Source organism: Lytechinus variegatus, chromosome 1, assembly GCF_018143015.1.
Source record: "Lytechinus variegatus isolate NC3 chromosome 1, Lvar_3.0, whole genome shotgun sequence".
Classification (NCBI taxonomy): Eukaryota; Metazoa; Echinodermata; class Echinoidea; order Temnopleuroida; family Toxopneustidae; genus Lytechinus; species Lytechinus variegatus.
The window spans coordinates 31,349,423-31,637,780 of NC_054740.1; the positions used below are offsets into that span (position 1 = coordinate 31,349,423).

Sequence of the window (288,358 nt, forward strand, 5' to 3'; positions counted from 1 at the left end):
ATGTAAAATGCAGTCTTTAACTACTGTATGAATGTTTATCGTCAGCCCAATTTCTTTCTTCAAATAGAGTGTATTTTGATCATATGAAATGATAAGCAGGCTCTATTTCATATCAATGTCTAAAACAAGAATTGTAGTACCGGTATTTAGGGAGTTTTAAAAATTAAGGAGAAGTCCATCAACATTGTTTACAATCATAAAATTAAACTTAGTGACACTAAATGAAAAGTCAACAAAATATGAGCATATAAAAAATATAATTCAATAAATATGTGACCATTCAAAAACGATTTGCATTTTTCTGCTTTTAAGTTTTTGCAGTACCTGCTAGTACAGGAAATATTGATGGGGCTTGCCCACTTTTACAAAATTGGGAGGGGTAAAGGGCAACATCAAAGAGGAAAAATCCAGCTTTAAATCAATAGTTACTGAAGGGGAAAGTTACCTGCGCCATTATTGCCATATGATACGTAACTACGAACCAAACTCATTGAGTACATGTATATAATTACGATCTTCGACCCTTGTTTAGACATTCAATTGAGTGAACGGAATACAAAGCTCTAATAATATGACTGACTCATATGTGCATTCCGCTGTATCAATATGTCATTATTTGACCCATTGCCCAGTCCAGCCTGGAAGCTGGATTTTAATTGCTCGAGGTCGTTCATGGACAAATTTGTGTATGATTCATACACTTGTTGAATTTCATGAATATGACTGAATCAAGATTTAATTCTGCCTTCATTTGAGGGACCGTATTGGGTCATCAACTGAATGTAGAAGAGGTTCAATATATACAAATCGACTTCCAATCACTTGCATAATTATAAGATCCAAACATGTAGGCCTGAATGCTTATCACATTGCGTAGAAAAAAGAAAAATTTATTTTAAAAGTTAAAATGGAAAAGCTCAAGATAATCTGATAGGCCTACATATTACACCGTAAGCCTACAAATGTACAAAGTCCATGGATGAATTTGCTTTTAATCAGCCAGTGAAAACAAACCAATACTGCCTACATGTAAATGGTATAATTGGATCATATTTCTTCATTTGTTTGGTTGAATCTTGTACTTGTCATTAAAACAAACCACGCATTCAATTAAACACTACCCTAGAAAAACTATGGGTGCACTCAAAGTGATTCCTTTTCCCAATGTTTAAAAATAAAATGTCTCACAGAAGGTGAATATTTATTTATACCGTGAAAAAGGTGAGTTTTTGAAAGATGGATCTACAGAACTAAGGAAAATTGAATGCAACGGAGATCAAAATCATGATTCTAGAATAATAAAACAGGCCTTCTTCCAGTTTGCAAGCATGACATAGACAACGTTCTCACTACGTTCCTAAAACTAGTTTACTGGAAACTAGCTTTAGTGGAAACAAGTATAAGGCATAGTGAGAACAGTCGAAGCAATCTTCTAAACCAGTTCAGAAAACCACCTTGCGATGTACATGTAGTTTTCACCCCACTGGGAGTGTTTCCATAGCAACAAGATCGCTTTACGTGAAGTGATTTTGAAAAACCATAGGGTAAAACTAAAGGCAATGGGTAGGCTTAGAATAAAATATATCTCGACTTTGATTTAAAAAAACAAAAATAATTCAATGGTTCACCCACAGTGACCATGTTTTGTGTTTGGGGTTTGATAGACGTGATTCACAGATTGAGATTCTATCATAACAAAATTGATAGAATGCACCCTAATTTTGCCAACAGCTCCCTTTAAAATCAACCTCAAATATCTGCTCCCACTGATGTACCATTTGATGCTCTTCACCACCCATTGTCAATGGGGTACCATACCTTCAAGTCTGAGACAACATATATAGCAATGTGATATATAAATGGAATTTTGGCCCAGATGTTAGTTTCATTTCTGATCTAAAAATAGCTCTCCCAGGGTACCTACAGTTAATTTATTGGTCTAATGGGAGCATACATGTAGAGCTGCATAGCCTAGGCCTCAGCTTACATACATCATGTAGGACCTACAAATATTCAAATTCATGCATGCAAAAAAATTAATAAAATGGGGTCTTTTATATCATATTCAAAATTTATAAAGTGATGTTTTAAATTATTACTACATCATAAAATTAAGTTTTCCTTGGCATCATCTAATAAAGTTCAATTGAATAATACATGTACATATGACATGTAGAAGACCTGAAACTCAATTGTGAAAATGAATTATTATTGTGAATTATTGATCAGCTTTTATGGTGTCTTAAAATAGCAATACCAATAGGCCTAGAACTATGTATTTTCTTAATTTTCTTCTTTCATATTTTATAGTATTTAATATAGGTAAGGCCTATGTATTGTACAAGTTAAAAATCATGATCTTATGAACAAAAAATAGCAATTTGGGTTTTTTATGACATTGCCCATGTAAGGATTTCAGTAATCATTTTCATTAATTTTTTTCAATTAATGAATGAAACATGGTGATTATTGGTCTATTCAAATTTTCTCATCAATAAGGATGTTTAGCCAACTTAAGAAAGCATATCTGATTTGTAAACTCCTCTGTACTCTAAATAACACTCTCTGAAATAATATGAAATGGTATCACTTTCACTCGAGTGCTAAGAATAAACTTCCTGTTTTTAATGTCAAGCAGCATAATACTGCCAAAATGTAGTTTCTGAATCTAATTACAAATGTAAAGATCATATATCTACAGTCTCGTTATGACCATGTACATGTCTCAATAAACAGGTTATAAACTATACACAGAGTTAGCCAACTATTTAAAAACAATGTCTGTATGTGACAAGAATATATTATTCCTCTGTTACCCCTTTCATAAACCCAATTATGCAGCTAATAGCAGCATAATTTGGTAGTAAAATTGGAGGAGGACCAGGGTTATCCGCATTATTTTGATGCTGCTATTATCCGCATAATAGCAGCATCGAGACAAGAGTTTGAGTTTATGAACGCATTTCCAAATAATGCGGATAATTGCCATGGTGCGGTCACAAGGTCACCCTTTTCCAACACAACCGCATCAGAGGGGGCGTGTCCAGTTGTCATGACGATTATCAGGACGGGCGCTCAAAAAAATGATAAGGCTTATTTTCGGAGTTTGTGAACGCAATTTTCATTGAATTATCTGCATTACTCTTAGGCGGCTAATTGGAGGACAGGTTTATGAAAGGAGTATAAGAAACAATTTTATGATATTCTCTCTATATTTCAGACAATAAAACACAAGTGGTACATGAAGCATAAAATATTTCAACCAGAGAGCTATATGTAGACGTATAAGGTTTATTTCCAATTGGTCTATAAATACAAATTTGTCTAATTATCAACTCGTCTATTATGATTTGGTCTAGATCACTTTGTCCACTATCCACATGGTCAAATTTCATCCACTCACCATTTCGTCTAATAACCAGTTGGTCCAATAGCCATTTAGTCCATAAACCATTTGGTCTAATTGGATAAGTGTCAATTCGGTGAAATGAATGAAAGGAAAATGGGTATTAGACCAAATGGTTATCAGACAAAATGGTCCTAGATGAACTGGTGATTAAACACAGTGATTATTGGACAAAATGGTTGTTAGGCGAAAAGTTGATGGACGGAATGGTATTAGACTAAATAAAGGCAGACCATGTGATGTGATGAGTGGACGAGTTGGCAATGGACCAATTGGCAGTTTACCGTATATATTTGGGACAGGATCAACTTTATTCTCTGAAGGGCCTCAGTTTTCATGCATTCAGCAGCTATATGTAGTTAGGACTATAATTCTTGTTGATAAATGGCTTCAAATATTTTCAATGCTAATTAAACATTAAAGTAGAAATATATTGAAAATCGTAAAAATGGAGAATCATATATCACTATAAAGGAGAAAATAAGGAGAACACGATGGTGTACATCATTTATCATGGAGACCGATGAAACTGAGTTAATTGATAGTTTAAAGTTCTCTCTCTGAATGCTTCAAACACGCAGAATTACGTCCGCGAAATTGGGGATTTTTTATGACGTCACTGTCTGTACGAGAGGCGTGATTGGCTCTCCAACGTGAAGCTCCACTTGCATGCAAAACCTGTTGCAAGGGTACATTTTCTCCACATTGTCACTGAATACTTCGATCCCGAAATGAAAGAAAACCCAGAATTTTGTCTAGATTTGGATTTTCAAATTGATGATTTTGAGATGAAGAGAATGATGATGAAGTGAACAACACAGTGACGTAGTTGGAGGTAAATTGGGGGAATTAATACGCCGATGATGATGATGAAAATTCAACTTGCAACACGATCACAAGTGAAGTCATGTACATGCCGATTCGCTACCAATTCATGCTGCTGGAAGTGCTAGCTACACCGCACGGGCCAAATTGAATTCATGCTGAACATGAATAACCACATCCAGACAGAGTCTATCATAAGAAGGAAAATAATGATATAACTGTACTTACAAACAAGTGAATAATCCGAACCTGAAGGCAAATCAACTCAACGAATAGTAGCAGACGATATGGCATATGCACTGACGATAAACTTCATGTGGCTGGGATAGATTGTCACTCGTTCTGTTAGATGTAAGTTTTATCTCATTAATTTGACAAAATTACGAAACTCGGGGAATTATTTATATATATATAAAAATATAGTAACATCTCTTATCATTTTTTGAATTACGATAAAACCTGTTTTGAAGGAAAACGTTGAGGTAAATTAAAATTAGATGTAAAAGATCATCCCATCATGCGTAGCATTATGTGATCGTAAACAAACCATCACAACAACACAAGCCGTGTTTGCTCGCCTTGGCCGAGACTGAGAGAATAGATCTATGCACGTGTTGCACAGCTCTCAATCAGCAAGGCGAGCAAGGAAGGAATACACGTGCATGTTTGAGATGGTTTGTTTGCAATGACATACAATTAAGCTACGCATGTTGGGAGAAGATCTTTTACATGTAATTTTAGTTTACCTCAACGTTTTCCTTCAAAACAGGTTTTATCGTAATACAAAAAATAATAAGAGATGTTACTGTATTTTTATATATATAAATAATTCCCCGAGTTTCGTAATTTTGTCAAATTAATGAGTTACAAATTACATCTAACAGAACGAGTGACAACCTATCCCAGCCACAAGAAGTTTATCGTCGGTGCATATCGTCTGCTGCTATTCGTTGAGTTGATTTGCCTTCAGGTTCGGATTATTCACTTGTTTGTAAGTACAGTTATATCATTATTTTCCTTCTTATGATAGACTCTGTCTGGATGTGGTTATTCATTTTCATGGATTTAATTTGGCCCGCGCAGTGTAGCTAGCACTTGTAGCAGCAGCTGCAGTGCATGAATTGGTAACGAATCGGCATGTACATGACTTGTGATCGTCAGGCAAGTTGAATTTTCATCATCATCATCGGTGTATTAATTCCCCCAATTTACCTCCAACTACGTCACTGTGTTGTTCACTTCATCATCATTCTCTTCATCTTTAAAATCATCAATATGAAAATCCAAATCTAGATAAAATTCTGGGTTTTCTTTCATTTCGTACGTGATAGAAGTATTCAGTGACAGTGTGGAGAAAACGTACCCACGCAACAGGTTTTGCATGCAAGTGGAGCTTCATGTGGGAGAGCCAATCACGCATCTCGTACAGACAGTGACGTCATCAAATTCCAGTCAATTCAGAGACCGATGCGAGGCATATTTCGGAGGGGCATTTTAGTGTTTTTTAATCGGCGATTTTCACCTTTTTGTATTATTTTCGGTATTTTTGAATGACCCACTGATGATCCCCACATCATTACCTTTCCATTGATATATAATAAGACCACATTCATAATCAATATATTTCTCCTTTAAGTTTTATTTAAAGCACAATAATAGCAATGAATAGACAACATGCATCTAGATAATAGTCTGTTTTTTATCAAAATGTAGTTGGAATTTTTTTTTTGACCTAGAAAATTGATCATTGATTTAAAAAGGGAAAGTCAAATATGAATTTTCTATCTTCAGGTTCAACAAAGAAGCATTTTAGTGAAGATGGGATTTTCATCACGAACCTATTCCTCTCTCAAAAGCGTATCCATCCAAATGATGACAAAATTTCAACAAATTTCTTTTTTTTTGGCAGAAAATAATCATCAGCCCTTCCCATGCCCCTAACAGTCCCCCTGATGTGTTGGTGAGGGAGTAGCCAAATGACCTCATGATATTGCACTAGTATTTATAAATTTCCTAATTTTTTTTTTTTGGGGGGAGATTAAATTGGTTTTTAATTGAACATCAGCAAAGAGGCCTGGAAGGCTGGAAGTAGGCTAAGTGATTACCCATATGTCTGATAGTATTATCAACATTTGTCCATCTCTCCCTAGGTCAGACGAATGATCTATAAAAAGTGCAGGGCACCTTCTTAAACATGCAGTGACTCTCACAGTCATGGCAGCGATTATGTCTATTTATGTCCTTGTAATTACAGGAAATGAGATGACAAGCAACATCACATAGACATGTTGGTAATAGACCGATTTTGAGAAAGGCCTGGGGGATTCACTAGGTGTTAAGTTGTATTTACCATCAATTCTATCATAAATGTAATATCTCAATTAAATTTCACCTTAAACTTAATTTCAATTTTAGCTGATAAAGGAAAACAGCCGGTATTGGAAGTGCAAATATAGATACATAAATGAATATACAGAAACAGAATAAGTAATAAGAGTTGGTGTACATAAGTATGATAAATATAATAATATAGGATTTGTACAGCGCATATATCCACCTTGCTAGTTGCTCAAGGCGCTCCTACATTACCCTGGCTATTAAAGCTAGTTTACCGATTCCGGTGCGCACAGCTTTAATATGATACTACATGTATACCATAAATCGCTTCTATAAAGTATTGACTACATGTAGATACAATAAACATAATTTATAGACAGATACATGGTGTGATGGCAAACATACATGTACATGTATAAGCCCTTTAATATAGGATGCAAGTTTACATAAATGTACATAAAGCATAGAAAATAACATTTACTTCCAAATGCTGAACTGACCAAACAAATATCAAAACTTGCAATTATTAGGTGGTGCTACAACATCCCAAATTTGCTCAATCTCAAGATTTTAGCCCGATCGGCACTCTTCGCGATTAATCTCGAGATTCAAGAAACCCTGTCTCCACCATCACAAGAAGAGCAATTCCTGCTCGAGCAAGACATCGATGCATTATGGTCTGACACTGTGAATTAATAATCCCAAGTGCGTCTGCACCTGCGAATTAGCGCAATAATTCGTAATGTAGCACTATTTTGCAAATAATCCCAAGTTGACTTGGGATTGCAATGTCGAGATTAATCCTACATGTACGAACTAGTGCGATAATTGCGTCTCCATTACAAATAATCTTGAGATTGTTCAGATCGGGATAATTTGCCGGATCAGAAATAGCGCAATAATTTGAAAACTTGGGATGGTGTAGAGTGCAGACAGCCCTTTTGTCTGATAACAATTCCAATGTTACCTCAGCTATGACAGCTTCGTAAACTTTCTCATGTAACAAATTTCAAAAATCAGAATTCACCCCTTCCCACACCAAAAAAAAAGTTGACTAAAACTTTGATTGGAAGACAAGATGAAATGAAATGCAAAAAGGGCCCTTCACTTTCAAAAGAAAAACCTCTAAATGAACTGCCTACAGCCAAAAATACTTGACTAGAACGATTCCGGTTTGAATTCTCGGCTCTCGGAAAAGCTAAGTGTGCCCTTCCCGTTTTCTGCGTTCTTTGCCAAAAAGAGAGAGAAAAATAAAGAGGCAAAAAACCCTGTGGAGAGCCACTTGGGCATTGCATATTGGTTGTGTCGTTGTGAATATGAATGATGTAAGAAGTATGTCTTCATCTTGGCATCCAGGCATCTGAAGAATGCAATGCATGGATGTCATACCAAATCAACATCATTTCCCCTCATCAAATCGCATTACCAACCACTTCAACACCTACAAGCCTTCATATCTTCATTACATTCTCAAGTTGGGAACTCTCCCACACAAACTACATGAACTATTAATAATACCTAACGTTGGGTTAAAAAGGAACATTGAATGTCTGTTAGAAATATTATATTTTTAAATGCTACCGGTATACAAATATACGGGACAATTTACCCCAAAAATGTGTTTTTTAGCAAATATTTTCCCCAACAATGGGTGTTTCATAAAGCTGTTCTTAAAGTTACGAATGACTTTAAGCACGACTGGAACATGTTCTTAGGTCATAACTCAATTACACAGTAATATAACTTAGCACAAGAAAGGATCACCAGTCGTGCGTAAAGTCGTTCGTATCTTACAAACAGCTTTATGAAACACCCACCTGAATGCTCGCTCCCTTTCGACCACAAACAGGGTAAACATTTAAACTAGCCATTTAAAAAAGATGTGGGTTGAGATATACATGTACTGCACATCTCCATGTATTTAGATCTCTATTTTCATTCTAAACTAAATCATCTTTCGTAAATCCTCATTTGTAAATGGAAACTAACTACATGTATGTAATTAAAGATGAATTTATATTTAAAAATAATATTACTTTGCAAATATACATTTATAGTCATAAAAAGAATATTTTATCCAAATTCACACATCAATCTCTAGACGGCTGATTGCTTTCATTAGAGAACAAAATTTGTCTTTCTTCCTTTTTGCGGATGCTGCTTTTTCTTAACAAGCAGAAGCTCAGCTAAAAAAAGAAATGCATACAATAAAATATTTTTAGAAAATAAATATCTTCCATTCATACAAATCCAATTTTATCACACAAGTATTATCCCATTCATCCCAACTTGATTGCTGAACGAACAGCAAACAGAGGTTATGAAGTATAGAAGAATAATCTAAAAATGGTACCCTGCACAAACAAGTCTATATGTATATCGCCAAGTTAATAATTACATTTATTTCACCTTCAATTACAGGGCTGGAAAAAAAAAATTCTCTTCAATTTTCTCTGCTTCATATCCTATAACCTCGAAAGCCATGTATGCTTTCATCTTGTTGCGTGCCGAGCATTTCTGCCTGTTAATAGGATGGTAAATTTGCCCGTCTTAACGTTTATTCTGACTTTCAATATCACAAACGCCCACTCCAATTTGTTACATGTTTCCTAATATTGTCAAGAAGCACGAAGCAGGCAAGCTATAATGGTGATACACTGTTTGCTCTGTATTACCAAACAACATGGTCATAAGCATTTTGCAAATACATTTTCAAACATCAGGACTGCTTGAAGATCAATGAATACTCCACAGACAAAAATAGCACAAGATACCTTCAAGGAGAAATTAGACGGAAACCTTTTTATCGATTTGATTTTTTGAGAAAGACTATAAAGGAAAAGGAAAATGTGCGCTGAAATTGTTTCAGACATCTCCCTTTCCGGTTGCTACTAGATAAAATGACCATAGGAAATAAAAAATGAAGGTTAAGGAGATGAAACAGAGCAGACAGATTTTATTTGGGAATACATTGTACGCAGACATTATGGCTCCAAAACCACTTGGTTAGAAATGCTACTGGCATTGCCAATTTGAAAAAAATTAAATCAAGTAAAGATGACTTTTCAAAATTCTACAAGACATATAATACATGTACATGTATCCTTGACATTCAATAAAAGAACATCTAAATTATGTAAAAATCATACCATACTTGAAAAACAGAAAGCCATTTCAATATCATATGCCATTTCTAAATTTATTTGATTTCAAAACACTGTATAAATACAGCTTTTAGGATAGTTTTATTTATGAAAATGTTAAAAAATGTCTAAATATGATGGATTGTCAGATGTCAAGTGATTGAGCAATAATTACATGTACACATTGTAATATTTTGGCTCTATGTACATGTAAATATGTCATATGTTTCAAAGAATGCATGACATATCAAAAATTATCATGAACTGTAGCAAAATATCAGAGTGATAATTATCTTTGATAGTTGCAAGAGTATTAAAACATTTTGGCTCTATGAAAAGTATGTAAATATACTGGCCTATATCTTTTAATAATAGTGGCAAATAATTCTAACATTTATATCAACACTGCCAGGAAGTGGAGCATATATTTTGCAATTGAATTCCGCCTACCATATTCAATGAAAGGATAGGTTTCAGTGCCCTGACAATGTCCACGGAAGCATGGACAACACCAGACAAAGGCTGTATTTAAAATGCATATTACTGTACATGATACAATGTATCTGAGCTGATACATAAAATATGATGCTTCTATGCAGCAAACTGGAAACCAATCTAAGGAAGCAATGGGAAAATATTAATGAAGTTGTTGTAGAGGAGAGAGAAATGTTAAGTTTGAACTTACCAATGAGAAGAGCATGTTTGTCTGCATTGCCTTCATCCAAGACATATCTCTCTCCAAGAAACTTGACAGACTCTGCAGATACATGAACCTTCCCTGGCTGGCCAGATGCTTCCATCTTGTTAGCAATGGTTACATCATTGGACCACACATCAAACTTGAAGCGACGATTACCCACAATGCCACAGAGCACAGTGCCAGTATGAATCCCTACACGCATGTTGACCTTCTCTCCCGTCTCTTGGCAGAAATCCTTAATAGCTTCGATCATGCTCAGACCCATTTCAACACAGCATTGGGCGTGGTCCTCCCTATACACAGGACATCCAGACACACAGTAGTAGCAGTCACCCAAGGTACAGATCTTCTCACAGTTGTGCCTCCTGCAGAGGTGATCAAAGCGGCCGAATAGATTGTTGAGAAGACCAACAAGAACCTCGGCACTCTTGTTTGCGCTCATCTTGGTAAACCCAGCGATGTCGGCATACAGGATGCTAACATTCTCCATGCGATTCATGTAGAAGGGTCGGAAGATGGGTTCGGAAGACTGCTTACGACCCTTGTGAGGCTTGACTTCGGGGTTAGACTCTCGACCCTTCAGTAGCTCTTTGGCAATAATGTCAGGCATAAGAGATTGGATGGTAGCCTCCTTGATCTGCTTCTCCCGTTTGTGCAGGTTCTGGGCAACAACAGTTTCTACAACCTTCAAGAATGTACTACGGTTACGCACTTGAGACATAAAGAAAATATGCATGCCCATCATGTGGATACACAAGTGAAGGAACAGCTTGGTGAACACATGCGTTGCATTCACTTCATCCGGCTGTAGTGCTGTGGTGAAGAATAAGACCTCATACACGAATGAAAACAACATCATAGTAAACACTGAGTATAGAAATGGTAACGGTATCACGGTATATGTCATCAAGATCATCTCAACGCATACCGCAAACGTCGCAACAGTACTAATCACTCTATTATCGCATTCGCAATCGTTGGTGAAAGACGCAAATGAAGCTAGAGTAAGTCCACATACGACTACTATAAAGACAAGCGAAGTGTGCATTACATAGTCCCTATAATACCTACAAGTTGTGAAGGCTATAAGAGCTATACAAACCCCGACCATACACCCAAGTGCTATTTCAAAAATAATCCAGTCACACGTCTGCTCCATGTTGCTCATATTGATAGGTATATAAATCATCCATGTTATACAAGCTAGAAGAGCATACCCTACTGCATAGCGGAACCGCTTCTTGAGCTGAGGGAACGACTGCCTTTGAAACTGTTCCTCAATAATGGGAAGGTTGAACTTGGGATCCCACCAGCTCCCTGAGGCACGCTCAAAGAGCTTTGGGCAGCAGCGTCCACTCAGGGACCTTCTGCTGCTCTCAGAGCTTTGTCTCCTAGTGCTTGGCATGTTGCTAGATCCTTTGACAGTCACCTCTACAGCACCCTCTTCTGTTCCTCGACTGCTTGGTGTGAACCGAACCTCTGTCTCAGTCACGGAGACCATGTCTGTGGCTTCTGATCTTCTCACTGTTGAACACTTAGCTCACTGTAAAATATAAAACCAAACAAAATATTAGGTATAGCAGATCTAATTTGAGTCATATTTGAAAAAAAAATACTACAGTTTGCTGAAATAGATAAGAGGGGAAACCATAATAAAAATTCTAATATCATTAACATGTGCATTTTATACAATTTCAATGTCTTAAAGCTCATAGTGCCACCTCACCCTCTAACTGAGCCAATCATCTGGTACTCTATGAAAAAAACACGCTCTTTTATACCTTAAGGGCAGGTTCTACCAAAAGTATATCGCTGCATCAAAACATACCACAGTGAACCAAATACACCTTTTTTTCTTGTAAAATGCTACATCAAAAATTAAAGCTTGTAGAAAGCTTTGGGAAAGAACATTTAACTGTTATTACAACATTCGAAGCAATGCTCAAATCCAAAAGTGTATAAGAACAGTTATATACTATCTTTCACTGATTTTATTCTTTGTAAAAATTTAAATTTTACCACGTACACGCAAATCATATTTAGCTCCTCTCCAATCTCATTTTTTACAGTTATAAATTGCATGATTAAAATTTATATCCAGTTGGTTTATTGCACAGTACATGTATAATAATAATAGACATTTTTATAGTGCCATCTATCTAGAAACAATCTTTTCCGAGGCGCATTGTTGTTATTCTCAGGGTGCTACATTTTTGTTAGAAGCACTTGCCCAGTCGGGTAAATAAATTTTTAAATACTTGGAATATACTTGCCCAAAAATCTATTTCACTTGCCCGAAAAAAATCATTGAAAAAAGGTTTTACCTCTCCCAAAGAAATTTTTGCGGTTTTATAAACCAATGACCCTTTTCTCTCTATTGACATACACTAATCTACTTTGTTATTGCATTTCTTTTTCCAAAGTGATTTTATCTTGCCTGCCATGACACAAAGTAGGGTCAATGTATCATATCATATCGACTCTAATTTTAGTAATTCTATTGTGAGAATTTGCTTGCCCAATTTGGGCAAGCACTTTTGGTCTTTACTTCAAAACACTTGCCCGACTCTAACTTTTACTTGCCTCTGGCAATCGGGCAAGTGCTTATGCAGCACCTTGGTTATTATTATTATTACCCAGGCTTTAGCTCGAGCTGCCTTTCATTGTTCATGCATTCAAGGAATTAATCCTGCCGGGTACCCATTCACCCCACCTGGATCAAGTGCAGCACAGTGTGATTAAATTTCTTGCTAAGGAAAACACGCCATGGTTAGGATTCGAACCCATGACCCTCTGTTTGAAAGACGAGAGTCAGAACCACTACACCACAACACGCCCACAACACAATTGTAAAAGATTGAAAGCTATATCAGGAATTTGATTCCTACTCCGGCGTGTTCATACAGCATGTGAACTTCACAACACAAGAATATCAGAGGTAATTTTCTTTATGTACTCCCACAATTGAGTAGAAATTCATACAACTTCCAATTTTCCATGGCAACAAATGCGATTAAATCTAATCATGTGGGCAAATAGGAGCCGCTCCCTGTGTGATATGGCAAAGATTATGAGAGATGCATATGGGTATGACGTGGATGCCTTTCTCTGCCATCTTGCCATTGGACTAGTGGACAAAAACATAGCTTTGGTGCGATAGATAACCCCTAATGAGAGATCATTCATAGCTTGTGTCTACCCCTGGCGGCACTTATTATTCAATTTCAGCAAAGAGGATTAATAAAAGGATTATTAAGATTAGATTCTTCTATCTCATGAATCGGTTTCAGACGGACAACGCGGTATCGGGTCCAAGATAATGAGCAATTTTGATGAATTTATTGGTATCTCCACGGAATTGCCAATAACAATCCAATAAGAGAGAACATCTTGAAAATTGCAAAAAAAAAAGAAGGAAGAGGCAATAAAGCAAATTGCAAAGAACAAAAATATGATCACGAATCTGACTTCGAGTTTAACATGAGTATGAAAAAATGAAGAGAGATATTTCAGTTTCATTTTCAACATAAACACAACACCACATTTTAATGTTCTGAAAATTTATGAGGTTATGGGTGTGTCCAATGTCAGTTTCTAAATTTAAACTGCAACATGAATCATGATAAAAAACATGATTACAAAACACAAATGATTAGAAACAAAGGGTGTTTGTTCAATGTCCTCCATTCCCAGTATCAAAATTAAACATCTTTAAAATCTTGATTTGGAGCAAAATGTAAATGTCGAAAAAGATGTGTTTGTAAACGTCATCAGCTCAGATTTTACGACCTTCAGCATCATGAATGTGACATTAAAAAAATGATTGAGTTGTTAAAAATGTATATTTGCTCCCGCAGTAGAAGCCAACACAAGCAGGTGCCAGAACTGACCTTTCTTGTGATGGGTAAAGCTGCACTAGCGAAAGCGGGAAATTCAAAGATGATCAACAAATAATCAGCTTTATATTTTCAACACTGAACAGTGCACCACTAATCCTGTTTATGTTGTGTTTTGTAACTGAGTTTTCAATCATGATTCATGTTGCTGTTTAAATTTGAAAATCGACTTTGAACACACCCTAAAACGTTCATCAAGGAATGTCCAAAAATTTCTGCCATTTTGTGAAAACAAGGAACAAATACCAGTAAGTACTATCTGAACCATGTCATATAGCATCAACCATATATTTACTTCAATAAACAGTGTCTGACAGGCATTTAACAATCTAAAAAATTGCATGATATCCTGAAAGCAAAAGGGCAATTCTTCCCAAATCATCCATTATTAGTACATTAAAGCTTCCAAACATTTAACTCCCACTTACCTGGTTCAATAATTGACCAGAATTTTTAATATTTTATCTAGAATAAATAAACCTTTGAGAAAACTAGAAACGAAATTAATGAAATAAGGTCAAAATGTAAAGGTATTGAAATACTGCTCTAAATTCCACTGCATGTTGACAAGGAGCCCCCATACACAATCATGGAAAAAACAAACCATGTTTGAAGGTTACACAACACAAGTTAAATGTCAAATATATCATATATACATGCAGACAATGGAAACTTGCATTTCGATATTGATGCAGTGCTTTAGTACACAATACCCATTTTAAAGTACCTATGTCCATTCTTTTTTCAAAAACTAAAGATTATTGAACTTAGTATACAAGACACACACACAAAAATAACCCCTTGAAATGGCAAAGTCATATACTAAAAAATATATAAAATACACAAGACACACACGAAAAAATGAATAACCATCCACAATCTCATATATTGTGTATCTTATTTTTAAAAAAGGATTACATCACAATATGACATACATGAACATTAAATCCTTTCTGCATTCTTTGCAGGATTTCTTTTTATTCAATCAATGAATTCTTGTTCATCTTAACTTTTTATACATATTTGAAAATTCATGTAGATATGATTTGAAGGTCATTGTTATGACAGCTAAAATACACTGTGTTCAGACCATACTACAATGGTGTGTATATTATCTAGGGAAGTTTCAAAAAGAGATAAACTGTGATTTAAAGTCACAGTTAAAACTTCAATACAAATATGAATAAATGTGAGTCTGAAAACATGTACATGTATGGCAACTGCAGAACAGTTTTTGCTACATGTAATCTAGAGTTTTTCTCGCTGGATCATGACTCTTGACCTTTTGATACTTGTATCCCTGTGACCTTTGAGAAATCAATGTGAAAGTTATCTTACTATTGAAAAGTGATAACTTTGCTTTCACACTAGCTACATGTAAGTACCATTTCTTTACAGGACTGTAACATTTCTGAATCAAGAAAAGGCTGGTCATTTTTGTAATGGTACGGGTGTAAACGTGTCTACTTTGGAGAGGTATGAAATGAAAGATGAAAAACTCTAGCCAGTAAACATCCTTGGTGAGCTAAACAATTATGGCATGAACCTTCAATCAGTGAGATGGATATGATGGCTTTTTAGATATTATCAGAAGAGAATAAATGAATAAAGTGATTTCTTTTTGTTTTGCATACTGTCACTGTTCGATATGACCTCCAGCTAGGTGTATAGGTATGGAATATATGGGTTACACTTCGTAACTCCCAAGGTTCTTTATTCTGAAGGTTTGTAATTCCGAAACATGTAAATTGCCTATACCTCGATGTTCGTTAATCCAAAAACGTAAAAGGGTTCGTTGATCCGAACATTTGTGGCGTTATTCCAAAGGTTCGATAATCAAAAACAAAATAAGGTTCGATATAATGCTGTAACCGATTTTTATTCCTATTCCCGATCCGATTTTCCTCTTTTTTCTACATTTTTCCGAACTCCGATTTTTGACCAGTGGGGAAAAAATCGGATCGGAAAAACCAAAACATAACAAGACAAAAAAAACACATGGCGACATGTTTGCCGTCAAAATGCGCTGGTGATTTGTTTTGATCTCAGACAAAAGCGGTGGAAGGAAAAGAAAATAAAGGGGAAGAAAATTATGATTTGTTTTTATCTCAGATATTAGCGGAAAGGCAGGTGGAGAAGATTATGATTTTTTTTTATCTCCGACATAATCGGGGAAGAACAAAACGATGATGATGATAATTTGTTTTGATCTCCGACAAAAATGGAGGAAGAAAAACAACGAAAAGACGATCTTAAGCGGAGGCAAATAAGATTTAGTTGAACATGCTGACATGCGCGGTAATATTTACGACTATCTGACTATACGTCCTCTAAGAGTTTACGATTACCTCCGCTATCACTACGATGTTGTAGAGAAGGTGAATATCATGGTAAACAACTCTGGATAATAATGCGTCTTTTCGGGAGGTCAAGCGACCTTTAAGAGTTTACGATTACCTCCGCCATCACTACGATGTTGTAGAGAAGGTGAATATCATGGTAAACAACTCTGGACAATAATGTGTCTTTTTCGGGAGGTAATGCGACCTTTATGAGATTACGATTACCTCCGCCATCACTACGATGTTGTAGAGAAGGTGAATATCACGGTAAACAACTCTTGATAATAATGCGTCTTTTTCGGGAGGTCATGCGACCTTTATGAGATTAAGATTACCTCCGCCATCACTAGGATGTTGTAGAGAAGGTGAATATCACGGTAAACAACGCTGGATAATAATGCATCTTTTTCGGGAGGTCATGCGACCTCTAAGAGTTTACGATTACCTCCGCCATCACTACGACATTGTAGAGAAGGTGAATATCATCGTAAACAACATTGGATAATAATGCGTCTTTTTTGGTAAGTAATGCGGCCTCTAAAAGTTCACGACGGACTCCGCCATCACCACGATGTTGTAGAGAAGAGGCCTATCATTGATCGGCGGTAGTGGTGCGCGCTGGAATGTTATTATCTTATTTTCCTTCCTCCGATTATGTCGGAGATCAAAACAAATCATCATCTTCTTCCTCCGCTTTTGTCGGAGATCAAAACAAATTCTGCCATCAGTGTAGCGTGCCGCATTTGTCCACGCGCCGGCCACATACAAATTTTAATGTATTTTTTTGTTTTTGAATATCTTCCGTTAATCTGAAAACGAAATAAGGTTCATTGTTCCGAAGGTTCGTTAGTCCAAAAAGAAAATAAGGTTCATTAATCATTACATTTTCGGACTAACGAACCTTCGGAATTACGAACCTCATTTCGTTTTTGGATTAACGAACCTTCGGAATTATGAACCTCACTTTGTTTTCAGACAAACGAACCTTCAGAAATACGAACCTCAATTCGTTTTCGGACTTACGAACCTTCGGAATTATGAACCTTCAGAATAACGAACCTTCGGAATAACAAAGCTTCGAAATTCTGAATGTATGTGGAATATATGCATAGTCATGTACAGGTAAACATACAGAAAGATTGTGTGGGAGAAGACTGGGAATAGGAGTGTTCTTGAATCTTGATTTTGTTCATAAAAATCCATAATTATGTTGATTACAACTACTCTATCCATTTCATTTATTACATCAAACCATGTTGCTGTAGGTCCATGATTAAACATAGGGATGCCAGTGAATTCAATGGACCTGAAAAGAAGCCAGAACATTCATGTACATGTCAACGCACCCCATGTTTGTCATAATATGTAAAGCCTGAAATGCCTGAAAGGCCTGGAATGGAATTGAAAGATGTCAGAGCACGGAGTTAAGTGATAACTCCTTAAAGGGGAAGTTCACCCTGACAAAAAGTTTATTGTAAAAATAGCAGAAAAAATAATAAAAAATATTGCTGAAGGTTTGAGAAAAATTCATGAAATAATTAAAAAGTTATTAGAATTTCAATTATTTGATTTGTGACGTCATATGCGAGCAGCATCCCTACATAGCGAATGGTAAAAAATCAATGAAACTTAATTTTCTCAGAAAATTGAAAATGGTTATCGCTGTACCTTTTGTATATCAAAAGACAAATCATTTCACATCCGATCGTAAATAGAAAACGAAATTAAGTCATAAGGAACCATACAAAATATGAAATTCATGCATTTTATATTACATAACACATGGGGCAGCTGCTCGTTTATGACTTCACAAATCCAAAACTTTGAACTCTAATAACTTTCTTACTCTTTAACGGATTTTCCTCAAACCTTCACCAATATTTTTTATTATTTTTTCTGCTATTTTTACAACAAAGTTTTCTTCAGGGTGAACTTCCCTTTAAATGAGGCAAACGTCTGAAGACTATGGCATCTCTGTATATGTGGGTGGTACAGAATTCAACAAGACATGCTTTTGTTAGGGAGAGAGATTGGTGGATTTTATTGCCCAACAAAATAAGAAAAAAATAATTATTCAAATTAAAATCAAAGGGTTCTTCTTTACAACAAAGAACAAGGAACCCCCCCCCCTTCCTCTAAAAAATACTCCTAGGATATAAAACCAGAATATTGTCAAACCGTTGTTGATGTAGATCTGAATTACTCATCACATTCCTTTCAAACAGTTTGTTTCATCAAACTGTTGCAAAAATCAAGATCGGATATATTATTTCATTTTTTTAAACGAATTTCTGGCACTAGATCTGAGACATAATTTTTGAGCAGTGCTTGCCATTTTCTGATGGATGAGTGCACAAATCAAAAGTACTTTCATTGTCTAAAAGTTTTAAATTGACCAGTTTATTGACTGAATTCTACCATAAGTATCCCATAATATTTAAGCTTTGTACTGAATTAAGATTAATTGAAAATATTTTTTTCATTTTCTTGTCTGAATTTATCTGTGGGTACAATGCGTTTTTATATAAGATTAAAATAGTTTTGAATGGATCATTTACTTTGTTCTACGTAAGTATATATATTTGGCAAGGATTGCAAAAATTACTCTAAATTTGTTCTCCTGAATTATATAGTCCTAACTCCTATACAATACAGAGGTGGCAAGATCTCATATGAAATTGGTAGACAATTGAATCTTGATGTTTATTATTCATGATATTGGCTGGGTTAGAAAGCTTGACGTTACAAAACAATCAACAAAACACCATTAAGACAAGAACTATAAATATTTAAAGTGCCTCATTTGAGGCACCAATATGACCAAATTACCAAATCCTTCGTTCTAAAAGTTTTAAGTTCTCCTTTGTACAAGTGTGAAGCATGTCACCATCTATTGGCCAAAAAATATTGCAATTATGAAAATTGCCCCCTCCAAGCAATTGGCTGGGTAAATTGCCTATTTGTACCACTGCAACAATGATATAATGCAACATTATCATTCCTTGGCATTTTAGCTTATATGTGGGTACAAGTAGAATGAAAACGTATTTGAAAAGAAAATAGACTGATATGAGGCAAAGTAAATGGGGGGGAGGGGGTTAACATCGAGTCTCTGTTGTACAAAGAGTTATGATTGATCCATTCAATTGATCCAATCAATCGCAACTATGGAAAGCCAGCAAAGTCAACGTATGAAATGCATGTTTGCTCAAAAAAATTCTAGATATGAATCCATATCCATAAATTCATTGATTTCTTGACAATTTGGGGTGTTCTCCTTTGATTACAAAGGACATTTTGCAAATTTCCTGTAGATAAAATTATGACACTGATGGATTTCCATGGAGTTACCATTGATCGAATCAATCGTAACTCTTTGTACAATGGGGCCCTGATGTACTCACTTTGAAATTAAAGCAAAATGGATTCAAAACAATTATTAAAGAACCACTCATCTGAAAAGTGTAAAGAAATGAATGAAAAGACACTATAGAGTATAGACTAATGACAGTTTATATACATGCACATACAGTGTTCCTTAAGGCCTGGTCACACCGCCCGAGCGTTGTTGGAGTGGTCGTGGAGCAGAGAGAAAAAATCATCACCGTTCGTTACCGTTCACCTTTTTCGATTTCTATTTTTTTTTTTCCGATTTTTTCCCCCAATTTTGTGAGCGAAATTTGACTCTCTTTCCCTTTCGCTCCACGACCACTCCAACAACACTCGGGCGGTGTGACCAGGCCTTAAGTTTATGCAACCTATGTTATATTATGATTTATAAAGCAATACATCAGCCTATATTACCCATCATGCAACACAAATTTGGCAACCACTTTCCTGGCCAAGAATAAACCACATTTGATATATATCGTTTTCCACAGCTCATTATAATTTGCAAAATGCAAATACAGATATTTTATCAAGGTAACACATTATTTTCCACCTCAGTTTAGTAGTAGATCAGTTTATTTTCACACAGATAGCACAAATTAACTTTGGCAGTGGTGAGGGTAATGTTAAAGGTAAACACACAGTAATTGCAGCAAACAATTATTTCATGAGAAGTCTTTTAAATCAAGGTTAATTGTCCAAATATTATCATACATATAGATCTGGTACATTAATGTAAACTTATCTTTGTAAAAACATGAAATCTTAGCTCAAAACTGATAATTCCGATGATCACTTACAGTACACGTAAAAAGCATACATGTATGTGGGACAGCGTATTAATCTTGCTTCGAAAAATACCTGACATTTGATGGAATTCCATCATTAATTTGCTCATTTCTCAGCAATTACGCATTTTCTTCCAGAACTATTTGGCACATATTTTTTATTTATACAAACACTATGGTGGTTATTCTATTGGATTCTGTTTGAAGTAATTTTGAGATACCACAACTGGTATCTTTAAAGCAAATGATATCGGTATGTTCACAAAATGATTCCATACTGTACATGTATATGAATAATGAACAAATAAAAAGGCCAACCAAATCCAAAATCATTATCTTTTTTAAAATCATTATATGATGTGATGGTAAATACAGACCTCGGAATGAAACTGTGGAGCAATTAAAGCATTGTTTGAAAGAAAAATCATATAAATTTGATTAATATTATCAAAATAGTGTCCTACCTGGGCTGGTAAAGGGGATTTCCCTACACTTGCTACATGATTTGTTGTCATGTAATTTAATATTCCAAGCAAAGAGGATGTAGGGTTGACAAAATTTCACTGCCTTTTGTTAATTTTCTAGACTCTTGTCAGTATTATCAAAATATAAATTGCTTTCTTACAAGAAAATATTGAACCATCTACAGTAATACTGTATACATATGTATACCCCATCCACTATCAAGGTTTATAAATGTGGTAATTCTAAACTTTTTTACATGATGTTCGATTTTTTTTACACTGAAAAATAGAAAAGAAAATGAATTATAGAGCACAACAGATATGAAAAATGGAAATAATGATCTACCTCGACAGCTAATTTTAGGGTACACATGTAGGGCTACATAAAAAAATTAAATCTATTGATCCAGCACCCAACTTTAAGGCCGTTCTCATGACGCTTTCTAAAATTAGTTTACTGGAAACCGATTCAGGAAACCAGTTTGGAAGATCACTTTGCTAGCGTTCCCACTCGATCACAGGAAAGTGGTTTTCAAACAAGTAAAGCGATCTTGTTGCTATGGAAACGCTTTCAGTGGGGTGACACGTTTCGCGCGAAATTTGAAAATGCAGCGGGGCATTCTACACCTGTCGTGTGGTGTAGCGCTCAAAAAATGTGCAAAGATCGTTTACCAAAGAACCGTTGTGTCCTCACTTACGCTAAAACCGGTTTAACGAGGCAACACGATCTTGAAAACTACATCGTGAAGTGGTTTTCTGAACCGGTTTGGAAAATCGCTTCCAAGAGTGAGAACGGTGTCTTTGATCGGCTCACTGTGCTTCACAAGCTTGGTGCGCATGTTTAAAGACGGATTCCCATTTCCACTCACCACTTCAGGAAGTGAAGCTGCAGAAACTAGAGACTTCACTATTTCTCAGTCATGTGCACCGTTCGTAATTCAAATATCGTCATTCAAATTGCGTCACCGGCATGGCAAATACGCTAATGTCTGAGGGTGCTCCGAATCTCATGTACATTAGACTGACATGTAAGATGTTGAGCAATGTCACATGTGCGTGCAAGGCAGACCGCCTAGAGGCAGTTTTTGCAACATGGTAGTGCATTAATTGCTGCACCTGTCTTCAAGTTGGAAACCTTGCCCAGTGACCAATACTTGATAGGCAATGGTGTGGGCCAAGTCAAGGGTATTCCAACGATAGGAAACTAATGAACATTACCAGTAGGGAACGTGAAACCGATGTTTGGGAGAAAAAAAGGAGTCTTTAAATAATGTGTTCCTCCTGACATATAAAACATGATTTAACTCCACCTTTTTAATTGATGTGTAATCATTGTCTATTTTTTAGGATTCAATCAAAAGCCTGATTTGTCAATTTGATAAACTACTAGATATTTCATATAATGAGATACACACGCATGAGTGAGATTCATTGGTGTTATTGATTCCATTTCATAGGCTCTTTCATGTGTAGTACAATAAATCATTTTTTGTGAATTAAGAGAAAGTTCAAACATAACTTATACATCTGACTTACATCTAGGGACAGTGATTTTCTGTTTTACCAGTAAATAAAACAGAAATTCTGTTTGATTCTTATACTTTTCAAGTAAATATCCATGGAATTCACTTTTACAAAATGGAATTCAGGTTTTTGTTGTGTACATTTTCAGTGAGAACAGAATTTCCATTTTTAGATCAAGTTGAAACAGAATTACAGATTTTCAGAAACGGAATAGATCATTTTTTGGAAACAGAAAATCTACTAACAGTACAGTGATGCTGAAAAGTTAGGGAACCCCACCAGAAAATCAACAGTTATCCAAAAAAAATTTTTCTCTGATGGGCTTGCCAAACTTTGTAATGTTGTTGTCTACATTCAACACTAATACCTTGGTAACATTTGCCTTACGGCGGCCGTACGGCGAGTCAAAAACAGCCGTTTTAACATTTTTGGGGGTGCCAACTACATATAGGTGGTTTGAATTAAAATTGATCAAACAGCTGTTTTCGACTTGCTGTACGGCCGCCGTAGAGCAAATGTGACCAAGGTATTAGCAGGAAGGAGTGCATTTTGTGCACTACTGTAGGTAATTTTTCAGAGTTGTGCTTGATGAATTTTTATACTAGAACCAACTCAAATCTGCTTCATCCCTCTGTACAGATGAAATGTGATATACAGGTCTTTGTTAACATATACACAAATAATGCCTAAATAATGTCTAGCATACATAGTGCTGCATACACTTTACTCACAATGCAAATAAAAAACCAAGTCTATTCAACATCAGGAAAATGTCAAATATTATCCATGTGAGTGATCATATGCAAGGCTGTCACTGAAAAGGTTGAGCAATGTTTATTTATTTTTTTCTTTTATTTCCTCCTTTTTTGCTGTTGTTTTGTGTAATGATACAATATTTTGTAAATGTTTTGATTGCTTGTGACTGTTTGTGATTTGTTTTGATTTATTCAATAAAAACATTAAAAAAAAAAAAAAAAAAGATAATTGATCTCATGTTTTATATTTCACCAAAGAAATGCATTATACGATGTGTGTGTGGGGGGGGTAAGTCTTCCATAAATGCAAATGCGGCCTACAGGAAAACTCTTTAGTCATATTAAGACTAACAATCAGAAAAGATACTACTGTACCTGATTTGGAATTCTGGTCTCTCTGAAAATATTTCATTATGAAACCTGGTACCTTTTTTTTTTGAGAATTGAATTCTCTACATTGACCTTTATGAGCCTTTTCAAATTTCAAATTGCCAAAAGTTGCATGCATGTTCATACCTACAGAACCATCATTGTCGGCAATACATGTATGCCTGAAATGTATATCATCAACATAAACTGGAGGAGGGGACACTCAGTAAGGCCATTATGTGGTAGATATGTCCCACGGAGAAGACCCCATGTTACAAATACAGTATCTACTATCTACAAGAATTCTTTGTACACTATTAATAAAAACACTGAAAAATAAGTGCATGGACTATGATAAAAGTATTAAAATATAATAATAACTTGGCCCTCATAAAATTTAATGACTTATATATCATATGAAAGAGAAAAGTAGTCTTTATTTTCCATTTACTTGCAAATTGTTAACGGCCATGCATAAATTAATATAATTCATTAAGTGTGAATGTGTGATAATGCACATTTTCATACCTTTTTGTGATCATTGAAACGTAACTCGCTATGCTTCAATGATCATGATTTATTTCTTATTTTTTCTGAGATATCAGATACAATGCTTTCATTTCATATAAATTCTGATCCCTTTCAACTGTTTTATTTCGACAGGAAATGAAATATGAAAAATTAATCAAATCACACCCCTGTACAAAAGTCAATGAGGCAACAGCAGTCAGACATCAATGTTTAAAATCATTTACGAAATATGTTAAAGCGACTGGATTACTAAGAATTGTATAACAAATGAAAGCATACCATCTCATCTCTTAAAAAAATAGGAAATAAATCATGATTATTAGGTGGTTTCAGACCGCCTCGAAGTTCGCCAGTTCCAGGTATTCTCTGATCGGGAAATTTACCCCGATCAGAAAATACCAGGTATTTTGGTAATGTGAAAGCAAACTACGCGTAATCTCCCCGAAAGAAAATACCCGCTAAATAGTAGGTACTTGGCGAAATTACGAGAACTTTCGTGGGGATTTTTCCAAGGTCGCAGGTATTTTGGCGATGTGAAAGCAAATTACGGGAACTTTTATCCCAGCGTGTCGTTGGGCGCGGCGGCGTGGGTGGCTGCTGGGCTAGAGATTTTGAATCTCCCGCCTTGCATGCTTATCAGACCACACTGCGCATGCTCGTAACTTCGGGAACTTATCCCGAAGGATGTGTTTCGGGGCGGTGTGAATGCAGGAATAATTAACGGGTATTTTTTAGCCTTAAAAAGTTCTCGTAATTTAACGGGGATTCTTGTGATCATGGCGGTTTGAAACCGCCTATTGAAGTATTGCATGGTATGCTTCAATGATCTCACTAGGTCTGAAAATCTGCATTATTGCATTTCATAATTCATAATCATTCATGCGTGACCTAGGACAATATTAAACTAAGTGCAAAACAAAGGCTACACTTTCCTCTTTCATTTGATATATAATTCATAGTTATTTCACGATGGCCAACCTTGGAATTTTGGGGTTCCAACATAATTAATCTTCTCAGTTTGCATTGCTGATCATGTATGTACAGTAGTGTACAAATAATTCTTGTAGACACTTTATCTGTTCTAATGTATTCATGTTCTCTTTTTGAGAAAAGTAAGAATGAACAGTGTTCCAAAGCACCTATTTTTATCTGTTTCCAATGCTCTGACTGCTTAAAAAGAGCATCACCATCACCTGGCAAGCACGCACAGAAACCGATACTGAGCCGCAAAACATATTAGTATACATGTACTGCTTTCAGTAAAAAAAAAATCATACATTGAATTCAAAATAAGGTTAAGGTACGCCTTCATTTCTTAATATTTAAGTGGCTTGCGGAACAAGCCAGCACTCAAGCCACATTTATTAGTAATCTAGGCATTAGTCATGCACAGCAGCGCAAGGTTACCAAGAAATACAAGACCTTAGCTAAAGGGTTAAAAGGAAATCCCTCTAGCACATGCATGTGCATTTATAAATAGAACATATTATACATGTACATGTAGGAAATGAAATAAATGTGATCGGAATGCATTTTTCTTTTGCCTCTTGTGTCTATAGATATTGTTGTGTCATCTAACATGTGGTCGGTCAAAGTGAGCTGACTTTAAGGATGCATATATTTCCAAATGAAATCAATATAAATTCAAATTATTACTTTTTAAGACCTTATTTAATATACTGTTCAAGTATCGGCCAAGAAAACATAGAAGAGTATGAGAATAATCCTTGTTTCCTACACAAGGGCTACTGCTTAATATATGACAAAAGACTATATAATCTGGGACTATTTAAAGTTCCATTCTAAGGAAAGTCCAAAGTTTAGAAATGCCAGTGTAAAAGAGCAATAAAAGAGTCTTCGTATAACATTAATTTGGATATCATACTTCATAGGCCTGTAAAACTTAAATGAGAAGAATTCTAACTTAAAAACATCTCATACACATATTGTTCAAAAGCAATCTAGGATAAAGTGACATGATTACTACTTATACTAGTATAAAATGTAATCATTCAAAATTACCTGATAGACAGTAAATTCCAGACCAATGAGCATTCAAACAAGATAACAGTCAATAGAGTGAGTGAAGGAAATCACTTGGAACAACATACCATACGTGAAAACACCCATTTTCTGGTAGCATGCACACAGCAACCTTTCCTAGCTCATCTTCCCCGCACACCAATCCTTCTTTTCTCACTGCTATCTATGTATGGATACCTATCCTTTCTATCTCAACCCAGCATGACGACGAGGAATGAACGAAGTGTCTCGCCCTTCCCTCTCGCTCGCTGGTGAGCTGACTACGAGCAGCCGACGACCACGATCAAGTGCTCAGCTACCTTCATATACAGCTCAGTCTGTGTGATTGCACGCCACTGCTGTATTCCAGAGCTAATATTACCCTCACATGCAAATCCAGGCCCCATTCTGCTGGTGACGAAACTCTAGTCTTAATTATCAGACCCTGATACATTACACTAATGGATGATTAACTTGTTGTATCTTTCATTCCTTCTTCTAAATTCAGAAAACAACAAATTCAACAATGAACTGATGCCTTTTATTATTTGATAAATACAAAATGACCACATAAACACACACTAAAATTAAAGCATGTGTAATTGGCAAGTCAGAGGCACCGTGCCTTAAGTACCTCAGCAGGAAATAAAAAGAGAATTCCCCTTCGCTAAAACAGTACAGAAAAAAATACGTCAAAATAACCAACGACAATAACAAATTTACAAGACCAGGAATGAGTATTAAAATGAAGCTGAAAATATAGATATGTAGCACCTCTCATTCACTGAAGCATATAATCACTTTTTAACGAAAATAACCATCATCAGAAAATGAAAGGGTCTTACGTTCACACTATTGAAAATGCACTGCAGAAGCATGCTGGATACACACAATACTAAAAGTTTACTGGGCATAATATAACATGCACACACATACACTGCAGCAGATAACTGCTTTGGGAGGTTTTTGTAAGGTTTGGTTTTAGAAAGCTACTTTTGCATGCTGAATAAATGATTGAAATGCAAAAAAAGGATGAGCACCCATCCTCCACTCTCAAGATACCAATACTCATATGAAAATGGAATATTATTTCATTTTCTTGTTAGAAAATAATAAATTTTCTTTGATGTTATCCTTTTCACCATCAAATTAAAGATTCCCTTCAATTCAATAATTTCCTATTCAATTTCCTAAAAATACTTCTAATTTTCACATTGTAATACCCTAAATTCTTGATCTCAAGAAAAAAAAATTGTTCTTTCTATAAAGAAAACCGAGACTGAGGGATTTTCCCCATATATGTGCTTGAAATGGTCTTTTCAAATTTTCTGGAGCTCGACAAACGTAAATCAATACTGTCTCCTACTAACTATTTTGGTTTGCAAACTCTGCATATAAGAAATGGAATGAAAGGGGAAGTAAGCAATGTGCACATGCTTGGATGGATGGTCTTTCAAAAAAAAAAAGGAATCAAATCTGACTGATACTGTACATCTTACAAGCAACTTTCATAGCATAATTTATAACACCTAGGATTTGAAAAAAATCAAAATCTATTTGCAACAACACTAAAAAATTCACTATATCTATGTGATAAAAACACTTCACTTTTCTGGTGAAACAGTCCTCGGATATGTAATTATCTAAATATGTATTAATAAACTGATTGCACCTCACCTGTTTATCTATGACAAACTATGTAAAAGAAAGAAAACTGATTGTTTCTGTATTAAAGTTCAACATATTTTGTGAAGTTACAGGGTCATAAACTGGAACAAATATTTTTAAAAAACTTTTTTATTGTGCTTGTTTTGTTTCTTCCAGTCAACAGATTGATACTTTATACCCCTTTCATAAACCCAATTATGCAGCTAACAGCAGCATAATTTGGTCGTAAAATTGGAGGAGGACCAGAGTTATCCGCATTATTTTGATGCTGCTATTATCCTCATAATAGCAGCATCGGGACAAGATTTTGAGTTTATGAACGCATTTCCAAATAATGCGGATAATTGCCATGTTGCAATCACAAGGTCAGCCTTTTCCAACACAACCGCATCGGAGGGGGCGTGTCCAGTTGTCATAACGATTATCCACCTTTTTCAGGACGGGCGCTCGTAAAAATAATGCGGCTTATTTTCGGAGTTTGTGAACGCAATTTTTGTTAAATTATCCATATTACTCTTAGGCGGCTAATTGGAGGATGGGTTTATGAAAAGGGTATTAGTAGTTTCATTATACACTTGTCACCATCACTACCCTCAAATATTTCTCCATTCTGATTATGAAATGATTTGGTTTCCTTGCAAAGCAGGTCTGTGGCTCTGAACATTGCTATTCATTTTTTTTTTAAAATAAGAGTAAATTATTTTCTGTCAATATCAGTTTCATTGTAAACAATAATCAAATCAAATGATTTATAAACAAATAGAAAAAAAGGAATTAAATAATTCACAAATAAATGAATACAAAAAAATATGACGTTGGCCTAGATAAAAAATAAATGAATGTATAAACTATATAAACTAATAATTAAAAATAACTCTAGAACAAAAAAAATTGTATGAAAAAAAATCAATACAAGAATGTGAACACATAACTTCACACTTTTCAATACTCTATGCTGTAACTAGCATATATCTCAACATTCTATTAAAATGAGGCAATAAAATGGTTGAATTGAATCCATCTATCATATTGTTAATCATGATCCAAATATAGCCCCAGATACCCTGGACACCAGGGACCCTTGATTTGGCCAATGGCACACCTATCATTCAATGAAGGTGAATATACACTGTAGGCTGTCATGTCATCAATAGCCTACCAATAGTAGTACCATCTTTGATATATATTGATGAGATCTACATGTACCATGTTTGGTAAAAAAAACACAGTTAAAATGATTGATGAATAGTTTCTCTACGTGTATGTTTCTTTGATTATTCAAGATAAAAGTAAAAATGAGAGAATTATCTCGAGTTTGCGCATAATGAAATTGTATTATATGACTATCTTGTTCTGTGTACATTGGTCTTTCTTTTAAGGCTAGTCACATGACTCACATTGTTGCGTGCAAGCCTTGCGTATAACTTGTGGGTAACTATTTTTGCTACCGGCAGGTCGCCCGAATTGACAGTATCTTGCAAGTACCTCACACGCAGTTGCCAACAGAAGTGCACGTAAGTCTGATTTGCATGCAGAAAAGTTTTTAACATGCTCAAAACTTTGTTGCAGGTGAGTTGCGGCCTGCGGGCAATCACCCACAAGGCTTGCGCAGAACGATGTGACAGGGTCTTTACAGACTTTTTAGGTATAGCTTGTTGCACTTTATAACAATTTAACTAAGCATGCATTTACACATGTATTACACACCTATGCTTACTACACTGTAAAAACGCTGTTTAAAATTTCAAGCACGTTGTTCAAGCTCGTCACTCTAACAACTGTTTAAACTTTTTAAACAACTGTTTAATACACTTTTTAAACTAGTTGCTTAAAAGGTTTAAACTGTTACAAAAAAAGTTTAAACAACTTGTTGTTAGAGTGACAGGCTTAAACAGTAACTAGCTTTGGTGCACCACCAAAGGTTTGATCCACTCAATATTGATGTGCATTCAATTGGCTACATGTTTGTGTGTGTGAATCATATAGAAAATTGAGAAGTATGAAATTAGTACCAGTAGCTTACTAGTCTACAAATGTAGACCCACATCTGCAGTGTGTGTACCTCAGCTGATTCAACGAGTCTGCATAGCAGACTAATGGCTCGCTTCGCTCGCCCTTTCAGGCTGGTTTGCTTCGCACACCAGTAGCAGATCCCACCTCACGAGCCATTCAGAGTCTGCATAGCAGACTAGTAGCTTACTGCTTTAATACATGTACATGTACAGTGGACATACATGTACCTCAAACACTCCTTTTATTATCCTAACATTCAAAATGTCTTCATCTCTTCTTTTTTAATACAACTTCTAGATATTTTTTTCTCCCTTTTTGCATAATAAATTTAAAAAAAATCTACAAAAACTGCCCATTTTCTGGACCCTTCTGATAAATCTACATCTGTTTCCTTCCCTTAAATTGCAAATCCATTTATTATTCACATTTCAAACTAGCCCCCCCCCCCCATCAGCCATTTTCTTGTCCGAGTAAACTAAATCATATTTCACCAACAAAAAAATCTGTTATGGACTCTACGCAATATTCCAGCACAATGAGAAGAAAAAACATTTTCTTACAAATAAAGAGAAAAAGGAAAAAAAAAGCTAAGTTATAAGAGCAGAATGCGTATCTCTCGTCAACTAAAATAAAAACCAACCACTATCAGACATTTCACAAATGTCAAACGTGGATCTTTGATATTTGTTCTTCTGTATAGCTCGATATTGACTTTGACAGTTAAAATAAAAAAATAGTCCATCTGCGATCCACAACTCCAAAGAGAAAGGTCAAACTGAAAGGTAGGTCACCTTAATAGTACGTTGCATGCCCAGGTACCTTTATTATTTGTTCACAAACGACCCACTCTCAGGCTAAAAATAGATTTTTTTTGTTAACAACCACCATTATTGTTAAGTAAATTATCAAAAGATTGATTTTAGTTTTGATTGTGTATGAATACTATGTACAAACTTTGAAAGAGGTAATAAAACATGTACAGCAATCTTGCGGTGATGGAGTACTGCCCAATGATTCAATTTTTGTTAATTTGAACTACTGGAATTCTGTGATTCCCATATCATCAGTGATTCTACAAACAAGCTCAAACCTGGTCTCCAAAATATGATTTCAAAATACATGTAATCATCAGACGCTCATAAACTTTGCGCTTTGAAAGAAACCAGATCAATTATTTATACTAATACACATTCTATTTTTTCATAAAATAAACAAAATTTTGTTCACAATTCAAATGAAAGTTTTCAATATATGAAATGAAGTGCAGGTACATGTATGCATTTCAGAAACATTTTATTTTTACCCAAAACAGGGGGTTAATGTCAGAAATCTAAATATGCTCAAGTCGAGTACACACCCCACAAAAATGTTGATTTGAATAAATAGAGAAAAATCGAACTAGCAAAATGCTGAAAATTTCATCAAATTCGAATGAAAATTAAAAAGGTAATGACATAATTAAAGTTTTGCTTATTTTTCACAAAACAGTGATATGCACAACTCAAATGAGATAGTCGATGATGTCCCTCACTCACTATTTCTTTTGTTATTTATTGTTTGAATTATACAATATTTATTTTTTATAAATTTAAACATATAGCATTAAACAATGCTCATTCCACATGATCAGGGAGGAATTAATCGTTGTTTCACTTGAAAATTAGGAGAAAAACAGGATATTACCTATTTTACATAATAAGTACAAAAAAAATAGTGAGTGGATGACGTCATCAGTCTCCTCATTTGCATACCAAACAGTATGTGCATGTACATGTAACTGTTTTGTGAAATTAAGCAAAACTTCATTAACTTTCTTATTTTACATTCGATTTTGATGAAATTTTCAGTTATGCTTGTTGGATATTTCTCTTTTTATTCAAATCAACTTTTTGTTGGGGTGGACTTGTCCTTTAAATAATACAAATTTGGTAATTCAATACAAGTGAATCACAGGCTTACAGAATGTGCAAAAAAATAATACATCGAATATTTGATTAAATATTAGGTTTGAGCTGGTTCGTAAAATCACCGATATTGTTTTTTTTACAAAAATACATTATTCCAGTATTTAACAAGTTCAATGTAAAGAGTACCGATAACTACTTCTTCCCTACTGCTGCACATAAAGCATAAATCTAGCTAGAAAAGCTGAAAAATGATCTCATTGTCATTTCATTAATGAAATGAAATCCACACATCTATTCCTAAAAATAGGTACACATCAAAACATGATCAACTTGTTGTACATGTACTTTACATGTACATGTACATGGACAACCTGTCCATATAGAATTACTTCAAACTAAAGATGCCGGATTCTTGATAATGATATCCTATCAAGTTTTGCAGAACCTATTTTTCACATTGCATAGAAGAAGTGTGAAAAAGTGCAAATTTTCTGTCTTGAAATTAACTTTATTTGCTTTTGTCATATTAAAGTCTTTAAAATGTCTTTTATAAAATTCATTACTCAAAATGTACAGCTGTATATATGTTTTCCCTGAAATCTCTACCTGGTGATATGACAGGTGCTCCTGCAACATTTAGCCCGGTCTTGTTTCTTTATATCTCAGAGGGCATAGGGTTAGAGTTAGGATTGTTATCAAGTTTTTGGTTCAGAATAATGTAAAGATGAGGATTAGGGTTTATTTTTACTTTTGGAGGTTAGACTTTATGTTTCGTTTTCAGAATTTCCCCAAGAGCAATTGTCGCCAGAGTAAATGTCATGGAACCCTCTACTAATATGCCTGGTGTGTAGTGTGCTTGACACCTTCTGAAAAAACTGAATCTTCATTTATATCTTTCACAATATACTGACACTTAACGAATCACAGGTATTACTACCTCGCTGCTGAGCTACCTACAAAATAATACAAACAAAGGTGTACTTAACTTTTAAACTGTCATTCAGAGTGTCAGAATCAATATTCTTTCTGGAGAAGCCCTTTTGTGAAATACAATTCTTGAATCAATTAAATCCATGTGTAAACATCACCTATAACAGACAAATTACCTTCTCATATATGTCTATAGCCATGTTGGTATGGTAAAACAGATGTTGGAGTGAATCGAGTTCAGTTCTCCAAACACAACCTCACTCTTGTGGAGAAAATATTGCCATATTTGTATGTAATTATAATAATAAATAATAAAAAGTTCTTGTATATCATTTATATCTCTAGGAGATCCTAGGACCTGGATTTTTTACCCTGGTCTTTAATTCAAATCCACTGAAAAAAATGAACTTTTTTTTTGTCTTTTTTTTTTTTAGATGTACATCTAAAGATGAATATTTCACTTGGGTTCTTTTTTCATGAATATACATGTAGCAACTACTGTATTTTTTAAATTATACTGACACAATTACCACCATCATAAATATTTTGTGCTCTGCAAATCGGCAACACGATATGAGGTTAATTTCAACGACATTACTGGTAGAATAACAATATTCTTGACAATGATTAATATGACTACCAGCAAAAATGTAAACCATAACAACACAGCAGCCTCTCTAAAACAAGATGTTGGTCAAAGAGAGAATTTATTACAGTTCATCCATATATACATGTATATGGTTGTTATTTTATGACTTGGATAGATGCCTAGACTTGAAATCATCCTATATAAGCGAAGTACTCAACCTCAACGAAAGCTGAATTAAATTTGTTTTAAATCAAACAAGCGAGATAGCGAAATCATCAAAATCATTAAAAATGCTCAAAATTTGAGTTGTTCCACTATCTATTGGATGACACACTTTAGCTCAAACCAAGGAGGTACACTGTACCAAAGGTACATGTACCTTCTTGCTTTATAGACACACACATCTCATTGTTCTTTTTGTTTATGGTTGAATGATGTGAACAGATACAATTTTAGATGATTGTTATGTGACATTCATTATTCTTTGAATTCTATTTTTTGTTAATTTCGATGAATTCTAATTCAAACTAAGTCAGGATTCAATGGCATCTTCAATGCCTTCTTGAACAGTGGTTACCATAAAGTACACGATTTTGTTCCGAGCACAGGCGATCTTTGTGTAGTCAATTGTGATGTGACCTGCATGATATGATTGTAAAGCAAGCTCTACTGCGACAAAACATGGCGGCTTCCTTTTAAAAAGACATCATAGAAATCAGCCATTTTGAATGGGAAAGTGAGAAAATGACATTAATCTATACCAAAAGAATTTGGAATAGAACAAAGTGACGGGTAAAGAAATAATATCTGGAAGTTTTTTTTATTATTTCCTGTTTGCACTGAGTGAGTTTACTACAATAGACAGCAGGTCTTGTACGACTCATATTGCTGATTAACTTAAAGTATTAAGCAGGTACCCTCCAAAAATTATCAAGGATACCCAAGCCTGGCAATAACTGAAATCAATAGCCTGATACCCTTTCCCTGATTAAAAACATATAAAACAACTGAATCCAGAAATTTACATTTTCATTTCTGTATCTAGTATAATTCTTTTGTCACTACAGTGCACTCCCCTCTCTCCATTCGCGTACAAAATGTTCCCAGAATGCCTGACCAATCAAGATAACTGATAGGTGACCCTGGAGGGAAGGGGGAGTCAAATGTATTGCTGTACATGCGCGTGGCCAAATTATTTCCAAACACCCCCTAAACAAAATTTCTCTGTGTGCAAAATAACCCCTAGGTAAACAAGTTTTTCGCGGGCTTTATTTACACACTTTGGCTCCTAAACAAGTTCGCCAGAATATGACCCCGCGGAAAAAGCTTTGGAAAAAAAAATACCCTAAATATGTTTGAACCTGCGATTGACCATTGACCAGTCTTTCAAAACTACCCCCTTTTTTGAAAATTGGTGTTTTTGATACCTTTAATGAGTGCACGCACGGCCCGCGTCCAAAACTGAAAAACATCCCTTTAAACATGTTTTTGGGGTCATGCATGTGTACAGCAATATATTTGACTGCCCCCCCCCCCACCCCGGGAGGTGACCCAAATCAAACATAAATGCTGCTGTAAATATGTTTATCCTTCTACAGTTGGGAGCAAAGGATTAATTTATCCAAGCTTATCAAAGACCATTGCCACAGATGGCAAGTTCATTGGCTACAGTGCCCCTTTTATTGACCTTGGAAATTTATTGTGGCCATTCAAAATATGTTATAACTTAGTGTTGAGTCCTGGAAAGTGGCTTTGCCCTATTAATGTAATTTAAAGGCATGATAGCTCAGTTGGTAGAACGGGGGTTTTGAATTCCAGTGACCGGGGTTTGATTCCCACTTTGTGCGATAGTGCCCTTTGGTAAAGGGTTTTATCCTCATTACCACGTGCCTTGGAGAGGACCTTAAATCATCGGTCCTCATGTTTTCTTACTAATCAGGTACTAATACACATGTACAAGTAAAGTCAAACCTGTATTCAGTGGCCACCTACATGTATCACTAGTGACTACCTGTCTTTGATGGCCACCAAGATTGTCTCCAATTTGAAGGAATAGGCCACCTGTCTCCTGTGGCCACTTTTTCTGTTTCCCCTGACTGTAATCTATTAAAATATCTTATATCTACATGTATATACATGTCAATCTAGATTGCCTGTGGTTGGTGACTAAGTAAGGGCAGACTCAGATTTAGCCCCGTTTACAGTGGAAAAAGGCCAGGCCAAGCCTGGCCTAAAATTCACTGTAAACACTCAAAAGGCCAAATGCAGTCCAAAAGCAGCCGTGCATTTGGCCCAGCTCTAGAAGTTGTCTCCACGGCTCGACCATTTTTTCACTGTAAACGCAAGCAGGGCCAAATGCGATACTAAACACGACTCCTTTTCCCTAACCAGCGTGACCCCCGGTGCTCCACAATATAATTGTTTGTTTTACATGTAGAGCGCCACTACAACAAAGTATAGAAAGGCTAACATTTAGGCCAGGCCGAGCCGCCACTGTAAACGCACAAAATCGGGAAGCCAAGTACCACAATTCAGCTCGCGCTCGGCTTCGGCCCGGCCCTGCACTGTAAACGGGGTCTTAGACCTTAAATATTTTGATTCTAGGACTTGAAGATTTGAATTTAAAATCACATCATATGAAATTGAAAAATAACTGTTTGGATTATTCAACCCAGAGTTTGACTGGTTAATAATAACATATTTTTAGAGAATAAAGTACATTTTAGAGTGTATAATGAAAATAATAATAGGCATTTATATAGCGCCATCTATCTAGAAATATTCTATTCTGAGGCGCGTTGTCATTATCATTATTACCCCAGCCTTAACTCGAGCTGCCTTTCAGTGCTCATGCATTCAAGGAATTAATCCTGTCGCATCATATCAATGCAAGGCACTACCGCTGCACTGATCGTTGCACAAGCAGATGACAGAGCGAAGATTGTGTGTAGTTTCCATGATCACAAAACAAAAGGGACCCATACAGAATTCTTCCCAAAATATATCTCAAACAGATGACAACATCTGTATGTTTGAAATAATATGATACGAAAGACATGAATAACGCAAAGTCGATCTGAACAATTCTCGGTCAACTCTCAGACATACACAACAGCCATGTACATATACACTCATTTTCCTGAATCAACATGCATGCTTGCTGCCCTGCGAACCTTGCCATAGATGTAGTTGGATCCGAAATTGATGGGATTACGTATCATACATAATTTTCTCTGGATGGTCATTTGAATTGGTATTCTATGCTGATATAGTGAATGTGAGGAAAGTTTGTGGAATATATTTTATGACAATGTCCAAAATTGATCCTGATAAGATAATCCATTTTACTTTAGACACAAGTGCAGAGCCAAAGCGAGAATGTCTAAAATTGACCTCTAAATTTAAATGAATGATTATTGGATGTAAATCATTACTGAATTATTATGATTAAATAAAATTCTATGGCCATAATAAAAATATTGGAAATGTTCGCAGAGTTATGTCAAGTTGATATAGAAGTATTAATACTGTCATTATTTGTTTTTTATTGCATTTATTTACAATAGAAGCACATTGTGCGGTTATTTTCCATTCATTTATTCAGAGGAGCTACATGAACATGGACTAACCTAGACAGAGTTGGGCACAAATGAGCTCCAAACTGATGGAAGTATACATCAAACATAATTTTCTCTGCTTGGTCATGTAAAATGATATTCTATGGTGATATTACGATTGTGTGAAGAGTTCCTACAATTACGATGTTTGAGGATCAATCCTGACACAAGCCATCACTCGACCATGAATATGCGATGTCTGTCATTAAAAGTGGAAACAGAAGACAAATGCTTCATATCAAGCTCTAAATTCATATTAACGATTATTCTGTGGAAATTATTGTTACAATATCATGATTAAATAATGTTCTATGGTCACAATAAGAAATATTGTTAATGAAAGCAAGGTTTATTTTACGTTGATTGTGTCATGATTTTCTGGTTTGATTCACAACGCTCGATCAAAGACGATGCATGAATTCCATTTATGAATCCATCATGCATAAATTATCTCAGCATGAATAGACAAGTAAGGCTCAAACTGGGATTAAAAAACTTCAAATTTATGACGAATATGCATCATAATTACACAATAGGTTTCATTTGGGGGAATATAATTCAAGTAAGTTGTAGTTACCAGTAAGTTAGACATTATTGCTCATTTTGATGATTGTGTATACCAAATGAAAAAGCCTTATTTCTTTCCTTCACACTGTCATTCTTTTTTTTTTTGATGCAATGATTTTGCACAATCTGTACCGATATCAATCAAACACCGATTTTAAAATCGATTAGACTCAGATTTGTTTTGGTACTTACATGTGTATTACAGGGGGTCAACGATTATCTAACTCTCCAATCCTGATGTTATCATCATTCTCAAGTTCATGTAGGCCTGAAGACAATAAAACAAAATAAAGAAAGATATAAATATCAATCTAACAATAGACACTATATCTACATGATGTACAGTACTTATTTGTCAAATACCACTTTCTTGCAAAACGTACACAAAGGAGGAAAATGAGGTAAAATTTTCCAGAACAAATTCACTTTTAATACTAAAACACTTAGGACACAGCACAAATCGTAAAGATTAAAATCAATTACTTTTTCATATAAAATATCACATATTAACGATCAGGAGAGTTAGTAGGCTAGGTCTCATAAAGTAATATGAAGAATAAAGATCTTCAATAATATCAATATCATTACCACCTTGGTGAAACCTATTAACAAATCAGAATAAAAACATGTTTATCCATTTGCAAGATGAAGAGACTAGGTAATTCAAACTATAGTGACTGCATCAGTCATTTGCACTCTACAGTAGGTGGTTTCAGACCGCCTCGAAGTTCGCCAGTTCCAGGTATTCTCTGATCGGGAAATTTACCCCGATCAGAAAATACCAGGTATTTTGGTAATGTGAAAGCAAACTACGCGTAATTTCCCCGAAAGAAAATACCCGCTAAATAGTAGGTACTTGGCGAAATTACGAGAACTTTCGTGGGGATTTTTCCAAGGTCGCAGGTATTTAGGCGATGTGAAAGCAAATTACGGGAACTTTTATCCCAGCGTGTCGTTGGGCGCGGCGGCGTGGGTGGCTGCTGGGCAAGTGATTTTGAATCTCCCGCCTTGCCTGCTTATCAGACCACACTGCGCATGCTCGTAACTTCGGGAACTTATCCCGAAGGATGTGTTTCGGGGCAGTGTGAATGCAGGAATAATTAACGGGTATTCTTTAGCCTTAAAAAGTTCTCGTAATTTAACGGGGATTCTTGTGATCGAGGCGGTTTGAAACCGCCTACTGTAGGTTCATAATGCAACACTGACCAGGTGACAGTTTGTCAATCCCTAAACTCTTGACAGTTACTGGAAAAACAATCCAAGCGTTAAAGTCAAAGGATCCAAGCATTTTTTATATAACAAATGAAGACTTGTCAATCACCATTACTAACAAGACTAAAAAAAGATTTTCAAAAAGGAACTCAAGAAGATATGTTTATTCAAAATTTTGAGATTTTGGTATATTTTAAGTAGATATCTAACTATACTTGTAATTATTTCTCAATTTCTCATAGAATTTCTAGAAACAGATTTTAAGAATTTAATGAACATTGAACCACAAATGAACTCTGGTATGGGGACTAAAGAAGTACTTTCTAAAACTTGGTATACATGTACAGATTCTTGTTCTGAAATGCTAATTTGCATAGCCCCTTTAATGTTTGCAATATGCATTTCTTTGTCATGCTCACTTTACATCGGTTTTAAAAGACAAGTCCATCCCAACAAAAAGTTATTATAAATAAAAAAAGAGAAAAATCCAACAAGCATAACACTGAAAATTTCATCAAAATCAGATGTACATGTAAAATAAGAAAATTATGTGACATTTTTAATTTCGCTTAATTTCAAACAAGTGGAATGCCTCTGGCCGTCTCACCTGCATCACGCGGTTCAATATAGCAGCAGTGCTGACTTTGAATACTACTCTAACTCGCACAAGATGTTCAGTGATACATGGTTACTCTTATGTCCACTTTTTATGAACTAGACCAATAAACTTACAGAGATATGATGGTTATTAAAAAAAAAAACCCAACATGGCCAAAGTTCATTGACCTTTCATGACCTTTGACCTTGATCATGTGAACTGAAACTCGAACAGGATGTTCAGTGATACTTGATTACTCTTATGTACAAGTTTCATGAATCAGATCCATAAACTTTCAAAGTTATGATGGTAATTCAACAGATACACCCAATTCGGCCAAGGTTCATTGACCTTTGACCTTGGTCATGTGACCTGAAACGCACACAGGATGTTCAGTGATACTTGATTACTCTAATGTCCAAGTTTAATGAACTAGACCAATAAACTTTCAAAGTTATGATGGTAATTCAACAGATACCCCCGATTCGGCCAAAGTTCATTGACCCTAAATGACCTTTGACCTTAATCATGAGACCTGAAACTTGCACAAAATGTTCAGTGATGCTTGATTACTATTATGTCCAAGTTTCATGAATCAGATCCATAAACTTTCAAAGTTATGATGGGAATTCAACAGATTTCCCAATTCGGCCAAAGTTCATTGACCCTAAATGACCTTTGACCTTGGTCATGTGACGTGAAACTCATGCAGGATGTTCAGTGATACTTGATTAACCTTATGTCAAAGTTTCATGAACTAGGTCCATATATTTTCTAAGTTATGATGACATTTCAAAAACTTAACCTCAGGTTAAGATTTCGATGTTGATTCCTCCAACATGGTCTAAGTTCATTGACCCTAAATGACCTTTGACCTTGGTCATGTGACACGAAACTCTAATAGGATGTTCAGTAATACTTGATTAACCTTATGGCCAAGTTTTATTAACTAGGTCCATATACTTTCTAAGTTATGACATCATTTCAAAAACTTAACCTCAGGTTAAGATTTGATGTTGACGCCGCCGCCGTCGGAAAAGCGGCGCCTATAGTCTCACTCTGCTTCGCAGGTGAGACAAAAAATTGTCATGTGCACATCCTAGGGCTTTATATGCAAATGAGAAAATTGATGACATCATCAACTCACTATTTATTTTGTATTATATGAAATATAAAATATTTTAATCTTCCCCTTATTGCAATGTGAAAGTTTTTTACCACTCTGAAAATGTGGAACTACATGTACCATTGTTTTATTATGGTCAAGTTGGTCCCTTTTGTCAAATTTGCAAAAGTTGAATATTGTTTAATTCAAACAATCAAAAATAAAAGAAACGGTGAGTGAGTGACATCATTGACTCTCTCATTTGCAACTGACTCATTCATATCATAGATTTTTTTGTAAAAAATAAGCAAAAATTTAAAATATCATAACTTTCTTATTTCACATCCGATTTTGGTGAATTTTTTTAGCTTTATGCTTGGATTTTGCTCAATTGATTCTAATCAAAATTTTTCTGGGATGGACTTGACCTTTAAGAATTAAATGCCATATAAAGAGATATATAATCTATTAAATTCAGCTTTCCAATACAAATACAATCATAATAGAGGGACTTTTGGAAAACAGCAGAGCAGAGACAACATACAGGCCTACAATACACAGTCTGAAGCCTTCGGACTAGTTCCAACTGCGTTCATCTATGAGTTCACTGGGCAAGATGACATAGATATTTTGAGACCCTTAAATTCATGAATTTTGGCCCAAAAAAATGAATGAAAGAACTCGGTCTCAGGCGCAGAAATACCCCAAATAAACAGCCATCAGTCAGTGAAAGCGAAACATGGCCACATCATTGGCATTACATATCCACGGCAATTATCCATAGGAATAAATGTGAGTTGCAATTTAAATGTACATGTACATGAGAGTGTGGTATCACAAAACATGGTCTCCCAAGTGCATGTATCCTTGTATACTTCCCATTCAGCGATTATTATCATAAAAGTACTCATATATTACCCATGTAAATTGGTGCTATTAATAGCATACTCCATGCACACTGCTCACTTTCAGCATAATCAGTTATAACCAGGGACCATTCATATATTGACATTTAGAGCTGTTTTAAAGAGAAGCCAAGGCTCTGTGTAGTCTAGTGAAAGGTAATCTCAGCTTTGACAATATTCACTGAAGCCTTTATATAAGTATAAGGAAGTATATTTCTGTGAAAAATTTGTTCAATTTATGATTGCTTTGAATATGTACCTTAAAATTTGAGCTACCTGACTACTTTACATGTACATATTATAGTTCAGAGAACAAACACTCTTGCGATGTTGCAAGTGATTTGCGATTCAAAAGCCATAGTTTGATGTTTGATAGACTGTGTTCCATCCACAATACACACAAAAAGATATGGTTTTAATAGGACATGTACATTGCTTGAACATAAAAAAATTGTAGATATAATATAATATAATAAAGCAAACATTCATGTAGGCCTAGTCCTCATTTTTATACAAAATGTATTGTGGAATGCATAGACTGTGTGTGTAACATGAACATTCTTCTGTAGTCTTTTATTTTACTGTACAGTTTGCTGATGTAAAAATATGAAGACATGTTTCCACTTGGAATGAAATACTGTATACTATTCATCATGATAGCTGAATGGTAAAAGGTTTCTACACAATAATATTAATGTACAGAGATACACGTACAAAGTTGTTATACCTGTATATTTATTTACTGAGCAATGGATGACTTACCCAAAACTGGTGAAAAGAATAGATGACAGTTGTGCAGAAAAAAAAAACATGATGAACTAGAAGTTTTTTTTACAGTAGGCCTACATGTACATGTACATTGGTTGCCAATGCCCCCAGGCAAAATCACCTGAGCTCCCTGGCCCCACCCTTAATACCAGATAAACCCTTTGTTCAAATACTAATAACACAAATCGTTGTATGGCTACTATACATCTACACTGCACATGCATGTACACATAGTGGCCAGAAATTAAATATGGGTGTCTGGGCTCACAATGTTGATTCTTAATAATGCAATAAATTAATCTGAGCATCCATATCATGAAACACGACAAAATAAATACATCACTTTGATGCCATGGCAGGATGGATCTGAAAAAACAGTCTTCAAAATAATAAGAACTGAAATTAATATGCTCTGTGTACATGTATCTGGATAAACTACATGTATAAAGGAACATGATCTAATACATACATGTACATGTAATTGTACTAGGGCTACATGTATGAAAATAAATAATAGGCAGGTCTACATGTAACTTTACCATAATTTGCAGATGAAGAAAACTATACAGGTGTACATCATGTAATCTAGTACAAATCATGGTGACTCTGATTAATACACTGAAATACAACTGTCATAGGCTCTATAAATAATTACTTTACACCAAGTAAAAAGTGAAAACTCTTCTCTGGTTTCACTATTTGCCTACACAAATATGTACTGTACATGAACAGCACTGAAACCTGCGAGTCAATAGGCCAATTACCAAATGCATTATCAAGATTTAGTGCAAACTTATCCACAATGCTACTTCACACTGTCATTGTTTGCATAGTTACCTCCATGTAGAACTCAATCTCACTACTGAAAAAAATGCTTTTAGAGACTCCAAATCAACAGCTAGTAATATTGCATAAATTCTCAATGCTATGTTAATTGCAATCAACTTTTTGTTAGGCGGACTTGACATTTATCAATATAAACTGCATTCCAACTTTAAGGGAAAAAATACACAGATCCTTGCATCTGATGCTAATTTCATGTTGCTATGACAACAATAGAAGATCTTAACGGTTGAGGTAACTGCTTTGGATGGACTGTAGCCACCTGTGCTTTTGTAAAGACTGGTAATGAACAAAAATGATAATAATAAGGAGATTGAAATGAAGTGAATTCTGCTAAATATGAAGACATCAAATGAAAAATCATTTTCAGATGATTAAATCCTATTTGCAATGTACAGTGTTCATGGGATGTATAGTATTCATGGGTTGTATAGAATCATGTATCATGATTCAACACACAGGCAGCATAGAAAATACATGAGGGTGATCAGTGATTTCACCTTCATGACAGCCCAAATAGCCCCATCCAAATGCATGTTTTGGGGTGACCGTTCTTTCTAGAGTCGCTTCCAGCGTTCTCGCTACCACGCGTCACGGTTGTCGGGCGCCGACAACCCTGAAAATTTTCAGGGGAAATCCGACAACCGTGAACTTCCCCGACAACCGTGGCCGACAACTGTAAAACAGGCCTAGATCTACAAAAAAATGAATATATTAATCTGCTTTTCAGATCCTAAAATAAACTTGACGATTATTTCGTCCAAGATTTCTTCCCGGGATTTCTTTGACTCACTCACTACGCTACGCTATACGATACGACCTCGACTCGAGGCCCAATCTCTTTTGTGGGAAGCGCGAAGATGCTTACCTCGCTTGCGTATCGCATTGCTCACATTATTTACGTCTTTAAAATGGTAGTAAATACGCTAAAAAAATAAAGTGAGTTGAGAGGGGTACCGTAGGTTACTGGGTTAGGCAATGTAATTATTAGGTTATTACGAATTTCAGTTTTCAGTTGATATTATCACTTCTCTTTTTCAAAAGTAAAGTGTCAAAAATAATATCAAAATTCGATCGGATTTTAATTTTATCTCGTCCCAGCCTTTGCTACATCGGGGCTACATCGACTACATGAATTCATTGAATGCTTTTCTGATGACACTCCCGTAGATCGAGCGAATTGAGAAAATTATTCAAAGATCACGTTGATAATGACAAAGCCAAAGGAATGGATTGACATAATGTCCAACTCATTTACTTACAGCATAATGATTTATTCATTCACATTTATATTCCGATTTTACTCCATAATTTCCAAAGTCTTGATCTCTACATCGATCTTTTGAAAGTGTTGATTAATTTCGCGACGGTGTGTCTACCAAGTTCTGTATCACCGCACGAGCGCTCGCAACGACCACATTCAGGAAACAAATCGCACATGGCATCAAAATCCTTGATCTGGGGATCCGAGTCTTCCAGAATTAGATGGGATCCAAAACTAATTCAGTTTGAATGTTTTTTTTTTCCAGATATTCAATGAATCTGTTACAATTTTCATAAGTAATTATCTTTATTAATATCATTCACATTTGTTATCATTACAACTCATCTTTTTAATGTGAATTATACGTATAAACATGTATTTTCATTTGTATTGTTCTTTATTGCTAATGGCCTGCCAATTGAATAATGAGCGCACCTGTCACGGTCCTGAGAAATGTTTTTAATCATCACGGTGAATGCTTTATGAATTTGTTGCACAATTGCTTAACTACGATCTAAAATAAAATATTATTTGAAAAAATTGATTTGTTTGAAGGAGAAAGAAAGAATAAAGGGGGGGGGAGGGGTGGTCGTGGGCAATGTAGATGAAAATTATGGGATGTTTGTGACTTTATGATGGGGGTCGGAGGGGATTGGCGAAAAGAAGTCAATGTTCGGAGCGAATGAAATTAATATTCATTTACGGATGTGTCTACTGTGATTGATCATTGTGGCTGCATAGTCTTTATGGCGATTGAAAAATCCACCTTGGGTCGGGAGGGTTACGTGATTCAATAGATTTCGATAGAAGTACACACATTCAAAAAAAAGAGGATTGACAATTCATTCACAGATATTCATTTTAAGTACGGATTGTGTGAACGTTTTAGAGGATATGTATTTCGTTGTTTACGCCCACAATGAGTTGCTAGTATAATTTGAATATCGTTGGATGAATTTTTCAATTTCACTGATGTTATGTTTTCTATCGGCATTGTGCTTTTATACAGTTAGCTTTACAACGTCGTTAGCCTAATTACTGCGAGTGGATGATATTCATGAAATGAGTTGGAATGTGAACGAGACGCCCCAAAACCGATGGCACGTGATCTAATTAGTATTCATTATCTTGGGCTTGAGCCAATCATTGTGCTTGAACGGGTTTCCCCGATCCCCCTGGAATGTGTGCCACCGTGTGTGACCTTTTAACCTGTTGTTTGAGTGCGAACCAGCTGATTTCGTGACCTCAAATATTCTTCATGAATATTCCTCTACTATTTTTCTTTATTTCTGTTCTAACAAGTTGTACTTCTTTTATTAATAGAGTTTGGAACAGGATACTATATAATTGAATAATATATTTAGCATGACATATTTTGCCACTTTTGATCTTATTTCTTTAAATCTGTTTTCACTTCACATGCTATATATTTTTTAATTTCATATCCTTGTATACACTTTATTTCAGAGTTACCCCCCCCGAGTTGTTTATCTCTTCCATATTGAGAAAATAACGTTCCAGCTTTCCTCATTCTTTTGGAAGAGTACTAATAAAGAAGAAGTTTGTTTGCTAGTCTTAAATTGGAGGCTTGCTTTATTGGCAAGATGATAGCACGATATGATTAATAAAAGTACCAGTCGTGGTTAAAATTCAGTTATGGACATTTTCCAGTCATAATTAATGCAAACGTTTTTAGTTTCATCCAACTATTCCTTATTTCAAATACATGTATAGTTTACTGAAGAATATGCATTTTGGTAGTTTGACATTTTAGAACCGACTGAAAACGTAGACTAGCCCCTTTCACGAACCCTCCTCCCATCCATTTTGTTTACGGAAAAGTACAAATTGCGCAATCTTGATCGAGAACCATGCACATGGTCATCAGAAATCTGATACTTGTGTTGTCTGGGGTTTTCATTCTAGATCTATGGGAGGTGTGGGGGGGGGGGAGTGGAAAATACCGTCAGATCAAATACGCAAAGGCGAGACAAAGCTTATTTGACTTTGAAGGAATATTGCTTAGATATCGAGGTTTCTTGAGCATTCATGATGATGTATTTTGGGATTAATTCAATGTTGGCCCGTTTTATACGCTGCTGAGTGCTATACAATTAAGAAAATCTTTTTATTTTAATACTGTTAAAACGTGAATTTCTGTAAATTTAAAACTACACCTAAAGTGATATTGTGATGCAATTTATTGAATCACGTACCTCGATCTTCCCACTCATGATGCAAGAAAATATTTTTAGAATTTAAAATCACCAAAATATACATGTAAAGAAAGATTATTCAGCCATCATCATCAGTAGAATTCTAAAAAAATATATTCGCTTTGAATATTGACTTCTTCACCAATCCCACACACACGATCTCAACATCCCCTTGTCATTGTCCAGGCCACGGCCCCTCCCCCATCGCTCTCTCCCGTCGAACATCTACAACCCCCCCCCTCTTCCCCTCTCTTTCACATACGCTGTATTTGTAGGCCTACATATTGTATTACCTAAAAATATTTTTCTATCAATTAACCTATACTCTCAAAACATTATAAATTGCAATTGATAACAAAATCGTAATATTAAAGTTTTATGAATGACTAAAAATATTCCTCACGCTCTTGATGAGCACATTCATTATTTTATAGGTGAGTAACGAACAAACACAGCAATAATTGACAGTGATAAAAGAATCTTGATAAAAGATTATAAGAGTAAACATCATCAATAGAAATCTTATGAAAGTTAGTTTCAGTGAGTATCTGAATAAAAAAAAAAACATTCATGCAAATTATATTAGTTAATTGGGGACCCCGTCTCATGAATACCGATGTCCATTATTTGGAAGCCTCGGAAGAAATCTTCCGAGGCATCCAAATAAAGTTGGAACAATCTTTGGATTTCGGAAGGGCGTGACGCGGTGCAAGCTCAAAGGGCTACGCATGCATGCGGTCCGTAGATTTAGTCGGTCATTGACATAATAAGCAACACGCATTTACAAAATTAATCGCACTTTTACAATGATGAAGCGATCTAAACATTGAAATAATGGACTTAATTTATCGATGCCATCAATGTGAATAAATCAATTAACTGTAAGTATGAAATGAGATTGACATTTCCTTTCACCTTTTTAAGATATCAGTACCGGTAATTGCCTTTCTGCTTCAATCGCAATTCGCGCAACTGTTACGGCTGTGTGGCCGGAGAAGCATTAAACAGACATAAAATGTGGTGCATTTAGCAGCAATCTAAGCTCGTCGATATTGATATTTTCGATAGCTACCGCGCTTTCGCGCGGGAGGGGGGACACCCCCCTCCCGAACCCTCCCCCCGTGCGTGCTTCGCACGCACCGAGGCCGCTGTGCGGCTTTCGTCGCTTCGCGCCGACAACCGTCAGAGTGAACCTGGCGAGAACGTTGGTCGCTTCAAGATCTGTCACAAAAAATACTCAAGATTATTTAAAGGCCGGGGTATTTTATATGGCAGGGGGGGGCCCTCCAAGGTCCCCCTTGAGATCTCGGCCATCGACCGCGCGATCGCACCGAAAATTGGCACGCACGTTGTCTGGGATATAATCTACAAAATTGTATAGTAATTTATTTCATGCGAATTGTCATTAAGTAATTATGCTAATTTATGCGTAATTAGTATGCGAAATCATACTTTTTCCTCTAACTCCATAAATAAAGCTCCAAATGTTCTAATTTTTGGCATAGAAACTCTTTGTGGTGTTCTTAGCAAGTTTACATGAAAAAATTATGATATCAGATCAATTTCTTATGTATTATATTGTTTTTGCAATTTCTTATGTATTTCTTTGTTTTTGGACCCTTTGTTTTTCATTGTTTTTTCAATGAAATTCATTGGGGACTCTTCTAAGATCATAAACAGCATAAAATACATACATTTAGACCAGCAAAACTAAAAATAATGATACATTTATGATTTTTGGTTGAAAACACAATTTACATTGACTTTGTACACGAAATCACGTTTTGGAGCAATTTTTGGTCTGACATGCACTTACATAATGTTGCATAATTTCGGAACCGCGTACCCGAGTGACGCAAAATTGGTCTAAAAAATTTTGCGCGGCGAACATATCGCGCGACTCATTGAGGGGGGGCCTGGGAGGCCCCCCCCCCGGCCTAGATAGGGTTAAAACATCAATATTCTAACTATAGCAGAATAATGCTTTTGGGTTTTACTGCATAATTACTTTTTACCCCTAAAAAGCAGCCCTTAAAATGAAAGAAATAGCCCCCTAAATTCTGCAATTGTCCCATGTGGAAAAAAAAGATAGTCCCTAAATAAATTTTTAAAATTCTTCTCTGCACACAGGCATTCAGTAAAAAGCATGTGCTCTTTGGTGGTGAGAAGGCAAGAAATCTTCTCTAAAGTCATTATGAACATCTTTGTTGCTCACACCTTCATTCCAGATGCCTTTAGATACATGGAATTATTCTACCACTGCGGGAATGGTACAGGTACAGGTAAACCTCTCACAGATCCCTCTTGTTACAGGGGATTAGCCCTTTCATCTACCTTCTGCAAAGTATTGGAGTTGCTTAATATAAAACCCAAACTTCTAGAACGGCTTCATCAAAGAGGCCTGATGAGCTACAGAGTGGTTCCCAAGGAGAGCACTCCTGTTCCTTCACAGCAGCCTCTCTCAACCTCATCATCGAAGCTAATACAATGTACTAAACATGGTAGAACATATGCATCATTCCTTGACGCTGGTAAGGCATTTGACACAGTGTGGCACGATGGTCTTTTTTATAAGCTCTATCATGATGGGTGACAGGTTATCTGTGGAACATCCTTTTTCAACTGTATCAAGGCCTCCTTGGAGCTGGAAGGACAGACATAGCAACTGGTTTCCTATCCGACAAGATGTTTGTCAAGGAGGAATCCTCTCTCTCCCCTTCTTTATTTGGTCTACATCGATGGACTCATACAGAACCTGAGGATGAGTGGTACAGGTTGTAAAGTACTTTCCAGATACACAGGAACTCTGGTGCTTGCTGATGATGTACATGTATTACTCCTCGAATGAACTAACTGTGCCTGGGCACATATTTTTGCCAATTTCTCAAATTTTATTTTTGTTGATCTAGATTTAAAGGAACCTTTCATGAAACAGGTTCAAGGTTAGTAAGATTTGGAGCAAACTCTGTGGTTGGTGAATAAGATATGACTACTACATGTAACTTGTCCTTGTTTTCCAGAAATGGGCCACTGTCTTTGCCATGTCACTTCACTGCCACACACATGGTGCTTTATTTTATTTTTTTTACAAATTGACAGTGGCCCTGCACTGGACTTGGCCAAATCAGGGAAGTAGCATGACTAGACAACATATGGTAGTAGATTGTATAACTGAACACTTCAATTTCATGAATTCAATCACATCAAACAATATTTTCATAGAATTCTTCTTCTCCTTCTTCTGTTGAGTACAGTCCTCTTTATAGAGGACCATAAACACACAAACACAAACTATAAATATGTAAAAATTTTGCCAATATTGTTCATCTTTCTTACGATGATCAGCTTCCAATCGGACCCTTCTTCACATGTGAAATATTTTGGTCACTTGAGTGGTATATTACAGAACATGTGTTTTCTAAGAAAAGTTGAGAAAACAACAAAATGACTGATGAGCTATTTTAAAAATATTTTATTATTTTGTGAATATAAAGACTTTGAAAATGTGTTTTGACCATTTTTCATCATCTTTCTATTCAAGTTCCCTTTGGTCATTTAGAAAGATTTTGCAAAGTTTTGAGTGTATGAAATTATTTTCTAATGCGTATAACGCGCCCGCTCGGTAATGCAAGGCTGGTTGATAGTAATACAATCAATCATTATACATTCATTACATTGCAATTTTAAACAACTAGATCTAAGAAGAGTTAACATCCAAGGGGGTCACTCTCCACTTGGCCTGCTACGCACGCGCGTCCAGAAAAAGCATCGAAAAGGGTCCTGTTTCAGGCACTCGGGCGGCGTCGATAACTTTGGCAAAAAGGGTTGCATTTCAGCACCATTTCCAGGTAAATCGCCTTTTAGGGTAGGCTTTTCTCTCTCTCTCTTCACGCCATTTAAGGTTGCTAATTTGGTATTGAAAATGATGCCATTTAGGGGTGCAAATTTTGGCAAATTTGAGGAGACCCGCGAGCAGACCTACCGTAAGCCATAAACACCATGAAGGGCGATTTTAAGGAATACAAAATAATCTTCGCACACGCCGGCATGGCCAGCGCAGCACTTATGAGAGTTACCCTCACACAATTCTAGCTAGTCTCTTACACCTGGCTCTATACTAGGCAGCATGCGTTATGAACAGGTATCATATTAATAAATTTTGATGTTTGCGCCACTTATCAAAATCTGGGATTTCCCTGTTCACGCCACTTAGGGTGGCTTTTCTCATGGGTTACGCCATTTAGGGTTGCAAATTTACTTAATGTCATTCAGCCATTTAGGGTGCATTTCTGAGGTTGTCGGATACGGGTGGGTAGCAGTCCATGTGGAGAGTGACCCTCTCGTGACTAACATTTAACTTGAGGGGGGTATCTGTTATGTAGCCTATTCTGCCGTGGAACAAAATTATCAGTGCAACCCATCTGGCGACTCCATGAAAATAAACTCCAGAAATTGGACCACTTCTTAAAGGACAAGTCTACCCGAACAAAAAGTTGAAATGAATAAAAGGAGAAAAATCCAACAAGCATACCACTGAAAATTTAATCAATATCGGACATATTATAAGAAAGTTATAACATCACCAACTCATTATTTCATTTGTACTTTATCATATGAAAAAATGCCAATATTCTCCTCAAATTTGAAACAAAATTTCATTCCTCCCTGAATATGTGGAAATTCCATTTTTTAATATAACAGTTTATTGTGAAGTCAGGGCGGTTCTTATTGTCAAATCTATAAAAATTGAAATATTGCATGATGGGGTGTTTAAACTTCACAAACATTTCAAAAATATTCATCAAGCTTTATAAATTTGTTCTCAAAATATTCACAATTTATACAAAACCGATTTTAAAAATGGTTACCACATTGACAGCTGGATTGTAAACTATCAAATCATTGATGAAAATGTGAAGTACATGTAGGTCAAGGGGTTTTGCCTGTATCACAATCTTAAAATTCTATTCCGATCAACGAATGCACGCTGTGCTGGAAAACCATTCTGAAAAAGTGTGACCCAACTTCACGGACCAAATTTTTTTTTTAGATTTAAACAAAAAATCAAGCTAAAAAGGTGAGATATTTATATCAGATTGACTACGAAATGCTATAGAATCAGTGAGTACCACGTTGAACTCACAGTTTTTATGATATCGTGATGCTTAACAATTTCAGATTTCTTCAGAACGGGAGCTATTAAACGGTGACAAATTTGCCGATCTTTTGTGAATATTTTCATGAATCCTGAACTCATCCTAAAGAATGCAAAAGGGTAATTTTAGGTCACTTGTCACGTTTATGATGTCAGATTGTAAGGATATTGGCTAAATCTAGATCTAGTTTTTGAGATAATGACCATTCGCGAAGTACATGTATGGACACATGCAAAGTTTGGACTCACTGCCGTATAATTCAAACAATAAAAAACAAAAGAAATAATCTAGTGAGTGATTATTGTGATGGACATCGACTCTCATTTGCAATTGCATATCACTGAGTTGTGCGTACATGTACATGTAGACCCACTCAAGAGTTCAGTACCATCCTGCCTGTTTGGAATCTACAGACCTGTAGGACTATGGTTAGACCAAAATTTTCAGTCTCTGTATTTTGGTTGTTACGCTGAACTGCGTTGATAGTAAAATGTGAGTTGAATAAATCGCTGGAAATGAGGGTTATTCGTGTCTAGACTATGGTATGCCAATGCTGTACATAGCACACAATTTAAAAAAATCATTACAATATCACTTTTGTGACCATAAATACTAATTTCCTACAGCTGCAATTTATTTTTGTAAATTGGGAGTATTTTGTATTCACCAGAGCGCTCGAAAACTTGGATTTTAGGCATATTTTTGTGTATGCCCTCTATTGGTGAAAAGTAATATGGCAAGACATTTTTCAATCTCTTTATTTGATTAAGAAAAAATAATTTAAAGAATCAAATTTATTTAAAGGACAAGTCTACCCAAAAAAAATTAATTTGAATAAAAAGAGAAAAATCAAACAAGCATCACACTGAAAATTTCATCAAAATCGGATGTAAAATAAGAAAGTTATGACATTTGAAAGTTTCGCTTACTTTCACAAAATAGTTATATGCACATTTGGGTCGGTGTGCAAATGAGGGACTGATGACATCACTCACTCACTATTTCTTTTGTATTTCATTTTATGAAATATGAAATATTATAATTTTCTCCTCATTGTCCTGTGAAAACAAAGTTTTATTTCTCCCTGAACATGTGGAATTACCATTGTTTAACTTTTTATGGTTCAGTCAAGTTGGTTCTTATTGTCAAATCTGTAAAAATGGAAATATTGTATAACTCAAACAATTAAAAACAAAAGAAATAGTGAGTGACGGACATCATCGATTCTCTCATTTGCATGTGACTTGTGCATATAACTATTTTGTGAAAAATAAGCGAAACTTTAAAATGTCATAACTTTCTTATTTTGTATTGACTTTGATTAAATTTTTAGCATTATGCTTGTCTGATTTTTCCTTATCGATTCAAATCAACATTTTCCTGGGGTGGACTTAACCTTTAAGAGCCAAGTTATGATGAATAGCTGTAATGGAAACTGACAGTGTCAACAAAATCAAGCATTTGTCCCAAAGAAAAAGAGAAAATAAGCCAAACATTGCCAACCTTATTTCGCCAAACAGGGAATAGTATAGTCATGTATTGTATTACCGGACACTATCATGATTCTGGACGCGCATATTTCTGCATACAAAAACAATTTCGTAGTGCGATGCGTCGGACTTCCGCAATTCAATTTCACAGAGTAATACATAGAACAAGATTGCAAAAACAAGGCGAAATATCCAACTTTTACCTTATTTATAGATCTCTCAAATGACAGAAAATGCTTAAAATATCATATAACATAATTTTGCATTAACAACTGATATATTTTCTGACGGATATATGGGCCTGATTTGCCGAATTTCAATTTCGTTCACTCCTTCGATCGAATGTTGAGGTGTGGTGTACTGTGGGTGATCGTCGACATGGTCGACGGCGTGGCTAGTTCTCAAGATACCATGTGCGAGGTTTATCGTTATATCAGAGCCGTCAATGATCAACAGCGCATCAATAGAACTTGATGAGCGTCACGATACGAACGATCGAGCATATAAATATTGGAAAGTGCCATGGAACATGCAGTTAAAAAAAATCAAATTGGTTAGCAAACACAAATTTATTACCAACATCTGCTCAGATTTTATATAAAAAAAGCAAACAAAAACTTTATTATATGATATAAATTTATTATATGATATAAATCACAGCAATCCTTTCTGACATCATTATAAACAAGAATATCTTTACCTGTGGTGCACGTCTGGAATTATGATGTAATTTGTCACGCACGAAAATAATTGTTTTCCGTGGAGGGGTATGCGGCAAGTGCGTTGCAAAGGAAACAGTTGGTAAATATAAAATAATTTTATTATATTCATAATTTTCATAACATTTGGAATAACAAGTGCAAATTTTTCTTGATTGTTTTTCCTCCGTTTTCATTTTTAAAGCACTGAAATAAAGGTGTCCGGCAATAGGATACACTGCGATACTAACGTTAGTAGCAGAGAATAACCTAGACCAAAAGCTTCAGTCTCTATATTTTGGTTGTTCCGCTGAACTGCGTTGGCTCACTGACCATAATTGTGAAATAAATCCCCAGAAATGATGGTTATTCCTGTCTAATCATAACCTTGTTCATAATCATAGAATGAGTGATATAGACCTAGAAAGAATCTAGGCCTAACTGTTTTGTAAAAAATAAGCGAAACTTCAAAATGTCAACTCACATAACTTTTACATCCAATTTTGATGAAAATTTCGGCATTATAAATCATGCTTATTTGATTTTTCCCTAGATATTGATTCAAATTCAAATCAACAATTTTCTGGGGTGGACTTGACCTATATGATCTAGACAGGAATAACCTTCGTTTCTGGGGATTTATTTAACAATTTCTGAGTGAGCCAAAGCAGTTCAGCGGAACAACCAAATTACAGAGACTGAAGATTTTGGTCTACCTATGATCTACCTCAAACAAAGTTCGTGCAGGCTCCACTCCACTTCACTACGCTACACTAACACTAGTATGGCAGTGTATCCTATTGCCGGACACCTTTATTTCAGTGCTTTAAAAATGACAACTAGAGGAAATACAATCAAGAAAAATTATCACTTGCTATTGCAAATATTCTGAAAATTATGAATATGATGAAATCATTTTATATTTTCCAACCGTTTTCTTTGCACCGCACTTGCCGCATACCCCTCTGTGAAAACAATTATTCTCGTGCGTGACAAATTACATCATAATTCCGGATGGGGGCTATTCCACGGTTACTCACGTTACATTTGGAGACACCTTGACTCATACTTGGACCTGTAACTCCATTATTATTGATAGGAACTAAACATCTTCTTATCACAACAAAGTACACAGTCTGACTATCCTTTGTATAAAAACAAAACTTGGGAAATTTTATTATGCTCCTGGCAAATCTTTGGAATGTGTCGGTTACTCACGTTACATGATTTGGACATGCATTAAATGAAAAGTCGACATAAGTGAAAAGTCTCCTCATGCAAGGCTTTTATGAAAATTGATTATATCCATTTCAAAGAAGTATATTAGGGAGACAAACTTTGTATATAATTAAAAAAATAAAGAACACATGGTTTTTACTTGGGGTGCAGATAATGTGGTTACTCACGTTACGGTTACTCACGTTACATTTTGTCCATGTATGGTTTACAACACACATGCCATTAAAAATTCAATAATGTGTGTAAAATTCATTGCTAGGAACATCAAAAAGAGATTTTATACAAAAAATTGGAACAATTGGAGCTTTATTAGGGTGTAGGAGGGAAAGTATGATTTTAGCTTACTAATTATGCATAAATTAGCATAATCGCTTAGTACCAATTTGCATGAAATAAATTACTGTATAGTATTGTAGATAATGTCCAAGACAACCTGCACGCAAATTTTTGGCGTGATCGTGCGGCCAATGGCCGAGATCTCAAGAAGGGTCTGGGAGGCCCCCACCCCCCCCCCGGGCCATATCAACTCCCAAAATACCCTGGTCTAGATAGGGTTACAGGTATAAAGGGCATTCAATGTGTTGTTCGAACACTCTTCGAACACTCGGAAGTTTGGTTAATCAAAACCAAGCCTTACTAATGCACTCTCGCATTGTGAATACTTCTACTAATTCATTTTTTGTGTGATTGTATGACTACTGATATTTTGATGACCAAAGAGTCACATCAAAGAGGTGTACCCTCATTTTGCTTTTAATTAATCAAAAATAACTTCACAACTCACCATGAGACCTAAAACTTGACATCCCACAGAAAATGTTACCTAACTGAATAATTTTTACTGGTTCCTCACATTACATGATGGTTACTCACGTTACATAGTTACTCACGTTACAGTTTTTCTTCATCATTTTTATAAAAAAATTGTACTTTTTAATGATTTTGATAGTCATCACTGTGTCAAAGATTGCTTGAAGGAAGAGAATTTAAAATCCCACCAATTAACTGTGAAAATTTTTTCTCTCAGAAAACAAAGTCAGTTTTTTCGGTTACTCACGTTACATCACCTCAACAAGTTGCAATATTCAGTTTTGAATAAGTACTACAAATTTACTTGAAAAGCTGTTGTGTATTTTAAGTAATTTGACCCTTCTAAACTTCAGAAATATATGAAGTGGTATGTTGTTGCAATAACAAACTGGTAATAAGGCATATTTCATTTTTCACTATTTTTCTTGTATTTTGGTACAAAATGGAAGACACAACTTTTGACCATTTTTTTCCAAAGTATACATATGAAAATAAACTTTTTATTTATTGTTCCTGAAACTATCATGTATGAAGGACTTAAAGTATTAAAAAATTCAAGAAAATATTGAATTTGAATTTTTAAGCTCATGTCCACCAACCTGTGGAATTGCCCATGGGTAAAAATATTCTTGATTATAATGATGCAAGGAAGAAAAATTCTAAGTTTTTGGTTGCTTTCTTATATTGATTCTGAGCAGATCTTTGAACTAAATTTGTGTTTGCAAACTAAGTTTTTTTTTATTGCGCATTCGATATGGCATTAATTCTCGTTCATATCGTGACCCTTCTATCGGTGCTCTGTCGACTGTCGACGGCTCTCTATCACAGTAAACTTCTCACACGTACGCGCGGCCAGGGTACCGCGGGTACCTTGAGAATTAGCCGTCGCGATCACAGTGATCAATGAAGCGGGCTCGGCGGACAAGATTGAAATTCGGCAAATCAGGTCCGTATTTCCATCAGAAAATAGATCAATTGGGATCAATTGTTAATGCAAAACTATGTTATATGATATCTTAAGCATTTTCTGTCATTTTAGAGAAAAATAAGGTAAAAGTTGGATTTTTTCGCCTTGTTTTTGCAATCTTGTTCTTTGAATTGATCTGTGAAATTGAACTGCGGAAGTCTTACAGTACGAAATTGATTTTGTACGCAGTAATATGCGCGTCCGGAAATATGATACTTGATAGTGTCCGGTAATACAATACGTTACTATACTACACTCCACCTGTCATTCCTGTAGCAGTAGTGAAGTGGAGCCTGCACGAACTTCGCTCGAGGTACCGTACCTATATAGTTCGACCAATAGCTTTAGTCTCTGTTATGTTGGTTGTTCAGCTGAACTCTGTTGGCTTCACTCACCAAATACAGAGACCGAAGTTCTAGCGCGATCTGTACAGGGGACTCAATGACCATATGTTTATGTACTTAAGATCAGATAAAACGGGGAAGTGCATTTGCGTGACAGCCGAGGTAAGTCACTGTTTTTGTTCCTTTTAACTTGATTTTTCTCCGTTTTTGGCAATTAATGCCAAGAGGGAATATTAATTTGCATTTTGGTTGTGTTAACTTTCAAAATTTTTATTCATTAAAGACAAAAATTGAATAGCCCCGACGGGGGGATTTTGCATTGCAAGTCCCCTAGGCTAATGCCATGGTCGCGGCATGAATTGATAGCGAGCCCTCTGTGTACGAGGAGAAATAAAGAATTAAAAATAATGTTAAAAACTCCTCGAAACAGTATGAGTATGATCACGATTGATGATCATAGTGATTGCTGAATGAATTTGTATTTATTGCTTACCGATAATCATGAGGCAAATAATAGGCTATAGCTGAACGAATGGTCACTGATTATTTGCTTGAACTAGCCTGTCCCGATGAGACCGGGCAGCTGACTGTCACTGTACTCAAGCTCTGTCTGCAGTGTGTCAGTGTGATGAGATGAGTCTCGATCTCTCTCGTTTCACAGAATCACCAGACAGCAGATCAGTCTGCTAGTGCTACTCTAAGCTGCCTTACTTAGTTCATCCACTGTAACAAAATGACGCAGAAATAATTATTAATACCACTGAGCTAGAACGGCTTTCAAATAGCTCAAATAACTGAGGAAGATCGCACTACCTGGACTCGGACTCGCTCTCTCGATCTCTCCCACGCAATTTTGCATTAGCAATTTTACGATACAGTCCCACTCGTATCATTTCATGTGCGCTGCGCTGCCTGACTGTACGGTATGTAGTACATGAATATAGCGCGAGAAAGCTCAAGCGAGCAAACTTCGTTAGGGGAAACAAATTGGGGACAAAAAAGCCCCAAAACAGGCACCTTTATCATCACGATCTTCAAGGTTACCTTACCCGTCTAGCTTCAAATGAAGTGGTACGGTTTTCAAAGTGGGGGGGGCTGACCATGCAAAAAACTCCCAATCATATGGCCATTTTTATGTTTTTGTACAGGGTTGGGGGAAAAAGTCAGGGGGGGGGCTTCCGCCCCCCCACTTCCGCGGTCCCTGTTCTTCCCCTTTTTTTTCTTTCCCCTTGTCTTTTTTTTCTTCAATGTTTCTAGAAAAAATAAGAGGTCTCCCATGGCCTGATCTCATATAGGGCAACCCATACGATCATTCACAAAAAATATTTAGGTTTATTTTTGCTATAAGAGCGGGTCACTGGCCGCATGAAAGCATATACTTTCCTTTTGGGAGCAAGTTTTTTTTTCAGTTTTAATTTTAATGATTAAAATGAATTGTCATCCCTCTTTCTTTTCTAAAAAAAGAAATTTGGAGTATTCATTTTACCATTCTTGGAATACACTTTGCATATACTTGTTCCGAAGTTTGGCAAGTCTCTTGAAAAATTTAGTATATAAACTTTTTAAAAAATCTAACAAGAATGTTTTATATATTAGTCAAACAAAAGATCGTTTCATCGGCAATCTCACTTCAAAATAACGGATTTTTGTCAAGGCCCTGAGAACGATTTTTTTAAATAGAGGGTACTGATGTAAATTTGACAAAGCAAAAGAAAAAGCCGTTAGGTGCTCACTCAAAAATGGTGGTAATTTTGGTACCCAGAAATTTGACCCCCAAAAAAGTTTCGGTACATAATGGAGGTCATTATGGTACCAAGAAGTTTGACAGGAAAAAAAAGAAAGAAAAAAAAAGAAAGAAAAAAGGCTTACGCTACAAAATGAAGGTCAATTTGATCCGGAGAAATTTAATAAAAAGGAACATTTTGGTTATATTTCTTAACCTTTTCACCGGCCTACCACAATTCAGGGGGTGCTGCCTAAAGAAAATAACACACGCAGCATCCCCAGGAAAATCTTAGGGGTGCATGCTTCAGCATCCCCGCTTCCCAGGGCCACGGTTTCTATCTCATCGGTTCCCATTTCCCCATTGCTTTTTTAATAGGGAAAGTTTACCCCCCCCCACAAAAGGTTGATTTAAATAAAAAGAGAAAAAATCAAACGAACATAACACTTAAAAAAAATAACTAATTTAGAATAAAAGAGTTAACGACATATTTTTTCGTTTAACTTCACAAAGAAAAGTTATAGTACTACATACATCATAGAGCCTGTTTCATAAGAGTTACAACTGTTGTAACTTTGCCATCATCATCATGGCAACTACCATGGTAAGCTTGATTTTGATTGGCTGCTGAGCCCCGTTGCCATGGTATTTGGCATAATAACAAAGTTACAATAGTTGTTACTCTTTATGAAACGGGACCCAGGTCGGTATTAAAGGGGAATCCATTAACTCATGCAAATAAAAACTTGTTTTTAGAGGTAAAATAAAAAGATCAGACAAGCTGATAGGTGAAAGTTTGAACAATATCGGACAAACAATAACAAATTATAATTTTTTAAAAAGTTGTAAATATTGGTAGTCACTCTACTCATGGAGACTTCAAATAGGCAAGGATTACTCTTCCGTGTACTCCAATACATAAAATGGCTAAAATTTCTTTTTTTTTCTTTAAAAAATTTACTTCAAACTGTATTTTCCTTTCATGAGGACATAAAACAATATACTACCTGAGTTGTATTTAGTTTACTGCCCCATCAGGGGAAAGGGTACTTAAGAGAAACCCACAAATCCCTGGTAAATAGGCACCGGTCTATGGGAAAGTTGTCCTTGCCCCTTGACATAATTTACTTACCCAGTTGCCAATGTGAAATCTAGATAATCTTAGGGATTTCAATTTTAAAGCAGCCATACCTTTCTTATTGCTTGTCCGATTTCCTTCAAACTTTCACCATTCCGTTTTATTGAATTTTCTCCTTTCCAACACAACATTTTACGACCAAGGATGGATTCCCCCTTTAAATTGGGGGACCAATGAGATCGCCCACTCACTAATTCTTTTGTAATTTTATTACATGAAATATTAGATATCTTTTTCTTATCCTGATTGTCAAGTCAAACAGAGTTTTATTCTTCACAGAACATGTGCAATTACCATCGTTTTAACATTTTATGGTTCAATTAATTCTAGTGCCCTTATAAGTGTCAAATCTGTTAAGATTTACACAGGCCCAATAAAAAAAAACAAGAAAAAGGTAATAGTGAGTGACATCATCGACTCCCTCGTTTGTAATTTACTGTTTTAATACAGCTTTGTTATTTTACATCCGATTTTTAAAGTGATTTTCACCATTAAGCTTCTTTGATTTTTTATCTGTTTAAAATCAGCTTTCATATTTGTAGAAAATCGAATTCCCCCCCCAAAAAAAAAAGACGGATGGCAGAGTAATGAATGAATGAATAAATGGACAAATTACTCAATACATAATTCAATTATTTGATACAGGCGCTGTTCTACACCTGTCCAAATGTATGGGCAGGGGCGGCGGAGCGAGGTTGAAAGGACATATGAAAATTCCATAATGGAATATAAGGGCCCCTTTTCTTTCGAAAAGGGACTTTGTTAAAACAATGACTAAAATGCTTATCTACCCCACTCGCCTGCATGAAACTTAAGGCACGTATATAGGATTATTCTTACAAGTTTTTTTTCCTTCATAAGTAGTAACATTAAATGAGATTATTGTTTTCTTGTTTCTTACCAATGATGCCAATTCTTAATGGAAATTTGCAAAAGTATTGCAAACGCTGGCTGTTCCTGACGACATTTCTTTGGCAATGGATGTGTCTTTAATTCATCAATTCAAAATGTGTTTTTCCAGAATCATAATAGGAGCACTTGTTCCTAAGGAAAATAAACGCCAGCTTAACATTAACAGAGTGAACAATTTGAACAAACTCGAAAAGAAAAGGGGCATTTATCAAAAGTAAACAATGGCATATTAAATTATGGCATTTAATTCTAGGTTAAAAGGGATGAATTTCATTATCAAAAGAAAAAGAAGTAGCGAAAGGGGCAGATCATATTTTGAAAGGGATTGTTTTATTAAAGGATACACTTGCAGAATTAAGCCCTCATCAGACACGAAAAGATTGGTCTTTAAGGACAACTTATTTGATATAAAGAACCTGCACCTATTGTGAGAAGGCAAGACACTCGTTAACAGATAAAATGGGTCCTTTTCGGATGAAAAGGACACAGAACATGTTCAAGATGGGCAATTTTCTTGGGTAAAACGGGGCACTGAGAAAGGGCACTTACAAGAAGGCAAGGGGCACTTGCTCACACATAAAAAACGGGTCCTCGGGTGAAAGGGGCACGTTCGTCGTAAGGGGGCTTATTTTGGTTTTTAAACATGGCGCTGATAAGAGAAATGACACTTGCTAACACATAAAACATGTCCTTCTCATGTGAATAGGGAACAGAACACGTACGAGAGGGGGCAATTTTGGTAAATTTGGCACTTGTACAAGAAAGTGCTTTTAATTGGTTACACCTAAATTGGGTCCTCATCGGGTGGAAACGGCATAGTACACGTTCGCGAGGGGGAGGGGGGCAGTTTTTCTTGAGCACTTTTCATTGCTCCACCCCCCCCCCCCCCCGGATCGCCGCTCCTGTTTATAGGGGATGTAAGGGGCTTGGACAATAAGAAAATATAAAACGATAAATCAACGGGATGGAATGAGTCATAACAACTGCAAGAATGCTTTCTGAAACCGTCTCCAAAAACAAATCACAAGTTATTACGACTCTGGAGCGAACGAGGAATCTACAAGATCTTATTTTGAGAAAGAGTTATTCAATCAAAAATGCGCCAAAATGTATTATTCTGACTGAGATATATCACCAGAAATGAGAAGGAGCGAAAGAAATGCACGAGTTCCATTTAAAGGGGTTTAAGTTTGTCAGAAAACCTGAAATGTCCGAAAAAAAAGTTCTTGCTTAAAAAAAAAGTTGATACCCAGGCTCCCAAGTTGTCGGGAACAACTTTCGTTACAAAATCCATCAATATGATGGTCTATACAGGCTCATTCAGATAGTCGTCATTAACACAGAGGTGAATGTTACCAGGAAAACAGTGTTTAATACACTCACATATATTTACATTGCAAATGGTGTAATGGTTAGCACTCGAGACTCTGAATCTCGCGATCCGAGTTCAAATCTCGGTGGGACCTATATATATCTCATGGTTATTTTACCCATATTGCATATTTCAAGATCCATGGTTCATAAGCATAGGCGGCGGAAGCGGAGGGGGGACGTGTCCCCCCTATATTTGAGGTGGGGGACGATTCCCCCCATTTTTTTGTTGAAACCTTTTTTTTATTGTCAATTTTGTTTCCTGCGTCCCCCCTAAAATTTTGGGTTGATAACCTTTTTTTCTTTTGCTTGTCAAAAAATTTTGTTGGTCCCCCTAAGATTTTTGGCTTCCGCCGCTAATGTTCATAAGTAGTAAATCTTTTATAGTTTTATTACTTTTTCTTTCTCTCTTTTTTGTTATTTTCTTAATTCTTTCATTCCTTCACTCCTCGTCCCTTCTCTCTCATTTCTTCTTCCTTTATTTTTCCATTTCCCCTCCCTTTTAGATTTTTAAATTCTTTCCTATTTTGTTTCTTTAAAACATTCCTTAAAAATTCATAGATTATAGTTGTAATTAGAAAATAAATCATGCTATTCAACCTATGTCAGATAGCCGCCATCAAAATATTTCCAATATAACTGAAAAGGAGCACCAATGTATTCCTCAATGGTTAGCACTCGAGACTCTGAATCTCGCGATCCGAGTTCAAATCTCGGTGGGACCTTTATATAGTTCACATTTTTTTCTTGAATTCAGTGTCGCGGGTTTGTTTATTAGTGTGAATCAACAGAAAATATGAATCTGTGTATTCATGCTTTTTAAAGCCCCCCCCCGTTATTTTAACACCTACAAAAAATATCAAAATCAGAGAAGATCGAAGCACCATGCTAACCGTTAAACCGTACGACCTCACAATATTACGTTTTGATTGACAGTATTCTAGTATAGTATATTATAGGCACACTCTTCTACTTCCTTTTTTTCTTCTTTTTCTTCTCCTTCTTTTCCTCCTCCTTCTCTTTCTTCTTCCCCTTCTTACTTTCCTTCTTCGTCTCCTCTCCTCCTCCTTCTTCTCTTATCTCTACCTTCTTCTTCTTTTTGTTTGTCCTTCTTTTGCCTTTATTTTTGTCCTTGTAAAAAATATGTATCTAACAAAAAATCATTCAATGTTTTAAATGCAACTGCATGGGGCTTTTTTTTATTTTAAATTGTATTTATCTGAAAATAAACTTATATCACGACTTCACGATATACAGCGCCCCGTCGTTGTATGTAAATGGAATAGCGCCCTCTAACGGTGCTATGCTATACACTTTCAATAATTCCACCTCCTAAAACACAATCATTACCATCACCACCATCACAATCAACATCATCTTAATCATCACCATCATTTCCACCACCAATATCTTCCCTGCCTATCATCTAATCCCTGCCACTCTCATCATCAACATCATTATTACCACCTTCATCATCATCATCATCATCACTGCTACGACCACCACCACTTTCATCATGATCACCATCACCATCATTTCCTTCAGCAAGAAATTCATCCACATTGTGCTGCACTCAACCCAGATGAGATGAATGGGTACCTGGCAGGACTTTTTTCCTTGAAATGCCACCATGCTGTAAAAGGATGCAGGGCTAAAGCCAGCGTAATAATATCCAAGTCCTTTGGAAGAGCATAGGGACACGATGACATAATGTGATTTGCGCTTTACAGAGTGTATCAAAAAAAAGTTTACACTAAGAAAAAATCCTGTAAATTTATTGACTTGTAATATCCTGACGATTTTTCCACATTGGTACCGATCCATTTAAGCAAATGACGATGTAACTCACTGTCAAAAAATATTTCCGCTTGAGTGAGCACCACTTACTTTTGAAAAGTTAGTGAAAAATTATTTGCGCAGAACTTTGAAATAATTATGCGTATAAAAGTATATCTTAATCATGAAAAACACATGGAATTTAGCTAATAAAAATGATTTGGAGATATCTTTTACCTGCCCAAAGTACGGCTTTGAAGAGTGCATTGCGCCCCACCCCACTCCCCCTCACACCAAGGTCATCGGGATGGCATTGGCTTTACACTGAGCTGTGATTCTCCTGAAATGGCTTAGGCTTGATTTTCATTTTGTTAATCACTGTCAAGCTTGGGAAAAGTGTGGAGATACAAGTATTAAATGAAAAATGAAATGTAACCCACATTAAATGATAAAAACTTAGTGAAAAATGCTGGAGATGTCTGATATAAACTTTTGGTCAGATTCACTTATGTCCTCAGATCCTGGCACTAATATGTGTTGAAATTTCAATTTTGGTGACAAAATTGTTCCAAAATGCTTGAATGTATCCTTTTTATATCAATTGGCTAAAAGTGCAAGGGAAATGTATGAGAAATGTTTCGCAGGATAAGTTTGATTTTACCCTTTCACCTCGAAACAGTGTGAAAATGAGCATTCTGCAAGCTTTACAAAGATGGACAGTGCTCACTCAAGTGTAACATTCTGTCAAAACTTTTGCATTCATTGGATAGATGAGATCCAAACCCAAGAATATATGTGAAAAAATTACCCACATGTTGTATATTCTTTAATTCTCAGGGATTTTTTAAAGTGTAAACCTTTTTTGATACGCACTGTACAAGAACTTCATTATTATTATTATTATTACCACCACGATCGCTATACTAGTCACCTCCACCATCACCACGACCATCATTATCATCATCACCGCCATCATCATTGTCAAACATCATAACACTAATACAAAAGAAAATCTCCACACACAAAATGAAGTAACTCTCCAGTTGGTAATTTTTGTTGAAGCAAAATTAAAATTTTATTTAACACAGCATACTGTCATTTTGTTTTCTCTGAACATGTTAATTATAATAGACAATCACAACATACATCTACCACTGAATAAAGTCATCACCTGGGTTTTTATAAATATTGCATCAACCCAGTATTACGGTGTACATCTTGAATATTTTCAATTCTTTCATGTGTTTATGGTGTGGTCACATGATCAGCGGATCTATTTTAGTTAGCTAAAACTGCCAATGGTTGCATAAAATGTATGTATAGCTTCCAACAATAAATTTGGGGTGTTTTTTTTTGAGCAGGTTGTATATTGGCACTGTGTCTTAACCCTATTACCACACATTATAAAAACCCAATGGATCATGATTCCTCATAAAGGGCAGTCATAATTTAATCAAATTTCTTCATTGATATGGATTCCTTCCAAGTGAACTAGAACTGTAGGATAATCATGGTGTAACATATTAACATGTTGACATTTTATGTAAGAACCAGACATATCATTAATGAATGGGCTTAAGATCTTAGGAACCAGTTTTGTATACAATGCTTGCTGCCATGACAATCAAGCCTCTGGCAAGCTTTCAGATAGTCATTACACATCATGTCTAGACTCCTAGGAAGTAGGATTGTCTACACGTTGCTGTTAAGAATGCAATGACAAATATTCAAAGGATAAAGAGCAATTTCATTGAGACCCGGTAATTTTAAAAATAAATTGTCTACTATAGATGCAAGCTTCCAAACAGGAACACAAGACATTCAATGATGTGAGGTAAAATTGAAACATTTCCTGTGTGTCATTTTATCATCAAACATGTTTTTTTATGATGTATCTATGACAGCTTTAATAAAGTTTTGAGTTAAAAAAATAAAAATGTTTGAGGAAAATCACGGACCTACAGTAAAATGGTAAAATCGTATGAATTCAGAGTGGCTTAAATATGTTAGAACAGTCTATGAAATATAAAAGGCATCATTTGTCTGTATATGACATATTAAAATGCCATGGGGATTGCAAGGTAAGTAGTTTAGAAATAACAGTTATCACTATGATGATACAAAATCCATATGGAATAATTAGTCTTCAAGAAACCCAAATAAATAAAATAATAAGTGATGTTAATAAATAAAAATTCTATTGATCCATTATCCATTGGTATGCAAATAACTAAAACAGATTAAACTTGTAGTGATGGCATTAAGTCATAATACAAACCTTCTTAGTATTACATGTATTATTTAAAAAAAAACACATTTATGTATTTACTCAACTATGGCAATTCATGGGCACTATGTATGTTACAAGAAAAATCACATGCAATTCAATAGTATTGATATTATTTTTTTATTCTTCTTCGCAAATTAATCCTATTTTTTGTTAACTATTTTTAGCATTTAACATAAACCTTGTACAATAACAAAAAAAGAATATATTACAAATGTTAATAGTTATTTACAATTTGATTTAACTGTATATACATAATTTTAAGTAAAGCATATTTCATTTGATATAGACTTTACATATAATATATCTATGAGAATTGATGCTAAAAATGGCCGTGCTAATGATTTATCTGACTGAAATATGTGACTTACATAAAAAGTGGAATAAAACACTAAGGGAATGATGAACATTCAATAATAAAAAAATCACAGGTAAAAGTGAAAACAAAGATATTGCTATAGGGAGATAGATGTTACAATATTTTGTAATTGTTATCATTCGTGAATAATGGTAAAAGTAGTAGGACCAAGAAATAGACAGCAAGAGATAGAGAGAGAGAGAGGGGGGGGGGGGGTAAAAAGGAAAGGGGTGTAGGAGAGTACGAGATTGATATGAAAGAGATAAAAAAAAAAAAAAAACAGGGACAGCGGTGAAGAGAAGAAAGATATCATATGAAAGAGATAATATGCTCTACAAAAAAAAGACAAGAGTGAATACACTGTAGAAAAACATAAAATGATAATGATGCATTGCTACCTGAAACATATTGCTGAATCAAATGGATTTAAAAAGGCTTGGAAAAAATATGTTTCTTAAAACTTCCAAAACAAAACAAATATTAAATACCAAGTCATCTGTGTTTGTGTTTTTTTTGTATTATCATTATAAGCTTTCTCAGTGTATCATTCTCATGTTGCTAATTTGAAATATAAATTGTGTAACGAATGGTGGAAATGAGCAGAAATTGGGAATCAATTAGTTCTCCTAATGTTATAAACATTTCAGAAACTCCAAAATAGGTGATTATAACATACAATGACCAAACCTAACACCATATACAATGAAATAAAATCAGATTATTCAAGTGGATTTATAAAACAAACGATTGGAGAATGGTTGCATTTAAGTATAAGCATCAATACACACACAGTATTGGTTAAATCCTGCATCATTAACATACACATTTCATCAATGGTGAGGCAAGACCCTGAATCTCAAATTCAGCGGGAATGATTGTTATAACAATTAGATAATCAACAAATCTCTATCTCAAAATATGAAGCCAATATGCTATATCAAGAAGGAGACTGCCTCATTGGATATAAAGTTATGATAGCCATATTGTTTTACTCATTCAATATTTTTCATCCAATCAGATATAGCGAGGTCTTTCACTGTCTGCTTATTACTCAAATTTCAAACGGTGGTTATTGTTGACAAAGAATAATTCCAAATACAAGAAATGATGAGCCAAAAAGACAAATTGAAACATATGCTCCTCATCCAGTTCGTCCAAACCATCTTGAATGCTTGAATGTGAATGCATCATGTAAATATAGCACAAACTGCTCACCACGTTATCATCACTGTGAATAGGTATTGAAATTAGGATTTCTACTTCTGCACACTGGCACACAAAGTTTACCCATACGTTGAGGTGTTTTGCATTATGGCAATTCCATGAAATAAATCAGTCTATGTGTATCCCCCTGAAGGTCAGACCTTGAAATGATCAATCGTGATTCATCTATGCTTTCTGAGTTCATATCAAAATGTGCAAGTCGTAAAAATCATCATGGCACAAGAATTTCAAGAAGTGAGGTAAGATAAGGGAAAACAAGGGTCACATGCAAACATGTTTGATTATCTTATGAAATTGCCAGTTAGCATTTATAATGATAGCAGCACCCACATTTTCTTTTTCTCAATTGAATAAGCACTGTAAGGATTTAGCACATCACTCTTCCAATGGTATACTTTACATAAACATTGATTTGACATTATCACAGACAAGGACACACGTTAAACATAGTGATATTTACTGACTGATCAAGTGTGTTTGTACAACACTATTTATATACACAAATATATATATGTACAAAAAGACGGAATGATTTGCTCATATCATAGGTACTCATCAACAGTCTTTTTGAAGCGAAAGGATAGTAAGTTAGAATTCACATTGCATCATCATGGCTATGATTGTTACCTCGGGTACAGCATTTAAAAACAAAGTAGTTTTAAAAAAGTTGCAGCTACTGTGGATATCAAAACTGTCATGTTTATTTGTGAGTTCTGTAAATGTCTCAAGTCTACTTTCTCAAATATGTCCAATTAAAATAATCACTCTTGCATGAGGTTCAGATAACACATCCGAATAAAAAATATGAAGAAAATATGTAGTCTTGTTGAACTATTTCTCATACAGTATAGAGAGGATATTTTGCAGTGCAAAATTATTTTCACAGTGAAAGAAATTGTATATGATAGACAATTGGACCTAATGTGCATTAAAAAGATAATTTTATGTAGGAATAAATTTCACCAAAAATTGAAATACAGCTCTTGTGACTACCGCATGAATGTTTTACAGTTATAGGTAATCAGCTTTCCTGATAAAAATCTTTTTAGTACAGCTGCTGTGAGTGGTGAATTTATATTTTACAACTCATTCAAACATTTTTGTTTGTCCTTAAAAGCAGATATTTCCTCATTCACTTTTTATATTACATATATTCTCAACAAAAGTATTTCAGCAGACAACTGCAGAGATGTAAAAACTGGCACTGTAAGCTTCAACTGAATATTCAGATAAAAAAAAATGGGGGAGAACAGTAAAATTTATCTAATAAAAGCTTTTATGGCACAGTGACTGAACTATCACATTTGATTTGTATCATTGCAATTAATGTCAAAATCCAATAGTGAATCACAAAATATAAATATATTCATTCTAAAAACCCTGTGCATTGTGAATTGTCAATATTGTTATATTCATCGGATAGATTTCCATATTATATTATTAATGTCATTACTCATCTAGTATTTTACATTAAAAATTTGTTTAATATATAAACTTCAGCTATAATGTCATATTGTTTAATGCTGGGTGACAAATATTCATTTACTTGTTTTCTTTGAAAATTCAAATCAGTTAAAAGGAAAAATTTCACACATATTCTTGTCCTAAAGCAGCATAGCAATGTTATCCATATATAAAGCAAGCTACTGTTGATGAACTTGCAAATACATATTAACCCTTTTACACATGTACTTGTACCCTTAAGTGGAAATCAAGTTCATTAACACAGGCATCAACAATAGTAAGCCAACTTTCAAGGAGAAATCTGAAGTGATTTGCCATAGAGGGAGACAAACAGGATACAAGAAAGATGCACAATGACGATACCTCGAGAGGAGAGGAAAACAAATACACACTGGCAATTTTTGGACATATGATGGGGCTAGTCTGTTTGTCCAGCTATCTGCCAGACGATGAGATGACTTCTCTCACTGCGTGCTGACCGAGAAGAGTTTGTGAGTACATCGCCATAGTTACCAGATCCTTCATCCTCATCATCACCATCACCTTTGGAGAAATGAAAAAAAAAATTATATTGATAATATTAATGGTGCTATAGATGAGAAGAAAATTCATATATATATATATATATATATATATATATATATATTTGTATACAATGTATACATTGTATTTACTCCTGAAGAAGACGGAGGTCCGTCGAAAATTCGAGGAAATAAAAACTATATTGGCTTTGAAAGCATTACCATTTATCTTCAGCATATTTTGTTACTATATATATATATATATATATATATATATATATATACTTCCTATTCCTCCTCTTTTCCTTTTCTTCCTTCTATTCTTATTTTTCATCATCTTCTCTTTCAATCCTCTCCTCATGCTTCTCACTCCTTCTTTACTTTCTACTCTTCAATCTCCTTACAATCTTCATCACCTACCCCCCTTATCTTGCTCTTAGTTCCTCTTCCCCTCCTCCCCTCCTTCTCATTTTATTTCTCCACTCCCTCTTCTGTCTGTCACTCCCAACAAACATCTATAGAAGAGTTCTTCCCTCTTTTAAAATGACATTTCTTCCATTTCATCCTCTTCTCTTCATGCTCCTACTTTGGATCATATATCCTTACATGACATCTGTGGTCTCCTTTTTATTCATTCATTTATTTCATTATCTTTACCATTGTTAGAAACTTCTATAATAGCATAACAACATCACTCAACTTGCCCTCAATCAAGTCAAAACTCCCATGAAAGTTACATGTTAACAGCACAATCATGACAGCATTACACAATCTTTGCCTTAACAGCAAACATCATTGGTAATCACATGTACTGTTAAACAGGCTAAGGATTAATGCAATGTTGGCCAATTCCATTCACCTTCATACTATAACTTAATAATAAACCATTCAATAACTGAAGAGTATACATACTCACAAGGGTAAAAATGATCTGAAAGTGGGCTCTTTATCTGACATATACTTTTGTATTTTACTTATGAGTTTTATTGGTTTTACATTCACGAACATAATCACAATATTTATATTTCATTGGTATAATCAATGGGGAAAACAAGGTAATATTACTGCTGTTATCTGACGTATACTTTGTATCAAATAACGATCTTTGAAAACTTTAGAGGGCTATTATTTTGGGGGTTGAATAGCCATTTTTCCTGATACTCACCAATTCTGAAGTCAATATATCCCTCTCCTCCGCTGAGTACAAGCATGTTCTTGGTTGCTAGGTTATCAGGAGGAGGTTGATCAGGATTGGAAGGAGATGGAGCGCTTCCTACACTACCTGTAGCTATACCACTAGCTGAACCTGATATCATAAACAAGGAATAATACAACCATTGCTGGAAATGATGATGACTAATAATATTAATCAGCTTTTATATAGCGCTAATACATCGGAACAACGTGTCTAAGCGCTTTACAGATATATTATTACCCCGGTCATCGGATTCAATCAGTCATTCTCCCACACAATGTGTGCACATCCTCCACTCCCTGGGGAGTGTTCCAGTCAGTCGCCAATGAGGCGCACACAGTACTGGACAAGCTACAATGACTTTCACATCCTACCGGGTACCCATTAAGCACCTGGGACGAGAGTGGTAAAGTGTGGATTAACACCTTGCCAAAGGACGCCAGATCGTGGTGGGATTCGATCACACAACCCTCTGTTTACAAGGCGAGAGTCAGAACCACTACACCACGGCTCCTCCACTAAAGATTGAATGAAAACTAAAGATTGTTTGAAAGAATCGACCGACAATACATGGCAATGTTTGGAAATTATTCTTTAAACTGTTGGTGGTCATTCGAAACATCGCAATACAACAGTGCAAAATCCATTTCAGAGAAAATCAATTTCAAAGTTTACTTGCACTTTTTTCCCAAGCCTTCAAAGATTTATATTGCTAGAAAAATACATGGTAGGAAAGACCAAGACATGTGTTTAACATTGATATTTTTATTTTTACACAGATACAAGAATCAGAAAAGATATCGCAAAAGAGCTCCTTGTAATTTCGGTTTGAGCGGTTTAGATTATCCGTGTACAAAAATGCCATAGGGAATACAAGAATACACACGAGAGTCTGTATATTATTGACAATTGAATATTGTAGATTTTTTTTAGGTGGAAAAAAATTAAAGACAAGTTAATCCATTCTAATTCTTTGTATCAGATCAGTCTCAGAAGAAATTCAATCATTCTGAATTTGGATGAAAGAATGTGACTTTTGACCCTTCTGAGCGCTTGTTTCAATTTAATTTTCCTATTTTTTCTTGATAACTTTACTGCACAATCCGATTAGAATTACCCCCCCTCCATTTTTTAAGCAAAGTCATCCTTATGTGTTGAGAGGTCTACCATCCTTTCCTATAAGAGGTCCGTGGCGAAATCAGGAATATCAATAAAAAAAATTACTTCTAGCCAAGGCTTGAATGACTTGATGATGAAAATGAGTATGTCATAATCACATTGATACAGAAACAAAATGTAAAGAATAGTGCTCTAAGAGAAGAAGCTTATTAATAAAACAACATCTACCCAGTTTGAATTAGCCAAAACATCTCCATCTATTCCAGAAACCTCTTCAAAGATTTTATTTATTCTCTACTATACATACATACATTCAACATTAAAAGGAAACAAAATCATAAAAATATTTTTGAATGCAATTCTACAAAAATATCTTGAATTAATAAGAGACATAGTTAATATTATGCCCATTCATATGCATGATTTTCTTGCCGAAATGCAAGAGATAGAACTATAGAAAGAAAAACAGACAGACATATATATATGTAAGATAGATAGAAAGATAGACAGAGAAAAAAAAGGAGAGAAAGAGAGAGAGAGAGGGGGGGGGGATACGAATGACTACTTAGTCTTGGGCAATTCCTATCAAATTTAAAGTTGGCAATTATGATTACACAGTACATGTAGCTAAATCTGCTATTTTGAATTTAAAGTATTATTACAACATGATGCTAATGATTTTAAGGACAAATATCTTGCACAAGAACTTAAATACTGTTACTAACATGGAACAAGAAACAGATCGTTTGAATTAAAGATTAGAGAAATCTCAATAGCAAGCAAGAAATTAATTATCAAAAATTCTGTTGGCGTATCTGGTAAGAACTTTAGGGTGTGGGGGGAGATAAAGGGGTTTGGGATTATTATATTTGACTGTACATGCAAGGATATATGTAAATTTTGGGAGGATTATAGACAGCATACCCCCTAACAAAAATATATCAGTGCTTCTCCACCAGATGTCTTTAAACCACTGATCAGAGCCAGAGCTCTGTTAAGTCAGCTGCAAGCTCAAATAGTAAATAAACAGCATATCTGCTGTTACAAAACAAATCTTAAATTCAACCTATCCAAAGGAAATCAATTTCCCCCAAATAAAATCAATTTCCATATAATTAAGTGAAAAAAAAATCCCATGAATTTGAGAATGAAATTGGAGAAAGGTAGGGTTAAACATAGGCAAATTTGCTTTCTGAGCTTTCTTTGGCCACTTTTCTGTATAAAATGTTGTGGGCCTCAAAACTTTTTTTCAAGCATAAACGTGGGCATCGAATACTTAAAAAGAGCAATAAATATTGGTCTCTACGTAAGAAAGGGTTTGAAAAGCACTGAAATATTATATAACCCGTAAAAATAATTGAGTGAAATATAACAAACAACCCCAAATATATTCTATGGGAATAACTGTAGCATATAGGATAGAGGTTAGTACAGGGTCAAAACAAACATGATTTCATTCCAGTGTCATGAATAAATAATAATAAAACTGAACTAAGCATAATGAAAATAATAATTATATAATAAATTATGCAAATATGTGGCTGCTATTCATTGAAAGAACAGAAAAAATATTTTCTTCAGAACATAAAAAAAAATAATATTACAATTTTGAAAGTTGGAGCAAAGTGGCTTATTTGAAGTTAACAACTGAGAATGCATTCTGAGTTGGTGTTAGAATTAATTTGTATGCTGTTAGTAAGAGTAAAACTAACCTTCAATGGTATTTTAAGAGTTAATATTTTAGGAGCAGAAAGGAAACAAAGGAAAACATTTTAGTGCTTGTTTTGAACCAACAGGAGAAAAATTCCTAATCCTTTCTTTTAAAGTGAGCCAATGAGTTAATTCTAATGAGTGTAGTCTACATTCCAATATCACATTATAGAAGTAAAATTTGGAGCTCATGATTTTAACACAAAGCAATCATACAACTTGACAGATAATGTGGTTTTATAATTATAACTTTGACAGAAAAGTGGTACCAATCATATTTTTTTCTAAAAATTAAAAATTATTAATAGGAATTAAATCAGCAGTGCATTTTAAAAAGAGAATGATAGATGGAAGGCCTATTGAAGGGAGGTCATTGGAGCAGTATTAACCCACTGACTACTGACTTTGGTAATTCCCATATGCATTGTAGCATGAAAACCTGGCTTGAGTAGGCAATGGTTTATATAATTCATGCATGACTTTGTATATGAATGAAACCAGAGGCATGCAAGATATCATTCCATTATTAACCCATTGGAGATTGAGCTTGCATATCTGCTGGCTGGGTCTATGGAAAATGTGTGTTATAGCATAATCAAACCAATCTCCAATGGGTTAACACAGAAATAGTCTTATCATGAAACTATTCAACATGCAAATTTGTCATAGAAGCAGCAAGGTTTAATAGCAAGATATCAAAATATACATCAGTGACAAAGACATATTTTGAAACAGAATTAAATAGATGAAGTGTGGAACAATATGATATAATAACATATATAATTGCAAGAAATTGAAGCATATGAAACCTAAACAAATAACAAAAGCAATGAACAATATACCAATCAAACAATAAGAAATGCCACTGGAAAAAAATGCACGGGACAAATTGTTTATTTGGAGTCAAAAGGACCTTCAGTATATGCTTGCTTTTGTTCAATGCTCTATCACAGAACAGCATTCATTCTGATGTAATTTGTGCTCGAGTTCATGAAAATCATAAAAGAATGAATACCGGAATTCAAGTAACTATCTTAACAAACAGACCTTGTCAGACAGGATGGATATATCTCATGAAAACAGACACATATTAAACAAACATTATTTCTTATGTTATTTTTTCACCACAATATTCAATATTCTGATTAGCTTTTATTCAAATAAATCCAATTCCAAGATCAACCACCTTTTAACACCCTTTCGGCTCCAAATAAACAAATATAATGACAACTAGCAAATAAACAAATTGTGCACTAACTAGAGCAAACAGTACATTACAAAAAAATACACACACATATATATATATAAATAAATAAGAGAGGGGGAAGGGTGGTCAATTCTCACCGTCCACGCCAACAGAACTTACAGTTGTTACCTGGTACAGATACAAAGAACTTGACAGCATCCCTATGACCATGGAAGGATAGTTGAGCTTGGGTGATGCTACAGTATGGAATGGTACTACCGGCCCTCACGTTGTCTGTCTTAGAGTCTGTGTAGACACGGATGACACCACCAGGTCGACTACCTCCAGTCGATGCTGGCTTCTTACCTATTAAAGATGTGATATGGTTTAGATTCATGTTATTTGGAAAAGTGATGAATTGATATGATGGGGGTTGAAGACTTAATTTATTTCCATTGAAAAGTTGTTGTGATTATAATTTTTCAGAGGCTATAGGAAGGAAATGAAAGGAGGATTGGGATATGCTCTCATTCCTTTATCATCATCACAACCATTATCGGTATTTTACTATCATCATCATCATCATCACCATCATCATCATCATCATCATCATCATCATCATCATCATCATCATCATCATCATCATCATCATCACCATCATTACCATCATCATCATCATCATCATTACCATCATCATTACCATCATCGTCATCATCATTATCATCATCATCATCATCATCACCACCACCATCACTACCATCATCATCAATGATAATTATAATCACTTACTTTCTGATAGTGGTATTGAGATGATGACACCATTACCAGTACCAACCCACAGTCTATTACATGAGATCATTACCGATGTGATACGAACAAAGGAGAAACCAAGCTTTCCCGTGCCTGCACAAATATGATACAAAATCAGTCACTTCATGCACATGAATGTTAATAGGAAATTATGGATCATTGAAATTGATTTCTTCAGACTTTCAGTAAACTTCACAACAGGTGAAAAATGAACTAATACAAACTCTTAAATATGTAATCAAAAGAACAAACCCTTCAAGCAGAGGTTATCCATTTTACAACTTAAAGGATTGCCAGAGGATTACTTGACATAGCAACAAGTACAGTATGCTGGGTAGAATCCATATAATTCATTTAACCATTAATATTACCACGACAATGGAATGCGTTAAAGAAAGAACAGGGCCCTGGACACATTTTTTTTACTGGGGGCGCTGATCTGAAAAGCAAAAAATAAAAAATAAAGGTGGGTTCACTACAAAATGGCAGTCCATTTTTTTTCTACATTTCCATTTTTACACATCTTCCAGAATAGTTGGAGTGCTGCCTATGGAGGGTAATACAGGCAGCACCCCGCTTCCCAGGGCCATGAGAAAGAAACATCCACATATACACATCATAAATCATTTGGATCAGACTGCAATTGCCAGAGCTTTATAAATCAAGCAATAATTATTCAATATATCCACAATGTTTTGTTAAGGATACCACTGTACCACTAATTAAAAATTAATCTGGTAAGCACAGATTCCTTGTGACACATATTGCTGTGCTAGCAGCTCTAATGCTCTACCCCTGGCGCTCTCATACAAGGTGTTGATGAAACTAAATTTTCTAAAAAGTAAATGGCTTTCATTTCATCTTAAATCTTTCATATATTTTGATCATACAGTAGGAAAAATGGTATAATTCTCATTCCATCAGAAATATGCTTTATTCTACTTTCAATGAAGTCCATCCACCCCTTGAAAGGGTCGAGACTTACCCAGCATTTTACTGACATAAGGCTCTATGTCCACGTCTTGAAGGTGTTGATGAGTATGGGCATGGTAGAGACGTAAGGTACTATCTAGACGGATAGAAACCCATACACCATCACCTTGCCATGATAGTAAACGAACCTGACTCTCCTTACGTGGATGGGCATCAAAGGATTTCTGTCAAGAGATCAACAAATGTTGGTCCATTAAGGTTCACGTTTGCAAAATGATTCCTTTATAACCGAGTTGGGTGTGAATGGCAAGATTAGATTGTGTCTATTGTGCCTGTTGATTTATCAAAATGTCTTCGAATTTCAAGGAGGGTACATCGTACTTTACTGACCCTAGATGATGTGAAAAGCATTGGAAATATTTGAAGTCATGAATGTTTGCATTTTAGGGTTCAGTCAATTTTCATACCTGGAAAAAATAAGGCAACATAAAGTTGTTGACAAGAGATCGCTACAAATTTTTTTCAAAATGTAATGAAATTAATGAAACAATTGGTTTTGCATAACTTTTGCTTTACTTGACTGCTGTAAAAGCATGCTTGTTTGCATGCAAACAGAAGGACAAATGATTCAAACTACTCAGATAAAGAACATGACACATTAGATCAAGTTGAAGGATTACTACTTTACTACACTGATGGTAAAAGAATATGTACCTCTACTTTGAGAGTCTGAGGATGAACGACATGGATCTTGTTCCTAATACCACACCAGACTCGGTCTAGGACCACCACCATACATCTGATTGAGTTCTGAGGTTTGCCGAGGTCTAGTACATGATAGTTATTCAGGTCCCATTGTCCATCTGATGAAGAGTGAACAAAAAAAGGAATATTTTTCATTCACACAGAGCAGAATTTAATCATTTGATATGTATATATAGTTGATGAATTTATATTGATTTCAATCATGAAGTCAAGTGTGACTGTTAATGATAATCATAATAATAGTTGAAATTTCCTTAGCACCTTTTCTACAAGACACAAACTGATTTGAAATGCTATTCCTGGCCAGCATAGGAGATAAAAGGCAGTGACAGTATTAAATAAGTTCTATATGTACTTATTCATGTGGGTCCAGAATAACTAAAACAAAGCTAAAATACATACATGTTAGACAAATAAAAGAAAGGGTTATTCATTAATATTAAGATTACCAATCATCATGGTAACTGGGGTAATACCAAAGGTGGTTTGTAAAATTATTCAAAATTCAGTAAACCACTAGTGCCAAAAAGAGTTACATACAACCATGCACTATGAATTTGCAAAGACAAGTAATGAATGTATTTGATTACAAAATGAATATTTTTTTTTGCAATAGGACATTTTCAAACAATTGCCACAATGTTAAATATTCTACTTAATGAGCCCTGTTGCACAGAAGATATACATTAAATGTCACAACTAATTGCAGCAGTTAGTCTTCAGAAATCCATGTTTAAAAAGTTACAATCAATTATTAACATTGATTGTATATGTTGGTGTAACAGTGCATGGTGGACCTACCAGCTGATCTGTGGAAGACTGCTACTGTTCCATCTGCCAGTGCTGCCAACACTCTCCCTTTGATGTGTCTGAACCAAAAAAAAAACAAAACAAAAAATCAATTTTTTTTTCTTAATAAAGCCAACATGCTATCAGCCACTTTGAATAGCATTAGCTCAAGCCCTAAACAGCCAAAATAACACGGGTGTAAATCCATGATATCATGCTATTCAAATGGGGGGGGGGGCATGGGACAATAGATCACCCCCCCCCCCATAATAGGTATGACACAAGGATTTACACCAGTGTCAAATTGTTACTGGTTAACTAACCACAATATAATATACAGTGTGTCCCACAAAAAAGGAAACCTGTTTTCAGATACAGATTTTATAATTATTAAATATGTTTTTACTATAATTTGGATATTTATGGTAAGAGAGGAATCTCATCTTTAGTATGAGACTAACATCCAAGCAAATCGTTCGATTACAAACAATAAATATTGAGGCATGTCAGAAATGATTTGCGCAGAAACCATGTGTTAATCTGAATCCACTCTCGTTTCAGGGATCAGTGAGAGAATCTTAACAAAGAATACAAAAGAAATGATAATGAGCCAATTGTCGAATAAGCACGATTGCTGTATCATGAACCAATCTTGATCAACTTTTCTGCGAAACCTGATTTTGACATTAAAATTTTAAATTTGTCATGCTCATTAATGCGTGAACTGTTCGTAGGAATCAAAATGTAGAGGAATAATTGAATTGTATGATGATGTAAAAGAAATATCATAATTCATTTTCCTTTGAGGAAAAAATACATGGTAATCTCGGTTTCCTTTTTTCTGGGACACACTGTATAAGAGAAAGTTGCTATTCTTTTTTGTAATTGATAGGTGATTCTACCTTCCATTTCACTTCTACCTCTATCTATTTTTCTCAGTCCCTTTAGAACTCACACATGGTGTACCCTCAACCACTTCAGTGATTGAGATTATCTTCTTCCAAGGGAACGTGGCAAAATCTTATTTATAATCAATTGCAAAGTTCAATTGAAAGTTTGCCATCAATAGATCAATTTCATCTAGCAAAACCTGTTGCAAAAAGCAGATCCTTTGACCAATTTTTATTACCTAAACTATATTTGCGATTGATTGTTACAAATTACAAGTAATAATAATATACTCACACAATAGCAAAGATGGCATCCTTGAGCTTGATTGCATGTAGACATCTCCTCCATTGAGAGACAGCAGAATGTACATAAAGACTGGTAAACAAAAGACAACATACATTGTAATAGACATGAAGGTAATGTAATGTCATTCATATACATTGCTTTCTTCAAAGAAAGATCATTCCATAGAACCAATTACAAGATGAGTTCAAAGAAAGATTATTTATTATGTAATCATGACAACTCTAATGGAGTACCATCATAATGGACAGTATTCTCAAAAGAAGTTTCAATTCTATCAAGGTACAAACCTTTTAACATTCTAAGGTGCCTATAAATGTATTTTTCTTAGTGTAAGCAATGAAATAAGCATAAATTATGTAAAAAAAAATCTGCATTGTACATGGTTTTACACCATGGTACAATTGAAACCTCCTTTGAGAATATGGGCGATACATATTTATCACAATTTTTACATTTTTATTTCAAATCTCAGAGGAGCATGATGAATTTCATCAACAGCCAAAAATTTGGTAGGAATCAATTCAATGAAGCTCAAGATATGATGAAATGAATACCTAATTTGCCCCAATGAAGTCAACGTATGATTGGTCTGGTTCTAAATGTTGATTGATAATAACTAAAGAACCAGGGAAGTATCACAGCATACATATCAAGTTATGTATCTAATCAATCAAACAGTATTCCAATCAAAATGAACACATTACTACTTACACAAATATTTCCTCCAATTTCAAGTACTTCAATGACCCCATGACCTTTGACCTTTTGACCACCCACCGTATGCCGTTACCATTACAACAGTTTCCAACACATGGAAAAAATTTCTTGCCTAGTATTACTTAAAGACCAATGCATGAGCTAAATATCATGAGAACTGGTTAAAAACAGACGAAGTAGTTCACATCGCAACACGATTTCCAACACATGGAAAAAATATGTCCTGTACATCTTTACCTCAAGACCAAATATCATGAGAATTGGTTGAAAACTAACGAACCACAAGATTTTTACCAAATTTGGGGCATGTAATATGTTGTTACCATGGCAACTCGATTTCTTACACACACAAAATATATGTCTCAGACATCTGTACATATACCTCAAGACCAATTAGTGAGCCAAATTTCATGAGAATTGGTTAAAAACTGACGAAGTAGTGCGAACCGCAAGATTTCTATCTAATTTGGATCATATAGTATGTTGTTGCCATGGAAACTTGATTCCCGACATACACAAATATGTGTATAGGACATCTTTATCTCGAAACCAAGGTGTGAGCCAAATTTCATGAGAACTGGTTGAAAATTGATGAAGGAATTCAAACCACAAGATTTTCACCTGATTTTCAGTATATAATATATCATTACCATGGCAACATGATCTGAAATACACATTATATATGCCTTACACATATTTACCCCAACACCAATAAGTGTGCCAAGTTTCATGAGAATTGGTTAAAAACTGAGGAAGTACTTCGAACTGCAAGATTTTACCTTATTTTTGCCATAATAACCCGTTACCATGGCAACACAATTTCTGACACATACGAAAAGTATGTCTTGCACATCTTTACCCCAACACCAATATGTGTGCCAAGTTTCATGAGAATTGGTTAAAAACTGAGGAAGCAGTTCAAACCGCCCACCCCACCCTCCACTGACTCCTATATACCCCCTTCAAACTTTGTTTGGTGGGCATAACCACATTAAAACATATCACTAGCGAGACTCATCCATTGTTGCTTGAATAAAATCAGGCTAAACCTCATGCAAGCTTTATTGTATGGAAGGAGTAACCATGATAACTGATGAGTATGACTTTTTCACTTCGGTAGTGTAATGAGAGAACACTCATAATGGATTGTTTGTAATAAATAAAAGGATATTTGACTGACACATGATCTTTCATAATCAGAAGAATAAGGAGTCAAGAGGTTTGATGGATGGGACATTTTTCTTTGTCTTTTGTCAAATTTTAGGGCGTCAGTGCAAGAGACAACTAACAGCCACAGTTCACAAATATTATGCTTCCGAAATCTCTTGATAGTGATTCCGCACAGGACACCCCATTGGGGAATCCCATGTGCCACAAGCAGCAAAAGCCCTTTTTGAATGTCACTAGAGGTTTTGTAAGACTTATCTTTTCAATATCATTAAAGTGTTATGGTTAGTAAATGAGCAAAGTAAAACTCAAGGTTATTTCTTTAAAAACATAATGATATTGGGAAATTATCATAAACATTTGATGCACAATAAATATGTATAAAAATATTAATAGCTTGCATGAAAAAAAGTAAAGACTAAACAAATATGAGAATTTTTCCAATATAAATGGCATAGTGAACAGGCAAGGTAAACTTGTATGCATATTCATGACCCTAAAATACATATTAATGAGAACCTACTTAATATGCATGAGATAGCCAACATTGCCTTTTGTGTCCTCCATTGATTCTTTGTGCAAGGCAGGCATCAATGAAAGTTGTGTTTGCAGGTAAAATAGTATACTGCATTTCCCTGTATCATTTCTGTAAGATCTTTAGCTATGGACATGAAAAAATGTCAAAATTCTAGTATTTCTATGTCTATCTTTTTCCGCTTTCCCAGCTCTTTCCCTTCATATATCTATCTGCTCTCTGAATATCATCTTTCTACTTTAAACTTTTTTTATGTTCTTTTAAAATGGTACTCTTAAACTTAATCACATCTACAGAAAATTGAGGTTCTTTCTTTCTTCCTTCCTTCCTTCACTATTCTCCCATCCTTCGTTAATTTTTTCTTCATTCTCTTCCTTTTTCTGTCCATTCTTATCCTGTTTGTCTCTTTATCTCCTCCTTCATTTATTCTCACTTATTTAACATTCATTGAATAAACGCAAATCACAGTGACATGCTATTCAACAGTGCATCCATCTTATATTGTAACTTACTTTCCATTTTGAGCACCCAACCACATAGTAGGTTTAATACTTGTCATCTTTTCGGCGACCTCATGCATGGCATCACTGACCGTTGGTGCATCAGACAGACCATCCTTCAGGAGATCACTGGACGTTCCCCGACGTTGCCTTGCGACGATGGTCTCAGTAGGAATGGGTTCGGTGGTTGCACCAAGAGGGTCTGTAGCTGATCCCTCTGTTAAGGGTCAAAGGTTAAAAGGCATAGGCTAAGATTACAAAGGTCTTACAGAAATTAGATTCAAGTTGTATTTTAATATTGTTCATATGTATGAAAAACAACCAGGAAGAAGGAAAACAAACTCACAAATGCACTTTCAATATATTTGTGATTGAAAAATCATTTACTAAATCTCCCGAGATTAATATAACAATTTTATATGGAATGAAATCAAGCTGTTGTTTCCGATCCAGTTACATTTCTACAGGAACATGCACCTCTATGACATAGATTCAATTACTAATCTGAAATTCCTATATAGAACATGAAAAGTAGGTTCTCATTTACCACTATACCTAGGTCAAGATCCAGGCTGTGAAATAGGATCTTGGAGGGACAAGACTACTTTGATGAAGGGCAATTTTTTAAATAGGCCAGGTAACAGAGGGCACCAATGTCAGACAGAGGGGTATCAAGGCCACTCTTAAAAGGGGCATAAAATGAAATATTTAAAATCATGCAAATGAAAAATGCGTACTACAGCCAAACAAAAAAGGGACCATTTTGGGTGGCCTAAACTTTGATCAAAAGGAAGAGGGCAATGCAGCCCTCTGATGGCCCCTAGCATTTTTATTGCCTTCGTGTCCTTACCAGTATCACTACTAGCTGCTGAGTCTGTCTTGAGGATGTTGTCTTTGACCACACCTTCCATCCCTACAGTGTCTGGGAGAGGTTCAGCTGCTGCTGCTTCTCTTAGAGCCTTCTCAGCATCGGTCACTGATGAGATGTTCCTCACGTTGGCTTCACTCACCTCAGCCTTGAAGTTTGCCTCGCTGTCACCTAGGCTTACTCCACCTTCTATAGACAATAAAGACGAAGAGGAAAACAACCAGATTCAAATCAACCCAAAGAAAAAGAAAATGGCTGTTCTCAGTACATTTATCCAGCTAAAGAGCCTAATTCTGATCAGGAATTGTAGGAATACTCGATACAAGCATGTAACATGTGAAATTTCACAACTGATTAAAATGCATTAGTGTAGAAAACTACAGCTAACAAAGAACAGAGATTTGTTTAAAAGTTTCTAATGTGTCTGTACTAATGTTCAAGTTTAATGAACTATACCTGGGGCTTGTTTCATAAAGAATGGTAACTTTGTAATTGCAATTACCATGGAAACCTTGGTAATTGGTTTGCTGAGCTGTGTTAACATTGTTAATAGCAAATTAACAATGTTAGTAAATCCTAATGATTTAATATGATTAATATAGTAACCATCAAATATGATTTACTGGATATGAAACCATAGATTTTTTGAAAACAAAATTTCAATTTCTTGAACCAATGTATTTGTGAAAAAGTTGAAGTTTAAAGGTTCGATGCCAACTATCAACAATGCTGGCAATGCCACTAATTTGGCAAATATATCAAACTACACAATTTTAATAATATTTAATAGCTAAAGGGCCTATTTAAAGAAAGCCAAACAACAAAGACTGACATCACTCAACAAATTTGCCCTCAGCCAATCAAATGGGAGAATTACAGTAGCTTGTAACATATTATACATACCTGGTTCTGATGTTGGTGAAGTACCACTGGGCGTGGCTGGTATACTTGCAGTTACCAAGGTAACATTACCAAATCCACTATCACTGCCAGCACTAGATACTGATGCAGTATCATCGGCAGTCTCAGACGGGAGATCCTCGTCTGTAGGGTAGTCGGATTCCATTGCTCCTAACAATCATAATAATAATAATAGAAGAGATGAGAAATAATCCACAGCATGCAGTTTGAAATGATTTCTACACCAAGTTCAGGGATTCAATTTACAAAACTAAACCACCTAAGCTGCTGATGAAGACATTCTCTTCAAGACAAAGTGAATAAAATACACGTCTGAGGACTTTTAAATCTTTGTGTCTCAAAATTAAGAAATTTGAGGGCAGCTCAGAAGAATGATGGCAACCTAATATCGTCTGAAAACAAACTCCTTTTTCCTGTGCATAACTACTTTTAGGCAAAAGAAAGTTGCTAATCATGTCATTATCATAACTCTAAAATACAAGTTTTTCTGAGCTATCCTCAAAATTTTCAGATTTTGAGATACAAGTTTTTAACAGCCCACCCATATATTTAAGATCATCATATTACAGTAAAATGACTGCATTCTTTTGTGAGGATATGACTGTTCTCTTCTGTGATGGGATATCTTTTCCTATCTTACAAATAAACTACTCAAGCAGCATTGACTTCCAGTCAAGAAGAGAATTGATTTCACTGTCCTGTTGCTAACTTTATACAAGTGGAATGCCTCTGGCCGTCTCACCTGCATCACGCAGTTCAATATAGCAGCAGTGCTGACTTTGAATACTACTCTAACTCGCACAAGATGTTCAGTGATACATGGTTACTCTTATGTCCACTTTTTATGAACTAGACCAATAAACTTACAGAGATATGATGGTTATTCAACAGATACACCAAATTCGGCCAAAAAAAAAACCTATCATTGTCAGGCATTATAAGCTGGGTTATCAAAAAGAGAATTCTGGGAATGTATTGGAAGGAGAGAGATGATCATTCTTTCATAATCGATGCACAACAGGGTCAAAGAAAATCCTAGAGACATTGATATGGGAATCACTGAAATATCTTTTGATATTATGAAATATATGTCTTTACACAGTGTAGACAAAAATTGAGATGGAGTGACGAGATCACAAAATACCTTCGCATAAATTGGATTGCATCAGTACAAGTCAAGCACCTTTGGCACCAATTTGAGGAGGCCTTCGCCTTGCAGTGAGCTGAACATGGCTGATATGATGATGATGATATTACAGATGAAACCGAACATAACGGTAAAATATGCTGAAGCGTTAGACATACCTGGTACCGATGCTATGCATAGCACATAGGCAGTGCTGACAGGGAACATATCAAGAATGCTCTGGGGCTGGTTGGCATCTATCACTGTCACTTTAGTTGAACTCTGATTACTAGTACATATCCAGACTAAAGATGATAACTTGTATTTCTTATGCTTGTCAAGCTCTTTCTGTTGTTTCTGAAATAGTAAAGAAAGTTTAAAAGTTAGAAAAAATAAGAAAATAGGGGCATTAATACAAAAATAAATGTACTAAAAAATAGCAAATAGAGAAGAAGAATATTGAGGAAAAGAATGAAATAGGTGACAGAAGATAAATGTAGGAGAAAGAAGATTGAAGAAGGTGATGACAAAGAAGAAAAAAGAAAAAGAAAGTGAAGAAGAAAAGAAGAAAAAAAGGAGAAGAGTCTATTCTTACAGTTATTTCTTCATCTAGTTTATCAAGCTCTGATCCATCCTTACTACTCCTACTAGAGTCATCAGCATCAGGATCAGGGATGGAATAAAAGACGCTAGCTCCGATTATTGCCCCGCCATCTCGAGTTCTCCCACCGTTAAGGTCCACTCCAGCTGCACACCAGATCTACGTTACAAAATCACAAACAAAATTGATAATATAGTGATATAATTACAATTGAACCATTTTTCATTGAATGGATACATGTGACTTGTAATGAACGTTCTGAATGCAATCACCATTGAATGGAAGTGGTTGTCTTTCATTCAATTCTTTGAAAGAGGAGATTGTACAGGTGAGAGCAAGATGGATTTGGGGGAGGGAGATGAACTGAATCCATACATAAAGTGATGTGTGTATAATTAAGCTAACGGTGGAGCAAACACACACATACACACAACTCTAGGAGCAAGCACAATGCATATTCACGAGTTGCTAATGAATATGCATATCCTCAAAAGGAGTCATAAATTTAATGTTTTTCATTTCATATAATGAAAAAATCTGTGTTTTGGGGTAGAAAATACGCACAAAATATCTCCTGAAAATTATATAACACTTATTGGCATATTAAATGACAAATTCTTCACTGTCTGAATTTACATTTCAAATTTAAAAGTGCTAACCGTTAAATTTATACATTTTGAAATAGAGTACCAAAGTGATGACGTCACAAAAACTTTTTTAGCATTTCAGCATTTTTGATACCATATTTTGGTAGAGCATGATGAAATACTTCTCAAACCCAAATTTGCTGAGAATTGGTTCAAGGGGGCCTGAGATATGACCTCATGAATACATGATTAGCCCTATTGAAATAAATGTACTGGCCTGGTTCAAAATGTTAGGAACCAGGCCAATAATAAATAAAACTCAATGGGGCTATTTACGTATTTTGGTAGTGGGTATTTTTCATCATTTCCTGCCAAGGCACGGTATTAAAAACCCTGAAATTCAAAATAGAATTTTTGTGACATTATCACTTTGGTACTCTACATACCTAGCATTATGTTAACATAAGACCTTATACATGGCAGATTGTCAACATAACATTTTCTTTTGATATCTACAGAAATTCAAACAGTACAAAACAGGACTTGGTTATTCCATGTTTATCTTCTTTGATTGAGGCATCATATGAAATGCAGATAGAAAACTTGTGAGACCTTGTTCTTTCCTTTTTGAAATTCACATACTCAAAAGAAACCCCCTATGAAAGTTTTTTTTTTCAATGCAGCGCAGGACAGTTGAACACTCTTCTTACATTTCATTGTTTTCTTATTATCTGTAGTTCTGTACAAATCATTTTATTCCTATTTCCTGATTATTATGAATTTCTCAAACGGTTGTATTTATAACAATGGTATAATATTTACATAAGGGAAAATATAGAGATTTTCTCCAATGGGGTTTGCTTCCTTAAACAGATCCATCACCTCATGCAAAATTCTGCACCAATTATGCACTCATTATTAATAGTTGTTTGTATACTGACCTTTGTTCCTGGCTCCTTCTCCAACAACGGTCGACAGAAGACAGGGACAGGTACGCCCATCAGACCACGCCCTGTTCCACCTCCAGTACTTACTGCTGTACTACCATCTACCTGAGATTGGTTAGAGGCTGGGCTTCTGGAGGGGGAAGGGTGCTTGGCTGGTAGACTCCACCCATAAGCTTGGACACGCCCATCATCTTTCCTCACATGTGCTTTGACCTTCTTGTACTGCTCTCGCTTGTCTTTTATGCGCTGACTACCATCACTAATGTGTTATATAACAAAAGAAGAAATAATAAACATGATCCAATTACATCCATAATTATTGTATTTCTTGTCTTTTGTCCATTCATGTATGCTAAGGGGGGGGGGGGCTATAGCCATCTGGTTTTCCAGACTTTGCATTCGCTCTAAACAAATTTACACTTTAACAAAAAAATATCAATACCACCTTTACAAATGATAAAAACTTTTCTAGCAAATCATAAAACAAGTGGAATGCCTTTGGTGGTCTCACCTGCATCACGCCATTCAATATATCAGCAGTGCTGACTTTGAAAACTACTATAACTCGCACAAGATGTTCAGTCAACTTCAGTGATACTTGGTTACTCTTATTTCCACGTTTTATGAACTAGACCAATACACTTACAGAGATATGATGGTAATTCAACATATACCCCCAACGTGGCCAAAGTTCGTTGACCTTACATGACCTTTGACCTTGATCATGTGACCTGAAACTCGTACAGGATGTTCAGTGATACTTGATTAGTCTTATGTCCAAGTTTCATGAGTCAGATCCATAAACCTTCAAAGTTATGATGGTAATTCAACAGATACCCCCATTATGGCCAAAGTTCATTGACCTTTGACCTTGGTCATGTGACCTAAAATGCGCACAGGATGTTCAGTGATACTTGATTACTCTTATGTCCAAGTTTTATGAACTAGACCAACAATGGTAATTCAACAAATACCCCCAATTTGGCCAAAGTTCATTGACCCTAAATGACCTTTGACCTTGATCATGTGACCTGAAACTTGCACAGGATGTTCAGTAAAACTTGATTACTATTATGTCCAAGTTTCATGAATCAGATCCATAAACTTTCAAAGTTATGATGGTAATTCAACAGATACCCCCAATTCGGCCAAAGTTCATTGACCCTAGATGACCTTTGACCTTGGTCATGTGACATGAAACTTGCACGCAGGATGTTCAGTAATACTTGATTAACCTTATGTGCAAGTTTCATGAAATAGGTCCATATATTTTCTAAGTTATGATGACATTTCAAATACTTAACCTTAGGTTAAGATTTTGATTTTGATTCCCCCAACATGGTCTTAGTTCATTGACCCTAAGGCCTAAATGACCTTTGACCTTGGTCATGTGACATGAAACTCAAGCAGGATGTTCAGTAATACTTGATGAACTTTATGGCCAAGTTTCATAAACTAGGTCCATAAGGCATATACTTTCTAAGTTATGATGTCATTTCAAAAACTTAACCTCAGGTTAAGATTTGATATTGATGCTGCCGCCGCAGCCGTCGGAAAAGCGGCGCCTATAGTCTCACTCTGCTATGCAGGTGAGACAAAAATGAAAAAACAAAAAACACAACACATACATACATAAAAGAAATATATTCAACCAATGAAACAGGACAAATGTTAACTAAACATTCTGAATAAGTCAATATCTGTAGAACCAGCTATGGATCTTGGTCATCATCATGGATATATACAATATACAAATAAAAGCTAATGATCAACTGTCTTGGGAGACCTTTCACTCACCCATCTTCCAAGAAATCAAAAGCTTTGGTCTTGTTGTCAAGTGATGCAATCGTCTGGGTACGCTGCTTGTTGTTAGGTGCGACGTATCCCGTGGGGGCATTGTATCGTACATTTGCTGCGGGGTAATTTCGTCTTGGAGGGGGCGCTGCCATGGAGGAGCTTGAAGATGAACTTGTGAAGAGGTTGCTGAAACTGTCGATTAAAAATGAGGACATGAAAAATCAAATTGTAATAATCGCAGATGAGTAGGTAATAGTTGTGCTTTTTATGAATTTTTTATCTATGTAAAATCATTTACCTTTGCAAAAACTAAAAACTGATTGCACAAGGGCAATTTGAGATACATGTAGTAATAAATAATCCTTAGGGCATAATTCATATTACTCTGTTATTCACCTAGTTCTTTCTTACAAAGATTTATATTATTCTTATTTGTTTGGGGTCACCTGTGCCTGGGAGGCGAAAAGCGAACTGAATCACTATGACCCGCAGGTCTCTCCTCCCGATATAACTGATTGGGGGGAATGCAGGTGGACCACTACACCGAGGTTTTCCCCCTACTCTTATTCCAATAGTGCAGTGGGTTCTTAACGTGCAAAGGTGGTGACTCTCCTCTACACGGGGCCTCCATATAACGTCCTATCCGAGGGACATTGTGTTTTCCATTGTAACATAGCCTGCATCTATGAAACATGGGAGAGACGTTTACACACAACGCACTGGCTTCAGTCATCCGCCCGGGGTGGACTCAAACCCACGATCTTTGGTTCGACGGGCAGACGCGTTATCGACTGAGCCAACACCGAGCCAACAGACACGTTAGCGACTGAGCCATCACCACATTTAATGAAGACAATTAAAACTCATGTATTTATTAGTATAAAATTAAAAAATTATCCCCTTTAGCACTCTGATATGGCAAATGACTAGATACATAAAGACAAGTGCCACTTTCAACAATGGAATGAAGGGATAAGATCTATTATTCAATGGAGAATCTGATATTAAAGAATATTATTGACAAGGTATATTTGATAGAATAGGGAAGCATACACTTACAATTTCCAGATGGATGATTTGTTTTTCTTTCCTTCAAAGGATGGATGTTCTCTGGAAGCTCTGTAGGATAACAGTAGAAATGTAATTCACATTATGGCAGTCAGTAAACAAATACTTAGGTCATGCTTTGTCACACGCAAGAAAGAATAAGGGAGAAAACATGAATTTGGTTGTCCTAATAGTTCTCATCACCAAAACCATCATCATCATCATCACCACCACCTCCACTATCATCATCACATCTTACCTAATCATCTCTGTCCACCTAACAGCTTCTTTGAGCTTGATCAATCTCTCCTTGCCAACCCTAGCCATCACCATCACCACCAACATCACAATCATCACCACCAAACTCACCACTACCATTACCATGTTTTTTTCTACCATCTGTCTACCTGACAGCTTACTGTAGCTCCATTTATCTCTTCTTGTACTGGCTTCTTTACATCAGAACCCTACCACCACCAATAACATGCTTATCACCACCATAACTATCACTACCACCATCATTATCACCATCTTACCTAATCATCTCTGTCCACCTAACAGCTTCTTGTAGTTCCATCAATCTCTCCTTGTATTGGTTTCTTTCCATAAGAACCCTAACCACCACCAATAACATGCTGATCACCATCATAACCACCACCATCATCATCATCATCATCATTATCACCATCTTACCTAATCATCTCTGTCCACCTAACAGCTTCTTGTAGTTCCATCAATCTCTCCTTGTATTGGTTTCTTTCCATAAGAACCCTAGCCATCTCCACACGGGTGAAGCGTTTCCTCTGGGCCATGGGAACACCTTCTTCATCATCAATCTCTCGGATCTTCTCATTCTCCTCCCTCGCCCTGGAAGACAAAAAGCATTATTGCCTCATAAAGAAGTACATAACACATGTATTCTCTGTTAAAGCTGTTTGAATATATGGACGTTGCTTTCCCTGGGACCTAGAGACAAGGCTGTCATTATCCTGTCCATCAATTTCCATTTAAAAAAAAATTGATTACCAGTACCAAGTCTTATAATGTATGGACTCAAGATTTCTCTGGAATCCAGTGGCAAGGTCTTACAACTGATTACCGGCATTCAGTCTTGTAATGTATGGCCTCAAGAATAATATCTATTTATCTTCTACACTTTACAGCATTCATAATTATCACAAATATGCTGGCAAGGAATGGAGGGATTAAAATATAGCTACAAATAATGTTGTCCAAATGATCAATTGGTTATCATAATCAAACAAAAATGCCATCATTTAATGATTTATCAAAAGGTATGTGTAACAAGACAAGCTCCAGCACAGGAGCCTATAAACTTGATTAGAGAATAGTCTCCCTAAAAATTGCAACATATTACAATGCTGCATTTTGAGGTTTAATCTAATGACAATTAAACTTTAAAACAGTTGAGAAAGAATCGTTACTTTTTCAATTCCTCTTCTAGATCTGTGATGCGTACGTTGAGACGAGACTTGGAATTGTTGATGCTCGTAATCTCCTGTTTTAACATCTCTGTTTCTGAAGTGAGTTCATCTACCTGGGCTATGAGATCATCCTTGACAACATTCAAAGCATTCCTAAAGAATGAGAATTGGAATTGGATACATTATAAGGAGGTATATTACAAAATGGATAAACAAATGTGTCAAATAAATAAAAAAAAAACACAGTAAAGAATAAAATGAAATGTAATAATAAATTATATGAAGTCATATAAAAAATAGAAAACAGAAGAATTAAATGAAAAGAAATAAATAAAAAGAATTAAATTGAATATGATGAACTAAAATGGACATTCTAAAAAAGAGGAAAATATGAATGAGAATGACAATTTTAAGTTGAAATAAAACAATTACTCATATGATGTGTGTTTATATACTGGTACTATATTTTATGTACTGTATGTCTCAATTCTAAAACACAGTTTCGTTAAAAGGGGCTTGCAAGATGTTCTTTCTGTAACATAAATGCAGTATGAACAATATATCATTCAAGTATGAAACAGCGAAGTGTGTTCAATCATTTATCATGTGTAGCGGGAATACTCCTTACAAGACTCACTTTGTTTGTCTAAGCTCTGAGTTTTCCATGAGGATGTTCTCCACTTCTTTACCCATTCCTAGGATAGAAAAAGAACAAACACTGATCAAATACGATGATCTTAGGTATTAACTCAGAAAACAAAAATAGCAAACACCAAAGAATTAAAAACATATTTACAATCATAAATATTTCATACCATACAGGTTTGTTTTTAATTTCATTTTTTTTTACAATAAATAGACATAAGATTATGAGGAAGAAATAGTTTGTATTTCTCTATGAGAAAGGCTCTTTCAGGAAAATAAGACTTCTTGATCAGGTGTGATATGACTTCTTTAAATGAACTAATCATTTGGAGTAAAAGAACACTTAACATTGTGCAAGCGCAAATGTACCACTACACAACAAAAATTACAATTTTCTTGGTTGGATTCTTTAGATGAGTATGCAGTCAAGGACATACTCTTATTAGGGTGTCAAAAATAACATTCCTACCATATAGACATGACTAGAATAATAGAGAGGTACAATATTTTTTTGACAAAAACATGAGAAGCTGTTACAGTAGAGTAAAATTGAAAAAATAATTCATATGAATAATGTGGTCTGACAGATTTACTACTAACTAGATCTTAAAAGAAAATATTAAATTCTTCCCTGTAAGTATCTAAAGATAGTCACATACTCTCTCAAATGAAATGGGAAAAATTTGTAACAGTGGCAGACAGTTCTGTCACATTGTATAAAAGTTTAATCCTATATTATTTAATCTTAAGTATTTAACATGATGAGAGTGAAGTGAGCTTTCTAGATAAATTTCAAGAGAAACATGAAAAAATAAAGCACAAAATCGTCATTTCTACTCTTCTTTATTTCAATTAGAAAATGGAGAAGGTAAAATTTGAAAGAATAATACCAACAACAAGAACAGTATAAAATTATTCTTTTCTTACAACAATAAAAGATTTATAAACATTCAAGGCAGGGAGAAAAATCATGTCACAAATACAAATCACAATAGACTATACACACAATAGATTTGTTTACTTCCTTTAAATGCAAATGGAATATGCAGAATTTTGAATCCCCACTAACCCTCAAAGTTCTACAGTTCAGGTTTGAGTGTTGATAGATATATAGCATAATTTTATTTGATTACATTATAGGGTAGTTAAAAACAAATATGAAACCAAGTCAAAAGCTATTTTTTTTATTCTAAAATATAAAACCTATATGGTAAGTCAAATCAATAATCAATTTTCTAATGATAACAATGCATTTTGCATCATTTCATCTTAGTTCAATATTCTGAGAGCATTTCATAATTATAACATGAAAACAAAGAAGCACCATCATAATGTGGAATATTTTTCCTCATGTAATACCAATGTCATTTGCTGTATCAATTTGAAATGGGAGATAAATATCACTCCTCAAACCTGAAAAGCAAAATTATTTTTCTTTGCGGGTTGCAGTGCCAGCACTAGATTTACTTTTACAATACCATCATCAGCTTCACAAACTACTTGTTGAAAGTGGGCTAACACAACCTAACTATTAAACTACATGTAGCATACTGGCCGATGTAGCTACTTATTCAAAGTATAAAGGACGAATTGCACCAATTTTATCTCAAATCTAGTTAACTACTCATCCTCATCTTGTCGTGGTTTATATAATATAAATTCCTTTCACACTGACAGGAAAAAGAATGAATGGGACATACATGTATGTGAAATGTAGGATCACCGAACAATAGGACATTCAACCAGAATGGGGATCAAGTTGATTTCTAACCAGATGACCCATAATACAAAGCTTAGCAATGATTTAAGAACATTTTTTTAATTACAACAGGCTACATTGATTACAATGTAGAATCAATCAGAAAAATCAAGCAGACAATCAATTGCTATTAAAGCTAGGACAAACTCTGACGGGCAACTTTGTGTATATTATCTTAGGTGTAGGTAAGAGGTAGGGTAAGGGGTATTTATAAATATGGATAGGGTTACATTCAAGTTAAGGATCCAGGCTAAGGTTATGGTGTTACTTGCAGGGAAATTTTGGATATGGTGAACATTGACCTCAGGAAAACTGCCCTAGAATGAATTAGAGGCAATTGTGATTTAGTCACTTTCTCTGCAGTATGAAACCTTAAAAACACCTTGAATAAACCTTATCATCAATACCCATATACCATGAAGTTGGTGGACTGTTTTAACACTTTGCATATGAAAATGTCAATAATTTGTGCGCAGCTCAGAAAAACTACTATTTCAAAGCTATGACACAGAAGTGGAAACATTCTATTGCTGAGAAAATGTTTCTCTACAGGAATAAGAAACCAGTTTCAGACGATAATCCTATCAAATTCAGTGTTTTTGTTCTCAATATCAAGGTATTGAGATATTAAGGCCCGGTCACATATAGCCCGACGCACGACCTGCGCACTGAAAATTGGAAAATAGGGCCAGTGCGTCGTTGTGCGCTCAACTCCTGTCAGAATTTGTGAAAGGCTAGCGAACTTGCATCGAATACATAACATATTGCTAACGCGCTGCGCGTATATTGGGCGCATACACAAAACCTCCCAACGACTGCATCACGTATTACGAGCGTGTTGAACGAATGGCTAGCGCATGCACTGCGCATTCAACGCGCAGCCCGCGACCGAAAACTTCCAGTCACGTGACTGTGGCTGCAAAACTAAAAAGAACCTCAGGTCAGATGGCATCTTCGAGCTCGGGCCAGATGACACCCAGGGATATGAATATTCCTAGTACTATGTCTGGTGCCGGTGAGAATCAGTCTTGATAAAGATTGGGAGGGACGCCAAAGAATGATGCACAAGGCCAGTTTTGCTTTTTAATGCATATGTCATTGTTAAGCTTTCAAATAATGAGGACGTGGTGGCGAGTGCCGAGTTTTACGCATCTATTAATTGTTAAGAAGTTGACAATAGTAATGTTGGTTTCTTAATTTTTTTAATGTGAAAATGATGTTACTTTCTTCATCCGTGTTTAATGTTCATGAGTTTTGTAAATGGGAAAAAATGTTAAAAGTTGTTTTGGATATTTTATATTTATGTGAAACAAAGCATTTCATGTTTACCTATATATCGCACATAGACAGTGTAGTTATATAAAAAGATTGAAAACAAGTTTTAATAAAGTAGTGACAAATGATTGTTTTTACACAAAACGTTTTGTATTATTCCATAATTGTTGAAAGAGAAAAAGTTGTTATTGAATCGTTTTAACGTAAAAATAATGTGTTTTGTATTCACAAGTTAATTTTTTTACAATTATTAGGGCCTACGAATAGAAAATTGGTTATTTAATATGTTTAATTAAAATAATACGCTTTGTGTTTGCCCATTTCTCACGTGGACAATGCAGATTGAAAACAAGTAGTAATAAAAGTCTTGGTAAATGATTTTTTATCAACCTCACATTTCAATTGTTTGTATTCGATTTTAATATTCCAAAAATGTCAAAAGAGAAAGCGTTGGTTAATAAACATAGTAAAATGTTTATTACACCTTAAATCGATCGAATTTGTCATTCTCATTAAAACACGTTTTGTTTAATGTGCAGTAGATTATGGAAACTATCCTCCTTGAACATGTCCCTCAGTTCAAGTTTCAGTGCTTGTACCTCTTTTTTGTTTATTTTTGTTCGTTTATATTGTTTTAACTATTGATTTGCTATTACCAGAATAGCTTCAAATCATACCAATAAATAATGAAAACTAATATAAGGGGACTTGCCAAGTAAATGATATAAAACTTGAATGCAAAAGATTAAGACAAAGATTTTAATGTTATAAAAATGCTAAAAAAGAAAACACTTGTAAAGATTTTAATTTATTCCATTTCGGTTTTGTACCCCCCCCTTCCTTCCCCTCAATAAAAAAAAATGGATAGGGGTTTTAACTTTTGCAAGGCCTTTAATAAAATTTTTTTAATACTTTACAAAGAGCCAAAAAGTAAAGAGAGGGGAAATATGAAAAAAGCTAAGAATAGACACATGTAGGAGAAAAGTGTGTGTGGATTTGTATTCAAATGTTGACCTTTTTTCCTTTCTCCTTCTGGAGACTTGTAGTTGGTGAATAGTCAGTGCCATTAGGTTATGCTGATGTTGAAGAACTGCAATTTTATATTTCATTTGAGTGTCAGGATCATCCATCTTCCGAGGTGATTCTTTCGAGGGCTGGAGGAGAAGTGATGAGGAGTTGGTGCCGGATCCACTTACATGCCCTATGACTACACGCCGGGTATAGGTTAGGAACACGCAAGATACACGTTGTGTGCGTTAGAGACACGTTCAGCGTTCGTTCATATTCGTTGTGTGTTCGTTGGAAAGCACGTTATGTGTGCGCCAGTCGTTCGTTCGAAATCAGCCGCCGAATACTCAACGTAGGCTCAGCGTACGTCTAGCGTTGGTCTAGCGCGCTTTGCGAATGTTTAGCGAGTTCATGGCGTATAGAGTCATGCGTCGAGCTCTGCGCATATTTTTGAGCATGCTCAAAAAATCACGACGCACAAGCGAAGAGCGTCGAATATATAACGTTGGTAAAACGCGCTCGTCGAACGCTTAACGAGTAACAACGCATTGACCAAAACTGCCAAAAAGCCATGCGCCCCTCGTGCGTCGCCTATATGTGACCGGGCCTTAAGGTTAAAACTGACCACCGACTGTACTAGTACTGCTGTTATGATTAGCTGATACCACTGTCAATAATAATACATGCAGCACCAAAAGTATTGCTGTGCATCATACTACAAGTGTCTAATATTCATATTGCTAACATCTAGCTTCTGTCAATTTCCAAGAATACTCAAAAAATTAAAAATTGGGTCCATTCAGTGCATGAGTGAATGATTACTATTTTGAATCACATAGTCAACATATAAATGAGAAAATCAAGCACAAAGGGTGAGAAACAGATAGCAGAGGAAAAAAGGAAATTTGGAGGTTCAGGACGTCATTGAGGATACCATACATGGGAGCCATCGAGTCTTACCATAGAAGTTATCAGGTGTCATCACTGGTTGTTAGATAGATGCAATGAGTGTGGGATTAATAGAATACAAAATAATATGCTTTTACAGTGAATTACAATGTTTGATGAATATTAGTGAACAACACTCACACACATGTATATATACATAGAGCCTTTGTATTTTATTGCACACCTCATACACTTTTTCATTATTTAATCTTTTTATATAAGGGGTTCAGATACTCCACAAAATCTAAACATTTGTAACTGCTTTTCAATTCAAAAGAAGGTAGTCATCAAACACTTTGATGAACATGACGGTTTGGTCTCTATTAAACTAGTAAAACAACAATTTAATAATAAGGTCAGATGCAATATTTCATGCAAAATTATTTGAGTTAATTTTGAACATTACCAGTTTGAATTAAGTGTGAACATATCTATGATAAAAACAAGGCACTTGTAAAAATACACAATCAGACTTATTCTTATCATAAGAAGTATAATATTTCTATCTATAATATACAGCCATATCTAGCATCAATTTCCTTTCAAGACTTCAACATATAATGATATGTCTACAATTAAAGACTACTGTATTCATGGGAATCGATCTAACAGTATTATCAGCAAAGGATAAATAATACAGTATTATTATTTTCTTTGGGGTATCTCTTCATTTTGTTGAAGTTTCAAATGAATACAAATGTGATAATAGGCTTTAAAGCTAATTTTTGTCGCGGGGGAGGGGGGGGCAGTTCAATATATTGCTGTACACACGCATGACCCAAAAAACGTGTTTAAAAGGTTTGTTTTTTTTAGTCTTGCTTATTGCGGCGCTCAAGCTGCATGCAAGCTAAAATGCGCGATGCTCTCGAAGATGAAAAAAAAAACATTTTAACATGTGTACATTTCACCCTGGTTTTAACAAAATGATTGAAAAAAAAACAAGTTAGCTGAAAGTACATTGATCTAATAACCATATCTGTGTATAAAGTTTTATGAAATAAAGACATATAGAGGTGATTTTTCTCCATAAATTACGATTTTGTATTTTTTTTACAAAAACTTACGTTTTAAAGAAAAAAACGTACTGCCATATTTTGGTTGCAAAAATGTACTAAACACGCCAAAAACGTACTGGTTGGTAGGTCTGCATTGGACAACTTGTTTAGGGGCCAAAATGTGTTAATAAAGCCTGCGAAAAACTCGTTAAGGGGGGTGTTTGGAAATAATTTGGCCACGTGTGTGTACAGCAAAACATTTGACTGCCCCCCCCCCCAGGATTTTTGTACAACACTAAATCTAGATCACTACCATCACCAAAATCTACAGAATGCTATGTTTTGCTCTGAATCAATCTATGAAAATTTTCTCCATTTAACAAGATCAATAAATAACCAAATATTGTCTTTCAGAATTAACAATGGGCATCAAGATATAAGCATTAAATACAGATTACTCCAACTGCAATTATTAAATAGCATGACAATATTCAGATTAGTTGTTCTCAATCCCCAAAGAAAACAGTTAAGACAAACCTTGCATAAATTCATTTTCAGAATCACATTCATCACTAGAAAGATCCTCTTTTGAAAGACAGGAATAAATAAAAACAAATGAGGTGAACAAACAGACAAGATACAATGGTAAAACATAAAAAACAAGTAGTTATAATCTGATAATAATAAACATGCAAAGAGGAAATTTTTGGGAATGATAAATATACATCAGTATGGGTGAACAAAACAGGGAATTGTTATTACTATAAGCACAAATTAATTAGAAGACAAAAGGAAAGATATATTTTACAAACATAAAACAATAAATCATATGATGATATCTTTTGTTTCAACTCCAATAAAATAAATGTGTTGACTCATCACAAACAACTACACAGTATATACATATTTTTTTTTTTAAAGAGGACTTTGATATGAAGTGAGGAACATAGAAATTGAAAAGAATGGCGGCAGAAAGAATGAGTAAAGTACATTTAAAGCAACAAAAAGGAAAGGGAAGAGGGAGGCTGAATATTTAGACTGTTTTTGTTGTGTTGCATTTTACATAAATCATACAATTTGAATAGTTAATTATTAGCTTAATGGTCAGATATACAGTATATGTTAAGAGTTTCATTTATGCCCATCTATTCACATGGAAAAAAAATACAGCCAAATACTATAATGTAATTTTAACAGCAACTGATACCAAAAATCTCTCTGAAATTGGAATTTCTTCATAAATGCTTTTAATCTTGGAATGTATACTACACGCTTACTGCTTATTCTTGACTAGATGTACCTAGGTGAGTGTTAGAATATGGCGCTACCTCTCAAAAAGTTTTTGCTTAGTTAACCTAGGCTTATATCAGGGGGTTTTGTGCAATGCTATAAACAACCCATATGTAACTATGAATCAGTCCTTGGTGTCCACATGCTATGTTACCATCAATAGAAACAACAATAGCATACCTTCCAAAAATGTGTGACAAAATAAGCACTTTTACTATAATCTGTACATTACTACTTTTTTTCAATATGCAAGATATGCTTGCTACCCCCCCCCCAGAAAAAAGAGAATGAAAATAAAAAATCAAGAATCATGCAACAGTCAAATATAAATCAATTAAGTATTGCTAGACATACACTTAAAGCGACCTTTTATTGAAAAATCATGGGGAAATCAAGGCTTATCTCGGAACAGAGAAGGGATTCAAGTCTTTCACTCTGCTGCATGCCTGAGGGTGTTATGTAATACACGCCGGCATGTCTGGGAGGTCTGGAGGAGAGCAATAGTAGGTAGACTAACCAACCAGAAGTAAACTGCGTGTTTTCATGAAACATGTACCTTACCAGTGGTTATTTAATTTTGGGTTAGCAATCAAGAGACCTGCTATGAGTCTAGGAATTGGGATTGTTGGAAACTGGAACTGCGATGATCCGAAATAAATAACCTTCACGTGTTCGGTCAAATTCGTGCTGTCCGAACTTTTATCGCATTAGTCTGACGGGCGCTCATGACGGGCGGATTATATTATGCAAGTCAATTGGCCTTTTGCAAATTTTGTATTGTTTCAATTTTCCCATGATTTGTTAGTTGCTGGGCCCTTTAAATATATGAAAGAGCTAGGAAAGGAGGTAGCATGCATTTCAATATAAAGCTTTGTTAATATACAACCATTTCTAGACAGGATTTAAAGAATGTAGAAAAATCAGCCATCAAAGGCATTTAGTTTTGTCCAAATCCATCAAATAAGAAAATATTACTGAAAGTATATAGAGCAATATCCAACAAACTGAGGCAAATGCCAGCAGAAATGAAACTTGAGGGGATGTTATTTAAATAATCAGGAACAAAATCTAACAAAAATTCTAATTTGGTGGGTTAGGTTGTGAAATTGTGGATAATGTAAGTATCTCAATATTCCTGATGCATTTATTTCTGACACATGCTTGTACACTTTTTTAAAGCTTCCTTTCCAATAAGTTAATAAGCAGACAAATACTTGTTTTATTTGTAGATCAAGCCATAAATAATTGCAAAGCATTGCACCACATATACAGTCAAGTCTCTAGGGAGTGCTTTCAATTTCAACACTGACATTTTACTACATCACAGACTACACTGACTATATACTACAATACACACCAGAAAATTCCCCAGGATCCACTAATGAAGACGAAAAAAAGGTAAAGGATTGAAAAAATATGTAGAATTTTAAGTACTTGCTTGTTATATTCATAATAGATACCATTGACATTTTATGCAATAGGTTTTGTGTGCATCAGAATAGGGCAATTCTGATTGGGTGAATGAGAGTAAGAACGCTTACATGTAAAACCCCTGGTAGATCCATTCAACTTTTTAATTTTCAGTCACTAGATCATACCCATATAAGCATATTATTATAAAAATTTCAGCATGAGTAATTTTTTTTACAGACCCAGAAATAATTTCCTGAAGTATGGTAGTGAAAGTGCAGAGAAAGGCGATACATGCAAAGTGTATTAAACTACATCTTAAGAAGGTGATGAAAATTGTAATTTGAAGATAAAAAAATCCTTATCACTTAATTTTGTTCTCCACCTTTGAGAAAGACAATAACCTTGGGTAAAACCACAACATTCTCATGACAAATTAAAAAGATAAACTGTTACTGACTTTAGTCCCATGTGCCATCTTTTTTTGACAAAGTCATCAAATCAACTTAATAGATAATTCAACATAAATTTAGTAAGCTCTGTATACCCCATACAAATTCATTTAAATTCTTCTTTGAAAAGGGAAACTAATCCAAAAGCATACTGAATGTTATCTGCTATCAAAGTGAAGAATGTCTTCCCTTTTCTACAGTCGTGTAGATAGAGAATATGATGATTATTTCATGATTTAAAGAATGGATATGCAGAGAGCAATTTCATTACTGTTACCAGTGGCGTACCTAGGATTTTCCACAGGGGGGGGGGGGGCAAAACCGTCCGCCCAAAAATTTGCCAAGCAAAAAAAAGACAAAAAAAGTCTTCAATCACAAATAAAGGTCTTTCAAGCTCATCAGGGGGAGGGGGGGGGGGCAGGGATACATCCTTTGCATGGGTTGTGGCTCGTCAGGGGCAGCAGACTGCCCCCCCCCCTTGGTACGCTAGTGACTGTTACCTTTCAAGTCAAACAGAAATAAATATACAAACAGGAAATGAAGGCAATAAAGGCCACCAAATCGTCCAAAATAGTCGATTAAAAATCCGAAATAAGCCCTGGCAAATTTCAGGGATCAATACAAAGAGTAATTGGGAATGAAGAGAAGCAACAAAAGAAGCCCCACTACAGAAAATATTAAATTTCCCTTGTTATTGTTCATGTTTTGAGGAAAAATTGATACAAGTTTAATGGCATATTAATATTTAAAGTGTGTATTTTATCTAAATACTGCTACTCATGCACTAACTTGAAAGGCACAAGTAAAAGAAAGCTTGATTTGAGAGATCTAAGAAAACAAGTTCAACAACTCTTAATAGGATGATAAGTCCAGTAACTAAACTGATGTGGTAAATAAGTTAATTTCTAACAAGAATTCTGCCTCACAAAAATCAAACAGCAAAGCAGACGTTCCTATCATACTGTGAAGTGTATGCACCATTAACCCTTGTTTAGATATATTTAAAGAATGCTCAGCAACATATTAACAATGTACAAACATGACTAGACAAATCAAATTTACATATTACACATTTTATGTGTCAAATCTCAAATAAAGTTTTCTATCAAAATCTGTGCATAAAAACACATGACATAAAAAATCCATGAAATGTCATATGATGTCAAGGATTTGTTCACACAACTTTGATAGAAAAATAGATTCCCCCAATTATTTTAAGAATTTGATCAGTCCACTTCTTTGTGGTAGACAGGTGACAGTATTATACTGATGTACATTTTATTAAGGCATCAAAATCTCATTGACTTTGTACACTAATAGCATGGAGCTATGGAGCTATTGTTTTATAGCTCCATGCAATTAGTTTAGTGTTGATACTGAGCATTATCCTATTACCCTCCTGTCAATATATTACAGGTCTATAAAGATGATAGAACAGTTCTCGAATGAAGGTAGTGCTAATCACTACTATAATGCACCAATGCCTTAAAGTATAATATTGAAAATTTCATTATCACATCAAGTTTAATTGGCTTACATAATTGTACTGGTGATCCAATGTTATTTATGACATTCTTGCATAATACACAATTAGATGGGATGTCTTAGAAGTAAGAATTAAACAATGTTTGATATACAGCCTTCCAGGTTTCAGGTATATGCTGAAATAAACTGTGTCTTTAATTGAATAATACTTCAGAGGTTGGGGGATTGACAATTAAGAATTTGAAGCACTAATGGTACTAAATGTCATCATTATGCCATTCTTGATCTGTCTGAAGGAGATAATTAAATGCAAATGCTATCATCCATTAGATAAAGTCAATAATGGTAGTAGTCATGTCTTTTTTTTTTAAAGAAATATTTTCAATAACTCTAACTTAAACATTTGGTTAGTAAGGTAAAGGGGGAATTAAGAGTGGATTAGAAGGTTTTAAAATCATACAGACTTTGCTATTTTGTAAAAAAAAAAGAGCCCTAAAAATAACATTCCAAAGAGCCTGAAGTCTGCATTCTGGGGCCATTGTTCAGAGATGTTCTGATAATTGCAATTTCTAATTTTGACAACAAATGCTGTTTTACACAACAGGCTCCAGGGGCGGTATTGAGAAAATTTCTCAATATTTTATCTTTTCTAAGAGATAAGTCAATAGGTATTCTGGTGGCTGTCATTACCATTGTCATAAATTTTGTCTCTTCTCTTTAGTGCACACAAATAATGTATGTATTCATAAATGCCTGAATGCATTATTCATAAATGCACATAATCCCTTCACAATGAAAAATATGACAAAATTCATGACAAGGGTCTATTAGTCATAAATTTTGACATATTTTTTAGCACCATAATAATCCATTACCATGCCGACTGTATATCAAGCACACAATGATATTGTCAAGATTATAGTGTTGTATAAGTTTAACTCATCATCCGTGACTATTTTCAAAAGCATTTTTTCATGCTACAAGTAGCAGGTGCCAGATCTCAGGGACAAATGACAATATTAATGATAAATTTATGAATGACAGTTATCAATGGTAACTTCCATGGAATAATTCACTTTGACTGGTTACAGAGCAAAGTTACCATAGTAGTTAACACTGAAGTTATAGTCACCATCAATGATAGGTTTTATGCAACAGGGATCCTTATACATCCACAATCCAGTGGAAAGTTGCCGTGGATACCATTGTTGTATACATACCTACGATGTTAGCACCTTCATCCATCTCACTGATGACAGACGGATCCAACTCATCAAAGATGGTGGCAGACTTTGTACCTTGGCTACAGTTTTTTTTTAAGAAAATGAAAAGAAATGGTAACGAGAATACAGAAACTAAATAATGATGAAATGCTTTGTTTGTTTAAGATCTGAAATAAATTAGAGCTTAGATAAAACATAGTGTAGTATGTTTCACGGTACACCATGTATCTTTCTCATTCTCCTGAGGACGACAAGAACACACTTGTCGAAACATCTAGATTGGGTGGTATTTTTCAGGACCAACACTTGCCCAAGAAAGATACATGGTGTACCGTGAAACCTACTACACTATTCTTCTTCGCCATGGAAATCTTCAATAGATAAAACATGTTGCAATCTAAGATTACATAGTTGGGCTCTGAAGAAGGGCAAGTGTAAATTTGGTGATGTAAATGTCAGCCTACTGAATGATTCCATCTTTGAATGTCTTTGAAACAAGGTCAGCATTATTAAAGAGTGAAAACCCATATACTAAAGAGATCTTCTTCATGTATTTTCGACAAGGGTGTATCTCTGCTTTCATAAGATAAAAATGTTGTTTTATTTGATCCATGCTGTGACTAGAATGCTTAACAATTAAACTATTCTATCTACATGAACACAATTTTCTACATATATTCATAATACTTATTATCAACTTTGATTTATTCTCACAAAGATCATACTGACTTGGCTCCGGAAAAATACCTTTGACCCAATCTGCATCAATACATAAAGCTAAGTGTTTCTATTGTCACTTACATATGAACATCTCACTAAATCAAATAGTTTTATTACAATTGAATCATCTTTAATGATTTTTTTATGTACTAATGAGCAGGCAATTTTTTTTATGTATGGGTGCTATTTTTTATAACTTACTGTTTAAATCTGCTGTTTTGCATAATGTTTCACATGACAGTGAATGTGTATTCTCCAGGGCTCATTTTAGTATTTAAGGTCAAAATCACCCGAGCCCATGTGCAATATTTTCCCTGCTTGTGAGCATTTACTGAAGATGATTCAAACATGATAAAATTAGTCACATGTGCCTGCATTGTGCAATTTATATTACACTTATCAGGGGAACTGCAAGAATATATTTACAAATTTTACAATTTTAACTGTAGTAGATCACTTGACTTTTTTTTTTCCTGATTTGGAGGGCTTTTTTTTTTTTTTTTTTAATTCCCTGATTTTTCACTGACTTGGAAGAGTAAAATAATTTTCCCTGATTTCCCTGATGGGCTGGGAACCTTCCTTGTTGAAAGAAGCAGATAAGAAATCAATTGCAATATGAAATTGATTGCAAGACATATGATTGATACAAGATAAATACCTCTTTATATGAGGACCTAAAATAGATTTTTAATTGATTGCAAGTTTGTTTCACAATGTCCCATTAGATTCATATCACCCTTTAAAGCCTTGTGAAATATGAGCTAATTTGAGCAACAAGCTATGTCATATCTGTTTTAAATCAAGTGATTTTGAATCTAAATATATCCACCTTTTGACAGGTAGATTAGCCGGTCTGGTGACCCCTCCTTCATTGAGTTCTGGAGTACTTGCAATGATGTCTCTCAGAGCAGGGTTTAATACATGTCTGTTGTCTATCTGAGGTGTCATCACTGTAGAGGAAGACAGAAGAATTTTGAAAAAAAGTGACAAGAGAGAATAACAAGTATAAAGCTATATTAAATGTCTTTTCAATTATCACATTATTTAAAATATAGTTGTAAAATCCCCTCTCTATTTGTTTCAGCCCTGCAAGTCAAATTTCATGTATCATCAGAACTTGGAAGCAAGGGGAACATCTGGGAAAAGGCCAAAAACAAGAACAAAGAGGCCTATTAAATTACTATTAGGCTTTAGAATAAGTGTAATTTTGAATTACCACAACGTCCCTCATTTCAAAACATATTGGATGACAGAAAGCTGCCACTTTTTGATGAGGAAATCATTGCATGTAATTTTCATGAACTGCAATAGTAACAAAAGAAAGCATTCTTGAGGTACGAAACTTTGTGAAGTTGAAGGTGATGGTCAAAGATGTCCAAAACTGCAAAAACTAAAAAAATGAAGAAAAAAAAGATTTTTTTTTTCTTTCTGTTTTTTTCAAATTCACAAAATGAGGAATGAGAAGAAAGAATATCCCCTATGCGGAAAATATTAAATTTGACCCTGCTTGTATGCAAATATAAGTTGAATAGAGTGTAATAATACCTGTCTCTGCATTCATAGTAGGGACTGTAGCCTGTGTTTCAGTGGTGGAGGACCCTGTCCCAGCAGCGATAGGTGATGTCATCGTCTCCGTCAGTTCCTTCTCTAGGTTCTTTTCATTAGATTTATCATTGAACTTGTTGAGAGCATTAGAGGGAGTGGTGGTCGGCGATGTCAGGTCATCGGACATGATCCTCTCCTTGGTTGGTGTCAGCTGGTCATCGTCGAATCCATCCACCAATTGGTGTTTCTGAATGTTTATCCTATGGGAATGGATAAGAGTGAGCAAAGTTACAACAAAAGTATGCCTTACATACATGTAATCTGGAAATTAATGTGAATTATAACCTGTACATACTTGCTGATATTGGGTTTGCTTGTTTACATATTTGGATACACTTATTCATCACAACTGTGTATTAAAGGATGAAAGATCACAGCTAACTATTTATACTATAGGCCTATGCCTCTATCCTTTAAGATATATATTATTGGATGTTAACACATCTGTCCAATCAAAGATTTTTCACTTTTGGGTAAAATCATGATACTTGAAAGTAAAAATAAGTCACTTTATTACATTTCATCCCCTTTCTATTTCATTTCCCCCTTGGTGGAATTAACTTACATCAAACTTGAAGGGAGTGGGTATTTAAACTGACAAACTTGTTAGAGAAACTATGAAAAGGTAAGTTACTTTTTTAATACTATAAAAGGCAAAGTGCATATTTTTTGTTGTTGCATAAACAGTATATAGCATATAGGTTCTATGGGTACTTTTCAGGGGCTGGGTCTATTATTCATTCAAAGTCTAAAAGAATACTGTATAAAATGAATTTTGAAGGTATGATTTAAGGAATCAAATTAAAATTATAACAGAAATGAGAGCAAACATGTTGACTTCAAAAATTATAAAGCAAATATGATTAATTAATCACCAGCAAGTACACATGTGAAATCAAAGTAAATTGTGTAAATAAAACTGAAATACCAGGAATTAGAAGGTGCAAAGAAAGTGCTAAGAAAAAATTCTTATACTATAAGTGCAGAGGAATGACTAAATTTTCAAATGTCAGATTAACAACTTTCTGGATGTAAAATGTTGTAAGATAAAACTTTATTGTGCCAAATTCAACCATCAATGTGTTGAATTACCATAGAACAGTCAAAAAACTGAATTTAACATTTGAAACAAAATTGTCACTCCTCCACTCTTATAAATGGTGAGTTAATAACATTTACATGTAGGTTTGCAAAGTATTTCAAAGGTGAACTGCATATGAATGATCAGTGTAATAACTGATTGATTTTCAAACATCATCTGTTGAAAGCCACATCAATTATATCCACTAAAATCATTATACACACAATAAGCACCCTTCTGTCACCCAAGAGATGATAGGTACAGATGCTATACAGAATGAAGAATTTACAATCAATTGTGCCCCCGACTGCCAGCATGTGAAAGGCAAATTTTAAGCTAGCTCGTACAAAGCTTCTATCAAAATAATATAACAAAATCACAAAAAATGATCAAAATGACTAAAATATTGCCAGTTAGGTCAATATAGGTGCATTTGTGCTTCTCAGATGAAATGAAGATAATAACATAAAATCTGAAATGCAATATGTCTGCTGGCTAAGGAGTTAAAAGAGCCTGCATTGCACAATATTTATGGTGGAAATACAGAAATTGTTAAAGGACAAGTCCACCCCAACAAAAGTTGATTTGAATAAAAAGAGAAAAATCCAACAAGCATAACACTGAAAATTTCATCAAAATCCGGTTTAAAATAAGAAAGTTATGACATTTTAAAGTTTCGTGTAATTTCACAAAATAGTTATAGGCACATCCTGGTCAGTATGGAAATGAGGAGACTGGTGATGTAATCCACTCACTATTTCTTTTGTATTTATTATATAAAATATGAAATTTTCTCCCCAATGTCAAGTGAAACAATGATTAATCCTCCTTGAACATGTGGAATTAGCATTGTTTAATACAATATGGTTCGATCAAGTTGGTCCTTACTGTCAAATCGGTAAAAAAATGAAATATTGTATAATTCAAACAATTAAAAAAAAAAGAAATTGTGAGTATGGGACATATCGCTGTTTTATGAAAAATAAGTGAAACTTTAAAATGTCATAACTTTCTTATTTTACATCCGATTTTGATTAAATTTTCAGCATTATGCTAGTAAACATGAATACTTTTCTGGGGTGAACTTGACCTTTAATGAAATTGCATCTGTGTTTAAATAAACCAAATTCTCATGGAAATGCCAAACTCAAATGCACTTTTATGTGAATTTCCCATTGCTATTTGTACAAATTCAAGGAAGGGTGCAACAGAGATTTGAAATGAACATGTTTTGAAATGCCTAATGAGTATCGAGTATAAAATAATGCTGTGATTGATATTTTGGAATCTGAACGCAAGTTTTGCAATGATAAGTAATACAAATCAACTCTTCAAAATTTTGATAGAATTACATACGTATATCATTCTAATTCAAGAGACTTCAGCGACCCATTTCATGAAACTTGTTATAAACATATTTGCAATAATAACTACTGAAATCCTTCTGTCTGATGATAAATTTGTTATAGAAATTCTTCATTTGTTACTATAACACGTCTTCATGAAGCAGGATTATTTTACAGCTGCACAACAACTAATAATTTATTTTCCCATGGTGCACTGCACAAATCCTCAATAGGCGGTGCTGCACCATCCCGAGTTTGCCCAATCTCGAGATTTTAGCCCGATCGTCCCTCCTCGCGAATTATCTCAAGATTAAAAAAAACCCGTCTCCACCATCGCAAGAAGAGCAATTCCTGCTTGAGTGAGGCATCGATGCATTATGGTCTGACGCCGTGAATAAATAATCCTGAGTGCGTCTGCACCTACAAATTAGCGTGATAATTCGTGAAATAGCACGCTATTTTGCAAATAATCCCAAGTTGACTTGGGATTGCAATCTCGAGATTAATCCTACGAACTAGCGCGATAATTGTGTCTCCATTGCAAATAATCTCGAGATTGTTCAGATCGGGATAATTTGCCGGATCAGAAATAGCATGCTAATTTGAAAACTCGGGATGGTGCAGACGGCCCTAATAAGCTGGAGTCACTTGATGGCACTTTTGATTGTAAATAAATAATATCCCCAAAGTCCCAAAACAAAGGATAAAATAAAAATGCTGTAAATATGGAAGAAGTGAGACTTTTTTATTAATAAAATCAGACTACTCAAACTATTGTTAAGTTTAATAGCTCTTAGGATGACAATGAGAATGAAAAAAAAGCTTGGAAAAGAAATGTAGAACTTGAAATTATGGAAAGATGCCTCCATGCAAATATATAGGTAATGGATAGGATTTTGAGGGTGGGTTGATGGTGTGAGTAGGAAATCCATGCATCTATTTATGTTATTTCAAAATGCAATATATCAAACAACAAACAATGTGATATGTGCATGCACAATGTCAATGAATAAAAGAGAATATCTAAGCCATATATCTCCATATTTTTTTGTCATGTTGTTTTTCCACCTCTTTTCATCCTAATTGTACGCTTAATACATTGGTCACATTTGCTCTATGGCGGCCGTACGGCGAGTCGAAAACAGCCGTTTTATTAATTTTTATTAAAAAACCACCTATGTATAGCTGGTACAAAAAATGTTAAAACGGATGTTTTCGACTCGCCGTATGGTCACCATAGAGCAAATGTGACCTAGGTACAAGTCCAGAAAATTAGGGGGACTGATAATAAAGGAAATGAAAAAGATGTATTTCTTTCCATTAGGCATGAGAAGCCAGTTTAACAGTGGAATTCAAGATAACATACTTCAGGATCAGATTTGAATATTGCAACTGGGCCGTTTTTTAATTTCTTTTTATCCATCAAATTTTGGTATATGGCTTAGATATGAATGGTAGAATAAAACAGAATTATGTTAAACAAATAGGAGTTCCAGACTTTTCCAAGCAATAAAACAAATATCCATTCGTTAAAACTAACATATTTAATACTAAAAAATATATTTCATTTTTCAGAATTATAACATTAGAAAAAAATTGTACAAAGGGTTACCACCATTTTAAAATATATCATTCTGACAGATCAATTAATTTTGATTGATTGATTTGATTTGATTAATTTCAAATAATCAGATTGGTTTTCAAATAAAACAAAAGCACGATATTTAAATGATATTTGTCAAATGAACACTCATTGCAATCATCAAAATCAAGATGTAATTAAGCAAAAAAGGCTGGAACCCTATTCTGATGACTATTAAAAGTACAATCAATTTCCAACTTAGCCTTTGTAGTGGCCATAATGTTGAGGAGTTAATAATGCAAGCAGGCAGTGAATACACTATACACAAACATTCTTTTCTACATTTCTCTCTCATCTACAATGAAGATCTAGAAAATGGGAAGATATCTGTATATAAAACAAATAGAAAAACATGTCGGTTGGAATTAAGGAAGGAAAAGGAATAAAAACAAATGCAATCGCTAATACATGTTATTTTAAAGTCAATCTGTTACTTGTGTACACTAAATATAAATATTTATACACCATGGATAGTTTTTTTATGATAGGGTTACAATAAATATATCCCAACCACCCGACTAAAAGGGGTATGTATAGATACATTTCTAGCATTAAACCTGATTTGAATTCAGATGAAATTTCTTGAAGGAAGAAAATGCCAAGACATGTGGAAATAATATTTGTGCTAAGTACTACATGTATATACTGTACTTGTTTTATTTGACAAAAATCAACTAAACTATATATGTCAACAAGATCATTAAACAATTTTCACTGTTTTAATCACTTCCAGGCTCAAATCATTGTTTGATTATAAAATAATAATGATTGAATTATTAGGAAATAAGGTTTGTGATTTGTTGGCTTCGAATTTAGAATGTTTCTTTCCAAAAGCCTTCATAATTAAAAGTAATTGCTCACAACACAATTAGATCATTAAAATTGAATTTTGTATTTCAATTGTTTATTGTGGTTTGAAAAATGATGCCTCAGCTTCTTTCACCTAACCACACAATATAAGCTCATTTGAGAGGATAAAATCTGCAATCAACTGCACTTTTTAGGTTTTTGTTTTATAAAGATCTAAGCCATTACAATTTAAGGCTGCTACATTGAATGTATGTCATTTTGACAATGACACTGTGAATGAATTTAGAGTTTGATATATCAGTCTCTTTATAAGAAATTATGTTGTGTCCGAACATGGGATTTGACTTATAATTGAAAGCAAGTTTCTTTTGTTTGAGAATGCATCATTCAATGAATACCACAACATACATGTACAAAGGCTACCAACCCACATCTTTTCAATGCCACCTTATAAAATAATCAAGAAATTAACATTTTACATACTGTATTCCATAATGCATTTAAAGCATTATAAATTATTTATTTATTTATTTATTCATTCATTCATTCATTCATTTACTTATTATTTTTGTTAAATTTCATTTATGTATTCATTTATTACTATCATTTTGGGGTGGATGCCAAATGATCACTACATAATTCATTCTCTTTTAGTCCATTTTAGTGTATGAAGAGATAGGCAGAATACACTGACTATTAAACTATTATATAAAGGAGTACATTTTTATCCAAATAAAGATATACTTTTAAAAACAAAATATACACATGTGCACTAAAAACCAATCATGCTCTTAAGTTAGATGAACCAAATGTGCCTTTCCAAGCTACATATCATATAATACTCATGGTTAGTTCAACAAAAGAAAACATGCATTTAATACTCTCAAGTCAAAGGTACATGTGTATGCATATTTATATATATGTGAGTATAACATTGCCAGATATCAGTAATGATTACAAAGGAAATGATCTGTTTCTCATACTCATCATCCCCCCTTGAATAAGTCGGAGATCCAAGCTCGTGATTCATTCTGCATCAAAGAGGATTTATTTTGGGGCCAATTCATTGATGTGCCATGATTTCTGATTATTTTCTTTTATTTAAACCAAGATATCATAGATTTTTTATATCTTACTTATTTAGATTCATCCCTTCAATAATATACAAACAAAATATCTGAAAAGGTACTCATCACAATGTCATATAATTATCATCCCCTATAAATAAATGAAAATATAAAAAAACAAAATCTTGTAGAGCAGGAGTATTTATTATCCATTCCAACAGATACATACATGTTCAGTATACATGAGAAACAGTACTGAATAGATTGGAAAGAATGACAAGCTTTTTAGAGAGGTGTCAAACAGAAGTACCAAAGTATCTTTATAAGGTCATATACATGTAGACCATAGAAAAAAAAGCACCACAATTGTACCATCATCCCTTTGATAAATATGAATTTCTGTTTCCTTTATGTGTTGCAGAAGAGATCTGAAGGTGCGTTTCACAAACTTCAGCAGCATTAAAAGCAACTAAAATCAAACTAAATTCAAATACCCAGTTGTGTGTGGTATAATGGTCAAAGAATGCTTGGAGTGTGTTTTTGCTTCCGTGTAATTATGAAGAAGTCTATATGTAAAATAAATGTCCTACAGCACTTAAGCATGAATTTTAGTCACACTTAAATCCTCGTAAAACATCCCCTTTCTTTCTTTTTCCTTTTTTTTTTTTAGAAAATGAGCATGTCTCCATGAACAGGATTGTGTTCAAGTTGCCAAAAAATTCTTACCCATAAGCCAAAGAAATAATGCCAAAATTTATCAACTTGATTTAAAACTCTCCTCATTTACTTGCGGAGCTTGAGTTGAAACTGCTAGCCTCCCCCCCCCCCAATAAAAAAAATCTGAGTTGGTGTGTGAGTGTAATAGCTCCATGGTGTACGTGAACAGTGCCTTTACATTTCACCCAAGGACCCCAAATAATATCATTTCACAGCAGCATTTCTTGATCTATAGTATTTTATGCAATTTTGTAGAAGGGTGGGGGATGTGGTGGTATCATATTATAAAAGGAAATCCCCTACCTGAACCTTTGTTGTGTGGTAGTATCAACCTGTCCCATCATCTTGACCCGGTCAACATACTCCAAGTACTTCTGCACAACCTGACAAGAAAAGAGACAGTTTGAAAGATAGTGAATGAAATTGGTAAAGCCATCTACAAATCTCCAAAAATTAAGGGGAGAATGCAAAAAGAAGACCATGAAAAAACCATGACAACATGCATGTACAGTGAATTTGATGACCACAGTAAGTCTGTTAACTCTTTTTCAAATGAAAACTCTGAAAAGGGTAACATGATAAGATTAAGGTAAAACATTTCTTGTTCAGTTACTTCATTCAATTTTGTTCATTAAAATAAAGATTTCATTTATACATGTAATTGAGAGGAAGAAAGAAAGAGAGAGAGAGAAAGAAAGAAAGACAGATGGGAGAGAGAGAAAAGAAAGAGAGTGAGGAAAAGAGGGAGAGATAACAGAATAAAGTGTGTGTATACATGTAGACTACACTGAGAGTGGGTATGCATGCATGTATGCAAGCACCCACTGCACAACTGGTCCAACGAGCAAGCACAATACATATTCATGAGTTCCTAATGAATATGTATTTCTTCATTCAAGAGTGGTAAATTTCATATTTCTTTGCTAAAAATGAAGAAATCTGTGCTTGGGGTTCAAAAACACTTGCACAATATCTTCTAAAAATTATATAAATGTTATCATGGCATACCAAATGACAAAATAATCAACGTATGAATAAACATTTCAAAATGAAAAGTACTAACAATTTTACTAAATACATATCAAATATACAATTATCATGCAACAACCACCTTCTGATCAAAAAGGGCTTTTGCTGCTTGTGGCACATGGGATGCCCCAATGGGGATTCCTGTGCGGAATCACTATCAAGAGATTTCGGAAGCATAATATTTGTGAACTGTGGCTGTTAGTTGTCTCTTGCACTGACGCCCTACAATATAAAGGAACTACAACAACCAACCTACCAGTGTGGGGGGGGGGGGTTCAAATCTTCAATAAAAGCCATTTAAAGTTTTGCCAAGACTAGAACTACAGGGCAGAATTTCAATTCAAATCAAACTCACATATAATTTTCTTTTAAACAAAAATATATTTATATATCGTAACACTTCTTCAATATGGAATGAGTTCAAAATTTCACAATAAATTTCTCTGTAGCATACTATTCTAATTGCTAATTATATAGATACATGCTCAAAAGTACCTTTTTTCAAAGAAAAAATGAACACATTACTGTGAGAGGGCGATAGAAGCTTTAATAATTAAAATCTATTCAATAGATATTGACAGATATAGATAGATACATAGTTTATTTGATAGAAAACATACATCATGGCGGTCAAGCTGAATTGTGATGCATTTACATATAAATTAACATGACTCAATACATAAAAATTCAAAAAGAAATACATAAACATATCTTTGAATAATACATGTAATAATAATATTTAAAGTGCAATAATTGTGGAATAGAAATATAAAAATTTGATTTAAATAGTATAATGACAACGTAAATTCATTACTAGTTGTAAAGTTAAAAATAATAATTTTGAAGCACAATAACTGGATTGAATTGAAACTGAATTTAAGTGAAAATTACTGGTGATAAATATAACATTATCATTTATAAACATTTCAAACATTGATTTTGAAAAGTAGTACATGTATATGCATATAACAAAATGTGGAATAAAAAACTATAGGGGGCTGGGATCAGATTTCTGGGTCTTCATTACATTAAGAATAGTATTTTTTAGGCATGAATTTAAAGCTAATCTAAAGTGAATTTCATTTTTTTTATTTGTTATTTTAAATAAATATACGAGCTAGAAATGAATGCAAGAATCCATAGTTTTAAGCACAAATATTTTCCCATCCTCAGTAAGTGCTTAGATCTCCCAGGGCCTTGTTTAAACAAGTGATCACCGAGATGATTACAGAATATAAAGCGAAAGCACAATTTTATTTTAGAGAGCGCCCCCTCGTCTCCAGGAAACCAACTGATATGGTTTGATAAATGTATTGCAGAAAGAGCTGTAATCAACCACAACTCTGAAAATCAAATGGACTTGATTTTCAGCCAAACAGAAGCATAATACACAAGTCAAATTTCTCTTTGCATTCAAATAAAACTCTTTGGACAATAGACCCTTCAAAAGACAATATCAGTTTGCCTTCCTGAAGGTTCTTTAATCAATTTGATTTCAAGCTCATATGATAAAACAATTGTCCCCATCAACTCAAGCACCCCCAGTGTCAACACCCTCTAGATAAAAGAGAATTTTGATTAGAAAGCAAGTCCCTAGCCTCTTCTGATCAGAGGGATTCAGATTATTGCCCTGTAACACAATGGTTTGCAATCAATCGCACATTTGAAAATATCAACTCTGATTGGTTACAGCTCGGTCTTTTCAATTAAATGCAAATGCAACAAGGATCTTGATTGGTCATTACTTTTTATTTGCTACTGATCATTACATTTGTGTTAAGGGGCCCAGATGCTTTCTAAATCAAGATTTCAGTCTGTGAAATGTCTCCTACATGTACATGACTCACACTTTAAAGGGAATGGACAATGTGGCCTATTTTACAAATTTGTAATCAATGGCAAGTTAACAGCTAATAAAGTTATGCTAATATTAGATGGGGTAAACAAATCGGTCAAGAACAAATTTGTAATTCGATTCTAGCATTAAAAAATTTACATTGAATAATTTAATACCTATTGGCCCAAAAATGGAAGCACTAATATTTGGTAATGTGTATGATCAAAAGCTGCATTGCAATCGTATCTAATTGACAAATCTCCTTCCAGATATCTTTGAAATTAACCTTCCTAACGATCAAAGTGTTTTTGTTTTCTTTTGTTTCTCAATCAGACAAGTTTACATACATCTTGTACTTATCCTCAATATAGACCTATGATTATCTATGATTAAAGGCGAGGGGGGGGGGGGACGGTGGGGGGATGTACATTACTTGTGGTGTCAGAGTCTCAGAAACATGACTTCCTCTAGATTGCAATCTCCATTAAAATGTACCGGTATGTGTAAGGTCACATACAGGTGTATGATGGTATTTTTTTCAATTACTTCTCATGAAATAATCTTTAATTTTAATTAATTATCCTTTTGAAGTTATTTTTTTCAGAATAATTCTCTTGAATACAAAAACATGGCCTTTAATTATTTACCATACTGTTTTACATGTTTACATGTGTATGCATAAACTGGTTGATCTGACATCTCATTATTTGGGTAAATTTGTATTATTGATGCCAGGGTAATGTCCATTTCAAAATCAAAATTAATGCAACATCAAAGACAAAATCTTAATGTTTTCTTTTCTGAATTAAAAAATAGAAACTAATTCATAATTTGGTAGATTGGAACAGTTTATCATCACTCATTGTTATAAATGACACCAAAACTATTTAATTGCAACATGGTTAGTCCAAGAGTTTTCAGTGAATAGGCAAAATGTTAAGACATCCATATATATGGCTTTATAGTGAACCATTTCAGACATTAAATCAATATGGAGTAGTGAACCAGTACTTTATGCATTTAATCAATAGGGATTTATAGTGAACCAACGGCCGTTTAATGTATCAATAGAAACATGAATTTAATGTACGAGGTAGAATTGAATTGATATCACAGGAACAGGCATTCCAAACATGATAACGTTAAATGCAAATCTCTTAAAATGTTCAATACAAAACACGGGTGTACATGCGCAATGATGTATCTCTGCTTTCGACTCTGAAATGTTTGGTCGTCAAACACATGAAGACCACTGCAGGCAAGCAAGCTTGCCTGAGTCAGCACATGCCCAGAATACAAGCATTGAAATTCAAGTGCAAGCGCATTCTGCGAATGCACAGAGAATGCACATATCTGAAGAGGCAGACAGCAAGTACTAAGTAGTTCAGAAAGGAATGAGACGGAGTATGCAGTACATGTAAAACTGAGCGTGCTAGATGCATGACTGTGCACAATGCTTTTAGCATATGTTTTGAGGAACTCAATACAAATGGATGATTTCTACATATGGATGTTGTGTGTGCATTTTAATTTGAGCGTACAAGTACTTTCCGATGTAATCTACTTTCAGCATCATCATAAATAACCGCATGAGTGTTCAAAGAGGAAATAACATGATGATCATCTGTATAATTGCAGTTACAGACATATACATGTACCTCTACATGTACATGTATGACTGTATCACATGTTCAGCTGATACTGCATCTCAATTAAGAAAATCATGTTGTGATCCCTGATTTTAAAAAAATGAAATAAAAATGGTGGGGCCAGAGTCATACCTATTGTATGTTTGTTAATTATCATAATACCATCAAATTCAAAGATACCTAATCACGGTTGTTCACAAAGCACTGACTTTAAACCAATATGTTTATTTGGCAAAATCTATTTAAAGACACCATCAAAATATATAAAAAAATAATAGAAAGCAATACCAAACATGAGACCAGACTTGGAAGGCTACGTACAGGATCAGCACTTGCCAATTTAGAATGTAAGCCCTACATGCTGTAGATTGTGAAGTTAGCTGTCAACTAGTAAAGTATTAAAATATGAACCTTGTTATTTCATACACAATTTAAACAGGAATAGGTCAATGGCACACCAAAATCTTCTGCTGATTGTGAACTTTTTTTGTCTCAATCTCTGAGTCGCTCTTTCTCTCACTTTCTCAATTATGGCTAATTAATGTGACTAATTGTGTTTCCAATGAATAAATAATAACGTACATGTAGGTCTACATACATCTGACTGTGGTAGAATCTGCCTTCATAACCCAATTTTGCAGATATGCATAATTCATTTTATAAATGTACATATACATGTAGGGTGATATGCATATACCGGTAATTCATTTTAATGTACATATACATGTAGGGTGAGAGGATAAGAAAATTCATGACCAAGAAAAAAGCGAGGAAAGGAAAGGAAATGAAAGAACAGTATGTAAAATATATCACAATATCAGGTTTGTGTCCTAAAAAAAAAAGATCGAAATTTTTCCGGAAAGGCCAAGTCTGGCCCCTTCAAATTGACTTATTATGCCACTAGATAGGAGTGTTTCAAAATAGCTCCATGGATTTCCTTTTCCTTCATGTACATTTTGGGAAATAATTAGACCACTTTCCTACTAAGCTCCCAAATTACATGGTCTAATAATTATTTCCCAAGCTTGTATGTAGAGAGATCCAAGAGGTTGTAATTGTACAGCTTGGTGTGTAGACAGGTTATGGTAAACAACTCAACTGGTAGAGAGCTCTTAATCCATCAATCAACTACCACATGAAACTGACACCACCCCTTATCAATTTGTGTAATGACACATTTATACACTGTAAATAAACCCCTCAGAAGCCTGGGGTGGCTACTTTCTTAGGTCATGTCAGGTCAACTAGCACATGTTATATACCATAGAGGTATTGTATAGGCCTATACATTGCAGCAGAGCCAACAAGATGTGACTGAATTTTGATGTGTCACATAAAAATAATAATAATAGAGTATTTCTAAAGCGCCAAATCCACATTGATTATGTGCTCAAGGTGCTGAAATATACTTGGTATATTATTATTACCCCGGCTGTAGCTGAGCGGCCATATAGGCGCTAAAGCATTCAAGGAATAAATCCTACCGGGTACCCATTCACCTCACCTGGGTCGAGTGCAGCACAATGTGGATAAATTTCTTGTCGAAGGAAATTACGCCATGGTAATGTGGTCTACAACATGTATCATACATGACTAGAATAGTATCCAGGAGTTATATCTTGGATACATAAAAAACCGAAAAGTAAGTCATTTATCTTCATCGCTCTGAATTTTTGATCAACAGGCTGGTTGGTCTACATGCATACACAATGCATGTACATGTAAGCAAACATCATGTGATCATGATTCTCCATGGCTTCTCTCTTCTTCTTCTTGAACCTTCAAAGGGCTCTGCGAAGACTATCTGGAAGATGAAACTAAACTTGGATACACATGTAGAGGAGGAGTGAAGGGTATTTTCATAGTGGTTTCCGCAGGCGACTTTGGAAGCTGTCCAGCGAAACTGTGTTTACTATTAGATTAGGGAGTATATCTCAGTTTACTACATGTACATGCATATCCTCCATTTCCATTTTTTTTTTCAGTTTTAAAGAGTGATTATTTTTACCTCATTATGTCTCTTCTGTAGAGCCTGGTATTCCAGCTTCATGTCATTCTCTCTGTGCTCATGTCTTGAAACTGAAAAATGTTAAGAAAAAAAGACAATACTATTATTGCAACTATTTTCAGTATTTACACATATATGTATTGATAGAGGCCTACATGTACCACTGGATGCATTGCAATGAAGAATACATGTATGATCATCATTTTATGAAAGATGAAAGGAAAAAATACAGGGAATGGGACATAGTGAATCCTAAACCAAACACCACCCCAAAATAATAATGAATGAATAAATGATAATAATAAATAAATATGAAAAGACCACAATAAATAGAGATAAAAAATATTGGTTCAGGTTTTAATGATAAACTTAAAATTGCAAATTATCTATTCATCCTGCATTTCACTGTATTCAAAGCAATGAAAAGCTACACTTTATAATTCTGAAAAATAAAATATTTGTCATTTCAGAATATTATTATTTTGTACCTTTTACATACTGCTGGGTAATATTTGATGTGTAACAATATTGTGCACAGAAATATTTGTGAACTCTGTATGACAGTGCAAATATGATGGCTGCACTTTATTTAACCAACACTACTGCAACACTACAAAATCACCAGGGCACAATGCATGAATAAGAAAGAGATATTTCAACAATACATTTGATCTAATATTGTGAAGTGCAACAGCTCTGCGATTCCATTCAATTGTATTACATATATATGGTTCTTAATAAATTGATGTCAAATATTGTGGAATGTCATTTATCAAAATACATCTACTCTAAATATCGAATGGCATTTTCTAAACAGGACATCCCTCGCATTTTATCTCATAGTAGACCTACCAGACAATGTACAATCTAAAATGAACAAATTTTGTTTCATTAAAACATTTATAGTTTAGTCTTGAATATGAACAATTGATAATAAATGCATAAATATTGTGCAAGTTTGTAAGTAAAGTTTAAACATTCCTTTAGGATTTACAAAAATCCAGAGTTTGACTACATTGAGTACTGTAACCACAGCTGACCTGGATTAATGTGTATTTATCAGAGAGAACTTTGCAAACAAGAATGATTTTAAATTATAAACTAATAAGTGTTAACAATTCAAATTAAATTGAAAAAAATATATTAATCTATGATCCAACGATTCCTCCAATGGCTTTTAACTAAGAAATTAACATTTTTTATTCAATGTATTGCAGTTATTGCAATTTTTCTGCCAGTTTTCCATGCTTTCACCTTCTCCCCTGTATTTACATGATAGGTCTTTTTATCAAGTTCTAAACATCACATTCCATGATATGTATAATAAAATATGCAATTGTAGGTAAAAGTACTGCTGATTCGTCTATTGCCAACTCATCCACTCATCACATGGTCTTCCTTCATTTAGTCTAATGCCATTCCGTCCATCAACATTTCGTCTAACAACCATTTGGTCCAATAATCACTTCGTCTAATCACCAGTTTGTGTAATAACCATTTTCTTTTTATTCATTTCGCCCAATTAACACTTATCCAATTAGACCAAATGGGCCTACATGTATGGACTACATGGCTATTGGACCAACTGGTTATTAGACAAAACGGTGAGTGGACAAAATGGCAATAAGACCATGTGGATAGTACTGATGGTAGACCAAATGATAGTAGACGGGTTGGCAATTGGACGAATTGGCATTGGAAATAAACTATTGTAAATAGTAAAATCTTATAAAAATGTAAGTTTCCATGCAGATAAAGCTTGACAGGCCCATAATCTATGCAGAGGCTGCAAATTTTGCCTTTTTTGTAATACGAGTTTGATGCTGTTACACAAAATGTCAGCAATAAGCCTGATGCAAGAAGACTAAGAATAGTGGCTGTGAAGTCACCATCATCTACATGTACACTCCCATTCTTGTGTTAGTTGTTCTTTTATTTTTGTCAACCAGGATTCGGTGCAGGTTTAATGTACGAAAATCTGCCACCGAACGAGGTTCGTTTTAATTACATATACAGTAACCCCAGATAATGATGTTAACTTGCTGCAAAGTCACGAATGCCACCTGTGTATGTATACAAATACCTCAAACAGTAGAGCACATTATATCAGGATATAATACACCCAGATGGACTTCCTAATCAGTTCAATTTACTTATTTTTGAGAGCATCCTGAAAAACATGAAATATGTACATGTAAATCTGTTTTATGTTGTTTTGTATCTCCATAATGTACTGCATGGCCCTATTCTCACTATACAGTTTTATTGGATTGATTCCAGATTCACCAAATTGAGAAAGGAACAGTGATTAGTGTCTGTATAGAATGTGATAAGATGCAATCCTCTTTTCCTCTTTTAAGTCATCAGTAGCAATGTGTGGGGAACTTTACCATTTATCTTTTATGCATGATATTCCAATATGAATATGGACAGAACAGGAAATTTTGTGTATAGAATAAAGATGACTATGATGCAAGTCAACCACAGTAATTTTTTTAAATATTTGAACTCTATATACAAGAACAGTACAAGTATAAATAAAACAATATTATCTCCATTCACATGTCCATGCACTTACATTTTAAGTTCAAAATAAAATACCAGGATAAGAGAATATTCTTTTCTTCTTATTTGAAGAAAAAATATATAATTTCACTTTTATAGAATGGTATTAATGTAGGCCCAACATTGTACATTTAGAAAAGTGTCATTGTGGGTCTAAAATATCTTTCCCCAAAAGCTGCACAGTGTTTCATCCTAATTTATGCACAATGTATCCATCCATAAATAAATAGGCCTACTCTCATATAATGTACAAATTGATAACATGTACAGAGTCAATTATACCTATGCCTATTCAGAAAGCAACTCAATAATTGAAAGCTGGCCTCATTCTCTCAATTATCAATCTCTAGCGGATTTCTCAAACTCAGCAATGGAAAGAATGGGTACATGTATATAACATGGGAGAGGGAAAGTGGAGGCACTTGTGATTATAAAAGAATGAGACATGGAAAGAGAAGAGGATGCCTAAGACTCTGTTCTCACTATACGAAAAGGATTGTCCCATCATAGCATGATCCTGTGAGTGCGCCAAGACAAGCACCTGGCACCAGTTATGTTCTCACTATTATAAACCATCAAGAATAATGGGGGGGGGGAGACATGAAAATGTAACTCACCTTACGGCTTCCCTTCTTTTAAACCATTACCATTTTTTTTTACTCTCGGATTGACAATCACATTTTAATTGATCACTTCTGTCTTTTTGTTCTGTCTCTTCTTGTTTGTAGGAAAAAAAATTGGGAAGGAATTTCTTTCTTCTGTGCTCCCATATTCAAGAGATCTCACACTTGCCCTTGATTCTGCAACAGACTTTGTGACCAGCCCCCCCCCCCCCTCTAGTCATAAAGAAATTCCAACGTAATTCTCTCCAATGTAATGTGGATGTATCAATAATGATCTAAAATGTAACTTGGGTTAATTTTTCTTCACAGCAATCATTCCTCAAAAGGTGCAGGCCTACAGCTGGGATATCCGCTATCAAGCTCAATCATAGAACAGAGTCTATTGCCCTTTTTACACAGGATTTTCTTAACCCCGGACTATCGCTAACCCCGTACTATCCTTAACCCCGTACTATTTTTTTTCCTTTTCACACATGCCAAATTGTTATTGCTAACCCCGGATAAGGAATGCTTGCTTTTTACACACCAAACTCGCTAACCCCGGACTAGTGGTTTTTGTCGATCATTCGTAGTACAAGTGCTTCACTCGTACACTTTTTACACACGCTACAATTTCCTTAACCCCGTACTATAGGTGGGGCCAAATTGCCATTTAGCCCCACCTATAGTACGGGGTTAAGCTTAGCCCACTTTCGTTTTACACATGCGATCTTAACCCCGTACTATTGCTCTTAGCACCGCAATTGGTGGGATAACCCTGCTTTTTTGCAGGGCCAAATAATCCCGTACTATAGGTGGGGTTAGCCCACTTTGCAAAAACGCTGTGTAAAACGAAAGTGGGCTAAGCTTAACCCCGTACTATAGGTGGGGCTAAATTGCCATTTAGCCCCACCAATAGTACGGGGTTAAGGAAATTTTAGCCTGTCTAAAAAGGGTATATGGGAGGGATGGAGAGAGAATGCCAGTTCAGTTCAGAGAACATTTCCACCTTAAAGGGGAATCCAACCCAAATAAAAACTTGTTTTTATAAGGAAAAGAAAAATCAGACAAGTTGATAGCTGAAAGTTTGAACAATATTGGACAAACAAGAAAGTTAAGAATTTTTAAAATTTGTAAATATTGGTAATCACTATACCCATGGAGACTTCAAATTGGCCACATATGGGATGTCATAGTGATGTAAGGCAAGGACTACTCTTCCATGTACTCCAATGCATATTATGGCTAAATCATCATTTTTCCCAAAAGTTTTATTTCAAATTATATTTTTCTGTCATGAGGACATAAAACAATATACTACCTGGGTTATATCTAGGCTGCGTTTATGCGACCTCAACCCAGAATCATGATTTGAATCACGATTTGAATCATGATTCAAAACAGCAACATGAATCACGATCCGACAGAATCAGCGTTTATACGACCATCTTTCTAACGCTGTTTCTCCCTGAATTCGGGCCGATCCAGTGCGCATCACAGTGCGCAGTTTGACCTAGGAAGTATAGGTCCAATTTGTGCCTTTGGAACTTGAAGACATGATTGATGAAAACAATGAAATATACAAATGACGCTACAGTACAACCCCGGGGGTACAATACACAGAATGATAATTCCTAAATGCACGTGACAATTGGCATATACCGGTACTAGTACACTGGCAATACTGCTCCACGAAAATTAACCTGCACGAAACACAGCGCGCGCCTTTGAGTCGAACCAGGAAGAAGCACGACACAATGACGTCATAGAATCATGATTCAAATCACGATATCGTTCATACGACCTTTTTCGTTCGTGATTCTACAGAAACGTCTTTCAAAACGCCCCTTTTTCCGTGTTTCATGTTTGTGATTTGAAAGACGTTTATTTCCACTTTCGACTAAACGCAATCGTGATTTGAATCATGATTCTATGGTAAAAAAGTGTCGAATAAATGCACCCCTAGATTACAGCCCCAGGGTAATGGGCACTTGGGAGAAAACCACAAATCCCTGATAATAAAGTACATGGCCTATGGAAAGTTGTCCTTGCCCCTTTTCATAATTTACTTACCCAGTTGCCATTTTGAAATCTACATAGTATTAGTGATCTCAATTTTAAAGCAGCTATAACTTTCTTATTGCTTGTCCGATTTCTTTCAAACTTTCACCATCCTGTTTAATTTATTTTTCTCCTTCCCAACACACCATTTTATGGCCAAGGCTGGATTCCCCTTTAAAGAAGAAGTCTGTGACCCAATTTTCTACATTTAAGACGAACACAATATACCTCACAGTTTCTTTATGTGTTGGAATTCAGTCATTTGATCTGATTGACTTGGGGCCTTTTCACACGTGAATCTTGAATAATCATTGTAATGATAATCACAATTCGTTTTTAGAATCATCGTACCTTTCACATGGCACATACTCACTCGAAAACTGAGATTTGAATTCAAATTCCCGAGCGAAGGCCGTATGTGTCTTTGGTAACTTGTCAATGAAAGCACTACATCGCAAATACAAACTATGATGAGTGCATGACAATTGTATTATCTATGGAAGTGCTTAAAGTATACACACGAAGAAAATTATATAGACAAATTATATATGGATGGAAAGGTATTGTCTTTTTATACACAAATATATCACTAAAAAGTCTTATAGATGTCGTGGAAATGCAAGAAATGAAATTATTAGACACCCTTCTCAGCCCCCCAGACCGACAATCACGCAGCCGAAAACGGTCGAGAATAATGACGTCACACAATCGACGAGCTCATCATCTCTCTGTGCATCATGCACTGAATCACCTTACTGACCTGTTCAATATCTTCCGAATTTACCGTTTTCTGCATGTAATGTGATATTCAATTTCTGTTTTCGACAACTTCAGACCAAACGTGAATCAGAACTGTGTTCCTTTGCCCGTTTTTATTGAATTGTGGACTGTAAAGACCGATTTTGTCTACTGCAGTCATCATTGTGTTGCTCCACTCCAGTCAGTGAGTGAGTGAGGGTACCGGTAGGCACTTAAGAACCAAGTTTGAAAGGATACTCGTAAAATTACGTCACTCTCGCCGATGAATATTCATTAGATCGTGGTCGTGCGTGTTCAATACACACTGAGTGCATGCATGCAGAGAGTTTGTATTGAACACGCACGACCACGATCTAATGAATATTCATCGGCGAGAGTGACGTAATTTTACGAGTGTCCTTTCAAACTTGGTTCTTAATTGCGTGAGGGTGTCGCTGCCCAAATAAGTAGAGAATCTAACTTGAAAATAAAAAGCAGCAATTAAGAAGTAAGATTTAATAAATACAGGACTGAATAGAATCTCACATGAAAATAAAAAGAGAAAAAAGAGCTGGTAGGAACAGGGAAGGAATATAATTAAAAAAAAAAAAATCCGAACCAAAAAAAATCATAGAGTTTCGAACCAGGACCCCCGCACTCATAAAAAAACTACGTGCATACAGATTTGTCCATTGACCGTGTCTTTATCTCTGCTGGGTTCATAATGATATATAAACAAAGTGCGTTCGCTGCTGTTGCCTCGCAATGCTTCGGCAATCCAACTGCAATTCCAATCATTTCGCGATGGATATTGCCATGTTTTTTTGTGGTTCCTGAACTTGCTACGTAATTAAATTTCATAATTTTTATTCAGTCGTGAAGACGAATGTCTATGTTTTATATTGATAATAATATCAATGTGGTGCAAGCATGATTTCTAAGTGAAAATATGCTTTGTTTATTCACGTATATTTCTTGAAAACAACTAATTTTTTCTAAGCTAAATATCGGTTACCAAAATATGTTAAATGTGCATTTAATTTTACTGTTCAGAAAATTCAAACTTTTATCTATGTAATAAGACCAATCTTGAGAGGAATAAACAATTCTAAGAGCAAAAAACGCTGATTGGAAAGATCGTCTTCAATGGGCTGCTGTCAGCTCAGCTGCTCACTGCTCTTGGTGTGACGTCACTCAGCTGGAGCTCGCCAGAGGACGGACGAAGGCAGAAATATGCCATGAAAATAAGTCATTTTTGAGAGCTGATTTCTGCAAACTCTTATCACTATTTTAAAAAGTGAAGTTATATATCTGATTAGTAATACTTCCCCTTTATAATGATGACCACAAAAAGTATTTATAAAATACTTTTGATTCTTCGGTTGTCTACTTTAAAAGGTCATATAAGCTCCACCCCCAAAAGATGTTTTGGAGTGAAACTTACAGTGGAATTCACCTCCAGAGTAGAATTTGAATTTGTGATTGTGATTTAGCGTTCATGATTATAATTCTACATGTAGTTTGGTTTCACACGTGCTAAATATTTGTCATTAGCCTTATTTTTCAGTTATTTCTCATCATTCAAATTACAATATTTTTTACCGTGTGAAAGGGCGGATAAATATACAGTATATAGATATACCACTTTAAGACTTTTCTTCACAAACTAACACTTGATATGTGTGGTACTACATGTACCATTGTCCCAACTGTGGGCACGTCCTGTTGATGTTTTGCATTCATATTATACCCTCATGATAGACCTGCATGTTTATAGCAATTTATGCTAGTTTTGTTTTATACATTGTGTCTATTTTTTAAAATTAATATATACATGTACATGTCAAGTGAAAAGTTGTCAAATTATTATGAAATGAATGAGATCTGCCAAAGAGTTAGGCTTACAGAATCAAAACATTAATCTACTTTTAATAATGCACAATGCCCTGAAAAATAATTAATTATTTTGTCAAAGTTCATTATGATTGAGATTGACATATTGGCCCGACTTCACAAGTGGTTTTTAAAACCATCGGTTATTCCCATGGTTTATGTATATTTCCTGTATAAATTACGCTTAATATTTACCACGTATATTAAAAATGTCCAATGCTGATGTGCGCTTTTTGTCACTGTGTAACCAAATTGATGCCTGTTTCCATGGATATCCCTGCTTTTTTATTCATGAGTCCACTGTTTTGAATTAATGAGTACACTCTTCAAACAATGGACTCTGTATGAATAAAATCAGAAAACTTCACCATGGCAACAGGCGTCAATTTGGTGCACTGTGACAAAAGGGTGCATCAGCATTGGACATTTTTTTAATATACTTGGTATAAAATAAAGCGTAATTTAATAGGTTCACAGAATCACAGGAGAGAAACATTCATTAATTTCAATGACTTTAAACAACCATATGAGACTGAAAGTCAATCACATGTTTTTTTTGCTTTGTGTCTTTAAAAGATTCATCAAAGTTACAAACTGATTTTGACTTGAGCTATAGTTACAAATTTACATTGGTCTTTGCAGCTCTTAGTCTTACAGTTACATGTACCATGGACCTATCACACAAACAGTGGGTCATCTTCGAAGTTGTTCCATGATAATGCCAAAGCACTACAATATGAATATATGTACATCCCCTATATCCCATGCTGCCCCTTGAAGAAGAAAAAATCATCTACACGCAAGTTTAAATCCACCTTGAAAACACACTTATTTAATAACAAGTATTTTGAACGAGTCAGTTAGTGCAATGAGTGCCAGCAATTTTCTCTCTTTTCTTGGCTTTTGTCTATCTTCTTCATAGAGTGCATACATGATGTACATGTACAGAAGCATTCGGCAGTGATATGCACTCTACAATGTATATTACCATAAATTGGTATTATATTGTTCCAGGGATATGCTTGTTCCAATAAAAACCAAAATGTACATCTCAGATTTGGGCTCTGAAAGATCCTCTTTGTGGTCATCCAAATCTAGTCTGCTAAATCAGACTCAAATTGTATTTTGTTCCTCTTCTTCTCTTGGTGAGGCTACCTGTAGCTTTGTTATTTCCATACTGTGAAATGCATTCCAGTCAAGGGCCCAGACTGCAATCATGGACCCTAGCCTACACTGTTACCCTTTTCACACAGGCTAAAATTTCCTTAACCCCGTACTATAGGTGGGGCTAAATTGCCATTTAGCCCCACCTATAGTACGGGGTTAAGCTTAGCCCACTTTCTTTTTACACAGCATTTTTGCAAAGTGGGCTAACCCCACCTTTAGTACGGGATTATTTGGCCCTGCAAAAATGCAGGGTTATCCCAGCAATTGTGGTGCTAAGAGCGATAGTACGGGGTTAAGAATGCTAGTGTAAAACGAAAGTGGGCTAAGCTTAACCCCGTACTATAGGTGGGGCTAAATGGCAATTTAGCCCCACCTATAGTACTGGGTTAAGGAAATTTTAGCATGTGTAAAAAGTGTATTCATGAGTGAAGTACTTGTACTACGAATGATCGACAAAAACCACTAGTCCGTGGTTAGCGGTTTCGTGTGTGAAAAGCAAGCATTCCTTATCCGGGGTTAGCGATAGTCCGGGGCTAAGAAAATCCTGTGTAAAAAGGGTATGTGAGCAGTCTCACCGTTAAGACCACAGAGTGAACATGTGCACCATGCTCTTGGGTCTGTGTTTGTAGAATAACCTGTATAGGCTCGAAGAAGCACACATGTACATGTACATGTACATAGTGCACATCTCCTGTCCAAAGCCTTTAATATCTATTTATAAACACATCCTTATTCCTCAACCACTATCTTCCATTTATATACCCTCTCCAAAAGTATGGAAAGAACCCTTTCACTGTAATGATTCATCAGAAATTAATCATTTTCATTTTACCTTTTTAAGAAGAAGCTGGGGTATACTGGAGTTATGTTTTATGGAGTTGAAGAAGCGAAATGATATCAAATACAAGTACAAGTGCTCCATATATATTTATAGTCTATTTGTTTCAAAATGATTAAAGACATTAAATTTATAGGATTATTTTACAATGTCTTGAACAGTATTGCTTTTCAGGAAAATGAAATAGCAAAATAGTAGTTCATTATGGCTGCTGCAAAATCCCACAAAATAACACCACCAAAAATATCAATCCCCACCGCTATAATAAAATGTAAAACTTGTGTTTTCCCCATTTCGTATGATTTAATCACTTTGGCATATACATGTAATAGTGTTCATCTACTATACTGTTTTAATATTTCATATCATTATTTATCACTGGCAACTAAAAGTTATAAAAATGATCACTTAACAAGCCAGTAATTCAGCACAATCTTTACTTTTATGAAGGAAAGAGATTCATCCTCAAGCAGAATATCAAATTTCTGAAAGAGCAGAATACTGTATCTACATGTACAATATGTCTTGAAATGAAGCTAGATACGCACTTTACGTCAGTGCATACATTACATCCCTTCCCTCCTCATTGTAATACAGACCAGTTTCTCTCCATATGGCACCTTAATGATCTCCACTGTCACAACCCATCTACATGTACTTGGTTTGGCATGAACATGTTGTGTTTATAATTATGAATTGATGAGCCTTCAAGCTGAAAGTCTTTCTGTATACACGTACATGTACATGTAGTACGTATTGTGAAGTATGTACAGGATTGCTTTCTCCTGAAATCTTCATTTAAAATACATGTATACATGTATATGTCTACATGCTGTACCTATTTCAGCTTTTTTTAATAACAGGGTCTTGAATCTGTTTTTCTCATACCCCTTTCATAAACCCAATTAAAATGAATTAGGCGGCTAATAGCAGCATAATTTGGTCGTAAAATTGGAGGAGGACAAGAGTTATCCGCATTACTCTGATGCTGCTATTATCCGCATTACTCTGATGCTGCTATTATCCGCATAATAGCGGCATCGGGATAAGATTTTGAGTTTATGAACGCATTTCCAAATAATGCGGATAATTGCCATGGTGCGGTCACAAGGTCACCCTTTTCCAACACAACCGCATCGGAGGGGGCGTGTCCAGTTGTCATGGCGATTATCCGCCTTTTTCAGGACGGGCGCTCGTAAAAATAATGCGGCTTATTTTCGGAGTTTATGAACGCAATTTTTATTGAATTATCCGCCTTACTCTTAGGCGGCTAATTGGAGGATAGGTTTATGAAAAGGGTATCAGTGTACTGTATCACTTTGTTTATGGCTTATTTTTATTTTTTTCTAACAATAGATTATAACCCAGGGTGCTTTTCTTGACTATGCATGGTACATAGGATTACTCATTTGGTATTGTAAATGTTCAAACCACTGTATTTACATATATGAATTATGATTTGTAGATGAAATATGCATCCCCACACCAGGAGCGGATCCAGGATTTTCAAGGGAGAGGGGCACACTTCTATTTTAACAGCTTTTTTTACATTAAAAGTTTTGTTTCTCTTAAAAGGTGGGAGGCATGGCCCGGCTTTGCCCCCCCCCCCCCTGGATCCGCAGTGCCCCACAATGATTAATTAATTTTACATGTAGCAGAGAAGGGCAGAATAACAGCATCCCCATTTGTGCCAAATCTTCAACAACCCAAAATGCTTTAAAAAATCATCGTGTCATTCAATGCAACATCCTTCTCTACACAATTTTCAAACTTGAGATTTCAAATGTAGAATTTTATGTAAGTTCTTTTTTAAATCTCTATTTGATTTAATTTAATCGAATTGATTGATTGATTGATTAGTTGCATCTATTTCTGCATTCAATGCATCAGAAATAAGTTTACAAAGTAACTAATATGTACAAATATAATATATAACAAAACAATATTGTTGAAGTATTAGCATTGGATCAATAATGATCTGTTTAGACGGGACTAGGGGGGAGTTGGTTCTCCAGAAAAAGCACTAAAATGGTAACATTTTCAAGCACCTATTAACGTGGTCGACTTGGTTGCTTTTCAGCATAATTCATCAGCAATGGCCACTTTTAGGGTAGACTGTTCTCACTCATCACATCATTAACGGTTATGCAGATCTCGCATTGAAGGGGTGCAATTTAAAGTCTGTTCATGAGGATGAACTATACATTGATGAATTATCAAGTATTTTTGTGTGCCTCTTTTGGGGCTGTATATTTGTACAATTACAGGTCTTATATGTAGATGAAAAAGAAACATTGGTATAGGTGTTAGAGAAGCTGATTTCATCATTAACTACATATAGGGTATCTGGATCAGTTGATTTTCCTATTAATGTCAAGTATAATATGCTTTTCTCATGGCTTAATGCCACTCAGGGTTGCAAATTTGATTATGGAGATTACACTATTAGGGAGGTGTCTATAAAGGTGTTGTTGGACAGCGGACACAAAAGGGCCGTCTGCACCATCCCGAGTTTTCAAATTAGCGCGCTATTTCTGATCCGGCAAATTATCCCGATCTGAAAAATCTCGAGATTGTTTGTAATGCAGACGCAATTATCGCGCTAGTTCGTAGGATTAATCTCGAGATTGCAATCCCAAGTCAACTCGGGTTTATTTGCAAAATAGCGCGCTATTTACGAATTATCGCGCTAATTCGTAGGTGCAGACGCACTCGAGTTTGGACTCGGGTTAATTTATTCATGACCTTCAGTCCATAATGCAATTCGCGTTCCATTTCCGCCTTGGTCAAAACAAACACATCGCGATTGTACAGAACGCATGCGAAAGTCAACTTTATCGCGAATAGCGTTCATCAATTCCCCAATCAGCAACGATGGTGTCCAGCCCCCCAGTGAATGGATTTTGGGAGAGACCAGACCGATGGGGAAGGCGCTCATTATCGACGATGGTCATAGTCAATAACAACACTGACAGCAGTGCCGTCTTGTAGCATTTCTTTCCTCCTCTCTCTCTCTCTGTCGTTGCCTCCTTCTCCGCCATCATATTTAACGAAGAATACATCACTTCTTCACTCGCTGAGCGCGGCTGAGCTGAGAGGATTGTTGCATAACACCAGTCGAATTCGGCGAAAGTGCTAGTATAATGAAAGGAGTTGATTGCATATCGCGGGAAGTTATACTAAAGCGTGGGCCGTTGAAACTCCAAGATCGAAAGTGCGCATGCTCGGAATATCGGGCTTGTTGCCTCGCTCAAGCAAGAATCGCTCTTCTTGCGATGGTAGAGACGGGGTTTCTTGAATCTCGAGATTAATCGCGAAGAGGGCTGATCGGGCTAAAATCTCGAGATTGAGCAAACTCGGGATGGTGCAGCACCGCCTAGATAGGTAGCAAGCAATTTGGAGAGTGAACCCCTTCCTCCGCCCCCCTGAAAGGGGGATTAGATTGCTACGGGTCACATGACTTACTTTGATCACTATAGTTCTTCAGCTTGAGACCAGTCTGTTTACCACTCATCTCCATTTGCTCCACTCTAGCCTGGAGGAGACGTTTCTCCTGATCATTAACATCCTCATACTCCAAGAATTTCTGTACAATGCAAAGACAGAAAAAAACAAAAACATACTAATAACTAGACAAACAAAGGGGAAAACTTATTTCATTCACAGTTTTAGCCAAAAAATTATGTAGGGATATGTGCTTATAACAAAATCAATAATACATGTTGACACTTCATGAAATGTCAAGTTTCTCTTCATTCTCATTCTAATGATTTTGTTTACTGTAGGCATACTGCACTAGAAAAAAGCAGTAGATCCCTTTAAAGGGGAAGTTCACCCTGACAAGTTGAATTAAACAAGTGGAGCGCCTCTGTCAGTCTCACCTGCATCGCGCGATTCAATATACAGTAGCAGCAGTGCTGGTTTTGAAAACTACTATAAAATAATTATTCACAAAAAACATCATTCATAAATGACATTTTACCTTGATAATGTGACCTAAGACTTGTCAGTAATACTTGATACCCCTATATCCACAATTTATAAACTACATGTATGTCTATAAACCTTGAAAGTTATTACAGCAATCTAATAATTTCCTCCAAAATGGCCAAAGTTCAATGACCTTAAATGACCTTTGACTTTGGTCATGTGACCTGAAACTCGCATGGGATGTTCAGTGATACTTGATTACTCTTTATATTAAAGTCCAAGTTTTATGAACTAGATCCATACACTTACAGAGTATGATGGTTATTCAACAAATACCCCCAACATGGCCAAAGTTCATTGACCTTAAATGACCTTTGACCTAAGCCATGTGACTTATGTCCAAGTTTCACAAGTCAGATCAATAAACTTTCAATGTTATGATGATAATTCAACAGATACCCCCCATTCGGCCAAAGTTCATTGACCTTTGACCTTGGTCATGTGACCTAAAATGCGCACAGGATATTCAGTGATACTTGATTACACTTACAGTATATCCAAGTTTTATGAACTAGACCAATAAACTTTCAAAGTTATGATGTTAATTCAACAGATCCCCCAACTTGGAGAAGTTGGGGGATCCAAAGTTCATTGACCCTTAATGACCTTTGACCTCGGTCATGTGACATAAAACTCATGCAGGATGTTCAGTGATACTTGATTAACCTTATGTCCAAGTTTCATGAACTAGGTCCATATATTTTCTAAGTTATGATGACATTTCAAAAACTTAACCTCAGGTTAAGATTTTGATGTTGATTCCTCCAACATGGTCTAAGTTCATTGACCCTAAATGACCTTTGACCTTGGTCATGTGACATGAAAGTCTAATGTTCAGTAATACTTGATTAACCTTATGGCCAAGTTTCATGAACTAGGTCCATATACTTTCTAAGTTATGATGTCATTTCAAAAACTTAACCTCAGGTTAAGATTTGATGTTGACGCCGCCGCCGTCGGAAAAGCGGCGCCTACATGTATAGTCTCACTCTGCTACATGTATGCAGGTGAGACAAAAACTAGAGAAATATTTAAAGTGAAGGTTTTATGGAAATCCACTAAAAAATGATAGGGTTAATAATTTTCAAAGGCTTGACTTTTGTGACATCACAGTTGAGCAGCCCCTCTGGGCCTCAATAATGTGATGTTTATAATTCACTCAAATTGTAATTTTCTACAAGAAAATTCAATTTGATTTTGCAATAATCATCAAACACATCATTTCATACCCTGTTCTATAAGAATTTAAGAAATACTTTTTGTATTCATCATGTTTCACTAAAAAGATCATAGAATTAATTCATACAATATATGTGAGAGTTCCTTGCTATTATCACAAACTAAAAGTTTAAAATATAACTTATCATTCCTTGATTGATTTTCATATTTTCATAAACCATCATCAATATAATTTTTATGTTTTTATTAAAACTATCTTTTAATTGTATCATCAGGATGAACTACCCCTTTAAATATTTTTTTTTTCATTTTTAACACCAACCAGAAGAGCTCTGTGGGACTCTAAACTGCAGATGTTATGTTAATTATCAGGAATTAATAATAAAAGGATGAATCCAAAATCACTCTCCTCATCCAATAGCATCTGTCCCCAAACCTTGAGGCTCTAGGAAATATACATTGTACGTACTTGTCAAAATGCAATTTACCCCTCGCATGCCTAGTGAGAGCCTACAGGCAGTGCAGGGCCCCAACCAGACAAACATTAATGTTGCTTCTGCTGCATTGATGCTACATACATTTATACCTTAGTCTGCAAGTTTGAATTCTTACATACATACATGTACATTCACAAAATTCAGGTGCTAATAATTTATGTGTATGATGTACATTTTTCACTTTGGAAATGGCATTACCAAGCACGTACATGTAGATATTTGAAATATTGCTGATCCGATATCACCTTCGAATCACACCCTTTGCATCCCCCCGAGAAGCCATTGGTAATTTGAAAGTACATGCTGTATCTGTATTACTTGTACATGTATATTCAGCACAAGTTTCTTTGAGAAAAGGGATGAAGGTGCTTATGCACATATCTAGGCCTACATTCAAATCAACAATTGCTTCAATGTACCTGGTAGTTTGACCATTTTGAGCCTATTTGTTTAATATCAAATTTGCAAGCCAACAGATTCAAGCTACTGAAATCATTTAAATTGTTTGTACCTTGTATACATGTACATGACCAATTTAACCATTTGGCTGCAATTCATGTTTTTAATAAACCTTAAATTGAATTGAATCAATAGACTATTATACAGTGAACTTCATAGATATTGTGCATTTGTTATCGCACTGAAACAGGACCCTAAACTGACAGAAGAGGGTGATGTCCGTCCTGGAGGGGGGGGGGGGGGGGCACTTCCATTCACGAGTGGATACCATGCGCGACCATGGGGTCTCGAAAAGCACCCTAAACACGTAACTTCCATATTCTGAAAAAAATGCACCCCTTAACATGTATTGGCGTGTGAAACCCTACCCGTAACTTATTGGAAACAAAACAATACTCTTGGCAAATATTCCCTGAAATTAACCCCTAAACAAGTACAGGAATGTTATATTGTTACGGGTACTTTGGTCGTGGGCTTTAAAAGGACATCCTTTATAAAACATTTTAATTTTGTTTTATCATCCCTGAGAATTCGACCCTAAACACATAATTTTCCTAGCGAAATAGATACCCTTTTTTCATTATTTTTGTGTTTTTTACACACTTATCACGTTACGTACGTAACGTGCCCTATCGTGAAAAAGACATCCTTTTAACGTGTTTTTGGGGTCGCGCATGGTATCCACTAGTCAATGTAAGTGGCCCCCCCCTCCCAGGGGTGATGTACAAAATTGATGTCTAGAATGAATCACAGGGTACAGGGTTCAAATTCCATTTCTGTGGTAACTTTGTCTTTGGCAAAACATCAAATCTACAGTTGCCAAATTTAAAGAGAAATGCCAGTAGTTGCAGTAAACGCTGATTTCATGAGAAAGTCTGTAAATCCAGGCTTAATTGTCAGAATATCATCGAGGATCTAGATCTAGATGTATAATTTAGATCTAATCTAGATTACATGTACATAAACTGAATTTTGTGAAATCTTGAAATCTAAGCTGAAAAACGTTCACACTGAAGATCACCAACACAGATAGGCACACGTGGGACAGTGTATTATTATTGCTGGAATAAAAATCCGACAGGAGTGACAAAATCCGCGCTTATTTTGCTTATTTCTCAGCAATTACACAATTTCTCCCAGAATCCTTTGGCACATATTTTTATTCATACAAACAGACACTTGGGTGGTCATTATATTAGATTCTGTAAAAAGTCATTTTGAGATCGTTACCAAAACTGGAATTTATTTTTAATTCAGGACTTTCAGTTGCGAGAAATATGTATCTGGAAGTCCAAACTAGTTTTGTTGCAATACCATCAATATCCCACCCGGATCAATAGCAGTTACAATTAAACTTGACTGAGAAATTAGAAGAACATGCAACCCTGGTGTCGGGTTGGTTGTATTAAAAACAACATACATGTAGATGGATATTTGCTAATAATTCAAAGAATGATACTGATAGAAATAATTTCTTAAAGTCACAATACAAACTACATGTACAGTACATGCACAATGTACTATCTCAAAATATTCTTTGCATCATATATAACTGACCTTGTTATGGCTAATGTCTTCTTTTTTTTGCCATGTACTGTATAAAATGTGTCTGATAATATCTAAGCAGGGCTCGACACTAGCGGCGGTCCGACGGTCCCAGACCGGTAAAAATCGCTGTTGGGCCAGTAGATTTTCAGAAATTGGAAGATTTACTGGTCCGACATGACCAGTAAAAAATATCATTGTCGGGCCAGTAATTTTTCCAAAAATAGCAAGATTTAAGGGTCCGACATGACCAGTAATAAAAACCATTGTTGGGCCAATAACTTTTCCAGAAATGGTCAAATTCACAGCAAACCATTTCCCCGTTCAATTCTGCAATTCACACACAGAATACACACAGAATGAATCGCACGTGTTACTAGAGTACTATACAGCATGCGTTCAGTGTACATGTAGTCAGCCACACAATCCACATGGTGAATTCTCCACTGGCCGCACGAACGAAGCCTGGCTAAACTCTGGCAGAAATCTCTCACAGAACTGTCAAAATTCACGGTTCATACTCATGAAAGGCTCTTATAATGTCCATATTTCCTAAAAATTGGAGTAACTCTGTCATCTGTAAGCAGTAAAAGGGTAAATTTTCACTTCTGTTTGGTTCAAACAGATCGGGTCTCGGGTGGTATCGTCTGAATACATATAGCCCCACATATGCATTTATGTGTGTGTTGATACACTTGGTTTCTGACTTTCTTTCGTAGCTATTTTAATTGAGCCAAAAAAGAAACAAATTATTTATGATAATAGTTTTAGCTTTCTTCCTCTGTTTTCTTCCTGTTTTCTTTCCTTCTTTCTTTTCAATCTTTCTTTTAATATTTTTTTCTCTATTTCTTTCCTTCCTTCTTTCCTTCCTTCCTCCTTTCCTTCCTTCTTTCATTCCTTCATTCCTTCTTTCCTTCCATCCTTTCTTTCTTACTTTCCTTCCTTCTTTCCTTCCTTTTTTCCTCCCTTCTTTCCTCCCTTCCTCCTTTCCATCCTTTCTTTCCTTCCTTCTTTCCTTCCTTCTTTCCTTCCTTCCTTCTTTCCTTCCTTCTTTCCTTCCTTCTTTCCTTCCTTCTTTCCTTCCTTCTTTCCTTCCTTCTTTCCTTCCTTCTTTCCTTCCTTCCTTCTTTCCTTCCGTCTTTCCTTCCTTCTTTTCTTCCTTCCTTCCTCCTTTCCTCCCTTCTTTCCTCCCTTCTTTCCTTCCTTCTTTCCTTCCTTCCTTCCATCCTTTCTTTCTTTCTTACTTTCCTTCCTTCTTTCCTCCCTTCTTTCCTCCCTTCCTCCCTCCTTCCATCCTTTCTTTCTTTCTTACTTTCCTTCCTTCTTTCCTTACTTCTTTCCTTCCTTCCTTCCTCCTTTCCTTCCTTCTTTCCTTCCATCCTTTCTTACTTTCCTTCCTTCTTTCCTCCCTTCTTTCCTCCCTCCTTCCTTCCTCCCTCCTTTCTTCCATCCTTTCTTTCCTTCCATCCTTTCTTTCTTACTGTCCTTCCTTCTTTCCTTCCTTCCTTCTTTCCTTACTTCTTTCCTTCTTTCTTTCTTTCCTTCCTTCTTTCCTTCCTCCTTTCCTTCCTTCTTTCCTTCCATCCTTTCTTACTTTCCTTCCTTCTTTCCTTCCTTCTTTCCTCCCTTCTTTCCTCCCTTCCTCCTTTCCATCCTTTCTTTCCTTCCTTCCTTCTTTCCTTCCTTCCTTCTTTCCTTCCTTCTTTCCTTCCTTCTTTCCTTCCTTCTTTCTTTCCTTCCTTCCTTCCTTCTTTCCTTCCTTCTTTCCTTCCGTCTTTCCTTCCTTCTTTTCTTCCTTCCTTCCTCCTTTCCTCCCTTCTTTCCTCCCTTCTTTCCTTCCTTCTTTCCTTCCTTCCATCCTTTCTTTCTTTCTTACTTTCCTTCCTTCTTTCCTCCCTTCCTCCCTCCTTCCATCCTTTCTTTCTTTCTTACTTTCCTTCCTTCTTTCCTTACTTCTTTCCTTCCTTTCCTTCCTTCTTTCCTTCCATCCTTTCTTACTTTCCTTCCTTCTTTCCTCCCTTCTTTCCTCCCTCCTTCCTTCCTCCCTCCTTTCTTCCATCCTTTCTTTCCTTCCATCCTTTCTTTCTTACTGTCCTTCCTTCTTTCCTTCCTTCCTTCTTTCCTTACTTCTTTCCTTCCTTCCTTCTTTCTTTCTTTCCTTCCTTCTTTCCTTCCTCCTTTCCTTCCTTCTTTCCTTCCATCCTTTCTTACTTTCCTTCCTTCTTTCCTCCCTTCTTTCCTCCCTCCTTCCTTCCTCCCTCCTTTCTTCCATCCTTTCTTACTTTCCTTCCATCCTTTCTTACTGTCCTTCCTTCCTTCTTTCTTTCTTTCTTACTCTCTTCGTTTCTGTCTTGCTTTCTTTTTGTCCTTCATTCCTTCGTTTTACGGGGGGGGGGGGGGGTCACGAAAGGCTAGAAAAATAAACTTGCGCCTTTTTTTAAATGTTTTCTTTACTTTTTGGGACCAGTAGATTTTAGGTTCGGACCAGTAAAAATTTGAAAAACTGGGTATCTACTGGTCCGACATGAATAGGTTGGACCAGTAGAAAAAATGGGTTAGTGTGGAGCCCTGATCTAAGCCACTAGTATTATTCTGTACAAATAAAAAGGAATTTATGACCTTGAAATTACAAGTAACAAGGATAGCACTTACACTGTACATACTGTAGCAAAAGAGACATAAAATAAAACAATACTTTGAATGGATTTTTTATCACTTTGTTAACTATCAATCACACATCCTTTTCTTACTTTATGTTTTTTTTTAATGTACAGGTTGACCTACACTGTACACAGGGTAATGCCTTTCTTGTATAAAGTTCCTCACATGGACCTAGCACATTGTGTCTGCATTTTCTCTCAAGCAAATAATGCATTAGAAAGGAAGTCCCCCATTGTGATGAAGTGCTTTCAACACTAATTATAACAAACTGCTTCTTTTCACCGAAAGCAATTAGCAGGAGCATTATTCTGTAGCTAGTCACCACATCCTGCATTGTAGGCCTATCAATGTTAATGTACATAATTACTTAATGCACAATACTGAACATTTTTAGTCCTCCAATTTCCAAGAAAAAGGATACAACAGCAGGAGAAGGGGTCACGCAACTCTCTGTTTCCCAAATCCATATGATTCAATAAGATTCATCAATTGCTCCAAATGAATTATCCATGTTTTTACTGAAATTACTCCCCTAAGAATGAATTATCATGAAATTAATTCCAGGCATACCACTGTACACATTGCAAAGCCAACAGCATGTTTTAAATAAATGAAATTATTTCCATGTACCATACATGTACATAACCACTTACAACTTAAGTGTACCTGCATCGTACAATATGTACATGTATGTACATGTACATGTAGATCTATCAAGGAGATACTGTATATAAATTATACATTTTTACATGTACATGTAGCCTACCCCTAGATGTGGTATTTCTGTGTGTTTGTGGATTAATTTCAGAATCATTTCTGACATCCATAATTCCATGTACATGTACCTCAAGGCAAGCATATACTGTACCATGGAGCTAGTGTTATGATCAGAATACACAGATTTGCTTGGCATTGTTTTTAGATACTTGTAGTTGATACATGTGTGATATGCAGATTGTGGAGCACAATGTGTAAACATAAACTTACCAGCCCTCACATCAACAATATCACAATGTGAATTATTCAGTGTTCAATCAAATGTCAATTCTATCAGTCAGATAAATTATGTGAGAGTGCTTCTGAAGAAGGCCAAGGTCCCCAGGAGCAGATTGTTGTTCATTACACACAATAATCTGTGTCATGTGATGACTGGGCTTACACACTGGAAGCTAATAAACAGGATTATACACTCATTATACACGAATGACTCATTGCTTCAAAGTCTATGCTTTGCTTGGGTGAGATGGCAAGCCTCAATATAGCACTGTATTGTACATGTATGCATAAACAGGGTGTCAAAGCATAAGTACACTGGACATACATACATGTACATTTAATACAAGGAGAGTTTACAATGACATTAATCTGATAATTCCGATTTAAACTCAAAACAGAAGCAGATACTGATTTGAGAGCTATTCCCTCCCCCTAAAAATACATGTAGAATGATAAACTAACGTACTGTACATGTAGGCCTACTGTACTGTATTTCTACATGTATGAAATTTTGCATTGCTTTCTGAAAATGTGATTTTATCATCTCAATGTTTAAAGTAGTGCTGCAAGTCAGGCGGCATGTTCGGGTTCGGTTCGGCAATTTTTTTCCGAACTTTGGTTCGGTTCGGGGTTCGGCAATAAATGCCAAATTAAATTTAACATAGACAATAAAGATCGCCGACCTACTAACAAGTATACTCTGGGAAGAACTGTCATGTATTAATAATAAATTTTGTTTCTAAAAAGAATAGTTAAGATAATTGTTGAACTTTCTTTTGTTTTAATAAACAAAAAATAAGTCATTTCTACTTTCATTTTTCAAATGAAAATAAAAAAAATCAAAAGAAAAAAATAGTGATAACGAGAGAATCAGGACAGAAATAGAATTACAAAGATCAGAATATTTTTTTCACGATTATTTCATGTAGCTATAATCATGATCGATTACGATGTCATTGCCAACGCAGCTTCTCAAATTGGAAAGTGTTGATCGGGAATGTCGAAATAGTAGACAAACAACCTCCACTCAACTATTATACCGGTAAAATTCACATTCCAAAGAATATGAGTGTTTTAGAAAGTCCCTATTTCCTGAAAAGTGGTAAAATCTGGTCAATGAATTACTTTAAAAAGATAAAATATCAGTCCATTCTTGGTCCAGAAAGATCGACGCTACGTGACTTCAAACATATTTCTAACACGAAAATGAGTACATGGGACTGTACTGGGTATTTTAGTGTTGTGAAATCACTCGGTGTTGATCGTCAGAACTAAGACGGAACTGATAATTAATCATTTCATTTTCAGTAATTGGCCAGATTAAACCACTTTTAAGAAAATACTGACAATGGAAAAACGTTTCAAGTTTGGAATACGAATTTTACCTGTATAATAGCAACCGAGAGCAGGTTGTTTGGACTTCCTGTTTCAACTTTCCTTACCAACCATTTCTGGAACATCGATCAGGGAACATGCGTTGATTTTGTTTAAATTTTTATCTTTTTTGTTTTTTTCACCCTCATTCCTTCATCTCTTATTTATTTATCTTTTATGTTAATATGGAAATTTCAGAAGGTGGAATATATATACTTTACCATTACTTTGTCAGTCACAAGGAATTAATTTATGTCTTTTCAATTAAATGTACATCCGATTACAGCAATACGTAATTCAACTACACTTTTTAACTGAGTTAAGCTTAAAATGTCCCCACATTTTATAAGGAAAAAATATATTCATGTTTAGGCCTGGGACGATTGTTATTATTACCATTCGATTATTTCCTGGAAAAATAATTGAATGATTCGATTGTTCGTCGGGAATCACGTCTTTTAAGTCACAATAGTTGACCTACTTTATGGTGACCCCCCTATGAAGAAATCTCCATCAAAGTCACATGTTTAGCATAAATGAGGCCCTTTTCCCCCTTCTCCATGATTTTTTATATCAAAAGAAACTTCATGAAATGAGATTAAATCTTTCAGTTTATTGTTCCAATGAAAATCTTTCCTAAATCAATACTGGTACCCTGGTATTATGCATGCATCCCTCCAAGTGCCACACCCCTGCATATAAATGAATCAGCCCCGCCGAGTCCAAAGACGTAAACAACTCATTCATGAAGTATATTCTTTGAGACTGAGCCCAGGTGGAGCATTTCACTTGAAAAATTTCATCCCTTGCCCACACCATGTCCCCGCCTCCACTTGTGGCACTGCTCACGATGCTACACATGTATTTAAAAAAATATTTCATTTGAAATACCTTTCAAAATTACGATTTTTTATCATTTGAACCCACATGTATAACTGGGTCTATTTTGGAGACTAGTCGAGAAAGTACTGGTGAAGGCGGGCGCGTGTTGGAATGTAGTTTTCATTGTGTGAGGGGGATATAAAAAAGGTTGCATTGTTCTGAAACATGAAAGAAATTCTCCGGCTCCCACCCCCTATCCATCCCTCTCTCTTTCCCTCACACGCACACACACACACAGATGGGGGAGGGGTCAATTTATTTCTGAAGTCATGACCTTTCCTGATAATAAAGGGAACCACATGCCTTCCGCTTCTTTGTTTCCCAAAGTTTCATTGGCTATCCGAAGGTCCAATCAGCTCAAGTGAGCTGGTTATGTGTTTACTTATTATTGTGCACGCACACAATGACTTATTTTGTGTATGAGGGCAAGGTCGGGTGGGATTAACATTTTCGGAGCGCTATCATGTTGGTATGTAACTGTGAATGTGATACAATCATTGATAATTTTTGAAACATTACCTCGGTAACATAATTTTTAAACCTGTAAAAAACAGCTGTCATCTTTGTTTTCTTGTCATTTTTATTATTATTATTTGGGTATTAGAGTTATGCCAACGTCATAATCGGGATCTGCCGAACATTCGATTAGTGTATATTTTGCTAATAGATTGGTGATTGGCGGCATGCCAATCGAACCATTCGATCAATCGATGTTTACTCCCAGGCCTATTCATGTTTATAAAAAAAAAATGAAAATGATAAAAATTTAATCAAACACGAGACCGAAACTGTCATACTTTGTCATTTACGAGGAATGAATTTATGTCTGGTTCTTTTTCTTTATTAAATACAAAATGATTAGGTCCGATTACGATCACGATCGATTACGGCAATACGTAAATACACCACACTTTTATACCGAGTTTAGCTTCAAAATGCCCCCTCATTTTATCAAGAAAAAATATATTTATGTTAATAAAATATTCTTAAGTTGATAACAGTTCAATCAAAGACGAGATGGGAGCTATCAGTGGATTTTAAAAATATATTGAGTGGAATTCTCTTTGTGCACAATCACTAACCAATATATATTTTGTTTATTTTATAATTAAATCTATGTAGTCATCGCATTCACGCATTGCATGCAAACATACTGTTTTTTTACCGAACTCCCGAACCAGGCCTTTGAGTTCGGTTCGGTTCGGTCCGGTTCGGAAGTGCCAAGTTCGGCGAACTTCCGTTCGGTTCGGCGGTTCGGCTGCATCCCTAGTTTAAAGGCAAAGCAATAATTGCATCAAGGTTGAATGCATATTATTTCTATTAGTGGGGTAAGACATAATTTTTTTCTTCAAGATTTTAGGAAAAATGCAAAAGAACAATTACATAACTCTCAAATCTGTAGACATTGTATATCTGAATTAAAATCACACTTGGTGAATTTTGGCAATTTTTTATTTTGAAAAAAAATGTCAGAAAATGAATAAACAAGTAAACATTTGAAATAATTTGAAATATTGAAATTTCATGCATTTATTTTGCTCCCATATTCAAATATTTGACTCTCATTTGAAATACATTGTAAAAGTAACCAAGTACATGTATATACACAACAAAGTAAGGATAATTTAGACTTTATTGAAAATTCATTTTCAAACATTTATGTTTTTAATGGTTGTATAATAGACACATATTATTATCAATTAGTTTTTTTTTTGGGGGGGGTCATATTAAAAATAAATAACTGTGAAAAAAGAAAGTTTTGTATTCTAATTTTAATGGGCTCGAGGACATACATGTAAGTTTATATTGGTGGAAATATAAAGCATCATCACCCAAAATGCACAGAACACACAGGCCTACAGCTGTACTATGAACAGTTTTATGCTAAAAAATAGATACAAATCTCCTTTTCCATGGTTCTATCAGTCTCAAATCAATGATTTAAAACCTGTACCTATATTTAAATGTTAAATTTGCAGCAGATTCATAAGTATTGCATTGGCAAAATTTTGCAAGTATCACTGCATGTACAAGTTGTAAATAAATGGTCAAATTGCTATAGGCTGACCCTGATGGTTAATGTAGCATAGCGACTGATAGCGTACACTAGACAGCTGGCAGCCATCAGTTTCGAGGATTTTTATAACATTTTAATAAAAAAAATTTTATCTTTGTACACAGCCGGCTCGCTATCGTGCAGCCACCATTAGGGGGTTAACAATGCAAAATCCCCCCAGTGGGGCTCATCAATTTTTTTTTTCATGAAAAAATATACAAAAAGAACTGTACCAAATAAAAGATTATTTTTCTGTTTTGGCCTGAAATGCACCAAAACGGGGAAAAATAAACTTAAAACGGGAAAGAACAGTGACTTACTTCGGCTGTCGCACAACTTCACTTCCCTGTTTTATCCGAACTTAATACATAAACGTATGGCTATCGAGTCCCTGTACAAATCGAGCTAGAACTTTGGTCTCTGTATTTGGTGAGTGGAGCCAAAGGAGTTCAGCGGAACAACCAACATAACAGAGACCAAAGCATTTAGTCTAAGCGTGCACAAACCATCGCCTGAAGTTCATGTTAATCATTCTATTGTCATCAAGATGGAATACATTTCTACAGTAATCAAAGCCTCGTGTGATCTTAAAGATTTTAATTAATTCTGCTCTTTGCTTTCTGTATGACTATGACTGAGGCCTGAGTAGGGAGTCCCAAGATTCTTAACATTCCGGATGTTGGGTATTACTAAATTGTCTTTTCACTCTACCCTTCTTAAAAAAAAATTATTTACATACATGTACCGGTATCCGGTATTACTTTGTGATTTTTGATGTCATACAGTACACGATGTGTAAGGAGTTGCACATTTACTTTACTTACTTACTTGGATGTAGGGGCCTAGACTCTAGAGACATAAAGCTGGAAGCTTTTGTCCCTCGTCAGGTAGGGTTGTCTCTGGTATGGTGAATATTTCAATGGACAGATATATACCGTACTTACATAATTTTGTACAAAAATTCCAATTAATTCCCATTTTATTTTACGAAATCATGATTAAAATTATCTTCATAGTTATATTAATACTCATAGTCATACATTCATCAGAAGGGGGTGTATGAAAAAACTTGGCAGCCAATGTCTCATGATTGAACATTAAACACATCAGTCATCAATAAAAATGCATTTTATAAAATCTAGATCAAGAATTATAACTGTTTAATAGTACTCTAGTAGAGTCTAGTCTGGATGTAGTCTAACATTAGATTATAATCACTCTTTCAGTTTAATTACGTCAGGGTGAGCTTCCCCTTTAAATTGACACCCGGCGATCCACGCCCATTTTGAGAGAGAGAAAAAAATCAAGATCCACCCACCTGTTCCGACTGTTTTCGAAGTTGTTTTTCCCTTTCATATTGTGTAATAAGCTGTTCATTGTCATCCTTGATCAATTCCAACTCAACCTCGTGTTCTTGATTTTCCGTGACGGTATTTTCGAGTGTTTCCAAAACGTTGACAACAAGCGGCATCAATTCTTTGACAACGTCTTCATCATAGGTTTTTATCATCCGCTCAAATTCGCGATAAATGCTGGCTGCAATACCCTGAACCCTCTCCGACATGACCGACGGCCCCGTCTCGTCGCCCGTGCCATAGACAGTCTCAAGCCCGTCGTCCATCATCTTGAGTCTGGCTGCTTGTTTCGACTTTTTAAATGGCCAAAACGATTGTTAAATCCACTATTGTATCCACTAAAGTAGTCCTCTGATCAATGGTTCTAAGTTATGAAATTAATTATTATGAAGATTTATACAGTTTTGCTTGAAATGGTTGTTATTTGATGGCCATTTTCAGCAGTCGCAAGATCGGTGACACATCATTAGATTTCTCAATGCTGAAAAAAATTACCTGGTGAGCAACTAAAGATGGCGCTATACCGTACTACTTTTTTTGGTCGGGCCCTAGCTATTTACCAATTTACATTTTTCAATGAAAATTTTAGATTAGTTTCTCCGTTCTATCACCTTTTTTTTCACCTACTGAGCTACTCCATCTCATTCAATATTACAGATACAATATCCCAATTTTATCGTGTCTTAATTTATTTTCATTCTCTCCTCTGTACTCCAATAAACTATCTCATATCCTCTCCATCCGTTCTACCTGATACAATATAATTTCATATATACCCCCTTTCGCACTTCCCTTTTCATGTTGCCGCCACCCCCTTAAATTTTGTTTTAAAGTGTTTACATCCGATCTGTTTGATGTAATTTTCAGTGTTATGCTTTACCCTATAAATAGCTAGCTCTGTCTGACCATTTCCTTCTGCATTTCTATTTTCTTTAGAAATTAATATATCTTTCAAAATACCTTCCCTTCTTGTTCATCCCAGTATATTCTCTCTTACCCTTTCTTTCAAGCTTATTAATAGTTATTTTTTTCATATATTAGTTTCTCTCTGAGACATTTTGACTTTTCATTTTTTTTTATTTCTCCTTTCCTTCTATTATTTGTCTACACTTTCTTTCTCCTTTCTTATGTCATATCATCCCCCAGTCTCTCTCTTTTCCACAAGATATGACAAGGACTACTGTCTGTTCTCACTATCCATTATCTAAATATATCATTCTTTCCTTTCTATCAATAACTCTCAAGACATTTCAAGCAAGCTATGTGTCAATGTTCAATACCTGCATTAAAAAGAATAAAACAGTGCTTTGCTTCATTCCAATAAACTCAAGAGACTGTACTTTGGGTAGTTTGTATCTCAGCAATTTTTCACAGATTGAATATAAAAAATCATATAAAAAATATTAGAAGAACCAAAGTCTATCTCTTGGCCAACATGTGACATTGTTGCTTATATACACGAGTCTGTCTCTTGTGTAATTCAATGATATCCAAAATGAATCAAAGCAACAAATATCATCACTGGATAAAACCCCAAATCACTTAGTTTTTCTTGCTTTACTAAAAAAAAAAAGAACAGACATGGACTTGGGTTTTCTTAATAATTATGTCCCTTTCATAAATCCCGTATTTGCCACCTTTTTAATCTTCATCCCAATGATTCATTAATTCTTCCCTTCTTACTCAAAACATTCTTCTAAAACAAGCATGTGTCATTATTTCTTTTCTCTATATCATATACACATACCATTCTCCTTTCTTTTCAGCTCTCAAAATAATACTGTCTTCTTTATTCACTCTCACCACTGTACACAGTAAAAACGCTGTTTAGAAATTTTATACAACGCTGTTTACTATATGAACCTTACATTAATTGTTTAAACAGTTTAAACAAGTGTTTAAATCTTATACAACAAAGTTTAATTTTCAATATCTAATCTTCAATAAATTAGACATGATTGTTTAAACTGTTAAACAACTACTGTAAGGTTCATATAGTAAACAGCGTTGTATAAAATCTTAAACAGCGTTTTTACTGTGTATAATACAAATTTCAATATCTGGTATCTTATTCCATTTCTCTCATTCAAATTCTCTTCATCATATGAAGAGCTCATTTGCAAAAGGGTTAGGTCAATTTTTCATCAAATTTGATTTTTTTTTGGTCTCCAATGTAGTACTACTCCAATGTATAGTATTTTAGTAGCTCTATAAAAGATGATACCAAATAAAAGTTGAATTTCCCATTAAAAAGTGAACTAAAATGGCAAAGGAAAATCCCTTTTTTTCAAAAGGGGTTAGGTCCACACAGATTTTTTTGGAAAAGAATACTAAAAAAATATAAAGTCAGGTAGATTTCCTTCATACCCAATTTTATGTTTTCATGGTAGGGTATCATGAAAATATAGTTCCGCATATAATATTGCAATAAGTTAGCATAATTTTTTTTTCTTTGAATGATCCAAAGTGGACCTAACCCTTTTTGCAACCAAACTCTTCATATACTACTTTAATTTATTTACTTTAACTTCTTCGATTTGTCTACCAGCATGTTTTTATTTTCTTATTGTTACCTATTAATAAACTTTATATTTTTTTATTGTGAAATGCATTTCAGCCATTTGGCTTTAAATCACATATTGATTTCCATGTTGAATAAACCAATAATTGGATTGAATTTGAAGATATAGTTTCATACCTGCTCACTTTCTTTTTTGTTTAATTCTTCCTCCTCTCTCATTAACTCTTACAATATATTCAATTAATCCATTATGTTCCTTGCAATAATGTTTGTTTTGAAAGTATTGTAGCTAACTCCTGGATAACAGACCATATCATTCCTACACATTACCATACAGAAATAACAAACCATTCAAATCAATGTGAATGTCTACTGGAGTGTTGCAAGAAACATGCAATCAATTGCAAGTCAATCTTTGGGTCCTAAAATCAATCATAAGTCTAACAATTAATTGAAAAATTTCCCTCACTGTTGATCAGTATCTTGAAGCAAAAATTTGAAATGGAATTGCTTAAGTTAAACTTCATTATTGTAAACTTTTAATAGAATGGGCATCTGAAATTAATTGCAAATATTTTCTTACTGCACACTATTAATGTGATACCAGAATTTGAGAGGACATTTTGTCCTCCGCTTCTAACCAATTTATTTTCGATTGGTCTAATACCAATTCATACCAACTAATACCATGATTATCATTAATGTATTGTAAATATTTGTTATAATGTAAGAAAAATGATTTGTATCAATATTTGTCATTTCTGTTGGAAATAAATCTACCAACTCGTCTACCATCAGTTCGTCCACTATCCACATGGTCCAATTGCCATTTTGTAAAATAACCAATTGGTCCAATAGCCATTTAGTCCATATAACATTTGGTCTAATTGGTCAAGTGTTAATTTGGCAAAATGAACAAAAGAAAATGGGTACCGGGTATTACACCAACTGGTTATGAAATGAAATGGTCATACATGTAGACGAACAGGTGATTAGACAAAGTGACTGTTGGACCAAATGGTTGTTCAACGAAATGTTGGACGAAATGGCATTTAAAAGGTCGCTACTTCCACTGACAAATAACAGGAGCACATCGCCTGGATGTTAGAGAGGTAGTAATTTGCACTTGTGTTGTGATTAAGAATCCCTATGTTGCTGGCATAAGGGTCAGTTCGAGCAAAATATACAGTGCACTCAAGAGTCAATGTGGGGACACTTCAGCAATTTTTCTTAAAAAAAATATATTTTCTGTTGTAAACATGATCTAAAATGGAAATAACCTTTTGCCATTAATATGTATTATGCAAAAGCGTTAATTTCATTTTGGAAAGATAATTACAATGAATTTTCACATGAAAAGGACCAAAATCTTCTTTTCATTTTGATTTACCAGTAAACAGAAAATCCCTGTCCCTACACAGTGCCATTGCCTTGAGAGTCATGAGAGAATAATTTTCACGCTCTACTGCCAGTCAGGAAAACATCCTTCTTCCAAGCAAGCCAACACAAGATGAACTTTCCAAACACAAAAATGAATGAACATCCTCACAAAATAAAATACAAGCTATTCAAAATGACAATGCAACTTTTGTTTATAAAGTCCTGTTTTATTTTATATTTCTTAGTAATCCTTCCATAATGTCTAGTACCCTCTTTACACGCGCTAAAATTTCCTTAACCCCGTACTCTAGGTGGGGCTAAATTGCCATTTAGCCCCACCCATAGTACGTGGTTAAGCTTAGCCCACTTTCTTTTTACACAGCATTTTTGCAAAGTGGGCTCACCCCACCTTTAGTAAGGGATTATTTGGCCATGCAAAAAAGGAGGGTTATTCAAGCAATTGCGGTGCTAAGAGCGATAGTACGGGTTAAGATCGCTAGTGTAAAATGAAAGTGGGCTAAGCGCTCCCATTCATACCCCACAATAGAGCCGGCCCTGCTGTCAAATCAGAGGTAAGCATAATGAATATTCATGAACAGCGAACACGGCGATGAGAAAAAGCACGCGCCATAAGTCAGTGAGTTGGAATTCGTGTTTTAATACTTTCCTCATCGACGCTCGTGAATATTCATCAGCTACCACTAGTCCGGGGTTAGCGAGTTTCGTGTGTGAAAAGCAAGCATTCCTTATCCGGGGTTAGCAATAACAATTTGGCATGTGTGAAAAGGAAAAAAAAATTGGACAGGGCTAAGGATAGTACAGGGTTAGCGATAGTCCGGGGCTAAGAAAAATCCTGTGTAAAAAGGGTATAGAAGAGCAATATTTGTCATTGACAAAATACCTCAAAATTATCACAACAAAAATAGTTTACATCACACAGAATAAATAAGTCAACCTCGCAAAAGTTAAACTTTCAGAAGTTTGAACTTGGTCAAATTAAAAAAGCAGAGATGCTTTTTTCATTTTAAGAACTCATTTCGCTACAGTGCTTTTGGTAAAATTGTAGTAAGGTGAAGCTAAAGCAGTTCCCTGTAGATTCATTCAACATATGCAAGGTGGACTTCATAGATAGAAGCAGTAACACATCATATATGGACAAGACACTTTTCACAATCATGAAAGTTATCATGTTTTTATAGCTTTTTCAGACATACAAAAAGCTTATTATAATCATATTTTCTGGCCGTTAAGTTAGGAATCAACAATCAAAATGTCTCAAAATCATTTAGAATTTATGGTCTGATATTAAGTGCATAAAGCTTGAATCAAGTGTTTAGCCTGAAAAGTAAATTAAATAATATTGCTGGTAACCAATAGTTTTCATTTTTATATATTAGCCGTTGCATACAAGTTTTTGCATGTATGCACATTACATCTTTGTGCCTTTGGTTATAACATATAGTTTGAAGGGTGTTTGTGTGGTAGGAAATGGTTATGTAATACATATAATCCTACAGGACTGCTGCATTTTCTAATATCGATTGTAAAGTGTACAGCTGGATAGAGACTAGACTTTCAAGTTGATTTGTAGCAGAATAGGGATGGTATAATCAATCATATCTTTCTTCATTTTTACTATTATTATTAAAGATATGTACTACCACTTCCCTGCTGACATATGATTCACATTGAAATACTGCATTCAACCTTTAACATATATGTACAACACATTTGGGGAAGTCAATGTTCAGATCATTTCAATTAACTTTGGAGGAAAATAAATTTGGGCATGGTCATTATCCAATATTGGGTAAATTTCACGTACAAGTGCATTGGAATTTGCCCAATACTATGTGAAATGCAAGCTGCTTTTAACCCTTCGCCATGTTATGTAATTAACATAGCTTTGCATGGAGATAAGTCAAGGAAAAACAGATCATTTCCATGTTGGAATGAATTTGCACAAGATGCTTTGTTTATATTAATATGATGGAATACCTCTGTGATAAAATAAATTTCCTGGCTTGCCACTATAAGAATTAAATCAGCTCTACAAAATGATTGAATTTAATTTCAAGTGGGAAATAGCCGTCATATCAATCTAGGTAATAGGGCCATCTTTATTGTTTTAAATATTTATGCAGTACCCATATGTAATTTGCCCACTGTTCATACAGTTCTTTCAATATAATGTTTCAACAGCTCCACTTCTTGTTCTTTAATATTTAGATTAATAAGCAAATATCTTCAATCAGACCGTCACACCTACATCCACTGTTAATGGAAGAGGTTTCACCCTCTCAACTGAAGCACAGCCCAATCAGTTGTTCAGTTTGAGCAGAGGCTATCATGATTCATAGAAACCTATCTGATCCAAGACAATGGGGGCTGAAAAGAAAAAAAAGAAAACACAAACCAACAATGTTGTTATTAAAAATTTCAGATTATGAAGACAGATATAAGGAGCTCATTCGTGGGGGAAAGAGAAATATAATCAATTAAGTAGTTATAAAAGGTATGTATTGTTTTGGTCAAAATGAAAGGCTGTCTAGGGATTAGGTCACATTAAAAATAACCAATTGCCTAATGGAACCAATTTGTCTATGTACAAAGCTAATTGGAATGAAATAATTCCGTAATCATCAGGTTGCATCATGTGGATTATATTGATAGGGCTATTATGTAATATTCAGGTATGGATCCCCCCCACAGCAAAACAAGAGTGTACATTGCTGCGGCAAGCACATAATACGCCCGCCTTACATTTGTAATTTACAGAATGTATTTTGATAGGATTTCAACAGTCAACAGATTACAAAATCTCATTTGTCAACCACTTCCAAAAATGGCTCTTAGTGCCATCGATATCTAACTTTTGCAATCAACAATGTGGCTTATTTAGAGCTAGCTGGTGAGATGGTGTACTGTACTTCAACATAACAAACATACTTAATCTCAATGCAGCCACTATTGCAGCAAAGATGGTGACATTCCCAATGACTGCTTTCCTCATCAAGGCCTGCTCTTCTTGTGACTTCTCTGGTGGTGGTCCAGGGGGTTGCATTCGGAACATGATGATATACTTTTACTTAACTTTTTGTAAAAATAAACCTGAAATTAGAAAAAAGAATCAAAGTTAATTTTTGTTAAACTAAGTTAGTAATGAGCATAATTTCTTTCAAATATATCCTAACATTTTTGTTTCAAGAGTACCGTAATTACTTGGTGATGACCAAGACAACAAGAACCATTTTGCAGACAAAGTAAGCTAGAGTGCCAACAACATGAGTGTCATACATGGGATTTTCTGTGTATTATTTCAAATGTTAAGTCTGTGCCAGTAGTCTCTTATGTTCTTTTACAACTAGAATCACAAGTCACATATACTTACTTAGGGCATGTTAGGGGAACTTGCCATAAAAATAAATTTAGTCAAACTTGTGCTTATTATAAACATGGGTCATGGTCACCACTGCTTTTTCGGCCGCCTATCAGTATCAATCATGAACTTTGTCACGACACCTCTCTTCTACTCAGCTCACATGTAGCTCTGACTTAGTGTCATATGAAAAAATGTATAGGCCCGGCCCTAAACAAGTTAATCAATACCCCAAATAATATAAAGGCAATATATGTAAATTGTTATTTCAGTCATGGCTGCTTATGCACTCTAAAAATGCTCTGCATGCCAGGCAAGACGGCACGGGTTGCATGTTGTGTGAGTGGCGTAGACCAAAAGATTCAGTCTCTGTCATGTTGGTTGTTCCGCTGCACTCACCAAATAAGAAATAAAGATAAAAATGTTTAAAAAATCCTCGAAATAAGACGAATGCCAGCTGTCTAGGGTCGGCACCGGCTTGCATCCGCACCCGAGCCGCCCCCGGCGCGGCATGGCAGCGTGGCCCGCGCCCACGTTCTCGCGATATAGATAGAGCTCAAAAACCCGGAGCCCAACCTTGTACTGTTATGTTGCAGTTGCTAAATTCACCGGGCAGACTTCTTCTCTCCAATACAAAGTCCAATATATCACTTCAAATCAAACTGCTAATTATGAAGTTACCTTGCTCACTTACCTTCAGTGTTTTGTATTCGTGTTTCAGGAAAAGTTCAGGACAGATATTGCATCAAGCAGTGAAAAAGGTATGATAATGATGGTGTTATTCCGGTGTTACGGCAGTATCATGGGCATAGGTTGCAGGAACGGTACGGTACCAATAGGGAGCACGTGGAGCTGAGTAGGGAGCTAGGAGGAGCGGAGAGGGAGAGGCCGCCCGTTGCTTGCGGGGCGCGGGGCCGGCCGGGGCGAGGCGTGAGGCCAGCACAGCCGGCCGCCGTCGCGTCGGAATATAGCGAGGGCTAACGTTTGTTAGATTTGGGATTGGGTGTGGGATCCAGTAAAGGTCACTCACTCACTGTTACAGGCGCGTACGCAGGATTTTTGAAAGGGGGGGTTTTCGAGCTGATTTTTTTTTTAAATCTCCGGCCCAGTCTCTAAAAAGTGATGAGCGGGGGGGGGGGGGGGGGAGGTGATGATTTTTTTTCTTTTTTTTTCAGCGCTGCAAATAAGACAATAACAAAGTGGGGATGGGTATGTAACAGTGCGGTCATGACCCGCAAGCGAGCAGAAATGTTCTTGTTTTTGCATTGAAAACATAACCTTTTTGTCAATAGTTTGTTGGTATCATAGTCGATGCTACATGTCCTTCGGATCGTAGCACTCATGATATGGCCAACCGCGTAGCCAGGATTTCATTTTGGAGGGGGCGGTAAATGCACGCGAAGCGTGCCAACACTTACAGAGCTCTCCCTAGGGGGTGGGTGCAGGGAGGGGGAGTTTCCCCCTCCCGCGCGAAGCGCGAAGCTTTTAGTTTTTCATAAATTAAAATGAAAAGGAGCCGTTTCTCTTGTCTCTAGTACCTCCAATTCGGTTGACTATATTGCGATTTTTAACCTTGTTTTCAAAAGTGATTGTAAACGCACAAAAGAGGTATACAATGGAGGAAATTAAAATGATAATAACTCCGCGCGAAGCGCGGAAGCTAAAGTGATTTATCAATTTTTCTTGCCATAAAAAGGGTCCCGAGAAAAGGGTATTCTCAAAGATATATTGAAACTTTCTTTGGAAAGATCAGATTTGATTACAAACAATTTAGCATCAGTGCATATTTTTAACTCGCAAAACAGAGGAGAAGATTGGTAGAGGAAGATATTCCTCCCCGCGATGAGCAATGAAACTCTGAAATTTCAAAGGGCGGACGTTTCATCAAATGTAGATATCTCTAATACCCAATCGTCTCTAATTCAATTGATTTTCTAAGATTATTGAACTTCATTACAAGGAAAATAGTGCGCATAAAGTTGAAACTTCTGTGATTTATTGAAATTATCTATCTATATAATAAAGGATGATTAATTTTTTTGACTTATCCTGAAGCGCTTCATTTTGAAAATAAAGAAACTTAAGTGTCATTCAAAATTTCAAACTGAGGGCGCAAAACAGGACAGGAGATGAATGTATACAGGGAAATGACATGAAGTTTAATACAATTTGATAAAAAAATATTGTACTTTTTTATTTAATACGACACGAATTCCATACCTTCCTCTTTTTGTCTCACCTGCGAAGCAAAGTGAGACTATAGGCGCCGCTTTTCCGACGGCGGCGGCGGCGGCGTCAACATCAAATCTTAACCTGAGGTTAAGTTTTTGAAATGACGTCATAACTTAGAAAGTTTATGGACCTAGTTAATAAAACTTGGCCATAAGGTTAATCAAGTATTACTGAACATCCTATTAGAGTTTCATGTCACATGACCAAGGTCAAAGGTCATTTAGGGTCAATGAACTTAGACCATGTTGGAGGATTCAACATCGAAATCTTAACCTGAGGTTAAGTTTTTGAAACGTCATCATAACTTAGAAAATATATGGACCTAGCTCATGAAACTTGGACATAAGGTTAATCAAGTATCACTGAACATCCTGCATGAGTTTCACATCACATGACCAAGGTCAAAGGTCATTTAGGGTCAATGAACTTTGGCCGAATTGGGGATATCTGTTGAATTCCCATCATAACTTTGAAAGTTTATGGATCTGATTCATGAAACTTAGACATAATAGTAATCAAGCATCACTGAAAATTTTGTGCAAGTTTCAGGTCACATGATTAAGGTCAAAGGTCATTTAGGGTCAATGAACTTTGGCCGAATCGGGGGTATCTGTTGAATTACCATAATAACTTTGAAAGTTTATTGGTCTAGTTCGTTAAACTTGGACATTAGAGTAATCAAGTATCACTGAACATCCTGTGCGCGTTTCAGGTCACATGACCAAGGTCAAAGGTCAATGAACTTTGGCCGAATTGGGTGTATCTGTTGAATTACCATCATAACTTTGAAAGTTTATGGATCTGATTCATGAAACTTGTACATAAGAGTAATCAAGTATCACTGAACATCCTGTTTGAGTTTCAGGTCACATGATCAAGGTCAAAGGTCATTTAGGGTCAATGAACTTTGGCCGAATCGGGGGTATCTGTTGAATTACCATCATAACTTTGAAAGTTTATTGGTCTAGTTCATTAAACTTGGACATTAGAGTAATCAAGTATCACTGAACATCCTGTGCCCGTTTCAGGTCACATGACCAAGGTCAAAGGTCAATGAACTTTGGCCGAATTGGGTGTATCTGTTGAATAACCATCATATCTCTGTTAGTTTATTGGTCTAGTTCATAAAAAGTGGACATAAGAGTAACCATGTATCACTGAACATCTTGTGCGAGTTAGAGTAGTATTCAAAGTCAGCACTGCTGCTATATTGAACTGTGTGATGCAGGTGAGACGGCCAGAGGCATTCCACTTGTTAAATTAGGAACCTGTTTGCCCCCAAATTATGGTTGTTTATAGTAATGAGCTGAAAAGCGGGAGAAGCTGACTTTATGGAGGTGACGGCAGAAACTGATATAAAGATTTTACCCGCTCGGAGCCGACCAGACCAGAAGTTGCGCGATCAATTGAAAAAAAAAGATAACTTCATACATTTACTTCGGCCTAACCTTACTCAAATTCATGCCCTAATGTATACAATTTTAACTTTAACTGGCAAGAAGCACATAGCTGAGGTGGAAAAACAGGGTTAGAGAAAAGGTGGGGGAACAATGGAGAACTTCAATATTGTCATTTAACCGCGCGCAGCGCGGAAGCAAAATTCATATATGAATTTAAAGCAAGAAGAGTGAAGGAGTTTCTCTTTTGAGAAAAAAAATAAAGAATAAATAGAAAAAACACAAAGCTACCTTTCTTCCCTTTCCTTCCTTCCCTTTTCCTTTTCTCCTCTCCTTTTTTCCCTTCTTTTTTTTTCTTTTTGGGGACGTTTTTTTTTGGGGCGACCGCCCCCCTGGCTACGCGCCTGGATATGGCCTTGATCAGAACACTAGAAACTTGAGAAATGTCATGAATAATTACGAGCGAGCGGAGCAAGCGAGCCGAAATGTTTGCGTTTTTCCGTCAAAACATACAATTCTTCTCAATAGCTTGTTGGTAATGATTACATATTAGTTGATGATACATGTCCTTCTGCTCGTAAGTCTCATGATATGGCCTTGATCAAGAGACTAGAAACTTAAGAAATTTCATAAATGATTACGAGCGAGCGGAGTGAGCTAGCCGAAATTTTCGCGTTTTCCCGTCAAAACATACATTTCTTGTCAATAGTTTGTTAGTAAATCAAGTATAAGTCGATGCTACATGTCCTTCTATTCATAACACTCATAATACGGCCTTGAACAGGAGACTAGATACTTATGGAATTTCATAAATTATTACGAGCGAGCGGAGCGAGCTAACCGACATTTTAGCGTTTTCCGTCATTTTGGTTTTCATATTGGTAAAACATATTTTGTAAGAAAACGTATGTCTTTGTTCACTTGTATTCATAAGTATACATCATGATAATCATGTATGGCCTTGTTAATGGCGATACCGTGATCATGTCGGCGACATGCGGAAATAAAAGATATAATAAAATGGAGCGAGCGAAGCGAGCGGAAATTTTTTCTGTGTTTTTCGTCGGGAACATGAGATTCTGTTCATTATTGCTGTCATATACATTATTGGGTAGGGGAACTGTCCGTAACCAGACCAAGGAGTTATCAGGCTCTTGCCCGATAACTCCTTGACCAGACCGACCTCTGGGGAGACAAGCAAGCAAAAAAAAAAAAAAAAAAAAAAAAGGAAACGAAAAGGGGGGTTTGAACCCCCGAAACCCCCGCCCCCCTTGCGTACGCGCCTGCTTGTATTCATAAGTATACATCATGATAATCATGTATGGCCTTGTTAATGGCGATACCGTGATCATGTCGGCGACATGCGGAAATAAAAGATATAATAAAATGGAGCGAGCGAAGCGAGCGGAAATTTTTTCTGTGTTTTTCGTCGGAAACATGAGATTCTGTTCATTATTGCTGTCATATACATTATTGGGTAGGGGAACTGTCCGTAACCAGACCAAGGAGTTATCAGGCTCTTGCCCGATAACTCCTTGACCAGACCGACCTCTGGGGAGACAAGCAAGCAAAAAAAAAAAAAAAAAAAGGAAACGAAAAGGGGGGGGTTTGAACCCCCGAAACCCCCGCCCCCCTTGCGTACGCGCCTGCTTGTATTCATAAGTATACATAAGTATACATCATGATAATCATGTATGGCCTTGTTAATGGCGATACCGTGATCATGTCGGTGACATGCGGAAATAAAAGATATAATAAAATGGAGCGAGCGAGCGGAAATTTTTTCTGTGTTTTTCGTCGGAAACATGAGATTCTGTTCATTATTGCTGTCATATACATTATTGGGTAGGGGAACTGTCCGTAACCAGACCAAGGAGTTATCAGGCTCTTGCCCGATAACTCCTTGACCAGACCGACCCTCTGGGGAGACAAGCAAGCAAGCAAAAGGAAACGAAAAGGGGGGGGGGTTTGAACCCCGAACCCCCCCCCCCTTGCGTATGCGCCTGCACTGTTATGTTGCTGAGTGTGAGAATAAATCCTTGTTTGTTGGAGGGGGGGGGGGGGCATTTCCAATGCACCTCTTAACAAGCATGATTTGCTGTTGATTGGCATGTGACCCTACCCTACAACAAGTATTGGAAACAAAACAATACTCTTCTTGGCAAGTATTCCATAAATTGAACCTCTAAGTGTAGTAGCACTATTTCACAGCTACCATTTAGTCTCATATGCATTATGCGTGAGACTCAAGCATTTTGGACTCTTGTTCATCCCCTCAAATCTCTGTCTCACGCAACTCTGACAGCCTATCCCCATATACATTGTACACAATGTCTGTGATCTCACTCAGATTCACAGAAAATCTCACGCATAGCTGGTCTTTGAACTTGGCATCTCTGCAATTTTGTTATGTCATGTTTTTTATGCAACAAGTGATCTTTCAGAATTCTTTCCATGGACTTTGCCGGGTCTTTCAATGGTCTTTCAATGATCTCTCACAAGTTTTACAGTGATCTCAGAAAATCTTGAGAGACTGCCGAAAGATCATTGAAAGACTATGAAGACATTTGAAAGTTCATCAAAAGACTAGCTAGCTGAAAGACCATTTTCCTGTAAGACTGTTTTGAACCGTTTCAAAAAGTTTTGGAGCCCATGAAGACCACTGAAAGATTGGTCAGGACTCGTGTAAGACCTCAAAGACCATTGTAGGTTCATTGAGAGACCTCTGAAAGATCAACCAAAATTCATGGTATTTCAAAGGTCTTTCAGCGGTCTTCTCTGTGGAATGGGGGTTTTGGGGAGGTGACTAAATTTTGCCAAAAAGGATTAAAACGTCAGTTATATTTTTGTCTGAATTAGACTAGTGTGATGTTAGTGTAATGCTAAGTTCAACACTAATATACCCATTTGTGTGTCCGGACAGGTTGTGTGTCCGGATGATCAATGTTAGAAAGTTATTTGGAAAAATTTACAAGCGAAGTTCGATCAATTTTAGTACAAAATGTTAGGAAATGTTATAGAGAACAAGATGATTACAACTATTGAATTTATATTTTTAGTGTAATCTAAAGACAAAAAAGAAGGCTTCTAAAATATAAAGTGTCCGGACACCTGACCCCCCCCATGACTTGCACAGTTAACACACAGACTAGGGTCCAGTCTAGGCTAGATCTATATCTCTTTTTTTCCATGCACTTCTCTTTTCTCTCTTTCCTTTTCTATTTTCCCCTTTGCTTTAGCACCAGGGCCCAGACTATAGACCCCACTCATTTTTTACTCTCTTCATTTCAGGAAAATCATTAGGAGGGGGGACATGCTCTTTGAAACACAATTTCCTCATTTGACACTAGAGCTCTAATTTATCATATGTTCAAGTGAAAGTTTCAAACTGAGTAACATTGTTATCATTGCTGCATGAGACTTGATCCATGCCTCAAGTAGATCTAGATCGATCTAGGACTGCATGGATCTATTATGCAAAAATGTTTAAATAACAATTTAAAACATCTGTTAGTATAAGACTCTTGGCTTGCATTGCCATGGGAATAGATGTTGCTCATTCATCCAGAACTATCTTTTTCATGCTCATCACAGCTCATATAAAGCACAAAGTCTAGGCCTATTAATGGTCACAACAGCCAGCGATCCAGAGCTACCAAGTCTCACGCATTATGCGTGAGACTCAAGCATTTTGGACTCTTGTTCATCCCCTCAAATCTCTGTCTCACGCAACTATCACAGCCTATCCCCATATACATTATACACAATGTCTGTGATCTCACTCAGATTCACAGAAAAGCTGGTCTTTGAACTTGGCATCTCTGCATGACTGACGGGAAACTGAATGAAAGAATGAAATGCGATGAACCTGTGTTGCTATGTGAGATGTGTTGTGGAGATGGAATGAAAGATGAGATCATGACAAGTATGTGGATTGTGAGGATGGACAGAAGGATGAGATGAGTTGGAATGGAAATAAACAAATTGAATGTAAACAAGAAAGTATGGAAAGCCAAATGTAAGAGTACAGATTAAGTAAACAAACCCAGCAAAATTTACTGTTACAATAATTTTTAGTGCCCTTCTTTACAAAGATACAGAATCAAGAGTTCATTTGTCATTCTTTTAGCTAATTGTTAGAAGTGTTTCAGACATTTGACATTAGTCTTACTCATATTGCAGATCCATGATGGACCAAAGTTTACCCCAGCCTCAGTGGTCTTCAGAACAAACGGACAAGACAAGGAGATTCCTCATATTAGCTCTGCTCCTGGATTACCCATAGTGCATCATGATGGCTATGAGTCTTATCTACCTCCAGGTCATCGCTTCCAGATGAGAAAGTTCAACAAATTAAAAGGTGATCATCCATGTTTTTCTTTTATGAATTAATTGTTTTATAGTTGTAACATGAAGTTTGCAACCATGACAATAGCTATGAGTATTGTTGATGGTTAAAGTTTGGCATAGGTTTACATGCAAGTCGGTTTGGAGTAATACTTTATGCAGATTTTCCATTGGAGCAATTGTTAATAATACCAATAAAGCAATATTGACTGGCCTCGGGCGATACAACATACTGTATATTGCCCGAACTCTATTTATATCACCCTCGTCTGTTTTGTCATGTTGAGCAGACTAGGCCTCTGAATTTTACCATTGTGACTTAATAGACATGACGCGTCCCTGGTCTGTGGATGCAGTATCCAGCGTTTTCTCAATTTGACATACATCACTACCCGGTTCAAGGCCGCGTACAAAAACGCTTAGAATACCCGGATGTTAGCTCTGCCTTATTGCCCGCTACATTTCCATGCATTTTCTCGTAGACTTTCCTGAGCAGGCAATACAATTTTCTGTAGTTCAACAAATCGAAACTTATTGACCGACCACTTGATCCATGTCTTAAGCAGGCAATAATTTATTAAAGTTGCCCTGCTCAGATATCTGATACGGTTAATGATATATCATAGTTCCTGTTTATTTTTTAATCATTGAAGAAAATGAATCTCATTGAATGCAACAATAATTCTAGTCATCTTGGGCAACTTGGTAATGACAAATTTATGAGGAAGGGCATCAACTTTGTTTCAAATGTTTTCATTGGCTAACACGTCCACTGCCGGGGCGAGGGGCACTCAAATTATATTTTAATGGGGGTGTGCCTAAAGAAATCATGAAATGGGGGTCTTGGGAAGTAAATATATACCGCGCAGAGTGAAAAACGGGGTCCATGGAACGGGAGTGCAGTATTGTAGGTATGGTGCATGCAAGTGCTGTCCATGTATATTTGGGCACTAGCCGTGCATGGAGCTGCTGTAGCAGCTACCTATGGAGAGAGTTGTGGAGCTGTTCGTGCAGCTCTCGCATGCAGTGCTTGCGCTAGACAATTTTGGCAGGGCTGGGGAACAGAGATGGTTTGTAAAAAGGGTCTTGGGAGCGGGGCAGGGTGGGGCTGCTTCTGAATGGAGCTTTTATCATTCAGAGTTTCTCAAGAACTGAAAATTAGGTCTGAAAAAGGAGGTCATCAAAGCGGCACGTACCGGTAGCACCAATTTATGTGAGTGACCCCCCCCTCGCAGGTCCAATGCTTACAGAGCTTAATAACCATCAAGCGCTGTATATATACAAGAAGATATTAATTAATTTTTAAAATAATCACACTAAAAGAATAGTAATTAGCTCTTCTACTTGGCTCTTGCTTTCACTCTGTATCTCAATGATGTAGATGTTCTTCTTCATGATGGGGTTATATCAAAGAAACAGATCAGTAGCCCTGTTCACGTTACCAAAGATGAGCTGGTTCATGTTCACACCGAGGAATATATTGACAAATTCTTTGAAGGCAAGACAAGCGAAAAGGAGCAACGGGTCACTGGTTTTGTATGGAATGAGGGGCTTGTGTCGAGATGTCGATATGAAACAGGTAAGTATCAATCAAAGGCATACAGAGATATATTGGGCATGGCCATATAGGCAAGGGGCACGGTTGCCATAAAAAACGCCTTACTTGTGATGGTTGAAGTGAAAAAAGGAACTGTTTAACTATTATATGAAATGACACATTTTGTTTTAGATATACATATATCACAAATATAAACATTGGATTTGAATCATTGCTTAAAAGAAAACTTTTTTATTTTGACGGGTAGGTGGCATGATTATGCTTTCATAATAGCACACAAAAGTGGCCTTATGTTGAACCAGAATTTAGGAGCCTGATGTTCTAAAACTAAAAAATCGGATTGTAACAAGTTTGATATCACAGCAGAATGTTCCCAATATACTTCATAACAAGGTGATGTTTGCTCTTAAAAAGAAATTCTAAGGACATTTTACGGATCCCAAGGACCTTATTAAAAACATATCAAGTCACTTTTTGCTGAATCTTCCATAGAAACCAGCTTTGTGTTTTAGTCTATCACCTTGTTTCAGCTTATGTGTTACAAACCAGATAGTCGAGGTATTAAAAAAAAGACAATGGGGGGGGGGGGATTTCAGTTGGAAGGCAAGCTTCTATTACTTATAGGAAACTCAAATTTCCTGTTTCTGTTTTGATGCTGTAGGTGGCACAATCCTTGGAGCTGAGCTTGCTCGAGGAAGGGGACTGGTGTGTAGTACAGGAGGGGGCACTCACCATGCCTTCCCTGATCATGGAGCAGGGTTCTGTCTTCTTAATGACATGGCTGTTGCATCAAGGCTTCTGGTTCACAGGAAGATGATTGATAGGGTGTTGATTATTGACCTGGATGTGCATCAGGTGAGTCCTGGGCATTTATTGTTAGTTTGCTAGAGATGGGTTTGGTAGGTATTGTAGGAGGGGATACACACCATGGCTTCTCTGAACATGGAGCAGAGATTTTTCTCCTTCTTGACCAGACTTTTGGTTCATAGGAATGAAGATGGTTAACAGGGTTTTGATGATAGAAATTGGTGTATGACAAGTGACACCTAGGAATAGATGAAGATACATGTATCTTGCTATGCAGGACTTTTTTTGTGCCTCCAGTATTTAAATCTTAATGAGTCAGCATCTAAGCTTAACTGACAGTGATGTGAACTTTTATGGGTCTTTAGATGAAAGCTTGTCAAATTCTTTGAAAAATGTTGTCATGTTTGAGATGGCCAAGATGGAGGTTATTTCAAGTTTGTTTTCCCCATCGTGTAAGAACTAAATATAGTGACTTTGATGTATCTATAGAAGTGTAGATCTTAAAACATGACCTCTTTTCTCTCTATTGATTTTTGTTTATGTCGACTTGGTACCTCTTCATTTAATAACTGAAGTCATAATTTTATATCTTTATTCATCTATTTCTCTTTAAGGGAGATGGCACAGCTCTGATCTTCCAGGAGGATCCTAATGTGTTCACCCTCTCTGTTCACTGTGGAAAGAATTACCCAGTCAAGAAGCAACAGAGTGACCTTGATGTCTCTGTAGACCCGGGGACTGGGGATGATGAATACATGAGGATCATCCAAGACCACGTTCCACTAGTCTTGACTAAATTCCGTCCAGGCTTGGTTTTCTTCGATGCTGGTGTTGATCCACATAAGGATGATGCTTTAGGACATTTAGAGTTGACTGATCAGGGTAAGAAAAGGAACAAGGGCCCTGTTTCACTAACCTTGTTATCGGAAAGTTACTGGTATAAATGACTAAAATCCTGCATTTGATTGCCCAGTAGCTTCTTAGGTTGACATATGCAGGGATTTTTACATGCTTTGCTTTCTGCAACTTGCATCACATTGCAGCAGTGAATTTTCTACAAAAATCTGTCAACTACCGGTATGTTATCAAGATAAGGTAATATATCTGACAAGATGATTACCAGCAATATCTATACAATACTGTAAGAGTTTTGTGCTCATCCATGATGGGAGGAAAATGGAAAAGACATGACTTAACAACTTTATGACCTCTACTTATCTCTTGTGAATGGTACATGATAATATGAGGCTTTTTTTTGTTGTTGCCAGAAATGTATCAAAACTTTTTTTACATCTGTCTATTTTATTGTGAGAGGTGATCTGAAAAATTGTATTTTATTATCAGCTTATTGTGTAGACTTTATATGAATATCACATATTCTTACCCCGTGCAGGTCTGTTCAGGCGAGATCATTGGGTGATGAATGAAGTCATCAAGAGAGGTATCCCCTGTGTAGCTGTTATAGGAGGTGGATATGACAAAGATGTTGATAGACTGGCTGCAAGGCACTCCATCCTTCATAGAGCAGCTAAGAAGGTAAAGATTACTATCATAGGTAGATCCTGGGGCCCGTTACATAAAGGACTTGCAACTATTCGAACTTTGCCATAATGGCAACGACCATGGTAACAGGGCTAAGCAGCCAATCGTAATCAAGGTTTTCATGGTAGTTGCCATAATGGCAAAGGTACAACAGTTGCAAGTCCTTTATGAAATGGGCCCCAGGTGCGCTTTTTTTTTCACAATCAGAAGTTATGAAATTGCTGTATGCGTGACTGGGCACCGTCGTGTGCTAAGTGATTTATCCAAATGTAGCTGGCTTAGCACCTAAGAACTTGTTTCAGTCATGCTTTAAATCATGTATAACTTTAAGAACAGATTTATGAAACACCCAAGAGGGGCCAGTTTCATAAACAGTTACAACTATAGTGACATTGCCGTTGGCTACTGAGCCCTTTTACCATGGCAGTTGGCATAATGGCTAAGTATTTATAGCTGTTAGTCTTTATGATGTGGGCCCTAAAATAAGTTTTACATATTTTATTATTTCATCATGGGTTATACTGAATGATGTCAACAAATTTCAATGTTTTAAAGAATGTAATTGATCAATACATTTTTGTTGCCTAGTTGTTACCAAAACTTTTATTTATTTAGACTCCTCATTTCCAACTGAATTTGTGCACAATAATGTTGGTGAGCTGGTCATAGAGATATCTATTCCCAATGTTTTGTGAAGAATAGAATGTTTTGCTGTCGGTTCAGAAAAAGGCCAAAAATTATTTTCATGAATATATGACCAGACTAACAGACCATTGCAGCCTCTAGCACTAATTATAACTGTTAATGTAATGAAAATCTCATATCAAATAAGTTACTATTTTTTTTATTTTTCCATTTTTAGGTTTGGCAAGAAAGGAGTCTTTGATGTAAATTCTATAATGAATTCATCAGCAACTGCAATACAAATGTAACCTAAGTTACAGATTTTTCTTCAAGTGCTATTAAATTCAGTGTGTGATATCTTACAAGAAGTGATTAGTTTCATTATGCATTAATCATGAATGAAATCAGTGTTCATCCTCAGGGTACATAAAAAGTGACTGACATAAGCAATATATTTTTTACCTCTATAAATAAAGAGTATTATTTTCTTACAATGGGAACAGATAAATTTTGCAATTACCGTAAGACCTATTACAATCAATCATATTTTCATTTCTTAGATTGACCTGACTGTAATAGTGTAATAAAGAACCATATCGCTTCATTACATTTTTAATGATGAATATGCCATCATACGACTTAATATGTGAAATAGTCAAGGAAATGCCATCTAAGAAAGTTGGTCTGTATTTGAATTAGAAAATCCAATGCCTGGGTCCCTTTTCATAAAGAGATACAAGTATGGAAATTTTTGGCAAATTATGGCAACTACCACGGAAGCGATGGTAGGTGCCGTAATGGCACAGTTACAACAGTTGCAGGTCTTTATGAAAAGGAGCCTTGGTGTCAAATTATTCATGAAGTGCTACACATCTGTCATATTGGCAGAATTTAGTATTTTCTATTTGCACATTTGCCCACAAAAGGAAATTTCCCATTAAAAAAAAATACACAGCCAAAAGTACTTTAAGAAATATATCATATCTTGGAAGTAGGCATCATGTTATACAAAATTTATTTGTCCCCAGGTATTCACTCTTTGTTTATGAGCTGTGCAGTAAAGGATGTACATGGACAATTAAATAATCCTTCATGATTAAACTTGTTTTTTCTCAACTTATCTTGGTTAGGTTAGTTTGATAAGTAGAAAAATTGTCTTTCTACTACACGTGATGTTCCATCTATAATTACTCTGTGAAAAGGAGCACTACCTTAGTTTATATTTCACACGATTCTGTTGGGGTTGTACTGATGACCTCTTGTGTATACGTGGGATCAAAATGCTTAAACCCAAAGGAAAAGAAGTTATAGCTCAGTAGAAGTTTGAACAGGGGGGCGTTTCACAAAAATTTTTAAATGACTTAGAGTCGCTTGTAAATGCCTAGTTTTGTGCATTACAAAAAAGCATACCGCATTGGTCAGATCATGCTATTAAGAGGACATGCAATACTTTGTTTATCAATAAGATTGCGCATTACATATCATATATGGGTCAACATTTAAGTGCAACTATCGAGTGATACTAAAATCTTTGTGAAACACCCCCCGAAACTTGCTCAACCCTGACCTCTATAGTATAAGCAATTCTGCCTGTTGACCATCCATAAGTCAAATATTATACCCAAGTCAAAGTAATTTTTATACCAGATTATTAAAAACATGTTATATATCTCTTCTAAGTCAAATTTCTCCAAAGTCAAACAGATTTCTTTGGTCCCAAAAGATTCAAACTTGTGCCGAGTTACCTGTATTTATTTCTATGCATGTGTATGTGGTTATTTGGTTGTCATTTTTTGAAATGCCTATTATTGTTTCATATAAAAAATTCTGCAATGTCAGTTTCTTGATTAGTAGTGATTATTTAAGTTCCATACAATTTTAAGAAGACACGATTACATGTATGTTCGTTTGAAACCTTGTTTGTGGGGGGGGGGGGGGTAGGGGATGGGTGGTATGAATGATTTATTTCATTTGCTCTGTTCTGGTATGCTGGCTGTCTCTGCTCATTCTGTACACAAGTGTGTCTGGGTCTCTGTCTTGGCAGAGACTCTCTGGGACCCAACACTGAATTTTACTGGGTAACCAGGGAATTAAGGAATTAAACTTTTTATCCGGCAAGGTGTGTTTTATTCAGCAATTACCATAGTAACAGTGCTTCTCAGCCAATCAAAATCAAGGGAAGATATCAGTTCCAACAACTTGTTGGACATACATGTTAATGAGACACCCCATGCCACTTGGTGATCAAATTTATAGCCACATTTTAACACTTTGTTCATCAGCAGCATCACAGCCATGTTATGTTGGATCATGTGATGGTACATAGACTATTATTACTCAGAAGGATATCATTGATGCCAAATATGGTTATTACTTTGCAATAAAAGTAATCGTTATATCCCATATTAATATAGATGGATAAACTAACTGAAAAAAAAAAAGTTGGAAGCACTTTAAGGTAATAAATTATCATTTATTTTCATACAAAAAAGATCTCACGAGAAACAATTACTAGTTTCAAGAATTATCAGCATATTATTTACAAGCAATGGAATGGATAGTGTAAATTGAGAGCAGAGGTACTCTGAATCTGATAATATTTTTGGCTACATGACTATGAATCAATATACAAGTATTAACAAAACTACAAAATACTATATTGTAATAATTTGACATATATGAATATTTATATTATTCCACTGCACACATTCTGTTTTAGCACAAATTTCTACAGTATTACAAATTTTTCCATGATATATATTATATGGTATATATTGAAATACATTTTATATAGAGCTAATACAGAAATATACATACAGGATTTGTAAAAAAGCATATAAAAGGTACATTATATAAACGTTCAAGGTGTTAATTTGTTTGTATAAGTGATTTTGTATACAGACACAACCGTATAGAGAGAGCAATTCCATAAAGTACATCCGACCTCATATGATAGACCTATATTTTTCCTAGTTTTATAGTTCATTTCAGTTGTAATTGTCTTAATTTATGGCTTAAGTTCATGAGGTGAACAAATTGAAATATGGTATACAAAACGGTTGACTATTTTATGGAATTGCTCTTTTACAAATTGGGAAATTCTTTATTATTAATCCCACCCTTCCAAGAGAAGACTTCATTACACACACAAAATGGTTTGCATAATAATAAAGATGTAACCTGGGCCCCGTTGCATAAAACTTTTGCCAGACTTATTTTTGCCATAGTTTTTTCTTGCAACCTTGCAGGTAGAGCAAAATTTCTTCTTGTCGGATGCTCAATATAGGGAGCGAGTCTGTTAATGCTGTGAACGCATCCCTGTCTGGAGAATCTATATAACTTCAGCATTTCACTGTCGTCATAGATATCCAAGGGATGCGTTCGATCTCTAAAGACTCGCTCCCGTCTCAAGACAGCTGCCTGCTGTATGGCATACAGTAGAGCAGCCATCTTGAAACTACTTTGCCAGAGTTTAGGACTTTGCCGGAGTTTTTAGGACTTTGCCGTTGGTACAGGAGCTACGGCAAAAACTCACTTGATTTGCCGGAGTTTTTTAAAAGTTTTGCCGTAAAAAACTCCGGCAAAGTTTTATGCAATGGAAAACTCCGGCAAATTTTTTTTTGCCGTAGTTTCCTGATTTTTTGCCGTAAAAAAACTCCGGCAAAAGTTTTATGCAACGGGGCCCTGGTAAACATACAGTAATTTGCCAGAATTTCTGTAAACATGGACGGATTTGAACAAATAAAGAAAAAAAAATATATTTGTATGAATAATTAAAAAACTGGATGGATTTATTTTGATAGACTGGATGTCTTCTGAAGCACTCTGGGCAAATCTGAGTCAATTTCATTTCATATAAACATTCCTGATACATAAATATACAAAATAAAACCAACTCCCAAAATGTGTTCATGATGACAAATTTATCCTTAGTATATATTCATGCATTTTACATATATGAAAGACCATTGGTACAAATTACATCATAATTCAAATTTACATTTTATTTCACATTCATCAAATATTGTACTGCTGTATTCAATCACAATTACCAAATATATAGGATGAAAATTAAAACTGAATTTTCATATCCATTACTGTTTTCTTTAGATAAGAATATTAAACCTCTTTGAAAAATACAAAACTCACCCTATTGGAAAGAGCAACATCCAAGGCCTCTTTTTACAAAAATATATTATTCAGCATATCAGATTTGGTCAAGACTGTACTACTTAAAATTTGGAGCCATTAAGCATCTTCATCCTAAAACCTTTACATGTTTTAGCACCCTAGGTGTATCCTAATGTGAATTTTGGAAGAGACTTATACATTGTATTAAACCTGCTTTTACAAAATATTGTCTGAAGAAAAGAATCCGGTACACTGAAATTCTTTTTATTATACCTTTGGCAGCTCTTAATCAGCATAAAAGTGAAGACGGGTTGGTATTCATTTCAGAATTTGGATATTCAAGTCCCGGTACCATTAATTTACTTATTTCATATTCAGTTCAATACTAAGCATTTCACTTAAGTAAACCAAAATACTTATTGAGGAAAATTGTGATATCAGAATGTTATTGCTGAAATATGCATAACTAAAATGCACCCAAGTTCTTAGAATTCTGCACAGCTCAGAATAGATATACAATAAAATATAATATTAAAGCAAAATTTAAAGTCAAATACTAATTTTTCTGACTTGGGTACTGAATTGGCCCTGTATTATAAGATCAGAATGATACAGTTTTATTTATTGCAGTAATTTTCTATGGTCTTATCTGGTAATAAGCATGAAATGGAAGGAAAATTCTGTTCAATTCATGAGACCCTGCTTCATACATGGCACAGAAAAGAGCATGTACATAAAATAGTTGCAACTTTCATAGCTTTTATATAAAAAATGTAGCATATATGAGAAGGGTATCTGATTCTGTCTGTCACACTCTCTCTGTTAATTTCTCTTTTGCTCTTTCATTCCTTCTCATTACAAGACTCCTTCACCTCACTTTCATTCTCTTTCTTTTTCTCATCTGTTTCCTCGCCCTTTCCTTCACTTTCAATCAGCTTCTTCTCTTGTTCCTCCTCTTTTTCTTGCTCCTCCATCTCCAGCCTCTTCTTTTCCTCTTCTCTCTTTCTGATCCTATCTTCGTACATCTTCTGTTCTTTGCGTTCTTGCATCGAGTTGAAGACCAGCTGCAGTGATTTGGAGAGCTCCACATTTTTTACTTCATCAGTCCCTGTAGAAATCACAGATTTGAAACGTAAGTCAGAGAATATGCCAGCTGGAACACTAACCTGTACCATAATCACATGTAATTTTCATTCAAGAGCTCTAACTTCATTTTGTTTACAACCAGTGTATCTGATGACCATTTTTTCTTATATCTATCTAGCATGTCTAACCCTGATAAGCTTTACTGGTCTGGCCCCAGGGGCCCGTTGCAGAAAGAGTCGAAATCAAACTCCAAAAACAAAACTTTTAACCAATGAACACTTTTCTACAACGGACCCCTTGATGCATCTTTAGTTGAATAAGGGGTATTCCATAAAATAATCTACCTTTTTGTACACACGATCCCCATCTTCTCCACTTTTACTTTATTTTGTGAACTGCTCAAGCTATACAAATTTCTGAGCATTGCACTTTTTCTTGTGAAATAGAAACAAGACAAATCATTTCAGGAAGCCCTCACATACAGGGTACATAGTTTATGGAATTGCCCTGGACCAAATTGTAATTCAACAAAGTGATAATCAACCCAAGTGGTCATTACTCTGTACACCTGCAAATACTAAATGAATCAAGTGGATATAGGCCATACATGTATAAATAAATTTCATGCAAACACTTAACTATGAAACGCAAACAATCTGTGAATTTAAAATTCATGGTATTGCCATCAGTAAGCTACAGCAGACCAGGGTTGGATGGTTTCATAAAACTTGTCAATGGCAATTAGGAAGCTGCTGTTATACTCTTATAAAATGGTGCTATTTCACCCTGAGAAATTAATTTTGTTTAAAATTCTTTATTTTTTGTAATTAATAACAAAACACTTATGAAACTCGGCCAAACTTCTCCAGATCAACGCTTGACATCAATCTCAAACACAAATCTGAAATGGTTTGCGGCAATAATACCATTTCTGATACTTCTAGTCACTTTGACAATTCATTGATCAGATATTGAAGAATAAATGAACAATAGCAATATTTCTAGAACAAATGTGGCAACAAAATTCTAGTGATGATTCAACAAGAATGATATTTACCCATCATTTTCCTTGCTTCCTCCCCGTCAACTAGTGGATTGAGCCAGGTTGATTTGCGGACATTCTTGGCTTCCAGACCAGTTCCTCTCGGGACGTAGATCATGAAGACAATCTCAGACACTTCCCTCTCTTTCAGCATTAGGTTGGGCTTAGTGAAATCCTCTGTGGAAAACAAGATGGGAAAAGAAAGTAAAAGCGAGGGGAAACCTCAAAAACATCACTTCACTCTCTAATATAAAAGAATATTCTCTCACATGACACAGAGAGTGTAAATTCATTGCTATGAGACCAATTTGACTACCAAGGTGAAATTCCATTTACTAAATTTCATTTGTCTTTCATTTTGATAGTTTTTTTTTCAAAAAACATAGAATGTAAATTAAATGTCAAATCCTGTTTCACTCATTCAAATCGTTTTCTATAGAAATAGAAAATATAGTAAATTTTGAGATGCAGCAGATATCTTTGCTAGATGACAAATGACTTTGATGTCCTCCGAGATATGAACCATATATAGGCCTATTTGGGAAAATTTGAAGAAAACTGATATTGCAAGAAAATAGTCAATTTCAATAAAAGCAGACAAATGGGGTGTTGCAAGAAACTTGCGATCAATTGCAAGTCAATATTTGGTCCCTTAATCAATCCTATGTCTTGCAGTTAATTGCAAATTAGTGATTGATTGCTAATTTGCTCCTTGAAACAAGTTTAATCTAATTTGCTACAGCTAACATTATCTATCAGTTGTAAATTTGCAACAATATTTGCAATTGATTGCAAATATTTTCTTGCAACACCCCCATAGTCACTAGTGGCAAATCCAGGATTTGAGATAGAGGAGAGCAAAGAGCCAATTTGAAAATGATGGGGGTAAAGAAGACAATATGTATTATCAATGGCTAATTCTCAAATATAAACTGGGCACATATCCATGGCATCCCAGTAGTCTGCTGTGCAAACCTTTCCATTGAGTTAAGGGTCTGAATGTGCAGCCTATTAATGCCTGTATTGAAACGGTAAGTTTTGTATGTGCTAGTCTTTGTGTGGAGACCCACTTGTTGATCAAAGTTTCAATCAGGGTCTGTTCCTGCAGACTCGCACCCAGCATGTATACGTCACTGCTTGGGCAGACAGGGAAAGCTCATTTCATAGTCCAGTACCACAGTCTATTTGGTCTTGACATCAATGATTAGCATATTATTGAACTCACTTTTGGTTGCTCCTAGTATGGCGTTATTAATCTCTCTTTGAGAAGGATGATGATCACATTCCTTGAGATAAGATGGGAGATCCTTGGCAGGCATCTGAGTCTCGGGGTGGATCCGTTTTGAAAAGATGTATTCATAATCTAGGAGGATATAATGAAAGTAAGATTATTAAAGAGGACTATGTTAATGATGGTGATGAAGATGATAATTATAACAATGATGGTTGATGATGGTGGTGATGATGATGATGAAGATAATGAAGTTTGATGATACATATGCTAGATTTACTCTACATTTTGTCATTAAAAACAAATATTTTTTGCCTTTTAATGGAAACAATACTAGGACTTGACCATATTTGTATTTTATCTCCAACATTTTGTAATAATTTGTTACAATTATTATGATATGCAGTATCATTATTTTCACTCCCTCATTTTCTTACCTGTACATGCTCATTTCCATATGGAATTATCATGCAGTTAAAAGGAATTTTATTTTTTAATTACCTCATTGAAATACATAAAATATATGCAAAATAACATAACACATACTAAAAAACCACAAGCCAAAAAGGATGTGATATTAAAAAAGTCCAGCATTTCAATAACCGCAGTAACAATGAAATAGGTATTAGTTGTCAATTGCCATACTTTGTAGTGACTTACATTTCTTTTTATCCATGAATTCTTCCATCTGCCAGAGGTCTAGATGTATCCTAGGTTTCTTAACACCATGCCATCTAGCAATCTTCTTCATTAAATTGTAATAGTACTTGATGAAAGACTTGAAAGATCCAGCATGGATGCGACTCTGAACAAAAGAGATTAAAAAAACATCTCTTCAACAACACTGCACATCAAGTGCCCATACTTTATTGCTATGCTTGTGATGTCTTGATACAAATCTGGTAGTGACTTACATGTAGCATATGCAATGCATGAAAAATTAAAGGAGTTGAAAAGAAAGTTACACTAAAAATTCAGAGTGCTGACCTCTTTTTATAAAACAAATAATGCATAGGTTTATTGCTATGATTTAGCGATGAAGTAGTCATCTCAGGTATTCACAATGTTGTGTGAAATAACACAAAGCTAGCGAGTGCCATGCTTTCGACTTGACACACTCTGACCTGTTAATTATTTGTATAATATATGTGTGCAAGTTATTTAGGACCAATGCATAAATTTCATACCTCTGATTGTGATTTGAATTGAATTTGGAATACCTGGATGCATTCATGGAAAATATTAAATGTCTTCAGTTTTCCCTGCAAAAAGTGAGGGCTTTGTGGTAGATGGTGTCAATAGCTGAGATTGTTACACTTAGACTTTTAATGAGTATGCTACGTCTCGATAATTCATAATTCATCTTTGATAGAGCTAATCATCAGTAGTGTATTACTTACCTTTTCCTTCACCTTGGCAAGCATTTTTCTGATAATCATTCCTCTGACAAACCTGGAAAGTAAATCAGTTGATAAATTATTTTTTTTTCAATACAGAAACAGGCAAAAATTGATAAAGTGGCATCGGTTCCGGGGAAATCATTGTGTGTTCATAGAAGATCAGATCACTAAAAAACCCCCTCAAACTTCAGAAACTGTCATGCTGATTTCCAATGGGTAATAAATAGTGCTCAAGGCACTTATTGCTGTTGTTACCCTCACAAAAGCCAAGCCGCCATCCCAGCGCACAAGCGTTTCAAGAAATGAATTCGGAATTTAGTCATGTGTAATTTTTATGAACAGCTTCAAACCAAAGACTTCTTACCTTTGTATACTGATAGCTGCTCTCTTCATTACAGCTTTAGAAACACCTCTGGACTGGGCATTGAATAACCTTGAAAATTGAAGAGATATTCAAAACATTATTTTTCATATTATGTAAAGCAATGATTATAGTGAAAAGTACCAACACATGTAAGCACACATGGGCACTTTACTTGCTTATTTTGGTAAAAACTGAGCAGTTACTTATTTTTCCCAGAATCATTTGAAATATCTATACATATAAACACTTGATGGCCATTTTCATGCATAATGTTATAATTCATCCTGTATTTTGTTATCATAAATGAACGGTCCCCCTTTATATTAAAAGCACCTAAGACAGGCAAAAGCAACAATGATAGATAGAAACATTTTCAATAACAATTATATGCTCATGTGAATGGAATGCTCTTCTCTTTTCATATATTTCAAAAAATGCATACAACAGTCAAGAAAGTGATTAATCTTGTTTGACATCAAATGGTGTCCGTCCTATTAATCATTTTCATAGTGAATATGAACATTTGATACATAAGTTATGACCAAATGAATGGAAAACTTACTCATGAATATCTACACTTGGTCCTATCCTCTTGAGCAGGGCCATTTGACGTCTATTTTCAGCTGCTTGTCTGAACAGATTAAACAGAAAAAAGAGACACATTCAAATTTTAACCACAATTAGATGTTTTGTTCAAAGTTTTGAATCTCAATATGAATCTACTTTATAGATGATGCCATTGCTTCCATAATGATTTTTGCTTTATAATATGTCTATTTGCCACTGTTTTTATGCCAAAGAGTTTGTGGAAAAATGCCAAAACAAAGATGTCAACATACAAATTATAGCCATATAATCACCTTAACTCTATTATGGGGTAGATAAAATGAAGAGTATATAATACAGAAGTTTGACTTACTCCTGGAGTAGCATGTTACGTTTCTCTTGTCTTAGTTTACTTCTGTTGAGTTTATCCAACATGTACTCTTTCTCAAAGTTCTTAAAGGTGATATCATCTCGCTTGTACAGGGCCACCTCTCTCCTCCATAAATGCTCAAGGTATGCTCTGTATGTGAAACAAAAGTAGCAATTCTTCAATCGTATATACACTCATCATTTGAGAATTTGATTTTCAAGTGCAATGCAAAATATTACAAAATATTTGAACAGATACATTCCAATAAGAAAAGCATTAGAGTTGAAGTCCGGCTTAAAAGCATTGATTCTATGATTTTATACCAACTTCAGTATACAAGATAAATCAATTTGGTTTTAGAGATGTTCAACCATTGTGGATAAAACTGTGACAAATAGGGATATGATGATGATGGTGATGGTGGTGATGCTCATGATGATGATGATATGATGATGATGCTAATGGTGATGGTGACGATGATGCTATTGGTGTTGGTGATGAGGATGATGATAGTGATGATGATGGTGATGATGATAACAATGGTGTTGGTGATGATTAAGACTATTTGAATTGACCACTGTGACCTGTGACCCAATGACATAAACTCTACTGCAATTATCATCCAACAGTGATAAAACTATCAACAAATCCAAAGTTCATTTCTCTAAGGTTGTCCCTTTTAGTCATTGCATAAAAAGGACCAACAATAAAAAGGACCTGATCCTGGTCGTGGCCCAGTGTATTAGTCTCTGGACTTTGAAACAAAGGGTCGTGGGTTCGAATCCCAGCCATGGCGTAGTTTCCTTCCGCAAGGAATTCATCCACAGTGTGTTGCACTCAACCCAAGTGAGGTAAATGGGTACCGGCAGGAAGTAATTCCTCAAAAAGCTGTGTGCGCCTGAATAGGTAGCCTAGCTTAGCCGGGGTATTAATAATAGCAGGGCCCGCTGGGAGAACAGTTTTCGGAACTGAAGTGGTTACCCTGGGTAAATATACCATTATTGTTATTTCTATTATTATCAGGCACAAAATATTAAAAACAATACACATAATTAGTCAATTTCTTAAAGAAAAACCAACTTACCTTTCTGATTCAAATGCTTCCCTTCCCATCTTCTCCTGCCTTGCCCTCTCAGCTTGACTAAGTCTTTTCTTAGCTTCCTTGGTTGAGGATTTATTGAAAAGCTTCTGGATCTGAACCGAGTTCTTAGCTTCTTGTTGCTTCTGGTATGACTCATATTCAGCCTCCTATAAAAGAAACAGGGTCATAACTTCCATAGTGAAAGCATATTAGGAATTTCTGAGTATTTTTGCAAGCATTAATGACAATACATTTTAATGAAACATTAACACATTCCTGCAATGCAAATACTGCACAAGTCCTCACATTCACTGATATTTTTGTAGTGATAAGTTGCCAATTATAGTAAAAGTTGCATTTATAAACAATTTGGAGATTTCATCTGTGAACTGGCTATACAATAAAGTGGATGGCACGTTTTTCAAAAGCAGTGTAGTATTTGATTGCAATGACATCACAATGCATCTCGGGGAAAGAAACAATATACTTTCACATAACTGCAATTTGGTACAGCAAAACAAGTTTCAAGAAAAAATTATATTCCTAATGATCTACATCATTTCCGACAACACATACAAACAAACACCAAAAGCAAAAAAAAAGAAAGAAATATTACCCTATGCCAAATGATTACTTTTTTAAATGTAAATTTCTGACTTACAGGGTTTGAATGTCCAAATGCAGGGACAGGTCTACCTTCCCACTGTGATCCTCTCTGCTTACTTCTAGGAGACACAGGTCTAGTAAACCTAGGAGATGTAGGCCTGGTGGGAAATGAAATCAATTAATGGGTATATTGCAAATAAGCAAAAATAATTCAAAACATGAAATACTGAAAAAATGAATGTATAATGAGGTTTAGTACTGAAATGATAAGTGCTTGTAGGGCAATTCCATAAAATATGTACATCCTACCCCCTATATGTGGGACATTCATTAAATTTTCTGTCTCTGATATCTGGTTCTTTTGACAGTCTGTAATGTTCTCAAAGGACCATGCCTTGGTCAGTGAGACTTGAAAAAAAAAGTCAAATCTTTTAGAACCACAGACATCAGTTTAACGCATGTGAAATTTGACTGAGAATAGTTACGGCATATAACACATACTTTGCATAATCTGGTAAAAAAAAATTGCTTTGAATTTGGTGAATATTCAACCTAAGTAAGGTTGCACTTATGCAATGCAAGTTTACTTTTAATTATGCAATACAGGGAAAGATTGAGTGATTTCATAGACTAGGAATAATGATATAACCATTTAGTACATTTCAATTTACCTTGGTGATGTGGGCCTCCTGGGTTGAGGTGAAGCTGCTCTCCTTGCTGAGACTGGTCTCCGACCTCTAGCAGACGACGGTCTACTACCACCGCCACCATTACATTCTTCAGCTGACAGTCTTAATGATGAATGCCCTTCATCGCTCCTGATCCCGGGAGCTGAGCTGGGTCTTTTAACCAAGATCTGCGGTACGGTAGATGGCTGGTCAGATGTTGCCATGGTGATGGTGATAGAAGGTGACGTTGCTCCAGATGAGAAGCCATCCTGCTGGCTGAAGTTATCAGGTGTGCAGGGAGATAGACTGACACCATCATCATCGATGATACCCAGGTCATCGTATGTATCAGTAATGGCTGATACCTGATCAAAAATAGATTGAAGTGTTCATATTCATAGTTTATTCAAATTTTAATTTTTCAAGGCATCAAATTCAATCCATAAAAGTGCCTTAGCAGTCACCTGTCGATAGTGAAAACCTATCTTTAGTGCCCCCCAAAAAATCTATCAAAGAACACATATGCAAAGGCTTCCTGTCTACAGTAGTCACACTTTCTGTTTGCCTTTGGTGGCCTTAATAGATAGGTTTAACTGAAGTATGGTATCTCAATAATCGTGTGTGCTAGTATACAAATAGCGAATAGGCATGAGTGCGATGGTGCGAGATTTCGCATGAGGTGAAAGAAAGATGCTCTATTCAACGAGGCGTTAGCCGAGTTGAATAGAGCGTTTCTTTCTTTCACCGAATGCGAAATCTCGCACCATTGCACGAATAAGAATATTCGCTATTTGTGTTGTACAACGCCTCGGAATCTAGCGAAAATATGAAAAAAACATGAGTTTCCCCCTCCAGTAATCTATCAAAAGGGAGCAAGAATATTGAAAGCGAAAAGCAGAATCCCACAAGCGTACATGATCTTGGACAGCATTGCGCATTTAGACAGCGGGATGTACGCGCATTTACTCAATGAAATCGCATTGTGACGTCACCTCCTAAAGCCGTGCAATGGTACATTTTGGATGGTACGTCTTGTGCTGTGCAACGGTACGAATGTGTGACATTCAGCCTCCCATTTGATTGCGTACAACAAGCTAAGTAGGCATTGTACAACACGAAATGAGCATCGACTCAAGTGATTTTTTTTTTAATCTTCGCACGCTGAATTAATTTTGGAAGATAATAATGACAACTGTTTCCATGTTATTTTCTTTCATTCAAGATTTCCATATTGCACCATTGGTACTTATTATTATTATGTACAGTGGTCCTCAAAATTATTCATACCCTTGTTGATATTTGTGTTTTTTCATGTTTGTGATGAAATGAATGCATTTTGTCAAGTTTTCCTATGATTTGTATGTGACTTACTAGTGAAAGAATAACAACAATGCACAAGTCAAGAAATTTCTCTTTTCAGGGGTAATTTATTCATAGATATTAAAAAAATGTCATGTTCAAAATTATTCATACCCAAGGTTTTCTGACTCTAATGTCTTTCATTAATGGTTAATAGCATAGCCTTTGTTCATTACGACTGCTTCTAGATGAATCCTGTACATGTCCACAAGCTTCCTGCATGTATCCTGCGGGATGTTGGCCCATTCTTCCTTGGTGTAGGCCTCAAGCTGGGTCAGGTTGGTCGGGTTCCTAGCCATCACTCTCACCTTCAAGTCTCGCCACAAGTTCTCGATCGGATTCAGGTCAGGACTCTGACTTGTCCATTCTAGGACGTTGATATCATGGTCCTTGAACCATTTCTTCACCAGCTTGGTGGTATGCTTTGGGTCATTGTCTGGTTGGTACTTCCAGTTGGGGCCAACCAGGAGTTTGTCAGCAGATTCCTTCAAGTTCTCATCAAGGATATGGATATAATCCTTTTTCATGATTCCTTGGACTCTTAACGAGGCTTCCTGTGCCACTGAAAGAAAAACATCCCCGTAGCATTATGTGCCTACCACCATGCTTGACGGTTGGCAAAGTGTTCTTTGGATTGTATGCTTCCCCTTTCTTCCTCGAGACGTATCCAACATCCATATGGCCAAATAACCCCAACTTCATCTCATCAGACCATAGCATGGTTGACCAAAAGCTTGGATTTTGTTTCAGATGACCTCTAGCAAAGGCCAGTCGAGCCTTCAGATGTTTCTCCCTGAGCAGCAGTGTCTTCCGAGGCCTTTCGTACATGGAGACCTCCTTTGTGCAAAACTCGCTCGATGGTGGACCGTGACACCTTCATCCCTGACCGGTCAAGCGTTTCAAGTAGGGCCTTGGTTGTGGTCCGGGGGTTGTAAGTGACCTCTTAGCAGATTTTCCTGGCAAGTTTAGGGGACACCTTGCACTTCCTGCCACGCCCACTAAGGTTCTTCATAGTGTTGTACCTCTTGTGCTTCTTGATTATGCTCTGGACTGTCGCTACAGGGACGTCATACTGCTTTGAAATGGCCTTTAACACTTTCCCTCACTGTGGGCATGCACAAGAAGTTGTCGTAGGTCCTCACTGAGCTCCTTCTTTTTGACCATGATTATCAGAGACTGAGAATGACCAGAATGCTTTCCTCTATTCATACCCTTACAGAAAGATGCTATTTTCTATCATTGTTTAATGATTTGTTTAACAAAGAAGGTATTTAATTCATTGGAACATCTTGAAATAACTATAGGACAAAAAATAGCACATTCCCAGACGAGTAAAAATAATGCACATTGTCATAAAAGGACATTTTTGTCGAGGTATTGGCAAGGGTATGAATAATTCTGAACAAGTGCAAAAAATAACTTTCGACCCTATCTATTATTATGCAAATGAAGACGAGCCAGCTCATATGTCAAATCATGCATAGCAACAAGCAGACAAAAGATACAAAGATAGTTACATCATAATAGCTTTTTCAAGTGAAGAATCTACTAAAGAATGTTTTTCCACAAGGGGTATGAATAATTTTGAGGACAACTGTAGATGTTATCCAAGATCTAATGCCTTTCATTAGCTTATCTAATTTGAAGATAGGGGAGAAAACTAATTATTACAATTGTTTGAATTTAGTTGTACGATTGTGCAAGATTGCACCATCAGCACACAGAACACCTTAATATTTGATAATAAAAAATTCTTTCTAGTAGATAAGATTATATATTGGTTTATTACTTGATGGTAATTCCCAGATATGGAATATAAAACTTATGATCACTTCTTGATTTCAGGTGACGAGGTAAACTATCACTTCCTTGGTGAGCTGGATCTACTCGCTACCTTTCCTCAGCTTCGCTTAAAAAACATAGGTACATCCAGCTTGCCTCGAAAATGATAGTTTGCCCATCACCAACCGTGATCATTTGCTTACTAATCATTAGACTTACTTTCTGCAGCTTCAAATAAAATTCATATCATCCTAACTGTAAAATAATACAATGTTCCATTACTTCTCCAACAATAATCCTCTCATACCTCTTCATCTTCAGCCGTGATACTGATCCTACTCTCTGATACCAGGCCCATCGGTGAGCTACTCCTCTCTCCATCCCCTGATACCAGGCCCACCGGTAAGTTACTCCTATCTCCAGCCCCTACTGTCCCGCCCTGATCTGACCCTTCTCTCGTCTCCTCTGTCATCACGGTGTCTGATGCGGGTGGTTCTCGTTGTCGAGCTGAGGTGACCCTTGACCCTGCAGACTTTGGTCTCAGTGACTGTGATGCTGTGGAGAGTGTAGGACTAGGGCTTCTAGAGCTGTGCACAGAATCATGTCCTAGGATAAAAACATGATACTTGGAAGTTATTCAGGATGGACATAGTTGTCCAAATGATTACCAATCTCATTGGTTGTATAAAGTGTTCTTGGAAACTTCAAAATACTCACTAAAGCTTACACTAAGGAATCAATATTCAAAGAAACAACCATTTCACCAATAAAGCCAAGATACATGTAGCACCTGAAGCAAGAAAGTTTTGAAATAGTACATACAACTTGAATTCATACATGTATTTCACAAGAAAGATATAGCCAATCACTGTTTAGTCACTCCCAAAATAATATGAGATGTTATCTTAATTCATTTTAATGATGGAAAGTATGATCAGTTAACACATGGGTAAATTCTGTGACTGAAAGAAAAACAAGTCCACATTTGTCACTTTTGGGTACTTGTCAAGATATATGCTGAGTCACATCTTACTAACAAGAGAATAAAATCCATTTACATTAAATTCAATTTCAAGATACCTTGTGATGATGTCTTCACATTTGGTGAGAGGCGTCCATTTACAGATACAGGAGATGGAGTCCGAATAGATGGTGAATGGGACCTAATGGATGGAGATCGTGACCTCATGGATGGCGATCGTGACCTGAAGGACGGAGAAGGGCTCCTTGAGTTCCTCGGACAGGGGCTGGTTGCAGGAGAAACCCTTGGTGACCTGGGTGTGGCTGTTCTAGATGTGACTGATCTGGGTGTGGTTGGTCTGCTACTGTGTGGTGTCAAGGGTTTACTACTTACAGCAGGCATCATCAGCAGGTATTCTGGAATATTGGTGGCAGCGGTGGGATGTTGGCCTTTCAGTTTCTTCTTCTCAGCTTCAGAAAGCTTCATATATGCTGATGATTAAAGAAAGATAAATAAAGTCATGATCAACACTCCCACTTATCATTAAAGCATCGTCAAATAAAAGAAACAGGAAAAAAGTGGAGATCTCATCACAGAGTGTTAGGCCTAAATTCTTAAAGGGTGGCTAATTTAGCCCGTGCTAACTTAGCCCACTGGGCTAACATGAGAATTCGGGCCTTAGAGACTGTCCTCTTTAAATATAATTTTAGCAAGATTCATAGGATAATGATTAATCATAATTTTTTCCCCAATCTTGCCATAGTAATATTGCATCTGGCTATGCAAACAATGACTCAAACATCTAAGAAGAAGTTTGCCCTTTATTGTAAGGAATACGTCACTTTAATTTTCAAAAACATGTTTGGATGCACATATCAGCATCCAACAAAACAAAGTTGCCAACATTACTAGATTTAGACAGGTTAAGACTTATGAATTTGCAAGTAAATCATGAAATGTCATTTATAGATAAAGTGCAAGTCAGTGTTTCCAACTACAAGTGAAATATAGAATGTACTTTTTCGAAATGTAATCACCAGTCTCAAAGTACACATAGTGGCTCATAAAATTCATACAGATGAAGACATCTGATGCGACATGTGCTGTGTTTTGTATCTACTTGGTATCTACAAAGAAAATGTGTTTTAAAATATCATATACATCTGGAAAATATGAGATATTGATGGACAAATTAATAATGAAATCACACTTTTAAAATGAAAGGCACATTATTACAATTGAATACAAATTGTGATAATTAAATGCACATTGAATGAATATAATAACAATTAAAGGAACAATATCATAATTATATATTACAATTGAACATGTTACTATAATTGAATGCATATCAGGAATATGAGTGCAGTGCAATAGGATAAAAAAATAAAAAATTACCAGTGGGTGCATGGTGAGGTGTGTTTGTAGAAGCTGGACTAGGACTTCTCTCATACAGGTTAACATCTAAATCAAGGGATACTACTTTTGCTCCTTGGTGGCCATCTTGAGGATGCTCTTGATGGTTGCCATGGGGATGAGGATGCTGTCTTTGGTGATGCTGGTGGTGGGATGTTTTGTCATGCTTTTCCACAGGGACAAAGGAATGGGCATGGTCTGGCATAGCATGAATGGTAGAGGAAGAGGAAGAGGAGGAGGGAGGTCTAGGTTCTACAGCTTGGGCTTTGAAACTATGTGGAACTGATGGAAGAGTATCTAAAGGAGATGGATGGAATGATGGATTGACAGATGAATGAAAGACAGCCATGCACAGATATTTCATAAATAAAGATGATGTTTAGACTACATATAGACACATATTTAATCATGATTTCTCAAAGAGCCGAGCAATTTTCTAGTGACTTTAAATGGCTGATAGACTTTGGTGATATATGAATGGTGATAGTATCAAAGACTAGCTACAAAGATGTTCTCAAAGTAGATCCTTACCTTGCTTCTAAATCTATGACATTTCAATAAAACTCTTTAACTGACCAATGAACCCATGGTACTAAACAACATTTTATGTTTTGTATTTCATAAAAAAAAAAAATTGAGAGAGGTTCGACAAAACAATGCAATATGGCAAATGGGTAAAAATCCAACAATGCAGATCATTGATAATTGATTTGTGAGCAAGTTTTGCCAGTCACATTTCCCCTCAGGTGAATGTAAATAAAGTAAAAAACAGCATTTTGAATACTTAAATCACTGTTTTTGTACATGGTAGTTCATGATGAATTACATAAAATGGCTGTTTTCAGCTCACTTTGTGGATATTGAACAGGAAATGTGACTGCAATATAACACAGCATCTCAAACAGGAAAAAGACACTACAAAAAATGATACATCACAGAAAAATAAACCCACAACAAAAATTAATCTGTGTTTACCAATAAAAAGTATAAAATGCAATGAACAATTGAAATGTCAAAATATGAATGCAATAAAAGACCTTTTCACCTTTTCCCACACAAAGAGAAAGAAAATAATCATTAATACCATCTTTCCAGGTATCAAAATGAATATCCATAATTTAGGAAAGGTAACAAAATATTTTGTACGGCAACAGCATTTTGGTTTTCCTGTACATTAAAAAATGATTGGTTTATGATTCCATTCGACCTGTTTTTAAATACTCAAACATATACATGTATATGGTTTAAAACTTTATAGACTTTACTATAGGGGTGCCAGAAATATAACTTTGCGTCAAACAAACCAACAAAAGATGAAATTTTGAAAAAAATCATGCTCAGAAGAATATGAAATACTGAATGATTCCCACTATTCATGCATGCAAGATGAATATTGGAATGACAAAACAAGATGAATGTGACAAGGTTACCACAGGGATGAAAACTTCAACTTAAAAAAAAATGCATGCAAATTTGAAAGTGAGTGATGCCATTTGTAGTTGCACATGGAGAACAGCAAGTATTCACACAGACACCCATTATAGGTCTACCAACACTACACAAGGTTAGAACATATTCAAGTATTATATGTTCTATACAAAAATAAATCAAAGAAGAAAAACTAATATTTAAAGAGAAGCTGCTTACACATTCTCACAGCATTTTAAATTTTCATTAGGAAAAAACAAACAAACATGCACTGAATATTACGATTACAAGTGTTAAGGTAGCTATTGATCAGTAAACAATAAACAACTCATGATGAATTAAAATCGAATGCAAATAAAGATAAAATACTGAAAAAAAGCATCTGAAACTGTATCCAAATATTTTCATGCATCTAGGATTACAACAATGTACATGTATGTATGGTATAGATTCAGTTAATCTGTCGAACCATGAAAAACATTGTATAGCTTTGTAAATTTAGAATGTTATTTGGATTGCAATATGAAATAAAAAGTATAAAATTTAACCAAAATATCAAAGTATTGGACTATCTTATCCCCATTAGAATACTTGCTCTCATCACTACAACTACAAACAACACATCACAACTTACGATTTCATTTTCTTTCACACAGTGTATAATTCACTGCCCTTTAATGAGAAATTTGAAATTTAAGACATTCAATTGAAAAATAATCAATTATGATTTTACCGTGACAAAAATGCACATCTGATTGTTTTTGCATTTCTGAAATTCATATACAGACCAGTAATTTTCCTGATTCATATTCATTTCATCATAAAAAATAATACATTAATATAACAAAACTTTCGATGAATATGTGGACCAAAATTTATATCTATTTATTCATTTATATATTTTTCAATTAATTTATTACTATTCTTTACAAATTTTCAATTCTATTGATTTCTTTATCCATTGTTTCATTTCATTTTAATCTAATTTATTCATTTATTCTTATTTATATATTTACTTTTTTTTTGGGGGGGAGGGAATCATTACCTGAACCTGATATTGATTATTAACAATTATGTGACTCATCATTAATCCAGACAGTGTATCAATAATGTTGAATTTCAAACCTATAATCTATTCAATTTAATTATCTATTGACGATTTGCTTTTATCTTAATTAAAACTTATCTTGACAAACAAGAATGACTTTTGAGCCTTGCATGTATCATACAAAAAACCTTGAAGTACTATATTCACCAATGATTGCTATTGTCACATCAACTTGTTTAGTACTGAGCTTTTGTGAAATCACAAGAACTGTATCTGCACTACTACCATACAGTATGTACATCAAACTGAGATTCATGTGGCCATTACAATCTTGAAATTCTATTCAACATATTTTTATCAAATTGATTAGCAAAAAACAATTTATAATCATAAGTTGTATTTCTTTCTTGTAAAGCAATTTTTTTTATTTAATATATAGGTCTATATATTATTTTCCTATATAAGCACACATCTTTTAACACAAGACTGATTAAACTAATCCTTCATCTCATATTTAGTTTTTACATTGTCTGGTGACATTTTATAATAAAGCATATTTCCAATGGCTAAATAGGCTTGGCAATTTCTTTTTAACACCCATATAACCAATTTCATCCATTTGTAGAGTTTGAACCTTTCCAGTAATTAATTGAACATAGCCTACATGGATGGTCAAGACTTCTATGATTGGTTCATAGCCCTAACAAAAAATTGTACGATAGGCAGTGTTTATATATATTGATTGACGTAAAATGGGATGCCAAATTATATTGTCTGATCTGAAATTAATATTACCAAAGCTGTACATGCAGGCAATAAAAGATTTGAAGAGTCAATGCCCGTCAATAACATTATTCATACCCCATATGAAATGAGGCTACTACCTATAAAACCATTATCCCACCAACATCATTTCTTAATGGCCTTTTTTATTTTTATTAGAAATGTAATCAATTTCATTTTCATTTTTTCTCTAAAATAGCACATCAATGATGTGGAGCTCATCCGGCATCTCGCAACAAAATTTAACACAATTTTAATTTCAGCCCAGTTGACACTGTAGTGAATTATATTGGTGACATAAATTGAGGATATAGAATTGAAATTGATGAAGAAATGACATAGAAGCATTTTTTTGTGATCTATGAATAAATTTCATATGAATTAAGTATTACTACTTAAATATCTAGTCAAAGTTTCTTAACTCTGTGTAGAACCTTGGTGAACCTAATGTAGCTCTCAGATGGAAAAAAAATAACCAAAATCAATCCACAAATAAGTAAGCAATTTTTGTGAGTTTTGAAAATATATGAATAAATTAGCATATTTAATGAGTTTCTTAATTCTATGTTGAAATTTTGTATCACCACCTTGAGCTATTATATAAAGCAAACAAAATTGAAATTGATCAACAAATGAAGAAGAAAAAAATTTCTTTGTAATTCTGTGTAGAAGTTTGGTGAACCTCATAAAGTTCTACAAAATGGAAGAAGAAGAAAAGTAAAAATTGGTCAACAAATAAAGAAGAAGCATTTTATGTGAATTTTTCAAAATTTGCATAAATTAGCATAAAAATTGTTCTGTTCAAAATGTCAAAATTCTGTGCAGAAGTTTGGTGAACCTCATGAATCTCTACCAGATGGAAGCAAAAAATTCAAAATCGGTCAACAAATAAAGAAGCATTTTATGTGAATTTTTCAAAATTTGCATAAATTAGCATAAAAATTGTTCTGGTCAAAATTTCAAAATTCTGTGTAGAAGTTCAGTGAACCTCATGAAGCTCTACCAGATGGAAGCAAAAAATTCAAAATCGGTCAACAAATAAAGAAGAAACATTTTTTGTGAATTTTGAAAAATGTGCATAAATTAGCATATTTAATGAATTTCAAAATTCTGTGTAGAAGTTTTGAATCCCCCACCTAGTGCTACCATATAAAGCAAACAAAATTGAAATCATACTTGAAGTGGCGAAGTAGTAGCATTTTGAAATTGTGGACGGACGACAGACGACGGACGGCGGATGCCACGCCACGGCATAAGCTCATCTTCCGGATGAGCTAAAAACAGTGATCTGAATGCTATTTCAAAATTCCCAAATAACATAATAATTGATTTAAAAATGATTAGTTCTATTTCAAGTTACAATCTAGTTCTCAGAAAATAGAATATAATGCTCCAATGCATAAAAAATTAGAAAAAAAACACATTGCCCTAGATTGAATGGATGGTAGCTGTTGTATTGAGAATAATTATTTTGTTTCCATATTATTTAAAAGACTGATGTTCCACCATTTCATCCATGCAATGATCATGATAACTGCCCCAGTTATTTCAAAGTTTAATGTTGTATGTTATACTATACAATGTATTGTGAAGTGGTATTAATCCGCCCAATAGTATAAGAATGTAATGTGCTGCTACACAAAATCAGTTCAAATATAGTCTGTATTGCCTGCTGCTGAATTTAATGTCAATGTCATGGAAAATTAAAATGAGACAAAATATGGAATCAAATTGCCTGCTAGAGTTCAAAATATGGAAAATCACAGCCCTAAAAAACACCTCTAAATAATAATTTACAACAATGATTGATACATATTATATAACAAATATTTTGAAAATAAATATAACATATATTTAGTATGTAATTATAGAATATATATATAGATACACATTTATAAAACTGAACACAACGTTGAATCACAAGCATGCCACAAATGGAATGATATGCATCATATGTAATGATTATAAATACCCACATGTCTGATATCATGACATATGAATATGGTTGGATTAAGATTACAATCAGCATATGTGCAATGAACCAAAATAATTACATGTATATTTCATTAAAGTATATGTAAAGCCAGATCTGAATGCATTTTGGTCGTACAAGACTGTTACAATAATTTAGGAAATAGCCCATTTTTAATAATTATATTGTAATAAATAAGGTATGATGGAATAAAAGAAAAAAATGAAAAAATGATGACAGCAATTTTTACCTTGGAAGACCACCAGATTCATAATCATAAAGATGATAATAATGGCTAAATATGGATTAACATTGGAAGCGGTTGATTTGAAATGGATGGATAAAAAAATCATGAAGGTAAATTCTTCATTATTTTAGAGTAATGCCTCCTTGCTCGACATTAAAACCATCACAGCCGTCTACATTAGATTCATCTTTATTAGTAAAATCCTGTTCTATATGATTATCATTGGTACCTTGTTCAGTGTCGGATTCTTCCTGCTTCGCCCCATTCTCTTCAGATCCGGTCGGAACGGCCTCTGCTTCAGCACTCTTAGGACCAGCCTCCTCCGGTTGTATCCGCTCAAAACCAGTTTGATCGGGTTCCCCCTTGATAACAGTCTCTCTTGGCGTAGTATCTGAGCTGGTCACCTCTACATTTTCAGCCTGACCGGTTTTACTGTCTGAGCGAGGTGTGTCTCCAACAGAACCATTGCCAATGTCCGATCTAGGTGTGCCTTCCACTGAATCTTCAGCCTCTTTTGTTGCGAGATCAGGTGATCCAGAGTCAACATCAGCCTGTGGTACATGTATCTCTTGTCCAAACACTCCACTGCTATTCCCTACACTCAGATCCACCCTGCTCTTAGGTCTGTATTCCCCACTATCTATTGTCCTGGGTGTGTCAGCAGGGCTGAGGGTCTGATCGGTCAGGTCAGCAAGGTCGCCGTCTGACATCTCTCCAAAGCTTCTTTCACTCGGTGCCATGACGGTAGAGGAATTGTTGTCCCCTCCCTGGTTAGAAGGTGGTCCATCAGCCACTGTGGTTGTCTCTCCTGCAGAGCTATCGCCCATGAACCAGCCCTGGACTGGACTAGGGCGAGACGAGTCTCTGGATGGACTACGTAGGGAGTCTTTAGGTACCAGGCTCTCTGTGCTCTGGTTGGGTGCCTTGCTCCTGAAAATTAACAAAATAAATTTAGAGACCAAAAATTCAATACTGCCTTGCTTCACTTGAAAGTTACGCATACACACACACATATACCAACCTAAGATTAATTATTGATATTACTTAATCATAGTTCATATTCTCTTCTTACAGATGAAAAAATATATGTATATGAACTCATACAATATCTTGCAACATGGCATGAGAAAGTTGTCCAACAATTTTTGATGATAATTGATGGAAATATCTTTATTACCTTCATCCTTCCCTTTAAATAAATGATTTTTTTTAATGTGTCTTAAACAAATACACATTTTAATGATGCACTTTTAATAAAAATTTGAGGTTAATTTTGGGATTTAAACCTGATGAAACTTTGAAGTTGTCAGTTTGGTCCCCAACTGAGTCATACTAATGGATAATAAATATGGTATCTTCTAGCTAGGTGCTCAGAATAAAATGGAAACAAATTAAACATGCAGGGCCCAGTGGTAAACAGTGAAGTGTTGTTATTATTATTATCTTTTTATTGAGAAAAAATAAAACTTACCCATCAGTAGCATTTCTCACTGCGGGAAAAAAAACAAACAAAGAATAGAATTAAGGAGAATTAAGAGATTATTGAAAATTCATTTGTTACATAACTTTTACTCTGAAAATAATTTGTGGTAAAATAAAGGCCTCCCAATATGATCGGCAACTGACATCAAACAAATAAAAAAACAACTTTACCCCTGTTCATGGTTGTGAAAGGTTAATAATGAACCAAGACATTGATATTTGATGTAAGACTTGATTCTACTGCATCAAAGCTCTGCATACAAAAATGTATGTACGGGACTGTACATGAATGGTTTACCAAGCTATTTTTCTGTTCTTTTTATTTTGAACTATGAATTGAGGGAATATCCTTGTAATTGACCATTTTTAAGGTATCCTTTTGAAGTGTTATGAAATTAATTTGACATCTACTTGTAAGATTAATTAATTTGAGTGGTCTTACAGTTACTAGTAAAATGTAAGTCTATCTTGCTTTTTTTTATTAAAACATTTTTGCCTCCCACAAAACACCCCACATTTGTTGATTTCAAGTACTGTGTTGTAATCTGTTGTTGTGACAACACCAACACAAGCCACAACACCATACTTAAAATGATGCTGGTGTTGGGATTGACCTCGGAAAATATGATGTACTTCTAATTACGTATAATGTCCCCATTCACCGACACCAACCCCCAGGCATTGGGAAAATCGTGATTTCAAGTTCAGTGTTCGTGTTGGTGATTTGAAGCCCACGAACATGCGGTGAACAGGATGAAACATCCTCGTACAAATATAATAATAATAACACAGTTCTTGTATAGCGCATATCACATTATGTCATAACATCCCTATGCACTTCCAAAGGACTTGGATATTTTTATATTATATTTTTACAGTTAAGATGAGTGCAAATCATCAAAGCCTTAAACAATTTAATGGTCAAAAATGTTTACTCTTCCGGATTCTTGAAGTGGTTTAAGGCTTTGCATTTTGTACAACAAGATTTTACTGCAATTTCTCCCCAAGTTCACTTTCGTCGTCGAAAAGTTCTTGTGCAAAGTTGAGATGATCAGTAGCACAGCGTAGAGGCGCGACTTCATAGGCTATCGATAACATGATCGGTATCACTCCTCTGAACCCAGCTCGGTTCAGCAGCCTTTTCACACTCTCAACACCGAACACTGAACTTGAAATCACCCATTGTATTACCTTTAATGGCTGCAGGTGTGCTGATCGACATGTACTGCATATTAGGTGGTTCATTTGCTGTTACCACTGGTTCCTATAGCACAACAGAAACACAAATATATAATCTGTCAGATTGAAATATATATTACCATCTAACATGAAAAACATGGTGTAAAAGGACTCCTCCGGGGTGAAATCTTTCCAAGAAACTATTCCTACATGAAACATTCCCGAGAACACAAGATAATTCTTTCAACATTTCTTGTTTGGCATGTCAGATCTGATAGCATTCCTTGTATTTGATGGGCTGAGTAGCATAGGTCACTGACTATTACTATGGTAATTGTAAGGTATAACATCCAAGAAATCCTTTTATGAAGAGAAGTCCCACCTCCTTGCCAAATGACAACTAATTCCAGGACAACTTGATAGTCACTAGGGATTTCGTCATCCCATTGGAGCGGTTCAGGAACCAAGAGAAGAAGGTAATATTTATGGAAAGCAATTCATTTTTTTTACTGTAATTTTTGGAAAGTCAAAAGGGGGAAAATATAATAGGTCCATAATGGAATAGCCACTAAATGCATACACTCTGCTGGGCCTGATGTATGGTATTATTACCCTGAACTATTTCTATAATTAAAACTTAATATCACTTGTCTGTAAAATTTAAAGTTGATGACCTTGATCAACAACTGGTCCATTTACCAGCAAAGATATTCTCATTGCCATGTTATAAAACTTCATACCGGTGTAAACTAATGCACACAGATATAAATACAGACAAACATACAGGCATACAGTTAAAGGTCAAGTCCAACCCCTCAAAAAGTTGATTTGAAAAAAAAAAAAATCCAACAAGCAAAACACTTAAAATTTCACAAAAATTAGATGTTAAATACGAAAGTGCCGACATTATAAAGCGTCGCTTAATTAAAAAAAAAAGTTATATGCATATCCTGGTCAGTATGCAAATGAGGGGATTGATGTCGCCCACTCAATATTTCTTTCGTATTTTGATATATGAAATATTTTCTCCTCGTTGTCCTGTGAGGCAAAAATTTCTTCCTCCCTTAACACATAGAATTACCACTGTTTTAACATTTTATGGCTTAGTCAAGTTGGTCCTTATTGTTAAATCTGTAAAAATTTGAATATTGTATAATTCAAACAATAAATAACAATAGAATAGTGAGTGATGAACATCATCAACTCTCTCATTTGTATGTAACTGAGTTGTGCATACCACTATTTTGTGAAAAATAAGCAATACATTAAAATGTCGTAACTTTCTTATTTTACATCTCATTTTTATGACATTTTTAGCATTATGCTTGTCTGAGTTTTCTCTATTGATTCAAATTATCATTTTCCTGGGGCAGACTTGATCTTTAAACTTTTTCTTCCAATTAACCTTATCTTGATTATCATATCTTTCTCAATTGTCCATGCAGAAGGCAATTAAAACACAAACTATACAAGCATTCAATCAATAATATTTGCAAACAAACCTCTTCCCAAGGATAAGTTCCTGTGTGACGATGTCCCATCCTTGATCTGCACCAAAAAGAAAAAGAAAACAAAAACACAAAATTATTAATTTCAAGACAACAGGGAATTTAAGGTCACAAAACACATACATAGTACATAACACATAGTACCTCAATGTGACATTTTTAATACACCTACTTTTATCAAATAGTATACCATTATCTAATACAAAGTACAATTGTGGTCTATTATTTTATTTCCTTCAAGTTTTATTCAATGTGAGTATAATTCAAGTTTGGAGAAAGTTTCCATTACACTGTGATGGGAAGACCATCTTTGAATAAAAAAAAATAACGCCCCCCAAACAAAATGAATAAATAAAAATAAAATAAAGAAACATATTCATATTCGCATATGGACTTAATGACATAATGTGACATTCACAATACAAGAACTGCGTCATTATTATTCAGGAATGTTCAAGGAAACTACCCAAAAAAATGTCGAGAATGTAGAATTTTGACTGTTATTTTAATAGTTGCTGCTCTCTGATAGACTTGTATGTTTGTTTCGTATGCTACAAATTCAATCTATGCAATACTCTCAGGATAATATATTTCAGATTTGCATCAAAAACATTTTCAGACATATTAGCTATTATATAAACTATCAAAAAATGCAAATTTTGGGATTTACAGTACATGACATACATGGGTTAGCAACTTGCGAGTAACATCACACACACATACACACACACAAAAAAAACATTTTCATACTAAGTTGGATCTTCCTAGAATCTTCATTGATATTTTCCCTCCATTTTTGCTGTTATCACAAAGCCAAAGCAATATATTTGATGGTGGATTTCCCCATTAAAGGGGGATTTTTGCAGGACCCATGACAGAAACCTTACCAATTGATCATATGGCTGGTATTAATGATTGAATTAATTATTGCATATGATCAATCATAAAAATGAGCTCCGCAATCAATTGCTAAGCTTTATACCACACCTGGCTGGAACATGATCTTAGGTGCTAACTCAATTACATAGGGATATACCACTTGGCATGAGAAAGGGTTACCAGTTGTGCGTAAATTCATTCATATCTTATGAACAGCTTTATAAAACACCCACCAGGTCTTACCTCATTCTTCTGTTATCACCTTCCAGTGTTTTAATAGACATCATACTTGCCACAGTAGCAGGATGCATTGTTCTCATACGATGGCTTGCTGCCTGTGGTAGACGAATACTGTCCTCACACACCTACAACAGTAATGCAATTACAAAAGTAAAAAAAAAAAACATTGCAGTATAAATATATATTTTCGTTGTTACAATCTATAAAAATATATTACACAACAGGCATACATATTTTTCACACAATGAAGTTAATTTTAATACTTTTTTAACTCCAATGATCACTTACTGTACATGATGCAATTGTTCAGACTAGAACATGCAAAGCATGCAATATCTATATCTAGTGGTGCTCAATAGTTAGTGAATCAACAAATAATGAATATATTTTAAGTGTTCAAGTTCTGTCATGTTTAAGATAGGTAATTGTGAGGTCAGGTGATAAGATATCATATTCGATAAAGTTTGTTTCTCTGGGCTTGCTGAACATTGTAGTGTTATTGGCTATGCTCCACATTCAGCATGAATGAGTGCATTTTGTAGGTTAGTTCACTAACATTTGAGAACAACTGAGTGTGTTACAAAGTACAAAAAAATAAGATATTACTGAACAAACATACACTTTCCACATATATACAGTCAGGTCTGCCAAAGTTGGCCTTCTATAAGTACACAATGTAGCAATTTTTGAAACGAGAACATACAAAGCTTGCATTATTTACATCTTTGAAGTCAAATTTTGCCTAAGGCAAGTCATCAAAAATCCCTTATGCATTCGGAACAGAATTTCAAGATCCGTGTCTGATTCCAGACGGGGAGCCACGAGAGCCGAAGCAACCCAATTACCCCCCCCCCCTTCCCATTCATTTTGAGTATTCCTTTCCATTGCATCCTTTCATCTTGCCAACTCACTAACTTGAGTGTCTTGTTCCGTCACAAATAACAATGACAGATCGATAATACTGCTGACAACATCCGGGTTGTGTGAAGCGAAAGTTATTGCGATCTAAACCTTGCACATGCCTTTGAAATAGTGTTATCATTTTCCGTTTCTACTAATAATCATGCATTATAAACGATTTCATCATTTATGCAACATCAAACTAAATTATTATCAATAAAAAAACTTCTTCGAAACCATCAGGAAGTCGTAATTCCAAAAGATTTCTGTGGTCCAATCAGATTCAACGCAGACAGATTCACCTATTTAAGCTCATCCTTTGTACTCATTTTCTCCCGACTTCCCAGCCAAAGTCTAAAGCCTATTTAAAATGGTCTGGAGATGAAGAGCATGCAATATTATACTGTTTCCTGTCTCCGGGACTCTTTCATGTCATTTCGAATCAGACGAATTGAACACAGATTTTTTAATCTACAAATAAGAGACAATACAAAATAGCTGAGCTCTGCTTGGAGACGAGGTGACTACACCTGCAATTAAAACGTTTTGTACATTGTTTTATCGGAAGCCAGGTGTACACTACATGATCTGACTATAACCAAATTTTGGAGCAAAAGGTGACATTTCCAAATGTGAATATTGAAACAAGTCAGCCATCCTTAGCCATTCCTTGATGAATTCATGATGACTTTGTACTGACCTTGCATGGATGCCATTTTTTCTTAGCAGAAGCCTCTGAAGCAGTTCTAGGTCTGTTCCCACCCCTGGTTGAGCCTGCTGTCCTCAAGGAAGTCCTCTGAGCAGGAGCGCTCTGGATTCGACTGAAAAAGGGAAAACATGATCTTCGTCAAAACACTCATCTCTCTCTCTGTAATTCAAGTTGGAAATTATTACCTGCTAATACCTTTCCTTCTTTTTTCGACTTTCATTTTGGAGAAAAGTGTGTGAATTGCACACCCGTTTCTCAAGTTTAAATGTCATATACAACCAATATCAATGGTAACTGGAATGACAACCCTTACTTGAATGACAGCTAATCTAATAACTGTTCGGTATGTTTGTTGTAAGGCTCCTTGTCATTGTACTAATAACATTTTTTCACATCAGAGCAATTTTACATGAATCTGTAAGTTACAAGAAATATTCATAGATATATGAAAACTTGGGGAACCATCTAAACTGGGTTAGTAACTAAAGAAGTACATTTGATAAAACAGACAAAGAATTGCAAGATAAACAGATAGGCAATGGTATAACAATAGTACTAGGCATTCTATAAAGTGCATCTATCTAGATAAAAATTCTATTCTGAGTAACTAAGCAAAAATAGAAATAAGAGAGTTTTGGATGAGTGCGAAATTGCCAAGAATCATTATTATTAATAAAAAATATCAGTTTAGATTTTAACAGTCAGTCAGAACATGAATTGTAAATAAACGCAGATACACAAGTATCTGATTTGAGAAGTGTCAGGCAAACAATGGGTTAATATGACATGCATGTTATTATCTATCAGCAATTCAGCAGGATTCCTACAGAATAAAGATTAGAATAAGTGATCTTTCATTCTTGCCCTTTTTCCATGATACAACAATGAAAATAATAGTGTTTCATCTGCCACTTTCCTACAATAATTGCTCTCGGAGCCAAAACAATAATCCTTTTATATCTATCATATAAAATAGGCAGATCAGGTAAATATTCAAGTGACATCTGTGTTACATATTTCAACGCAATGACATTGTTTACTTTTCTATCTAAACAATATGCTATCTGAAACCCAGCAAGATTTGCCCGCACATGTAGGAACCCTATGTTATGTTAGTGAGCAAAAATTTTTTTCTTTACCTGTGTATTTTCCGATAGGTCATGTTACCATACCCATCATCACGCCACCTGTACAACAAATAAAGATATAGAGAGGAAGAGGGAGCATGCAGGTGGGATAGGCAACTAAGCACAGAACATGCAAATAATATGGAAAATATATTACACACTTATGAATATAATGATCGTTAAGCGTTGCATAAGATAGGCATGACATTGCAAGTGACTTAAATTTGATAAACAAAGAAGCATTTTTTAAATTGTTGCAGCATCTATAGACTTAAGTTGGAATATGTATCATCCATGCAAATAGGGTTACCATAATGCCAAAAGGGTTTCAATGTTTACTTCAATTTTTCTGTTTTTTTTTGGGGGGGGGTGGTATAGTACAATTTTCCCACACTTTATCAAAGCACTGTATATGCAATGCATATCAGATGTCATTAAAGTTTTGGTAATGAGTTCATAAATTAAGGCAAATAAAATCATGAGATATGCATCATAATTTATTACAATTTAAAGAGTTTACTATTGCAAACTGTATTGTTATTTGCATTCATTTCAATTACTAAGTCTCAAATGGAACACAATTAATCAAAATATTACATCTTCACAATTCATGAAGTAAAACTATTAATTTTATTCCCAAATATTTATTTAGCATATATTGGTGTTGCTTAAGTTGTGATATTACTACTTTGCAGCATGAAAGTTTAATAAATTCTCACTCACCTCACAAATATTTCATACTTGTGAAGGTTAAAGAATACAATTTACATATCAATCCTTTTGACAGCATACACTTTCATGTTTGAATAAGTATGATGTAAAACATTATCAAAGTCATAAACATTCTTACCAGTGCTGAACACACAATCCTTTCAAATGAAAAAAATATTATGCAGAAATGAAAACTGTCTAATCTATCTAAAGACAGAAAGAGTAGAAAAGAACCAAGACGAAACCAAAAAGTACATTCTGTTGAAACATGCGTATTAAAAAAAATGCAAGATATACAAAACTGAAAAAAAACCCACAAACCAGTATGTTCTTAGTAATTAATGAGAAATATTGAATGATTTATAATCAGTTAAGTTAGTCACTCACTTGTATCTAGCTGTGTCTGGGACTGTGGATCCTTGAAGTCTAGATATAGAATGAGGGATAGTGGCTGAGACTGGTGTTTGACCCTGTCTTCTGAAGTGTACATTGTAGTCTGATTCCTCAGGTAAAGTGAATATAGGTTCACCCCTCCTGTTTCTGGGTGTGTACTCTGGGGTGGAATCTCTGTATGTTGGAAGCAAGGGAATGAGGCGGCACCCTGTTTCTTAAAACTTGCTATCAATTAAAGCTTGTTTCGTAAAACTTGCTATCTTAAGCTCATAGAGCTTAAGATGCTCCACTCAGGTAAATATATAATATGTAATGTTGAAAATGATGTACATATAAATCAAATCAATCAAATCAATCAATCAATCAAATAATAGAAATCAATGACAAATTTGCAGGTTTACATGGAGCAACTTGGAGGGTTAAAATCCTGTGTTCTCCATGTGAATTAATTCCTGGATGCTACTAGACTGGTAAAGTTAAGTTTCACACCTTGCAGGAAAACTGTAGTATAAAAGGCAACTGATCTTTATAGCCTGGTCCATTTGGAGGGGGTGAAATTCCACTGTAGCCTTTTAGCTGGGATATATATATAGTAATCTTGGAGGTGGAAAATACCCAACTTGCTCTATGTAAATCAAAAACCCAGAAGCTGCAGTAGGATAGGAGCAGTGAAGGGTCAAAAGGTTCTTCTTGGAGGGCAACATATTACATTTATTTTTCATTCATAATTTTGGTAGCATCATAAAAAAATAAAGAATTCAATGTTTATAAGTGGAAACACTACTACAACAGACAACGCATAAGACATACTAATCAGTTGGTTGATTGTGGAAGACCAGGAAGAAGGAAAACTGTAGGACCAGGACAACTTGAATATAATACATACCCTGAGCTGTTTGGAGGAGGTGACATCCCACCGTAGCTCTTGGGAACAGAGACACTAACAGGTTTGGAGCTGGGTGCAGTAGCAGGTCTCTTTGGTGGAACCTTGGATGAAGGTCTGCGGAAACCAGCAGGTGCCTCAGGCCCATTCTATACAGGATTGAGAAGAGATGACATGGTCGTTTTATTATATTATCTTGGGTCCTCAACTACTCATACCTGGCCAGTTTCCTGACCCATGCTGCTAGTGTAGTCTAGTAATATAGACCCACTTGAATGATAACATGCTAATTAATTACTCAATACATTTACACCACAATAATTGTCTTACCAAGTAGCAAAACAATTAATTTTCCTCTCAAAACATTTTAGATTCTCGATACAAATACAATCATAGTTCAATTCATTCACTGTACTATTAGTAGATATCTGAAAACATATATTTTCGGACTATGTATTTATAACACACAGTCAATGAGAGACCACAAACAGTTAACTCCCCCTTTAAAATATTAACATTACAATAGAGGAATGAATTAGTGAAAACTGGCATACTAAGGTCAATTTGCCCTCTTCAACCTTACTGCACTACAATCCACGTCGGTACACTAACAAGATGGAATGTGTAGCAAAAGTTCAGAAAGAAATGAAAAGCTTATATAGACAAGGACAGTGATATCACTTAATTAATTTCAATAAAATAAATCCTCAAGAGAAGTGAACATGACTGGATAAAAAGGCTTGCAATTGATACAAATTATCATTATTATTTTTTTAGGTGGGGGGTAGCTTTTAATGGCATGAAGAGAAAATCTACCCAAGCTCATTTATATCAATGGGTAGAATTTTCTAGATAGAGCAATAATGGGGATAGCTATCTTATATATTGTTTATCTTAAAAATATTCCCATCCTGGGTTGGTAAGCACCCAAATAATATCAAATTCCCATAAAACACTGCTTTAAGGAACTTTCATTGTGCAGTTATAGAAAAGGCTTCAACAATTGACTTACCGGTTCTTTTTCCACCATCATATTATCGCCAACATGATCTGCTAACATAACAAGAGAACCTGCTTGTACAGAAGATGGTCTTTCTATTCTTGCACTTAGAGCTCTGGACATAAATAAAAGAAAGATAGATAAAGAACATCTGAACAGTGCTCACTGCATCAACAAAATTGGGTAACAAACTACATGTAACATATCTAATGGAAAGGAACTAATACAAGAAGTATCACACTGAAGATCTTTATTACCAGCATTTGATTACTTCCAGGATTTGTATTACTACCTTTGCCTTGTATTGTGAGAAGTTTCTTCTGATATAGTGACTTTCTTGGCCTCTTGAGCTTTCTGTAGTCTTAGCGCAGACTGTGCTGAGATAGGATTCTGGTCAACCTTGGGTTCATGGTTATCTGTCATCTTGTAGAAATTCTCAAGTGACTGGGATGCAAGACTATTGGCAGGGATGCGTGGAGCTACAAAAAAAAAGAGGAATGCAAGTTCATGGTAAGATTTGTTTTTAAGTATATTATTTGTGACAGACATTTGTTGACATGTTTTAAATCTGGCTGGAAAAACAAAAAAACAAACCCAGATTGTTTTTCATACTGAAAGTTACATGTAGTATATAAATTATATACATTAAAAACTACATATCTGAAAGTCTCCTGTTGTCATACAGATGGAAAATATTTTCTATGGTTGTGAATAAATAAAGTCAACATAAGCAGGGTGTCAACCTTTTTAATTATTACTTTTTATTTGTATTTATAACTAATTCATCATTTATTTATTTATTTGTTTGTTTGTTCGTTCATTCATTCATTTATTCATTTATCTACCAGTATTCATAATAGTTATCTATTCTTTTATTTATTGATTCATTAATGTTTTTTTTTTGGGGGGGTATTTCTATGAAAATCCTGCTTTTTTATTTCAAAATGGTAAAAATATAAGTTATGGATCAAAGAGACAACTTTAAATCTCTAAGAGAATGATATCTATAAGAGGCTTTTTGAGTGAAAACCTTATTTAAATCTTAAATGATTATTTACTGCTTTGAGTCTTATCTTAAAATCTCTTACAGCATGTCCCTCATCTGGGGGTTGTTTTACAACGATTTAAGTATGACTTAATTCGCACTTAAATGCCGACGCATACATGATATGCAAAGCGCGATCTCATTGATAGATACACAGTAGTGTCCTCTCATGACACAATCTGACCAATGCAGTCAAACCTTTCATACCGTACGCAACTCGGTATCTAAGTGCGACTCTTAAGTCATACTGAAATCTTTGTGAAACACCCCCCAGAAATGAAAAGAAATGGTTTTTACTCACCATTATCTGTGACAAATGATTCCTGTGCTGCATAGTTTGCCAAGACCTCTTGAGTAAATCTCTCAGGTACCTCGGTAGTGACAACTCTCTCTCCGTTATCAACAGAGGGCGTCCCATCCCCGGCAGTCATCCCTTGCTGTTGCTGATAATCATGCCATTGTTGTAGGTATGCTGCTTTCTTCTCGGCCTCTGATGGACCAGGAGACTGCTTAGAGGCTGCCATAGAAAGCGTGAGAGAATTATCACAGAGCTTAAAGGTGGGTAAGAAGGTTCACTTAAAGGGAAACTTAAAATGTGAAAAAGATCAATCACTGTTTTTTTATTCTTTTCAAACTCTTACCTGTAGCTTTAGGCATGTCCACTTGAACCCTAAGTAGAGTGCCTTCACTGATCTCAGGGGCTAAGGCTCCGTGGAATGATTCCTCTTCAAACGTGGCTTGAGCTACAGGATTTACCAGGCTTGTCAATGGGGGTTTCCCTGTAGAGGAATACATGTACAGTACATGATTTATCAACAGCACAATATCAATGAATAACTACATGTACATGGCTATATCCACTAGGAGAGGCAAGCAATCATTATAAAGAGAGATAAAGATAACCAAGACATGTCTTAACCATAACTAGGCTGAGGCCCCCTCCCCGAACACTTCATTCGATAAGTTCAAATCGCAAAAAGAGACTTCTTAAACTTTTTCTTTCAAGTCTAATGCAACTTTTGTCACCATATTTGTGATGCCTGTGCCCATGCGGATCTGAAGTTCTAAAAAAAAAATGATCAAGTATTTTATCAAATGCTTGTGTCCACTCTGAACAGTGCTAAAGGCGCCAATAGTCATCACAAAATTATTTTTCAACAAAATCATATAAAATGATGATATAATAAGTCTTTCTCACTTTTAAAGAGACCAGGACCTTCTTCTTCCTTCTCTCCATCCACTGCATCCTCTCCATCATCCTCCATCTTCACACTCCCATCATCTTCATTCTCATCCTTCTTCTCTTCTCCATCTTGCTTCCTGTCTGGTACTTGTATTGAGATGTTTGAATCACTGGCGAGGCTTGCAGCTTGAGAATGAGCAGATCGGTCACCGACAAGAACCTCTCCCTCCTCGTCCTCATTCCTCTGCTGAGATGCTATCTGGGCGTGGCGGATGACACTCATGGCCGATGTTGGTCTATCTAGCTTGGTTGCCATGGGAGTTAAGTGATTGTTGAGGTAGGAATTGATGTAGTTGACTGCAAAGCTAGCATCATCATCACCTGATCTTGGACTTCGGAGTGAGTTATGAATCTGCAGGAAAAAAAAAAAATAGTATTTCAAAAAAATATCCAAGGTAAACAATTTAATGATAAAAGAAATCTTAATTGGTAAAACAAAATGTCACAAGTGGAAAAATAAAGTCAGTTTAAAATCATGTTCATTTTGTTTCATTTAATGCAAACATCACTTGTAAAAGACATGTTCAATTATATCACTGTCAAAGATGTAGTACAAAAACATAAACTTAGCACTAACTAAAATTCTAGCTCTACTAGATCCAAAGCATATGAACAATAATAATAATATAGGGTATTTATATTGCGCACATATCCACCTTGTTAGGTGCTCAAGGCGCTCCTATTACCCGGCTAAGCTAGGCGTTAATAGCACACACAGCTTTTTAAGGAATTACTTCCTACTGGTACCCATTTACCTCACCTGGGTTGAGTGCAGCACACTGTGGATTAGTTTCTTGCTGAAGGAAATTACGCCATGGCTGGGATTCGAACCCACGACCCTCTGTTTCAAAGTCCGAAGACTAATCCACTGGGCCACAACGTTCCACATGATGATGAATCTCTATTCATCATTAATATTATACAGAGATAATTCAGAATAACCCACACAGAGGAGTTTGAATTTTGAATGGATAGAGGGCAAAAAAATATTGGTAAAATGATATTGTCAAACCTGTAATAGCGACCATCTCTAAAGTAAGCACCTGCCTACAGTGACCACTTAAACCAATTACTCTGGAGGCACATCATGTGCATAAGAACCTGATAACAATCACTTGCCTATAAAGGCAATATTTTATGTTTCGATTGGACGGCCACTACACACAGTTTTCACAGACTGTAAATTCATTTTATGACATTAAATAATTTTTACACATTGGATGTTCCTGTACCTTTGGTCTGTTCAAGCTCGATGGTGCTGTCTTTGGTCTGCTGGTGTCTATCCGTAAATCGTCAAATTCATCTGACCCTTGAACCCTCGGACTGCTCTGCTGGGAGGTCATCTGGAAGGTCACTTGATTGTTCTTCCTCCTTCCTGGAGGGTCAGAGTAAAACTTGATTGCATCTGCTGAGAATTTCAGCTCTGGACGCTTGTATAGCTGCTTGCCTGCTCCTTTGAAGTGCTGCAATGTGAATGAAGAGAGAGAAAGAAAGAAAAAGAGAGCAAAAGACAGAAAAGGAAAGAACGAGAGAGATATTCTTTAAATGATGTAATTATCTCTACTCAGTCACGATGTAATGTAATAAGAATAATCGCTATTAAATGCAATTATGTAAGATATAGTGCTATGAAGTCATTGTAGTTGGGAGCTAATCACAGTGGGATTAAAAACAAACTTTAAAATCAGGTGAAAATTTGCTGTGAATATACAGTGCGTCAAAAAAAAAGAAACCCAGATATATCAATGATTTATCATAGCTTTATCATATTAAAAGGACAAATGACCTACCAATGTAAAGCTTAGAATATCCTCTTTTATCTGAAATAAAAGAATGAAACCTTTGGAAGAAGACAGCTTAAATGTGAAAACAGAACTAGCAAATCAATGATGTGGAGCTCATTTGGCATCTCGCAATGAAATTTAACACAATTTTAATTTCAGCCCAGTTGACCCTTTAGTGAATTATACTGGTGACATAAATTGAGGATATAGAATTGAAATTGATGAAGAAATGACATAGAAGCATTTTTTGTGATCTATGAATAATTTCATATGAATTAAGTATAAATAACTTTCTAGTCAAAATTTCATAACTCTGTGTAGAACCTTGGTGAACCTCATGTACATGTAGCTCTCAGATGGAACAGAAATAATCAAAATCAATAAACAGGTATATAAGTAATTTTTGTGAGTTTTGAAAATATATGAATAAATTAGCATATTTAATGAATTTCAAAATTCTGTGTTGAAATTTTGGATCACCACCTGAGCTATCATATAAAGCAAACAAAATTGAAATTGATAAACAAATGAAGAATTTTTTTGTGTGATTTATGAATAAATTTTGCATAAATTAGCATAAATAATTTTCCAGAAATTTTTTTTAAAATTTTGTGACAAGTTTGGTAAACCTCAGGCAGCTATACCAGATGGAAGAAAAAAAATCAAAATCTGTCGACAAATAAAGAAGAGGCATTTTCTGTGATTTATGAATAAATTTCGCATAAATTTGCATAAATAATTTTTACTGAAAATTTTAAAATTCTGTGTAGAAGTTTGGTGAACCTTATGAAGTTCTACCAGTTGAAAGAAAAAACAAATAAAATCGGTCTACAATTAAAGAAGAAAAAGCATTTTTTTGTAAATTTTGAAAAAAATGTGCATAAATTCAAAATTCTGTCTAAACGTTTTGAATCCCCCACCTAGTGCTATCATATAAAGCAAACAGAATTGAAATCGGACTTGAAATGGCGAAGAAGTAGCATTTTGAAATTGTGGACGGATGACAGACCCCACGCCAGGCCACGGCATAAGCTCATTTGATCCTTCGGGCTGGATGAGCTAAAAATCGAAGAAACAGATCAACGAAAGTTTGAGAAAAATCGGACAAATAATGAGAAAGTTATGAGCATTTGAATATTGTGATCACTAATGCTATGGAGATCCTCACATTGGCAATGCGACAAATATATGTGATGCCACTTGTGAACAACTCTCCTCATTACTTTAGTATATATTTCACTTAAACTGCCTCTTTCATCACATCTATCGGTAGATCATGTGTTCTTTCTATAGGATGGCATGTTATATAGATTTTCAAAGAATACATCATGGATAAAGAGTTTGTATCACCATTAGAAAAAGCAAGAAGATATTTTTTTGGTATTTTATAGTCCATCAAAGGAAGAGTAGTTCACATGTGACATCACACATCCTTGTCTCATTGCAAATGGGAAGATCTCCATAGCATTAGTGATTGCAATATTCAAATGCTCATAACTTTCTCATTATTTGTCCGATTTTTCTCAAACTTTCTTTGATTTTTCTGTTTTGACAGAAGCCTACTTGTTCTGAAGGTTTCATTCCCCTTTAATTAGATTATTCCTCATTCACCCATTAGTGAGCAAAAACAATTTGAAAAAAGGATACCAAAAACTCATTTGGCAGGGGTGTCTCAATTTCAAAAGAAAACCACGTGCCTAAAAAGTTCATCATCTGCTCTTTTATTTGATACCTTAATCACAGAAAATGGTCAAGAAGTATAAAAGTTCTGTTCCCTCGAAACAATGCTTGTATTTCCATTATTTCATCAAATACATATCACATGTTGTCATCGGTTTCCCACAGAAGTTACTGCAAAGATAACATAAGACTTAATGCATGGCCGATCGTCAAAAAAACACAGTGTCAAGTGAGTCTGAATGCTAGCTTGTAAAAACTCTTCATTTCATAAAATTGTTGAAATTCAAGCCTTATTTCAAATAACAAGAACTTTGTTATTTCTTGACCATTTTCTGAGGTATCATATTAAAGAGCAGATATTGAATTTTATTAAAATGTGGTTTTCTTTTTGAAAAACCAGATACAGCCCTCCAAGCGAATTCTTGTATCTCCTCTGCAAATTGTTTTTGCTCACTCATGCGTGAATGAGAAATAATTTCAGATGAAAGGGGAAATTAAGCTTTACAATGGTAGGTTATTTGTCTATTGAAATCACAACTTAATCATTAATCTCGGTTTCGTTTTTTGTGAGATGCACTGTATACGGCAAAAGTGTATATTACCAACTACTAAATTACAGAACAGGACAGAATTCTCTTTTTTTTTAATTGTAGACCAGAAAGACAGATATTCAAAAAAGGATGAGAATTTATACAGGATTTACTATTAAAAGAAAAACAAAAAATCAAAATAATAATGAAAATTTATGTAGCCCTGCTCAGGCAAAATATACAGGCCTATATACAGTGCATCCCACAAAAAAACGAAACCGAGATTTATCGATGATTTATCATCACTTAATCACAAATACAATAGACAAATGACCTAACATTGTAAAGCTTAGAATCTCCTCTTTCATCTAATTCTAAAATTACTTAGATTATTTCTCATTCACGCATGAGTGAGCAAAAACAATTTGAAGAGGGGATACCAAAAAGTCATTTGGCGGGCTGTATCTGGGTTTCAAAAAGAAAACCACATTTTTAAAAAGTTCAATAACTGCTCTTTAATTTGATACCACAATTACAGAAAATGGTCAAGAAATAACAAAGTTCTGGTTATTTGAAATAAGGCTTGAATTTCAATAATTTCATAAAATGAAGAGGTTTTACAGGTTAGCGTTCAAACTCACTTGACACTCCGTCTTGTTGACGATCAGCCATGCATTAAGTTTCTTGTTCACCATGCGATAGCTTCTGTGGGAAACCGGTGAAAACATGTTTATCTAATGAAAAATACAAGCCTTATTTCAAATAACCAGAACTTTGTTATTTCTTGACCATTTTTTGTGAGTAAGGTATCAAAAAAAAGAGCAGATATTGAACTTCTTAGGCATGTGATTTTCTTTTTGAAATTCAGATACCCCCCCCCCCCCCCGGCCGCCAAATGAGTTTTTGGTATCCTTTCTTCAAATTGTTTCTGCTCACTCATGCGTGAATGAGGAATAATCTAAGTAACATCAGATAAAAGACGAGATTCTAAGCTTTACATTGGTAGGTTATTTGTCTATTGTATTCGTGATTAAGTTATGATAAATCATCGATAAATCTCTGTTTTGTTTTTTCTGGGACGCACTGTATATATATTTTTATTCCGTTTAGTGGCCTACTTTAGACAAACTACTGCCTAAATCTGCTACATGTACGTTGGATAAGCTTTAACATAGCAGTGAAAGGGGATTTTCCTGGGGTTCTTTTTTTAAACTTCAAGTGCTCTTTTAAGGTTTCAGGGGCAAAATCATCCCGAGCACCCATACATTTTTCCCTGGTCCTGCTAAAAAAGGTCAGTATATCCATTCATCCAGCGTAGTGGCTAATGGGAGCTACTGATGTCATATACCAGAATCACTATTCACTATGAAATGAATAATGGAAAAAAAAAGGTGACGTTTGGGAACAAACTTATTCACAGGCGATATGGAAACTTACCGGTTCACAATGCAAGACTTCCTTATTGAGTTGATACCAATGGTAGACTTTCTTCAAGTCATCTCTTTGCTTTAAGCCACTAGCCCTACAGAGAATTAAAAAAATATGTACATGTACAAGTATGTTTTCAAACTTGATAAACAATAAGGATGTCAAGTAAAACAGTTTTCCACTAACCCTGCTTAAAAATAAACCTTATTTACAATTAGCATAAACTGAATTTGATTTTTTTTTCATGTAGCACAACAACATGCAGTTCAGTGCTACATGTTTAATCATGGACCTAAATAGGTCCATGGTTTAACAAAATGTAAGTTCTTCACTTTATTTCATTCAAACTTTGTGTTACATATAATTTTCCTTAAAAAGGTTTAAATTACACCATCACTCCACTTTTTTTTTTATAACTTAGAGCTGTTTAAATAATACCAAGATAAACACCATTTCAATGTTACTGAAGGCTAAAGGCACCCCAGAGAAAAGATCCAGACACTTTGCTCAGATTCACACACACACTAAAGTGAGAATAAATTGAATGAATAGGAAGTCAATGCACCTGCTGAGCAATCAAAGCATGTGGTATAATTTGTCATCTCATTATTGGCTTTCAAACTGGCTTTCAACTAGAAATCAATAAATCATACACCTCCTTGGATGCACCATGATTTTACAATAAAAGTGAAAAGGCAATGAAATCACAGTGTATGTGTTGATTAATGAAAGTCAATAATTGCTTGCCTGGATGATGCTTTGCTCGCATCTTCAACACTTGCATTTGTAATCTGCGAACTTGGGTGTGTTTTGCATGCAAGAATAAATTGAATTCACCTCGTACAGGGCTAACTAATACCCTTTTCATAAACCTATCCTCCGATTAGCCGCCTAAGAGTAATGCGGATAATTCAATAAAAATTGCGTTCATAAACTCCGAAAATAAGCCGCATTATTTTCACGAGTTCCCGTCCTGAAAAAGGCGAATAATCGCCATGACAACTGGACACGCCCCCTCCGATGTGGTTGTGTTGGAAAAGGGTGACCTTGTGACCGCACCATGGCAATTATCTGCATTATTTGGAAATGCGTTCATAAACTCAAAATCTTGTCCCGATGCTGCTATTATGCGGATAATAGCAGCATCAGAGTAATGCGGATAACTCTTGTCCTCCTCCAATTTTACGACCAAATTATGCTGCTATTAGCCGCCTAATTCATTTTAATGGGGTTTATGAAAGGGGTATAAATCCTTCAGTCTTGATATTGTGTTCCATGATTTAATCACATTTCTTTTCTCTTTGTGTTGGTACCAAGGAAGTAAAAAATTCATATGGTGGTTTATAGTAGTCTAGTGAGGAGATGTATAAAGAAGATAACAATTTAAACATCACACAATTGAAGAGTTTTTTTAATGGGGAGAGGCGCAAGTTGTGCTACATGTTCACTGTTTTGTTCTTATTAACTGCATTGATATTCCACCTGAAATGCCATATTTCACTAGAAATGAATCAGATTATTTTCTAATGGATATGGATTTAAACGTCAATTAAGATACTAAAAAAGATAAAATATTTGACAATTTAGATTAAAGGAGAATGAAACCATTGGAACAAGATAGCTTGTGTGAAAACAGAAAAATCAAAGAAACAGATCAACAAAAGTTTGAGAAAAATCGGACAAATAATGAGAAAGTTATGAGCATTTGAATATTGCGATCACTATTGCTAAGGAGATAGCAAATTGGCAATGCGACAAAGATGTGTGATGTCACTTGTGAACAACTCTCCCCATTACTTTAGTATATATTTCACTTGAATTGCCTCTTTTATCACATCTATCCATAGATCATGTGTTCTTTCTACATGAGGGCATGTAATACATATATTTTAAGAATACATCATGGATAAAGAGTTTGTATCATCATAAGAAAAAGCAAAAAGAGACATTTTGAGGGTATTTTATAGTCCACCAAAGGGAAAGTTGTTCATCAGTGACATCACACATCCTTGTCGCATTGCCAATGGGAGGATCTCCATAGCATTAGTGATTGCAATATTCAAATGCTCATAACTTTCTCATTATTTGTCCGATTTTTCTCAAACTTTCTTTATTCTTATTCCTTGATTTTTCTGTTTCTACACAAGCCTATTTGTTCCAAAGGTTTCATTCCCCTTTAATAGATAGACTGATTATTACATTGTATTGTCATGGAATACTTAAGATCAATGCTTTGGGTTGAGCAAAAATATACATATGTCCAGACATTTTCTGAGTCATTCAATATGGAACACATATACTTTGACTGAACCCTGTGATTGCAATTTTCAGTAGAAAAGAATCTATTTGAAGCTCGTATTTGCAAAGACCATGAAAAAGAGTTCTACAAATAATGGTTTGGCACAAAACAAACATTGTTATCAAAGAACTGAAAGGAGCATTAATGGGGGCCAGTCAAATAATATTGCTGTACACACATGTGTCCAAAAAACATGTTTAAAGTGATTTTTTTTCAGTTTTGGACATGGGTCCAAAATGTGTAAAGCCAGCAGAAAACTTGTTTAGGGGGTATTTGGAAATAATTTGGCCATGCATGTGTAAAGCAATACATTTGACTGGCCCCCTGGGCATTCAGGGCAGAGTTTATATCAAAGGATTTTAGATGTAGGTAATCATGATGGCTACACATACATATGATTCCAAGCTTTCAACCTACATGCATGTACAAGAAGAGCACCCCAGTATTATGACCAAAAAAAAAGAAGAATGTTTGCCCTTTATTTTCCATTTTACAAAATGATGGTAGCCTAACTATGAAATTCTTAATATGCCAACTCTAGAACCATTACATTAAGAAAGATTGATACTTTTTCTTCTTTAGAAGGATTGTAACTTGTCCCGGGTAATTAATTTAGTGACTAAAAATCAAGTTAATTCAATTCAATTCAGTTCAATTCAATTCAATTCAATTTTAATTCAATTCAATTCAATTCAATTCAATTCAATTCTGGTTTTATTGTGAAAATGGTACATGACAAAAGTTTGAAGACTCATATTATCATATTTACAAAGTAAAAATGTACATGTATATTATTAAAAGATTACAATATATCACAAATCTAGTGCTAGACAAATAATCAACAAATAAAGCCAGAAAAAATAATTTTGGACAATCTCAAAAAACGATTAAAATATTGATTGAAATTATAACATTGTAAAACTATCATCGTCAAGATTAAATCAGCAAAGTTGCGAGTATTAAAAATATATATAATTAACATTAACACTTTTAAAATATCATCATATTTAAAACTATTTAAAACCCATGCAAAACCCATTACCCACTACAAAATGCAAACATTTGATGAAATCAATGTGCAATTTATTAAGTCACAACATTTTCATGAATTGACCAAATATTCATTGACAGATACTAAGAGACTGTAATAATAATTGTCAAAAACCAAAACATTTTCAGTATGTTACTGCTAGGATAACGATGGGCATTGTATTATTATAAGCAAAAGGTCTTAAACTGGAAAATTTAACAAGTCACTACCCCTTCCAATGCCAGTCAAGTGGCATTACTTTTCTCATAGGCCTTTATATGCACCAATCATTTTCAAAAAAATTAGGCCTACAATGTAGTCAACTGATGTGTACCATAAATTTATTATGTTTAATACAGTGCATGTATCATGGCAGTTTATATTGAATATTTCAAAACTTTATTATCTACTTGTAGTCTCTACTTCTATTTAACAATGAATTCATATTCTAAAAATGTTTTTGAAAAGTACCAAAATTTGACAACACATTATTTACATATTTACCTGCTAACTTCCATCAACATCCGCAGCAAGATTCTAAAGAACTGAGCATCTTCAGCTTGCTGAGCGAGTTGATTCTTGTCTTTCCTCGTTAATGATGATAATTTGGCATCTCGCTGGAAGCGCTCGGCTGACAGTAACATTGTCATAAACTCAGAGAGTTTGGTCAGCTGAAATATGATTGAAATAAAAAAAAACTAATAAGTATTGCAGAGCAAATTAAGAGTTAAATGTAGAAAGAAATTACAATTTGTTACTGAGAATGGTTTACTGACGTCTTTCATAACGGGAAATAATGAAACAAATGACAAGTATTATTATCATTACAGAAGTATCAATGAATATGTCCTCAGATTTGGAGCCATATAAATGCCTATTATTATTATTACTACATGTATGTCTGTCCTTTATACCTGTGGGCAGAGGGTGTACATTATCAGCTCAGATTTTTTTTTCCAATTTTTTTTCTTTCCATGGAGATCATATATCTCTGGTTACTTGACTTTATATCTACATGTAGATCACACCAGTTATAACTCATGCCATCATTTTATAGGAGTAATATAGTATTAAAGTATGATAAAAGTGACACACTTCCAAGTTTGAATAGACCCACTACTAGAACAAAGTATTTAATAATTATCAAGTAGGACCTACATGTATGCAAATTTTAATGTAGGCCTATCATTTTGGAATAAAAGGAAATCTTGATAAGAGGAAGACGATCTCGACAACAGGTGTGCAATAAAAATAGCAAAATTAAATTATAAATTAAGCAAATAATCGGAAAGACTTCCTTATGTCCCCTCTACTAATTTTAAAAAATACTGCTCCCAAACCACGTTCTTTGGTTCTCTTTATCGTCAGACTTCCGGTTGGATCGATCTTGGATTCGAACGGATTTGAACCTCTCACTGCAGAACGAGGCATCTCAAGTATGCTGCCTTACTCACTGAGCTTGCAGGAATTGTTGAAAGCCATGGGTTTCACAACTGTTATCAACCGATTATACGACTATTCTACTCTCCAAGAGTATTGGGGATTTTATTTTTCTGACTAAATAAACCGCTGCCATTGGGGATTACACACACTCAAGATTTTGAAGAAATAAAGCCGTATTTTGGTATGTATCAAACTTTTCCTTCCTAATTAGTCAATACTAAATCTCTTTCTTACTTAGATATGTTAAGAGTCCAGGGGCCGATTGCACGAAAGGGTTTTTGCAAGGACCGTCTTTCGTGTTGCCCATCTTTTATGATGCGCCATGTGAATAGCATTTTAAATAAATCATCTGCAAACAAATTTCATTCGTCCGTCAAAATAACAAAATATTTGTTTATAAAATGATGTGATATATCATGAAATTGTATAAAATTTGATTTAAAAGCAAGCTAACGAATCTTTTTCTTTATCATAAATTTCAGAAACACCCCGCTTATAGCGTATCATAAAAGATGGGCGACATGAAAGAAGGTCCTTGGAAAGACCCTTTCGTGCAATCAGCCCTATATCTATATATATACTATACCGTATATGTTTCTCAATAAACCTCCATAATTCTTTTTTCAATTTTAGTGGAGGGACGGACATATGGAAGTCTTGCCAAATAATCATTTATTAATCTTACTTTTGATCATAAACATAGACTTACCCTTGACCTCCGAAGAATTTTTATGTCATTCTCAAAATCAATTCCTCTGCTTGGATCAAACTGAAATGTCTTTGTTTGACTGCTAGTTGATAACGAAAACATTATGAAATAGTTATTGAGCATGTACTAGGAAAGCACTAGTAGAAGAAGAGCTAACTGACAAAATCTGTCTATTCTGATGAACTGCAGTCTCAATGAACGTCCTTTAATTGAATGAAACATTATTTGGCGTTCTTGCTCTTGCATTATCCATGTCCATCGATAGCACCGGCACAGGACGAGGAATCGGTGTGATGAGCCTCTACTCATGGGGCAGACCTCCGAAAGAATACATCTTGGTCTCGCTGGCTCCCATCTGGTTGTGATACATTCCACCACCTGTAACCAAACGAGTCCCCTGATATTGAACACCTGCCAATTCCAGAAACTTTCTTAAATTTTCACGGCGAATCGAAATTAAATATCTAAGCGTTTCATATTCTGCATATTTTAAATGGTAATGTAAATTCGGAAATTCTCTATCGTAAAGTTTTGGTAAATTAAATACCAACGTCCATTGCATAGGCCAGAGCCGTACTCTGCATGTACTTGCCATGTGGAATGCTCCATTTTAATCTGGGGGCACGCACTCAAAAATAATTTTAGTTAAATAAATCTTTATTACTTAAATGTCCAAAGAAAAACTATCTACTTCAAATTATTTAGAGTTCTTATATGTAAAAATTTACATGAATATGTATTTTATCTCATATATTAAGAAAACAATTCAAAGCAAATAATCTATAAGCCCGTATTGTATAATGAACGCCTCCTACTACTTAAGAGCTGTGACACCGTTTCCAACACAACGTTGTGTCATGTGACCACAAGCTTTACTCCACTCACTGAAGTGTGTGAAAACAGGTGGATTAAAAAAAGCACCTTCGTCGCTTGATTGGTATTCAGAGGAGTCCCATTGTGCATAGGGGTGTCGTCTGTATAATATTTTTTTGAAAAAGGACAATACATTCACTGATACTGGGTAATTATGGGTGATTAATTAATCACAAAAGAATAAACGAAAAAAGGATTTTATTACAGATAATCTGTATTAATTTGGATCTTCAATCCAAGGCCGGGGCTGCATGAAATTGCGCAAACGTAAACGACGAAAGTACAGGGGCCGCGGAACCGGGATGGGATTCAGCCCAACATTTTAAAGGACAAGTCCACCCCAACAAAAAGTTGATTAGAATAAACAGAGAAAAATCCAACAAGCATAACACTAAAATCATCAAAATCGGATGTAAAATAAGAAAGTTATGATAGTTTAAATTTTCGCTTAATTTCATAAAACAGTTACATCCATATTCACATCATTGTCGGTATGCAAATGAGGAAACTGATGACATCACTCACTCACGATTTCTTTTATATCTTATTACATGAAATATGAAATATTTCAATTTTCTCCCTGTTGTAGTGTGAAACAAAGATTAATTCTTCCCTGAACATGTACCATTAGCATTGTTTAATTCTACACGGTTCAATCAAGTTGGTCCTAATTGTCAAATCTTTAAAAACAAGAAATATTGTATAATTCAAATAATAAAAAACAAAAGAAATAGTGAGTGAGGGACATCATCGACTTCTCATTTGCATGTCACTGAGTTGTGCATATCTTTTTTTGTGAAAAATAAGCACAAATTTAAAATGTCATAATTTTCTTATTTTACATTCGATTTTAATGAAATTTTCAGCATAAAGCTTATTTGGTTTTTCTCTATTTACTCAAATCAATATTTTTCTAGGGTGGACTTGTCCTCTAAACGAGTACAACTTAAACGTGTATGGGGTAGAGCATTTATATTTATACATTTATTTTAGTCAAGTCGAACCCCAACATAACCGTCAAGTGATTTTTTTTCTCTCTTTTCTTTTTTTTTTGCTGGAAGTATAGGGTGCCTACTCGAAGAATCCGTCGGGATGCCACCTGGGTACCCATGGACATTTTTTTTATTGACGTCATAGGCCAGGCCCAATTTTTCACATACCTCTTTAATATGATTTTCATATTTTACGAAATGTTTGGTATCCAATTAAAGCTAAAGAATAATCATTGTAATGGGCATATTATGATATTGGGATGCTGCTTACATTCGTAATGCCGAAGCTTCGTTATTCCGAAGGTTCGTAATTCTGATTTCTGAAGGTTCGTTAATCCGAAATCGTAATCGTAATTCCGGAGGTTCGGTAATACGAAAAAGAAATGATGTTCGTAATTCCGAAGGTCCGTTGGTCCGGAAACTAAATGATTAACTAACCTTAATTCGTTTTCGGACTAACGAACCTTCGGAACTACGATTTCGGATTAACGAACCTTCGGAACATCGAACCTTATTTCGTTTTCGGATTATCGAACCTTCGGAATAACGCCACAAATGTTCGGATTAACGAACCCTTTTACGTTTTCGGGTTGACGAACATCGAGGTATAGGCAATTTGCGTGTTTCGGAATTACGAACCTTCAGATTAAAGAACCTTCGGAATTACGAAGTGTAACCCAGGGATGCTACCCTGGTATCTTGAGGAATTTCATTTTTGTTATGAATACAAACAAGTTAGATATTATGTGAATTTATTGGCAAAGGTTGAGCTGATGGTGTGGATATTTATAAGAATCCGACCTGTGATACTTTGCCATCTTGAGGAATTTTATTTTTGTGACGTCTTAAACCACACCAACTTTCATTTACATTCCTCTTAAATATGATTTTTTTCTATTTAGCGGAATAATCATAGCCATGTTTGAAATCACATTAAATAAATGCAAAATAAAATTCACATATCTCTACGATTTAAAACGTGTCCATGGCTATTAAAGGTCGTTTAAGGTTATAAAAGATCAAATCGGATCACAAAATATTGTAAGTAATGTAATATAATTTTAATGTGGAATATCATGTTTGAAATACAAACAAGTTGGGCATTTTATATTATGGGTCAATTTTTGCTGAAAGAGGAAGTGCAGATTAAGAATATAACGAAGGCTACATTGTCAACCTTGGACAACGTCATTTCCACACTGTCCTTTTCACGTAAGTCAACCTCTTAATTATGACTTATCTAGTGTACAAAATAAACATACCATGTTTGGTATCAAATTAAAGCTTATGGAAAATGGAATGTATATTTAAAGGTTAGAAAAGAATTCAAGCACATGTAAAGGTGACCTTTTGGTCATTTACACGCATGAAAGGTTGATGATCGCGCGAGTTTAACAGGTAAACAAAACGTTTAATGTATCATTTTGTATCAAATCATTTCATGTGATCCCAAATAATCTACACCAATTTAATATATTACACCATGTCATGTTATATTCCTCTCAGAACTACCCTCTGCACCATACTTCTTCGACCAGATGCTCATATGATTCCCCTTCACCAATTAGCAATCTCAACTACATGCTTCTGCCAGAGCTGTGTTACTTCGATTCACACGTGCAGTATGAACTATGAAATATATGATTCGACGGCCGACCAGCAACTACATTAATCCTTAAAAGTTATAGAACAGGGCGACGCTGACTCGTATCGACAAAGAAGTTCTTTGAATTCCTTGGAAACAACAGTTGTGTCATGAACAAGTACGGGGAGGCCCAATGTCCTGTTCCATGTACTATCAGCTATCTTCTGAAGATGTAATGCAGTAGAAACATATATAATTTTTTTCCGACAACACTGACATTCCTGTTCTACCAGTATTCTAATTTTGGGTTTACAAGTCCTTTGCATACTAATGGAAAAGTAATGGCATTGAAGTTTGGAGAAAAATGCTAGCTTTGCACAGATAATTCCCTATCAGGTTGTGATATATCATGTTGTCAATTTTGCAAGGGAAACTTTTCTACTCTAAACTAGCTGCTAGTGCTCGAACACGATCTTAATGTATGGAGTCCGATGCGGAAAAAGTGGACTGGATCAACGTAATATTTATACTTTTCTCCTTTCTTATCTACCCCTAATATAACAAATGTAATGGTCTCTCTAAAATTATTTAGCACTATTTCACATTATTTAGCAAGAATACAGATGCTTCAAATATCATGAGCCTACCCCCAACTGACAAGTCGGATCAATAGCATGATTATCAAAGGTGCTCTTCCTCATGGAGCTTTGTCTGGAGAGGCAACTGATCAGAATGACTCCCCTGTAACTTGCTTCCCATGTATGTGGATAGGAAATGTAATAGGACGGCACTCCTGTACTTGTTCACATTAGGAATTATCAGAACGGGGTATCAGAACTTGATTAATGTGGATTTAAATCGGGGCCACCATGCTCTAGGGTAAGCATTTGCCACCTCGTTTTTCGTATGTGAATAACGTGTCATTGTAAATACGAGGAAAACTGAACATGCAGTTGAAACTAACAAGGGGGAATCAGTCTGGAAGATGAATAAGAGAACAAAATGTAGTGGAGTTAGGATTTGTCTGAATTGGATACTTGTCTAAAAATGTTAATTTGTGTTGTAGCAGCCATTTTCTTAGGTGGCTCCAACATGATTGATCTTAAACCGGAAATTGTGTAGTACATTATTTACCGTGTGTATATGACTCTGTCCTTGATTCCAGTTAATACGTTTTTACAGAAAACTAAAAAAGAAAAAAAAACACTGAAGGTTTATTTCATGTAGGAAAATAGGTGATGTGATACCAAGCTTACGTTATATGTTTTGATTAAAGTGTTGTTACATTATGGAATATTTTGACCTACCATTAGCATAACTACTTTAGGTGATCTTGTCCGGTATTTAATCTCTTGTAACTTTTATATTTGCATTTTACTTGCCACATGCTTAAGTCAGTTACCAAACACGATAGGTTCATTCTATAAAGTGTCACATTCTGTCATTATTACTTATACTATAGGCCTAGTAAAAATTGGGCGTGGTTCGTCATTGGCCATGCCTGTGATTTTTGCGTAATAAAAAAATAAATAAGAGAAGAAATGAAGAACAGGGATAAAATGAGAAGACATATGCTGTCTTTTTAAATTGGTCAAAATACGCATGCGCCGCCTCTGAAAACAAAATATGTTCATGATAAAAAGTAGATCGACCTCGTTCGATCAGTATCTATCATAATACCGATATGAGTTTATACGTTTGAGTGCATGTCTTTGTGACACTCCATAAATCATGACGTTGTTATGACAACGCCCGATTATTTTGCAGGACGAATGAATGAATGATTGCCAACAATATGGCTGTCAACAAAGATAATCCCACAGTGTGTATCGATGAGAAAAACTGAACTGAATAATTTCTGGAATCATATGATTACCCAAAGTCAATAGTAGCTTATTTTGGGGAAACTCAATCATGCCCAAAGCCCATCTTTGATTTGCATTTCTCACGGAACGAAACTAATACATTTTTATTTGAAAAAATAGTAATTCCAGTTTTGGTATGAATTTTTCATTTTTAACTTCTTGGTTTCTAATTTACAAATAAGGGTCCGACAACAAAACAGACCTAAAAAAAGAAACGAAAAACAAGACCAAACAATATTCAAACGAACGGCAAAAACGAATATTTATTTTGGAAAATACAAAATTAGTGGAATCCTAAAGCAATTTAATTATTATTTGTTTTCTTGAGGCTGCCCCGCTCCCGGTCGTTGCAGCTCCCTAGACCCCCATCCACATGCCACGAACTTAGCACAGGGAACAAGGCTCCGTACTGGGCGATATGTTGTTTGTACTTTTGTTGGAGCAAACATTGACTCTCTTTTGTCGAATTGTATTGATCAAAGAGTTTCTCGTTAGGTTATTGAGCCGTGGTTTGCAGTTTCACAATATAATTCAATGGAAAGGCTCGTCATAAAAACGACACGCACGTTCAATTGTTATTGGGGTTATGGCGAATACCATGGTAGTGTGCATGGCGCTCCAATTAGTCATTTTATATATTCTACAATTCTAGCAATAGGAGTGATACTTATCGTATTAGTGAATAATACAAACATGGATTTGGATGAATGTGGTTCACCGCCATGGAGACGTGTATGCACTACACATTACTTGATTGGTATTTTTTAAATGTCACGGTGACTTCACGACTCATTTAAAGATTTGATGAGGGTAACGGAAAGCTAAAGACACTTGCGAAAAATAATAGTTTCAAGACCAGAATGTAGTGACCTGCCTCTACTATTTGCTTGTTTCTCATTGTTATGAAAATAACCAGCTGATAGAATGTTGTCTTGTATATGAGGAAGACATTTTATTCGTCGTATGATCTGCAGAACTTCCGAACATAAGACAGGCTTGAAATAAAGTAAGTATATTAGAACCAATAACTTGACATATTCATCATTCATAACGCTGCTGGTAAGGACTTTTGTACAGGGGGCTCGGGGCCATGGACCCCCTAAAATTCATGACCAAGAAAGAAACGGAAAGGACAAGAGGTGATATGTGATATATTTTTCTGAATATTATATCAACATCGGTCACAAAATAAGATTTTTATAAGAATTATGAGGTTAAAAACAATACTCCAAAACCATGATAACGCCATTTCTGATACTCTCAATTTGTTTTTGCTCATTAAGCCACTGCCATTGTAGGTACATTCAGTTTCAGTTTAGTTTATTTCCATTATTCATATACAGACATTTACATGCTTGACATGAGTATAACATAATTATCTTCAGTTGAAATAAATGGTTCTTGAGACAGAAATTATACGCAATGAGAATTTAAATCAGTGAAAAATGGAGGGACCTAAGTTGAAAGCAGAGCTTGTGAGTTATAGGCCCCAAATGGAAGAAGGAGATAAGATAAAAGGCTATATAGTTATTAAAATTAAAAGGGAACGGCAAAAGTTTATGAACCAATTGGTTTAATCACATCTGTAGCACGCCCTGGAAGGAAAGTAATGTTTTAAATGGAGGTATGGTGGTAAAATGGAGCTGCTGAAAGGTTTAGATATCTACTGCTGCCTGAACTGCATAATCATTCAGAAAAGTATGTTTAAGTTTGCGTTTGAATAAAAACAATGAATTGGAGTCTGAAATGTCTTTGGATAGCCCGTTCCAGTACTTCGGTCCTGAGAAAGTAATTGTTTTCTGAGCAAAGTTTGTTCGAGTCAGTGGTAAATGATAAGATGTACTTTGTCGAGTTGCGTATGAATGAATTACATTTCGTTTGACAAATAATAAGGTGACAATGGCTGGTAATTCATTTGTGGATAGCTGGAACATAAAAATTCCTAGATTATATCTATATAAGTATGATATTTTGAGAAGTTGATTTCCATGAAAGTAACGACTTGTATGGGAGAGGAAACCAGCATTGTTTATGTTTCTAACCGCACGTTTTTGAATTGCAAACAACCTATATGTATCTTGTTTTGAGCAAGGTCTCCGATTCTTGGTTTAAAATACATAGATTATGAAGGAATATGACATGAATGGCTTTTCATGGCTATTTCTCGGCAATCTAAAATCCTATATACCCGTGTAATGGTCTCGTCCCCAAACTTGGTATGAAAATGGGTAATAGTTTGTAGGTCTTCTCGGTCGGCACCATATACATTTCTAGTTTGGTCGGGACTTATACTTTCAATTACTCGTTTTCTATACTTTAATCGATATGATGATGGAAGCTCTCCCATCTTCTGGAAAAAAATGAATGATTTCTATTCTCGGAACTATTCATAAAACCCTTCGTAATATATAGGCCTTTAACATTGTATTTAGAAATTAAAGTTCTTAATGTTTTTCGTATGACATCGTTTCGTGAAGTATAGGCCTAATTATGTTCAGTGACAGAAATTTCAGTCAGCTTTGACAATTTCATTGAAGTCCAAGGTTTTTAGTATTGGTCATTGAATGTTACCATTGCAGCATGCCATAGAATGAGATGTCAACTTACAAGAATTATTATTTAAACTCTTTAAATTACACTCTTGTAGATATTTTGTAATGGGAATGTATATGATAACGTATGTTGGTTTAATAAAATACCCAATTGTTTTAAATGCAATTATGTTTCACCAGACAGTCGGTTAGTCCTTCATAAACAAACCTGAGGTATGATTTCATTGTTTTGATCGTTTTTTTTTAACGTGAAAAATAAAGTTCATAAATGCCATCCATGCATAACTGGGTTACTAACTGCACTATATACCATAATTTTTTTGACTCTTCAAAAATACGTATATGAAATATGACAAACAAAGAGAGTCCAAACATCATTGTGGACATTTCAACGCAAACAACTGTTTGCAATTTCATTTTAATAAACGTTGAGATAAAATTAAAGGTGAAGATTTTGTTTTAGGTAGAGTTGTTGTGTCCATCATAATGCTCCCTCTTTCACCATCTTCTTTCTCGTTCTCTCTTACCCTCTTCTCGATCTTACTCTCTTTGCTTATTCTTTGGTATTTGAAGTTCCTTGGACTTATGACATGCACCTGTCAAACTATCTAGATTTTTCTTGTTTTACCTTGTGTTTTCGTTAACAAAAACACCACAATAAACAAATAAAGAAATAAAGAAGCTATATAAAAAAGAAATGTGAAAACATATATATATATATATATATATATATATATATATATATATATATATATATATATATATATATATATATATATATATATATATATATATATATGAACATACACAACGCAGCAACTGCTCACTGCAGACCTTTTACGAAAGTTGTAGGTTTTTTTCAGATTCATTTTTACTAGAACAGAAATCTGTGAAAGCAACCTTGATAAACTTACAATAACGGGTATAATTGTCAAGGTATCGCAAACATGTTGTATTTGTTAACAAAACAAGTCTGGCGACCATGGATTGATTGTCATGCCATATCCCTTAACAGAGAGATTCCAAAATGATACTTTATTTGTTATTGTCTTATCTCATCCTCCTCTTCCTCTTCTTCTTCATCTTCTTCTTCTCCCCCTTCTTCTCCCTCTTTTCCTTTTCTTCATCTTCTTTTCTTCCTCTGAATTATAGCAATAAGGAAAATGCCATATGACATTGAGAAAAACAATAACAATGGCATTTATTTTCAAAATCTGTATACTTTTTTTTTAAAGGACGGCGCCCAATTTCCGAGATTCTGAGAGGAAATTATCCTGCGAGGTCACAAGGATTGAACAAGCAGTAGAAACAAATATGAAGTCTACATAATATTATATACACGAACTCTCTACTTTTAATTAATTTTCCATGAACAAGATAAAATGCGAGTACAAATTAAAAAAAAAACAGTATATTTTTTTCTTCTTTTTGCGCCCCTCCGAATGGTTCTCGGGACACATTATTACTTCCTCTCTGCACACCTACTGTAAAATTAGTTCCGGTTCTTAATGTCAATTCAATATGATTTATTACGTTGAACCCCCAGTAGGCTGAGAAGAATGTCTGAAATTGCTTTGTCATAAAATATATCAGCGTGCAGATTTTTCTTTTGAGTTGGAATTTCAGCGATTTCAAAGGTATTATCGCAATACTTTTTAAACTATTCAAATTTTACTCTCTTTGTCCAGGTGGTTAGGAATTCCACTGTTTTTTTTTAAATAATAGATGTGGAGTGTCGCGCTTCAATACAAATATGCCAAATATGTTTTTCTTTGGTCGCACTGTGTTTCATTTAATCTTGAATAATGAACAAAGGTTATAGAACTTGATTACTATACAGGAAATGCACGCACCCCGTGTTTCAACCCAACTTTCCCAACAAGATGATCCATCATAGTGGCTGCTGAAAACTTATTTTCTTGTAATCACTTGAATCACTAGAATCACTTGCCCAGTCGGGCAAGTAAATTTTTAAATAGTTAGAATATACTTGCCCAAAATTCTATTTCACTTGCCCGAAAAAATCCTTAAAAAAAGTTTTACCTCTCCAAGAGAAAGTTTTGCTGTTTTATAAACCATTGACATTAAATTGATCTACTTTGTTATTGCATTCTTTTCCAAAGTGATTTTTATCTTGCCTGCCATGACCAAAATTAGGGTCAGTATCATATCGACCCTAATTTTGGTCATTCTGCTGTTAGAATTTTGCTTGCCCGATTCGGCCAAGTAGTTTTGCTCTTTACTTCAAAACACTTGCCCAACTCTAACTTTTACTTACCCTGGGCAATCGGGTAAGTGCTTATGTAAGCACCCTGATTATAGTCAATTTCTCCATGTATTAACTCCACGTTTCGCAATGTGAGCTAAAATCGTTGAAATAGATTCAAAATTCAGTCATATGTTTGTAAACTGTCCCGAAAATGAACATTTAAGCACTGCATGATGTAGAAAAAAATTATAAAAAGAATTCATTAAAAATTTCTAGAAAATAATCAAAAGAGAAGAAAAAGCTGATTTTTTTTATATTGAAACCTGGAAACGGGACATTCTGAATACTTTTTTTGTTTTGATGCATATGTCTCACAAAACAAAGAAATGAAAGCTAAAAAGATTTTTTTTGTTTATTGGTTTGAAAATAATCAACAGCATATTACATAACTATGGTCATATTTTATTTCATTTATTTTCATATTTCTCATTGACATTTGATTCACATAAAAAACAGCAATAATAATGCAAAACTATTAAATTACAAACAACTGAGAAGTATACAATAACATAATATGACACAATCAGTCGAGTTATAAGGTAAAAGCTTAATGTAAGTCAAGCTTGTATGCAGGCTCCCGTGGGTAATTAATAGTGGAAGACGGATAATTAATTTATGACGTTAAATATAAAGATTTGAATTTTCTTTTAAATATACAATACAAATGAAAGAAAAATATTTGAAAACATGAAATTGAAAGGACTAAGGCATTACAAATTATTAAGATACGTTGAATAGATATAATCATTCAAACATCCTTCCATAAAAAAAATGCAAGAACGTACACTTATATTGGCCCTATAATAATGAATTAGTAAAATATATCTGATATACTCCCACAATATGCATATTGCTCAACTGGTATACTGTAACAGAAATAAAGTTTAAAACCAAAGAAAAAGCAAAAAAAAAACACATAAAAGTTTGGTGTGACCTAGTTATGGAGATCAAAATAATGAAGAAAAAGCTGTTCCTTAAAGGACAAGTCCACCCCAACAAAAACTTGATTTGAATAAAAAGAGAAAAATTCAACAAGCATGACACTGAAAATTTCATCAAAATCGGATGTAAAATAAGAAAGTTATGACATTTCAAAGTTTCGCTTCATTTAAAAAAAAACAGTTATATGAACGAGCCAGCTACATCCAAATGAGAGAGTCGATGATGTCATTCACTCACTATTTCTTTTGTTTTTTATTGTTTGAAATATGAAATATTTTGATTTTCTCGTCATTGTCATGTGAACTGAAGTTTCATTCCTCCCTGAACACGTGGAATTCCATTATTTTAACATTTTGTGCTTCAGGCAAGGAGGTCCTAATCGTCAAATTCGTAAAAATTGAAATATTGTATAATTCAAACAATAAAAAAAAGAAATAGTGAGTGAGTGACATCATCAACTCTCTCATTTGGATGTAACTGGCTCGTTCATATAACTATTTTGTTAAAAATAACCGAAACTTTGAAATGTCATAACTTTCTTATTTTACATCCGATTTTGATGAAATTTTCAGCATTGTGCTTGTCTGATTTTCCTCTATTTATTCAAATCAACATTTTTCTGAGGTGGACTTGACCTTTAAGTTTGCGCCTAAAAGAAAAGAAGGAATTGTATTCTGTTATATCTAGAGAGAGAGTATTCCAGTACTTTGGTCCTGTGAATATTATTTTTGTGTAAAAATTGTTCGAGTTAGAGGAAGGTGCACTTGATTACTCTGACACGTATAGATAAAAATGTGTGATATGACTGATCTTTTTAAACATATGTGAAAAAAAATCTGGTAATTCGTCTTTACATAAATGATGCATATTCCAATGTTATAAAAACAAGTCAATTACCTTCAGTATTTGTTTTCATGAAAAAAGGTGATTGGTGTGACACAAGTACCCCGCGTGGTTGATATTTCTATTAGCACGCCTTTGTATTCGGAAAAGAATGTCTTACAAAGATTTATAAGAATCCCCCCAGGCAAGAATGCCATGATTAAGTTAAGGGAAAATTAAGATTGAGTATATAATTAGATAATAAAGTTTTGTTTGGAAACATTTATTCCAGTTTATTTAAAATTCCAGTGTTTCTAGAGAGATCTTTGCGTAAAGGTCAAGTCTACTCCAGAAATATGTTGAATGTAATCAATAGAGAAAAATCAAACGAGAATAACGCTGAAAATTTAATCAAAATCGGATGTAAAATAAGAAAGTTATGACATTTTAAATTTTCGCTTATTTTTCACAAAAAGTTATATGTACAAATCGTTGACATGCAAATGAGAGAGTCAATGATGTCACTCACTCACTATTTCTTTTTTTTTTTATTGTTCGAATGATTTTTTTTAAATACAGATTTGACAATAAATACCTACTTGATTTCCCGCCAGAATTTTTTAACTGTACCAACGTCTAAAACATGTTCGTTTGGTGATCGTGCCTTTTATTTCAGTCAGCAGCACCTGTACTGTGGAATAAACTGCCTAATAGTCTGAGGGCCATCACATGTACTTCCACCTTTCTCAAATCTTTAAAAACGTATACTTGTTCTCATGTTAGATTATTTTGTTTAGGAGCGGTGTGTTACAATGTTTGATTAATCTTCATTTAGTTTTATTCTAAGTATACCTGTATTAGAATTACCTCTTTTTAAAAGCGCATAGAGATTCTGTGGAATATTATGCGCTATATAAGCATCTATTATTATTATTAACCATATATTGGTCATTCCACATTTTCAGTGAGAAAAAAACTTCGTTTCACAGGACAATAAGGAGCATATCAGAATATTTAATATTTCACATAAGAAAATACAAAAAAAATAGCGATGGGTGACGCTATCAATCCCCTCATTTGCACCAACCAGGACGATTCATATAAATGCGTTGTGAAATTAAGCAAAGTTTTAAAATGTCATAACTTTCTTATTTTACATCCGATTTTGATGAAATTTTCAGTGTTATGCTTGTTGAGTTTATCTCTTTTTATTCAAAACAACTTTTGTGGGGGTGGACTTATCTTTTAAGTAATTAATGTGGGATTTCTAAGAAAAATCATTATCAATATAAATCCCTAAAACTTTAGTAATGTGGACTTGAGTAATCATGGTACTTTTGTAGGTGATGAAGTTTGGAAGTGGTTAAAGGAACACTGAAGCAATAAACATGATTTATACATAATAAATGACCAAATAATGACGGGTTGTAAATAGAACTGACAATATTCAATCTTATAGTCGAGTGGCCTCTCCGAGTTGCAGAAGTTGAATTGGGGAGGGGGGGGGGGAGCATTCAGAAATGTCACAGGTTTTAAATGAATCGGACTAATCAATTGCTGCGACGAACATTCTTGAAAGGGGATATTTGTAAATACCCTACCAGCATGCGTCCCCCCTCCGATTTCCCAATGTTCAACTATATGGTTTAAAGTTGTAAATCTGGAAACGCCCATAATATTTTTTTCAGCATTACTCGTATCATTCTTTCTTCTTTAAGATATCCAAAGCCACTCTGACAATGAATTTTGGGGAATAAATTCAATCTTTATTGGAATGATAGATTATGGATGAAATCAAGCAATTAATGGTTATTATATCGACTCGATCTACCGTGATATAAATTGCGTGTGAATTTTCAAATGATTGATTTCTGCTGCCAACCGCAAATTCATACTCGGAAAAATTAGTGTTGGTTACAAGTGCGTAATTGAAATGAGAAGTACAATAACAATAAAAAAACTAATATACAAACATAGCTTTTATCCATGGCTTGTTAGCTAAAATTGAACATTATCATCTTTGAATAAATACACCTATATACACACACATTATTTTAACATATGGCGTTCAAAGCGCGTTACAATTCATCAGGGTTCCCACAGAAATTCGAAAACAGAATTCCATGACTTTCCATGACTTTTCCATGACTAAATTGCTGCTTTCCATGACTTCCCGTGACGTCCCGGGAGTTATGTAGAATTTGGGATGTCACAAAACTGCGAAAAGTGGAAATAATGAACACCGATTAATAGCATGCAGAGTATGATCACAGAGTATGGGAGTTGCAAGACACGAAAAACTGGAAAGTTGCCATAGCCAAGAGTTAAATGTAATTCCACATGACTTTTCCATGATTTTTCACAAATTATCCGAATTCCGCGACTTTTCCAGGATTTTCCATGACTGTGGGAACCCTGTTAATGTAATGATCGTTTACTCAACCTGTTTTACAATAATTTTAATCATATTTTGCGTAAATGGTTTTCATGGCAAACTTATTTGTTTTTGTCTTTTTTATATTAAGTTTTACAATTCTTCGTGTAAATTTAGTGGTCTAGACTTAATGGATGTAGTTTGTAGATTTCTATAGGTGTTTTTTTTTCATAGATGTACATTGTTGTCAATTACTGATGTAAGGACCCCATTGGAAATAAGCCATCTCGGCTTTCATGGGCAATCTTGTCAAGGTATACACTACTGTTCATATTTTCATGTACTTGTTCATAGTTACCTGACAAATAAAATCAATCAATCAATCAATAATTCTACTCTCCAATAGTTCGTACAATATAACATGTTTTATAAAATGAATGTTTTTAGACTATGAAAAAATACTATATAGGACCAATGAAACTTATGCATTGTTGACTTTTCTTTGAGTTCGTTCTTGTAATTTGTTAAAAGAAATTGATCTGTTCTAGAAGCAATGAGCAGTGACTTTGTTGACCTGAAGAAAACAAGTATGAATTCAATTTTCTCTTTATTCCATTTGAAAACACCGAAAACAATCATCAACTGCATTGTCATGCATTTTCTGAAAGAATTCGAGTGAAGCCAATATGTATGTATTCAAATTCATCACAAAAGAAATTGATCCGAGAAATGAACCATGTAGTTGTGATGTCAGAATTTTGGACTTGAATTGATGAATGAGCATGTTAATCTAGGCCATACATCAAATCATTTCTGACTGACATTATGCAACCACAAGAAAGGCAACAAACTGAATCGTGAGAACATATTCTTCAACTGTTTTATTTTTATTTCAAGTTCTGTGTAGGCACGTGATGATCGTGTTGGGTCCATTATTGGAGTCTGAAATTAGGTAGCTCTCAACAATGAGATTACCCTATATGTATTGCTGAAACCCGTGCTATTTTGATTTAAAGTTGTAAATGATGTATTAACTGGGAGTATTTTTTTCTCTGACAAGTCATACCGTGTTGTCAGCTGAGTGGCGGGCAACGTGCAGAAAATTTTGAAGGATGGCAAAAGATTTTCTTTAGGTGTTATGCGAACAAACGTTATATATATACAAAAAGCATACTTGTAATGAGATTCAGAGAGTCATTGGTTGTCGAAATGTTAATACATCTTTTCGAAATGAAACCGTAGCCTTTGAGCGTGAAGGTAAAGTAGGTAACTATTCCAAAGTATTAAGACCTATATATTAATGAACTAGCAAGTTTATTCTTGAACGAACCCCCCCCCCCGATTATTATGAAATTGTATCAAATCGCTCAAAGAATGTTATGATATGATGCATGTTATAAAAAGATAAACCGAGTTGTGATTTCATCAAATATATTAACAATTTGAAAAAAAATTGTCGTGTCATAATCTAGCTCTCCTCTGTCTTAACTGAAAATCATATAGAACGGTTTTAAAAAGTTCAAAATAGTCTCGCCTGTATTGCAGAGCGAGGTTACTATTAATAGGCGCCGCTTTTCGACGACGGCGGTGGCGACAGCGGCGTCGTCAACATGAAATCTTAACCAAGGTTAAGTTTTTTTTTAATGTCATCATGAATTAGAAAGCATATGAACATCCTGTCTGAGTTTCAGGTCACATGACCAAGGTCAGAAGTCATTGAGGGTCAATGTACTTAGACCACATTGGGGGAAATCAACGTCGTTTTTGAAATTTCGTCATAAATCTAAAATTTTATGGATTTAGTTCTGTGCGAGTTTCAGGTCACATGACCGAGGTCAGAGATAATATAGGGTCAACAAACTTTGGCCATGTATCAGTTGAACTGTTATTATTTTGAAAGTTAAATTATGGATCTATAGTTCACAAAACATAAGGGTAATCAAGTATCACTTATTGTTTTGGACGAGTATTAGGTCACATGATCAAGGCTTCATTTAGGATAAATGAATATAGTGTTTTATTATCATAATATTATCATGAATGTTGTTTTTTGGGGTGTAACTATTCAATAGTCGTTTTCAAAGTCACTACTATATTGAATCGCATAATGCAGGCGAGACTACCAGAGGCGTTCAATTTTTATTGACGTGTATTTCTTTTTCTTCATTTTCTTGACATGAACAGATCACCATGGCGGAAACGGCTGCTTCACTTGCTAAAGATCTCCGTCATGAGTTCCTCACTTGTTCTCTCTGTCTGAACTGTTACTCTCGTCCTAAGATGCTACCTTGCCAGCATGTCTTCTGCACTCGATGTCTTCACAAGTGGTACGAGTCCAAGTCCAAACAGAACGGTACCAATGCCAAGACGGTCACCTGTCCCATGTGTCGAGTTTCACAAACTGTGCCCCCAAATGGTATCCTGGGCTTTCCCGATAGCCATGCCACGACGTCCTTGATAAACTTTTTGGACGGTCGTGTCGAGTCGACGCCGTCGTGGGGCCCAACCACCATCGGACTCATTCGAGAGTTTGGAGAGAAAGGGAGCCAGGATGGTCAATTATATAAACCACTTGGTATAGCCACTAGCGCAGAAACTGGTGAGTTTTTCGTCACCGACTGCAAGAATAGAATACAGGTCTTCGACAACGATGGTGTGTTTGTCCGAAAATTTACTTTTCCGCAGTTGGCGAAGAAGTTTACGCCGACTCATCTGACGATGACACGACGACTGAGCTCGGATGGGAAGGAATGTCTCCTAGTGTCCGATGTTAGTAACAAACAGATACTTGTCTGTTCTCTCGGGGGAGAAATTCTAATGCGATTTGGCGGCAACGAGTTGGGGATGCCCGGTGGTGTTGGGGTGACGAAAGACGGGTCGCTGCATGTCGTTGACGTCTACGCCAGAGTGGTACGGACTTACAATCGTTCTGGACAAGAGATTCGTAGCTTCTCCGGACTTTCGTCATCGCGGAAGAAAATAGACACAAACACGGAAGTCGACGAGTGTATCTTTCGCAGTCCTACTCACATTGCGGTTACACGATCTGATATCCTTCTCGTTTCCGACAGCCAATCACATCTTATTTACATCTTCGACAATGACGGCAGCTACCGAAACAAGTTTAACTCGATTGGTAAACATGGTGGTCAGCTCCAGAATCCATCTGGTATTGCTGTTGATGGGTCTGGTAACATCCTTGTTGCTGATACATCGAGTAATAGCGTCCAGCTATTTGACTATCGTGGACGGTTTCGGAATCGAGTTGATGACAGTTTTGATGGCCTTCGGAATCCCCAAGGCATGGCCATTTTGAATGACGAACATGTAGCAGTAGTTGACGCAGACAATCATGCCATCAAACTTTTCTCTTATGTATGATTATATGATCATGCTTTCAAAATATATCTTCCAAAATGACAAAAGCAAGGAGGAAACAAAGGTGAAATGATCTCGAAATAAATGAAATCACATTGTAGATGGCAAATAATTACGACTGGTCATTAAGCATGGGTATTATTAATGCATTAAATAGACCCTATGACTCAGAAGAAGCGCTCATGGGGTAGAGGAAAAAACCCCTCATATTCCAATCTTTGTTTGATATGTCATTACTTTCTTTTTCCTTTTGTAATTCAGTTATTCCTTTCCGTCCTGACGATGTGAATGATGCTCTAAATGTTTTGGCATGAATTTTCCTTCAATTTCATTACGAAGCGAACAAATAAGACCCCCAAAACAATTGCGCAATAAATCGAAACAAGATTATTTTCTTTATCATATCGATAACCAAGTTTCCAGGAGCTAGAGTTAACGTGTACATTCATTATATATAAAACATTTCGATATTCATTCAGTTTCTGTTCAAATCTTAATTCTGAATACCACATGCAGATTTTTTTGTTATAATTATAGTGATGTGATAATTTAGAAAATGCTGTCATTACTATTAGTCATAACAGAAAAAATCTTGAAAATCTGGCAAACACCGCGTAGATGGGAGTATAACATAATCATCGAATGCTTCTGTATAAGTTTACTTTCTCCCCAATACTTTCAACGATATCCATACTCTCTAAAATTGCAGAAACTTCTAAAATAATGATATTTGCCGTGCAAATTTGCCGAGGTCTAGCTGATTTCAATAAAATGATGTCGATAAAGTTGTGATTTTTTTATTGGAGGAAATATTCAAGAGGTTTTACATGATTTTGGGTTTGTGTTAAAAAGTGGAATAAAGGAAAAGGAACTGAAAGTTGAAAATATAAATATTTGATAGGGGCATGATGGATCAAGGCACGATTATCCCCTTTAATTAAAATGAGCGAAAGAATAGTTCAACCCCGGGGTGGGGGGGGGGGGGGGACTCGGTATATAATGCCGCGGAGGGGACCCCAAATTTTACACTCAAATTTCCGTTCCAAGGCATAGCATTTTTGTCTTATTGAGAAAAAGAACAAAGAAAGCCGCTCCAGAGCATAGCATTTTCTTCTTATCGAGAAAAAAGAAGAAAGAAATCCGCTCCAAAGCTTTGCATATTTTTCGTTACGCCGTTCCGGTCGCATTGATACGCTACAATGAGCTGCAATTTGGGTGAAAAGCGGCCGCAGAGCACTGTCCGACCATCGCCACTGCGCGAGCGCATCATACACGCATACCCGTTTCATATATATATAGGGATGCATATACGCACTCACACGCTGGCGATCCGTTCCAAGGACTCCCGTTTTCACAAACATTTGTAGTTCCGAAGCCCGTTCCGAGGACCCTCCTTTTTACAATAAGCCCGCTCCAAGGCCCCCGTTTTTTGTCTCGCCCGCGGCACACCCCCACCACTTTTTTAATCGAGTGCCCCCCTCCGGAGTTCAACAAGGCCTTTGATTTTCAAGAACCTTATATACGACAAGTAAGGAAGCCATGAAAACAATTTTGGATCAAATAATATTTTGTTACATTGATTCAATATAAAGAGATGTATAAGTATTTATACAACTCCCAAGAAATGTTCTGTAATCTGATTGGTCCAAATGATCGGATCACATGATATTCAGCTAATTGGGTTTGTATAAAACAAAAAATGCACGATTTCTTCTGCATAGAGGACCTAAATAATGAACTCTGTGCTGGACTTAATTTCTGCGATGAAACAAACTGTCATTAAGTTTTACATTGCTTTCCAAAATCATGGAAGCATTGTTCAGCCCCGAATTACAGGCCCGGTGTTTAGCAAAGAAAAACGAACGGCTTTAGTTCGCCATATATTTTTGAAAACTGCAGTTGGTTTTAGTGTCACACTCAACGAAAAATATTAAATCGTTGAAACATTGACTTGCGCAGAAATATTGTTTAATGTTTCTCGACAGTTTCATAACGTGTTTTTTTAAACTGTACATTGTTTATCCTCTCTGTTTATTTAAAATTACACTAAAGAGAATACCACGCTCCACCAATTTTCTTTTGTTGTGAAAGGCTATTACGGTCGTCTTGTCTTTCCGCTGATGCCTACAATCATGATTAAATATGTTTTTAAAAAATTCAAGCGGCATGTATCATTAGGTTGATAACAACGGAATGGGCATTTTCTCTAGCATTTCTGATTCTTTCTTGCCTTCGAATGCTAAAGCTTGCATTATTTATATTTTTTATTCAACGTATTTATATTTTTTTATTCAACGCAAACTTGCCGTTGTGCTGCGCGTCTTCATTGGTATAGCATTATTAGGAAAAATATTATCCCAATTTTTAAAGAAAAGAAACCCCAGTGAAATGACAGGTTGCATGAAGCTGAAAACCTGATACGCCTAAAATGGTTATTTCGGCGAAACGTTTTCTTCTTTCATTTTTCTTTCATTAAGAAAATACCTTTGTAATTTAGGGCTTATCAGCGACGAAATGAACGTAAAAATTGCGTGTCAGAAGTCATACGTAGGCCTTTCATGCTATGTTGTCTTCCTCCTCCTCCTCCTCCTCACCACCACCACCACCATGACCACCACCATCATCATCATCATAATCATCATTATCACTGGCTGATCCATGGGGAAGTAACATTAACATTAGTAATTTAAAAATGCCATCAAAAAGAGGTGTGCCCCCTCTTTTTAAATTTAAGACTTTTTTTTGCTTGTCAATTTTTTTTCGGGTACGATAAACTTTTTTTTTCTTGTCAAAAATTTCCTCCGAAATATTTGCCCCCCTTTTGGAAAATCCTGGATCCGCCCCTGATCATCATCATCATCCTAATCCTCTTCCTCATCATCGTCATCATCCTCACCTTCCTCCTCCTCATCATCATGTTAGAATGCTGTAATTAATAAAGTACATGACTTCGTCTAAGTTGCTTTGATTGCCAGACTGTTCATGCAGAGCTTATGTAATTTTTTTTTCTGAGTCCTGATTTTCTGAGTTTTATGAACATGGTTTGCTATGGCGTCCCAATGAAATAAAAGTGTATTTTCACTTATGCATGAAATAGGACGTGGGTGCAGGTTCAATTCCTGTATAGGGAACGGAGGGGTGAGAGAATGTATTCCATCCCGGGGGGGGGGCCACTTCCATTCACGAGTGGATACCATGCGCGACCATGGGGTCTCGAAAAGCACCCTAAACACGTAATTTTCATATTCTGAAAATGCACCCCTTAACAAGTATTGGCGAGTGAAACCGTACCCTTAACAAGAATTATATAGTCATATTCATGTCTAGGTTTGGATAAGTAACTGCTGTAGAAAGTGCTTTACTTTTCTAATGAGTGAAAGAATAAGAGAGTCAAAAGGGGCCTAAGCTTTCGATCCTAGCAGAATCTTCTTCGGAGGCAAAATGACCAAAAAGAATAGTGTACTTTTGAGGTTCCTCATTATTGATTCAATCGTCCTCATGAGAGGATAACTTGTATTACAATGGACGTCTTTGTTTGTCAAATGTAGCTTACATTAAATGCAAGGATGCACACTGTTGGTCAGCTGATTACTGACTTGTTTACAATGATAAATTGCATACATTGTACAATTATATACTCATTCCCTCTTTATTGAGGATAATGAGGGTGATGATAATGCTGACGAAATTGATGTTGATGATTGTTCTACAGCGCGTCCCCCCAAAAAACTACCTATACACTTTTGAAATGGCTGCCAAATAAAATATATATCCCTTTGGGGGGAAAGACTCATGGAAAGCCAATAAAGTCAACTTTCAAATGACACCAAAATGTTGGAAAACTATTCATGCTTGAGCGAGCACTGCCCACTGAAACAAAGGGTATGAAAATTAGGCTGAGCTGGAATTAGCCTTCCAATTTTTTTCAGATTTTTTTTTTTTGGAACTTGCAAAGTTGAGGGTTTTGTGATGAATTAATGATCAACTGTGATCAGTTTGTTTATTTGAGAAAATTTAATGAGTTATTGAATTAAAATTTAATGCATGAGTAAACAGAAATTGCAATTTTAGTGTAGCATATTCATCTTGTGGACCTCAGCGTGTGTTCGTGAGAGTCAGAGTAATGTGATGGTACCCGATACAAGCAAGAGGGCGAGATATGCCTAGACTTGGTTAAAAGGGCATTCCTCTTTTTTGTGTCCTTTTACACTTTAAGAGTCATATGTACCCCGCCACCTCCATTTCCCCGGCTCCCCCCTCTCTCTGTCTCACTTCCTGGATTGTAGCCTATTCAAAACTTAACTGCCAAGTGACCAGGGCTGAAGGACAGGTTTTTTTTTTTATTGAATGATAACCAAGAAATTGACTTATTATGATTTATGAAATAATTTATTGAAAAAAATGAATGTTTGATTAATCACATTGTACATCGAATGAATTCATTTATTGATAAATTGTTGACTTAATGACTAATAGGATAAAGTTGATGCCCCAATGCAGAATTTATCATTAAATCAACATTCTGCTCTGGACCGAGTCACGCATACATGACAATAGCAATCAGTCTCTCAACAGGAGGGGAGAGAGGGAGGGGAGGGGGCTAACTGTTCTGTTGACCCTTATTCCATTAACCTACTTTTCCAACTTAAGTCCTATCCTATATCTATGGAAGCGCCGTGGTGTAGCGGTTCTGACTCTCGCCTTAATTGTAGAGGGTCGTGTGTTTGAATCCCACCATGGCCTAGCGTTTGGCAAGGCGTCAATCCACACTTTGCCACTCTCACCCAGGTGCTTATTGGGTACCGGTAGGAAACGACCGTCATTGTGGTTGGTTTAGCAAGTTTGCGCCTAACAGGCTGCTTGGAATGCTATGAATCCAGTGACCGGGTAATAATAATTGTGAAGCGCTTTGAACAGTCGTAGATTGATAAAGCGCTATATAAATGCCAATTATTATTATCTCACCCCCTATTCTCCCAACTCCCATGAACGCATTGCTGAGATCCACATGATAAAGTTGAAATGCTGCCCCAAAAGGTGTAATTTGTGTTGCTTTAACAACCAAAACTGGTCACGGTTTATCATTAATTAATCACAGCACCCTGAACTTTGCAAGTTCCAAAGGATTTGCCTTCTAAAAAACTGACAGAAATTGGAAGGCTAATTCCAGCCCAGCCTAATTTTCATACCCTTAGTTTCAGTGGGCAGTGCTCGCTCAAGTGTGAATAGTTTTCCAACTTTTTGGTGTCATTTGAAAGTTGACTTTATTGGCTTCCATATATGTGTTTTGCCCAAAAGTGATATATTGTTTATTTGGCAGCCATCTCAAAAGTGAATAGCATTTTTTGGACGCGCTGTAGTGATGAGGAATCATGATTATTATGATCGTGATGATGTTCAATTATGTTAATGATCTGTGTTAATTAATGTTGATTTTGATATTTATGTTGATGGTAATGTTAAAGGGAAAGTTCACCCTGACAAAAAGTTTGTTGTTAAAATAGCAGAAAAAACAATAAAAAATATTGCCCAAGGTTTGAGAAAAATTCATCAAAGAATTAAAAATTTATTAGAATTTAATTATTTGATTTGTGAAGTCATATGCGAGCAGCATTCCTACATAGCGAATGGTAAAGAAATTAATAAAATCTCATTTTCTCAGAAAATTGAAAATGGTTTTTACATCAGGAACCATACAAAATTTGAAATTCATGCATTTTATATTACATAACATATGGGGCAGCTGCTTGTTTATGACGTCACAAATAAAAAGTTGAATTCTACTAACTTTCTTAATCTTTAACGGATTTTCCTCAAACCTTCAGCAATATTTTTTGTTATTTGTTTTGCTATTTTTACAACAAACTTTTCTTCAGGGTGAACTTCCCTTTTAATGATCGTGATGATGGTGCTAATTATTATGGTAATGATGCTGGTGCTTCTCTATGATTATGATGAATGATGCGGAGTATGTTTTATTTGACATCTTGTCTGAACAATTATCAGTCATCATCTTCATAATCACAATCTAGTGCCACCATATAACAATCGTCCAAATTAACTTCTATCATATATTGTCATGCACATCATCACTGCTCCCACCACAAACGTCAATGTCTTATGAATTGCCAATACCAGCAATGCCGATGGCGTACTGATTATTTTGCAATAACCTAACAAGCTTTAAAGAACTTACTAGAAATCACTCCTGAATCAAACAAATCTTTCAATTGAAAATAATATTTTTGTATCAATATTGTCTCAATACAATTTGAATTACCCTTTACTAAAAGTAGTTTGATAGTGCGAGCAACAAGATGAACTCTGGTTGATTGTGTGCATCTTGCCTGTACTCTTATTTATTTCCCTTTTCATTCCGGTTATAAAAAAAAAACCGAGTAAACTAATCTACCAAGTCCACGCGCATGAGTGCTCCTAATCCTTGACGCAAGTCATATATTCATATCATGTACTGAAAGATTCAGGGGGAAGAAGTATTGTCTCTGATTGGCTGTATGCAAATGAGTTCGTATTTGAGGTTCCGAACTGTGGTGGGAAAAATAATATTGCGGGCGGGAGAGGTCCGTATCGTATCGTCGTCATGCCTGCCCCTTATCAAATTACCCTGGCACAATATAGAAACTTAATTATACACGTAACTAAATCATGATCATCCTATGGCAAACAAAGTACAAGAGTTAGAAATAATATCAGGCTTTTAACCAGGAATATCATTTAGTTCTTGATACTCGTCATCATTAGTGTCTAGGACTCTGATCAATATTATCATTAACTAGTAAACACCTTTATTATGTGACCATTTTCCCGTAATATCAAACTTCACACGGCTTATAATAGCGATTAAAAGACCAAAAGTAATTTCATTTGATTTTTAAATGAAATGCAGTCACGATAGAGGTACTTTTTTAAAGGGTATCAAATTTCATTTAACTGTAATAAAAGTTGCATGATTAAGTTTACTGAAGGGGGGTATAGTCTACAGATTATTAAAAAAAAAACTGACAAGGTAAGATTACATAAAGTACTCCCTACCGCTTTGATTTCGATGTCTTTAATTTCCCCACGAATGACTCAGTTTTAGAAACATAACAGAGAATTAGAAAAATCACAGTTTATTTGATTTTTTTTGACAAAATGTTCCCAATTGTTCATGTTGATGTTTTTGTATAAATCCTCTTACACATCTCGATCCTTTCCGTCTCTATTCTTCAATAGATCTGACACAAATAATACCCTCAATCAGTCACGCGAATGAGAACTTGATAAAAAACAGAAGCCGTGCAATAATCATTATTTATATATCTGTGATGTATTTTACTTATTTCTTATATAGTAAATGGCAATATACAATGTAGCTCCATCATACAATACAATACCTTGTAAAACATTTCAAAAGAGAAACAGAAGGTCATGAAAAATCAATATATAATAAATGACAGAGAAATGTGAAAACAAATCAATAAAGAAATAAATGGAGTGATAGAGTGAGCCCAAATTAATTAAAAAAGTTAAGCAGGTATGAAGAAAATGTGACATTTTTTATTGTTAAAAAGTTAAGATTTGAGAACATTATAATGAAATACAACCATACTGTGGGTCAAAGTGGCATCGCCGCTTTCTTCGATTACGAAAGCATTATATTTTTGGCTGAATACACAACGTATCATTTCATTTAAACGAAACAATATATTTTCTTCATATCTAATTAAAGCATGATCAAAGCGCAATATATTTTATACCATGAGCCACCACACAACATACATCTTCAACTTAACAAAATTATGAGTCATTCTGTAATTCTGACAATTTCGCAGCTTCTCTTTGCATTTATAATTGCATTAATTTCACAGTACTGAAGAGTTGTATTCAAATTGACGTGGTCTCAAATGCACAATTCTGATTGGGTGAAAATAAAATTGCATTTGAATTCTGAAGTTCTGATCAAACAACTCTTTCTGCAACATGGCCCTTAACTGATTTGATCAAATACAAATTGCTATTGGAGAAAAAAAATGCATAAAAAAACAAATTGTTCAATTTTAATAAAATAGAAAATAGATCCATAAAACTGTCATTAATAGATTTTGTCATTCATATGGTAAACTCTTTGACTATGTGTAAAATGTACAAGTGCCTTGCCATTGGGTTTAACCAATATAAATTTAGTTCAGTGGAGTGTTTCATGAAAGGACCTGTCAGACGTTTCATCCAACAAGTCCAGATTTATTCAACAGTTGCTATAGTAGAATTGCTTCTTAGCCAGTAAGAATCAAGGAAAGATGTCAGATATGACAACTTGTCGGATGAAAATGTTGATGAAACGCTCCCATGATTAATCTTTACGCTTCATAGCCTAGCTGCACCAAAATGGATACATCATGAACACAAGAGAGCAACATATCTCTTAAAATGCAAATACATACTGGCAATAGTAAAAGGATTAAATGAAAAAATTACTAGAATTACAATGACAATAGAGAAAAAGAAAGAAAAGATAAATTCAGATTTTTTCTCACTGGTCCCTGGAATGATATTGATACTCAGTATTATGGCATGACATTCATGAAAAAGGATACTAATGGCAAAAAATATTCAACTTTGACCGATACTCAATAAATGAGTCTTATAACTAAAGGAATTCAATAAAGACTTACCATCTATCATTTTGGTATATTTTAATTAGACTTAAAATTAAAACTAATTACACAAAAATTGATTGCATTTTTGTGTAACACGGCCTGCTCTCATAATCTTCCAAGACTAGTAAAAGTGTAGTTTTCAACTTGTGCCTGTAACATGTAGACGAATGAATTCTTTGAGTCAGTCATCCCTCTGAGGAATCCAAGTCACATCTTCTGGTTACATACAGACAAGCAGACATGCTTTCTTATTATTCAAGCAGCAGTAGCAATGAATCATTATGCGCTGTCACTATTGCATGTGTATATTAACATCTGAAAATTACATTCCATCATTAATCAATGATTACTATTGAACAAAATACATCAAAAGTGGTCAGTGAAACTTGTGCAACCAAAGGAAACCAATTGACAATAAAGCCTTTTAGTAGTTGTAAATGCACATGAGCAGTAAAAGGTCATTTGAGATAAACAATAAAGGTGGTCTTCAGATGTGACCTCCCACCCCAAAACCAACATAGCGGCTTTCCTGCATATCACAGCGACCTTCTGTGATGAACATTTTGAAAATTGTCTTCCACATTTTTAATGAGTGAACCATGTACACCTGTGTGCCAAGTCTTATGAGCACTGGGCAAAAACTGAGGGAGTAGTTCACTTCACAAGATTTTGCCCCTTATTTACCACCATATTGTGCAGTTACTATGGCAATAAAATAATTCTAAAAATTGTACAAATGTTTCTTGCCTGCTTTCACTTTAAAACCAATGTTTGTGCAAAGTCTCACAAGCATTTAGGCAAAGTTTGATCCATGAAACTTGCAACTGATGCCGGATGGATGACACCAAATCCATTAACTGATTGGATCATACCCTTTTTCAAACTTTGACAGTTAGGGGTATAATATACATGAAATCATTCAATTGAAATAAAATTACATTTGAACCCACTGACTCCTGAATTATCAAATTTGCCTAGGTGAAAAATGAACATGTTGTAATGACCAAGGCAGACTTATGTGTTGAAATAATTTGAAAATTCATGAGGTATTTTCCATAGAGCTGTTTATTAACGTTATGCATAGCTTTAAAAATAAATCATGAAAAGCTATGAAAAATCTCAATGAGATAGTAGCAAATAACACATTTTGCTTTAATAATAATAATGCATGTATTCAACTTCACATTTGACATGAAATATGATTGGATAGTCAGTTTGCTTGCCTTACTTTTAGAGACTTCAAAACTTGTGCCCTAAATCCGGAAGTGGTTTAACGGTACACCATGTGTAAAGCCCTGGAGGGATTGAGATAAAAGTGGATGAGGTGAAATGGAAAGGCGAGAAAGTGGGGGTTGGGAAGTAGAGTATTCTTTTCAAATGAGTGTAATCCTTAAAAGGACTGTAAACCAAAAGGAGTGGAAAGCTGAGTAGTAGGCAGGGTGAGAGGCTTGAGTAGATGAGAGAAGGCTGGCTTGAGTCCGTGAACTGAGTAATAATGGTAGCAGGAGCAGAATCAACGTTTCAGGCAGGTTGAATGTCTGTCTTCTTCTTTACACATGGCGTACCGTAAACCACTTCTGCGATTGTTCATACCACTTTGCAAACCTTCAAACATCATATTGTGCCTTAAAGTTGTGCACAACTTTTCAGATTCATATAAAAAACTTCCACCTTGAAATTACAGATTCATCTACTCTGAATTTCAGATACTGTAGCATGGTGATAATTTCAAACATTTTACTTGATTTTTTTTTCTCAAGATACCACTGTGGTATTCACCGTGGGCGTCGGAACAGAGTATTATATTTTTGTGCTGAGGGGACGCAATAATAGATGCCCCCACATGAACAAGGATAATCACCTGTACCGACGCCCATGGTATTCACAACTCTACCGTCATTCTCTAAACCAATTTGAAATAGAAGCTATTCCATAAGACACAACTTTACCTTGTCTGCACCAACATAATAAAACAAAATAAAATAGTAAGTGCTTTCTTTATGTACATGTTGAATTACATATTAAAGGGTAACTGAAGTACACTTTTTAATGGCTCTACAGTAGTAATACAATCGATCTTGAAAAATCCTGATTTGAAGCATGCATGGCTAAATATAGGAATATAAATAGGTACACTGGTAAGATTACCCAGCGAGCTGTGGTATCATATTGCAACCTCCAAAGATTATTCATTCTGCTCATCTTTGCTGAGAGTTTGTAAGCATATTGTTTTTATTCTATCAAAGATAAGATCCTACTCTGTCTCTGGGTATTAGTCTCAGCTCAGAACCATGCTTGAGGAAGACGTTCCCTGCACTTTGGGCTGGGTTGATTCCAATACCATCTGAAATAAAGAAACACATAGATGACCCAATGTTGAAAGGTATATAAACAAACTACAAAATATCTGAACAGATTAAAATGTAAAACGAATTCATGAGCAATTAAATCAAAGATAAATGTATGAATCTGCATTGAGTGCATACAGGCCTACAAGGATTCTTGCAGGGCCTACAGCAAAATGAATAATAATGATAATAGCATTTAGAGAGCGCCTTCTATCTAGTTTCCTATTCAGAGGTAATTATTACACAGAAGGGGGGGGGGTATTTGAAATATGATGAGAATAGCTCTGTCTTGGGGTTGGCTTTGACTCTATAGACTTGGCATTATGTATTGTTGAGGAGAGTGCATTCCACAAAGTTGGTGCACTATTAGCAAAAGCTTTTTCAAAAAATGAGCATTTGACTCTACAAGTTTTAAACAACCTGGTTCCTGAATATCTTAGATTAATACTAGTTGAAATGGGAAGTGAGACTCAATGGTTTATTAGACCTATTTTGTTGATTGAAATTTGTATCTAAATCTAAATTATTGAAAACTGAAAACTAATTAGAAACAATACCATATATGTAGAAGATATTTCATTAGGAAATATCAAATCACATTAAACTTCTGGTAATTTTAAATAGTTTTCATCTAGCTTATAAGGATAATAAAGGAAAAGAGTCAATGACAATTTCAGTGCCTTTAAAAGAAAAGTCTTATAGATGAAATATAACTAACCATTTGTGATGATTGCACTTGTAGCAGGAGGAACTTTGAACTATGAAGGGGAACAAAAGTGAGAAAAAAAGTGAAAGAAAATGAAACAGAGAAGGTGAAAACCAGCTCTAGAAAGCATTGGAATTTACTCAATTTGTTTTCCATTCTGGCAAACATGTGTATTTGATGACATATTCAGTTGCTGATCCAGCACGACAAAGCTTAGAATGGGGTCGTGTGTGGAGGAGAAAGTAATCTGTCCAAAGTCTCTATGTCAATAGTTTCCTTGGTCTCTCATGTTGGAGATGGTGTAGCAGCATCAGCAATTACACCATCTACTACTAATGTTCTGGTTCAATTTCAAGTTCATTTATAAAAAACAATCAATTACAAAACATGATACATAAATGTATCATAAGAGGTTAGGGCTATGATTTGACTGTCTCATGAAGCTTGTAACCTTACAAGTGAAAGCTTACCAGATACAAGTAAAATTTCATGATTGTAAAAAAAAACCAACCTTTCTCATGCCAACACACAAATCAGTGATCTTTTTCAGCTTTAATACATGTAGACTTCAAAATCTAACGGAGTTGAAGGGGAGTTCACCATGACAAAAAGTTCAATTTAAATATAGGCTATAGCAGAAAAATAATATATTTGTGAACATTTAAGGAAAATCCATCAAAGAACAAAAATTTATTATAATTCATTATTTTTTTTATTTGTGATGTCATATGTGAGCAGCATCCCATTATACCATACAAAACAAAACAATGAAATGCCATTTTATCAAAGCATTGAAAATAGTTTTTGTACATTCAGTATATTAACAAACAAATCACTTCACATCCACAACTAAAAGAAAAAAAAATCATCATGAATCCTAAAATGTTGATGCATTTCATATCATATAATACATATGGGACATACTGTATGATATGCCATCACAGATCAATAACTTAAATTTCTAATAACTTCATCTTTAATGGATTATCTTTAATCATTCACCAATATTTTTTTTATCTGGTATTTTCAAAACAATTTGTCAGGGAGAACTTCCCCTTAGTTTAACTTATAGTTTATGTTAATGCATCTGATCCACATCTCTGCTGGTGTGGTGAAAATTAACCTTGATTTTAAAGACTTCCTCATGAAATCATTGATTGTTGCAAGTTGGCCTACTGTTACATAGTTCTGACAAAAATATATCCAACTGAATGTGAAAGAACAATAACAATGTATTAATAACAAAGAAATTAAAGCCCTAGGGGAATCCAATTCAAATGAAAATTGTTTTATCAGAAGAAGAAAAATCAGACAAGTACATTGGTGAAAGTTTTGACAAAATCGGACAAACTATTTATGAAGTTATGAATTTTTAAAAGTTGTAAAAATTTGTGATTGTTATATCCTTGGAGACTTCAAATTGGTCCTCGCATTTACTCCAATACATACAATTTTTAAATTGTCATTTTTTTTCAAACTATATTTTCTTTCATGAGTTTCATGAGGATTGAGTTATTACCCTAGGGGAATAGGTACTTGAGAGAGAAAACCACAAATGCTATATAGTTAAGTACATGGCCTATGTGAAAGTTGTCCTTCCTACTTGTCATAATTTTGCCAATTTGAAATTTACATAGTATAGGGTCCTTAGGGATCTCAATTTTAAAACAGTCATACCTTTCTTTTTGCTTGTCCAATTTCTTTCAAACTTTCACCATTCGGTTTTTATTTTTCTCCTCGCTCAGACAACATTTTATGACCAAGGTTGGATTCCCCTTTAAGTAGATTTATAACTTCATCTATACTGAAAGTGACAAATACAATCAAATGACATACCTCTTCAGCAGCAAACTTGAGTACAGCTGTAAATGGTGTTGCTTCTGGTACACTCAGTCTGCAGGAAAATAAAACAATTTCAAACTTTTAAATGTAATGGCCAGACTACAAATAAAAATTGACTTGAAATGGAAAATGAAACTGAAAATGTAAAAAGGTAAATAAATCAGGGTGGTGTTTTATAAAACTACTGATGACATTATTAATGACTAGGGATCTTGGGAGCATTTCATGAAACAAATTAATGATTTTCACGAGATACTGAAAATACTTACATCTGATTGGCTCACACCAAAATTTTCAGTGAAAGTGACTGACCAGATGCATCATCGGGGGGGGGGGGGGGGCATTGTGGTCTAGTGGTTATGAGTCCTGTCTGTCAATCAGAGGGATGTGAGTTTGAGTCCCAACCATGGCAGTTTCCTCCAGCAAAAAATTTATCCACATTGTGCTGCACTTGACCCAGGTGAGGTGAATGGCTACCCGGTAAGATTTATTCCTTGAATGCTTTACCACCGATATGGCGGCTCAGCTACAGCCGGGGCAATAATATGATACCAAGTATCAAGCACCGTAGGCGTAGAGTATATAGTACAGTAGCTGCGCTATATGGACCATATTATCATTATTATTCATGAAACAATCCTATTTTCTTGCGCAAAAATTCTAACTTTATCTTTTGTTTTTGATTGATTGACATTGTTTATGAAATTATGTGACAAAGCAGGTAACTGTAGTGTAACTTTACAATTTCATGATGACGAACAATTTAAGAACCTGGCCTGACCATGTGTGTTTGTCATCAAATTTTGATTTTCCAGCATATATTTCAAAAAGTTGTTAAGCTGATTATATTAAAAAGTAGTCTTTCATAATTCTTCTGCCCTTTCTTGCCCATTATAATAATTATTTACGTGAAATCAAACAGGGTGAGGCAAGCCTTGAAATAAGCAGCTGCACACCAGGGGCAATTAAAAAAAAAATTGCCCCCTGGCTTGCGGGCTTTTTACAGGAACCGGGGGCGATTTTCTGGAACCAGGGGCAATTAAAAAAAAAGAATATAACGGTGAACCACACTCCAAATTTGTTTATAGTAAGCGCAGCTCCAGCAATTTTTTAATTAGTACATGAATAGCATGCTAAGTAATAGGCTTATTCAAACATTTAAGAAATCAGATTATAAAGTTTAAGTGTGTTTTGACACCCTCACTCCACATCCCCTTTGCAACCACACACACATGGGCTTATTTATTTTTCATCTTTAATGAACCAGGAACAATGAACCCCCCCCCAAAAAAATCTAAATAAATGAATAAAATAAACATAAAAAAAGAGAGTGATGGAGAAAGAGAGAATTCAGATCAAATAATAATAAATTTAGAAAAAAAAAATCTTTAAAGGTTTTTTTTTTCATGGTTAGAATCACGGGTGTGGGTGAGTGTTTGTGTGTGATTGTGACTGTGAGGTGCACTTGGATTGCATATAAATTATGTTAAAGAAATGAAGAAATGAAATCAATATCTGACTCAGTCTATTCAAATTCCAGCACATAGCCATAGGCTATGTACATGTATTGTAGGTTCATGTACCTTGAGTTTTTCACAAGTTATTTGAAAACGCAGATCTCCACAGAAAATGCCTTTCATTCTCTGAGAGTCTAAATTCGGTGAAAATGTATTCATTAATAACTTAAATATTCATCACAATGAAGAAATCATAAAATATTTTGACAGTTTTCAAAAATTAACATGAAATCTACACTCTATCTGAAACAGAAAATCACCATCACTTAGGCCATTACTGATAGAATTCTCACCCAGAGCTCTGGCAGAGAATATGAGCTCAAACTGGCTAGCTAACAGCATACAAGTACCTCACTCAAGTGCACTGCGTCCTCCTATTTTTTTTTTTTTTAGATGGAGCCTTGTTTGATGATTTATTGTCTGATATTTACCCCTCTCCAAGAAAGAAATTAAAAAGCTATAATTCACAACTATAAGCTAAGTGATTTTGGATTATTAAGGCTCCGTTTTGACAAGCAAAGTCGGCGACTGTGAGGATAAAAGACTCGCACATCGTATGTGCTCTGAACAGGGATTTATCTCCTGTGCAATTCGAATTACTATATCACAGAATTGTGATATCCCAACTGGAAATGTGTGCATTAGAAATTGCACATGGTGAAGTATTGAAAAACTGTTACTGCTACCGGAAGCACGCGTGTACATGTATTACAGAAGAAAAAAGACGGACGTAGCTCACTTTTTATGGTACTGAAAAAAAGACGCACTTGGCAATTTGAAAAATGAAACTGTGCTTATCGTAAATTGAATGTTACTTGATTTTGTCTTTTCAGATATTTAAATTCTGTGTGTGATATGGCTTCACTGCTCACTCACGGCGGGCGCAATTACTTGGAAGATATTTGCGCCGGTCGTCAAAATCTTGATGATTTTGGGGCTTTATGCCATGGGCGCAATTGATGGCTTTATGAGCGCGAATTTGCACTCAGCGCCCGCTTATTTCAAATTCAAGGCTTGGGGTGAGGCAGCTCACCCTACTATGGGGAAAAGAGTGAGCTACCAGCTCACCTGGTTTGATTTCACATAAATAATTATTCTAATGGGTGAGAAGGGGTGCAAGAAAATGTAACAGCACGATATCGAGGTCTTGAAATCCAAAATGGCAGATAGGCGAAAATTGTTGACTGCTGAAAACAAATAAACCCCAAAAATAAAATTATCGATAAAATTTCATTTTACCGTAAAATAATGCTAATAATGTGAAAGGTGAAGATGTATTAATGTTAAATGTGTTTGTCAAAATATTTTGTGTACCCCCATAGATCCGATTAGAACAGATTCTATTGTGTTGTTGGTACAGTGGCAGATACAAATTTTGACCTGCGCGAGTGTTGTGTTATAACTTATTATTCAATCATCAATGCCAATGGGTTAACACACTTGTTCACTGCTACCATCTGGCCTGTGGAGAATCTACAGGTAGGACTATGGTATGCCAATGCTGTATAGAGCACACACTCTAAAAAAATCATTAAAATATCACTTTTGTGACCAAAATTACTAATTTTCATACAGTTTTAATTTATTTATCATTAGTAATGTGGGAATAATTTTTGTATTCACCAGAGCGCTCAAAAACTTGAATTTTGGGCATATTTTTGTGTACGCCCTCTATTGGTGGAAAGTAATATGGCAAGAAAATTTTCATTTTTTTGATCTCTATTTTTAATTAAGAAAAAATGATATAAAGAATCAAATTTAAATAAGAGCCAAGCAGTATGAATTAACAGGTCTAATGGAAACTGTCAGTGTAAAAAAATCAAGCATTTGCCCCAAAGAAAAAGAGAAAATAAGCCAAACATTGCCACCCTTATTTTGTCACACATGGAGATATAACTGAAACAACTTATAACCTTGTTCATTGAATGAGTGGGTTAACACTACAGAATTCCCTTTTTCTGATATGCTGAAACAGAGTTTAAGATTTTCTGAAACGGAAAAGGCAATTTTTTTTAAACGGAAAATCACTGTCCCTAGATGATGTGTGAGAGAAATCAGATGTGTCCCGCGTTCCGGGCCGAGTTGTCCCGACACCGTCTAATTAAGCCTACATCAATATGAGTATATGGGACAATGGTTGCAAGAGATAACTGAACATACGGTATACTCACACTTTGAAGGGAAGTTTTGGATCCGAAGTGAGCGTTATCTTGAAAGTCACTTTCGACCTACAGAAAGAGATGACACGAAATTACGGAATAATCATTTGAATTATGTAAATTGATAAAGCAATAAACCCAAATAATACGAAATAAACAACAACTTACGCCATTCTTCCAATTCAAGTCTCTGCTGTGAAAGCTCTAGATCTTTATCAACGAACGTAGAGGGCAGCAACACACAAGCGTGTTGCTCTAAAGGTCAACTCGATACGCGCATGCAACTGAGCTGCGCGCATATTTTATTGTTCATGACAACGAAATCAAATGCCGATCAAATACAACAACAAATTAGTAGTGATCAAGAAACGAATATGAAAGAATATGACTACAACGATATCAAAGATAACATTAAAAAATATGTGGAGGGATATACATAAATATGAAAACATACTTTGATATTTAAAACTTTACAAATGCAAGTTTCAGGAAACTAAAATAATTACCAAATCGGTGAATTGTTGTTATCAGCGATTTCACCAGACGGCTGAATTAGGTGATTTGCGCCGAGACGATTTTGTGACCACTCGCAAAGCATTTCTGGACATTATGAAAAATACGAGACATTTGGCTTCCTCCTGCTCGTACGCACGGGCGTCCGTCGATATAACACATGATATTTTTATTAAAATATGCACCCTTTTTCTTAAAAGTTGATGGAGAGGGGGAAAAATTAATCGTATCAAATCGGGGTATTCAGTAATGAGTACAGGAGAAAGTATATTTCACTGATTTTCATGATTCATTCCATTTGATTAACTCATCTATTCGTGTTTTGGGGCTAATCTTTCCCTTACGCATTGCTTTTTGGCAGAAGTTCTATGGAAAATGCACCTTTTTTCACACAAACTTTGAGACACTCTGTATTCATTCCCCCATTGCTCGAGAATGAATGGGAAGTTAACGACGGGGTTAAAGATTTATTGAGGAACGGAATGTATATTTCATGAAAATGAAAGCCATTTCCCCATTGGATGTTATCTTCAATACGTGTTTTTTAGATGAAGTTAGTTGTCGAATAGGCTCTCCTGGCATTTGAGGTCTCTATCGGTGACGTCACTCAGGATCGTCATGCCTGAACCATCGGCCGGGCAGGGGTCGCAATGGTAGTGTGATTTATGCATAATGCACTCGATTATACAATAATCTTGTCCTCCCGTTCAAATGAATGTGAAACTCATATAATTTTCATCAGAGCATTCAACAGGAGTACTGTAGTACACATTTCTTTGTTATAAGTGAATTAAAGTCCCTCCAGTGAGTTTGATCACCCCTATCGTGAAAATGTATCACCCCTACGTTGAAACACAGTCAGCTGTTTGCACTCAGGGTCACTCCGTGACCTGTGTGTGCGTTCAAGAGTTGTACACGATTTTCTGTCTCATTTCGGCAGAAATCTTTCATAATGTGAATATGTCCCCCTTATTTTCTCTGGGCTCTTCGCTGACCCCATCATCATTCTATGCTTAAGCTACATTATGCTCCGTCGTCTGCTTAGATTTCAACCCCCTAGTCTAGCACTGGTACTTGTTCTGCTAGGCGTCGATCAGCATTTATCTGCAGTCCATATAGGCCGTGACTCATTTATTTATTTATTTATTAGAGCATGCAGGCAGCAATGCCAATGGGTATTAAAAAAATAATTCACGTATCTATCAGTAGTATGTTATCATTTCTTTTCACCATTTTCCCCAAAACTTATAAATTTAGAAATACATTCCAATCAGTAATAAGTGAAGTCTACATCTAACCTAGATCTTGATCATGTTGATCGATAGACCAAAAGCTTCAGTCTCTGTATTTTGGTTGCTCTGCTGAACTGCGCTGGCTCACTCACCGATGGAGATTATAGTAAAATGTCAGAAATTGTTGAATAAATCCCCAGAAACGACGGTTATTCCTGTCTAGTTGATCGATAGACCCAAGTCTAAAGATCTAGAAAACTTTATTTGTCTAACTAGACTGTAGACAAATGCTTTGACCAGTCTCGATCTGTTTGTTGAAGATGTTGTTCCACACTGGATATCTAAGTAGATCTAGAATAGATCTAGCACGACTTGTTGGTATGAGATAGTCTATGAAGAAATAAAAAAAATACTAAAATAATAATCAACTCAAAACAGACGAATTCCACATTGTCTTTATAGTATAGGACGCCTAAATCTAGACCATTTGAGGGTTGGTCCATGCAAGCTAAGTTTGGTTCAATTAAGGCCAGCCTGCATGGGCTAGCCGCTAGGAGGTTATGATTTTTTTTAGTCCGTTACATGCCTACAGGTAGTACAGGGTAAAGTCTAGATCTAGAACGAACTAGAAGATTATATGGTTGACAAGTTACCGTTAGGCCTTAGCGTTAGGCATGAAATCTTTAAAATTCACTTAGAAAATGCATAAAAATAAAATGACGAGCTCAGTCACTTTGCTCTTTCACTTTCGAAATTTCTCCAAAAAAAATAGGCCCTACGCGTTCTGCCAGCCAAGCCCAGGCCATGCAGGCCCAGGAAAATTTACCAATTGCAATATGGCAAACAAATTATGTAAAAGTCTTTAAACATTGATTGCACAGAATCAATGGTCAAATTAAGATATGGATGCTGTCTATCAAGTCTGCTTTCTGCCCAAAATCAGAAATTAATTTAAGATGGTCTAATTATATCTATCTAGCCCCCATTTCTAGTCTAGGCGGCCCGTTAAGTCTAACGCAAAACGATGATGGCACTCTGCAAACGATGTAACATTGCAATCAATTTCCCTCAATTGGCTGATTTTCTTAGAAATTATTGAAGAAAACCAGGGAAAATGTGAATAGGTGGCCGTTTATTCAAGCTTTAATTTGGCTTTGGAAGTTTGGTTGCTCAATGATTATCGACCTTCGACGCGACGCAGCGCCTGCATGGCTGCATGTGCAGCTCAGCTGCAGCGCAGCGCGCAGCCAATGCAATGCATCCGATGCATGGGGTTTTTTTTCGCCGTCCATAGTCTCGGACTCGAAGTTGAAATTAGACCCGGATTTCGGGGATTCAGCTTCTTGTATTAAGATTTATAGACTTAAAAGTCAAATGCAATTTAAAATTTGAAATCTGACCTTGAACAATCATCGTTGATAAACATCAGCCCTGAAGCAATTGCACTTCAAATCAGACCAGGCAAATTAGATGTCATTGTGTATGTTGCTAGAAGATCTATGACGAGTCGACTGAAGCCCCAGCGCATCATCAACGTCACTAGTTAGCTACGCGACCGGCCGGACTCGGCGCACCCAGGCCAGAAAAATGACCTCGAGGCTCGATTATTACGGTGGTTGTCTATGCACTTATTAGTGGTGCAGCGAAATTCAGCAGAGGAAAATAAAAGATAAGAGGGATCCTCGTTATAGACTTAATATTCCAAATAGAGAAAAAATGTCAAAATCATGATTATTTAAGCTAAATAATTTCTTTAAAAATAAAATTAATATTTTTAATATTTCTACCCAGAATAACCGATCTAATAATTGTTCATTAAAAAATATTTGAAATTAACAAATGAAAAAAAATCAACTCGACAAATTTCCGAAAAGTCCCCTTATTTTTTAGAGTGGTCACAAAATTCGAGCGGAGTTGACCTTCCTTAAAGCAACACGCTTGTGTGTTGCTGCCCTCTACGTTCGTTGATCTGCATATATTTCTCAAAGAACGTAGAGGGCAGAAACACACGGCATGCAAGGCCCTATATAATATTATAGTAAATAGTGGTAGTAAAATACGAGCTGTGATTGGCTGGATTTGTACCACGTGACCTCCCTTCAAAAAGTTATATTGTACATATGTACAATATAACTTTCGATTTTTGGATGGCAAAATCCATGATGGGGGGCTTAAATTGAGGGATCTATTTACTATAATAGATAGTGAACGTTCTATCATACAATATTACTGGACTATATGAACTCCAAATATAAAATTATCCCTCGTGCAAGCCTATTTCACCTCGGCCTTCGGCCTCGGTGAAATAAACCTGCACTCGGGATAATTTTATATTTGTCGTACATATAATCCAGTATATTGTACAATAGATTGTACACTATTTATATAATATAGGGCCTTGACGGCATGCAGAGTTATCAATAGACGTGGCGAAACCGGAAGTGTGCTCTGATTGGTCCGATATTTCATGGAGCCCCAATTAGTTCCCTCTGGCATATTTTCTGCGCTTGTGATCTTCTGCTGGGTGCATACCCCCGGAAATATCAATAAACTACACGTTTTCTCACATTTAGTGATTAAATACCTCGACACTTTCCACTCGTGGATATATTTTCTAGACGCCAATGTGAGTATTTTAACATATAAAGTTGCCTTTTTGTAGATACATCTGGTGTTATTTTGCATAAATCGGCTTCCAAAATAATGTCGAAAAAAGTGTTTGGTAAGAGAGAAAAATTGCATTTTTTCAAGTTTTGTGTAATCATGTTTTGCACAAATTACCTCAACGTGTTGAAAATAGTGTTTTACTATGACTGTCAAGGTTGAATGATCTTTTAACAACTTATTTCATGTTATTTGGGGGGAAATCCATTTAATTTCTACCAAAAACAGTTCATAAAATTTAGCATATGGGACTACCCTTCATAAGACCCTAGCCAAAGATAAGGAGCTGCGCCGCCGGAGCTTTCGGCCGCGGAAACCTTAGCCCACCCTATAGGCCTTAGGCGGTTAATTGCAGGGATGGCGCCACCAAAATGGGTGGAGGCACTTTTTAACTTTGGACTTTAGTCTAGCCTAGGTCTAGTTCTAAGTTGCTAGTCTTAATCTTAAATCTACTAATATATAGATGGAAATATCTCATCAGAGAGGAAAGTATCCCTATATTATACTGTAGACTCTGTTTTTGTTATATTTTATAAGGCAAATGTGTTAACAATTTTAGAATTAGATCTAGATTTTTTTATAGAAAACATAGATCTAACGTTAGGCCTAAGTAGTCAGGTTAGTAATAAGACTTGAGCACTGCATGCAGTGCAGTTGTTAGATTAAAATTGTAATCTAACAACTGAACTGCAGACAGTACTCAAGTCTATTTACTCGATCTGGACTAGGGTCTAATGTTGGTGAATATCTACAGTAGATGTAGACCTAGTCTAGGCCAAGATTGATTCTAACTAATCGATATTTAGAGGCTAAAATCCAATAAAAGAGCTTAGATCTACCTCTCAAGACAGCAGGTGAATCAATCTAGATTCTAGTTAATACAAACAGAAGGAATGATGACACAAAGTGCTTTGGTCTATGTCCTCAATAGCAGTAATGGTGCTAGATCTACATGTACATGTATTTATATAAATATATTTATCAGGGACTGCATATTTATTGCTGTATGTAACCCAGCTGTGTTTGGTTTATGGGGATCGTTCATCTAGCTACAAGTTCAGGGCCTCCTGACAGTACTGTAATTTTATTCACTCCTAGTGTATGTCAGTGTAGTATTCAAAATGTGTTAACATGTGCTTTGACCTTAATATCACTGTGACAACAATGCTTGCGTGGATTGATGATGGAAATGGCACAGGTCTAATGTGTAGCCACATTTTAGCACCTCATATCTTCATTATGGATTATCTGCTGGTAACTGTACTTGATCACTAATTTTGTTATCATAATTGCATGTGTTTTCAAAGATCATGCAATTAAGGTAATGACCTCAGTGACTACAAGTTTTAAGCATCAACTTTGGAAACAACTAGCTGAACAGTTTACTCACTTCAAAGGTGGTTTCTGGTAAGCCATAATCTAATTAACATCTCAGCTGATAATGTTTTAAAAATAATTTATCAGGGAATGAAAGTTATCACAATCAGGAAATAATGCAAGATTGAAAGTAAAATATATTTTCATTCCCCCTTATAATTGTGCAATTTGGAAAGAATGAACAACATATATTGATATAATTTTATGTATGATTGGTTTTTTATTTTCATAAATGTATTGTTAGGGTATTTCCTCTTTTTTGTTTACAAATGCATCATGTCATTGGGACTATTGTATACATTTTCAATAAAATTTACTCATTATCCTTGTGTTAGGATGTACATTTATATTTCCATGTATACCCATCTTTTTTATCTTATATCAAAATGCATTTCCATATATGCTATTTTTATATAAAATTCATATGAAACGTATCTCTTTCCTGTCCTCAATGAATTGATTATGTAATTTAACCTTCAAATGCAATGTACTTGATGGATGGATGGATTACGACATACTGCATTTTGATGCTGATCTCCGATAAAAGCAGAGGAACAAGAAGAAGAAGTGTCTGTTATTCAAATTTGAAATTCATTTTTAAAAATCTAGTTTAATTGAAATTGATTCAACAGCCTGTTTTTTTTTATAAATCTAATGCATGTGATAATGTAATGGGAAAATAAAAAAAAAATTGTTCACCGTTATTCTTTTTACCAAGATATGATTTTCCGATTGAGATTTATTTCATTCTTATTGTCATTCTCGATGTATATATAGGATATGCATGCGCAATTTAAAAGTTTTTATGAGCTTTATCGGATGTGAAGGATTGAGTGACATAACGCAAGATTAAAAACAAAGTATTGTTTGAATCCATCTTATCGTGCATAGAGAAATATATTTCTTACATGGAAATCACTTATGATATCTTATTATTGTTTTCTCTTTTAAAAAAGTATCAGGTTATCAGGAGAGGATCCAGCTTTTGCCAAGTGGGGGAAGGGGGTGGGGCAGAATTTTTTCACCAACATTTTCCCCAATCGACTGCTCAAAGTTTAATTTTGTTTGTTTCTTTGAAGGGTTAGACCTAACAGTCACTTCATTCTTACAAAACAACATGAATATATAAAGGCCCTATTTAAACTATTGCGAGCACGAAGCTCGATCTAAAATTTTCAAAAATTTCATATAGATTTTCCTGAAAAATGAACATTTTGGGGTAATTTGTGATCCTGAACAAAATGCGTATGTAGCTAAATAATTCATGAATAAATAGTAATTTTTTAATATTCGTTCTGGCCTGATCGAAAAGGGACCTGTTAAGGACTGTTTGCAGTTAGCCATGACGACGATACATATTAGATCAATCAAATAATGCAAGCGAATAGCGCGTACTGAAATTTTTTGACATTCCGACCTAAAAAGGAAATTCTAATTTTGTAGTCATGAACAGAATAATTAAACAATGCGAGCGGAAAAAAATGAGACTTACATGTAAACCTAAAAACGGGACTCTCTATTCATGTTTTGTAAACCATGAAGATGGGTAATTAGGTATCTTCCTACATTAAAAATTTTGATATTCTGATCTGAAAAATGTTCATTGAAGCTCTATTACAAGCACTGAAAATGAAAATTGTAAAGTGGATATGGAATGCATGTAACAGATGATGCGAAAGTGAAGCGAGAGCTGGTATTTCTTGAATTATTTTAACCTAGGACTGGGACATTCTAAGGACATTTTGTCATCATATGAAAATGGTCATCTTTCTATTCCTCTCCCTAAACGCCAAGTGAAATGTGCCAATATTCCATTATAAAAAAAATTATTGAATTATCAAGAATTCTCGAAAATTTTATCGTTTTATTTATTAATTAATAAGCCCAATGAGAGTGCGAAATTTGTTGATGTCAAGGCTTGAAAACTTGACATTTAAAGCACTTTTGTAATTATGAATAGGATGCATGAGTTAATATTTTATTAACAATTCATCAAGGGTTGTAATAAAAAAAGGTTTTTATAAAAAAAATTGTTTTAAAACGTTTTAAATCGTTTGTAAAGTTTTTTCTACCAATTATGCAATTTTATGTAAATCAATTAAACTATACAGTATGATTTAAGCTCTTGTTCTTTTAAATACATTTTTGGAGTAAGTATCAAAGAGATGACTTCAATTTTTCATTGATTTCCCAGAAATCAATTTTTAAATCAAAGAAAATAATGAAAGCTCGATGTCCGAGCTGAAATATGTTTTGTATTATATTGATTTAAAAAAATTGATATTTTAAGCTCCGTATCAGCATATTGAACAAGATATGTATCACAGACATCAAACATGCAATATATTTTCCGACTCTTCCCCTCACATTATTTTATTCACTCGCCTCCCTCTTCCCCCCCCCCCCTCCTTCCTCTCTTTTCCCTTTTCCTTTTTTTTTCTTCCCCCTTTTTTTTTGCTCCGCCAATGAGATCCACCTATGGGTTAAGCAGTCTGGTTGTTTTCTCCCTCATTTTCAATATTTGTCCTTGATCTTGCTATAGCTATAGGCTCTCCATCTTAAACATGCATTACAAGCGTCTTTATAAAAGTTTAGAAGGTATACATCGGAGAATGAAAGAGAGAGAGAGACCCAGAGATGAGAGAGGCAAAGAGAGTGATAAAGGGAGGGGTAGTACTGATAAACATGTACATTTACAACTAAAAGATTATTGACAATTTCCACCATTTGCCAGGAGAATTGTCAGATTAAACCAATGAGAGGAAATGGAGGTAAATATTGTTTTAATGTGACAATTATTGTCCATCCGCAAATTTAAAATCAAGTGAAATTGTTTTTACTAAGAAGATCGAAAAGTTCCGAAAATAAGAGGAAAATAATCAGCATTTAAATAGATGATCATTTCAGAATAAGCCTACATCATTTCACTTAGAATAATGACATTGCGGCCGCTGATGAAAGTTAAGATGGAAACAACTATAAATCACATTTCTTCAGATATGTACAAGATATTATGATAATGATGATCAGGCGCAACGGGTTGAAAGGCGATCACCCTCTACATTTTTTTTAAATAGTTCAAACAAAGAAGAGAAAATCGAAGGGAATTTGTACGATTGTATGGGTATTGGCACTCTCATTATACCCCCTATTTTTCGTTTGATAAAAAGTTTATATAACGCTTAGATCCTTTGCCCCCTATTAAAAAGATGATAGTGCTTATCAAGGGCATCGCCAGGAGGGGGGGGGGTGGCAAAAACCGCCTCAACTATTTTAGTTAAAAAAGAAAAGAGAAAGAATGATGTTCGCCGCCCTGATAATAATAGTAATTATAACGATGGCAATGATGATCATAATAAAAATAATTTCAATTTGATTATTAATAGTGACAATAATGATAGTCATAATAATGATAATACTAAATCACTCACACCTTGGTCACATTTGTTCTACGGCGGCCGTACGGCGAGTCGAAAACAGCCGTTTTAACATTTTATTTTGGTACCAGCTAGGAGGTGGTTTGAATAAAAATGAATAAAACGACTGTTTTCGACTCGCAGTACGGCCGCCGTAGAACAAATGTGACCAAGGTATAAGACTCCCCTTTTCGTTATACAAAACAGAAAGATAAATGGTTATTTTTTAATTTTCAATTTTTAGCTTTGCATCCCTCTCCCTATCTCTATTTTTCTTTCTATATTCTAGGCAGTTGTCATCGTACTATTGTCCACCTCATGTTCCTGTGTTGTGTTGTTTCGTGTTATTTACTATTATTATTATTTGCCCTTTTCGATATCTTCATGTATTACTTTATGTGTATTTCTATATTCCTTGTATCTATTTTTGAGGGGTCCACATTCTACAAGCTTTAAATTGAATCAATCTATCTTGTACTTATTTGTATTATTTTGAAGAATGAAAATGAATTGAATTGAAGTGACATAAAAAAGGACAAGTTTGCCGGCCGATACGATTACAAAGCCTTTGACATCTTATTCATACTGTTGAAATTATTCGAGTTCATTTTAAGACATGAGTACAATGCTCCTATTTCTAATTGATTGCAGTCAGTGAAAATTTGTAGCTAGGAGTTGCCACCTGTATGGGCCCGATCCCTAAATCATAATTATATAGCCCACATTTTTCAGGGAACTATATTAAATTCTAACTTTAAATAAAAAACATATATCGTCAAAATATATGCTTTTCCTATATATTTTGTGTGATCACTTATATTTTGCTTCTTGTTTATTATCCCGGTACGATACCGGCGTTGTGATTACAAATTTCAGTGTAGTGTTTCAGAAGTAGAAAACTGCCCTGCCCCCTCCCTCAAGTTTTCCACTCCATTATGTCTTTGGCATCACCTTGTTAATTTGTTGTATTCCCATATTGTTGCCTATTTTTTGTTGTCCATTTTTTATTTATAAATTGAGTGGATCAAACTTGTATAATTCTTCAAATTAATTTTCAATAAAAAAAACGGAATTGAGCTTTAATAAATATTGCCAGACAATTAAACCAAAATGTTAAAGGGGATCCATCATCAAGCTCTAAATCAAAGAGGAGAAATTACTTTTAGACCCGATTATCATAGTGATGATTGCCAAATAATTGCATGTGCGCAGGGGGAACTAATCAGCCCCCCATGGCTGACCTTTGACCGCGCGTATCATGTTTTCAGTGCGCGTGTCTGTTAAGGCCCTAAACCGCAAATTGCACCTAAACCGCAAATCGCTGCCTAAGCTTGTAGAAAAAAAGTATTTTTGAAACGAAGGACCTTGGATGAGTGGTTTCACCCCCCTGGTAACATTTAGTATTAAAGTTTGAAAATTTTTGAAAATAAGCTTCTATTACTACTACTACTACCACTACTACTACTACTACTCCTACTCCTACTCCTATACTACTACTACTACTACTACTACTACTCCTACTCCTACTACTAAAACTACAACTACTACTACTCTTACTGCTACTACTACTACTCTTACTGCTACTACTACTTCTACTACTGCTACTCCTCCTACTACTACTACCACCACTACTACTACTACTACTACTACTACTACTACTACTACTACTACTCCTACTCCTACTACTACTCCTACTACTACTACTACTACTACTCCTACTACTACTACTACTACTACTACTACTACTACTACTACTACTACTACTACTAAAACTACTACTACTACTACTCTTATACTGCTACTACTACTACTACTACTACTACTACTACTCCTACTCCTACTACTACTCCTACTGCTACTACTACTACTACTAAAACTACTACTACTACTAAAACTACTACTACTCTTATACTGCTACTACTACTACTACTACTACTAAAACTACTACTACTACTCTTACTGCTACTACTACTTCTACTATACTGCTACTCCTACTACTACTACTACTACTACTACTACTCCTACTCCTACTACTACTCCTACTATACTACTACTAAAACTACTACTACTACTACTACTACTACTACTACTACTACTACTACTACTACTACTACTACTACTATACTCCTACTCCTAATACTACTCCTACTACTACTACTACTACTACTACTACTACTACTACTACTAAAACTACTACTACTACTCCTACTCCTACTACTACTCCTACTACTACTACTACTACTACTACTACTACTACTACTCCTACTCCTACTCCTACTACTACTCCTACTATACTACTACTAAAACTACTACTACTACTACTACTACTACTACTCCTACTCCTACTACTACTCCTACTACTTCTACTACTACTAAAACTACTACTACTACTACTCCTACTACTCCTACTATACTACTACTAAAACTACTACTACTACTACTACTACTACTCTTACTGCTACTACTACTACTACTGCTACTCCTACTCCTACTACTACTACTACTACTACTACTCCTACTACTACTCCTACTACTACTACTACTACTACCATTTCGTACTGATTATGACTATAATAATATGAGTACATGGCTTCATTACCCTCGTAACATTTTGTATTAAAGTTTTAAAAAGATTATAATAAATATTTAAAAAATTATTTATAGCGATTCTTTCTTTATTTTCCGCCTTTCATTTCTTCCCTTTTCCTTTTCCTTTGCTTAAACCTACAGGCGTTAGATTATACTAGGGGAGAATTAGGGATACACAAAAAAAAAACACAAAAAAAAACCGGCACTATGTACAGCCCAAGTTGCCCAACTCCCACCATAACCAAGAGTCCAAAACCAACAAATAAGAAGAACAATAATGATAGCCTTTTAGGGCCCCATGGGAGACCAATTTTATGTTGAATGAGCACCCTGGTAAAATATTTAAATAAATAAACAAATAAATAAATACGTGTATCAACAAAGGGATCAACAACAACATTTCTCATAAAAATGGGATCAGCGCCCTAGTTCTAATTCCTCACTCTTCAACCTCTATCCTGCGATTTATGTTTGCCGCCCTCTGTGTTCACGCCTCTTACGCGCACACAGTCCTTGTTAATATTCTACATGCTTAGGCGGCAATTTGCGGTTTAGGTGCAATTTGCGGTTTAGGGCCTTACGAATTATAGTAGTAGTAGAAGTAGTAGGAGTAGCAGTAGTAGAAGTAGTAGTAGCAGTAAGAGTAGTAGTAGTAGTAGTTTTAGTAGTAGTAGTAGTAGGAGTAGGATTAGTAGTAGTAGTAGTAGTAGTAGTAGGAGTAGCAGTAGTAGTAGTAGTAGTAGTAGTAGGAGTAGCAGTATAGTAGAAGTAGTAGTAGCAGTAAGAGTTGTAGTAGTAGTAGTAGTAGTAGTAGTAGTAGTAGTAGCAGTAAGAGTAGTAGTAGTAGTAGTTTTAGTAGTAGTAGTAGTAGTAGTAGTAGTAGTAGTAGTAGTAGTAGTAGTAGTATTAGGAGTAGTAGTAGGAGTAGGAGTAGTAGTAGTAGTAGTAGTAGTAGTAGTAGTAGTAGTAGTAGTAGGAGGAGTAGCAGTAGTAGAAGTAGTAGTAGCAGTAAGAGTAGTAATAGTAGTAGTTTTAGTAGTAGTAGTAGTAGTAGTAGTAGTAGTAGTAGTAGTAGTAGTAGTAGTAGTAGTAGTAGGAGTAGTAGTAGGAGTAGGAGTAGGAGTAGTAGTAGTAGTAGTAGTAGTAGTAGTAGTAGGAGTAGCAGTAGTAGAAGTAGTAGTAGCAGTAAGAGTAGTAGTAGTAGTAGTTTTAGTAGTAGTAGTAGTAGTAGTAGTAGTAGTAGTAGTAGTAGTAGTAGTAGTAGTAGTAGGAGGAGTAGTAGTAGGAGTAGTAGTAGTAGTAGTAGTAGTAGTAGTAGTAGTAGCAGTAAGAGTAGTAGTAGTAGTAGTTTTAGTAGTAGTAGTAGTAGGAGTAGTAGTAGGAGTATATCCGGAGTAGTAGTAGTAGTAGTAGTAGTAGTATAGGAGTAGGAGTAGTAGTAGTGGTAGTAGTAGTAGTAATAGTAGCTTATTTTCAAAAATTTTCAAACTTTAATACTAAATGTTACCAGGGGAGTGAAACCACTCATCCAAGGTCCTTCGTTTCAATAATACTTTTTTTCTACAAGCTTAGGCGGCGATTTGCGGTTTAGGTGCAATTTACGGTTTAGGGCCTTAACACGTGTCGCCACTCTGTCTATAGCTATTGATAACTCTGACGGCATGCAAGGCCCTATATAAACATATATATAGGGCCTTGACGGCATGCGTTAAAGGAAACCAAAACCCAAGAAGAGAAGCAATCTTATTGGAAAGAGTAAAATGAGAGGAACAATTCAAAAAAAATTTCATCAAAATCGATTATGAAATAAGCGAGGTATGAACGATTAAAAAGTCTTGTTGCACTTACTATGTGGATCCCGGGGGGGGGGGGCACTTACATTGACGAGTGGATACCATGCGCGACCAAAAAAACACGTAAAAAGGATATCCTTTTCACGATAGGGCACGTTACGTACGTAACGTGAAAAGGGTGTCAAAAACACAAAAATAATGAAAAAAGGGTATCTATTTCGCTAGGAAAATTACGTGTTTAGGGTCGAATTTGCGGGGATGAAAAATAAAATTAAAATGTTTTATAAAGGATGTCCTTTTTGCCCCAACACTACGTGTTTAGAGTCCTATTTGCGCGAGGTGTAGAAGGTGGGGTCGTACTAAACCAAATAAGGTAAAGCCGACAACCAAAGGACTAGTAACAATAAAACATTCCTGTACTTGTTTAGGGGTTCATTTCAGGGAATATTTGCCAAGAGTATCGTTTTGTTTCCAATACTTGTTAAGGGTAGGGTTTCACACGCCAATACTTGTTAAGGGGTGCATTTTCAGAATATGGAAATTACGTGTTAAGGGTGCTTTTCGAGACCCCATGGTCGCGCATGGTATCCACTCGTGAATGGAAGTGGCCCCCCGGGATGTGGATCCTCAAATTGGCAAACATGCTTCAAAATGGTTGATTTTGTGGACAAATCTCCATTTATACATATTTTCAGATTTACCCCTTTATCTTACATATTTTACATTATCTCCTCCTGACCTTGACATAATTATATGGTGTGGATTATATTTTCCCATGACATATGTTGTGCTCAGAAGGAGGCAAGATGCAATTTGAAAGAAAATGAGGAAAATCTGAAAATTTGTGTACAAAACAAATGGACAGTTGTCCACAAAATTAGCCATTTTGAAGCACGTTTGCCAATTTGAGGATGCCCATAGAAAGTAAAACAAGAATTTTCAAACACCCATAACTTGCTTATTTCATAACCGATTTTGATGAAACTTTTTTTAAATTGTTCCTCTCATTTTACTCTTTCAAATAAGATTACTTCTCTTCTTGGGCTTTGGTTTCCTTTAAGTGTTCCTGTATACACTACACTAGCATGCGTTTATAACTTTATCTGACGGCATATTCTATCTCTATGCAGATAAGGGATGCTTGGTACACTGAGACTTTAAAGTACCTAAAAACTTGTTGAAACGTTATCCCCTCTTGGTAGAAGGTTCTTCTATTATGTATAATTTTCATAGAACATCGATCAACAACTTCGGAACTAATCGGGCCCCTCTTAAAGGACAATTCCACCCCAACAAAAACTTGATTTGAATAAAAAGAGAAAAATGCAACTAGCGTAACACTGAAAATTTCATCAAAATCGGATGTAAAATAAACAAGTTATGACATTTTAAAGTTTCGCTTCATTTCACAAAACAGTTATATACACATCTCGGTCGGTATGCAAATGAGGGAACTGATGACATCACTCACTCACTATTTCTTTTGTATTTTATTATATGAAATATGAAATATTTTGATTATCTCGTCATTGTCATGTGAAATGAAGTTTCATTCCTCCCTGAACACGTGGAATTCCATTATTTTAACATTTTGTGCTTCAGGCAAGGAGGTCCTCAGGCTAATCATCATGATTCGTAAAAATTGAAATATTGTATAATTCAAACAATAAAAAACAAAAGAAATAGTGAGTGAGTGACATCATCAACTCTCTCATTTGGATGTATAACTGGCTCGTTCATATAACTATTTTGTTAAAAATAAGCGAAACTTTGAAATGTCATAACTTTAATATTTTACATCCGATTTTGATGAAATTTTCAGCATTGTGCTTGTCTGATTTTTCTCTATTGATTCAAATCAACATTTTTCTGAGATGGACTTGACCTTTAAGTTCTAGTTTACTATACATGTATATCAGTGCTTTATTGTTTCGCTTGTATTGTTGATCTTATGTTTTTTTCCTTATCATTAGAATAGTTATTTCATCATAGAAAAAAGGAAATAAAGAAGAAGAAAATCTTTATCCTTCCTTGCATATACAGTGTGTGGCAAAATAGACAATCATGACTTATTGCAAAATAAACACAAGGAATTGAATGGTTGCTTTATTATACAGTGCGTATATCAAACAAATTTACACTTGGAAAAAGCCCTGGGAATTAAAATAATATACAACATGTGGGTATTTTTTTCACAAATAATCTTAGGTTTGGGTCTCATCTATCCAATGGAGGTAAAAGTTTTGACAGAATGTTACGCTTGAGTGAGCACTGTCCATTTTTGTAAAGCTCGCAGAAATCTGTTTGCGCAGAATGCTCGTTTTCACGCTGTGTCAAGGAGAAAGGGCGAAATCAAATTTACCCTGCGAAACATTTCTCACGCAATTCCTTTGCACTTTTAGTTAATTGAAATAAAACAGATCCATTCAAGCATTTTAGAACAATTTTGCCACCCAAATTGAAATTTCAACACGTAGTAAGCACAACCTTTACCCTGTTTGTGCCCGGTTTGTGCCAGATGGATCTGAGGACATAACTAAATCTGAACAAAAGTTTATATAAGACATCTCCAGCATTTTTTCACCAAGTTTTTATCATTTAAAGTGGGATCACAACCATTTTTTATTTAATTCTTGTTTCTCCACACCTTTTCCAAGTTTGACAATGATTAACAAAATGAAAATCAAGCCTAAGCCATTTCATGTATCACAGCTCAGTGTAAAGCAAATATCGTCACAATAGCCTCGGTGGGGGAGTGGGATGGTGCGCAATCAATGCACTCTTCGAATAAGTTTTGGGCAACGGAAAAAGTTTAAAATGGTAAAAGATATCTTCAAATCAATTTTACTAGCTAAATGCTACGTGTTCTTCATGATTAAGGTCTATATACTTTTATTCGCATGATTTCAAAGTTCTGCGCAAATCATCACTAATTTTTCAAAAGTAAGTGGTGCATGCTCACTCATTTGACAAGCGGAAATATTTTTCGACAGTTATATCGTTATTTGCTTAAATGGATCTATACCAATGTTAAAATGTGGAAAATTCTTCAGGATATTACAAATGTATAATTTTACAGGATTTTTTCTAAGGCGTAAACTTTTTTGATACGCACTGTAGAGGCCTCAAAATAGGAAGGTCGAGAAGGGTTTGAACTCCTGAATGGGATACTTAACGTGCAGATATAGGCTGCAAAAGAACATGACAACGGATCTCTGTTCATGTATAACACATTAGTAAAGTATATAGACTATTGTAGAGAATAGTCATAAATAACCTGAGGCCTCGTTGGGGGGGGGGGCAGGGGCGAAAATTGCTCCCCCAATAATTCGAAAAATGCAACGCAAAAATATGTTTGAAAAGCCTCGGAAAGCACTGAACCATTATACTTCACATTGAAATATATAATTCATCTTTATTTTCTATTCATATTCTATTCTATATCAAACGTCAACAATAGAATACATATAGGCTTAATAAAGACGGCAAGACGGAAATAACATGTAAAATTTAAATCAAAAGCGTATGATTATAGCCCAGGTCCCTGGCAGGAAAAGTGTTACACTAAAATGGACTAAATGGCAGGGCAAATGATACATGATATATAGATGAAGAAGGAATGGACAAATAATTAAGAGAGACACAGGGAGAGAGAAAGAAATTAAAGAAAGATAACAAATGGGAAAGGAAGAATGCAAAATGAGGAAGAAATAGAAAGGGTAGAAAAAATATCGTATCGTGTGAGTAATACATAATATTTTAATATTAATATTGCTAATTAATCAATCGGTTCTTTGATATTGTAAAAATGTTAAACTAATAATACATGCCAAAAAAACCCAGCTAGGATATATATAAAGGGAGAGGAGGAAGAATAGGCGAGCAAGAGGAGAATAATATATAAACTTGAGAGGAAAAAAGAAGAAGTAGAAGGAAGAAAGGAAATAAATAAATAAATAAAAAGGAACAAAAGAGGAAGATGAGGAAAGGAAAAGAAAGAAAGAGGAAAAGAAAGAAATAAAGAAAGATGAAAATATGAAAAGAAAGAAAGGTAGAAGGGAAAAACAGAAAGAAAGAAAGAATGAAGGAGGATAAGATGAAAGAAAGAAAGAAAAAGAGAAGGAAAGGGAAAGAGAAATAAAGAAAAAAATAAGAGAGGAATTAAAAGAAAGAAAATAAAGAAGGAAAGGAAATAAAGAATTAAAAGAAGAAAGGAAGAAGACAAACAAGGTTTATTCACTGTAAAAATGAAGTGCTATTTAAATAGCATTAATTGTATCTTAGAGACAATGCTTAATATTTTTTTTATTTAGTATAGAAGAGGGTCTCCATTCGTAATAGTATGAGATTCGCTAGTCATAATAGGAGATGACTAGCAAACCCTCATCCTGCATCAGACCCTGCCTTTTTAAGAACTGCTTGTTGAAATTATATATCATTAGGCCTATATCACTGATCAAAATATTTATTCTTTCTCTTCTGCGCCTTTATTCCTCAGTTTTCCCTTTCTCTTCATTTCTTGTTTATACATTTTCTTTATCAATATTTTGTGCTCCCTTTCCCTTTTTCGCCCCCTGACAGTCGCCCAGGGAACATACGCCACTGGCAATTTCATAAAAGAAAGTCTTTTCATCTATAACATTTTCAGCTAGGGCCTGAAGGGTACCTACATAAGGGCATTTAACGATAAGGGGGAGGGGGAGGGGTCGATGGGTATATAGGACAGGTTATCCGGAAACGGGTTTTTGTTGTTACTCGACCTCTCCAGGGTTTAAAAAAAATGTACAATGAACATGACAGGAGATGAGGTTTTTATGTCAAAATGACATCCTTAAAAATATTATGACGGAATGTACGTGGTGGCTATAGGGATTTTTTTTAAGTGTAACCTTGCACTCCTTGCCTTTGGGCTCTTTGATTATGAGCTTTCAAATTATAAATGTAGGCCTACATAAAAATGATCTGCAACATCTTTGAATTGCTGGTATCAACATGCATGCATCCATACAGGCTGTTGAGAAGGCAATTAACGCAATGATCATTGCCCTGCCTATTGAGTCTACACAATACTGTAGAGAATAAAATCATTCTAAATGTTGCTAATCATTGGGCGGGGGCTGGGGGTGATAGTCATGGATATGATGGGAATGCGGCAAACATATCAATTTGCCCTAGTTGCCCAATAATTTTGACAAAATGAAAAATTTACGAATCCCGTGATTGCAAAAATGTATTTGAAGAAACATCTGTGAAAGCGCCCCGGGAAAGCGCTACCAATTAAACTAAACTAAAATCAAACTACTCCATCAAAATGTAAATTTTTCGGTGTGTTTCACATGCCAAAATAGTAACTTTGTCTTTATCCCCTCTCGCCACCCGAAAAAATGGATCGACAGCCTACACTTGTGACTCAATCTAGTCTACAAATGTAGACCCACATATGCATTGTGTACCACAGCGGATTCAAGGAGTCTGCAAGCATACTTAGCAGACTAGGTCTACTGCAGTGAGGCTGAAATGGCCACTGATCAGTGGAAATGGCTCGCTTCGCTCGCCCTTTCATGCTGGTTTGCTTCGCAAACCAGTAGCATCCCATGCACCTCACGAGCCATTCAGAGTCTGCATAGCAGACTAATCAGGGAGTATATAGCTCCAAAACATTTTCTAAGAAAGAAAAAAAAATCGGATATCGGGCAGGGTTTAGAGCCAGGTTTAGAGTAAGAACTTCATGCAAAGATTGTTATTCGAGGGATTCGTGGTGGGTGAAGTAGCTATAGTGGATGTTATTGAAAAAATAAAAGGTAATTGCAAGCGGGCAGTCTACTATCTTGCAGACCGATCATTGACTTAAACTAAGAGATGTATTCTGCTATTTCTGCATTTACAGGTTTTATTTTGAGAGGGAGCGTTTAAAGGTCAAATACACCACAGAAAAATGTTAAACTGAATAAATAGGGAAAATCAAACTAGCAAAAGATTTCATCAAAATCGGATGTAAAATAAGAAAGTTATGACATTTTAAAGTTTTGCTTATTTTCACAAAAACAGTGATATGCTCAATTCAAATGAGACAGTCAATGATGTCCCACACTCACTATTTCTTTTGTTTTTTATTCATTGAATTATACAATATTTCATTTTTTATAGATTTGACAAAAAGGCAACTTGACTGAATCATACAGTATTAAACAATACTCATTCCACATTTTCAGGGAGGAATTAGTCGTTTCACTTGACAATGAGGAGAAAAATAGAATATTCCCGTATTTCATATAACGACAGAGCGAGAATTTTTCCTAATTTGAATAGTAAAAACTCTGATTTTAGAGCACTTGACGACATGAATGGAATACCACTTTATAAACGGATAATTAAATATGGTCCAATTTCTTTGTGGTCAATTTTTTTTTTTTTTGGGGGGGGGCTTGAGCAATTTTTTGTGAGGCCTCAGTCCCTTAAGCATCCCCCTAAAACCGTGCCTGTAATAATAGATGCGAGTGCGAAGCGGGAGCGGAAAATGTGATTTTTGTATAAGCCTACATTTTGAATTTAAAAGGAATATACTTCACTTTGAAGAAAAAAAAGTCATTTTCCCTTTTGAAAAAGGGTATTTTTCTTTCCTTACGAGGAATATTTGAGGGGCAAATGCATGCCCCATCGGGCCCCCTGACCCCCTTCCCCCCGCTCCGCCGCCCTCTTGCATCTGTGATGGTGAGTCATGAAAGTTCAGCAGAGACTGACATGCATCCAGAGTCCGAGTGAGGTCGACGCGATATTGCGCAAGCGTACACTGTGTGTAAATCTCTTCCGGGTTGGATGATCTTCATGGTCCACGTTTTCCACATGGTCTGCACTCTTTTAGCAGTATTTTCAGCATTTTGCAGGACAATGGCTAAGAATCAAGAGAGGACTTTTATAATGGTGAAGCCCGACGGAGTCCAGCGTGGGCTTATCGGAGACATCGTCCACCGATTTGAGAAGCGTGGATATAAGCTTGTCGCTGGAAAGATGATGAAGGTAATGTTCCAACTCTCAACTCCCTGGGTTAGAAAAAGACTTGCAATGACAATCTGAATGCCCGGGGGAGGGGTAGCCTGGGGCGTTTTGGGGAGTGAAAGTTATATACTGTACGTATGGAGTCACTCCCCACTAACGCCTGGGAGCCCTACCTATATTTCCACACATACGGGTACAAGACCAGAAACTTTCGCCCCAGAGAATTCTACTTTCCCTCTAAAAGATCTTTACATATGTAGGCCCTACACAGTACATGCATGGCATGGGGTCCAACTTCATTTCCAACACTTCTGCGATATTGATTTCATTTTTAAAGAAGAATTCATTATAAAAAACGAGAGATTTGTTTTGAAAAGATGGAAAGAGCTTCTGGTTTACGTCGCCATCTTGATTTCTTTGTCTTTCGCTTGGCGACAGCACGCAAATCGCGGGATTTGCGTGCTGGAGACTGTCTCTGAAATTGGATACCCAAATTCTTTATAAAAGTCTCTGATATTTGGATATAATCTCTCTCATGGGAGACAGTCTCCAATATTGGCTGTGCGCCTCTACTGCTGATCGCTGTTCATTACCGGTATATAAATTCATATACATATTGATTGGTATGATATTACAAGTTCAATCATATTCAATGAATTTCTGATCGCGTTAGCGGGGGCATCTGTCTCTGTCCTTTGGACACATCAAATTTCTGGTTTTCCCCACTCATTCAATGAACAAGGTTATAATATAACCTTGTTCTCAGTTATATCTCCATGTGTGGCAAAATAAGGGTGGCAATGTTTGGCTTATTTTCTCTCTTTTTCTTTGGGGCAAATGCTTGATTTTTTTACACTGACAGTTTCCATTACATCTATTATTCATACAACTTGGCTCTTATTTAAATTTGATTCTTTAAATCATTTTTTTCTTAATTAAAAATAGAGATAAAAAAATAAAAATTTTCTTGCCATATTACTTTCCATCAATAGAGGATGTACACAAATATATGCCCAAAATTCAAGTTTTTGAGCGCTCTGGTGAATGAAAAAAATATTCCCAAGTTACTAATGAAAAATAAATTGCAACTGTATGGAAATTAGTAATTTTGGTCACAAAAGTGATATTTTAATGATTTTTTAAAGTGTGTGAGCACTCTGTACAACATTGGCATACCATAGTCCTACCTCTAGATTCCCCACAGGCAGGGTGGTAGCAGTGAACAAGTGGTTTTCCCTATATCTTTTTGAACAGGCCAAAGAGGATCTCCTCAACGAACATTATGGTGACCTGAAGGAGAAGCCATTCTTCCCTGGTCTCATCAAACACATCGCAAGTGGACCAGTCTTTGCTATGGTAAGTTTACAAGAAAGAAGAATAAAGGAGACTCAATAAAAGTTTGAGTAAGACTTGACAAGAAAGAGGAAGATATGAGCATTTAAATGCTAAGGTCACCAATGCTAAGGAGACTCTCTCCTGATTGGCAATGAAAGCAAGATCTGTGATGTCACAACTCTCTTTGGACACAAAAATACACCTCGGAACATCTCTTTTTTGCTCGTTCTAAGTTGATGGTGATGAATTTTTACCCGATTTCTAAGCATCAGAAACCTCAATATATGCAAATGCTCATATCTTATTATTCATTCAATTCCTCCAACTTTCATTGATCTGTTTGATTTTTCTGTTTGGGCCAAGCAAAAAAAAGAAAGTAGTTGATTGTCCTCGCGTATCTGGCTGCTGCATGAATTTTTTTACAATTTTCAAAAATTGGCTAAAAAAAAAATTTGTGATGTTTCTTGTCTGCGCCTGCTTCCCTTTTTGATTGCCGCATCAATTTTCTTGATACTTACTATTTTTATGGCCGCTGAAAAGCGACAGAAATTCTCAAAATTGGTGAGCGATTTGCACTCATGTGCTCTGGGATCTCTCTCGCAACCTCATAAAACATTGCAAAGTCTGATTTTGACGTAACTGCGAGAAAAATTCTGATTTGATTTTTTATTGGTAATTTTGAAGATACGATCATAAATTAACGAGAAAATAAAGTTTGCAAACTCAGAAAAGATCACATATTTCTTCTTTTTTAGTGCATTTTTCGGGGACCCCGCTTCCTGAATCTAAACTAATCCGTCGTGTGCTTTGAAAAAAATGGTGCAGATAAATCAATTTTAATGAAGTAATTTGTATTTTAGCGGGGTTTTTTAGTTAATGATAGTGCCTGTACTTCGATGTGTGTTGCAGTGATTGACTGCACTTGTGACTGTGTTGGGTGATGTGCATGTGTGCTGGCAGCTGCAGTGATGTGATTGACTGTGCTGGCGTGACATGTGAATTTGTGACATGAATTGAATTTTCTAGCGAGTTTTCTAACGTCAGCAGGCAATGCATTAATATTAAAAAAATAATTTCAAGTGAGTTATTCATTATCAAGAAATTGAAAATCATTAATGGGATTCCAGTAAGTGCCAATTCTGTTCAAATTTGACATTCTTCCTTGAGCTATACAATTTGATGGACAATTGTAAAAATGTAAGTTAGTAAATAGATTATGTGAACAATTAACGATTAATTCAATAATCATTTAATATTTGATATCAATAAAAAAATGAATAGCAATTGAATTAACAGTATAAACATTATGTAAACGAATATACAAGCAGCTGGAAACTGCGATGCGAAACCATGCCCAGAGCTGAAAAAGAGATTGACTCTGGAAAACTGAACATTGCTCCATGGTAATAAAAAGGCCCCCCCCCTATGCATTTTTACCCTTACATATATATAATGTAGAATAATGTTTGAATCATTCACCTGACATGAACATTTTGTTTCACAATAATACACTAGTCCTACCGGTATACATCAGTAATACATCAACAGGTTTGTATTGCATAATACATTTTCCACAGATTTCCAATATAGTTTCTACTAATTTACTATTAATATTGAGCATGCATCGATCACATGATTCGAGCCTGACATGGCCCGACAATCATTTGAATGAAAAAAAGCAAAAGAAAGAAAGTAAATAGTGAGGACCTCCCTCATCACTGATGTCAAAAAATGGGCCGAGAATATGTCTCCTTGTTTTAAAAAAAATAGTAAGATAGCAAATAGTAAAATCTTCCTCATCACTGCTCTCAAAAAACCCGGACGATCAACTACTATCTTTTTTTACTTGGCCTTATATGTATTCAACTTAAAGGCCTGGTCCCACTGGCTGAGGGACACAAAACGTATTCATAACGGTTACAGCGAACAAGCAAGATTGTATTTCGAAAGTGAAAAGAAAGAATTATTTGTCCTTGGTTTGACTAGCAATACTACTATTTTCCCCACAGGACTTCGCCCCTCGGGAAAAGTAGTGTTGCCATTCCAACCTCAGATGAATAAATCCTGCTATGCTTCCTCAAAGCCTGGTATATTTGTATATCATGCATTGTGCATGTGGAATGGGTATGTTGATTTTTTTCCCTCATGCAAGTCAAGCGGGATTTCAGTCCCCCAAAATGTGATTTAGGCAAAGTCATATGTAACATAATATTGTTTTCCTTTATATGTGGTCATTTCTGATATTTAATTACATGTACTTTTTTCTTGTTTCATGATCAGGTTTGGGAAGGAAAGGATGTCGTGAAACAGGGCCGTGCAATGCTTGGTGAAACTGATCCTGTAAGTAGATATTGGGCAGACGCATTACTTTCGTCTCTCTTTTGTGTCCTAGAATTGAAGGTCAAGTCTACCTCTAACAAAAGTTTGATTCGAATAAATAGAGAAAAATCAAACAATATTATGCTTATTAAATATTAACCTTGTTTGTGAACTCACATTTTTTAGCCTTTTGACTTTTTGACGAGTATAATTTAATAAAAACCGAATTGAATTTGAATTGTCATCAAATCATGGTGATGATAAAAAAGCAATAAAACAATTCCAAATTTTTCAAAATTAATTTGATAATATTAAAACTTTATTTTATGCACATCATAGTGATATTAAAATAAGAGAGTTCAGGATGTCACACTATGACCATTTCTTTTATGTTCCAATATTTTCTTTTTTTTTCAGGATGAAAAGGAAACTTTTTATTGAATCTAAATATGTTTAATGGCAATTTTATATGTCAGGGTGGAATCAATTCATTTTTACATGAGGAAATAGAATACTGGGTATTCATATTTCAAATGATACAAAAGAATAGTGAGTGTGTGAAGTTGTTTCCCTCAGCATACCAACAATGATGGGCATGTAACTGTATTTTGAAATTGAGCTCAACTTCAAAACTTTTTAAAACTTTTTTTTTTTACTTTCCATCCAGTTTGGATGAAGTGTTCATTGTTCTGCTCATTTGATTTTTCTCTGTTTATTCAAATGAACTCTAAATATTGGGCTGGACTTCTTGTTTAATCCTATCTAGGCCGAATTGGCAGGCATATTGCCTATGACATAACCTTCAATTTTTTTTATGTACTTCATGAAAATTTCTATTGATTAATTATGCTAAGTAATGCGTAATTAACATGCAAAATTTTACCTTTTTCCTTAGCTCCCTAAATGAATTTCCAAATGTCCTCTTTTTCTTTGGTTTAGAAACTCCTTTGTCATAATGTATGTGATAAAAAAAGATATCTAATCAATTTCTTATGTATTTTATTGTTTTTGCAATTTCTTATGTATATCTTTATTTTTTCAACCTTTTTTTTTAGATGAACTTTGTTGGCGACTCTTTTGTCATTGTAAACAGCGTAAAATAAATCAATTTAAACTGGCAAAAGTAAAAGTAATCGTACATTTATGATATTTGGTTGAAAACACAATTCACATTAACTTTCTACACAAAATCATATTTTAGAGCAATTTTGGGTCTGACATGCACTAACACGGTCTGGCATAATTTCCAGACTGCATACCAGGGCATCGTAAATTAGGTCTTAAAACGGGGGGAGACTTATAGAAAAAATTAAATAAACATCGCAGTGTAAGCTTTATGCATTAAAAAATTGTGCGAAATGTAAGGGGGATGGACCTCGGCCTAGATAGGGTTAAGGATGAGAGTTAAGGATAGGTTTGAATTGATGTATTTGGTTATTTATTTTATTTTGTTATTCTTGTAGCTCCTCTCTTGAATTTGCTGATTTAAATTTAAACCGGTTTCACCAATGAAAGCTAAGTAGGTCCTTGCAATTGGTGTTTGTTTACTTATAACCCGATACAGAGACTTCATGTACATGTATGCAGTCTGGAGTCAATAGAAAATGTGTGTTATAGCAAAATCATTCAGTCTTCATCAGGTTATGTATTAATGTTTATTTAGTAATGATAATACTAATGTTGATGATGCAATTTGTTAAACTTTTGTATCCACTCTGAAGAGTGTATTGAGGGGCTTGATTTGTTACCCTGACCTTGATAGCCAAATTGAAAATATTCTAACAGTCTTAATCATGTAGATGTGGAGCGTTGTGGCCCAGTGGATTAGTCTTCTGACTTTGAAACAGAGGGTTGTGGGTTCAAATACCAGCCATGGCGTAATTTCCTTCAGCAAGTACTTTATCCACATTGTGCTGCACTCAACCCAGGTGAGGTGAATGGGTACCCGGCAGGATTAATCCCTTGAATGCATGAGCGCTGAAGGGCAGCTCAAGCTAAAGCCTGGGTAATAATAATAACATCGCGCCTCGGAATAGAATATTTCTAGATAGATTGCGCTATATAAATGCCTACTATTATTATTATTTTAATTTCTGTTTTTGATTTTTATTTTAAAGAAATACGCTAATGAAAAGTTATTAATTTTTACTTTTTACAACAGCTGAAGTCAAAGCCTGGATCGATCCGTGGTGACTATTCCATTGACATGGGCCGCAACATTATCCATGGATCCGACAGCGTAGAGACCGCTAACAAAGAGATTGCGCTCTGGTTTAAGGATGATGAGGTCATAAACTATAAACTCTGCACAGAAGGCAGTGTGTATGAATAACAACATTGTACATTTTCAAAATCAACCATGAGTGCAAAATATCGTGACCAGATGTTCTGTCTTGCCTCACTTAGTATGCTCCATGGGTACAACAGGATACATGGTTTAGTAGAGTGTAATGATAATAATTTCTACATTTGGCAAGGTTTAGTGAAAATCTCCAACAAAAAGATAACATTTTATTGAATGCTACATTGCATTATGTCTTTGTAGCAGTCAATGGACTGTGTATCAGTACATTTCACCCAAAAGGTACCTATGGTATGGTACACATTTCTTTTCCAATCATTCTCCTCTTTTGCACTCATAGCTGGATTTTTCAAGTAATTTGAATGACCAATATGTTAGGTGTTAAACAATTTGTGTATGTGTCCCACACTGTTGTTTTCAATCACAGCAAACTGAAGAGAGTATTTACAGATGGTGTCTATTCAATGCAGTCTTTTGTCAAATCCGTTCACCTTACAGACAGTGCACATAAAATAAGTAACAAAACATGTTTCTACTAATCGCTTTATCCTGAAGGATAAAAATCTATCATGTTATAATCAAATTCAACTTTATGACTTCAGAATTTGTTCTCTGGTTTTCTGTATTAAATGGAGTAGCATTTATGTCAAAATATAACACATTATTGAAGATGATCATGTGCTTAATTGATGTTGCCAATACTTGTATTTATTTTCCACTTGTAAAATGTTTCATTGTTTAAAGCACAATTTGATGTAATCTCTGTGCCTAATTTCACACTTGTGTTGGTCATGAACCAAAATTCATTCCAAATGGATTTGAGGTGGTATTTTTGTAGCTAAACTACACTGTAGTTTATTCCAGACTGATACCGGCTTGAAGCAGTATTCATGTAAGATTATTTTTAGTAGCCAAGGTAATCTTCCAGAATATGACTATTGACAATCACAGCCAGTCAATGAATATGTACCATACATTAGTCTGCCATTTTGTTCAATGTTTTATGGGGAAGAAAATATATGAGGAAGAACACTGTAATTTGTAGTAAATTGTTTTCATTGATTTCATGTGGTTGCTGAATTTGAGGAATCTTCCTATTGGATGATTTTAAGTTGGATCTTGAGAGCATGTGATAGTGGGAGGGCCTAACTGGTTCAATGACATTTTTTCTGGCGAAATATTGCTCTGCTGTTAATTCCACACACTGATGAATGATCAACTTCAACCATGGATTAAACACTATACCCTATCCTAAACCTGACATAAAACCCTAACGCTATACAAAATAAAGCACAGAGCAAAATGTTGTGTCTCTTGCCAAATTAACCTCAACATTTGAAAGTCGCATTACTTCGGTCTAGTCTTAGAATAAGCCAGTTCACAGCTAGCTCATGCAGATGAGCGTTGAATTCATTGACCAGAAGCATTCGTGATTTGATGATGATTCATGTACTCCTACTCAAACATTCTTTTCATTGCATCCATTGAAGAGTAACAAAGTGTTCACAATCATTGACATTTGAAAGTAGTCCAACTTTAAATAACAGTCAATGTACCAAAACAATTTCCATCACTGACTCACTATTCTAGTCACCTGGGGGGTGCTTCACAAAGATTTAAAGGACAAGTCCACCCCAACAAAAACTTCATTTAAATAAAAAGAGAAAAATTCAACAAGCATAACACTGAAAATTTCATCAAAATCAGATGTAAAATAAGAAAGTTATGGCATTTTAAAGTTTCGCTTAATTTCACAAAACAGTTATATGCACATTTCGGTCGGTATGCAAATGAGGAACTGATGACATCACTCACTACTTCTTTTGTATTTTATTATATGAAATATTTTTATTTTCTCATCATTGTCATGTGAAATGAAGTTTCATTCCTCCCTGAACACATGGAAATCCATTATTTTAGCATTTTGTGCTTCAGACAAGGGGTCCTAATTCATCAAATTCGTAAAAATTGAAATATTGTATAATTCAAACAATAAAAAACAAAAGAAATAGTGAGTGACATCGGCTCTCTCATTTGGATGTAACTGGCTCGTTCATGTAACTATTTTGTTAAAAATAAGCGAAACTTTGAAATGTCATAACTTTCTTATTTTACATCCAATTTTGATGAAATTTTCATCGTTATGCTAGTTTGATTTTTCTCTATTTATTCAAATAAACATTTTCTGTGGTGGACTTGACCTTTAAGTATGACTTAAATGTTGACGCGTATCTGAAATGCAACGCGCAATCTTACTGATCAATACGCAGTAGTGTGCGTCCTCTGCATGATCTGACCAATGTGGTTATGCCTTTTATACCACATGCAACTAGGCTCTAAGTCATACCCCCAGGACTTTCTTTCAAGGACTTTGAATACCAAAGGATGCTTATGCATCATCTTTACTTAAAAGTGTCTTTGCTCATCGTAATGAAATGAGGATAGGTCATTTGAGAGACACTGATCATGAGCTAATTGTGGACTTTATTGATCAAGTAAGATATGGAGATATACAGTATCACCATGGTATGATATTGAGTTATTGACAAAAGGAAATTTGAATTGATAATAAAGAAACTATATCAATGACCAATTAAAAGATGTGTTTTGATCCATGGGCAAGTCCACTCTAACAAAAAGTGTTACTTAATTGAATATTTCATTTAACAGTTGTTTGCACATCCTGTGATGCTATTTGATTTGTTATAATGATCACTTGGATGAAAGAAGGTACTCATCGCAGGACTGGTCAACTGTTTGCCAGCTCTTTCTGCCAATATTGAATCATGAAATTGAATATCAATTAAATCAAAGAGAAAGTCCAGCCAGACAAGCCAGTATTGTAGAAATAAGAGATATTCAAGTCTACCCCAACAAAAAGATTTGTTGATTAAAAGAGAAATGTCAAACAAACCGAAAATGTCATCAAAATTGGATGTTAAATAATGAAGTTACATGGCACTTGAATTGTGTTTTTTTTCAAATAGGCTTGTTATATGCTAATTATGAGGCAATATTTTTACACACTCACTTCTTATGTATCATGAGTTAAGGAATATTTCAATTTTTCAGATTTCACAATTGTAAGGAAGCTTTTCAAAGAATCATACTATAAAATGACAATTCCACATGTTCAGGGAGAAATCAAACCTTGTTTCACATTACAATGAGGATTTAATGTGATTAAGAAATAGTGAGTGATGTAATTGATTCCCTAGTATATGAACACATAATAAGAAAAAAAAATACTTGATTTTCTAGATTTATGAAAGTAGACTTTTTTGTTGGGGTGGATTTGACTTTTCAAAGTGTTAATCCCTGCTAAAAATGGTATGTTCAGAATGAATGTCTAAATAGGCAAAACACTAAAAATTGAGATGAAAGGTAAGGTGGTCTAATTTAAAAAAAGTATGGAACCAAATCAACCAATTATGGAAACCTATAGGCTCGCAGCAATGCAAAAGTAGGTTATAAAACTTGAATCAAGCGATTGATTGTGGAGCTGATTTCTATAACTGAGTGAAGGGGGGGGGGGGGGGAGGGACATGAATTTTCCCCTTCCCCAATAGTTTTGACAGCTTGCAAATATATATATATAAATATTTATATACATTTATAGCTAATCACTTGTACATATTTCTTTCCTATTTATTCAATACAAATGTGCATGAAAAGTAGTCCTATGCTAAAGGTAATATCTGGAATGGCAATTTCCGAACATGTACTATAGTAATTTCCCTCTCCTGTAAATGACTGTATCTACCATATGGTTAAAGGGAATGTCTGGGCTGAAAATATTTATATCTTAATACATAGAGTAGAATTCACTGAGCAAAATGCCAAAAATTTCATCAAAATCGGATGACAAATAATAAAGTTATTGCAGTTTATAGTTTAGCATCATTTTGTGAAAACAGTCGTCATGAATATTCATTCCCACTTACTGCTTTATGTTATTACATCAAATCATATTTTTTTCATTATTTCATACTTGTGTGAATAATACCGGTATGTCTCCCTTATAATGGAATAAGTTGCAGCAATAAATATCTAATGCACTAAATCAGTTGTCAATCAAATTTTCTAGTTCTTGGAGGAAAAAAATTGAATATACCTTATTTCATATTATAAAATACAAAAGAACTAGTGGGGATGTGACATCATCAGCCCACCTAATGGATATTCATGACAACTGTTTTCACAAAATATTGCTAAACTTTAAAATTCAATAACTTTATCTGATTTTGATCAAATTTTTAGCATTTTGCTCAGTGAATTATCCTATTTATTAAGCTATAAATACTTTCAGCCCGGACCATCCCTTTAACAGCCCTTAATAATTCATAATTATCTCAGTGTCATACTAGAACAAATGGTTCAAGATTTTGCATTAGTTATTGAACAAAACGGAAAGTATTATCAAATCAATAGTGGACAAGGAAGACATCAGACTGGCTTTGGTACCAATGGATGTAGACCACAATCCACAATGGTCATGCTAAAATACTAATTGCCAATTTATCTACATAAAGAATGCACTAAAAACGAAATGTGTTAAAACTACACTAGTCGGTGTTGTAAGAGGGGAGCACAAAGCATTTTGAACCAATAGGTGTTAGCACCTGGTGTTATACATTTTGATACATCAACACCACAACATCAGTTTGGTGTTGCACAAACTCCATGCACTTGTCACAACAATGACTAGTGTTTTTAACACCAACAGTTCTCAGTAAATTCTTGAAATGTAAGCTCAACAGAGAATGTGGCTGACAAAAAGATTTTACAAAAATGTTTCAAACATTTAATGTTGAAAAGCAAAACACAATTTTATATTACAAAGAACAAAATATATTTGAACGTACATAATTTCTTTCTTCATTATCTTTCCATCTCAACAACTTCAAAAAAAATCAAAAGGAATTTGTTTAGAAAGGTACATATCACAATTTGCATGATCTGGTACACAAATCCCTGAGGACGCGCGACGTAACTGATAAATTGGGACGGGAGGGGGGGGGGGGCCTAGGACAGGGTGGTTTAGATTTTATTGAAGAATATTAATATTACCTGCTAATGCATCTGAATCAAACCATTATAAAAAATACATACATGGTACACTAAAGTATTAAGAGGTTTACCAAGGCAATTTTGACTATTGTTGAAATTTTGAAACCATAATTTGATTTGTAGTGTTATGTGATGATAAGACATATCTCACATATTCAATATTATATCTATGCATAATCAATACTTAATCAATACTTCTACAGGAAGTATACCAGCTCCAACTTTCTTTAGAAAGTATTACTCATTCTTCTTCCAGCTAAACTTCTGACGCACACACATTTTATGGGTTTCTTATTCACTACATTTCATGTTCTCCCTAAAAGGTCAACTCCCCCAATTCAGAGTAAAGTTATGACGTACAGATTGTTTTGGTCAAGCGTCCAAGGTTGACCAACACCTGTTTGATCGTAAAGAGTCTAGACCAGACCAATATAAAAGGAGTTCACTTCTGAACCCAAATCAGATTGTTAGAGATTACTTCAGAGATTGTTAGAGATTACAGATTGCAGATTACTTTACAGATTGTTCCAGCATACAGACAGCTACAGAAGAGTTTATATTTTATACTGCAGAGTATAGTCACCATCAGACTTACTCATGTTCCTGTATTATTTGTCATCATCACCTTAGCTATCATCTTCAATAAATGTATATATGAACTGTACAGGCTTTGTATTGACTCCTTCATTTAAGTCTGGTTGAAAGTTAAAGTGCAATCGATCCAACCCCAACACAACAGTAGATAAACCTACTTGCATACATATACTATCAAATAGACAAAGAGGTGTATCCAAAAGATGGAAAACTTTAAAGGAGAATGAAACCTTTGGAACTAGATAGCTTGTGTGAAAATAGAAAAATCAAACAGATCAACAAAAGTTTGAGAAAAATCTGACAAATAATGAGAAAGTTATGAGCATTTGAATATTGCGCTTACTAATGCTATGGAGATCCTCAAATTGGCAAGGCAACAAAGATGTGTGATGTCGCATTGCCAATGGCAGGATCTCCATACCATTAGTGATTGCAATATTCAAATGCTCACAACTTTCTCATTATTTGTCTGATTTTTCTCAAACTTTCATTGTTCCTATTCTTTGATTTTTCTGTTTTGACACAAGCCTACTTGTTCCAAAGGTTTCATTCCCCTTTAAAGATTTTATGAAAATAAAAATGGTACCAAATATTGTCGGAGAGCAAACCATACCATTGACACATTATAAAACTTTGTGCATGAGCTATTTTTAGAAACAATCTTTACATGAGTGGTAAGACAGACTGCATCATGGGCAGCACACAAAATATATTGCAGTTGAAGGAAGCATAAAAAACATTAACTATTGCAATTAAGGTCGATTAATAATAAATATACAGAGAATAGGTTAGGAGGCAGTACATTTTGATAGTTTGTCCAATGATTGGCTTTATATTAATTTTGCATGGCATAAAAACTTCTACATGATGATGCAATATTCCCAAGCAAAAATAAATATTGAAAAATTTCAAGACTTTTTCAAGAATGAAATGCTCTTTGAACAGATTCCAAAACTTAAGTTATAGTAGAAAGACAGGAAATAACAGAGGTTTCGAACAGGGTACGTAGACAATTTTACAGTACTCGAAATTTTCAACACCAAAATCATTTCTAGATCAGTAGACACATTGCAACCATATCCTTTGAAATATACCTTCTGAACAATATTCACCATTTTAAGCTAAATCTTAACACCTATAATCTGAAGTCCAGATTAACTATAGACACGATATAGGCCTGTATTGAACCAATGGGAAGCAATTTCTGCTATTTTTACAACGAAATTTTGTCGGTGGTGAACGTCCCCTTTTATGGAGAAGAATATTTTTGTTGTTATTCCCAGACAGTTATGAATGATTCGAGTATCAAATTAGCTGATGAATAAAATTAACCCAGAGTTCAGAATAAATACTGAGAGCTAAAGATTATTCTTCTGATAAGTCTCATGATCAGAGGGGGATTTCCCCCAAATCTCTGAGGCTCCTGAAACAGGTTAAGGAATGAATGTGTTGGGACAGCACATTTGGCTGGGCCCCAATATATTACAAGCATTTGCAGTGCTTTACACAAATTTTGCCTCAGCAAATTATAGTCCATTCCAGGCAGAGCGAATGTGAATATTAGGAGAGAGGGGAAAAAAGAAGTCCAATGTACAGAATATATAAATACAAGAGGTTGAATGTCTTATAAATAAATGAGCACTTCACATGGCAAGTACAAGCTAATACAAATAATAATCACAATAATAAAATAAAATAATAATATTTGAAATTTATATAGCGCATAATGGTCAACTTAAAGACTCTCTATGCGCTTTACAATATATATCTAATTACTAAATTATCAATTAAACCTTATCTAAATTAGACAATAAACCCAAACCTTAAACCTAAAATACTTAATACAGTTTATAACAAATTAAATCAATACATAAAAGTTACATCACCAATGGAATGAAAACTTACAATATTTAACAACATAATATATTGAACATTATTAACAAAAAAAACACAGATCCATTCACACACAAGGGAAAACCTTAAAATCATGTTACTCGAATCAAAGACTTCCATTTCAAGTTGAATAATGTTTCAGAATAAAGTCTTGCTCTCATATGGACGGACAAAATTCAATTAACATCTATAGTGGAGTTGATGCATGGCGCTTCAAACTGCTCTGGAATTGCTGAAGTTAATGAGTACACCAAATGACACACCAACTCTCCAGGAAATTTGTCCAGAATTGCAAGAGAATTTGCTCAAAAGAAATTGATGATATCTTAACATTTTTCAGCTAGCTATTAAAAAAAATTGAATGATTCACAACATTTAAAAGGATTATCTGTGAGTTTTTTTTTTTTTGGGGGGGAAGGGTCATGTCACAAAATGAGAAGAGTATCGCCGAGTGTTGACAAGGGCAATTTTAAAATGCATCAAGCCTCCAACACAACATGTGATCAAACTATAGCTAGACTTCCCCCCAAATCAAGTTTTGCATTAAATACAAAGATTCAAAAGGGTAAAATTATCTCATTTTAAGTTCGGAATAATGCAAGGAATACTATAATAATTTTTGTATTATTACTGTTTCATAAAGCTGTTTGTAAGTTAATAGCGATTTTAAGAAGGACTGGTGAACCTTTCTTACGTGCTATTATAATCACAAATGAACATCTAATGTGAATATCATTTACCATAAGAAAAGATCACCAGTAGTTCTTCAAGGACAAGTCCACCTAAGCAAAAAGTTGATTTGAATAAAAAGAGAAAAATCCAAAAGCATAACACAGAAAATTTCATCAAATTCTGATGTGAAATAAGAAAGTTATGACATTTAAAATTTTCGCTTAATTTCACAAAACATTTATATGCACATCCTGGGTCCCGTAACACAAAGGTTAGCGATTGGTCGTACGCTCGATTTTCACGATTGATTGTACATTGTAATCAATAGAATCAATCGTAGAAAAATGTTCTACGATCATTACTAAGTTTTGTGTTACGGACTCCTGGTCAGCATAATTTTATTCCTCCCTGAATTTGTGGAATTACCATTACTTGAACAGTTTATGGTTAAGTCAAATCTGTAAAAATTGAAATATTATATTGTTCAAACAATAAAAAACAAAATAGTGAGCGAGGGACATCATTGACCCTCTCACTTGCATGTCACTGAATTGTGCATATATCTGTTTTGTGAAAAATAAAGGAAACTGACAAATAATAATAATTTACAGTTCTTGTATAGCGCATATCACATTATGAATAATGTCTCTATGCGCTTCCGAAGGACTTGGATATTATCACCCCAGCTGTAGCTTGGCAGTCGTAATTACTCAGATTACAGTGCACACGCATTTCAAGGAATAAATTCCTGCCAGGTACCCATTCACCTCACCTGGGTTGAGTGCAGCACAATGTGGATGAATTTCTTGCTGAAGGAAACTACGCCATGGCTGGGATTTGAACCCTCGACCCTCTGTTTCAAAGTCCGGAGACTAATCCACTGGGCCACAACGCTCTACAAATGTGGATTTTGATGAAATCTTCAGTATTATGCTAGTTTGATTCTCAATTGATTCAAATCAACAATTTCCTGGGGTGGACTTGACCTTTAAAGTCACTCTTAACTTACAAACAGCTTTATGAAACAGCCCCCTGGATTGCTTACCACTGGCTGTGTGTGAATGGATCTTCATACTGTCGCCTACATGATAGGAATTACATATCAACATCAAATGGAAGAATAATGAAAGACATGACATCTCGCCTCTTTTTCAAACTGAAATTCATCATTGCATTACAAAGATATGGAATAGAAAAATAAGCACCATATACATATTAATACATGACAATGTAAATTGGTCCAATCAAATGAATACTGACCAATGATACTATAATACTCAAGTAGGTATATGTCCATTTCATATACCGGTATATGCCACTGTGTTACCAATATTTTACTGTTATTACTCAATGGGTACTTCAATGATAAAGCATGTACAAAAAGTTAAAATGAAATGGACTAATTTGATCATACCTTTTCATTTATGTAGCCCAGGTGCTGTATTCTATAGCTATTCATAAGTTATGACACAAGCGGAACATGTTCTTGTGAAAAATAAGATGGGCCTCAAATTTTGTGTTTGACATAGTATAACTTCATTTTGAACTATTATCAGATAACCTGCATTCAGGTGCTTGTTATCAAACAGGTCCAATCTATAGGATAATTTTTTTACTTAAGCTGAAATGATTACCAACGATTGAGAATCTGATATAGCACTCAAGAACATTTTCCATTTACGTGTGAAGTTGTGCGTAGACAGCTTTATGACCCCCCCCCCCCCCGATGTCAATATGATGTAAGGTCCCTAGAAAGAGACACAACATTTGCTCCTGGAACAATTGTTACAAGCTTTATTTCATCTAAGATATACAGACCTGCCAACCTCTACAAATAAAAGTGTATACTGAGATAAAAAAAAGTGTATTTTTTCCTCAAAAGTTTATTTCATAATAAAATGCGTGGCGCACTCGCTCATCGCGGCGCTCGAGCTGCATGCAAGCTAAAATATGCAATGCTCTTGCAGATGGAAAAAAAAACTATTTAAACATGTGTATATCTCACCCTGGTTTTAACAAAATGATTGCAAAAAAAAGCAAGTTACCTGAAATTACATTGATCTAATAACCATAATTCTGTAAGTTTTATGAAAAAAAAAGAGACATACAGAGATGATTTTTCTCAATAAATTACTATTTTGTAAAATCATTTTTTTTTAACAAAAACATTTTTAAATGAAAAAACCTACTGCTGTATTTTGGTTGCAAAAATGTACTAAATACGTCAAAGAAGTACTGGTTGGCAGGTATGGATATAGGAATAGGGTTAGGGTTGCAATAGGGTTTTATGATGGGTTTAGGGTAGGGTATAAGTGTAAATCCAAGATTGAAGTCAGTCATTCTATTGGTGTGTGAAATTTATATAGTGGAGCAATTGTCGCCAGAGCAAATGTCATGGGACCCTCCAGAAAACCTATATCTTGGAAGGACATAGATTTTGACAGGATCTGATATCATCCTCACTGGCCATTATACAGAAATTCACTTGCTCTATGAAAGATCACTGTGCACAACAATTGAAAATATTTGAACAGGGACATTCTACAAATCTGAATTATCATACAAATACTTAAATAAAAATGTTTATTCTTTGTGCTGGGTATAAAATCAGATTTCAATGTACAGAATTGTAATAAGCATCATGGCAACCCTACGATTCGGTACGATTTATAGTCACTGGTCATTGTAAACTATAAGCTTGAAATTTAAAATTTTGAAATTACTAATTTAATAGTTATCCTTAACCTCTAATATCAATTATCATTCTATGTTTATATCATTAGAAAATATGCAAAATACTGTTTCTTTTAAAATCAGGTTGTAGACCATTCTTAAGGTGTACAGTGGTCTAAATGCATCTGAACCAACAACAAAATCTGTGTACTGCATATTGCACACAGAATCTTAGTAATTATAAACTACCTTTTTGAGTATGTCCTCTTGTTCACTGTGGACGAAAATTCCGTCATACAGGTCAGAAAGATAGATGAGCAGGATCAAACATTTGTAACAGGAATGTTAGTAAGTATTGCGATACCAACCACTGCCCTACTCGTACCCATGGGTTTGTTCCGATGCCATTCACCTGAATGGGTATCATATGCCTCCACTGTGTTGAGATAATGCACTCCGTCATGACCTCCTACAGCATACATGGTGGAACCTAGCACGCTGACGCCATGACCACTCCGACATTCCGACATCGGAGCCATACAGGTCCATCTGAAGTGGGTCAAATCATGCAAGAAAAACTTTGTAGAAGTGGACAAAATGGTGCGATAGTATATATGGAACAGATATACAAGCTTGGCTCCCAAGCTTCTTGGTCCAAAATAACCTATCCTTTTCATTAGGAAAAGCATCTTAGAATCTTTTCACAAGAAAAGAAGAAAGTCATCACATAGATTAATTGATTAGAATACCATGTTACTGAATAGATGGTTTGCTTTTGTTTTGTCCTTTTTAGTGGCCTACTCTCAAATACTTGTAATATATATATATTTTTCTGTACATCAGATGTTAGGAAAAGGATGACTTTTTTTTAATTACATGAGAATATGCTCAAAGGCTGACCACACATTGCTGATAATTTCATATTCAGACCAAGCTCATCCACCATAAATCACAAGACCCATGAGTTTTTGGCAATTTGAAATGAAACAGATCGTAACCCTATCAAGGAGCTATGAATCAACCCCCACCTCCCAATTTAGGATTAATGCTGAATCCTTTGTAACAAGTACAAACTTCCTCGCTGTGACAAAAGCATGCATTCAATTTCGAACTATTTCTCAATATACACAATAAATTACACGCAATCAGTGCATGAAATCTGCATAAACCATGGTTTTCAAACCAAGAATTTGAAACCACCCTTGTGAATGCAAGCCAAACATTTAAGGGATGGCAACACAGTAGTTAGGATTGACTAGAAAATCGCCACTAATACATCATTCACATTACTTCTACAGTGGCCGTGTGGTGGTTAAAAAATAGACGTCTCATTTATTTTTATTCAAACCACCTATAATAAGCTAACTAGTACAAAAAATGTTAAAATGGCTGTTTTAGACTCGCCGTAGAGCAAATGTGACTGAGTGCTTTATCTTACCTATCTTCGTCTGGATAGTATCTCTCCACTGTGTTGAGATTAGATTGACCATCATAACCTCCAGAGGCATACAGTCTACCACCTACAGCTCCTAA

The 288,358-nt window shown here is 35.2% G+C and overlaps 8 protein-coding genes, 1 long non-coding RNA gene and 2 other non-coding genes across 28 annotated transcripts in view; 4 read left to right on the forward strand and 7 right to left on the reverse strand.

Annotated features, from left to right (window-relative positions):
* Positions 1 to 9,879: 9,879 nt before the first annotated feature.
* On the reverse strand, positions 9,880 to 58,320 carry LOC121411304 (adenylate cyclase type 9-like). Of its 4 annotated transcripts, XM_041603969.1 has the most exons (4): positions 58,212 to 58,320; positions 57,892 to 58,121; positions 37,976 to 38,051; positions 9,880 to 11,954 (listed from the first exon to the last, which is right to left on the reverse strand). In XM_041603969.1, exon 4 carries the CDS (start codon positions 11,910 to 11,912, stop codon positions 10,185 to 10,187), a length of 1,728 nt encoding a protein of 575 aa, XP_041459903.1. In that variant the 5' UTR covers positions 11,913 to 11,954; positions 37,976 to 38,051; positions 57,892 to 58,121; positions 58,212 to 58,320; the 3' UTR covers positions 9,880 to 10,184. The 4 variants fall into 4 exon arrangements, with proteins under 4 accessions (XP_041459903.1, XP_041459894.1, XP_041459911.1 ...); XM_041603960.1 differs by having other exon boundaries at positions 57,892 to 58,310; XM_041603977.1 differs by lacking the exons at positions 37,976 to 38,051; positions 57,892 to 58,121; positions 58,212 to 58,320 and adding an exon at positions 26,582 to 26,914.
* A 9,635-nt stretch (positions 58,321 to 67,955) lies between these two features.
* Positions 67,956 to 147,489, reverse strand: LOC121411328 (C-Jun-amino-terminal kinase-interacting protein 4-like). 8 transcript variants are annotated; one of them, XM_041604003.1, is made up of 29 exons: positions 146,957 to 147,489; positions 133,465 to 133,585; positions 120,136 to 120,206; positions 113,916 to 113,995; positions 112,812 to 112,859; positions 106,890 to 107,149; positions 106,174 to 106,294; positions 104,622 to 104,704; positions 99,302 to 99,349; positions 92,772 to 92,829; positions 92,135 to 92,287; positions 91,428 to 91,556; positions 91,226 to 91,270; positions 90,702 to 90,761; positions 89,643 to 89,834; positions 87,840 to 88,104; positions 86,306 to 86,470; positions 85,890 to 86,067; positions 84,567 to 84,734; positions 83,646 to 83,852; positions 82,808 to 83,012; positions 79,865 to 79,945; positions 78,692 to 78,759; positions 77,840 to 77,988; positions 77,178 to 77,349; positions 76,172 to 76,285; positions 75,563 to 75,748; positions 71,338 to 71,478; positions 67,956 to 70,194 (listed from the first exon to the last, which is right to left on the reverse strand). In XM_041604003.1, exons 1-29 carry the CDS (start codon positions 147,260 to 147,262, stop codon positions 70,070 to 70,072), a joined length of 3,999 nt encoding a protein of 1,332 aa, XP_041459937.1. In that variant the 5' UTR covers positions 147,263 to 147,489; the 3' UTR covers positions 67,956 to 70,069. The 8 variants fall into 8 exon arrangements, with proteins under 8 accessions (XP_041459937.1, XP_041459946.1, XP_041459953.1 ...); XM_041604012.1 differs by lacking the exons at positions 91,226 to 91,270; positions 99,302 to 99,349 and adding exons at positions 97,782 to 97,805; positions 101,412 to 101,432 and having other exon boundaries at positions 91,383 to 91,556; XM_041604019.1 differs by lacking the exon at positions 91,226 to 91,270 and having other exon boundaries at positions 75,572 to 75,748; positions 91,383 to 91,556.
* Positions 81,855 to 81,988, reverse strand: LOC121406651. Its single transcript, XR_005968847.1, has one exon. It is a non-coding gene; the product is annotated as a U11 spliceosomal RNA (small nuclear RNA).
* LOC121406653 lies at positions 114,733 to 114,866 on the forward strand. Its single transcript, XR_005968849.1, has one exon. It is a non-coding gene; the product is annotated as a U11 spliceosomal RNA (small nuclear RNA).
* Positions 147,490 to 151,102: 3,613 nt separating the features above from the next.
* Positions 151,103 to 155,130, reverse strand: LOC121411380. The gene is made up of 3 exons (XR_005969457.1): positions 154,968 to 155,130; positions 153,844 to 154,005; positions 151,103 to 153,282 (listed from the first exon to the last, which is right to left on the reverse strand). It is a non-coding gene; the product is annotated as an uncharacterized LOC121411380 (long non-coding RNA).
* LOC121411374 (uncharacterized protein SYNPCC7002_A1628-like) lies at positions 154,856 to 168,618 on the forward strand. Its single transcript, XM_041604063.1, has 7 exons — positions 154,856 to 155,034; positions 162,085 to 162,262; positions 163,631 to 163,828; positions 164,469 to 164,662; positions 165,229 to 165,496; positions 166,008 to 166,150; positions 167,019 to 168,618. The coding sequence occupies exons 1-7, from the start codon at positions 154,861 to 154,863 to the stop codon at positions 167,040 to 167,042; spliced, it is 1,179 nt and encodes a 392-aa protein (XP_041459997.1). The 5' UTR covers positions 154,856 to 154,860; the 3' UTR covers positions 167,043 to 168,618.
* Positions 168,619 to 169,292: 674 nt separating this feature from the next.
* LOC121411386 lies at positions 169,293 to 215,101 on the reverse strand. 5 transcript variants are annotated; one of them, XM_041604101.1, is made up of 33 exons: positions 214,504 to 215,101; positions 212,856 to 213,022; positions 209,032 to 209,116; positions 204,833 to 205,063; positions 203,556 to 203,952; positions 202,999 to 203,136; positions 202,659 to 202,874; positions 201,605 to 201,791; positions 201,325 to 201,427; positions 200,316 to 200,461; positions 199,424 to 199,603; positions 198,338 to 198,385; positions 197,190 to 197,310; positions 195,593 to 195,714; positions 194,465 to 194,510; positions 192,975 to 193,047; positions 191,773 to 191,791; positions 190,531 to 191,231; positions 184,806 to 185,120; positions 183,755 to 183,898; positions 183,527 to 183,724; positions 182,754 to 183,052; positions 179,309 to 179,670; positions 178,693 to 178,795; positions 178,035 to 178,198; positions 176,954 to 177,100; positions 176,597 to 176,665; positions 176,035 to 176,103; positions 175,671 to 175,722; positions 174,931 to 175,075; positions 174,265 to 174,402; positions 173,055 to 173,216; positions 169,293 to 172,019 (listed from the first exon to the last, which is right to left on the reverse strand). In XM_041604101.1, the coding sequence occupies exons 1-33, from the start codon at positions 214,624 to 214,626 to the stop codon at positions 171,754 to 171,756; spliced, it is 5,736 nt and encodes a 1,911-aa protein (XP_041460035.1). In that variant the 5' UTR covers positions 214,627 to 215,101; the 3' UTR covers positions 169,293 to 171,753. The 5 variants fall into 5 exon arrangements, with proteins under 5 accessions (XP_041460035.1, XP_041460028.1, XP_041460018.1 ...); XM_041604094.1 differs by having other exon boundaries at positions 183,527 to 183,720; positions 183,751 to 183,898; XM_041604084.1 differs by having other exon boundaries at positions 183,527 to 183,898.
* A 3,537-nt stretch (positions 215,102 to 218,638) lies between these two features.
* LOC121411407 (tripartite motif-containing protein 3-like) lies at positions 218,639 to 232,508 on the forward strand. Of its 2 annotated transcripts, none has more exons than XM_041604140.1 (2): positions 218,639 to 218,832; positions 230,962 to 232,508. In XM_041604140.1, the coding sequence occupies exon 2, from the start codon at positions 230,968 to 230,970 to the stop codon at positions 232,156 to 232,158; it is 1,191 nt and encodes a 396-aa protein (XP_041460074.1). In that variant the 5' UTR covers positions 218,639 to 218,832; positions 230,962 to 230,967; the 3' UTR covers positions 232,159 to 232,508. The 2 variants fall into 2 exon arrangements, with proteins under 2 accessions (XP_041460074.1, XP_041460065.1); XM_041604131.1 differs by lacking the exon at positions 218,639 to 218,832 and adding an exon at positions 220,192 to 220,824.
* Positions 232,509 to 242,197: 9,689 nt separating this feature from the next.
* On the reverse strand, positions 242,198 to 249,604 carry LOC121411420 (ubiquitin-fold modifier 1). The gene is made up of 5 exons (XM_041604152.1): positions 249,556 to 249,604; positions 249,400 to 249,456; positions 245,706 to 245,763; positions 243,882 to 243,921; positions 242,198 to 243,159 (listed from the first exon to the last, which is right to left on the reverse strand). The coding sequence occupies exons 1-5, from the start codon at positions 249,558 to 249,560 to the stop codon at positions 243,056 to 243,058; spliced, it is 264 nt and encodes an 87-aa protein (XP_041460086.1). The 5' UTR covers positions 249,561 to 249,604; the 3' UTR covers positions 242,198 to 243,055.
* A 20,136-nt stretch (positions 249,605 to 269,740) lies between these two features.
* Positions 269,741 to 276,961, forward strand: LOC121411428 (nucleoside diphosphate kinase A 2-like). Its single transcript, XM_041604164.1, has 4 exons — positions 269,741 to 269,988; positions 271,222 to 271,323; positions 273,583 to 273,642; positions 275,783 to 276,961. Exons 1-4 carry the CDS (start codon positions 269,788 to 269,790, stop codon positions 275,951 to 275,953), a joined length of 534 nt encoding a protein of 177 aa, XP_041460098.1. The 5' UTR covers positions 269,741 to 269,787; the 3' UTR covers positions 275,954 to 276,961.
* Positions 276,962 to 286,309: 9,348 nt separating this feature from the next.
* Positions 286,310 to 288,358, reverse strand: part of LOC121411436 (kelch-like protein diablo) — a 32,602-nt gene continuing 30,553 nt past the window's right edge. For 2 of the 3 annotated variants that reach the window (XM_041604184.1, XM_041604175.1), the window contains exons 10-11: positions 288,264 to 288,358; positions 286,314 to 287,374 (exon numbers count right to left, since the gene is read on the reverse strand). The exon at positions 288,264 to 288,358 is cut by the window's right edge and continues 45 nt beyond it. In XM_041604184.1, the coding sequence (XP_041460118.1) occupies positions 287,149 to 287,374; positions 288,264 to 288,358 (321 nt within the window). In that variant the 3' untranslated portion in view covers positions 286,314 to 287,148. Of the gene's footprint in view, positions 287,375 to 288,263 lie in introns of all 3 variants that reach the window. The other variant, XM_041604193.1, reaches the window with a different exon arrangement.

Excerpts from the sequence above, each read along its gene's own strand:
- LOC121411428 (XM_041604164.1), top strand. The coding sequence starts at position 269,788 with ATGATCTTCATGGTCCACGTTTTCCACATGGTCTGCACTCTTTTAGCA. Across the intron at positions 269,989-271,221 it reads TCGCTGGAAAGATGATGAAG|GCCAAAGAGGATCTCCTCAA; the intron begins GTAATGTTCCAA and ends CTTTTTGAACAG. Across the intron at positions 271,324-273,582 it reads GTGGACCAGTCTTTGCTATG|GTTTGGGAAGGAAAGGATGT; the intron begins GTAAGTTTACAA and ends TTTCATGATCAG.
- LOC121411374 (XM_041604063.1), top strand. The coding sequence starts at position 154,861 with ATGTTGCAGTTGCTAAATTCACCGGGCAGACTTCTTCTCTCCAATACA. Across the intron at positions 165,497-166,007 it reads TTTAGAGTTGACTGATCAGG|GTCTGTTCAGGCGAGATCAT; the intron begins GTAAGAAAAGGA and ends TACCCCGTGCAG. Across the intron at positions 166,151-167,018 it reads TTCATAGAGCAGCTAAGAAG|GTTTGGCAAGAAAGGAGTCT; the intron begins GTAAAGATTACT and ends TTCCATTTTTAG.
- LOC121411420 (XM_041604152.1), bottom strand. Across the intron at positions 243,922-245,705 it reads TCAAGTTTGCTGCTGAAGAG|TTCAAAGTTCCTCCTGCTAC; the intron begins GTATGTCATTTG and ends TCCCCTTCATAG. Across the intron at positions 243,160-243,881 it reads AAGTGCAATCATCACAAATG|ATGGTATTGGAATCAACCCA; the intron begins GTTAGTTATATT and ends TCTTTATTTCAG.
- LOC121411328 (XM_041604003.1), bottom strand. The coding sequence starts at position 147,262 with ATGATGGACGACGGGCTTGAGACTGTCTATGGCACGGGCGACGAGACG. Across the intron at positions 83,853-84,566 it reads TTCACCAACATCAGAACCAG|AAGGTGGAGTAAGCCTAGGT; the intron begins GTATGTATAATA and ends TATTGTCTATAG. Across the intron at positions 78,760-79,864 it reads GATGCCATCTTTGCTATTGT|ACACATCAAAGGGAGAGTGT; the intron begins GTGAGTATATTA and ends TTTTTGGTTCAG.
- LOC121411304 (XM_041603969.1), bottom strand. The coding sequence starts at position 11,912 with ATGGTCTCCGTGACTGAGACAGAGGTTCGGTTCACACCAAGCAGTCGA.
- LOC121411386 (XM_041604084.1), bottom strand. The coding sequence starts at position 214,626 with ATGCTCAATAACTATTTCATAATGTTTTCGTTATCAACTAGCAGTCAA. Across the intron at positions 183,053-183,526 it reads TGTGAAGACATCATCACAAG|GACATGATTCTGTGCACAGC; the intron begins GTATCTTGAAAT and ends TTTTTATCCTAG. Across the intron at positions 175,723-176,034 it reads GCAGCTATCAGTATACAAAG|GTTTGTCAGAGGAATGATTA; the intron begins GTAAGAAGTCTT and ends TTTACTTTCCAG.
- LOC121411407 (XM_041604140.1), top strand. The coding sequence starts at position 230,968 with ATGGCGGAAACGGCTGCTTCACTTGCTAAAGATCTCCGTCATGAGTTC.